Source organism: Camelus bactrianus, chromosome 16 (assembly GCF_048773025.1).
Source record: "Camelus bactrianus isolate YW-2024 breed Bactrian camel chromosome 16, ASM4877302v1, whole genome shotgun sequence".
In the NCBI taxonomy this organism is placed as follows: domain Eukaryota; kingdom Metazoa; phylum Chordata; class Mammalia; order Artiodactyla; family Camelidae; genus Camelus; species Camelus bactrianus.
The window spans coordinates 19,438,027-19,726,384 of NC_133554.1; positions in this window are offsets into that span (position 1 = coordinate 19,438,027).

Genomic DNA, 288,358 nt, shown 5'->3' on the forward strand with positions numbered 1-288,358 from the left:
TTGTTCAAGAGCTCTCTTAAACTGTTTTCATTCTTAATGCATTTTTCTTTTTGCTGTTCTAATTGAGTGATTTCCATTTTTCCTATGGTCCAGATCACTTACGCTTCTTGTATATCACCTAGTCTGCTGTTAATCTTTTTAGTGTTTTTTCTTCCAGTTATTGTATTCTTCATTTCTGATTTTTTTATATATATTTTCTTGTTCCTTGTTAAAATTATCACCGTGTTCACTGATTCTTTTTTTTTTTCCAATTATCATTCTTATTATTAATGCTTTGAATTCTTTACCTGGTAAATTGTTTATATCTGTTTAATTAGTTGTTTTTTCAGGGATTTTCTCTTGCTTTTTCAAATGAGACAAATTCCTCTGCCTTCTTATTTTCCTTACCTTATCTGTCTCTATGGCATTAGGTGAAACAGTTACCTATTGTGCTCTTGAAATGGTGTCCTTATGTGGGAGTACCTGTATATAGTCTGCGTGCACCCAGTGGCTTTGGTGGGCAAGCTGGATCTGATGTGAGCGCAAGTCATGTCATCCCTCCATCTTCAGCTCCACCTCCTGCCAAGGCAACAGCTGCCAACACACCAGAGCTAGGTGTGAGCCAGGGCATCCCGTCTGCTCAGCGGCCATCACTGCCCTGTTCAGGGTGGGGATGTGTCCCAGGTTGTTGGGGAAGAAGCCTTCGGGTTCAGTTCTCAAGTTGGCTCCCATTAAGTGTATGTTCTTACACTTGCCAGTACCAGCACCCCTGGCTCAGAGGGAAGCAGTGTTGGAGAAAGAGAGGCTGTTGTGTGTACTCGGTGTGGGCTAAGGCATGGGCTGTGATGTCTGCCAGGGTCAGAGACCCAGACTGCTTCTAGGCACTGCTTGTGTAAACTCCATTAATGAGCACCCTTGCCCTGCTCAGATGCTGCTTTGGGTCTGAGTCTCCTTTCCCTCCCACAGCTGAGCTCTCCCCTTGGACTCTGCCACCTTTGCTCTTGTTTGGAGCTGCACTGCAGGGTAGACAGAACCTGTGAGGGCTTTTGGTGTGGGTGGGGGAGTAGGCTGTGGTTTTCTGATCATAGACAGAAATTAGACTGCTTCTGAAGCACTGCCTTTGTAAGTACTTACCAGTAATGGCTGCCCTCTCCCTTCTAATAAGCAGCTTCATGTCTGAGCCCCTCTGTGTCTAATATACAAGCTCTCTCCTTGGCCATGGCAGCACTGACCTCAGCATGAAATTGCATCATGAAGCAGCAGAACTAGGGCTGTTGCAAGGTTAGGCTGGGGAGTACCTTTGAGTGGTCAAAAGAAACTGACCAGCCATTCATGCAATTTTCAATCTGCCCCCTCCTCCTTGCTTCAGGAGCAAGTGTGTGCATGCTCTTCACTATGGGAGTCCAGGATTCTCATAGCCCTTCTATTAGTCCCAACAGCCCATCACCCAGCCAAGAGGGCTTGTCTTACCTGTGTCAGATCCCAGGGTTGGTCGCCCAATATGTGGCTCTAACTGCTTACTCCCTAGGGAGGACCTCCACCCATGTAATCTCGTTTTCTCTGTATTCCCTCCCAGGGGCACTGGTCCTGATGTGATTGCTCCTCTTCCCTTCCTACCTGGTTCTCTGTGGAACTTTCATACAACCTTGATTTTATAGGAGTTTTTTGCTAGTCTCTAGTTAGTCTTCAGTGAGAATTTTTCCACATGTAAATGTATTTTTGATGTTTTTGTGGGGAGAAGTAAATTCCACGTCCTCCTACTCTGCCGTCTTGATCTGAGCCCCATATTTCTCTTACTTTTGCTCACTTAACACTTCACCTACATACCTATTGTGATTTTGTATAGTAAACGTGAAAATATGACTTCCTAACTGGATTGAAGAAACTTAATTATTGCATTCTCTACAGTACCTAGAACAATGTTTTTTTGCATAGAAATAAGAGCAAATATCTGCAGAATTCATGAAGTAAATGTACTTACATAACACTCTTTTAAATGGTATGAGTAATAAGTCTACATGACACCTACTAATTCTGTATCTTCCTAGGGATTTTCTTTTGCATAGTAAAGGTAGGTAAATTTTATGTACCTTGTTCTTAGGATTATGTATCATATTCTTCAGTGGATCTAGAAGCATGAACTCACTTTCTTATTCTCATCTGTAAAAGGGATATATTGGTACCTACCTGATAGGGTTATAGTAAAAGTTAATTCAGCAAATATATTGTGATACACAGTGTTACCCATAAATATTAGTTATCGTTAAAGATACATGTTAAAATTTAAAACTTTGATAATAATACCAGTTACTTATCTAACTTCCATATTAGACATGAGTACATCAATTTATAAAAAAAATGATTATTCTACATTTCATCAAGATGAATACTTCAACATTGATATAACTATAACATTATCTTAACCTCATAATAAAAAATGAACATAATAACACAATAATAATATGTATCAGTAACTTTATATGCATTTTATTCAAAATAAACCTTAATAAAAATGCTATTATTATTTCTATTTTGCAGATGAGGAGTGTAAATAAATAATGCAAGATTACACAGCTGGTGAATGTGAGAAGGGATACTGGAATCCTGATCTATCCAGTTCAACAATGACCTAATTTAACCAATAGTAATGTATTGCCATATTATGCACCACTTTTTAAAATGTCTTTTTCCTCATTATTCCCTCTTTCCAGGATACATTCTTCTGATCATCATATATCCAAATAATACTTATTTAAAGGTCGTGGTAAGTGAGACTTGGCATATGAATCCTCCCTTCACCCTCTATAAAAGTAGTATTTTTCAGCTCAGAAATTTGATACTAGTTTATCTTTGCTATTTATGACACTATCAATTTTGACCTTAAGTTTTAATTATTAACATATCTTTTTTTCCCTCCTGCCTATCTTACCTCTAAATTATTATTTTATTGAAGTATAGTCAGCTATAGTGTGTTATCTCTAAGTTTCTTAAGAAAAATACCTGTGTTTTGTCCAGTTGTGGGCTCCTCAGAATATTTAGCACACTGTATTGCATACAGTAGGTGCATAAATATTTGAGATTTTGCATTTTTTTTTTGCTTTCACATCAAATTTATGACACATGTATAATAGATTTCAATTTTCTCTTTTTTAATGTTAGGAAAAGGGAGAGTGTTTATTTTGAGCAGCTGCCTGCATTACATAGCAGTGTACATATAGATTTGATCACAGGGCTAAATGTGTTTGAAGACAGAAACGCTAAACAGTTTTTGAACTAATCCTATTTTCTTTTGATCTGTGTGACTATCCTAAAGCTGAATGCTAAGAAATCTCATGAAATTCAGTTTCTGGAAATAGTGGTTTCAGTAAATTGAGATTTTACTGTTATGGATGCTACTAGGAAATCTGTTTTAATTCCTGATACAATACAATTTTTTATTTAAGAGTTTTATATATTCTATATACATATTAAAAGGCAATCATTGTTAAGTGACAAGTTACTTTACCATTGACCTTATTTTCTGGACCAGCATTTCCTAGATACACAGTATTAAGCCACCAAATTGACTCTGCAAAATCCCAAAGCATCAAAGGTCCCCGAAAGTTCAACTCTGAGTCGACTGGTTTCTCCTATATCTATAATTTTCAAGGTTTAAATGATCTGTTCAAAGCTTTCTTCAGTCATTCAAGTGAGCAAGTTCCCAGGTCTAACAGATTTGTAAAGAGCACTTACCACATTCCTAAACACATTTCTTGTTGATGGCTGCAATCCTGAAACCTAGTCTTCAAAACCGCTTCCTGAATAGTGGAAGCACAACTCTCACAAGTCTTTCATGGAATTTCTGTTCAAATTTCCTTAATTAAAAGTCTTTTAAGCCACATATTTCTTTTTAGATTTCCTTTCAGTTTATTTATTTATTTATTTTTAACAGACAATTTTTAAGAGTAGTTTCAGGTTTACAGAAGAATTGAGCAGAAAATACAGAGTTCCCACATAGCCCTCCCCACCCACACACACATACTCCCCTACCCTCAACATCCCTCGTCAGTGTGGCATATTTGGTGCAATCAATTAACCAACATGGGCACATTATCAACCAAAGTCCATAGTTTACATTAGGGTTCACTCTTGATGTTGCATATTCTGTGGGCTTTGACAAATGCATAATGACATGTAGCCACCACTATAGTATCATACAGAATAATTTCATCACCCTAAAAATCCCTTGTGTGCCATCTATTCATCTCTCCTTAAGCCACATATTTCTTATATGGCAATACTTCATTTTCAAATTAAGGGAAAGTTCTTTGGAATTCTTAGCTAATAATACAACTTAAACAGTTTAAATAAAACACCAGGAAACAACCTCACCCCACATATGACATTATCATACAACTCTTTGTCTCCTTGTGCTATTGGTTGTAGTCGTTTCGTGCTCTATGTTAATATTATTTCTCCCTCTCTGAAAATGTTGGTCTTGAACCAAGTATCTGAAGTTCAGTGACATACATTGTGACAGAGAATCTTTCATTCTTGTTTAACCTATGAGAATAGTATAAATAGAACCTCTCCCTCCTGGTAACATTGATGATTTAATCTCTTATATCATTAACATCACAGCATGCTTGCATAAAAAAAACCCTAATGGGTTTCAGTTGGTAAACACTTTATAAATTGTAATCTTGTCAGCCAACATGATTACCATACTTGCAAACTAATCTGGAATCTGAAAGTACAAGACAATCAATTAAAGTCCATATTTAGACTGAGGATGGTTTATGATCCATGTGGGAAAGTTTTGATTCTATAGAAGTGTATGAGGAGAATTCTGCCAATAGCTTTAGGTTGCAGTCACAATTTCAGATTTCCTTGGTAATTTCAAAGGTAAGAATTGCAATGCCCAAAAACTTTAAAGTGAGTAAGCCCTATTTAAAAATGCTGTTTAAAACATAATGCATACCACCATGCACTGATGTTCAAGGTGCCTTGGTTTCACATATATCCAAGTAAAAAAAAAAAATGAGAAGGTTTCATTTTTAATTATTACAATTGATCATTATTCACACTCTCCAAAAATAAAATTGTGTCTGGTGTGTATTATTAAAATTCAAAGAAGTCATTTTTTAAAAATAATTGATTCAAGGGGCTTAAATTAACATGAATAAATAAATAGAATTTCATACATAATAAAGCATAACTGCAACTGTAATCACAAATAGAGATGCTACATATTTTTTAATGAGCTTAGTAGGGCATTTGATAGATAAAAGTTTTTGGAAGAAGTTTGTTTTCAGTGGCTTCCTTTATGCTTCAGTTTGAGATTCTAGGAACAATTTACTTATTACTATATTTTTTCCCTCTAATAAGTAATATTAAGATTATTTTAAGGTTAGAAAACATTTAGTTGATATTTTTCCCTCAAATTTAGTATGTGTACTTTGCAACATTCTTTACACTTCTCAGCAGAATTCAAGGAATCAAAGGGTAACAATTTGTAAGACTTGAGATTTGAAACATCCACATATATATGACTGGCATACTTAAGGCTCTGTCTAAATTTAAAGCCCAGAGGATTTACATGTGACCATAAATTATGCATCAAATAATATCCAGGTTTAAATATGAATTTCAACCCCTGCTTATTTTTATAAAGTACATTTGGCTTAGGTTTAGTTAACTGCATGGTCTCTAACAAATCTACTCAGGATGTTGATTTACAGCTTTTTAGCTTAACATTTTGTGACAATGAAAATAAAATGAATGATAAATCAAGTTTATGTTTCCCAAACACAAGTGTTATCAAGGATAGGATGTTCTGTTTTTCTCACCATTAGGTAACATATGCCTTTTCCTTCTTAATACATTTAGTGGGTTGAATGTATATCTTAATGGATCATGTTCCTGACTTCTGAAATTACCCTTTACCTAGCCAGTTTGTCATATTTTCAACTTTCACTCAGCCATACATGCTCTTACTCTCATCTTTGACCTCCATCGCTTGAACTCTTTTTATTCTATTAGAATATAAAACCTTTCTGGCTTTATTTCCCTTCCAGGCCATCCTGGACTGATCTTATGGTTAGTCATCTCAGTGACTTCATCCCTATTACTTTACATTTATTTACTTCCCTTTACCTTCTACTGCTGACCCCTCCTTGGCAGTGCCCAACTGTTGACCAATCCAACTGCTTCTCTTTTTCCTCAGCGGGGAAGTGCTGCTGGAGAAAAACCTTACATTCTCGGTAATTATATCCTTTATGCATTATGATTGCTGCTTTTCATGAGCCCTCAGCAACTCTGCAAATTTTTGAGCTTCCTTTATTAATCTTTTCCTTATCCACATAGTGGCTACTTCAAACTGAAAACTGACTCCAAATCTCCAACCCCTGATATTGTACTATCATTCTGCAAGATGTTATCTTTGTGGGAATAAGGTAAATGGGATCACTATGTGTTATATCTTACAACTGCATGAGAATCTATAATTATCTTGAAATAAAAAGTTAATTGGAAAACAAAAACAAACAAAACAAAAAAAAATCTCCAACCCGATCTCTATTCGAGTTAATTCTCACTCCTTAGCACATGGTGTAAGTTATTTTATTAATACAATAAAGTTCATCAATAATGGAATTTTAAAAATTCATAGAACTTTCCACTGCAGTGAGTGAAACTTAATATATGAAGTTAAAACACACCCATACACACACACATATACATACACACACAGGAGTTTAGTGTAATTCCAGGATGGAATGTACACCATGACAAAACAATCTAACTGTATTACAAATGTATGAATCACCTCACCAAAGAGGGTAGACAGAAAAGGCACTGACCTAAGTGACTTTAGAAATGAGTGGAGTCTGAAAGACTAAAGGCAAAGGAATGGCTATGCTGGTCTTGATGAAGTTAGTTCCCAAAGGCGTACATGTTGACTGGTTCAATACTACTATACATCTATGTTGAACATGAATGATTAAACAAATGGATGATAGATGGTAGGAGCTGTGTTTATCACTGTTGGAGTGAGAAGGTACAGATTAGAGACAGGAGAAGGCTACAGTGATCCACAATGGTAATAAATTAGGTTTGGAGACAGGGCCAACTCATATACACAGTGGCAGCAGGAGAAGCAATATACAATCTGAATGAAAACCAACGTCATTGAAAACTGGCATCACCACCTTTAATTTCTTCCTCCCATCCCCTCAAAACCCTACCTGATGTCTAAGAACACTGTTCTGAAAGACATTTTGTCTCAATGGCCATCAATTATTTATTAATTATCAAATCCTATGTTTTACCTTCATTCCTAAATTTACTTGACTTCTCATCTTCATTTGGCATCATTTTGTATGTGTGTGTGTGTGTGTTTGCAAACCCTGGTTTATCTTTTCTTAACAATTGTACTTCTTTCTTTTCTGTAAAATAAGAATGTTACTAAGCTTTTCTTCCAGCAAATCTTTTCTCCTTATAAAAAAATAAGCCTATATCTAGATTCTAAAATTAACTATTTTCTTATTATTCCCATTATAGGTGGGAAAAGATCTTCTGGTGGGACAGATTTTCTGATTTCTCAATTTGTGAGAGACTTTTTTCCCTTATTAGCAGATTCTCAAATAAATTAATGAAATCAAAATCTTAAGTTACAAAGAAACTCGGGTGATTTTGTTGTAGTGTAATGTTTTTTAAATAAGTAGTAGGGGGTAACATCATCAAGATGGTAACTTAGGTCAATCTCAACTTTAGTCCATCACATAGGAAGACGAAATAACAATATTCCATAGACAAGACAACACTGTAAAAATCCCAGAACCCAGAACTGAAGCTGAAGAACCCCTTGGACCACAGAGACCAAGAAGGACCACAGCATCAGAGTGGGGGCAGCACTGTCATTTTAATCACACTGCTCCTCCCCTGGGCCAGCACAGCACCACAGCCAGAGAGCTAGTGTGAAAAGAGAACAAATGGTGGCCATCCTAGAAACACACAACATGCCAAGAATGAATAATTGAGAAGCAAAAAATCTGTATAGACCGATAATAAGAAGATTGAATCGGTAACCAAAATCTAAAAATCTCATAACAAAGAAAATCCAGGGACCAGATGGTTTGACTAGTTCATTTTACCAAACATTCAAAGAAGAGTTAATACCAATTCTTCTCAAAATCTTCCAAAAAATGGAAGAGAACAGAACACTTCCAAACTCATTTTGTGAGTCCAGCATTACTCTGCTACCAAAACGAGACAAGAACAGAATAAGAAAAAAAATTATAGGCAAATAGTCTTGATGAATATAGATACAAAATATCCCCAAATTATGATATGGAAGGCTACTTCTTGACCTATGAACATGGAATTTGAGTAAGCAAGAAGTACACTTTCTGTCAAGCCATTGAACTTTGAGAATGTGTCTCTTTTAGCAGACATTACTCTCCTTATTCTACACAAGTCTTTAGTACCTCAGTGTAGACACTGATCTTAACTGGTAAGTGTTTAAATTTCCCAATCCTTCTACATTGCCACCACAGCTGTATTTCTGAAGCATCCTATTTCCAAAAATATTTGGTGACTCACCCCAGAATAATTTAATAATATAATAATGTTCAATCTCTTACATGTGTGTGTAAGATCTATAAGATATCCCACTTTTGTCTTTTTGTAAATTCTCCCTGCTACTTAAGTCAAATACCTCCCCACCTGAAGGACTGTAAGAAACTCATCATTCTGATTCATTTGCATACATTGAAAGTTATGCATTTTCTCAGGTTCTCTTTTCTTTTAGTGCTTTTTTTTTCCTTCTAGAATTATCCTTAGTGCAAATAACTTCCTGCTCAACACTGCTCATGTTTTCATGTTTTCAACCTCTCATAATGTTATTTTTTCTTGCAGTATTCCATTTTGTATTACCAGACTTCTTTTTTTTAAATGGGTCTACATTTACACCTCTATAACGTAGTATTTTAATAGTTTATATAGCATTTTGCTATATTGCTTTTCATATTGTTGATCATTCAGTCTCCCCTTAAGCTTTTAAACTATTTTAAGTTCCTTATTATTAAGTTCCTTATTTTTTAACCCAATGGGTAGCTATGGTAAACATATTCTATTTTTAATTGGATGGAATTAATTTTCCCCCATTAATTTGAAAAGAGTGATTTTTAAGACAAAATGCATTGAATTTTATCTTTAACAATTGTGTTTTAGGGCAAAAAAAATTACAAAATAATGAGACCAATAAAGTTGTTAGAGAAAACTTTAAAAATGTACCCTATTAAGAAAAAAATTACGAGCAGTCATTTCTGTATTAATAATGCCCAGTGTAAAGCATTCTTATCCACTTACTAAAACTAATTTAAGAAATTCTAACTGATGATCCCACAGTTAGAAAATCAGCTATTGTTTTTCTTTTAGTGTCATAAAAATGAAAACACTAAACTTGACAAATTCAAAACTGGCTTTCCTTCATTATTTCAAATAATATGGTTATCCTGTACTGTAAAATTATTTTGGCATTTCAAGTGCATCCCAGAAAGAAAATGCAATAACAATCTAAAAGCTCCACACAATTTTAAACAAATTAATGTGGGGAATTTTATAGGTAAGCAAAGCCAAAGATGTGGATAAAACTACACACCTATTTTTCAAAATGTTCTAAAGCTTGAAACTTCAATAGAATACATTTTAAAAATTTCAGTAAAGACTTATGTGTTCAGAATATTAAGCATCTTTATTTCAACAAGTAAAACTACTAGAATTTTTTTCCTTTTTTCCTTTAATAGTGATATTTGTTACTAGTGCTTTTTTTAAAGCATCGAGTGTGAAAAACATGTAACAGAATTCTATAAGTTGTGCTAAGCTAATACATTACCTCTAAGCAGCTTAGGCAGCATATCAAATAGGTTTAAATATTGCATTATTGTTAAATTCCATAGCATATATGATTTCCTTCAGTTGCATAGAAATTTATGAAGATTATGAAACATTGTTACAACTGCCACTCCAATTCCCCATTTATCTCTTCCTTATCAAAGACAAAGACAAACTGTCATTTTATTACTCAACTATCATACCAAACATTTTTGTAAATAAACCTAAAAATCATAAACATTATAATGAAAACTATAAATTATTTTTATTTTTTTTAGGTCAGTTCCCAGTTGAGAAGATGCCATTCTAAAGAGTAGCCTGAGCATAAGCTACTAGAGTGTCCCTGCTAAGCCAGGATGGGATGCCCTAAATATTATTAGACTGTGGTTGAGGAGTGTAAGAGGGTTTGCCAATGTAAAAAAGAGCAATTCAGAAAGAAAATAATTTTCCAGAAATGTTCAGGTGTTATTTGGATTTCAGAAATAAAATAGATAAGAATATGAGAGAGGAGATATACTGATGATTTAGAAACCAAAACAGTAAAAAGGTTGACAACTTTAATATAGCAAAATATTCCAAGATATTAGTGTCCACCTCTTGAAGATGGATGTAAATCATTTTTAAGTGAACTGAAAAAAAGCAAACTCTGTTTGTACTTATTGTGGTTCCAACTGTTACCTTAATAATTGACAACCATTTTTCACAGTGGAGAGATTGGGACTCCACTGTGAGCTTTGAATACATAAGTGGTTTCTCATAACTTCTCTGAAAAATTGATTTTTTGTGTGTGATTCTCCTAATTCTCTTCTAGACTTCATGTGCTGTGTCAGATTCAAAATAAGTGTAGAGAATGTGAATCTTCTCCATCTTCCAGGAAAAGAAAATGTGACCTACCCTTACTTTTCTAAAATCAACTTTTTTTCCTAGTCCCTTCTCTTCAGTGTAAACAGGAGTGTCAATCTCTGTAGAAACTTCCCCTCTTTCTAAGTTCACATAAGAAACGTATAGTTATCTGATTTCAGAAACCGGGAAGAAAAAATGTCTGTTCCTTATCCATGGTGTGTTATAATTGCTAATATCAAGAGACGATTTTCACTTTATTATAAACCACATTTCCAAGTGAGCTCAGAGATGCCTGTCACAGGAGCAATTCTTCAAATTAGATTTAGATTTTACGCTTGGTTACAAGTGCCATGACATCCTCAAGGCCATGGCATTGGCGTCCAGACTTCTCAGGCAGCTTGCAGCCATTGCTTCATCGATTTGCAATATTGTAAGCAATCTACTTGTAGTTCTCCATCACATGCAGAAATTCATAAACTACCATTTTCTTCCATTTTTTGGTTACCTTGTTTTCTATTTCTCTCACCTTGAAATACTTGCTTATGCTCCAGTCTTTGAGTTCTTGAAGAACCTCCGGGTCCTACTTAATGGTATTAATGGACTTCAACTCCCGTGCAAATCCTATGTGAGATGTGAGTTCAAGGAACTGACAACTTCCATTTTTAGTCACTCCCTAATCATTCGAAAGCAACTTTAGCAAAGAGAGGCACAGTTTCAAGCCACTAAATCTTCCTTGTCTTATCTGTTAGGGTTTGTGTGACAGTGAAGATTTTACTTCAATAGAGAAAATAAGACGGAAATTAAGATATACAATAATTATTTTGTCTCATAAGTATGAAATCCACAGGATGTAATCCAGAACAAATGAAAGAGGCTTAATGCAGACAAAATAATTTCCACTGTTCTTTTGTTTTCTTCAATTTTAATGTAATATATTCTTTACTGGTGTAAACGAGTTAATTGCAAAATAATTAGACTGATCTACAATTGTAGATACCTCATTTCTCTGAATTAGCATGAAGTGTCTTATTTAATGTAATTGAAACGTTTACTTTTTTATTATACATTATTTTCTTTTTCTTTATAATTATACTAAAATTGTGTGTTTTTTAAAAATCATAGTTGATTTACAGTACTATATTTATTTCAGGTGTACAACACAGAAATTCAGTATTTTTATAACTTTTATTTCATTTAAAGTTATAAAATATTGGCTATATTCCCTGTGTTATACAATATATCTTTGTATTTTATTTTTTTATACAAAGTAGTTTGTATCACTTAATCCACTGCCCCATCTTGTTTTTCTTCTCATTCCTCTCCCCACTGGCAACCACTAGTTAGTTCTCTATAACTATGAGTCTGTTTCTGTTTTGTTGTAGTTACTCATTTGTTTTAACTTTTTTTTAGATTCTCTATATAAGTGATAACATACAATATTTGTCTTTCTCTGTCTGACTTATTCCACTAAGGATAATACCATCCAGGTCCATCCATGTTGTTGCAAATGGCAAATTTTCATTCTTTTTTATGGCTGAGTAGTATTCTTCTTTATCTGCTCATCAGTTGATGGACACTTAGGTTGCTTCCATATTTTGGCTATTATAAATAATGATATTATGAACATTGGGGTACATATATCTTTTTAAATTAGCTTTTTTGTTTTCTTTGAATATATACAAAAGAGTGGAATTTCTGGATCATATGGTAGTTCATTTTTAGTTTTTTGAGGAAACTCTATACTTTTTTATATAGTAGCTGCACCAAGTTACACCAAATTCACCACCAATACTGTAATAGAGTTTCCTTTACTCCATATGCTCGCCAATATTTGTTATTGATGGTCTTTTGGATGATAGCCATTCTGAAAAGTGTGAGGTGGTATCTCATTTTGGTTTCATTTTGGATTTTCATTGCTTTGGTGGTCAGCAATGTTGGACATCTTTTCATGTGCCTGCTGTCCATTGTATGTCTTCTTTGGAAAATGTCTATTTGGATCTTCTCACTATTTTTAACTAGATTGTATGTTTTACATTGAATTGTATGAGCTGCTTATGTGTTTTGGATTTTAACCCCTATGATACATATTATTTGCTCCCATTCAGTAGGTTGTCTTTTCATTTTGTCAGTGGTTTCCTTTGCTGTACAAAAGCTTTTTAGTTTGACTAGATTTTTAGATTGATTAGATTCTATTTCTTTATTTTTGATTCTGTTTCCCATGCCTAAGGAGACAGATCCCCCCAAAATACTGCTGCATTCCTGTCAAAGAGTGTTATAGCTATGTTTTCTTCTAGTTTTATGGTGTCCAGTCTTATGTTTAGGTGTTTAATCCATTTTGAGTTTACTTTTGCATATGGTATGAGAAAATGTTCTAGTCTCATTCTTTAACATCCAGCTTTCCCAGCACTACTTTTTGAAGAGTCTGTCTTTTCCCCATTGAATATTTTTTCTTGCTTTATCATAGATGAATTGACCATATGTGGTTTATTTCTGGGCTTTCTATTCTGTTCTGTTGATCTATGTGTCTGTTTTTGTGCCAGTACCATGGTGTTTTGATTGCTGTATCTTTGTAGTATAGATTAAAGTCATGGTGTGTGATACCTCTGACTTAATAATCTCTTCTTGAGATTATTTTGCTGTTTGGAGTCTTGTGTGATGCTGTATAAATTTTAGGATTATTTGTTCTTGTTCTGTGAAAAAAATCATGGGTATTTTGATAGAGATTGCATTAAATCTGTAGATTGCTTTTGGTAGTGTGATTTTTAAAAAAATATTAATTCTTCCTATTCATGAATGTGGATATCTTTCCATTTCTCTTTACCATGTTTAATTTTCTTCATCAATGTTTTGTAGTTTCACAGAATAAGTTTTTCACCCCCTTGGTCAAGTTTATTCCTTGATTTTTTATTACTTTTCATGTAATTTTAAACAGTATTGTTTTCATGCTTTCTCTTTCTGATAGTTTATTATTAGTGTACAGAAATGCAGCAGACTTCTGTATGTTAACTTTGTGTCCTGCAAATTTACTGAATTCATTTATTATTCATTTCTTATTTTGTTTGATTCTTGCTCTTATTTTCTAAATGATCATTGGTAAAGGCTTATCAAATTTTTCTATCTTCTCAAAAAACTAGCTCTTGATTTCATTGACCTTTTCTAATTTTTTGTTTCTATTCTATTTATTTCTGCTCTTGTTTTCTTCCTTCTGCTGACTTTGGGCTTTGCTTTTTCTTATTTTTCTAATTCTCTTAAATGGTAGGTTAGCTGTTTATTTGATATTTTTCTTGTATTTTGATGTAGGCCTGTATCACTATAAACTTCCCTCTCAACTACTTTTACTGCATCCCACAGATTTTGAGACAGTTGTGTTTTTGTTTCCATTTGTCTTGGGGTATTTTCTGATCTCCTATTTGATTTCTTTATTGTTTTTTTAGCAACACAGTGTTTAGTCTCCATATGTTTGTGTTTTCCCATTTTTCTTTCTGCAATTAATTTATAGTTTCATATCATTGTAGTCAAAAAAGATTTTTGATACAATTTATATCCTTTTATATTTGTCAAGACTTGTTTTGCAGCTTAGCATGTGATCCATTCCAGAGAACGTTACAAGTGCGCTTGTAAAGAATGAGTATTCTGCTGTTCGGGGACGGAATATCCTATAGATAAGTTCAACTGGTTTAATGTGTCATTTAAGGCCACTATTTCTTTACAATTTTTCTGTCTGGGTGATTTAGCCATTGATGGAAGTGCGTTGTTAAAGTCCTGTACTATTATTGTATTGTTGTCAATTTCCCTCTTTTTGTCTGTTAATATTTGATTTTTATATTTGGTGCTCCTGTAATAGGTGCACGTATGTTAGCATATGTTATATCTCTTCTGTATTGATCTCATTATCATTTTATAATACTTCTCTTCGTGTTTTATTCTAGACTTTGTCTTAAAGTCTGCTTTGTCTGATATAAGCACTGCTACCCTTGTTTTCTTTTAATTTCCATTTGCATCAACTCTTTTCCAACCCCTCACTTTCACTGTGTGTGTGTTTTTGGCTTTGAAGTGAGACTTTTATAGACAGCATACAGATGGGTCATATTTTTCTATCCAGTCAGTCACTTTCTGTCTTTTGATTGGAGCATTTAGTCGACTAATATTTAAAGTGACTATTGATAGATATGTACTTACTGCCATTCTGTTATTTGTTTTCTGGTCATTTTTGTAGTTTTCTCTTTTCTTTTCATCTTCTTTTAGTTTCTTTCCTTGTAGTTTCCTTAGGCATATATTTGTCTTCGTTTCTCTCTGGTTTTTCTGTATCTATTGTAGGTTTTTGATTTGTGGTTACCACGGGGTTCATATATGTTGACCCATAACTATATCTACTTATTTTAAACTGATAGTCATTTAAGTTCAAAGATATTCTAAAAGTTCTACATGTTTTACACCCCTGTCCTGCGTTTTGTGTTTTTGATGTCATATTTCACATCTTCATGTCTATCCCTTATCTATTGTAGTTATAGTTGACTCTTTTAAACTCTGTATTTTAATCTTTGTATGAAAAAAAGTGGTCGTACTTAAAACATGATTGGTTTAAGTCGTGATTCTTAACATTACAATATATTATCCTTTACTAATGGCATTCATCCTTTGCTGTAAATTACTAGTTTGTAGCCATTTCTTTTCCCTTAAACGATACCCTTTAACACTTCTTGTAAAGTTGGTTTAGAATTGATGAACTCTTTTAGTTTTTGCTCGTCTGAAAAGTTATTTATCTTTCCTTCAGTTGTGAATGATATCCTTGGTAGGTAGCATTTAGTAGTTCATGAGTTTTTTCTTTAAGCACTTCTACTGTATTATGCCACTCACTTGGTTTGCAAATTTCTGAAAAAAAAAAAAATCAGTTATAACCTTATCGGAGTTTCCTTGTATGTGACTATATTTCTCTTGCTGCCTTTGAAATTCTCTCTTTATCTTTAACTTTTGCCATTTTAATTATGATAGGTCTTGGTGTGAATCTCTTTAGTTTTATTTGTTTCGGACTCATTGAGCTTTCTGTACCTGGAAATGTGTTTCCTTCTTCAACTTAGGAAGTTTTCAAAAGTAATTTCATCAACTGTGTTTTCTAACCCTTTCTTTCTTCTCCCATGGCCCCTATAATGCAAAGGTTACTATGCTTTATGTGGTCTCAGAGGTCACAAACTATTCTCGTTGTTTTATCTTTTTTTTTTTTACATTTTTTATTGATTTATAATCATTTTACAATGTTGTGTCAAATTCCAGTGTTCAGCACAATTTTTCAGTTATTCATGGACATATACACACTCATTGTCACATTTTTTTCTCTGTGAGTTATCATAACATTTTGTGTATATTTCCCTGTGCTATACAGTGTAGTCTATTCTACAATTTTGAAATCCCAGTCTATCCCTTCCCACTCTCCACCCCCCTGGCAACCACAAGTCTGTATTCTCTGTCTGTGAGTATATTTCTGTCCTGTATTTACGCTTTGTTTTTGTTTGTTTGTTTGTTTCTGTTTTTTAGATTCCACATATGAGCGATCTCATATGGTATTTTTCTTTCTTTCTGGCTTACTTCACTTAGAATGACATTCTCCAGGAGCATCCATGTTGCTGCAAATGGCATTATGTTGTCGGTTTTTATGGCTGAGTAGTATTCCATTGTATAAATATACCACCTCTTCTTTATCCAGTCACCTGTTGATGGACATTTAGGCTGTTTCCATGTTTTGGCTATTGTAAATAGTGCTGCTATGAACATTGGGGTGCAGGTGTCATCCTGAAGTACATTTCCTTCTGGATACAAGCCCAGGAGTGGGATTCATGGGTCATACGGTAAGTCTATTCCTAGTCTTTTGAGGAATCTCCACACTGTTTTCCATAGTGGCTGCACCAAACTGCATTCCCACCAGCAGTGTAGGAGGGTTCCCCTTTCTCCACAGCCTCTCCAGCATTTGTCATTTGTGGATTTTTGAATGACGGCCATTCTGACTGGTGTGAGGTGATACCTCATTGTAGTTTTGATTTGCGTTTCTCTGATAATTAGTGATATTGAGCATTTTTTCATGTGCTTTTTGATCATTTGTATGTCTTCCTTGGAGAATTGCTTGTTTAAGTCTTCTGCCCATTTTTGGATTGGGTTGTTTATTTTTTTCTTATTGAGTCGTATGAGCTGCTTATATATTCTGGAGATCAAGCCTTTGTCGGTTTCACTCGCAAAAATTTTCTCCCATTCCATAGGTTTTCTTCCTGTTTTATTTCTGGTTTCCTTTGCTGTGCAGAAGCTTGTAAGTTTCATTAGGTCCCATTTGTTTATTCTTGCTTTTATTTCTTCTAGGAGAAAATTTTTGAAATGTATGTCAGATAATGTTTTGCCTATGTTTTCCTCTAGGAGATTTATTGTATCTTGTCTTATGTTTAAGCCTTTAATCCATTTTGAGTTGATTTTTGTATATGGTGTAAGGGAGTGTTCTAGCTTCATTGTTTTACATGCTGCTATCCAGTTTTCCCAACACCATTTGCTGAAGAGACTGCCTTTATTCCAATGTATATTCTTGCCTCCTTTGTCGAAGATGAGTTGACCAAAAGTTTGTGGGTTCATTTCTGGGCTCTCTACTCTGTTCCATTGGTCTATATGTCTGTTTTTGTACCAATACCATGCTGTCTTGATGACTGTAGCTCTATAGTATTGCCTGAGGTCTGGGAGAGTTATTCCTCCAGCCTCTTTCTTTCTCTTCAGTAATGCTTTGGCAATTCTAGGTCTTTGATGGTTCCATATGAATTTTATTATGATTTGTTCTACTTCTGTGAAATATGTCCTGGGCAATTGGATAGGGATTGCATTAAATCTGTAGATTGCCTTGGGCAGTGTGACCATTTTAACAGTATTGATTCTTCCAATCCAAGAGCATGGAATATCTTTCCATTTTTTAAAGTCTTCTTTAATTTCCTTCATCAATGGTTTATAGTTTTCAATGTATAATTCTTTCACCTCCTTGGTTAGATTTATTCCCAGATATTTTATTACTTTGGGTGCTATTTTAAAGGGGATTGTTTCTTTACTTTCTTCTTCTGTTGATTTATCGTTAGTGTAAAGAAATGCAACTGATTTTTGAACGTTAATTTTGTAACCTGCTACCTTGCTGAATTCTTCAATCAGCTCTAGTAGCTTTTGTGTGGACCTTTTAGGGTTTTCTATATATAGTAACATGTCATCAGCATATAATGACACTTTTACCTCTTCTTTTCCAATTTGGATCCCTTTTATTTCTTTCTCTTGCCTGACTGCTGTGGCTAGGACTTCCAGGACTATGTTGAATAGGAGTGGTGATAGTGGGCATCCTTGTCTTGTCCCAGATTTTAGTGGGAAGCTTTTGAGTTTTTCACCGTTGAGTACTATGCTGGCTGTAGGTTTGTCATATATAGCTTTTATTATGTTGAGATATGTTCCCTCTATACCCACTTTGGTGAGTTTTTATCATAAATGGGTGTTGAATTTTATCAAATGCTTTTTCTGCATCGATTGAGATGATCATGTGGTTTTTGTCCTTTCTCTTGTTGATGTGATGTATTACACTGATTGATTTGCGTATGTTGAACCAGCCCTGTGTCCCTGGGATGAACCCCACTTGGTCATGATGTATAATCTTTTTTAAGTGTTGTTGGATTCTATTTGCTAAAATTTTGGGGGATTTTGGCGTCTATATTCATTAGTGATATTGGCCTATAATTCTCTTTTTTTGTAGTGTCTTTGCCTGGTTTTGGTATCAGGGTGATGGTGGCTTCATAGAATGAGTTTGGGAGTATTCCCTCCTTTTCAATTGTCTGGAAGAGTTTGAGAAGGACTGGTATGAGTTGTTCTCTGTATGTTTGGTAGAATTCCCCGGTGAAGCCGTCCGGTCCTGGACTTTTATTTGTAGGGAGGTTTTTAATTGCTATTTCTATTTCCTTTCTAGTGATCGGATTGTTCAAGTGCTCAGATTCTTCTTGATTCAGTTTTGGTGGACAGTATGTTTCCAGAAACTTGTCCATCGCTTTTAGGTTATCCAGTTTGGTTCCATATAGTTTTTCATAATATTCTCGTATGATATTCTGTATTTCTATTTTGTTTGTTGTAATTTCTCCATTTTCCTTTCTTATTTTGCTAATTTGTGCTCTCTCTTTTTTCTTCTTTGTGAGTTTGGCCAGAGGTTTGTCGATTTTATTTACTTTTTCAAAAAACCAGCTTTTGCTTTGGTTGATTTTTCTATGGTCTTGTTAATCTCTGTTGTATTTAATTCCTCTCTGATCTTTATTATTTCCTTCCTTCTGCTGCTTTTTGGGGCTTTTTGTTCTTCTTTTTCTAATTCATTCAGGTGGTGGGTTAAATTGTTTATTTGAGATTGTTCTTCTTTTTTGAGAAAGACCTGTATCACTATAAAATTCCCTCTTAGCACTGCCTTTGCTGTGTCCCATAGGTTTTGAGTGGTTGTGCTTTCATTATCATTTGTCTCAAGGTATTTTTTAATTTCAGCTTTGATTTCCTCATTGATCCATTGTTTTTTCAATAACATATTGTTTAATCCCCATGCTTTCCTTTTTTTCTCCTTTGTTTCCCTGTTGTTGATTTCCAGTTTCATGGCATTGTGGTCAGTGAAGATGCTTGAGATAATTTCTATCTTCTTAAAATTGTTGAGGTTTCTTTTGTGCCCAAGTACATGATCGATCCTGGAAAATGTTCCATGTGCACTTGAAAAGAATGTATATCCTATTTTTTGGGGGTGTAATGCTCTGAAAATATCCACCAAATCTAGTTTTTCTATTGTAGTATTTAATTTCTCTGTTGCCTTGTTTATTTTCTGTCTGGAAGATCTGTCTAGTGATGTTAATGCAGTGTTAAAATCTCCAACTATGATTGTATTCCCATCAATATCCCCCTTTATCTTTGTTAGTAATTCTTGTATGTACTTAGGTGCTCCTATATTGGGTGCATATATATTAAAGAGTGTAATATCCTCATCATGTATCACTCCTTTAATCATTATAAAATGTCCTTCTTTATCTTTCTTTATGGCCTTTCTTTATGGCCTATTTTGTCTGAAATCAGTACTGCAACACCTGCTTTTTTGGCTTTTCCATTTGCATGGAATATCCTTTTCCATCCTTTCACTCTCAATGTATATGTGTCCTTCTCCCTAAAGTGGGTCTCTTGTATACAGCATATCGAAGGTTCTTGCTTTATTATCCAGTCTGCCACTCTGTGTCTTTTGACTGGAGCATTTAGTCCATTAACATTTACAGTAATGAATGGTAGATGTGTGTTTATTGCCATTTTGAAATTATCTTTGCAGTTGAATTGGTATATCCTCTTTGTTCCTTTCTTCTTCCTTTTGTGGTTTGGTAATTTTCCTTTGTATTATCATGGATTTTATTTAATTTTTGTGACTCCTTTGTAAATTTTTGGCTTGTGGTTACCCTTTTTTGTAAATCTATCAACCCATTACTATAACTGTTTTTATTAAACTGATAGTAACATGATCTCAAACCCATCCTACTGTTAAAAAAATTTAAAAAAGAAAGAAAAAAATATTCTATATTTCCCTGCCTCCCTCTCCCACTCTCAGTGATTTGTATGTCTTCTTTTATAATTTCATGTTTACTTTATTTGTAATTCATGAGTTATCACCTTTCCAGTTGTGTGTTTCTCATTTCTGTAGCATCCTGCTGCTTGTCTATTTAGAATAGCCATTTCAATATTTCTTTTAGCATGGGTTTAGTGTTGCTAAACTCCTGCAGCTGTTTTTTGTCTCTGAAACTCTTTATTTCTCCTTCTATCCTCAAGGATAGCCTTGCTGGATAAAGGATCCTAGGCTGCATCTTTTTTTCATTCAGGGCTTTGAATAGATCTTGCCACTCCCTTCTGGCCTGCGAGCATCCTTCTACTCCGCCATCTTCTCCCGGAAGCCTGTTTTATCTTTTTGCTGTTTTGACGTTGTAATTTCCATTATTCTATCATCTACACCACTTATATGTTCTTCTGTAACACCAAGTCTGCTGTTAATTCCTTCTACTGAATTTTTTTTTTATTTTGGTTACTGCATTTTTAGTGCTGACTGCTTCTTTTTTTACATTCTCTAGTTTCTTGTTAAAATTCACACTGTATTCATTGATCCTTTCCCTAAGGTCACTTAGCATTCTTACTACTAATGCTTTGAACTCTTTATCTGGTAAATTATTTACACTGTTTCATTAGGGATTTTTTTCAGTTTTTTTCTTGTTCTTTCATTTGAAATGCATTCCTCTGTCTTCTCATTTTGTTTAAATTTCTGCCTCTATAAAATAGTTATCTATCCCAGACTTGAAAGGGTGTCTGTGTGCAGGGTTGTCCCTTTGCAATCCGTATGTGCCCAAGTGCTTTTTGGGAACTGGATCTGAAGTGAGCACAAAATATTAACTACTATGTATAAAAATAGATTTAAAAAAATAAATTTCTTCTGTATAGCACAGGGAATTATATTCAATACCTTGTAATAACCTTTAATGAAAAATAATATGGAAGTGAATATACGTGTATATATAGGACTAAGACATTATGCTGTACACCAGAAATTGACACTTTGTAATTGACTATACTTCAATTAAAAAAATAATGAAGTGAGTACAGGTGACCTTTTTCTCTGGGGTGTGTTAGCAGCTGTCACTTTGGTGGGTGGTAAGGCTGGAGATGGAGGGACTAGAGCCAGTGCCAGGTGTGGACTGAGACTTCTCTGTGCTCACTGGTATCATCCTCCTGGAGGTGGGTATCTGGCCCCAAGGTGTTGGTGCAGAAGCCTCAAGGGTCAGGTCTGAGCTTGCTCCATTCTTGAGAATTGTGTGCACTCCCCCTGACAACAGCATTTCTGTCCTTTTGAATAGTAGAACCAGAGCAAGAAGGGGTGAACTAGGTTCCCAGTGCAAACCAGAATGTGTGTTGGGATGGCCTCAGAAAGCAAATTAGAGCCCCAGACAGCTCCCAATCCACCACTTCCACATGGGTGCCAACACAGACTTCCTTTGCCCTGTTCAGAGGTGAGGCTGGGTTCAACCTGGCTCCATCTGCCCCTAAGCATGCACCTTCTCCTAGGTAACAGCACCTCCACTCCAGTAGAGGGCATAATTGGAGCAAGGGGGACTAAAATGAGTGCCTGGGCAGGGTACACAACAGGAAGGTCTTGGCAAGTTAGTCAGAGACCCAGGCAGTTTTCAGTGTGCTGCCTCTGCATGGCATATGGATCTTGAAGAGACAGATTCAAGAATATCTAGGGTAAGTCTTCAAATACATACATAAATACAAACATTCATGATAAATGTAAACAATAGGTAGGAATGTTAAAAGCCAAAATTCTAGAAAAGTTATCAAGGTTCCTGACAAGTATATTTATCTTGAAGTAAACAGTCTGGCTTCATGGGCCAGATGTAGCTACATTCCCTAAACAATAATTAAAATATATTTTTTGTATTGTTATAGCCACAGTGGAAACGAAATGATTCTGGAGGATTTTAGAGTGCCAGCCACCTGGATATGGGACCTTTTCAATTAATTGAGTTTAACACTTAGGAAGAGAGATGATCCCTCTTATTTCAAAATATATTGTCTAGCTGACTTTGTAAGCTTCAAGAGCATATTTTACTGACTGTAAATTCCTATATAACCCAAGTCAGTTAGAAAACAAAACTCTAGACTTGCTAGCCCAAAAATGAATGACAGTGGCTGCAATCACATCAGTTTCAACGGATATGCATTTCTGCATCAGTATGCAACAGCCTGGTTGATTTGTGGACTCATCTATGTCATTCCTTGGGGATTGCCAGAGCTGTTAAAGGAAGGAATTTTTCAAATGTCTAGATCTGCATGAATAGCTGAACCCTAGATTCCTAAATCCTAGTGCATATTCTTTTCCTCCTTCTATTTCCATTCTCTACCTCCTCTGAAACATTATTAGCAAGTACTTTTCTGGAGATGTTCTGAAAATGTTTACTACAGTGGTTTTAAAATTGTTTTTTTGACAATAGTCATGCTGACAGGTGTAAGGTGGTTTTGATTTGTGTTTCCCTCGTGATTAGTGACGTTGATCATCTTTCTTTGTGCCTATTGGTCATCTGTGTGTCTTCTTTAGAAAAATGCCTGTTCAGGTCTTCGGGTGTTCTGCCCATTTTTACTTCAGGTTTTTTTTTTTTTTTTTTTTTTTTTTTTTGATATTGAGTTGTATGAGTTCTTCATGTATTTTGGATATTAACCCCTTATTGTACATAGAATTTGCTACTATCTTTTCCATTTATTCAGTAAGTTGCCTCTTCATTTTGTTGATGGTTTCCTTCACCACTCAAAAATTTTTAAGTTTGATTAGATCTCATTTATTTTTGCTTTTGTTTATCTTGCCTGAGGAAACATATCCAAAAACATTGCTAAGAGCTATGTCAAAGAGTGCACTACCTATGTTTTCTTTTAGGAGCTTTATGGTTTCAGGTCTGACATTTAAGTCTTTAGTACATTTTGAGGTGTTTTTTTTGTTTTTGTTTTTGTTTTTTTTTGTATATGGCATGAGGAAATATTCTAGTCTCATTTTCTTTCTTTTACATGTAGCTGTCCAACTTTCCCAGCACCATTTATTGAAGAGGCTGTCTTTTCCCCATTGTATATTCTTGCCACCTTTGTTCTAGATTAAGTGACCATATGTGTGTAGGTTTATTTTGGAGCACTTTATTCTGTTCCATTGATCTATGTGTCTGTTTTTATGCCAGTATCATACTGTTTTGATTATTGTAGCTTTGTAGTATAGTCTGAAATCAGGGACCCTGATTCCCCCAGCTCCATTCTCCTTTTTCAAGATTTTTTTTTTTTTTTTGCTATTTGGGGTCTTTTGTGTTTCCATAAAATTTTAACTTTTGTTTTCTTATATTGGCTACAGTTACTGGAAGTCTGATTCTAAGAAGGGCAGAGTTTTTGGAGATTGTGTTCTGTCATTGTAGAATTCTTAACATTTCAGCTCTACAACATGGAGCCCACACTCCCATCATGTCCTCATATATAAGTCTGGCTTCCTTCCTTCAACCTGCTTCTGGCCTACTCTTTTATTTTCTGTCTACATACAGGTCAAAACATTATTCTCCCTTTCCCTTGCCTCTAAATCACCTTCTAATTCTTGGGCTATTATCTCATATTTGTGAATTCAGAGGCGATTTCAATAGGACTTGATTCCCTCTTTTTGACTGTATCCTTATCCCAGATTGCTTTCACTCCACACTATGGGAATGGTAGGACATTTCCTATGGTAATAGATTTTTGTATGTGACTATGAAAGAGATTATCATCATCATCATCATTGAATAAGTTAATATGCAATGAGCATTTACCCAACATCAAAGGAGTCTCAGCTCTTGACTAGAAACTCCTCGCTCAGTCTTCACTGGGATATTAAAAGGCAGGCAGGCTTAGTGATTCACATTAGAGTTCAAGAAACTGAGACTCAACAATGATAACTTCCCTAAAGGCACAGAGCTAAGCTGCTAGAATGGATGTGGGCTGGCACAGAAGTAGAAAATAATGTGAAGATCCAGTGGAGGTTAAAAAGGCTTATCTATGGAGAGTAATTGTAATAGACTCAAATGAGTGGGCCTAGAGCAGAAGATATTTTATTTTACTTTAACAACATAATACTAAGATTAAGAGCATGGATGTGACTTTTGGCCTCAGTGATGCAGAGATAAGGTGAGTAGTGAAAACAAGGGTGCCTAATGCACAGGCTGGCCTTTGTCTTTGGCAAAGGTGAACCAGCTTTGTGAGCTTGGGGATGGGTGGTGTCTGATTTTGAGCATATTCATCCATATAGTCTCAGTATTAGCCTAGTTCTATGACTGATTGTGCTTTAGATACTATATGGTTTCAGTGTGGAAACTGACCCTTTAGACAATGTTTCTGGCTTTTGGTGAAGGAATTAGGCAAAAACATGAATTAAAAAAAATTGAATGGAGCCTATTGATAGGGAGGTTGGAAAGTTGTGTGTAATTGGACAAAAGAAAGTATATGTAAATGTATTCGTTTAAAAGGCATTTATCAAGCATTAGAATTTGGAAATGTAACTGATATTATAAAGAAAGGAGGATTCTAGTAGATCAAATTTCTGATGCAGTTACTTATTGTTCTTATCCAAAGTCAGAGGCACCAGGCCAATTTTTTTTTAATGATTCTACATTTTTTTTTAATTTGAGGGTGGGTAATTTGTCAGATATTAATGTATGGACAGACCAAACTCAGCAAGTGGTCTCTATGCAAATATAGTTGTATATATAGTAGGTTTTTTAACCTTTAATTCCACATTTTTAAGAAATTGTGATGATAGTCTGGAATGCTCTATTAAAATTAAATTAAAAATATTTTATTATGATTTAAGAAGGTTAATTGTATAGTGATATACAAAAAGAGAAAGTAAAGAACAATATACTTAATTGTGCCCAACAGATTTTATAATTCATCGATGTCTAGGAATAGTAGAGGGATGTATTAAGATAACCTTCAGTTTGTCTGTTTACATGTGTACTGGTGAGGAAGGTTTATAAACTTAGGTAGACCTAATCTATTTTAACTTTAAATATTTAATACTGTCATTTAAGACACTTTCATCAAACAGTTTCATAAAAGTGCATCTTGAAGTTAACCATTATATATGTATTAAGTGAAATTTATAAGGAAAAAAAGAGTAGCTTTCAGAATTAAGCCTTTTTTATTATAAAATGTCTCAGTACATATCTACCTTTTAAGATGGACTATTGTAAGTCACAGTGATGAAAAGAAACAAGGTTCTATAAAAAGCATTAAGGGGGATCAATTCTCTGCCAGACCATCTTGGATCCCGGGTAATTCACTATGTCAATAAAAACATAACCACATCTCAAAGGATTTTCTTTTATTATAGTGGTCCACAAACCTACGTGAAAGGCTTACATAGAGTCAGAAAACATGCCCGCTGTGTTTCTGTATTTCCAGCTTCTGAGTTCTATAAACAATGTTTACTATAATTACTACAAAACAATAGGCAGTGTTGGGATTAAGTTTAATTTCTCGAGTGTGCTTTCCTCTGTCATTTTGACCCTGAAATGCCCATCATGACGTGTGGACATAGATTTGGGAGAATAAGGACTTTACAGTTCCAGTGTGTCTAATCTTTAAATCTTCACTTTATTTCACTCTCTACCCTTTTTATTACTGTTACAAATTCAGGTTCTATGGCAATAACTGATTTCACGGCATCTGAAGAGAGGAAAGTGCTTATATGAAAAGATGTCAGTTCTGATTGTCTCCCAGTCTGAACTGGGAAATGAGGCTTGTTTAAATGTATGTTGGAATAGCCTAAGAAATCAAAGCAACAACAGTAGAGAGAAGCTGTTTTGAGTTTGTGCCAATAGTTAAATTTTGTGTTGTCAGACTCTAAGAGAAACAGAGTCGTCGAATATACTGACAGCGACTAACAGAAAATGGAAGGGAAAATCACTAGAGCATTAGACACGTAGTCAAGAGACAAGTTTAAATCACCGTCATGAGGAATTTTAGGTGTAAGGCACCTCTTGGGTAAATTATGATAACTCAGAACTTCATTTAATTTGCCAACTGTAGAATGAGTGCAATGACTGTTCAGTACATCTCAGAGCATTAATAAAATGATGTTTTAAAATGGATTTATTATTGCTCACCTTCAAGTACTGCCTTGCTACAATTATAGGTCAGGATAAAATATCTTTATAGATTCAGTGCAATGAAAAAAAGCACCACTAACTGAAGTATTATAATTACAATTATAATTATAATAGTTCTAGTGAATATTAATCTCATAAAAATTTGACCATTGCACTCAAAGTTCTCTCTCTTTCTCTTCCTTCCTTTTTTCTTTCCTCAGTCCCTTTCTTCCTCCCTCCCGTCCTTCTTCCCTTCCTCCTTTTCTCTTTCTTTTTCACTTAGAAGATAATTTTGCTAGGTTCTTGACACTTCAGATTTGGGGGAGGTGAGAATAGGATGTATGAAGAATAGGGTGGGAAAATTTGAGTATTAGCCTTTCATGACATACCAGGACATTAGCTAGGTATTTCCATGCATAATTTCATTTAATCTTCAATGCAACCTATGCTGTAGTACTATTGTTAGTTCAATTTCCCTGATGAGAAAGCTGAGACTTAAAGAAGTTATATAATTCACCCAAAGTTACACAGTTTACGGCAGATGTATTAACCAAATTCTAGTATATATGATTCTAAAGTCTTCAACCATGGTAGTGTATGTACGTCGATATCCTGTTCAGGGCATCTAGAGAGTGTTTCTTTCTCAGCAGTTTTATGTACATGACGACTGAATTAAGCAATATACAAGATAGCTACCGTATCAGAAAAACATGCAATATTGTCTAAAGAAAAAGGGTAAACCAATTTATTATTGGCGTATAATAACTACCTTCTGCCCCTAGTCTATTTTAAAAAGTGTTTTACGAATAAAATTAAAAGTTAATGTAATTGGAGTAATCTATGATAGATATCATTCTAGATATCTGCTCTATTTTAACTACAATTAAATGCTGAAAAATTTTGCTGACTTTTATTGTTCTCAAATGAATATGTGAGTAAAACCAGGATGTCACCCAGACTGATGTGGATTTACTAACAGAATCTTACTTAAAAATATATATTAAAGGCATACATTTTATCATAGTTGCATATTGCCATATATATATATATTTCAATTTTATTTTAATATTTAATTTAACATTTAATTATGAGGTGTATATTATGAGGAGAACTCTGAATTTCACTTTATGGTATTTTGAAGTTAACATTTTTTATAGACCAGGTATGTGCACAGGGTAAAATAGAACAAATCAGTGCACAACATAGCATCACTTTCAAAATTAAGATCTATATGATCAAAATTTCAGAATTTAAATAACACAATAAACTAAAATGAACATGTATTAATGAGTCAACCAAAATAGAATTTGATAGGCAATGTTCCTCAAAGATAAATACCTGAAACTTGATGTTTTACTACAAATGTAAACACACTGTACAAATAATCTTGTTTTAATAAAAAAATCTATTTGGTTTCTTCAATATATTTATTGTATCATCTATTTAACACAGTAATTACAAGATTTAGAATGAATGAAGTTATTATGAATGAAATGAATTAATGAAAAATAAGATCAGAAAAGAGTGATTTAAAAAAATAAACGTGAGAGTGTCATTGACCATGTGCCTGGGGGAGTGTCACTGACTAGGCTAATATATTATGATGAGTGTATAATGAAGTTCAAGGTCTACTGGAAGTTAAATCTCCCACCATCCTGGGCCTCAAGATATACTGGGAGTTGAATTTTCTGGCATCCTGGTGCTAATTGCTGTCATTCCTTTAATGGTTGTGCCCTGCCTTCTTCCCTCCTGTCTTAGAGGAGTGGGAATTAGGAGGGGAGTTATAAACCTAAGGCAAGATTCCATAGGATAGAGTGTGCTAGCATTCCTGGAGTATTTGTTGGCATAAAATCGTTGTGGATTTAATGAATGTTGCTTAAGCACATGTATCCCTGACTGAGATGTAAATTTAATTAGTGTAACAAATGAATTATAGACAGTGATGATTTTCCTGTTCTCTGTTTCCGTCCTTTCTTTCTCTAGGAGTATAGGCTTTAAAGCAGTCTGAAATGATACAACGGGCAGATAAGATAAAGTTATTATCCTGAAGGACTTTATAATCTGGCTTGTGAGATAAGACACAAATGAAAATTACCCGAACAAGGAGGAGACTGGACTGGAGTTAGAAGTGCTGGTTGTGACACTGACGATCTACAACCCCTAAAGGTGTCTACTAATGAAATTTCTCCTGGAGACATTCGTCAGCACTAGAGGAAAGTAGACAGTCAATTCTATGTTTCTACAATCCTGGAAAGATAAAGAAGAGGTGGGAGGGCACCATCGAGGTGGTGGGAGGGCACCATCGAGGTAGGGGGAGAAAGAGTTATTATAGGATTATATGAAATTGTGTGTGAACTTCTGAAAATTGAAAAGCATTATAGAATTTGAAGAATCTTTCATTCAATAAAATAGTGAATTCCAAAAGATATACAAAAGACATTTGTTCTATAATTTTAAAAAAATCTCTCTGAGACAATTAGATTATTTTTAAGAGATGTTAAAGATTCTAGGGATGATAGAAACTGAATGTGAGTCACACAAGGATTCTCTCCATGGCATGCCACCTTTATGTTTATTTCATTACCAGTGTGGGTATAACTTCATATAAAATAAGACTTCTCAAGTGCAGTAGGGCATATATTCATTGGCCAGAGGAGCAGGCTAGATTTCTCCAAGATAAAAAATGTAGGGACTGTCAAACAGGATAGGGTTAAATGGTCCAGCTCTGTGGATACTTTTACACAGCTGAGTCTGTAGTAGCTGCAAGACACATGCAAGTCAGATGCAGACTCCCCAGAACAGAGACCTGGAGATTTTTCCTTTTGAAGCAGCATAACACATTGGAAGAGACCTTAAACAGAACCTTAAAGGGAAGTTGCCTAGAAACTATAAACTCAAAGTCTAATAAGAGTTTACAGGCCTCTTGGAAAAGTTAGCTTTATTCTTTCTTGAGAACGACCACTCTGAGTTTAAATTTGGGGCACCTAAATAGAATAAGAACTAAGAAATATGTGGGGACTTCGCCCATCTCTTGCCTATATTCTACCACTGAATAGATAATACTGGTTAAAGAACAAAATCAGAGCTTTAATTTCTTTATCCATAAAGTTAAATTAGAATTAAATAAGGCAAGTGAAAACATTATGAAAACTGTGCAATGCAAAGTAGGAGTTTGTGTGGTAGGTTAGAACTTTTTTAAGCAAACCTTCCAGTCTTCTCCCCTATCTTCATGGAAGTTGTGTACTTCTGCATCCCTTGACTTGGAAAGGTGATTGATAGGATAGTAATTAGTAAACATGGTGATTGATAAGTGCTTGTGTTGTTGGGGGATACCAAAGCCAGCTCGCTAAAGGGTACTTTTCAGGAATTTTGCAAGGTAACTGTCAAGCACAGTCATTATTCAAAATCAGTAAAATTAAAAACAAAGGTAATACATATTCAAAACTCATCACTTCCTATTTCACAGCATCTTATTATTACTCATGCTTTTGAGATTATATACATCTACTGAATCTGTAGGGTGGGAAATCTGTATAAGGATATGCTACTTCACATCTTTCCCCAACTCTGCATTTGAACACGCATTTTGCGTTATCAAGATGGGAATAGTCTTAAGTGATATGATAAAAATACATATTAATTTAAAACAACTAATTTTCTAGGACGGTGTTTGTATAGATAAGAATTAACACAGAAAGTCCTGCTTGCAAGTTTGGCCCTTAGCTAGTGACTGGAAATTTGGATTCCAGGAGAATCCTTGTAATAAGGAAGATCAAATCTGACTCCATATTAGATCTGGAGTTCCTTTAGCTCTAACCTTGTGCTCTGTTTTGTGTGTTTAGTCACTTTGGTTCTGCACCTTTTGTAAAAGAATGTTGCCTATAGCCTGAAATATATAAGATAGCTCAACCTCGAGGCTCTGATCTTTAAGGGTATAATGCTTTTCTATCCATATAGAGATAGAATGTTTTAGAACAAAGAATAACATTTGTCTTGATGGAAGTTTATAAGATCATGATCTGACCTATGACAGTTGCAAGAACAAAGGATTTTGACACCAAGAAGTTTGCAATAACCAACCACGCCTCCTCCCCTTTTTAGTATATAAAAAGAGCCTGAATTCTAAGTTGGCTAAGACAGTTCTCCAGAACATTAGTCTACTATCTTCTCAGTCAGCTGGCTTTCCAAATAGTTATTCCTTGCCCCTACACCTCATCTTCAGATTTATTGGCTTCTCTTGCAGCAAGCAGAATGATTTTGGACTTGGCAACATCTTTACTTTCCTCAGAATGGAAAAGAGCATTTAAATGTGCCTAAACTATACAGACAATGTGGTTTATACTGAACACCTGCTTCCATTCTGGGAGTTTGGAATTTTGGTACATGCTACACAGAGGTTGTCTATGTGAAATTCTCCCATTAAAAACCTCGGACACTAAATTTCAAATAAGCTTTGTTAGTAGGTAACACTTCACAAATGATAGCACTAATGATTCTGGAGAAATTAAGCATGTCTCGTGTGTGACCTCACAGGGAGAAGACTCTTGGAAATGTGGGCTTGATTTCTCTGGATTCTGCCCCATATACCTTCATTCTTTGCTGGATTTATTCTTTATCATTTTCTTGTAATAAATCTTATGTTGATTCTTGTGAATCTTTCTAGCAAATCACTGAACCTGGGAGTGGCCTTGGGCCTTCCAATACAGCATTATATAAACAGAGTTAAAGAATAAATAGGCATACAAAGGACTTTGTCTTCAGTAAATTTTTCCCTTGAATCTCTTGATTCTGGCTCAGAAGATTAAGGACTGCTTAATATGATACTTTCAATGTTTAAACTTTATCAGATTTCTTCCTGAACTATAATTTACAGTGCCTGAGGGCCATATGTACTAGAGATTTCAGTAAATCTTTAAATGACTCCAACTTTGATAGTGAATTACAGTTTGAGGATTTTGGTTGTATATTAGTACATATAAATTTGAGCTTCCTAAAGACATTTTTGTTGTTTTTGATCAGTGACAGAGTATGCTTCTTTTAAAATATATTTACAGCATAATGAGCTTATGAGAACCTCACTATAAATATGCTTAAAAACTAAACATAAAAACAGGGTGAGTATAGAAACTGACATGCATAATTCATTCATGTGAATTATGTAAAGTGTTAAAGTAAAGTGTTATGCAAGTTCCATGCTCTCGAGAGTGGTTACATACAATTTTAATGAAAGTTTTGGCAACCCAACACTCATCTTATGCTCTTGAGTAACACAGGGGAATATCACTTTCCCCAAAGGTGGATGTGGGCAGCTAAATCACAAGTTGTCAAGAAGATAAGTTCATTAAGATTCTTATAGACCTGCAGGAAATTAGACTGAATTTTCACCTATCTTATAGTTCCAACTATCATCTTTTTAATAATTCTGTTTTTCACAGTAAGAACAGCATTTCCCAAAGAAGCCCATTGAATATGTTATATTAGTATTAGTGCCAAGATTATTATTAAAAATAATACATTGCAAAGTACTCAATACTGATTGGATTTTACTTATAAACCATCTAGGCTGAAAGGAATAAAGTGTTCTGTTCAGGCAAGTATTTTTTAAATGAAACCTGGGAGCTTGGTGTGAGATTTTAGCAAGCATGGATAGGAGTTTCTAGTAGTTCATTAGCAGCAAGATTTATTGGTAAGAATATTATGCTTTATCTAATATCCACAATACAAAGATATAGCTTCTATTTTTCTAGAAAACATAGATTGCTTATAAGACTAAGTACACAGCTTTAATATTACATATATCAAAAATACACATATATATATATATTTAATACATTTTTATTCTGGAATAAATATGTTTTCATTTTATGTTCAGATCTAGGAAGACTGGGGATTTGAGGATAAGGATCTGAAAAAAGTCATGGAAAACCATATGATTCCTATCCTTGATGAGTTACTCTAGGCAAACCTGTGGCTGACAAAAAACAAGTATTCAGTGAAAATTAAGAAGGTCAAAAGCAAACCAAAGGTAAAAGTAGAGAGTATAGTTACTTTTTTGGGGGTAATATTTCCCCCCTTGCTTTTACTCAGGAACTATATTTTTTTTAATGAAAAATATTTCTGACCTTGATAGTTTTCTGCGATGAAAATCAATCGAAGATTGATTAAAATCACAGTTCTTGAGCCTTTTAGATATATTGTTTGAAAGAGAGAAAATGCCTTCACAAGCTAAAAAATGACATTTTCTTATGCAGAGACAGAAATTATATTATTTAAGGAACCACTGGTGATGTTAAATGAAGAAAGTGACAAAATTACGTATAGCGGCTCTAGCTATATAAGGTAGCATGCGATCTGAGGGAAAGGAGCCATGTAATGATAAACTATGACTGCCTCTGAGTGTTGAGCCTATAGTCTTTAGGATGTAGCAAGTGTTAGCAAATGAACAATATGATTTTATAGTTTGAAAAAAATTATTATTTATTCCAAAAAATGGGAGAGTGTGCCCAAGACAAATATGCAGTTAGACATCCCCAAGGGCAAGCTCACATCTACCATAGGGTTCTTTCTGACTTGGCTCTCTTATGATTTTTTTTAAATTGAAGTACAGTCAGTTACAATGTGTCAATTTCTGGTGTACAGATCAATGTCTCAGTCATATGTGTATATGTATATATATACATATTTTTTTCTTTTTCATATTCTTTTTCATTAAATGTTATTACAAGATACTTAATATAGTTCCTTGTGCTATACAGAGGGAATTTGGTCTTTTTAATCTATTTTTATATACATTGGTTAACATTTGCAAATCTCAAACTCCCAAATTTATTCCTCTGATGATTGATACGTGAGCCCCTACTTCTGACATGTGACCCCTACTTGCGCAACAAACTTCAAATTTAGATTCTACATGGCTCATGTTTCTGATTTTGCTGCTCTTTTTATAGTAAATATTTGTTGAATATTTAAAAACAACTCTTCAGCATTAAGCTTACCATTACTTTGGATCTGGAGTTATTTACAGGTAAGTACCCACTTCTCCATGAACTAATATACATCTACAGATCAACTTTACCCCCCATTCTCCCTAGCCATACTTATCCAAACACATTTTTTGTTTGCATATATTCTTGGACTACTTATTTCCTATACTCTACAATTACTTTCCATTTGGAGCCTATCAGGGCTTTCCTCAGTCCTCAATCCAAACTTGACAGATTACTGCTTCCACACCACCTGCCTTGATTGTCATTAACTAATACATGTTAGATCCTCACCAAATGTTTGTTAGAATTAATGAATAGGTATGAATGAATGAATTACTACTTCAGAGAATCTTGACAGAATTATGTATACCTTCTAGAGACAGTCATTTCTTTTTTCACTTGCCCAAATGCTTCCAAATCTTCAATCCCTGATTACTCAGAGCATTTGCTGTCTAATGCAGCCCAGAACCAGGTTTTCAGGGTGGGATTAGTGCTCTTATAAAAATGGTCCCAGAGAAATCTCTTGCCCCTTCTACTATGTAAGCTAACAGTGAAAAGTTAGTCAACCAATCTGTCCGCCCCATGACTTGGACTTCCCATCCTCCAGAACTATAAAAAATAAATGTTTGTTGTTTATAGGCCACACAGTTTATCCTATATTTGTTACAGAAGCCCAAATGGATTAAGACATAGCTGTTATCACCATTCAAGGAAAATAATCAAAATAAGGTTTGTGTTTGTACCTCCAAATGAGGGAAGTTCAATCCTAGAAATTTTAATTTCTAAATTTCACTGTCCCAAACATGCTTTTGGATTCCTCAACCCTACTATTATTTAAAAATCATATATAGCAGTGTAAATCTTAAAGCAGTTTAGACTTTTAAGAGTTGTCAAACATGCTTATGGTTTGAAGATATAAGGCAGAAACTATGGTAGATTTGATAGTGAGGGTACAAACATTAGCCTCCTAACAATCTAAAAATTGTATCACATACCTAGTTTCCTAGGAGGCCTTAGCGATGCTGTTTAGGGATGAAATTTTTTATCAGCTCTCTAATAAACTATAAATGTTAAATAACTAGACACAAAACCCAGGTCACTTCAAGTACTGTATTTTATTAGCTAATCACTGAAGAATTCATTAAACAGTTCAACGTGTATAATCAAAAAGAAGGAAGCTCCCTTTTCATTCTCTTGTAGAGAGTCATAACGAAAAAAGATAATTGTTCTAAATAACAGGAGCAGACAGCATTTACTTTGCTTTATTCTTCTATTGAAATCAAGCATTGTCTTTAAAATCTTGGCAATTTGCAACAACAATACTTGAGGGTATATTGTATACCAAGTGTCCAAGATGGAGAAAGCTGGTCAAAGGGTGGTTCTTTCCCAAAACGGTGGAGGGGAAGACTTTCCTCTAATAAATGTCAGTTTAATTTTTGTTACTTACAGAGCAGTTTAACAGCTGCATTGTTGCTTTTCTGCAATGATCTGGGCACTGTATTCTTTGTCAGTCTGAGGTAATATTAGTTACTTGTGCTCCCAGAAGTTCTTGACATCTCGGCTTGCCTGTCTCCACTGTCAAACTGAACACGGAATTAACTTGTAAAAGAAGTTTCAAAAGGGACTATGCACTTGTACGGAGTATAGTTAGCTGTTTTGTTATTTAAGAACACATCTACCAACAAAAGAAGCCTAAATAATTCTTAGAACAGCATAAATGCATTATATTTCCATCCATCTATGAATATATTTTGGTAGGATTCTGGAACAAATCAGATTACAAAACACCAATATATTACACATGAAAAAATTAAAATTTAAAATATTTATGCTAACAAAGACAGCAGAAGCACAAGAAAGTCAGGCTGGGGATTTCTAGTAAGAAATGAAACTGATTCAGTGGTAGATTACTTATTATTACAAAAACATATACTTTATTTTGGCAGTTTATTCTCATGTGTAGCACTGAGCATTTTCTTCTCCTTAATAGTAGTTTTGAGACAGTGCTACTTGCACTAACAAGGCATATTAAAATAAAATCACTGACTGCTACAGAGCAAACAAATGTTCTGATGGCAAGGGAATCCTAGCTGGGGCCAAGTTGACAGTTCAATTATCCAAACAGATTACAAATGATTGCATTGAAGACAAATGGCTGTGGATTTCCCTCTGTGATTATTGCTCAGTGAGATTGAAAAATGTCAAAGAAAAGATGCCTTCTTTCTAAATAACTATATAGTCATGAAATGTGATACAGTTTGTGAGTGTGTGTGTGTGTGTGTGTGTGGTGTGTTTAAATAACTAAGAGAACTCAAGGCTTGGGACATTTTTTAAAAGACAAAGTAAGAGCAGTTTACTGGAATTTCAACAATTGAAAAATATTTTAATTGCCATTTCCATAATATTACAATGAAAAATATTGTCCTTGTCAATATCCTAAAGTATTGCTAGTTTCTGAATAACCTTTGGAAGCACCATATAAAACTGTGTTTAGTGCTTAATGTAAGTTGTGAGTACAGTGATTCTATTTTTTTTCTTTGGTAAACTAGAAATCACCAAATAAAATTTGGACCAAATACTACCCATGATATATAATTTACAAAATACCTAATTTTACCAATTAGATAGCTATTTAGCTAAAAATGAAAAGCAGAGCTGCAGCATGAATATGTGACTGAAGGTCTCACCTTGTTTTTTGTTTCTAATTATTCTTAATTATAATGGAACTCTTATCTTAAACAGTCCTTATATGAATCAAATAGAAGAAAACTATCATGTCTTTCATCTTTTATAAATATGCACATGTCCAAATTATAGGCATAAAATTTAGAAGTTTCAATAAAAGAAGAAAAACAACATGGCATGGTAGAAAAAGCACATGTTTTAAAGCCAAGTTAACTTGGGTTCCAAATAAGTAGTGCAGTCTTTCTCTACTTATTTAACATCATTGAACTTAATTTTACTCAGCCCATAAGAATAAATAAAATGATGCTGGTAAATCACTGAGTACAATGTCAGAACATAGTATTTGTTGAATTAGCCATTGTTATTACAATGAACTGGTCAGAGAGATATAAGGTCACCTACTAGGGGCAGTGTGACATGAGCACCATATTTTTTTTTTTTATTAAACCATCTATTCCATTTATTTAACAGGCACATTTTGAACACTGACTCTGCCAGATATCAGCTGATATCTGGATGTGAATTGGTAAAAATAAAAGCAGAGACTAAAAGATCACAACCTGGTAAGAGCAACATGCAAGCCAAGAAACAATTTCAGTTGAGGAGGAGATATGCACAAGAAGCTAAGGGCAGAGATGTGGAATCTAGATTGGCAGGTTCACTAAAGAATGATGAAGGTAATGGCTGACTAGAGTCTTAGAACTGAATAAAGATTATTTGGGCCAAGCAAAAACTAAAAGAGTTTATCAACACTAAACCCATGCTAAAAGAAATACTGAAAGGTCTACTCTAAAAAGAAAAGCAGCAGGATGCTACAGAAATGAGAAACTCATAACTGGAAAGGTGACAACTTATGAATTACAAGTAAAATAAACATGAAATTGTAAAATAAGACATCTAAATCATTAAGAGTGGGAGAGGGAAGCAAGAAAATATAGAGTATTTTTTCTTTCTTTCTTTCTTTTTAAAATTTTTTGTTTTCAGTAGGATAGATTGGAGATATAGTAATGGGCTAATAGACTTACAAAAAGGGTAACCACAAGCCAAAAACTTACAAGGGAGTCACAGAAACTAAATAAAATCCTTGATAATACAAAGGAAAATTACCAAATCACAAAAGGAAGAAGAAACAAACAAAGAGGGAATAACAAATCAACTGCAAAGAAAAGTTCAAAATGGCAATAAACACACATCTATCATTATTTACTGTAAATGTTAATGGACTAAATGCTCCAGTCAAAAGACATAGAGTGGCAGACTGGATAATACAGCAAGAACCTTCAATATGCTGCATACAAGAGACCCACTTTAGGGAGAAGGACACGTATACATTGAGAGTGAAAGGATGGAAAAGGATATTCCATGCAAATGGAAAAGCCAAAAAAGCAGCACTGATTTCAGACAAAATAGACTTTAAAACAAAGGCCATAAAGAAAGATAAAGAAGGACATTTATAATGATTAAAGGAGTAATACAAGATGAGGATATTACACATGTTAAAATATATGCAATCAAAATAGGAGCACCTAAGTACATAAAACAATTACTAACAGCGATAAAGGGGGATATTGATGGGAATACAATCATAGTCAGAGATCTAACACCACATTAACATCACTAGACAGATCTTCCAGGCAGAAAATAAATAAGGCAACAGAGAAATTAAATAATACAATAGAAAAATTAGATTTGGTGGATATTTTCAGAGCATTACATCCCCCCAAAATAGGATATACATTCTTTTCAAGTGCACATGGAACATTTTCCAGGATTGATCATGTACTTGGGCACAAAAGAAACCTCAGCAATTTTAAGAAGATAGAAATTATCTCAAGCATTTTTACTGACCACAATGCCATGAAACTAGAAATCAACAACAGAGAAACAAAGGAGAAAAACAGGAAAGCATGGAGATTAAACAGTATGCTATTAAAAAACCAATGGGTCAATCAAAGCTGAAAATAAATAATACCTTGAGACAAATGAAAATGAAAGCACAACCACACAAAATTTATGGGACACAGCAAAGGCAGAGCTAAGAAGGAAGTTTATAGCGATACAGGCCTTCCTCAAAAAAGAAGAACAATCTCAAATAAGCAATTTAACACATCAGCTGAAAGAACTAGAAAAAGAAGAACAAATAACCCCAAAAGGCAGCAGAAGGAGGGAAATTATAAAGATTAGTGAGGAAACAAATAAAATACAGGTTAAAAAAAACATAGAAATAAAGGCAACCAAACCAAAAGCTGGTTTTATTATAAAGTAAATAAAATCGACAAACCTCTGGCCAAACTCACAAAGAAGAAAAAAGAGAGAGCACAAATTAGCAAAATAAGGAAGGAGAATGCAGAAATTACAACAAATCACATAGAAAAACAGAATATCATAAGAGAATATTATGAAAAACTATATGGAACCAAACTGGATAAGCTAAAAGCGATGGACATTTTTCTGGAAACATACTGTCCACCAAAACTGAATCAAGAAAAAACTGACCACTTGAACAAATCGATCACTAGAAATGAAATCGAAATAGCAATAAAAAACCTCCCTACAAATAAAAGTCAAGGACTGGACGGTTTCACTGGGGAATTCTACCAAACATACAAAGAAGAACTCATACCAGTCCTTCTCAAACTCTTCCAGACGATTGAAAAGGAGGGAATACTCCCAAACTCATTCTATGAAGCCACCATCACCCTGATACCAAAACCAGGCAAAGACACTACAAAAAAATAGAATTATAGGCCAATATCACTGATGAAGATAGATGCCAAAATCCTCACCAAAATTTTAGCAAATAGAATCCAACAACACATAAAAAAGATTACACATCATGACCAATTGGGGTTCATCCCAGGGACACAAGGCTGGTTCAACATACTCAAATCAATCCATGTAATACATCACATTAACAAGAGAAAGGACAAAAACCACATGATCATCTCAATCGATGCAGAAAAAGCATTTGATAAAATTCAACACCCATTTATGATAAAAACTCTCACCAAAGTGGGTATAGAGGGAACATATCTCAACATAATAAAAGCTATATATGACAAATCTACAGCCAGCATAGTACTCAACAGTGAAAAACTCAAAAGCTTCCCACTAAAATCTGGAACAAGACAAGGATGCCCACTATCACCACTCCTATTCAACATAGTCCTGGAAGTCCTAGCCACAGCAGTCAGGCAAGAGAAAGAAATAAAAGGGATCCAAATTGGAAAAGAAGAGGTAAAAGTGTCGTTATATGCTGATGACATGTTACTATATATAGAAAACCCTAAAAGGTCCACACAAAAGCTACTAGAGTTGATTGAAGAATTCAGCAAGGTAGCAGGTTACAAAATTAACGTTCAAAAATCAGTTGCATTTCTTTACACTAACGATAAATCAACAGAAGAAGAAAGTAAAGAAGCAATCCCCTTTAAAATAGCACCCAAAGTAGTAAAATACCTAGGAATAAACCTAACCAAGGAGGTGAAAGAATTATACACTGAGAACTATAAACCATTGATGAAGGAAATTGAAGATGAGTTTAAAAAATGGAAAGATATCCTATGCTCTTGCATTGGAAGAATCAATATTGTTAAAATGGTCACACTGCCCAAGGCAGTGTACAGATTTAATGCAATCCCTATCAAATTACCAAGGACATACTTCACAGAACTAGAACCAATCATAATAAAATTTATATGGAATAAAAAAAGACCTAGAATTGCCAAAGCATTACTGAAGAGAAAGAAAGAGGCTGGAGGAATAACTCTCCCAGACTTCAGGCAATACTATAGAGCTACAGTCATCAAGACAGCATGGTATTGGTACAAAAACAGACATATAGACCAATGGAACAGAATAGAGAGCCCAAAAATGAACCCACAAACTTTTGGTCAATTAATCTTCAACAAATGAGGCAAGAATATACAATGGAATAAAGACAGTCTCCTCAGCAAATGGTGTTGGGAAAACTGGACAGCAGCATGTAAAACAATGAAGCTAGAACACTCCCTTACACCATACACAAAAATCAACTCAAGATGGATCAAAGACTTAAACATAAGACAAGATACAATAAACCTCCTAGAAGAAAATATAGGCAAAACATTATCTGACATACATCTCAAAAATTTTCTCCTAGAAGAAATAAAAGCAAGAATAAACAAATGGGACCTAGTGAAACTTACAAGCTTCTGCACAGCAAAGGGAACCACAAGTAAAACCAAAAAAGAACCTGCGGAATGGGAGAAAATTTTTGCAAATGAAACTGACAAAGGCTTGATCTCCAGAATATACAAGCAGCTCATACGACTCAATAAGAAGAAAATAAACAACCCAATCCAAAAATGGGCAGAAGACCTAAACAAGCAATTCTCCAAGGAAGACATACAAATGATCAATAGGCACATGAAAAAATGCTCAATATCACTAATTATCAGAGAAATGCAAATTAAAACTACAGTGAGGTATCACCTCACACCAGTCATAATCACTATCATTCAAAAATCCACAAGTGACAAATGGTGGAGAGGCTGTGGAGAAAAGGGAACCCTCATTCACTGCTGGTGGGAATGCAGTTTGGTGCAGCCACTGTGGAAAACAATATGGAGATTCCTCAAAAGACTAGGAATAGACTTACCATATGACCCAGGAATCCCACTCCTGGGCATATATCCAGAAGGAACCCTACTTCAGGATGACACCTGCACCCCAATGTTCATAGCAGCATTATTTACAATGGCCAAGACATGGAAACAGTCTAAATACAGATAACTGGATAAAGAAGAAGTGGTATATTTATACAATGGAATACTACTCATCCAGAAAAACCGACAACATAACACCATTTGTAGCAACATGGATGCTCCTGGAGAATGTCATTCGAAGTGAAGTAAGCCAGAAAGAGAAAGAAAAATACCATATGAGATCACTCATATTTGGAATCTAAAAATCAAACAAACAAACAAAGCATAAATACAAAAAAGAAATAGACTCACAGACATAGAATATAAACTTGTGGTTGCCAAGGGGGCAGGGGGTGGGAAGAGATAGACTGGGATTTCAAAATTGTAGAATAGATAAACAAGATTATACTGTATAGCACAGGGAAATATATATATAAGATCTTATGTTAGCTCACAGAGAAAAAAATGTGATAATGAATATATACATGTTCATGTATAACTGAAAAATTGTGCTCTACACTGGAGTTTGACACAACATTGTAAAATGATTATAAATCAATAAAAAAAGTTAAAAAAAAGAGTACATTAATAAACTCATCTACAAAAGAGAAACAGACTTGCAAACATAGTAAACAATCTTATAGTTACTGGGGAAAATGGAATGGGAAGGGCTACATTTTGGAGTCTGAGAGTTGCAAATAATAACCACTATATATACAAATAGATAAATATAAATTTCTTCTGTATAGCACAGTGAGATAGTAACTTATAATGGAAAAGAATATAAAAACAAATATATGTATATATATGCATGGCTGGGTTATGCTGTACACCAGAAACTGACACATTGTAACTGACTGTACTTCAATCAATCAATCAATCAATCAATCAATCAACAGCAGCCATAAAATACAGTCTAATTATTCATGATTCAGATGCTAAAGACCCCAGTACAGAATAAGAACTCATTACAGGATAAAAATCCTACACTTTCTCAGTCCTCTGGTAACTTGCAGTTTCTTCTCTAAGGAATATTGGTGTGAAATTCCCTTCTATCTTTAATGATAACATGATGTCATTGTAAGTGCACTGGATTTGGAGAATTCAGTTCTGATTCTGTCACATGTTGTGATGAAACTTTGACAAAGCCACTTAACTTCCCTAAATACAACGTTACTCTTGAACCTAGCAAAATAAAATGCTTCTTTTTTATAGAATGGTCATAACTTCCAATGAGATACAATATGAAAATGAAGCTCAATAAATATTTAAGGAGTAAAAACAATGGCCTAAACTGAAAAGACTTTTCCTTAATTCCTTCTCTCCAGTTTTTTTCCATATGTAGGGTCTATATATTAACAGCATACTAGATAAATTTACCTATCAAGATTAAAATTTTATTCCTTAGAATGCTCTAGAATTTGTCCATTCAGATTCTGATCTTTATTGCATCTGCATTTCACTATTCAGTTTCTTTCCAAGACCATGCTAAATGACATTTCTAAACCATAATTAAAAGTAAAGAATTTAACTGTCTCAATTATTACCTTACCTCTTCCCTGGACCCTTTTTGATAGTATACGTATGTGAAGACTGCTCCTCTCAGTCATCTGTTTATGCACAGTATACTGTCATTTATGTTCAGGACATTATAAAAATCAATTAGATTATTTGCTCATTACTTACAATTTAGATAATTACACAGTATGGGAGACATTCTCAATCCATTGATTATTTAAACTGACACTGAAACGTTGCAGAAATTCTGTGCTTTCATTTTTAAAAATTTTTTTTGAGGTAACATTGATTTATAACATTATAGAAGTTTCCTGTGTCCAGCATTCTGTTTCTGTTTCTATACACTCTACAACATGCTCACCACCAACAGCTTAGTTTCTATCTGTCATCATCCAGTTGATCCATTTCACCAATTTCACCCTCCCTGCCACCCCACTCTTCCTCTCTGGTCACCAGTACTCTGTTCTTAGTATCTATGTGTTTGTTTTAGTTTGGTTTGGTTTGTTAAAACAGAACCTTACTTTCCCTGGACAATCCTTTAAATTCAACTGAACAAAGAGATTTAAAAAAAAAATTACAAAATGCTTAACAGTTCCGTATCAGCTAATGCCAACTACCAGGGCTGTATTTAGTCTCCCCTCCTCCTGCTTTGTCCTCAAATGTTTGTGCTTGTGCATACAAGCCCAGCATTAATATTGCAAGACACAGAGTGGAATTTTGTTGATAATTTGATGTATTATGATCAAGAAAGCAGAAAATTGAAATCCTCCCCTGCCTTTAAAATGGCTTTGCTTTTAATACTGGTAAGATTACTAAAAATATATATATATATAAATGACGGAAGTCATATGAAATAATATAGTTTTTTTGGCAAACCTGAGCAGCCCTCACTTAATACCTTAATGAAGAATTTTTGTAAAAATTGGTTCACAACATTAATCTTGAATTAATGAGCATATCTTCCTGTTCCTTTCTTATCATCTATTTTATAAGATTTTGAAAGTTTCTTTCCTCTCTCTGTTTTTTTAATGTCAGGACAGAACACAATGACACTCTGATAGATGAAAGTCAGAACTATTTGTTACTGTAGTTCTGAACAAGAGGAAGCTGCTAGGCTGGACCACACAAGGAGATGTAGCAGGGGACAGGAAAGCAGCAAACTGAAGCTGTTCCTACAGTTTTTGTATAACAACCTGGGTGGGGTTAGCTAGGTTTCATGGACTTCTTTACCATCTGGCTAATTTGAATAATTTTATGGGCTCCCGGACGTAGGGGCTGTCCGTCGTTGTCTGGCACCTGGCCCTGCAGGGACTAGGTTGAGGGCATAGAAGCCCGGGAACATGAGAGCTCCATAAGGCCAGTAGCTGGGGTGTGATTATAATCAGCTGCCCAAGAAGGAGAACTGACCACACTCTGGCCTAGTCTCACCACTAGGTCCAGAAAGCATTTCAAAAACAAAAACAAAAAATGTCCTTATATTTGATCATTCCTCCACCCCTTCACCCACATGAAATCTTAATCCTCTGAGCAGCCACATTGAAAAAAATAAGTCTGTGTGTGAAGGGGCCCAAGTCAACAAGGTCTTCGGTTGCCCTGATTAACAGACTCACTCAGGACGTCCAAGGATGAGATAAGAAACTAAGAGAGAGAGTCTAAGGGAGAAAAGTTCCCTTGAATCCACAGCAATTTTGCCCTATTGCCCACAAGGTCCAGTCAATATCTTCATTCTCAACTAATTTGTTAGCAACTCCTCCTCTTTTGGGGAGATAAGAAGCTAGGAGGGAGTGTGTGTGTGAGGAAGTAAGCACAGAGTTCCTCTTCTTTCAGCATCTTAAAATAACAGCAAAAATCCAGACTGGAAAGAGATGGCATGACCATATCTGAATCAAGCACCAAGAATGCCTTTTGGCAGAGTTGTCTTTAACAACCAGTAACCTATACAGGATTGAGGCTGACATGGAAACAAATCCCAAGGATTATTCTGAAATCTGTGGATGTCTAGACTCTCTAATGTAACGTGAAAGGTCTTTCATGACATAGCATTCATTTTCCATTGTCCAGACACTTCTTACCCATCATTCACTCTAAAACCGTGTGAACTTGCATTTCATTTGTCATCATGCACATACAGAAGTTGTAGACTATTACATGTAACAAATGCTATCGTAGGGTAAACCACAGAGAATCAGTCTGGTTAGACTGCACATTGTGAGGTGGCACGTGGTAAGATGCTATCAGTGTGAGCTTAGGTTATAGCAGAAGGCATATTTGTATATCATGCTAAAGAGTTTGGGCTTTTTCCCAAGGGCAGTGAAAAAAAATCATTGATAAATTTTAACTATGGAAAAGATATGGCCATGTTTGAATTTTAGTAAGACAATTCTGGAAGCTATCTTACTAAAATCGGATTATTAGAGAGTGGTAAAATGGAATTGTAAAAGACCAATTACAAAGCCTTTAACATAAGAGATGTCGGTGATCCATGCTAAGTTCTCAGAAGGTGGAATGGAAGGAAATAGACAGACCCAACAGGCCTTAAGAAGATGGAAACATTAGGGCATCATTGGATGTGGGGAGTTGAAGGCAATGGTGGGTCAGCTACATTACTGTCATGAGCAAATATCCAGAAGAAGAGAAAACTGTGATATACCTTGACCGGAAAACAAAGGAAGACTTGCACTTTCCCAGGTTTGAAGTGCCTTTCTGGGGGAACAGCCAAGATGGTGGAGTAGCAGAATGCTTGTAGCTCACCCTCTCCCATGAATACACTAAGAGATACATCCACAGACCCACCAATTCACTCAGCACATTTGCTGAACTTTAGCAGAACATCACCTTCTTCAAAAGACAAAATTCATCACAAATCTGGTAGGAGGAAAGGAAAAAAAGAAAGAAGAAAAAGGAAATTAGTGTGGGACCAGTCCTGCAGGGAGGGAGAAGCAAAGGAGGAATAGTGCTCATTCACTGAGTCTCCCGCCATCCAACAGAGAGGTCAGTGGGACGGAGGAAGAACCTCCGAGGCTTAGATCTGTACAGAATAGCCCTTGACCATCAGAACTAAGTGAAATGGGCACAAAGGATCCCTGCAGCCCTGAACCAACAGTTTGCATCTAGGGCTGGGTGTGGAAAGGGACAGACTGCAAGAGCCAGGCGGAGGACTGGGGCTGACTATACAGAGGCAACCCCAGGGAACTGCAGTGTGCTGTGCACCGTGGCTGAGAGGGTATACACATCAGAACAGCCTGGGTCCCCATACAATTAGAAAAAAAATGCAAAGCAACACTGCTGCTGTGCACTGGGGGAAGAGGCACTGCAGCCTTTGCCTCTGCAGACCTGTGGCACCATCACTGGTGCATTCTCAGGAGAAGAGAGAGAGGCTTAGCCAGAGCCACCATACTCTCCGGTGTGTGGCTCCCAGGTGGAAGTGGGGTTGAAACCTGAATCCGTACCCAGGGGCTCTGCAACTTCATAGGTGGGACTGAGATTTATTTACAACCTCAGGCAGAGGGAAGACTCAAACTCAGTGGAAAGGGGGAAATAATAAAGATCAGGGAAGAAAGAAATAAAATAGAGATTAAAAAAAAATTGTAGGAAAAAATAAATCAAACCAAGAGCTGTTGTTTTGAAAAGTAAACAAAATTGACAAACCTCTGGCCATGCTTATCAAGAAGAAGAGAGAGAGAACACAAATAAACAAAATAAGAAAGGAAAATGGAGAGATTACAACCAATACCACAGAAATACAAAAAGTCATAAGAGAATACTCTGAACAACTATATGGAAACAAACTGGATAACTTAGATGAAATGGACAAGTTTCTGGAAACAGACAGCCCATCCAGAATGAATCAAGAAGAAACAGACCACTTGAAGAGACCAATCACTAGAAATGAAATATAATTAACAGTAAAAAAAAAAAACCTCCCTGTAAACAAAAGTCCAGGACCAGATGGCTTCACTGGGGAATTCTACCAAACATACAAAGAAGAACTCATACTGGTCCTTCTCAAATTATTCCAAAAGACTGAAAAGAAGGGAAAACTCCTAAACTCATTCTATGAAGCCACCATCACCCTGATATCAAAACCAGACAAAGACACTACCCAAGAAGAGAATTACAGACCAATATCACCGATGAACATAGATGCAAAAATCCTTACCAAAATATTAGCAAATAGAATCTAACAGTGCATAAAAAAGATCATACACCATGATTAAGCTGGATTCATCCCAGGGACATAAGGATGGTACAACATATGCAAATCAATCAATGTATACATCACATCAACAAGAGAAAGGATAAAAACCACATGATCATCTCAATATATGCAGGAAAAGTATTTGATAAAATTCAACACCCGTTTATGATAGAAACCCTTACCAGAGTGGGTATAGAGGGAACATATTTCAACATAATAAAAGTTATTTATGACAAACCTACAACCAGCATAGTACTCAATAGTGAAAAACTGAAAACCTTCCCACTAAAATCTGGGACAAGACAAAGTTGCTCACTCCCACCACTTCTATTCAACATAGTCTTGGGAGTCCTAACCACAGCAATCAGGCAAAAAAGAGATAAAAGGGATCCAAATTGGAAATGAAGAAGTAAAATTGTCACAATAAACAGATGACCTAATATTATATATAGAAAAGCCTAAAAGCTCCACAAAAATACTACTAGAGCTAATAAAAGAATTCAGCAAGATAGCAGGATACCAGATTAACATACAAAAATCAGTTGCATTTCTTTACACTAACAATGAATCAACAGGAAATGAAAGTAAAGAAACAATTCATTTTAAAATCACACCCAAAACAATAAAATACTTAGGACTATATCTGACCAAGGAGGTGAAAAACTTACACATGGAGAACTATAAAACACTGGTTAAGGAAATTAAAGATGACTTAAAGAAACGGGAAGATATCCCATCCTCTTGGATTAGAAAAATCACTATCATTAAAATGGCCATACTGCCCAAGGCAATCTACAGATTTAATGCAATCCCTATCAAATTACCTGGGACTTTTTTAATAGAACTGAAACAAATGATTCTAAGATTTATGTGGAATCACGAAAGACCCAGAATTGCCAAAGCTTCAATATTGAAGCAAAAGAATGAAGCTGGAGGAATAACTCTCCTAGTCTTCAGACAAAAGTACAGAAGATCCAAACAAGCATTTCTCCCATGAAGACATACAAATGGACAAAAGGCAAATAAAAAATATTATCAATATCACTAATTATCAGAGAAATGCAAATCAAAACTACAGTGAGGTATCACCTCACACCAATCAGAGTGACCATCATTCAAAAGTTGACAAACAGTAAATGCTGGAGAGGGTGCAGAGAAAAGGGAACCCTCCTACACTGTTGGTGGGAATGTAGTTTGGTCAAACCATTGTGGAAAACAGTATGAATATTCCTCAAAAAACTAAAAATAAACTTACCATATGATCCGGCAATCCCACTGTTGGGAATATATCTGAAGGGAACTCTAATTTGAAAAGATACATGTACCCCAGTGTTCATAGCAGCACTATATACAATAGCCAGAACATGGAACAACCTAAATTTCCATCAACAGATGATTAGATAAATAAAATATGGTATATTTATACAAAGGAATACTACTGTGCCATAAAAATAATAAAATAATGCCATTTTCATCAACATAGATGGACCTAGAGATTATCATTCTAAGTGAAGTAAGCCAGAAAGAGGAATAAAAATACCATATGATATCACTCACATGTGAAATCTAAAACTTAAGAAAAAATGGACACAATGAACTCATCTACAAAACAGAAATAGATTTGCAGACTTAGTAAATAATCTTATGGTTACCAGGGAAAGGGGGAGGGGATAAATATGGGAGTTTGAGATTTACAAATGTAAGTCATTATATATAAAAATAGATTTTAAAATTTTCTTTTGTATAGCACAGGGAACTATGTTCAATGTCTTTTAATAACCTTTAATGGAAAAAATATGAAGATGAATATATGTATGTATATGCATGGCTGAGACATTGTGCTGTACACCAGAGATTGACACATTGCAATTGATTGTACTTCAACAATTAAAAAATAATAACAAAAATAAAAATAAAAGGTTTTATAAAGAAAAAATAAAAGAAATGCTTTTTTTCTCTTCTGTCTCAATAAATTCTCCCTGCCCTTTAAGATTCTGATCAAGCATCACTTTTCCTAGGATCTGTCCCCTAGATTCTTTGTGTTCTAGGTCCTTAGGAATAGCTTTCATCAAAAATGTATTGTAATCATTGGCTTCTTCGCCTTTACTCCATATTATCTTGTGAGCTGTCTGAAGACAAGACTTGAGTCTCTCATCTTTGTATCTCTGATTCATCACATAATGCATGATACTGGGTGATCAATAATTACTAGTTAAAAGGTGAGAAGGAGGGAGATGTTTATCGCTCACTCTCTAGAACTAAGCAGGTTGTGGAGCTCTTCTGGGTACATGTCCTATATGTATCTCCCTCCCCACTGATGAATGAAAGGCAAGACTTTTCATCTGGAGGATCCACCATCTTCTGACTTTAAGTCAGCAGCTGGGGGAAGGTATACCAGATATCCCTAATTTAAAATTGAAATGTATCACTTTATCACTATTCATTGCAAGAACTATTAGACATATGACTAATCTTAGAGCAAGGCCATGTGGTGAACGTAAAAAACAAAAAAAACAACAACAACAACAACACAGGGATAATATTGAGCACTAAGTTTCTAATACAGGAGGCACTAAAAAGGAAGGGAAGGAAGAGAGAGGGAAACTAGGTGACTGCATATGACTAGAGTTCAGAAAATGAGTCCTGTGATGTCCTAATATACTCAAACATTCAAAGATGACACTTGGTTGCATACTGTGTGATTGATGGCTTGATAAGCACTGTGACAAGTGTGCTAATAACATCCCTATTATACAGATCCAGAATCAGAAATACGCATTGTAAAGTGAGCATATGCAGTCCCAAAATAAATTTTTATATCACTATATGCATAGTATGCCACAATGTGAGTATATCCATGGCTTCATATATTTCTTCAAATATTTCATCACTTAAACATGCTATTTCATGTATAATAACTTTGAGTTATTATCCTGCCTGAGTTTCCCTTCTCTGAGAAAGTTTAAAGAGGGAAAAATCAGCATTGGGAATTTTTTTCATGGCACAATATCAGGTGGCTTATTATTCAGGAATGTAACATTGGAATATGCAGAGCAGAGATTCAGGTACATCTGCTTAAAACTCATAACCTGATCTTCTTACAGTCACTTAATGCAACATGGTACCTAAAATTTATAGTGTGAATTTATAATATGAACCTCAGTCTCAGGAGGTATCTTTATCATGCAAAATATTCCACTAGTTATCCAGTTGTACTTATGTGTTTCAACAGATTTGCTTTGCACATTTATTTTTAAACATAAAATTAGGTTTCTTTGCTTGCTTTTGTAGCAAAATTAGCATATTCATAGCATTGAAGTTATAACGTCCTTATTATTGAAATTCTGCCACTGGAGCTGCACTTTAGAAAAATATGTCTTAATGTGTATTCCTGAAACTGTCACCGGCAGTGACATTGCATAATTTGAAACCACCCAAGATGTGTTAGAGAGAAAATGTAAATCTGAAAACTGAGTCAAGTACTCAAGTTCATTCTGCTAGATGATTGACACGGAGTCACCCATTAAAACAATTCTTCTCAATTAATTTTCCAAATCCTCTGTACCTTTGTCTTATTGGATATAGAGATTGTTTTAAGGAGAAATTAGAAAAAGATACGTATAGAAATACCTACAAAAGCTATTGATTGAATAGTAAGTTGAAATCATTAAAACCAGTCCCTACTGGTAAACTCTTCCAAATTGTGTTGAGGAGTTGATAGGATAAAATGAAAAATAAGATCTAATACTAACATGTCTATTTATATTCCTTTCATATTGGTAGATTGGGACCAAGGTCCTAGGAATTACCATAGTAACAACACATTTTTGAAATTCTAGAATAACTTTTACATTGTTGTAATTTAGTTAGATAAATTTTCATGTAGGACATTTGATCTCATTTGTAAGTGAAATTGGTCTATAATATTATTTTCTTTTATTTTTTGAATCCAGTTTTTATGTCCAGTTACACTAGCTATAAAAGTCCTCGTGTATAAAAAAGCAAATAAAATGTCTTGTAGCATGAAGTGTCTTATGTAAAAGTGTCTATATAAAATATCATTTCTTCTATTTCTATCCTTTGGGACATTTGTGTAAGATAAGGGTTATCAGATTCTTGAAATTTTGATAAAACATTTCTTGTAAATTAATCTGTGCCTGATGCTCATGAACATGTAGGGAGGGAAGAGGTGGTAAATATTAATGTATCCAATTTCTTCAATGATTGCAGGCCCAAATTGATTTTCCTTTTCTTCTTGAGTCAGTTTTGACAAGTTAATTATCTTTCTAAGGTATTACCCATCTTATTTAAGTGGCTTACTTAGTTAATTCTGTTAAATCTGTTACGTATGCTTGAATGGAATGAAGTCTCCCAATGGGTAGATAGATAGATAGACAGACAGATATAAAGAGATGTATTCTCTAAGTCTAATGTTGAATATAACATTATATATGTTTACAAAGTTGAACTACCATTTATTATTAAAATATATATTAATTTCTGAGATGTTAGTATCTCTGCCTCTGACTACAGATTCATCAAAATCTACTTTTGCTTTTAATTTTGAATTTCAGCTGTTAGACAAAGACTAGATCTGAGCTGCTATGTCTTTATGGTGAGTAGTTCATATTATTAATTTGTATTTAATAAGGCAAATTCATTCTTAATAATAATACTTTTAAGACTCTATTAGCATTACATGCCAACTCTCCTTGGTTAATATTTTCCCAGTATATCTTTTATTATCAAATTTTGTAGTCATTATATATTATGTCATTATATTTGTAAATATGCTGGAGCTGATTGTTTTATACCCTCTTTGAGACTATCTCTCAATGTTGTTTTATATATATTTAAAAACTGATATATTTAGTTTTTACTATCATCTAATGCTGTGATTTTTAATTATCATATTTTCCTTGGTTTTCTAGTTTCCCTTTTATGAGCCATCTCCTGTTGCCTTTATAATAAATAAAAAAGAGATTAATTATGATCCACTTGGCACACTTTTTACAGTTTTTATCTCATATTTTGCATATACTTTATCTTAACATCACCAAGTTGGTTATATTTTGCATCATCCATGTCCAGTGTTATTTTAAGTTACAGACATATTTGCCAATTTATTTGTACAAATCTGCTTGTGAAAAACAATTATTTGAGCATTTCCTTCTAATCTTCTGTGTTCAGAATAGTTCTTACTTAAAAAAATTATTTAGAATTTCTTTCAGATAATCTCTATTAAACTCTGTAATGTTTTAAATGAAAATATAGATCTTTTTTCAGTCTTAAGTAATAATTATACTATGTTTAGAATTTTAGCCTAATAATTTTTAAAATAAATTGGAAAAATTATCTTACTATTCTGATGAGAAATGTGTCATCTAGTTGTTTCAGTATACACAATATATTTTTAATGGAAATTTTTTTTTTAACAGCAGCTAGCATTGTATGCTACACTTATGACTATTAATCCAGTACAAATTATTTAAGCACTTCAAAAATATAGTGACAGATTGTTATAAACAGTACATTGGAAGGCCATCTTTCCACTCTGATAACTAGACCTAGGTTCCCTCTGCTCCGCTAGTGTCGTTGGTTGTGAACCACAGATACTGATAGTCATATCTTTTTCCAGAACAGCTAAGACCAAGGATTATGTGTCCTAGATTTTCAGAAGTTCACTGTATGCTCTTATCTTATATTTGGCCAAGATTTCTCTCTCACTAATGCCCATTAGAGCCATCATTTCTTTTGTCCTTCCTAAATATTCTCTCCCTTACTCTACAAATTAGCTAATATCACAAAAACACTGTATGACCAACTGCCTAGAAATTTAGGTGGTGAAATAAAACATCACCTATTACTGATTACCTGATTACATGTCTGTGGGTTGGCAGGTGGTCTCTCTAGTTTCAGCCGGGCACATTCATACACCGCAGACATCTGAAAGTCTTAAGGTGGCCCTGCTGATATTGGCCAATCTTTCTCATATATGGTGAGTTGGTTGGCTCTGGGCTGGTCAAAGATGGCCTTGATTTTTCTCTGTATGTCTTTCTCACACCCTTCTTTTAGACTAGCCTATCTATGTTTTCATGAGGGTGGCAACAGAACAAGAATGGAAACAGCAATATGCGGTGATTTTTCAAACTTGTGCTTATGAGACAGGAAGGAAGGGGGCAGGGCGCAACCATTCAAGGAATAACACAGCAGTTAACACCAGGGTGGTGAAAGATTCAGCCCGCAGGAGGCCTTGACGCTCAAGATGGTGGGAGGTTTGACTTCTAGTAGACCTTGAGCTTCCTTATACATTCATTGTAATATATTAGCATGTTGAATAACATGCCCGTAGATGCCATGACAGTCCCAAGGCTAGCCACAGAAGGTCAGAGAGTGGGAAATGGCTAAATTCCTGGGAATCCCAGCCCCTCCTCCAGGGTAGTTAGACTGGTCCTTCCACTTATTAACAAATGAAACTACCAAGCCCATAAAAACTGGCAACACAGAGCCTTGTGTCTGCCTCTCTCACTCCTTCCTCTTCAGAGACAGCCTGCACTCTGTCTATGGAGTGTGTACCTACTTTTACTCTAACCTCAGCGCCCAATGCCCACACCTTGTGGCCTTTTTCTCACCTTCTGAAACAGCCTGCACTCTATGCAGTATGTATCTCTCTAAATAAATCTACCTTTACTCAACTGTGTCTTACTCTTGAATTCTTTCCTGCATGAAGCCAAGGACCCACACATGGCAGGGCATGCCCCAGGGGCTCAGTCAAGGCTTGGGACATGGCCCTTCTCATGCCCCACACCCATTTTTCCTGCATCACTTAGGTCAGATTTGCTAAAAAGCCTGCTAGCTAAAGCAAGCAAAGGGGAAAAAGCCTGAGTTTGTATAGAAGCATATTACCAATAAGCATGTGTACAAGAGGATACAAAAAACTGGGACTATTATTAGAATCAGTCACCACACTTGTTTACTTGAGTTTTTATCCCTTATAACCTACTTTGTGAAGTCAATATTGTAGTGGCTAATCTCTAGCCTACCTTCCACCTGTGAGAGAACTCAGTGATATAAGTCCTCCAAGATCATATGGCTGGTAATTGGTAAAAGAGGGTTTTGAATCCAGGTCTTCTGACTCAAACTGTCAAGTTCTTTTCTGTTTATTATTCTTTAGTCTTTTCCAGTTGGTTCACATTTTTATTTTGCTATGGTTTTCACCTTTGTTTTTAGTTAGTAAGATTCTTTCAGTTACTTTGAAATTTCAGTAGAAATCACGAGTATGGTAAATCAATAATATTTCTAAACATAAATCCCACAAAATAGTTACAGGTTTTGCTTTAGCTTCTGTTTTTCTTTCTGCAGGGAAGTATGTTAATAATACTTCTACTGAAGCTCCCGGTGCATTATTTTGTCTGTTATAAATATCACATTAGACCATTAAATGGTATAAGTCATCTCTCTCATTTTGCATTTTATTCTGCATAATTAAGGTGTTTTAGACAGCTATTTAATCTTTATCTGTATTAACATTAAAAAAGAAAGACTTCCTACTCTTTTTCATTAGAAGGCAATATGGAAACTAAAAATGCACACTGCTTTTAGTATACCTAGTATTTTCTGTAAATGAAAATTTCTTATTTCATGCAAGGAGTCTTTTCTGTTGTTGTTATTTGAATCTCATGACATCAAGCCTGAACATTCAACACACAAGAAACTCAGGACTAATTTTTCTCCCATAATTTTGGTCCATTGTCATTTTCCTTTGACACTTCATACTGCACAAATGATACTATTCATAAAATTTTAAATTTATCATTGTTCTATCTAGTTCAAAACTCACCAAAGAATAGCAACAGGCCCAGTTGTAAACTGATAAACTTCCCATGTGTACATTGACCTCAACATTGACTAAAATTCATTTCCTTCCTCTACCTCAGACAATGGCTACTCCTTTTTTATAAATAAATATGGTGCCTTTTATTCCTACTCCAAGTCCTCTAAACCAGTCATGTCTGATGCCCTCCTTGCCTTACCTCCATAGTTAACAATATTTAAATCTTACAGATTTTATCCCTTTTGACTCTACAAACCTTCTTCATATTTTCATTCTCACAACTGTTCTCCATTTCAGTCCCTCATTGGCTTTCACCTATGTAATTACATTGCCTCTTTCCTAGACACAGTTCAACCCATAACACTTTTATGTTTTTTTCTATGATGTGATGGATTACTTATGCTGAGAATATGTCATGCACTCTTACACCTTAATTTATTTTCACATGCTATTCTTTCCACAGAAATTTTCTATTTTCCACTTAAGGTGGGGTTTTAACCATTAATATTCAGCTCAATTATCACCACTCTCAAAACAACAACAAAACAGTCTTCCTTCTGTACTTCCATACTAATTCTTATATGATTATATATTCACTGAAATGTTTGTCTCTACTCCTCTAATCTCACAGGTGAATGTGAACCCTGTCAGTGTAGTCTGTGTGATGTTCATTTTTGTATCCACGATGTCTAGCAGAGTATTACATAAGACATCAGGTCCTCAGTATGTATTTTACATGAATCAATGAGTCGATGGATGAATGGATGGATGAATGTTGCCAATGGGTGTGATGTAGTCACATGAATATTATCCACAAAACAGTTAATTATCAAATTTTTTTCAAGATAATGTTCAGATCTCTTAATGTCACTCCAAAGACATTCCATTAATAGAGTAGTCTAAACTACTATATATGCTCTCCTAAATTAATTTTCTAGTTTTCCCATGAACGTTTTATTACAGCTTGCCCCAGTTACACACTTTTCCAAGCCACATTGCTTGCTCTGTATTCAAAAGACACATACAATTGTTGCTGTGCCAAAGCACAGCTATGTCGTATTCTCTCCTTAGGTAAGTATAGGGTCCTCTGTGCAACTGCTGTTCTATTTTCATATTTGTTTTCAAATATAATATTACTATTTACTTCAGATACCTTTGCATTATTCTCTATTTTGCATTTTTATTCTACAAAAGTGCCCAATTTAATTCTAAGCAAAACCATAACTTGATCATAGCTATCTCCTTTCTTGATACCAATACAATGTTTCTTTAGCCCCTGGTCACAAGATTTCTGCTCCACTCAACTCTCTTTTGGAGCACACTTCTTTGTTATGGTTATTAAGTGATTATTTTTACTTCCTGAAGCCAATTGAAAGCCTACTATGGGCCAGAAACAATATATATTATTTGGGCTGCATCAGTGAATAAAAAAGACAAAGAACCCAACCCTTGTCTAGCTTATATTCTAACAGAGATAGGCAGATAATGAAAAAAAACCACAATAAATAAGTAAATTAGATGGGATTTCAAAAAGCAGTAAGTGATATAAAAATAAGAAAAAGTAGATCAGGGTAAGGGGGATAAGAGTAACTGAAATTTCAACTGTGGTCAGTACTAGCTCTTTGAGAAACTGATTTTGTTTTTTTTATTTGAGAAGCTGATATTTGAGGAAAGACATGAAGAAGGTGAACAAGAGTCAAATCTGGAGGAAAAGAATGGCAGGTGAAGGGGACAGTCAGTATGAGATTCTAATATGGGAGAGTAACTGAGGAACATCAAGGAGCCCTGTGGTTGGAGATGAGTGAAAAGTAGGTTGGAGTTATTTCTGTTTCCTCTTAGACTATAAGGTCCTTGGGATCAATGACTTAAGAATAGCGCCTTGGACATATTAGTGGCCCAGTTATATTTGTTGAAAGCATTAATGTGGCATAGTGTTTTCTTACACTGATAGGAAACATAACAATGGGAAATGAAACCTATTATAGCTGTGCTTCAAATCTTTCAACACAAGAGCTTTCTCATGTTTGTTTCTTTTTCTGCACTCTGTATATGTAGATCCACTGTGGCTACTAATTGGTAAGGAGAACCCTCAGGCTGTACTTAAAAAACACAAACCAATAAACAAGTTATCCTTATTTTTTATAAAGATGTAATGTCAAAACTAGTGCCCTACTGTACATATCCCTTGATATTAGAATTCTGTTCACTTAAAAATATCTTTTCAATGGTGGAAAGAACATAAGACAGAAAAATAGAGAACTAGCCCTTTTTTAATCTGTATTTCTAGGTTGGCAAATTATTTTTTTTCATATATGAATAAACTGTGAAATAAAGTCATATAAACTTTTTAAATGTGTGGAATCATCCACACATTTTTCTCATGTCATAGTTCTAATTCTACTTCTAACTCTGATTCTAATTCTAATTCTATAAATTTTAGCTCACAAGTGCTCTTGATCAATAGGTGAGGTAGAAAGTGTGCCAGCCAGGAATTTTGTATTAATCGCAGAAACCCAGTAGAAAAGACATTGGTAATACAGCCATTAACTCAGGATTTCTTTGAAAAATAACACTTTATTACCTTTAAAAGATAATATATATATTGGGAATAAGCCAAATGGTGCACTATGAAAAGAAATTAGATTTAAATTGAAGGCATAGTAATAATTATTTCAGTAAAGAGCTTATTCAAGGAGAAATATGATGTGAACCAACAGAAGCTGAGGAGCAGTACAGCACAGGGTTTAAGAGCAGAAACATGAAAGCTATACCATCTTGACTTAAATGCTAGTGGAGCTATATATAAGCTCTCTGAGCTTGGGTCAGTTACTTGGTCCCTCTGTTCCTCAGTTTCCTCATCTCTAAAATAATGACATTAATAACACCTCTGTAATGAGGCTGTAATTGATATGTATAAAACATTCAAAATAGAGCTTAGTGGATAAAAAGGTAATTTTTAAAAATGATACTATTTTGAATAAATATAATGAATATATGCAATTATCATGTTCAGATCTCATACAAACAATGCAAAGTAATATCACCGCTTCTATTTTTAAAGACAAGGAAACCGAGAACATACTTACTAGCTCAGCCCAAGTCCACACAAGTAAGTAGATTCTGAAGCCAAAATTTGAAATAATCTGCTCAGATTAGAAAGCCTATACTGTTAAAACTCTTTCACATAATTTCCAAGATAATTACTGATCAATATCTACTAATATATAAAGTTATTTGTGTTTTATGGCTCTTCCTGTAAACCCATAAAAGCCTTTATTTTTGTTCATTTGCTTAAATTTGAGGTTGGTCTTATTTTCGGTATATTGCTTCTTCTGATTCCTCAATTTGTTCTTTAATAAATTCAGACTCCTCTCCTCTCCTTGGCACTTATTTTCATACTATATTGTCTTTGTTGGATATATTCCCCTTCTTTGGAAGGAACAAATTTACTGTCTCTTGGGAACTCCTCAATTTGCAAGGACAAGAACATATTTGGAACAGTGTGTGCAAGAAGATTTTGCTCAGTAGAAAAACAAATGAACAAGCAAATAATATGGCTCTTCTTATGTAATTCTCATTTAACCATTTAAAACAAAGCATATTTTAAAAAGCTTATATTATTTCCCAGCTGATGGGCACACATTAGATACATATGATAATATATAGACTGATTAAATATTTATGTATAAAGTTGTATAAATTTGTCATAATGATTATGTGTATTTGGCATAATAATTCTATCTATATTATAATATACAATGTAGAAATGCTGCCTCATACCTTTTTATTATGGATAGGTTATAGTTAGCTGATGTCAAAAATCCAGATATTTGGAAATGTCAAGATGTTGGAATAGATTTTTTTAAATAGCTGACTCATTTAAACATAGCGTAAATCATTGGAAAACCAGAAACTAGATACCTTTTTAAAGGGAATGAAAAAAGTATCCTGTTCATGCCTCTAATTCTGGTTTTTGAATGATATTGTAGGGTGAATTTTCTAAGTGTAATGATCAATTTTTATTTTCTATTATTTACCATTAAAATAATTTAAGTAATTAAAATATTTTGACCACATGTAAAATAAATTTAAGCTGATTCCTTACATCTGGTAATATGTTGCGTAACAATGGAAATAATAAATAAAATATGTTACATAGTATGTTGAATAATAAATGATCAAAACTTATAGAGAAATATGACAATGAGCAGTTTTTTTTTTATAATTTAGAAAAAATTTTAGATGTATTTCAAAGAATTTATAATATGGTAGGATAAGTATAGCATCACAAGTGTTGAAAATGGCATAAACAAAAGTGTAGATTTGGTCAGAAGTATGATATATGCCGTGATATGATGTTAAGCCCAGGATGAATGACCAATATAGATTAAATCATGATCATGTCTCATAAAATAAAATTGATTTTTGTCTCTTTATTTCTCACCTGTAACAAATATTAAGCTAGACACGCTCTTGTTCCAGTTGTCTCTATTACTCCAGGGATGATAAAATTTTTGTGTGAGACTCAAAGACAAGTTTCTTTCCCTTAGACGAATCTTATATGGACAATTAATCTATGACAAAGGATAATGGGGAAAACACAACTTCTTCAATAACTGGTGTTGGGAAAATTAGCTACATGCAAAAGAATCACACTGGAGTACTTTATCACGCCATATACAAAAATAAATTTAAATAATTTAAAGGCTTAAATATAAGAGTTGAAAACATAAAAACTGCTAGCAGAAAATATGGACAGTATTTCTCTTTGAAATCAGTCTTAGCTATATATGTATATATATATTTGGATATGTCTCTTCAGGCAAGGGAAACAAAACCAAAAATAAACAAATGAGACTACATCAACTAAAATGCTTTTCCACAGAGAAGAAAACTATCAACAAGGCAAAAAAGCTGCATAATGAATGGGAGAAGATATTTGCAAATGTTATATCTGATAAAGGATTATTATCTATAATATTCAAAGAACTCTTAGAACTCAACTTAAAAAAAACTGATTAAAAAAATGGACAGATGGCCTTAAAAGACATTTTTGCAAAGAAGACATACAGATGACCAACAGGCCCATGAAAATATGCTCATTATCACTGATCATCAGGAAATGCAAATCAAAACCACAATGAGATATCACTGCATACTTGTCAGATTTATTGTTCTCAAAAAGATAAGAAATAAGTGTTGTTGAGATGTGGAAAAAGGGAACCCTTATACACTGTTAGTGGGAATGTAAATCAGTGCATCCAATAAGAAGAACAGTATGGAGCTTCCTCAAAAAATTAAAAATAGAACTACTATATGATCCAGCAATTCCACTTTTTGGTACTTATCAAAAAAATGCTGATTGGAAAAATATATTCAACCCTATGTTCATTGCAGCATTGCTTATAAACTAAGTGCCCATCAATAGATGAATGAATAAAGAAAACTTGAGATACACACACACCCACACCCACACCCACACCCACACATGCATCCCTGGAGTAATAGAGACAGCTGGAACAAGAGCGTGTCTAGCTTAATATTTGTTACAGGTGACAAATAAAGAGACAAAAATCAATTATATTTTATTAGACATGATCATGGTTTAATCTATATTGGTCACTCATCCTGGGCTTAACATCATATCATGGCATATATCATACATACACATACACAATGGAATATTATTCAGCTACAAAAAGAATGAAATATCATTTGTGACAACATGTATGGACTTAGAAGGTACTATGCTAAATGAAATACATCAGACAAAGACAAATAGTGTGTGATTTCTGAAAAATGAAACAAATGAGAAAATCTAACCAAACAGAAACAAAAATCATAGATACAGAGAAAAAACATATGGTTGTATGAGGGGAGAGAAGAGAAATAGGTGAGGGAGATTAAGGGGTGCAAACTTCCATTTCCAAAATTAATGAGTGATGAGAAAGAATTGATGAGTGTGGGGAATATAGTCAATTACTTTGTAATATATTGGTGACAGATGGTAACTAGACATATCAGTCATGATCATTTTGGCATGTATAGAAATATTGACTATGTTGTGTAACAGGAAACACTGGTCAATTATACTTCAAAACAAACAAACAAAAGCATATAGAAAAAGACATTATATTTGTGATTACCAGAGGCAAGGGGTAGGAGGAGGGAGAATTGGATGAAGGTGGTCAAAAGGTACAAATATTCAGTTACAAGATAAATAATTACTAAAGATGTGATGTACAACATGATAAATATAATTAATACTGCCATATTTTATATTTGAAAGTTAAGAGACTAAATTCTGAGTTCTCATCACAAGGAAAACATATATTTTTCTATTTCTTTAATCTTGTGTCTGTATGAGATGATGGATATTTACTAAATTTATGGTGTACACCTTAAACTTACATAGTTCTGTATGTTAATTAAATCTCAATACAACTGAAAGAAAAAAAAAATAGGGTCAAAAAAGAGTCCGAACAAAAATTCTGATTCATAGTTTCATGTCCACCATTGTGATATTCAACCGATATTTGTCCCACTGCAACCTTTATGAGAACCGGATCTTGTTTATTATTAATCACCCAAGATGTATATGTCTGGCATAATATAGTATGTATAATATGTATGCATATGCATAGTGTAATCAGCATTTGCTTAAGTTAACTGAATTAGCAGAGACCTACTTGAAAAGAAATCTCCACATTAAGGAAACCTGAGAAAAGTATTCTAGGTAAAAGAAACAAAAATTCAAAGACTCTGAAGAAAGAGCAATCTCAGAGACTTTGAGAAATGAAAATATGGCCATGGCTCAGAGAGGTGCAGGGTGCTGATTCTACAGGGCATGGTGGGATGTGGTAAAAAACTAGATTATATTCAAAGAATGGGAAAACATTATTGGATGTTTTTAAGAAAAGAAGGATAGGTGATATAATTTATATATTTAAACTATGTAAAAAACAGACTGTAGGGAGCAAAAATGAACAGTTAAGAAGAGGCTGTTTTTGGCCAGTGAGAAATGCTGGTGTTTTAGACAGGAGTAGAGGTGAATATATGTAAAAGCTAGACAATGCTTGCTGGTGAATAAGTGGAGAGGTGCGGACAGCGTAAGAAAAATCTAATAAAAACATCCTAGCCATTTGGCTTGAGAAACTGGGTGACCATCTGTGTAATTCTAACAATAGGTAGGACCAGGGCGATTGATACATGGTTTGCACAGATATATTAATCATAAGTATCATTTGGGGCTTGCTGATCGAGAGTGTCAAGTTCACAGCTGTAAAGCATGAGACTTGAGATGAATGATTGAAAATTATCTCATATCTTTACAAAGTGTATTTGATATTCTTGTCCTAATTTTGTTCTCTGTATATATATTTTTATTGAAGTATAGTCAGTTTACAATGTTGTGTCGGTTTCTGGTGTACACAATAATGCTTCACTCATACATGAAGCTACATATAATTTTTTCATATTCTTTTCCACCATAAGTTACTACAAGATACTGAATATAGTTCCCTGTGCTAAACTTATTGTTTATTTTATGTAATTATATTATTGTACTAAAGTATAATTTACTGGAAAAAATACTAATATTAACTCATTGGAAACTAGCAGTACAATCAAGGGAATGGCCTGGTCCCAATGAACCCTCAAAACTAATCAACTAAAGCTTTTTTGCAGGATAATGCCACATACCGTGGAATTATCATAGGGGATAGAATCCAAATTGATAAGACAGATAATAAGGGCAAAACCATTCAGATATTAAGGGGGTGGGAAAGAAAATCAGTGAGTACCACAGATTATGAAACTGTTGTTTAAATACTTCACAAAGACTGCGGACGAGGGAAGTTAGGAAATGTGAAGACACATTTGACTTCAAAGGAGACTAGAAGACGTCATTTTCTTGTTTGCCTGGGAAGAAAATGTAGACACATTATCAGTGACCGCAGGCAACCTCTAGCACAAGTAAAGCCAACGCTATCCTGGGACCTTAGAGCCCTGTCCTGATACTGACAGAGATGGAGTGGCAATAATTAAAATGATCCTTTTATATGCATGTATTTTGCAGACATACTGTATTTATATCAAAAAATTCTATTGCAAGCAAATTCACATGTTATTAAATAATCTTCAAAAATATTTTGCTTACTGGCCACAACATACTCCATCTTTGTTTTTCCTTATTGCTTCTCTATCACTTGACACTTAGGTGGTTACCAACAATTTGCTATTACAAATTATGAGATGAATATGCTGGTGTATAAATATCGGTCCACATTAATAATTATTTTCTAAAGATAGTGCAGAATTTCTGGACTAAAATTTATGAAGAAATTTTTATGGTTCTTGCTATATATTGCCAACTTTCCCTATGTAAGTATTCTACTAGTTTGCATTTCACATAGATTATTAGTATCTACTTGTTTGTATCTTGGACAACATTGGACTTTATCACTTTTAAAAAGCTTTACCAGTTTGTAGAAAGAATATATCTCAGTATTCATGCACTTGTATTTTTTTTAATAAAGTCTTTTAATAAAGACTATAATAGTATCTTGTGTTCATTAACTTGATATTAAGGCAATCAAAAATCAAAATTAAGAGTCCGGAATCAGGTAAGTCCATTCAAATGTGGGAATCAGATAAATTCCTTTTCTTAAAACAGGAAAGAAGTATGAAAACTGTGGTTTTGAGAATGGATTTTGGTTAATATTTACCACACATCCAATCCATCTTTTCCAAGAACTTGGTAAGGAGCCGTCTTTTTTAAGTATACCACCATGAACTCATACTTTGTCTTTCAATTTCTCCTTAACAGGATAAAGTTAATGCATATCTCCATATACTTAGAGCTCATAGATAAAAAACATTGTTTAATAACTTCATGAAGAAAATACTGAATATGAACCCTCTGCTCTATAATGTCAAGGATTATTAATAATTGTCTAGTTCTAGTAGAAAGAATATCCACTTCTTATATTAAACAGAATATCAGAATATGTAACTTGATTACTGTAAAAATGTGAAACTGTTGAGTTATATCCAATTCAAGAATAAAACTCAAGAATATTATTTACCAGCAGATTTTAATGCATCTAATAAAAATGAGAATGTTGAGCTATTATTAGGGTTGATATAAATGCATCAAAGACTCATTTGTTAGTAGAAATATTGCTGCACAGGATTAAGGGAAGTCTGTTCTTAATCTTCTCTGTATTAGAATTCTGAATATATTATGTCATAAGACTTAGTGTTTGCTTGTTTACTTGTCTGTCTTGAAGAGATTTTTATCTTCATAAATGTATTCCCAATACCTAGTTCACTGCTTGCTATGTAGTAGTTGCTGAAAACATCTACAAAACATTGATTATCCAAGGATGTAAAACAACTGCAAGGCACTTTTAAAATAACTATATCATCATTATTGTCACCATCATCGTCACTGCTCCTATTACTATTATTCTGTGACTTGCCCAAAGTCTGTTTCACGTCTTTCATTTGAAAGTGACAGAAACCTCTAAAATCAATCACCTAACAAAACAGGAAGATTTATCATTAGTGCACTGGAGCATGTCCCTGACCCAAGGCATTCTGACAGGCAAATGAGGATAAGCCTCAGGAACAACTTGCCCAACACTCAATTACTTTTAAGATATTTTTTCTTACATTATTTCTGCTTTCTTATGCCTACCTGACTATTTTGTTTATTTTTTTCAATTTGGCTTTCTCTTGAAGGCCTCATATCTTTTTTAGTTCACCTGAATTTCATCAGTAGTCAAGATATATGCCCAGATAGGAGGCTGTCTTATTTTCTATTGTTCCCAGTAACCAAAGCTCTGAGAAAAATTCTGATTTTCTCAGTTTGAATCAGGTGTCTAATCCTGAACAGATTTCCTCTATTGAAGTTCACAGTCATGTTATGATACAGGATACTATCACTGTAACAATTCACAGAAATGAAACTTGAAAACTACTTATTTTATAAAGAATCAATTCAGACAAAATTTATTGCTGCAGGCCGTTTTCTAAGTCATTAGTTAATTGTCTTTGTCCAATTTTCCAAATACACTAATTGTCAAAAATGATTTTCAACAAGTTTGATGAGTCTGTTAACAGCTTTCACAAGAAAGTACACTTTTGGTCACTGCTGATACAAAAACTTTTTTGAAATACACGTATTTAAATATTATGCATAACTTAAATACATACAAATTTAAAACGTGTTTGGGAACTACATTCAGTATCTCGTGGTAACATATAATGAAAAGAAAAGAAAATGAATATATGTATGTATATGTATGACTGAAATATTATGCTGTACACTAGAAATTGATACAACATTGTAAACTGACTGCTTCAATAAAAACATAAACAATATATATAAATGTTTTAGAACACATACAAATATGTATGTACAAATACACACACATATATCTACATATACATATTTACTTTTCAATTTAAATTTAACCTAATTAAAGTTACAGTTAATTACTAAAAATAACATATTATGCCTAATTTGCTTTAAATTTGGAAAGTAAAAAATAACATCCAAAAGCCTCTAACAGAAATCTGAAGAAACTGAAAGACTCACATTATTTATGAAATGCTGAAATTTGGGGTATCAAACAGTAGGAAATTGAAAACATTGACTTGTTAGCTGTTGGGAGAAAGATTCAATACCAAAGAGTGAAGGCATTCAAGACTGGAAGCAGGACATGGATGCCCTGCAGGGAAAAATATAATGGACTCTATGAATAGAAAAAAATAAGGAAGTGACAGGAGCTACCACATCACGTATGAAATTGCATATAATAAATTGTGGCAACTAATCTCCAGATATTGAAATTTAAAATACTGCCTGAAACTGCCAAATGAAGCCTAAAACTGTTAAATATTACAAATCCAAAAGGAACAAATGTTTTTGTTATTGTGTTAAATTACATTAACCTGAAAATTGTTTATATAAAGTAATGACATTTTGATGATATAATCTATAATTCACATTTTTAAATAAGTATATGCATATATTTAAAATTCAAATACTAATGCTTTGAGTTGTAATGTTCATAAAGTTATATTGCAGCAGAAGGTACCAAAACTGTATATTCTTGTTAAGTTCTTAAAGTGTTCCCATTAAAGGACTTAAACCTTTCTAATTTGTTTTTTTTTCTTTTTGTTACTTTATTTTATTTTATTTTACATTTTTTATTGAGTAATAGTCATTTTACAATGTTGTGTCAAATTCTAGTGTAGAGCACAATTTTTCAGTCATACATGAACATATATATATATACACTGTCACATTTTTTTTTCTCTATGAGCTACCACAAGATCTTGTATATATTTCTCTGTGCTATAGAGTATAATCTTGTTTATCTATTCTACATTTTAAAATTCCAGTCTGTCCCTTCCCATGCCCCGCCCCTTGGCAACCACAAGTTTGTATTCTATGTCTATGAGTCTGTTTCTGTTTTGTATTTATGCTTTTTGTTTGTTTGTTTGTTTGTTTTAGTTTCCTCATATGAGCGATCTCATGTGGTATTTTTCTTTCTCTTTCTGTCTTACTTCACTTAGAGTGACATTCTTCAGAAATAGCCATGTTTCTTCAAATGGTGTTATGTTGTTGGTTTTTGAGGCTGAATAGTATTCCATCATATAAACATACCACTTCTTCTTTACCCAGTCATCTGTTGATGGACATCTAGGCTGCTTCCATGTCTTGGCTATTGTAAAAATAGTGCTGCTATGAACATTGGGGTGCAGGTGTCATCCTGAAGTAGATTTCCTTCTGGATACAAGCCCAGGAGTGGGATTCCTGGGTCATATGGTAAGTCTATTCCTAGTCTTTTGAGGAATCTCCATACTGTTTTCCACAGCAGCTTTCCTTGCTTCCTTCTCCCCCTCTTAATGATTTAGATGTCTTCTTTTACAATTTTGTGTTTATTCTATTTGGAATTCATGGCAGTTATCACCTTTCCAGTTATGAGTTTCTCATTTTTGTAGCATCCTGCTTCTTTTCTATTTAGAGTAGACCTGTCAATATTTCTTTTAGCATGGGTTTAGTGTTGCTGAACTCTTTTAGTTTTTGCTTGTCTGTGAAGATCTTTATCTCTCCTTCTATTCTAAAGGATAGCCTTGCTGGGTAGAGTATCCTAGGCTTCATCTTTTTTTTTTTTTTTTTTTTTTTTTTTTCATTCAGGACTTTGAATGTATCTTGCCACTCCCTTCTGGCCTGTAGTGTTTGTGTAGAGAAATCAACTGAGAGCCTTGTGGGGGTTCCCTTGTAACTCACTCTTTGTTTTTCTCTTGCTGCCTTTAGGATCATTTCTTTATCCTTGACTCTGGCCATCTTGATGATGATATGTCTGGGTGTGGGTCTGTTTGGGTTCTTCCTTGTTGGGACCCTCTGAGCCTCCTGTACTTGGATATCTGATTCCTTCTTTAGGTTTGGGAAGTTTTCAGTCATGATTTCTTCAAATACCTTTTCAATCCCCTTTGTTCTTTCTTCCTCTTATGGAACCCCTATTATGCATAGATTGGCACACTTTATATTATCCCATAGGTCCCTTATGTTGTTTTCACTGTTTTTTTATTTGTTTTTCTCTCAGCTGTTCTGATTGTGTGCTTTCTGTTGTCCTGTCTTCTAGGTCACTTATTCGTTCCTCTGCATTATCTAGCCTGCTTTGTACAGCCTTTAGGTCAGCTCTCATCTCAGCAAATGCGTTTACTAATTCTGCTTGGTTCTTTATAGCTTCTATTTTATTCTTGACATATTTTATATCTCTAAACACTATTTGTTTTAGTTCCTTTAGTACTTTGATCACTCCTTCTATGAAATCTTGATCTAGTAGGCCATCAATGTCTATTTCCTTGATTCTGCTTTCAGGGAATTTCTCTTGATCTTTTAAGAGCACGCAGTCTTCAGGAGAACTAGAGGACTGATACTCCTTAAACCACAGTGCCAGAGAGAAATGAGCAATATGAAGAAGCAGAGGAACCAGATTTTTGGCATCTTTGTCTTTCGAAGCGGGCAATGTTCTGTTGGAGTTTGGCAGGTGCTCTAGTTGGCTGAGTAGGTCCATAGATGTGAGTTTTGGTGTATTTGTGGGAGAGGGTGAGCTACAAGCATCCTAGCTCACCATCTTGCTCCTCTCCCTTTCTCTTAATTTGTTAAAATATACAATTATCAAATTTCATAGTTTTTTTAAATGAGTCATTTAACAAAGTTTTCTTTAGGAAGTTTGATTTTTGGTGGATTTACTTCGTGGAAAGATGAATTTCAGTAATTTGGTTTGGTGAATTTATTTTCAGCAAATTGGCTGGATTTCTGGATGAATGGGGGACAATTTGAATTATAATGGATGTCTCCTGTTTGAGGTTCCAGATCATGTCAGTGATAGATTACAAAGAGATGACACCCCAGATATCCCTATTTTGTGGTAGAGAACCACTCAAGAGCCAGTGGCTAAAACTGTCATGCTCCCAGATTGGATTGCTAAAGGAGCTTAAATAAATTGAGTATTTAAATCATGTCTTTGGTATATTTTCTACCCCTTGCATCAATTCAGTTTTTATCTCCATGCCCATTATGGTTTGAGCATCAGCTCTGTTAGAAGACTTGCCATCACATAGGTGTAACCATGGTTCTTTCAAAGTCCTGTTCTACTTCTGTAGCTTACTTCAAATATGCCATAGCAAACTATCTGCAGTAGGTTGGGGCATTAAAGCAGATGCTATATTCAACATCAAACATTCACAAGCAGTGATGGATATTTCAATGCTATAGACCAAAATTCATTTCCTGTCCCAAGAGATGACATCAGGAAGTAGGAACATTTCATGTGTGCGCATGTGTATGTGTGTGTATGTCTAAGTCCGTGGCTGTGTATATGCATATGTGAGTCATTGTATATGCTTTTACTTGTTGGATGTGATATTTGGACATCTGAGATAAAAAAATAAGGAAATCAAACATTTGAGAAAATAACATTGTAAAAAGGGGTCCACCATCTCAGCTGATCTAGAATTAATTTATTAAACTAAATTAGCACTTAAAGACCCACTTATAGACACCGGAAGTAAACAAAACAGACAGAAATCCTGTCTTAACATGCTTGCATTAGCATGTGAGTAAAGAGATACAAAAATGAATAAATAAAACATATTGTATGTCAAGTAATGTTAATAGCTTAAAGAAAAAATAATGCAGATAACTGGCTAGGCTGTGGCAAGTTAGGTAGAGGTGTGTGTGTGTGTGTGTGTGTGCAATTTTAAGTATGTAATCAATAAGGGGTTTACAAATAAAATCAGACCTGAAGGAGTTGATGACCTGAACTTGAATATATCTGGGGAAAAAGTACTCCAAGGAAAGGGAAGAGAAGTGTAAAAGTCCTCAGATGACAGCTTGTCTGCTGTAATCCAAGAGGAAGGGCAGTTCCACTGGAGGGAAAGTGTAAGGGTGATACTAGGTGAGGTCTAGTAAGTGACTGGAGGCCAGACTGTATAGGAGTTTGCTGTCACTATAAGGAATCCATTGTTGGGAATTCTTGTGAGGAATCTCAGTCATTGCTAACAGTTTCCTCTCCTTCATGCCTGATGTTCAATCGATCACTAAATTCTATAGTTCTACTCCAGAGATGTCTGCCTAGTTCTTTCCTTCTTTCACTTTCCATGGTCACTGCATGAGATCAGCTCTTGCCTGTGGGATTAAAACAGATGACAAACTGTGCATCCTGATTTTCTCCATCCTTCACGTTGCCACTAGAGAAGTCATTCTTAGTTCCTTTAAAAACACAAATCTAATTATATAAAGATTTAAACACTTTGTTTTTTGGTGGGGGGAGATAATTAGGTTTATTTCTTTAGTTAGTTACTTCAATGGAGGGACTGGAGATTGAACCAAGGACCTCATGAATGCTAAGTGTGAACTCTAACCATTGAGCTATACCCTACCCCCATAGACTTCAACACATTTTCATTGCTTTACAATAAAGCCCAAACGCTAGCATGGCCTTCAAAGCACTGGACCATGTTCCTCAATTTAATTTTCCAGCCTCTTCTCTAGGTAGTAGCATCTTCCCAACCTCTCTATAATTGTAGCAACCCACCTATACCTCATTCTAATTGGATAACAAATTCTCCACAACAGCAGGCCTCAGTGTCTTTGCTCTCAATAGTATTGTGCACTTTATTGTATGACTTAATATTGTTGAAGGCACTGGGCTCTGTGTCGATGTGTTGTTCCTATCTGTGTTACAAGGGTGTTCCCTGCATAGGGCCTTATGGTACGTATTCAACCTATTAGGCCATTTCTGGGTATTTCTGGCAGGCAGCAGTGGTAAGATCACTTGGACATTCCTAGTAAAAATACCAAAGTGCTTGATGATAGAAATAATGACTGGGCTGTAGTGACTGACAACAAATTCATAGAGCACGTTTAAGAATGTGAGCTCTGGAGTAGGAATGTTTGATACTGGGAAATGACTTAAACTCATGTATATAAATTAGATGACAGCAATAACAAATCCATTGGGTTATTGCAAAAATTATCACTGTGCCTATCACGTAGCATATTCTCCATAAATGAGAGCTACGATGAATATTAGAAACCAGGCTCACCATTGCACTAGTGGGGAATGAATTCACCATGTTGAGGCAGAGTCAGGTATAGGGACACAAGTGAGGTCTAGTAAAAGATAGCGAGGAGTTAATGGAAAGATAAATAATATTTCTGCTACAAGGGGGGACTCCTGGAATAGGCATAGGGACAGCATTGGCACTGGGTGCAGCCAGGTGCTTCTGGATTCTCTGGGCAGTGGCAGAGTTCTTGGGTAGCCCCATTAAGAGAAGGCCATGGCACAGTGATGAGACAGGAAGGAAGTGGGGACAGCACAGCCATTCAAGGAGTGCTAAAGCAATTAACACCAGGATGGCAAAAAATTCAACCCCCAGGAGGCCTTAAGTCTCAAGATGGTGGGAGATCTGACTTCTAGTAGACCTTGAGCTTCATTATATGCTCATTGTAATATATTAACATGGTGAATAACATGCCCACTGATGCCATGACATTCCCAAGGCTAGCCACAAAAGGTCAGAGAGTGGGAAATGGCCAACTTCCTGGGAATTCCAGCCCCTTCCCCAGGTTAATTAGACTGATCCTTCCACTTACTAGCATATGAAGCTAGGGAGCCCATAAAAACTGGCAACCAGGCACCCCCTGGCAGCCCTTTTTGCTCCCTTCTCTTTGGAGATGGCCTGCACTCTGTCTATGGAGTGTGTATCCACTTTTACTTTAACCTGAGCAGCCAACCCCCACACCTTGTGGCCTTTCTCTTGCCTCCTGAAACAGCCTACACTCTATGGATTATGTATCTCTCTGAACAAATCTACCTTTACTCAACCATGGCTTGCTCTTGAATTCTTTCCTGTGTGAGGCCGAGGACCCACACTTGGCAGGGCACATCCTAGGGGCCCAACCAAGGCTTGGGATGTGGCCCTCCTCATGTCTCACATCCACTTTTCCTGCATCAGTGACATGGGAATCACATTCATCCATTGAAGTGGTATGTGTGAAATATCTCAGACAGTATCCACTGCGAAGAATCACAGTTAGAAAAGATAATTTGCAATGTATCTGGTGAGTCTGGAGCCATAAATTTTGTGACATTTTGTACTGTTTTATAATTCATCTCTACCCCCAAGTTCATGCAGCCAAGATAATTACTTGCTATATATATATATTTTCCTGGAGCTTATTGCAAGGAACACCATATAATAAGACTCTATAAGTTTTATTGAATGAATTCATGCTGAATCTTCACTTCCTCTTGGCAATCAATATTTTAATTACAGTGGTGGCAGTTATGGTTAATTCATGAAGCGTTAATGGGAAACAAGCACATTCTACAGGGAGAATATATAAAGTGGAAGGCAGTGAATAGTCTGATGGATACCACTAGATAAATGAATTAATTTCTCTTCTCTTTCACCTGTATACTATAATCTGAATCTCATGAAATAAAACAGCAGGCTTTATTTCTTGCTATTTTCATTTCTGTTCATTTTACAACTTTCTGTTTTGCAGTCTTTGAAACTTAACATATTGGTGCCAAATGTGACTTTTTTTTTTTCTTCCCTCACCATTACTTTAATCAAATTTATTGAGCATTTACCATATACAAGATACACCATTAAGTGTAAAAGTAACCATGATTAAAGAGGAAGTCAGTGTTCTCAATGTCCTCAAGTTGTGCTGTGGGGAAGTAAACAGATAAATGCCAAATCCTGTTTTTGAGAAGCAAAGAGAGCTCTGAAAAGAGAGACAGAGGTTCCTGGGCTGAATCTTGAAGGAGGAATCAGGTCAAATCATCTCCATAGTTGATCTTTCATAAATCTTTACTTGTCAACACATGTTTTCCTGGCAATTTAATCAGATAGTATTTTTAAGATAATTTTTACTTATCTTCATGGATATGTTATGTCTCATGACACCCTCTCCTCCAACTTGCATAAAAATGGAGTGAAGAATGTAAAGAAAGAAAAACCATCCATCCACATTTGATGGGGTGCTCTATTCTACAATTATTATGCAGTTTAATTATTAATAACATCCTCTTTCACTCCAGACTGTATTGACTTAAGAAATAAATTATATGATCACCCTATTAAAGACTGAACAAACAGCCTTAATGTCTGATTCAGTTTGACTAACTTGAAGCAGGTTTCTTCCCACTTCCTCAGCCCGTGCCCTGGGCTCAATCTCTCTGCACTTAGAGAATCCACATGGCCTAACTGCAGAATTCCCACCCCTCCCTTTTTCTTAAAATTTTTACTTTAGAAAACTTGCAGTTGTAAATTATTTCTGTGACCCTTTGAGATGTAAACATTTTTCAAAGCATTTACAATTTTGCCAGTTGTACAACCCATGAAGGTCTTTCTCAAGGGTCCGTGAGACATCCCTTTGAAATATAGTTATCAAGGATGATAGCTCTTCAGTGGGAGGGTATGTACCTAATTTTGGTGGGTGCCTTGCCCAGAGTTGTAAAACTACCTTCTGTCATGAAGATACGAGAATGTTTACTTACACTTTGGGAAACATCAATGAGCCAATAACAAACAAACAAACAAACAAACAAACAAAAATGGCCTAACATCTCCCTACCCCCACCTCAGCTCTTGAAAACCCTTCAGCCCTTTGTTAGAGTGGAGTTCATTTCTAGTCTCTCTCCCCTATTGCAAAAAAGTCTTCCTTGTCTGTTCAACCTTGTCCAGGGCGATTGTTGTTTGAATGAGACTATGTCTCCCAGATGTGGAGGCAAATCAAAGAGAAGTCCCCAGCATCTTCCCTGAACAATAGACTCATAAGGATGACTGTCCACTGAACATCTCCACTTGAATAACTGAGAGACTTAAATTTAATATGTCCAATAGTTAATTCCTAAAGTTCACCAATTCGCCCTACCACCACTATCTTTACAACCACATACAGAGAAACAGCTCCTTCTGGCAATTTCCTTACTTAAGTATATGGGAATTTTATTATTCTCTTTGCTCAGGCAACAATCTTTGAAGTCATCCTTAGCTCATTTCTTTTTTCTCCTATATCTGGTCCATTGGCAAAACGCAATGAATTTAAATTCAAAATAGATTCAATATTCATTCTTACCACTGAAACATTTACCACCCTAGTTTAAGCCACCATTTTCTCTCATTTTGGATTATTTTCAATACATCCCTAAATTTATTCCTAGCTTCTAATCCTGATTCTTCCCTTTTCCTTCCCCAAGAAAGCCAAGTCTTAAGCAACAGCAGAGCTATTCTTTTAAAAGAGTCTTCTGCTCAAAACTTGTTTTGACTTCCAATATCAATCACAATAGAAGCCAGAAACCTTCTAATGTCTTTGTGGTGGATTGAAAATGATACAACCTGGGGGGTAGACTAAGTCAAGGATGTAGCTGAAGACTTTTGTTAAGCCCCCAGAAAGAACTAAAGAGGGGCTTCATTTCCCAAAAGGGAGTTGGTAACCATTTTTGCTCTCAGAGGCCTGGAAGATGACTTCTGTCATACAGTATTTTATGAGCTGACATTTCAGTTTTCCTTCAGCGTTTTCACTCCTGTTTCTGACAGTTTAGTTTCTGCACAGTGATTGCTTTACTCTTCTGAGAAAGGACAGCGTTTGGTTTTACACATAAGATCACGTAATTTTGTGTGAGTGAGAGGAAACCCTTTAGCGTAGTCCATCTTGTTCTCTCCACAAAGCATTTTTTTCATGTTTATATTGTCAACTGACATTATTACACATACACTGGTTTATTTGATTCAAATGGAACGTTTACATCAAGTAATATCCCAGTTTTAAGTCAGCCTCCCAAACTCTCTTTCCCCACCTACCTCAAATGTATCATTTATTTTTATAACAAAGACTTTGAAGTTGGAAAGTGCTGGAGCTGCAGCTCTCTGGATAATTACTGTAGATAAAGGATGGCAAGAGGCGTCTAATGTCTCACTTGCAACTTGAACTTAGAGAAGAAAGGCTAAACAGCAATTACAGGAAAGACAGCAAGCAAATATTGTTCCTATTCTTTGGTACATCATAGAATCTTCAAACATACTTCAATAATTGCCCAGGGGAAGAGGCATTGGTGAGTTCTAAGTAGTTGGCTCAAGGGTTATATGTATTTTTTAAACACCTAGAGTTGAAATGAAACAACCTATTATTTTTTTTTTACCTTTTTAATTGAAGTGTAGTCAGTTTTACAATGCTGTGTCAGTTTCCGGTGTACAACACAAAATATTTTCATATTATTTTTCATATTATTTTTCACCATGAGCTACTACAAATATCAAATATGGTTCTCTGTGCTATACGGCATAAACTCGTTTATCTATTTTATATATACCAGTCAGTATCTGCAAATCTCGGTCTCCCTCTCTCTCCCTCTTTTTAGATGACACATATGAGTGATATTATATGGTATTTTTCTTTCTCTTTCTGGCTTACTTCACTTAGAATGACATTCTCCAGAGAAATCCATGTTGCTGCATATGGAATTCTTTTATTATGTTTTATGACTGAGTAGTATTTCATTGTATAAATATAGCACATCTTCTTTATCCAGTCATCTGTTGATGGATATTTAGGTTGTTTCCATGCCTTGGCTATTGTAAACAGTGTTGCTATGAACATTCAGGTGAATGTGTCTTTTTGAATTAAGCTTTCCTTTGGATATATACCCAGGAGTGGGATTGCTGGATCATATGGTAAGTCTATTTTTAGCTTTTTGAGAAATCTCCATACGGTTTTCCATAACTGTTGCACCAAACTACATTCCCACCAACAGTGCAGGAGGGTTCCCTTTTCTCAACAGCCTCTTCAGCATTTATCATTTGTGGACATTTGAATGATGGCCATTCTGACTGATACGAAGTGATAACTTAATGGAGTTCTGATTTGCATTTCTCTGATAATTAGCAATATTGAGCATTTTTTCATGTGCCTATTGGCCATTCGTAGTCTTCACTGGAGAATTGTTTGTTTAGGTCTTCTGTCCATTTTGGGATTGGGTAGTTTGTTTTTGTTTTTGTTTTAGTTTTATTAAGTTGTATGAGCTGTTTATATATTCTGGAGATCAAGCCCTTGTCAATCTCATCATGTGCAAATATTTTCTCCTATTCCATAGATTCACTTTTTGTTTTGCTTATGGTTTCCTTTGCTGTGCTGCAAAAGCTTATAATTTTAATTAGGTCCAATTTGTTTATTTTTATGCTTTTATTTCTATTGCCTGGGTAGACTGCCCTAGGAGAACATTGAGGAGATTTATGTTGGATAATGTTTTGCCTATGTTTTCTTCTAGGAGATTTATCCTCAGCAATGTTTTCTATTCTAATCTATTCTAAACTAAACTTTAACAAAAGTCTTTTGGAATAGATTAGTAACAAGCATTTGTTAACAAAAGTGTGCTTGTCATGAGCTATTTTTTGATGGAGGAAAGGAATTATAACATTTTGAATGAAATTGATCATAAAAAAACAATATTTTTGAAGCAGGTTGTTGCAGTTTGCTTCTAAATAGTTTCTACCCCTCCTTTTCACAAATATCAGTATAAATAAAGTGGTGGGATACCAATTCTGGAGCCTCTTTATGAGAGTGATAGAGATGCTTCCTAAGAGAGAATTGACCATATAGCAGCATAGAGAACAAAGCAGCACAGCCCTGCTCACTATAAAACTATCTTGAGACAGTAGTTGTATGAAGGGAGGGACAATTCTGAAACAGCATGCTGTCTGGCCCTCAGATTTACCTTTAAAACATGTGGACTTTGGTGCCAGTAGTAGGAGAAGAGAGGGTGATTGACAAAGCTGTGAGGCACATAGTCCAAAGAGGAAGTATTGCCATGCTAATGTGTTTTTCTTACTGGACATTGACCTGCTTGGTGTTTTCAGCTTTCCATTTCTCCTTTCTGGTGTGGACCAATTCTCTTCAAGTTGCAGCATTTATTTAGCACGCAACCATATTGTTAACCAGGCTTGGTAGAGCAGATACATAAGCAAGTCTTTATTAATAAATTTATTAATATTTATTAATAGGTTTCCTAAATGCATGGTGCAGAGCCCCACTACTTGCACAGAGGCTATCAATCCCTTGCCCAACTTCTACTCACCCGCAAGCACCCTTACTTTACTTGAAACCACTTTTTCTAAGAATTCTCAGGTTGATTTCTCAAGTGTTCTGGATAGTCCTGTGCTCACTCCTTTTCTTAGAAGGCCTCACCTGGAAACATAAGTATCTAAGGCAAGGCCTTAAGGTTCCAGAGCATGCTGGATTCCATGCTGAACTGGACACATTACATTTTTCCCTAAGTTTGCCCTACATTCTGTCACCTGGCTTTCTGCCACCCTGCTCCTCTAATTATACAGAGCACTTCAAGATAACAGTTTTTGCAGCTTCTGCTTCTGTATTTCTTACCTCAGGCTTTAAAGAAGGCTCTCAGGTCAATGGGACAAGATGGAAGCCATTGAAATGTCATTCTCCATTAAAATTATTAATATAATAATAACAGCAATTGCAAACCACCTACTGAGTGCTTAATGAATGCCAGGTACTATTCCAAGCACCTAGCACGTATCAATCTTCATTACAATAAATTCTTTAAGCAATGCTATGGGGTTGATGGTTTTATATTAATTTCGCTGGTAAGGATCCCAAGGCTTGGAAAAATTAAGTAAAGTCCAGTGGGAGAGCTGTGACTTAAATCCAGCTCTATCCAATTCCAAATCTATTACACTCTACTGTGATTTTCCCATCCCTTCCTTTGCCTGTTCTCCTGGGGATTGTATACATATTTCTCTTTCATCTCTCCTAATAGAATCCATCACATATCAGCTCATTAAAAATAAAGAAGAAATAGGAAGAAAATAAAATAAAAGAAAGAATATAGGCTCAAAAGATATCTAGACAGCCAGATTCAAATTTCAGTTGGGATTCAGGGCATTCTGCTTTTAGAAATAGCAGTATCAGTACTTAGATCAAACAGTGTACTTTGTGAGTTTTTGTTTGTTTGTGTGTTTTTTAGTGTTGTTAAGACACAATAGATTTAGCAAAGCTCTCAATGAATGGATTTAATCCTTTATTCACTAGATCATTATTAGGGGCCTCAAATATGTACTAAGTGCTAGAATTTTAGCAATGAGAAAAGAAAGATAATTTAGTCTTCACCTGCATGCAGTCAATAGTGTAACAGGGGCAATGAGCTTCAATTAAAAATTACACAAGTATTTAGTGAAAAAAAAATTGTCTTAAGTTTTAAAAAAGGAAAAATACAGCATGACCTGAAAGCATTTAAGACACAGATATAGTCTTGTTAGATTTGCTCCTAGGTGCTTTATTATTTTTGATGCAATTGTAAATTATACTTTTAAAATTTCCCTTTTTGATAATGTGTTATTAGTGTATGGAAATGCAACAGATTTCTATGTATTAATTTTGTATCCTTCAACCATATTGATGCATTTATGCTAACAATTTTGGGAATGTTTTTAGGATTTTCTATATATAATATGTCGTCTATAAACAGTGACAGTTTCATTTTGTCCTTTCCAATTTGGATTCCTTTTATTTCTTTTACTATCTTAGGCTTTTCAAAAATATCTTCCTTGCCACATACTATGGCACCTGGATGTGAAAGACAGGCCATATGCATGAAGTATTTACTGTCTCCAATATTTACACATACTATCATTTTTTTTCCCCTTGTATTCCCATCTGTCTCTTGCTCTTACTTCTTTTGGCTTTTATGACATCCTGCGTATTCCCAAATATTCAACTTTGTTGATTCCACACTGTGGTTTATGGTATCTGTCCTGGATGCTCTCACATCAATGATCAATTTAGATTAAACACTTCTAGAGCAAAAATTTTCACTCTCTGTGATATTCAATGCTTTATATTTTTTCAAGTAGTTAACAATAAAAGGGTTGTCAGTTTATCCATTTCAGTTAATGGCAATATACTTTTGCTCAGTTGAAACAGTTTAAACTTGCTAAGTAGTTAGCCCATTTCAAGCGGATGAAATGGTTCCCCATCTGACTGCTGCAAGCAAAGTTGTTGAATTCCTAATGCTTATCTATTTGAATGTGCATTATAATGGCTAACATAAAAACCCTTAATAAATAACTGTTAATATACATTACAGGGGTTTTCCTAGATTATGTCACTCTATCCAGATTTTTAGCCAAGACAGGGAGAGGTCTATACAAAATATTTGTGCCTTCAATGGATTTCTGTTGAAATAAAGAAGAAAATGAAGAAAAAAGGGTGACAGCTTGCTTTTTACAAATATTTGACAGACTGTCTTTTGAAAAGAGGATTGGAGACATTATGTCTCTTTTCATGGAATAGATCTAAGATTAAAAAAAAGGAGAAATTGTGACACCAATAAGCAAGAGATACAGGAAAGCACATTGTGACACCATATAAAGACAATCTTTATGATAGTTAGAATTGTTAAAACTGAGCTGATGTTTCATATGATTGTGACCTAACTTCTGGATTAATTAAATGGACAGATGTAGAGGATGATTCTGTATAGGAAGTTTTCTTTGACTGGGAGTTCAAATTATCTCTGCTGTCCTTAGCCTTTCTAAATTCCTGTGGCTACAAAACAACTGGGTTATTTTTTACATTACAAGGCATTAGCTGGGGTAGGGGGTCGAGAACACATATTAGGATAAGAAGTTTTTAACAACTTATCAAATATTCTTTCATCAAGGAAAAAAAATTCTCCAGAGTTAATTAATGGAAAGAATAATTATTAATGCACTGTTTTTTCAAAAGTTCATACATGTTTTGATTAACTTTTACTTTTATCTCAGTACAACTTAGAAGTGGCTTTGAATTCTAGAGTCATACAATTCATGATTTCATGCCCATGTGGTCTGTGAATACCAAAAAATAAAGAGGTGATGTGTTTGAGCATCTCTGTCAAACTTACATCCCCCCAAAAAATGGATGGATTGTTTCAGTGTTTCTACAAGTGTCCCAAATACACACTTTCTTTTTCACATATGTCAGTTGGATTTACAGTTTGAAACAATGGAATGATTTTTTAATCCATTTTATTAGCCCAGTATTAAAGATGAAAGAGACACAAGAGATCATCTAGTTCAAACTCTCTTACTCTGTGAGGAAACGCACTCACAGAGGTGACATTGAGAAGGTAGAATAAACATTGCATACACCTTAATCAGACACACTGACTATTTCGCCACAAGACCCCTTTTCCTGAGGTCTGCAGGATCTTGTTAACCAACTTCATTCTACCATCTTGTGTGGCTTAAATATCTAGTTAGTTACTTAACTCAAGCATTAGCTCAAGTTAGATTGAGCCAGTATTGATGCTGGGAATCCTAATTCATTGTCTTTGTAAGCCTTTATTGAGTGCTTATTATGTGCCAGGCTATATATGAGTCCTGAAGATACAAAGAACATAACTTTCCCATACTCTGGGAACTCCCATCTAGAGGAAAAGACAAACAGCACAGTGAGTCAAAAAGCAGTAAATACAGTAAAGTGATCTGGGCAGATAGAGTGAGACCTTGTAACTGATTCAGGTACCAAAATGACAGAGGTTTTGTTTTATTTACTGCAAACCTCTGGTACTTAGGATACCATGTGGGAGGATTCTAGAAAGAAGAAGAAGAATGTGCAAAGGCACAGGAGAGAAAAGGTTGGGGTCCATATGGTTAAAATTTCAGTGTGTACATAGAATGTGGTAAAAGATGAGGCTGAAGGTTGACATAGGAGCAAAATCATGAAGAGTGGAGTGACTGCATCAAGAAGTTTATATTGCTTCTGGGAGCCCATGGAAGGATCTTAAGCCGGGGACAGCAATCCCTTTGATACCTTCATATAAGAGGGAGGAAACAGTGTATGGAGGGGTGGAGCGAGGACATTGAGCAAGTAACTGAAGAAAAGGAGAACAATTGGGAGGCTAAACAGGCCCAGTTAAAAGAAAAATAGTGTATGTACTAATAAGGGTTCCTTGGCATAACTTGTATAACATATTATGTAGTTACTTTGTACTTGATATATAATTTACCTTATGTGATGCCTTAATATGGGTATGAATTAATGTGCTGTAATAGTTTATTTTCTCCTAACTTGAAAAGTCCCTGTCAAGGTGTTTAAGCCCCAGGAAGGGTATTCCTGGGAGAGGTAGCAGCATTTGCTACCTTGTGGACAGGAGGAGAATGTGGAACAGTGCTGAGGAGGAGCAGAAAGTTCTTCATTTCAGTCAAAGTATGGACTAGGAAAGTCTGAACTAGGAAAAGTAGACAGAAGCAAGATCATAAAGTGTTTCCTTCACTAGGTAAAGGAGCTTGAATATTAGTGATATAAATACCCCAAAGTACCAAAGAATAGAAGCGGCATAATCCAGTAGATGCCAACAGTCAAAATATAATAATCTCAGGGCAGGTATATTAGCTTTTAGCATATTAGTCATTAGCAATGACTTAAGTTCCTACCCTGTGAGAAATCTTTTATATTGAGCAAAGGCAAAGAAAACAGAAGGACAAATAACTCAGTAACTTTAATCTGCTTTTATGTTTTTAACATGACTTGTTTATTTGTTTGGTTATTATTTTATTTTCTTTTAGTCATGGTGAAGGTTGAAGCATGATTCTGTTTCCCATCTCTTAAGAGTGGCCTGGAAAAGGGGAGAACAGGGATGTGGTTTGTTTGCTAAAACCAGTTCAGTATAGAAATGGAAATGGCAATGCTCAGAAAAAGGTAAAGCAGAGAGAGTCTGTCATTATTATGTTGCCAGCTGAGCTAAAGACTCCTTGCTGGAAGGGAGTGGTTACCAGAGGCTCAGTGGGTTAGTTTATAATACTATAGGTTTATGAGGGAAACAAAGATGGGAGTGAATGACTGAGGCAACAACAGTGAATTCAGAATTGAAAGACATCTGGATCGGTAAGAAACTGTAACAGAGAAAATTTTAAAATACAATGATCCAACAGGGACATGATTGGAAATTGTGTGCACGGGCCATGGCAGTTTCCCTCTCATGAATTTCACACTGGAACTGCCTTCTGGCAAACTTCAGTCACAATTTCTCTCTCTCTCCCTCTCTGTCTCCAAAACACACACACACACACACACACATGCATGCACACACACCAGAGATACCAAAGATCTGTTTTGTTGTTACTGCACCTAGTCATGTTGTAAAAATAAAACTAATCTCTACCTCACTTATGTGTCAAGTTTTATATTCTTTTGTAATCTAATCTTCCTCCATACCCTATGATATAGGTCCAATTGTTGCATCCATTTTAAGGCTGGGAACATAAATCTCAAAGATGTTAAATAATCTGTACAAAAGTAAATAATAGACGGAGTTACCGTAAGACTCTGAAATTCAATTATAAGAATATACGTCCAAGAGAAATGAAACATATCCACACAAAACTTAGAGCAAATGTTCATAGCAGTATTATTTATAAAAGCCCCCAAATTGGGAAAAATCTAAACATCCACCAACTAGTGAACTGATAAACAAATTCTGGTATATTCATACAATGGAATGTTATTCAGGAATAAAAAGAAATACCGACACATGCTATAATATGGTAAACCTTGAAGCCATTATACTATGTGAAAGCAGTCACAGAAGACTACATATTCTATGATTCCTTTTATGTGAAATGTCATAAAAAGACAAAACCTTAATGAGTGAAAGTAGATTAGTGATTGCCCAGGGCTGAGGTCTGGAAGTCAGGAAAGGGGAGGAAAAAGGGTAATGATTGCTCTTTGGTTCTTTTCTGGAATGTTGTAAATGACAAAATTAGATGGTAGTGATGGTTCATAGTTCTGTAAATATACTGAAAAACATTGAACTGTACACTTTAAATGGGTAAATTTTAGGGTATGTAAACTTTATCTCAATAGAGTTTAAATGGTAGAGCCAGGATTTATACTCAGTTTGACTGTATACCTGAATTTGTAACTAATAAGCTAATCATTTTTTTATATTCATATGGGAGTTGTCACCACCACTTAGATCCTATGAACAGCTAAAGTCAGTTTTCATAGATCCTCTTACCTCTTAACTTCAGCTAAATAGTAGTCATGCAATGCAAGCTGTCAAATTAACCCTCCTGTGCTTCAAAATGACAAACCCCACAGCCTCATTTTCTTCTTTTGAAGAGACAATATTCATCCTCTTTTCTGAAAAAAAAAAAAAAAATCTTCACCTGTTTCTTGATTTTATCCCCTTTTATCTCTTCCCTGACTTTGCACCATCTTTGACCCTTCTAAAATTCTGCTCGTCCCTTTGCTTGTTCTCTGGCTACAAGCATTCTCAGACACTGCCCATTCTTAGAAGAAAACACGGCAAAAGAAGAAATGTTTCTCTGCCTTTCCTTCCCTCCTCAACCTTTCATCTTACAACTTGTTTTACGGCTTCTAAACTTCTTGTAAGTGATCACTTGATGGCTCCATTTCTCCAGATTCCACTCAGGCAAAATCTTATGCCGTCACAGGTTGGCTTTCTTCCTTACTGCTTGTCTATTTTTTAAATTTGCTTTCTAATTATCTCCGAATGGCCACATCCAGCAGACTTTTTTTTTTTTTTAACTGAAATATAGTCAGTTACAGTGTTGTATCAATTTCTGGTGTACAGCATAATTTAGTTTCAGTCATGCATACACATACATATATTCATTTTCATATTCTTTTTCATTATAAGTTACTACAAATTGTTAATATGGTTCCCGCGCTATACAGAAGAAATTTGCCTTTTAAATTTGTTTTATATACAGTACTTACTCACCTCTGCTGTAACCATAAGTTTGTTTACTATGTCTGTGAGTCTGTTTCTATTTTGTTAGTGTATTCTTTTTTCTTTTTCTTTATCTTTTCTTTTTTTTTTTTTTTTTTTTTTTTTTTTTAAGATTCCACATATAAGTGATACCATACGGTATTTTTCTTTCTCTTTCTGGCTTACTTCACTTAGAAGGATGGTCTTAGGTCCATCCATGTTGCTGCAAATGACATTTTTAAATTCTTTTTGAGGCTTTTAAAATTCCAAATCTGAAGGCAAAATGGAATCTTAGCATGAAACAGATTTAGGCTTTAGTATTTAAAATCCAAAGTCTGCCCTTTCTGAGTCTAAATTTTCTTATTTTAACTAGTAACAGCAAAAGGTACTGTAAACATTACTCTTGTTTCAGAAACACTCAACAACCTTAAAGAGTGTCGGACATATACATAGCATAATGTATGTTGAACAGTCTGATTTAACACTTCTGGACTTCAAGAAATTAAGAAACAAACTTCAACTAACGTCATCTTTAAGTGATATTGATTATGCCTTCAACAGAAAATATGTGGTGCATATGAAAGGATCTTTAAGATGCTAAATTTCAATATAAATTAAGTTCATGTTTTATTGATTATCATGTTCTCTTCTTTTTACAAGCAAGTGCTGCTTATTATCACACTTTCACTTGAGCAAAGCACACTTATCATACTTTTAAAATTATATACATGTATTTAAATTTACTTAGATGGACAGAAAATTTCAAAGTTCTCACTATATATTTTTAACAATGTAGAGGCAAAATTTGAAAATTCACATTTAAAAAAATTGCATAAAGCTATTAGCAAGTGGGAGTAATGACTTCTAAAACTCAGTGGTTCGACAGCTATTGATGACATCATTAACTAGTACATAAAAAGTGTAAATATCAAATCCTGTATCTCCATTTGCGTTCTTGGATTAGAGATGTCTTGCTGGAGATTAGCAGGTGGAGAATGGGCCTAGAAGCAATCACAGTAAATTTAAACTTCATTGAGCTCTATTTTTAAGAGCTCAGTGGTATCAACTGGATGCTGGGGTAATAATTTAAAAAATAATGGAAGGGCTTCATGTTCAATATAATAATATCTTATATTCATTTCAAATTAAGAGCCAGTAATAGGAAGAATTTTGACCCCCATAATCTTGGCTTCCTGATGTTAGTCCTGTGAATACATAAGAAAAGGGACTTGGCAGATATAGTTAGAATTAAGTTACTTGACCATAAAATATTAGGTTATCTGGGTAGACCTAATCAATCTGATCATGTTAGCCCTTGCAAGGTTCTTCTCTGGCTGGTAGTAGAAGTGCAAGTCTGAAACTCACAGAACAGGGATTTAATATGCTGTTGTTTACTTGCAAATTAATTACAATTATAAGGAATTCTTCCAACAGCCTGAATGAACGTGGAAACAGAGTCTTCTTCAGAGCCTCACGCTAACAGGCTGGTCAGCTGGTGTCTTCACTGAGGCTTAGGTCTTGTGAGGCCCTGCAAAGAGGATTCAGCTGAGCCGCACTCTGCTGAGACTTGTAACCATGGAATTGTGAGGCAGTAAATGGATGCCACTGTAAACTTCTAACCCTGTGGTAATTTGTTACAGCAGCAATAGAAAAATAATAGGGAGTCTTACCAATAATTTTATAATGATGTGACAGGTCTTGCTATATTTGGCATTGGGTACATTTGACACTGAAAATGACAGAATGTAAGGATTTTAACTTGTAATTTGTCCATTAAAACATACACATGCTACTTTATAGAAAGAACTAAAAGACATTATTATTGGCATAACCATTTTCTGTGTTTTTCATCCTTAGATATAACAGAAATAATAATATGTCTTTGATATCTATCCATATATAGATATGTCTATATATATCATGGTGCTCTGCATAAAAGATAAAGCCAAACTATTTTGTATTGGTGTATACTTTTGAATTCAATATCTCAATGTATATAGTCTTTATGCTTCTCCTTAGAATGAGCAGATTAAACTTGGTCTTCAGTGTTTCAGTTTTGCACATGTAGTTAGTACAAAGCTGATGTGAAAATAATTCTCTCCACAAGCGACAAGGAGAGAATTTGAATAGTTTCAATTGTTTCTCAATGTGATAAGCCCTGGTTCTATAACTAAAAGTATAGTCTGTCACTTGTTAAAAGATTCTGTACCGTAATTGAATCTTAATGGTGATTTCAGTGACAGCCTAGCCACATTTTAGATACAGTTTAATTCTGCTAGGTTTGAAAAATTTCAGGAGCCCAAAGGAAGAATTCAATCACAATCCCTACATCATACGTCCCTGTTATATGTCTGACAGAAAAGTAGACAATGTTTCTAAAACTTTCACATAAATTGCTCCCTATTAATAATTAAGAATTTCAAGATACAGGGCACTGACTTGAATGAAGGTAATCAATTATCAGGAACAACTTATTCCATTTTCTTCATCCCTAGTGTCACACCAACCAGTATACTCAGCATGGATATTAAACTCAAATGGATCACATTGCTAAAACTATAAAGCATCTATTAAAAAAAATGAGAGATGATAATTGTGACCTTGCTTTAAAAAAATATTTCTTAGCGATAACACAAAAATTACAGCCCCTAAAAAATGATGAAGAGGACTTCATTCAATCTATAAAGATCTGTGTTTTAAAATACACCCTTCAGAAAATGTAAAGATAAACCACAACCTAAAATACTGTATTTGCAAATCATATATATTATAAAGAATTAATACGCAGCATATTTAAAGAATTCCTACATATAATAATAAGTTAAAAAAATTTAAAAAGAGGTAAAAAAATAGCTATTGTACCAAAGAAGATAACAAATGACTAGTAAAATGAGAATAAGCTCATTAGTCACTACAGAAATGCAAATTAAAACCTCAATGAGATTTTAATACCTCTCAATGAGATACCACTTCACATCCACGGGGTTGACTATTATAAAAAATACATTACTGGTATGAATGTGTAGTAGAACAACACTTTAGTAGTGAATTTGGCAGCTTTTTTTTTTTAAAGTTAAGTGTAAATTTACCATATGACTCTGAAATTTCACTCCTATGTGTCTAACCAAAATAACTAAAAAATATATTCCCACACAAAGACTTGTAGGTGAATGTTCAAAGAAATATTATTCATTCTAGCTAAAAACAGAAACAACTCAAATAGCCATCAAGTCAGGAATGGATAAATACATTATGGTACATCTGTGCAATGAAATACTAATAAGCATTATTAGGAACCAACTACCTGTGCATGTGACAGTATAGATAAGCTTCAAAAACATTGCTGAGGATAAATCTCCTAGAAGAAAATATAGGCAAAACATTCTCTGATAATGTTCTCCTAGGGCAGTCTACCCAGGGAATAGAAATAAAAGCAAAAACAAACAAATGGGACCTAATTAAAGTTACAAGCTTTTGTACAGCAAAGGAAACTAGCAAAACAAAAAGACAACCTATGGAATAGGAGAAAATATTTGCACAAGATGAGTTTGACAAGGGCTTAATCTGCAGAATATATAAACAACTCATGCAATTTAATAAGAAAAAACAAATAACCCAATCCAAAAATAGGCAGAAGACCTAAACAAGCAATTCTTCAATGAAGACATATGAATGGCCAATAGGCACATGAAAAAATTCTCAGTATTGCTAATTATCAGAGAAATGCAAATCAAAACTACAAATCATCTCACACCAGTCAGAATGGCCATCATTCAAAAGTCCACAAATGATAAATGCTGGAGAGGTTGTGGAAAAAAGGGGACCCTCCTACACTGCTGGTGGGAATGTAGCTTGGTGCAGCAGTTATGGAAAACAGAATGGAGTCTCCTCAAAAAACTTAAAATAAACTTACCATACAATCCAGCAACCCCACTAGTGGGTCTATATCCAGAAGGAAGCTTAATTCAAAAAGATAAATGTACCCTAATAGTGACAGCAGCACTATATACAATAGCCAAGACATGGAAACAACTTAAACGTCCATTGACAGATGACTGGATAAGGAAAGCTGTGGTATGTTTATACAATGGAATACTACTCAGCCATGAAAAGACTAAAATAATGCCTTTTGCAACAACATAAATGGCCATGGAGAATATCATTCTAAATGAAGTAAGCCAGAAAGAGAAAGAAAAATACCGTATGATATCACTCATATGTGGAATCTAAAAAAAAAAAAAATAAAAAAATAAAGACAGAAAGAAAGAAAAAAGGACACTATGAACTCATCTACAAAACAAAAACAGACTTGCAGACATAGTAAACAATCTTATGGTTACTGGAGGAAGGGGATGAGAAGGGATAAATTTGGGAGTTTAAGATTTGTAAATATTAACCACTATATATAAAAATAGATTAAAGAAACAAACTTCTTCTGTATAGCACAGGGAGCTATATTCAATATCTTGCAATAAACTTTAATGAAAAATAATATAAAAATGAATATATGTATGTATATGCATCACTGGGACATTGTGCTGTACATCAAAAATTGACATATTATAACTGAATACTTCAATAAAAATTAAGCAAAAACAAACAAACAAACAAAACATTACTGAGGAAAAGACACCAAATACAGAAGACTTAACATTGCAGAATTACATTAATCAAAAATTTCCAGGAAAAGTCTATCTTACAAAGATAGAAAGATAGTCATGGTTGTCTAGGACATAGAATGGGAGTGAAGATTAACTGCAGCTTTGCACAAAGGATCTACTGGGGTGATGTTAAATGTTCCAAAGCTGAACTGTGTTGATAGTGGCATAACTCTATACATTTACTAAAAATCATTGAATTTTACACTTTCAGCGGGCTTATTTTATGATATGTAAAAAAAAATCTTAATTTTTTTAAATGCTTAGTACTACTCTATAGTTCCTCCCATATTGGATATGGGCTACTGAAGCAAGATCATTACTTTGGGCAAGAAAAGTTTGCACTGAAGTGATCCCTGAATGTACTGACAACTGAAAGCTGTCTTTGGATAGCCCTCCAAACAACTGGGGCAAAAGGTCTTTCCTTGAAGAAGGATCTGACTGGTGCATCATAGTGCCACCACAAAGTTCTTAATTATTTCTTAGAGACTATTAAGAAGATAGACTTGACTAAGGCAGATATCTCTGGCTATGTTTTCAGGAGAAAAAGATACATTTGGGCAACTGATGTTACAGGGCTTTCAAATCATACTTTTACTAAATCTGTAGAATTTGAGAGTTATGTGATCATTAAGGATAGTGATGTAATGACATTAATACCTTGAGAGATTTGTTTAAAAATAAACTTCAAAATGCTTGGAGAGAGAGAATCCTGAGAATAAGATATTGTAAGTTATTTGCAGAGTTTTTTTTTTTTTTTAGACTGAAGGTTGTGAATGATATGAGAAACGATAAGAAAGAAACCATATTGACCACAGGCAGATGTCTCCATGAAGGTGCATAAACTTGCAGTGTCTTAGGGGATGTTAGTCAAAAGGCTGAAATGAAGATGAAATACAAAATAAGTGCTTAAGAACCTAACTTGAAGTTGAGGCTAGTAAGTAGCCATATTGAGCACTGATGGAAACAAATGCAAATTTTAATTTTTCAAAAATGAAGAAATTTAAGAAAGCAGAGCAATTTCCAAGTGGGAATGAATAGTTTAAGTTATAAATTTAGTATAATAAATGGTTCAGGGTATTGGTAATCAGGACTGAGCATTTACTAGGCATTTCTTTTATGAGACTTGTATTTTCTAATTAGTCAATAGATAGACTCTTAAAGGACCTGCTATGACTAAGTTCAAAATTATGACTTTAAATTTCAAAATATGGGTGAATCTCTCACAGATTGGAATGAGGACTCATCAAACTCCAGAGCCTTCAGGAACTGCAGAAATTGCCTAAAGCATCCATTTCAAGGAGAGAAAAAGAGGTATATAAAGATTGGTTTATTTGACCTGAATGCTATAGCAAAAAATTAATAGATCTATAAAATTAAAAAGGCACACACGGATCCCAGAAGGGCATTCAATTATTTATTGTTGAGTATGAAATGACAGTGGGACTATAAAATAAAATTATCCATTTTAAAAGTGAGGATAAGCATGGAATTAAATCTTACACAAAAGTCAGTCCAATAAAAATGAAGACATCAAAGAACAAATCTAAGAACTTTTCCTTGGGGAAGCCCTGCACAGAAGGAGAAGAAGAAGAAGGAAAAAAAAAAAAAAAAAAAAAAAAAAAAAAAAAAAAAAAAAAAAGGAAAGAAGGAAGGAAGGAAGGAAAGAAGAAAGGAAGGAAGGGGAAAATACATTATTTGGATAAAGGAAATAACACATGAAAAAGAGAAAAATGGAATCACTTGCAAGCAAGGTAGAGTGAATTTCAAAAGACATATTAAAGGTAGTTATCTACAGAGTTATTTGCTGTTCACTTAAAGGAGAATGAGGACTGAGGATAAACATCATATATGGGAGAAAGGATATCATTAGAAATACTTAGTGGAACACATTGAGGGACTATGTTATAACAATTAAGAACTTTGGTTCTGGAGTTAACACACCTGAATTCAAATCTTTCTACTTAGCTGCTATGAGAATTTGGTCAATTAATGGTCTAAATTTCATTTTGAAACCAAAACTATCAAATATATCTACCTCTTAGACTTGTGGTGAGGATTAAGGAGCAGGGGTATAGAAATAAACAAACAATAAATGTAGCATAGTGTCTGACACTGTTAGTGTTAAATCAATATTCTATTATTATTATTATTATTATTATTATTATTAATTATTATTATTATTATTATTATTATTATTATTAATGTCAGAGTGTTAGAAAAAGGAGACCAATCTATTACAAATAAATTGAGACCACAGATGATGTCAATAGCATTTGTATAGAGGTTTATTGTTATATTTCGTATTCTAAAGAAAATTAATATCACAGAGTAAATAGTAATACAGATAAATTTTCACGTGTGATGAAATTCCACAGGGAAGTGACATTTTCCAGGTCACATTTTATAGGAAATATTCTACCAAAAATATTTCCAAAGTGGCAATATTTTATTTACCATTTCCCAATTAGTAAATAATGGCTGATAGACTATTTTCAGAATAATTTTTATGGTAGCAGTCTTCCTCTGATCTCGTAATGTTATTCTAGTGCAATTGGTTGTGCATACTTTAGTATGAAATGTGGGGTTGAATGTGGGGGTTCACCATCTCAATTGCCATGAATAAAATGTAGTTTCCATGAAAGACATTTCTATTATTTCTTAAGCTGAGTGAGCTCTAATGGAAAGCACCCCTTGAGAAGATCCAGAAGGCAGAATAGATGTATCTATGGTCTAGTGACATACTGGTAAGGATATCAGTGGTATGTCAGAGGGCTCAGAGTCCGCCTCTGTTATGTTTTAATTGGCCTCGCTATTGAACTCATAGAAGAAAGCAAATGAGTGCTGATAGTCACCATTTTTCTTCTACCTGCAAAGAAAGAACTCTACTTTATTTCTTAATACATACATAATAACTTACAAATTTCAAAGATCCTTTTGACAGTGGCATACAACATGCAGACACTTGAATGAAAGGTAGACATATTTGTTACTTAGAGCTCCAAATGAGAAAAGGCTGCCATGCAAGAAGGCTGCAACCAGGGGCAAGGTAAGAGCAAGCTGAGGCTGTAGGAGGCAGGGCATGCATGGCAAGGAGACTGTGATGAGCTAAGTTTCTCAGGCTCCCTGTGGAATGGCTAAGTTGAAAAATTTCATAGGCTCTTGGACATAGAGGATACTCTTAGTCCTCTGGCTTCTGGCCCCAGGATAATTTGTGTGTGTGCTTAGTGGTTCCAGAGTGTGAGAACTCAGTAGGAGAAGTGGTTGGAGCATGGAATTAATGAGTTGCTCAAGAAGGAAAACTAACCAGCCAGGGCCTTAAAACTGGATTAAGGCACCCCGCTGGCTGGGGACATGCTGGGAGCACAGTGAGGTCAAACAAGGGAAAGGCACCAAATTACTCCATTTCCTGTAGAAGCAAGCCCATTTTCTTTTCCTCAGTGGTGGTAAAACAGGCATCCATCAACCATGGGAGGTCTCAGGATAGAATTCTGGGGATCCGAGCCCTTGGAGGGGGAAGACATTTTACTTCCATTTTCAGTCACCTCTCCCTGATTCTGAGCACATCCTCGGATGATGAAGTCAGCACAGACCACGCATGAGCTCAGAACCCATGATAGTGTGGCCAGAAGCCACCAAGTCATCAGGTCTCATGAAAGCTGCCACAGAGAATGTGCAACACCACTGACAGGCAACATGCCCCTCGATGCTGGCAGGTTTGGCTCCACCATCAGCTGCAGACACCCCCGACCCCCAGTCTTGCTACCATGGACCTTCACTCCCCACCCACTGATGGACATGCTTGGGGCATCTCTGGCTCCAAGGATGTTCAACCACCACTTGGTAAAGCTGTGTGTTCTCAGAATCGGAGGTTTGCTCCAAAGAGCCCACAGGAATCCCATTCTCCCACCAGAGAAGCCCAGCCTCACCCTCCAACAAGCTACAAATCCTTTTCTTCTACCTGCCTCTGAACACCTTACATTTTTACTTTATTTATTTGTGCATTTATTTTATAGTATATTTTTTAAATTGAAGTATAGTTGATGTACAATCTTATATGTTACAGGTATACAATATAGTCATTCACAATTTTTAAAGGTTATACTCCAGTTATCATTATTATAAAATACTGGCTGCATCCCCCCCACCCCAAGAAAAAATAATTGGATTAAGACAGCATTAAATTATAATAATAATAACAACAATTATTACTATTATATAAAAATACAATTGTCTATTAAATATTTACAACAAACTATCAAATCAAAAGTACTTTTTAACTAAAAAAAATGCACAACTTGAAAGTTGAGATTTATGTTTTATTTGGTGGAAATTTCTGTGGGCTTAAGCCCAGGATACAGGCTTTCAGATAGCACTGAGGAACTACTCCAAAGAGGCAGGGGAAGAACCAGAAATCTAGAAGTTTTTGCAACAAAGACTGGGTAGTCAGAATATCAAAAGGTTACTGTTAATTAAAGAAAACCAGATTTATCAATTTACAGAATTTATAATTTTTCTTTTTTAAACATGTTTTTATTGAGTAATAGTCATTTTATAATGTTGTGTCAAATTCCAGTGTAGAGCACAATTTTTCAGTTATACATGAACATACATATATTCATTGTCACTTTTTTTCGCTGTAAGCTACCGCAAGATCTTGTATATGTTTCCCTGTGCTATACAGTATAATCTTGTTTATCTATTCTACATTTTAAAATCCCAGTCTGTCCCTTCCCACCCCCCTACCCCCTTGGCAACCGCAAGTTTGTATTCTATGTCTATGAGTCTGTTTCTGTTTTGTATTTATATATTTTATTTGTTTTTTTTAGATTCCACATATGAGTAATCTCATATGGTATTTTTCTTTCTCTTTCTGACTTACGTCACTTAGAATGACGTTCTCCAGGAGCATCTATGTTGCTGCAAATGATGTTATGTTGTTGGTTTTTGTGGCTCAATAGTATTCAATTGTATAAATATACCACTTCTTCTTTATCCAGTCATCTGTTGATGGACATTCAGGCTGTTTCCATGTCTTGGCTATTGTAAATAGTGCTGCTATGAACATTGCGGTGCAGGTGTCATTTTGCAGTAGGGTTCCTACTGGATATATGCCCAGGAGTGGGATTCCTGGGTCATATGGTAAGTCTATTCCTAGTCTTTTGAGGAATCTCCATACTGTTTTCCACAGCAGCTTTCCTTGCTTCCCTCTCCCCCTCTTAATGATTTAGATGTCTTCTTTTACAATTTTGTGTTTATTCTATTTGGAATTCATGGCAGTTATCACCTTTCCAGTTACGAGTTTCTCATTTTTGTAGCATCCTGCTTCTTTTCTATTTAGAGTAGACCTGTCAATATTTCTTTTAGCATGGGTTTAGTGTTGCTGAACTCTTTTAGTTTTTGCTTGTCTGTGAAGATCTTCCTCTCTCCTTCTATTCTAAAGGATAGCCTTGCTGGGTAGAGTAATCATGGCTGCATCTTTTTTTTCATTCAAGACTTTGAATATATCTTGCCACTCCCTTCTGGCTTGTAGTGTTTGTGTAGAGAAATCAGCTGAGATCCTTATGGGGGTTCCTTTATAACTCACTCTTTGTTTTTCTCCTGCTGCCTTTAGGATCATTTCTTTATCCTTGACTCTGGCCATCTTGATGATGATATGTCTCAGTGTGGGCCTGTTTGGGTTCTTCCTGTTTGGGACCCTCTGAGCCTCCTGTACTGGGATATCTGATTCCTTCTTTAGGTTTGAGAAGTTTTCAGTCATGATTTCTTCAAATATCTTTTCAATCCCCTTTGTTCTTTCTTCCCCTTCTGGAAATCCTATTATGCGTTGATTGGCATGCTTTATATTATCCCATATGTCCCTTATATTGTTTTCATTGCTTTTTATTTTTTTCTCTCAGCTTTTCTGATTGGGTGCTTTCTGTTGTCCTGTCTTCTAGGTCACTTATTCATTCCTCTGCATTATCTAGCCTGCTTTGTACAGCCTTTAGGTTAGCTCTCATCTCAGCAAATCAGTTTACTAATTCTACTTGGTTCATCTTTATAGCTTCTATTTCATTTTTGGCATATTTTATATCTCTAAACACTATTTCTTTTAGTTCCTTTAGTACTTTGATCACTCCTTCTATGAAATCTTGATCTAGTAGGCCATCAATGTCTATTTCCTTGATCGTGCTTTCAGGGGATTTCTCTTTATCTTTTAATTGGAAGTGGTTCCTCTGCTTCTTGATATTGCTTATATCTCTCTGGCACTGTGGCTGGTGGGTGGGCGAGTCGCTCCCCCTCCTGATGCTGCAGTTGGATGCTGTACTTGGGCAAGGCAGGTGGGTGGATCACACCCCCTCCCAGCACCACAGTCAGGTGCTGCATTCCTGCCAGGCACTGGTTGCTCCGCTGCTCTGTACAGCTGCCTGCTCTGCCTCAGACTGGCACTCCATAAGAGGGCTCGGGAAAGACAGCAGAACAGCCCTGCCCTTGTTCTGTGCCAAATCTCAGCTCCTTGTTGGTCTTGGTGGTGCAAGTTCTCTGAGGTTACATGGCAGAAAGATCCTATCTGTCTCCAGCTGTAAACAAGTCTCAGTCCTTCCTAGGAGGTTGCACAGCCTCCAGGTGAGGATTCAGGGCTTGGCCCCACCACTGCCCAGGTGCTGCACACAGGAGGGGATAGCGGCTGTGGTGGCACCCTGCCTCTCTTCTCACAAGAAGAACCAGTAATGGTGCCGCACATCTGAGGAGACAGAGGCTATGGTGCTCCTCCCCCCAGGGCACACCAGCCTTGTTGCTTTGCTTCTTTCACAATTTATGGGGGACCAAGTTTGTTCTGCTCTGTATCCCCTCCCAGCCACAGTGTGCAGCACTCTGCAGTCCCCTGGGGCTGCCTAGTGCACATCTCGGACTGGGTGTTGCGGGGACCCTTTGTGCCCATTTAACTTAGTTCTGTCAGTGAAGAGGTGCTGGGGGCAGTTCTGGGCCTCGGAGGCTCCTCCTCTGTCCCGTTGGCCTCTCCATTGGAGGGAGGAGACCCAGCGAACGAGCACTATTCCTCCTTTGCTGCACTGTTTTGCTTTTTCTTCTTTCTTTTTTCCTTTTCTCCTACCAGATTTTTGGTGTCTTTGTCTTTTAAAGAGGGCAATGTTCTGTCGGAGTTTGGCGGGAGCGCTGGTTGTCTGAGTGGGTCCGTATATATGAGTTTTGGTGTATTTGTGGGAAAGGGTGAGCTATAAGCATCCTGCTACTCTGCCATCTTGCTTCTCTCTCATAGTCCAGAATTTATCATTTTCCTATATATGGGAAAATGCAAAAATCTGAGCTCATTGAAATTATTTCTTTTGTTAGGTAATTAGATAAGTGGAGGCACCAGGCAGATAGATGGAGGAGAGACAGAATGGTCCAGAAGATGGTGTTATGCCTGCTTCCAGAATAAAGGGACCTTGCTTCCTCTAAATGATCACCACCACCAACAACAAAAAAATGGTTAGAACCCAATAGCCACAACTGTATAGTAGTGAGAAGGACCTAACTAGACATGATCCAGTGCTCATTGTAATATAACTAGCATTGTGGTTTAGGCCCCCCCCCCATGGGTTTTTCTGTGTGTATCATGGGTAAGGACATGAGCAAAGAGGACAAACATGGCTAGACATTGCAGGAGCAAGAGACATCAATCAATCAAAAGACCACCTCAAAGTGAGGGTATGAGAGAAAGGGGCAAAATGAGACATTGCTTTTGTTCCCTTGGATCAGCCCACATCCTGTTCTTAGAAGTGTACTTTTCCTTTCCTAAATAAATTCTTTAAAATCTTTTGCTGTGCAACACTTTCTGTCTCCCATCTGTATTCTTATCTTTCAAGTATAACAAGAACTGGGGTCTTTTCTCATTTCCTTCTAGGGTAAAATTTTGATATGCATGTTAACTGTCTAGGGCTAGTATCCTGTTCTTTCCCATCCCAAGTACCCTTAGGGTGCACCGCTGTGGGTAGTGGCAGAAGTGATGATGCCTGTTTGTCTCCATCCTGAACTCCTTCTGGTTCACTGTTTGGGCCTATGGTTGTGGCTGATGACTTGATGGTTGCAGCATCATTTGCTTACTGACATGACAGGCAATCTTTTCATTCACATACTGTTAAGCTTGTTTTATAGTTGTAAAAAATAAGACCTAGGGAAGGTAAGTAAATTGCTCATGGTCACTAGAGTTGTAACTGATAGAGCTTAAATTTGAAATTCATTTTTCTGATACAATATTCAGTATATGTTCTCAGAGTTCTGGTCCAAGATGGAGACATAGTGTTGCCAGTGGATGCAACCGGTGTTCCAGGTTCTTGTCCTATCCCAGAAAGAATTCAGAGACAAGACGTAGTGGTTAAAAAAGTAAAGTGAGAATTTATTAATGGATGGATAGTACACTATCAAGGGGACTGCGGGCAGGCTCAGGTTAGCAGCTGCCCTGAGTTGTTTTGGCAAATTAGTTACATAAGGTGTAAAAATTAGTGGGTGGAATATTCATTGGGGAGGGAAGGGTTTGGGGCTGTGTTCCCTGATTATCATCTCAACTTCACCTTCCCAAAGGGAGGAGGGATTTTTGTCCTTATTTAGTCTGGATTAGAAGTGTCATGGTGTCGGTGCATGATGGGTACTTCTAATCTGCAAGGCTGATTTTATTGAAATGAAGGCATAATGAGCAAAAGGTTACATTTGGATACTAGAAATTCCTGCCTTTCCTCACCTTTCTTTGTTCATCTCCAGGCCACTCATGACCCAAAAATATATGACCACTTATTGGCCCCTAGGTTCTTGCTTTTCTTTATCTGCCCAGGGACCACTGGTGCTTAAATGATGTATGGTTTCCTGCATTTGGCCTGTGCTCCTCCTTTCTGCCCAATTCCTACCATATGGTCTGCACCCCCCTTTCTCTGCTCACATCTAGCTATCTGCCTGCTCTAACAATAGGAATCTCCTGAACTCACCTCCTCCCAGGAACTCAGCAAATCTGCTGCTATGGACAGTGCAGTACTATCTGAAAGAGATACAGAAACTGGTTGAACAACTCATACACAACAGGTGAATGAGAAAATATCCACATTGAAATGGGTAAGCCAGGCTGAAACACACTGTCCATAAACCCCGCAACTGGGAGGGTACTCACAACTCCCAGTTTCTCCTTGAAGAGTGAGGGTTTTGAACCCAACATCTGCTGCCCCATTTTTTAAGATCTACACATGAGGGACTGACCTGAAAAACACCTAGCTCAGAAAGCCAACAGGGCTTGTGTCCATGAGACTCACCAGATGTTGCAAACACAGAAACAGTTCTGAAAAGAGCTTGGGAGGACTTGCTGTGGCTAATCCCTCAGGGCCAACACAGTGAGAGCAAACAAAAATGCCCATCTCCCAGGCTTTCCATGAAAGAGGCCTATTTGCCTACTTTAAATGCTGCTGCCTGAGGGTCAGGCTTCTAATTTAGCAAACCTTTAGAGGCTGACTGAGATCCTTCCCTTGGGATACTGGCAGGCCTTCTGCATATCCTCAACTCCTGGGAGCCACTAAGAACAAAGAAAGGGGTTTAGATAATCACCAAGGTTTGAGAGACAATCCAGAGCTCAGGCCAGGCTCATCCCCTATATGAGACTACTGTCAAGACTGGAAGAGGTGTTCATTTAATCGATATTCTCTTGTGCAGATCTAGATGAGAGCCTTCTTTGGTTCTGAGTTACTAAAATCATCTTTTTCACTCATGGCTTTGTCCTACAACCTGCCAAATCCTTATGACCAACACCAACCTAAGGCAGGAAAAACATAAGCAGTTGAATCTCCACATTCTAGAATTAGGGACTCAGGAAAATCTAACCTTAAATGCATTTTCACTGCATCAAGTTGACCCAGCTCTGATAATCATAATTCATCCTGAGACATAGCTCCAAACTTTCCATTCAGCTGAGCTACTAAATAATGGGATAAATGAATCCAAACAAGATATGCAATGTGCTATGGAACAATATCAAACTAGAAGAGGCTTAGTTACTTTTGTGATAGTCCAAGGCCATTCATGAGAAGTTTGCTTACAGGAGTTATAGTAAATTTTAAGTGATGAAAAGATTCTTACCTATGGAAACAGAATACTCAAAGATATAGAAAGATAAAAGACAGTGATATATTTATAGGACAGTTTAGCAAGTCAATATGGCTAAGGAAGAAGATGCATTTATATCTGGGGTAAAAGGAGAATTAGGTACATTGAAGCAGTAGATGATGGAAAGTCTTTTCACACATGCCTACCTCCCCACTGCCACCCCCTCAAGAGATGTGAAACTTTATTTTATTTTTTTGCACATTTTATTTTATGCATTTACTTAAATTTGAAAGCAGCAAAATTGTCACATTTGCACATTAAAAATGCTACTGTCTGTGATGCAAAGGAGATGTTGGAGCCAGGAGAGAGCAGGGGAAAGATCAATGAGAATCTGCTGTAGCAGTTAAGGCAGGAAAAAAATAAAAACATAGTGTCAGGTAGAACCAGTGGCAATAAAGATTGACAGAGGAAATAAATATTTTAGGTAGTTAGATAAGTCGGGGCACCAGTCAGATAGGTGGAGGAGAAGGAGGATGGTCCAGAAGATGGCATTATGCCTGCCTCCAGCAGAAAGGGGCTTTACCTCCTCTGAATGAGTGCCAGCAAGAAACTGGTTAGAACCCAATAGCCCCAAGCATGGTACCCAGAAAGACTTAACCAGAAATGACCCAATGCTCATTGTAATATAACTAGCATTGCAGTTTAGGCCCTCCCATGAGATTTTCTGTGTGCATTATGAACAAAAAGTACTACATACCATATCAATAAACAATGAACGCTGAAGCCATCAATTCATCAGTGGCTACCACCCCCCAGTGAAGACAAACCTGCAACCCAGCCTCTGCTGCTGCTCACAGTGTGCATTCTGAGGGGACTCAGAATAAGAGAGGACAGGACACTGGCCCTAGATAGCTGATGCTCATCAAAGGAATGAATTCAGTGAGCCCAAGTGTTTGCTCCCTCCCATACCTAGAAAAGCACTAAATTCTTTAACTTGAGATGCTTGATTTTCTTTAGTTAACAAGTAATCTTCTAATGTTCCAACTACCTGACTCTTTGTTATAAAACTCCTATATATCCTAGCTCCTCCCTTACCTCTTTGGAACAGTCCCTCAGAGAGATCTGAGAGGCTGTCATGCCAGGCTCAAGTCCTCCTGCCAAATAAAACATAACTCTCAACTTTTAGGCTGTGCATTTATTTCAGTCAACAGTTTCATGGGTAAAGACGTGCATGAAGAGAACAAACATGACTAGGCATTCCAGGAGTAAGAGCTGTCAACCAATCAAAAGACCACCTCTGAGGGAGGGTATAAGAAAAGATAAAGATCTCACTTTTCCTTCCTTGGATTAGCCCACCTGCCATTTTTGGAAGTGTACTTTTCCTCTCCTGCAGCAGTCATCCAAACTGGGACACCCAGGCCATGGCTTTGCCTCCTCTAGGACCGGCACCCCCTAGTCATTCCCAGAGCCCAAGGTGGTAGGGGTCAGGGTCCCGCTAGAGCCACAGCAGGCTCAGGTCACTGATCATTTATGCTGGACTACTTGTCTTCATTATAGTCTCCCCATAACCACTCTCTTTCTTCTGCAGACCTCAAAGTTATTCAGCATCTGACTTACCAGACTTCAGGACCCCATGTAATTTCTGTTACTTCTCAGCTCACACATGCTACATCTATTTGATCTACTGTATAATTCCTACTCCTCTGCCACTTTTCAAATGCTGAGAAGGCCAGTAAAGACTCTCTGTAGCCCTTTTCAAGTGTTCCCAGTTCCTTTGCCTAAGGCGACACTTCAGGGAACACTTACCCTAGCCACGTCCAATCTCAAGGTCATGTGACATTTGTATACTGGTCTCTGTGCTCTGCTGGGGATCCTCAGTTCTTTCTGATCTCTCCTCTGGGGTTCTCTGGAAAAACACCCTCCTTCAGTCTCTAACCTTCCTTCTTCCCACTGACCACGACATGGTCCTATGGCTCCAACAACAAGGTTACCTCCCTCTTGGGCTATTACTAACTTACCCTTCAAACTGGGGAGCTCTCCTTGGCTTCCTAATGTGGCAACATACCTTGTTGCAAGTATTTTGACCTGAGGTGCCCCTGGAGCTCATGCCGTCCCTGTTGCCTTGTTCACTGGCCATCAAGTGTTTGGCTACCTCCTTTGTATACAGGCTCAAGTGACATCATCCTTGGGGGCCTTTTCCAGGAAGCACCACCATGGACAGCAGTCATGGGCTGCAATGTCTCCAGCTCCTTACTGGCTTTGTATCCCTCCAGGGAGACTTGCTTAGGCAAGGAAACATCTCTGCCTTAGAAAATTTAGCCACTGCAGTTTTAACACAAGCTTTCTGCTCCTGCCAGCTTCCTCATTCAGGAGCCTCCATATAGACCCTCAAATTCTAATTTGCTTCTTTATCTCATTCCCCCTCTCTCCATGTATCACAGTTGAGCAGCTCTCTTGCTCCTGGGTGATCAGACACATGTTAAACTAAAAAGAGATCACTCCAATCAGACTGCAGAGAGTCCCAGCTCATGGTAAGACTGCAACCTCTTTCCCCTTCCAGAGTGGAGGCCAGGATGCCGGCTCCTCCCTCTCTGGACCAATGACCCTGGGATCCCAGGCTGTATTTGGTCCATGGTTTCAGGATACTTCTGGTTACAGATAGAAGGCTGAGATGTCAGGCAACAGTCTGTGGATTTTTCACCTTGAAACACTGAGCTCTGAAACCATCCCCCTCCCTTTGTATCCTTCCTTTGATTTTTCAGATGCAAAGGCAACAGTTGATCCCTGCTGGAACTCCCCTGGGCTGCATCTTGGCCAGCTGGGACTGTTTTATCCTACAAACCCTAAAAAGAGAAAAAAAATTTTATTCCTCTGTAATGTTGGTTGGCCACAGTACCAACTTCCTTGTGAGGAAGCATGGCCCATTAACGGGAGCATAAATTCTACCAGTTTGCTCCAATTTGACATCTTCTGCAAGAGACAAGACAAGTATTCCAGAATACCGTATATCCAGGTCTTCTATTTGCTTAGGGACAGAGATGATCTCCTAAAAGATGGAAATTAATCACCCTGGTGACAGTTACATCTAATAATCCACTGTCCCTGACACATCCTGGAGAGGGGGACTCCCCTAAACCCATGCCTTCCCCTACTCTCACTACCCTCATACCCAGGAAAGTCATGCCATTGGGTCCTCTATTACCTCCAATAGCTAAGATCTGTCCTGGTGGAAACGGGTGGAGAATTTGGTCTGCAGCTCATACAAGAGCTGTTCTTTCTGGTTGAGTTGAGGCAAATTAAGATTGATCTGGGAAGCTATTCAGACAACCCAGATAAATAAATAGAGGCAGTTCAGCACATCATTCTGGCATATAGTCTCACCAGGAAGATGTTAATATTATCATCCCAGACTCTATCCAACACAAAAAAGAGAAAGGTCCTCAGAGAAGCCAGAAGACATGCAGACAGTCTACATCTGTCTAACGACAAGTATCCCATAGACTAAACGGCTGCTTCCCCAGTGGAACCCAGATGGAACTATAATGACCCTAATCAGAAGTGGGAAAGGGATCATTTTCTGATCTGTGTTAAGGCAGGACTCTGGGCAGCCCAACAAAATGTTATCAGTTATTCTAAGGTGTTGGCTGTTAGTAAGGACCCCAGAGAAAAACCCACCACTTTTTTTACAGCCTCTCTGGGAGGCACTCACTTAGTATATGAATTTGGACCTCAGCTCACATGAGGGACAAATCAACTTAAAGGGTAAATTTCTCACCCACTCCGCCTCTGATATTAGGCAAAATTTCCAAAAGGTGTCTCAGGAACCCTGGGTAACACTTGATGAAATGCTGACCACCACCGCCACATTTTTCTATAATCAAGATCAAGTACAAGAGTCCAAGTCTCAAGAATAGGAAAGAAGGAAGAAGGCCAGACATGCTCAAATGATTGCAACACTTCAAAGGCAGTCACTATCCCTAAGTCCTTGGCCCCAGCAGCCTGAGGCAAACCCAATGCTGAATGCAGTATCTGTCAATGACCTGGTCACTGGGGTGAGAAATGTCCCCACAAGTACAAACTTCCAAGATATGCCTGCTTTTGGTGTAACAAACAAGGTTGTTGGGCAGTCCCCTGTCCCTTGAGTCAAATTGCCAGCAAGGGAGAACTGTCCTATTACCTGCAGATGGTTGTTGCAGACTGAAAAAGCCCCCTCCAATTGTCCCCAAGGTAAGAAATTGTCATCATTGGGCTCAAGCCCAGTGCAAATGGACATGGCAGGTAGGACAGTAACTTTTCTTTTGGATACTGAGGCCACCTACTCTGTCCTGATTTCTTTCTTTGGACCCTTTTCCTCTAGATCCTGCATCATTATGGGGGCCTAAGATTCTTTATCCACCCCCTTTGTGGCTTACGGGAGGAATGCTCATTCTTACATTTTTTTCTAACACATGCTAGAGTGTCCTATCCCCCTTTTAGGCCAAGATCTTCTTTACAAATTGGAAATCTGAGTTGTCCTGGGAGAAAAGCTTCTAACATTCACTTCTCTACAACTCATATTGCTCTCTGGGAAAGGAGAAAATCCTTCTGACCCAGAAACCTGGGAAATTACATTTGATCCCACTGTCTGGGATCAAGGCATCCCAAGGTGAACAAAGATGGTTACTCCTGTTGTCATATCCCTCAACGATCCTACCCAGTTCCCTAATTGAAAACAATATCCTATAAAACCCAAGGCCAGGAAGAGACTTGAGTCAATAACTTCTAAGTTCTTACAATGTGGACTCCTGATTCCTATTAACTTCCCCCCTGTAACACACCTATCCTTCTAGTCATTAAGAAGGATGGGACCTATTGCCTGGTCCAAGATTTGAGAATCATAAATAAGGTTGTAATGCCTCTTCATCCAGTGATTAGCTCCCTATACCTCCAGGAACCCATTGGTATACTACCTTTGATCTAAAATATGTTCTTCACTATACCCCTTAGTCCCGGTCCCAATAATTATTTGCCTTTCAGAGGGACTCTCCCAATGGGTATCAACACCAGTTAACCTGGACAATGCTACCAGAGGGATTTAGAAATTGTCCTCACCTCTTTAGGCAAGCCTTGGCCCAATATTTATAGGACTTACAGCTTGAAAAGGGGACCATTTTCCAGTATGTGGATGACTTGCTTATCTATTCCCCTACCCAAGAACAGGCCTTCAATGTGCAATCTAAACTCAACTTCTTGACTGAGCTGGGATATAAGGGTTCCAGGCCTAAGGCCAAGATGGTCAAAGAAGAAGTGACATCTCAGAGTTGTCATGACTCTTGGAAACTGTAGTCTTTCCTCTGAATGAATTCAGGGAATTTTACAACTCAATCCCACTATCCCAAAACAGCTCAGGACATCCCTCAGACTAACAGCTTACTATAAGCTTTGGATTTCTAACTGTCACCCCTCTATGACAGTTTAAAGGGTAAGGATGATTCAGTACCTCTCCAGTGGGGTCCTTCCTAGGAGGAAGCAATGGAAGAATTTTTTTGTTTTAATCTCTCAAAGACAGCCCCAGCTCTGGGGCTTCCAGATCCCACAAGGCCCTTCCATGAGAGAGGAGGAATAGCTTTGGGGGTCCTCACTCAATGACTGGGTCCTACTCAACAACCCATGGGACACCTTTCCAAGCAGCTAGATTCTACTGCTCAAGGCTGGCCTTCTTGTCTAAGAGTGTTGGGGGCCCTCTCCATCCTCCTGAAGGAAGCTTTTAAGCTAACTCTGGGATCTCCTATACAAGACTATACTAGCCACCAATTTTCTGATCTTTTAAAGGGTAAGAGATGTTTCTGCCTCTCAGATGCTCTGCTTCTTAAATATTAAGCCTTATTATTGGAAAACCTGGATGTTATTTTCTCTGTTTGTGGGACACTCAAACCTACTATATTACCATCACCAGATGAGTCTGTTCCCTTTCACCAATGTCAAGAGACCCTACCCATTTCCCTGGGAGCTAGAACAGATCTCACTGACCAACCTCTCAAAAACCCTGATGAGATCTGGTTAACTGATGAGAGCGGCTTTGTCATTGAGGGAAGACATAGGGCCAGAAACTCAGTCATCTCCCTCCATGAGGTTATAGACAGGAAGCCATTGCCTTCCAGCATTTCAGCACAACTGGCTAAAATAATTGCCCTAACATGAGCCTTGGAGCTCATCCAAGGAAAGATGGTCACCATTTATATAGACTCAAAGTATGCTTTTTTGGTTCTACATGCTCATGCAGCCATCTGGAAGGAAAGGGGACTTTTAACTACCAAAAATATCTCCATTAAATATGGACCTCAGATCCTCTGTCTCAATGAGGCCCTTCAGCTTCCCCAGCAAGTGGCCATGGTTCACTGCAAGGGCCATCGAAAGGGAGATTCAGAAGTAACAAAAGGAAATAGGGCAGCTGATGCAGCAGCCAAAGGTGCTTCCATCCAAGAACCTCCCCTACAAGGGGCTCTGATTTCTACTTTACCTCCACCTAACCCACATTACACTCATGAGGAAGAAGCCTGGGTAAAGCAGAAAAAAATTCTACTTGGACCTTCAGGCTGGTTACAGCTGTAGGTGGGAAGAGACAGTCGGCACACACTTGGAGGATCAGAAAAAAACTGGTTTATTCCACGCCAGTGCTGGCTCAACGGAGTCACCTCCAAGGGCTGAGCACCCGGCTCAGGCTTTGACAGCCTTTTGTACATGTTAGGCTTTCTGGTATTAGGGAACTTCTGGGCTCAGTGCAGGAAGTTTCTCAGTGGCTGTTACTGGCTGATGCAGAAGCAAGCAAGATTACAGAAGCCAACGGCATGACAGTGCAAGCAACAGGTGTTTTATCTTTGCTTAACTTTTCTTCCTCACAACAAGGGGAAATCCTACTTTTGCCACAGGAACTTGAGTGTAATGTCCTGAAGGCCTTACATGAAGCCACTTCTCCTTATTAATTTCAAGGGCATTTGAAGGGAAAGGAATAACCATGATGATAGACCAAGTAACCAAATCTTGCCCCATTTGTGCTGTTAACAACACACAGGGAATCCAATTGCTTTGGACTGCTCAGCATAGAGAGAATTATCAGGAGGGAACTGGCAAATTGATTTTACTCAGATGTCACCTCACCAAGGTGACAAATATTTACTGGTCTTTGTTGACACATCCAGTGGGTAGATAGAAGCATATCCCACCAGAAATGAAAAACATCAGAGATGGCAAAACAGCTGTTCCACAAGATAATTCCCAGATATGGTCTCCCAATGGATCTTCATTCATCTCACTGATAGTCCAATCTGTTTCTAAAGCTTTGGGAATCCAATGTAAATACCATTTACATTGCTCCCGGAGGCCTCAGTCCTCAGGAAAGGTAGAAAGGGCCAATCAAATATTTAAAGCAGCTCTTAGAAAATGCACCCAAGAAACTTCTTTAAGTTGGAAAGAGGTCCTACCAATAGCTCTTTTATGAATCAGGGTAGCCCACAAGGTAGCACTGGGCCTTAGTCCTTATGAAGCTCTTTCTGGAAGGCCATTTATTGAAATGGAAACACTGATAGATAATGAAGCCAATCAAGTCTTTCAGAGCATATGACCAGGTTCTTAATCAAATCTAAAACACCCGATGGAATCTGGGCTAAAAACAGGACCTCAGGTGACAACAGGATCTCCTTTATATTCCCCTGGCACTAATGTGTTGGTCAAATTCTGGAAAGATGGCTCCCCAGCCTCCCAGCTTCAACCCATTTAGAAAGGACCTTACCCTGTTCTTCTATCCTTCTCCACTACAGTAAAGATTTCTGGGATTGCCAGCTGGAAACATCATACCAAAAAAAAGCCCTGGAAGTCCACCCAGGAAGACCAATCCATTGAAAACCCAGGCCCTGGGACCCCAAGACATCTTGGATCCCACATATTTTTGTGAGCCTATTAGTGATCTGTGACTGCTTTTCAAGAAGCACTCAGGTGAGACAGTCCTGTTGACCAAGGTGATTATGGATCCCTGTTGGGTAGACTTTTTTCCTAAACATTTACTGGCTTTAATCTCTTTTCCTCTCAAGGCCCCCACTGAGCTATTATAATAAAATGTCTCCAATGTTAAGGTCCGTATCTTTACTCTTCCTCTGGTTCACTGGCTAACACTACAACATCTGTCTTCTAAAAAATCTTTACAAAGAGAAAGCACAGGAATCAATTACCATTCATTGTTTAGATGGGTCTGACCCTAGTTTGCCTCTTCCATCTCTTTGCTAGGATTGATAATTCTCCTCTACCTATTCAACCCTTGTCTTTTCTACTTTCTTATAAAATGTATTTCTTCTTGCCTAGAGTTGATCAAACTTCAGATGGTTATGGAACAAGGTAATTGACCAATCATCCAAGACAAGTCCCCTTAATGGACACTAACTCTCCACTCGCCAACTGAGTGAGTGCCCAGGGATAATAAGATAGTCTAGGACCCCAATGAGCCCCCTCATTGCCCTGAACTAGCAGAAAGTAGCTAAACCAGTCATCATCCTCTATGTCCCAAAGATTTGGGGTCCTATGTCTAGAGGTGGGGAATGCTAGGTAGATAAGTGGAGTCACCAAAAAGATAGGTGGAAGAGAGGGCGAATGGCCCAGAAGGTGGTGTTATGCCCACCTCCAGCATAAAAGGGCTTTACCTCTTCTAAATTAGTGCCTGCAAGAAACTAGTTAGAATCTAACAGTCGCAACTGAGCAATCGCAAGAAGGACCTAACCGGACATGACCTAGTGCTCATTGGAATATAACTAGCATTGTGTTTTATGCACCCCACCATGGGATTTTCTGGTGCATAATGGGTAAGGATATGACCAAATAGGACAAACATGACTAGGCATTCCAGGGGTGGCAAGAGCTGTCAATCAATCAAAAGACAAGTTCCAAGTGAAGGTATAGACAGTCAAAGACTGCCACTTTTTCCTCCCCTGAATCAGCTCACCTCCCATTCTTGGGGGGTATACTTTTCCTTTCCTAAATAAATCCTTTAAAACATTGCACCACACAATGCACTGTCTCCCATCTGAATTCTTATTATTTGGGTAAGGCAATAAATGGGGTCTCCTCCCTTTCCCTTTTAGGGTAACAAAACCAACTGCAATAAAGAAGTAGGATATATCCTAAAACCCAAGAGCAATTTGTTTGTGAAACCTGTGTTTTGGATGAGCCTAAAGAATGCCAATAATCAAAAGCTGATCTGTCTGTTGGGGACATATTATGACATTTCTATTTTCTCTGCTTGTGGAATGTGGAGCTGTAGGTATTATGGCAACCAGGACATCAAGGATGAAGTTCACACTGAACTGTATTTCTGCAGTATGCATTTCCTGAGAACAACTGCTCTGTACTATATCCTGAAGTTAATATTTGGAAATATGTTATATTTACATCTAAATCATATTTTAGTGCTGTGCTAGCATGAAGGGGAAAACTATTTTACTGTTCCTGGCAATAATGCTGCATTTTACTTTCACTCTGGAGTTTTAGACAGGAAAAATAGTGTTAGCAAAAGGAAATGAAATGGCTCTGTTGTGACATCTTCTTTGTGGGTTATTATTTTTTAATCCAAATTTCATTCTATGTGTGAAGATTCTATGAACAACAATGACAACAAAATGTAGAGAGAGAGAAAAAGAGAGATTCCATATCCTTCTCCTTTAGGAATTCATTTAGTGACACAAAAATGGCTATTCTGTCAAGAATTGTTGTCATAAAAAGAGACATCAAAAGAATCATGTTCTCTTTTGCTTTTTGAGCAAATTATTTCTGCTGTTCTTCCATGAGGTGCTTCTCTGATTGAGACAAATGTTGCAATAGAAGATTGCAATTCAGCCATTTAATGACTTAGGATCATGGACTGGTTATTCTATCGTGCCAAACTGTTTAAATATTTAATTATTTACAATGGGAATTTTTGATAAGGAAGAATCTGTACTTTCTAAAAAGTGTGCATGCTAAGTTGGAGGTGTATGAAACAGCATGAGAAAGTCAGAGATGAGATAGCCAACAATGGTCTCCAGAGGATGATGTGTTGAAGATGGCTAAATTATGATACCATCAAATCAAATCAGAGTCTCCCATGTATAAGCACTAAATATTCTTGTATCATTAAAATATTTGCCATCACTAGGCTCTAAAACCAACCATGCCAGGAACCTGTTCTGCCCACCAGCTGGTCGGCCCCAACCCAGAGAGCCTCCAGGAAGCACAAACAGCCACACTGGGACCCAGTTCCACCTATTAGCAGGCCAGCAACAGCAACAGCTCTGGGACTCCATGGGCTGAGAAGCAGCTGCACTGGGACAAAGATCTGTACATCATTGGGGTGAAAGCTACTGCATGAGGGAGGACTGGCAGCCAACCAGGCCAGGGGCCAGCTCTGCCTACCAGTGCACCCGTGGTAGCTGGCCCCACCACAACAGAAGTGTCCATGCAGCCCATATGAGAGGTCACCCGAAAGCACACAGGTCTGGTGACCAGAGGGGAGTGTGTTACTCACCTCACAGGATGTCTTTTATTAAGACCTAAGTCTCCAAAAATGGTAAACATAAACAAACTACCTAATACATTGAGATAGACACAAAGAATTAGATAAAGTGAAGAGAAAGAGGAATATGTTCCAAGTAAAGAAACAAGACAAAGCCTGAGAATAAGAACTGAGCAGAATGGAGATGAACAATCTCCCTAGTAAAGAGTTCAAAGTAATAATGATAAAGATGCTCAATAAACACAGGAGGATGGATTTATACAGGGAGAAGATTAACAAAGAGTTAGAAAATGTAAAGAAAGGGTGGAGACGGAGAAGATGGTGGAGTAGAAGGACGCTCGCAGGTCACCCTCTCCCACAAATACACCAAGACCCACATCTACAGACCCACTCAGCCAACCAGAGCACCTGTGGAACTCCGACAGAACATCGCCCTCTTCAAAAGATAAAGACGCCAAAAATCTGGTAGGAGAAAAGGAAAAAAGAAACAACAAAAGGCAAAGCAGCGCGGGACGGGTCCCGCGGGAAGGGAGCGGCAAAGGGGGACTGGCGCTCGCTCGCTGGGTCTCCCCTCTCCAACTGAGAGGCCAGCGGGACGGAGGGGGAGTCTCCGAGGCTCCGATCTGTACAGAGCAGGCCTTGACTGACAGAACTAAGTTAAACGGGCACAGAGCGTCCCCCCGACACCCAGCCTGAGATGCGGGCCGGCAGCGGCGGGCAGGGCCGGGCTGCACAAGCCGGGCAGAGGACGGGGGGCGGCTGCACGGAGGCAGCCCCGGGGGAACGCAAGGGGCTGCGCGCCGTGGTTGTGGGTGCACAGGGCAAAACAACCTGGGCCCTCTATAAAACAGCACGGTTGATGTGCTCTTGGGGGAAGGGTGCACACCCAAATCTCTGAAAACCCGTGGAAAGTTTTCGGGGGAAGAGAGGCGGGGCTCAGGCACAGCCGCCATATCCTCCGGCGCTGAGCACTCAGGCAGGGGCGGGGGCGAAACCTGCATCCTCACCGAAGGGCTTAGCAGCCTCAAAGGCCAGACTGAGACTGGCCTGCAGCCCGGGGCAGATAGGATCCTTCCATCCTGGTCCCTCAGAGAACTTGCTCCACAAAGACAAACAAGGAGCTGGGTTCTGGCTTGGAGCAGGGACAAGGCTGTCCCTCGGTCTTCCCCGAGCCCACCTGCAGAGCGCCGACCAGGGCGGAGCGCGCAGCCGCACAGAGCAGCGGAGCTACTGGTGGCGCAGGTAGACGGAGAGCGGACCCCCACTTTTCGGGAAGGAACACAGCCCCTGACCGAGGTGCTGGGAGGGGGCACGACCCGCCCTCCTACCCGGCCAGTCTGCAACATCTGACTGCCGCATCCGGAGGGGCAGCGACCCGCCCACCCACAGCAGAGAGCTGCACCTGACCCAGTGTTAGGAGGAGGCGCGATCTGCTTGCCGACAGGTGCTGGGAGCAGCACAGAAGAGGGCGCCAACGGAGGGCCTCTGAAAACAGCAAGCTGAGCTTCCAAAACAGGACGAAGACAGAAAGACTTCACATTAAAAGCACACAGACTCCAGGAGAACACCGACAACCCCCCCCCCTTTTTTTTTTAAATCTGTTTTTACCTGTTCTATTTTCTATTACTCTCTTAATCTTTACTTCTTAATTCATTTCTGTTTCTCTTGGGTTTTGATGTCCTGCTATTGATTAGACACAGGTTTCAAATACATCTATTCATCTCCCCCCCCCTTTTTTGTAAAGGTTTTAAAAGGGCGTCTCAACCCGATTAATACTCTGCTTCAACTCACTCTTCTATTATTCATTATACACTGTTTTTAAACCCTCTCTCTCTCTTCTTTTAAAATTCTTTCTCTCTCTCTTATTTTTTTTTCTCTTTTTTTCTTAAGTTCTATTCCTAAATAGGTATTAGATAGATAAAATACTTAAGGACCAAAATAAACAACTGATACACCATAAACCACAGTGCCAGAGAGGTATGCGCAAGATGAAGAAGCAGAAAAACCCTTCCCAATTAATAGAACAAGAGAAATCCCCTGAAAGAAAGATCAACGAAACAGACATAGATAGCCTACACGATCAAGATTTCAAAAAAGGAGTGATCAAATTGCTGAAGGAATTAAAAGGGATAGTGTTTAGAGATATAAAATATGTCAAGAATGAAATTGAAGCTATAAAGAAGAGCCAAGTAGAATGGGTAAACTCATTGACAGAGATGAGGAATGATCTAATAGCTGTGCAAAGCCGACTAGATAATGCAGAGGGACGAATTAGTGATCTAGAAGACAGGGCAATAGACAGCACCCATTCAGAAGAACTACAAGAGAAGCAAATAAAAAATAATGAAAATAGCATAAGGGACCTATGGGATAATATAAAGCATCCCAATCTTCACATAATAGGGGTCCCAGAAGGAGAAGAAAGATCAAAGGGGATTGAAAAGGTTTTTGAAGAAATCATGACTGAAAACTTCCCAAACTTAAAGAAGGAATCAGATATCCAAGTACAGGAAGCTCAGAGGGTCCCAAACAGGAAGAACCCAAATAGACCCACACCAAGACATATCATAATCAAGGTGGCCAGAGTCAAGGATAAAGAAATGATTCTAAAGGCAGCAAGAGAAAAGCACAGAGTAAGTTACAAGGGAACCCCCATAAGGCTCTCAGCTGATTTCTCTACACAAACACTACAGGCCAGAAGGGAGTGGCAAGATCTATTCAAAGCCCTGAATGAAAAAAAGATGCAGCCTAGGATCCTCTATTCAACAAGGCTATCCTTTAGGATAGAAGGAGAAATAAACAGTTTCACAGACAAAAAACAGCTGCAGGAGTTTAGCAACACTAAACCCATGCTAAAAGAATTATTGAAAGGGCTATTCTAAATAGAAAAGCAGCAGGATGCTACAGAAATGAGAAACACACAACTGGAAAGGTGATAACTCATGAATTACAAATAAAGTAAACATGAAATTATAAAAGAAGACGTACAAGTCACTGAGAGTGGGAGAGGGAGGCAGGGAAATACAGAGTATTTTTTTCTTTCTTTTTTAAATTTTTTTAACAGTACGATGGGTTTTGATCATGTTATTATCAGTTTAATAAAAACAGTTATAGTAATGGGTTAATAGATTTAGAAAAAAGGGTAACCACAAGCCAAAATTTTACAAAGGAGTCACAAAAATTAAATAAAATCCATGAAAATACAAAGGAAAATTACCAAACCACAAAAGGAAGAAGAAAGGAACAAAGAGGATATACCAATTCAACTGCAAAGATAAGTTCAAGATGGCAATAAACACACATCTATCATTCATTACTGTAATGTTAATGGAGTAAATGCTCCAGTCAAGAGACATAGAGTGGCAGACTGGATAATAAAGCAAGAACCTTCAATATGCTGCATACAAGAGACCCACTTTAGGGAGAAGGACGCATATAGATTGACAGTGAAAGGATGGAAAAGGATATTCCATGCAAAAATGGAAAAGCCATAAAAGCAGGTGTTGCAGTACTGATTTCAGACAAAATAGACTTTAAAACAAAGGCCATAAAGAAAGATAAAGAAGGACATTTTATAATGATTAAAGGAGTGATACATGATGAGTATATTACACTCGTTAATATATATGCACCCAATATAGGAGCACCTAAGTACATACAAGAATTACTAACAAAAATAAAGGGGGATATTGATAGGAATACAATCATAGTTGGAGATTTTAACACTGCATTAACATCACTAGACAGATCTTCCAGACAGAAAATAAACAAGGCAACAGAGAAATTAAATACTACAATAGAAAAACTAGATTTGGTGGATATTTTCAGAGCATTACACCCCCCAAAAATAGGATATACATTCTTTTCAAGTGCACATGGAACATTTTCCAGTATCGATCATGTACTTGGGCACAAAAGAAACCTCAACAATTTTAAGAAGATAGAAATTATCTCAAGCATCTTCACTGACCACAATGCCATGAAACTGGAAATCAACAACAGAGAAACAAAGGAGAAAAAAAGGAAAGCATGGAGATTAAACAATATGTTATTGAAAAGACAATGGATCAATGAGGAAATCAAAGCTGAAATTAAAAAATACCTTGAGACAAATGATAATGAAAGCACAACCACTCAAAACCTATGGGACACAGCAAAGGCAGTGCTAAGAGGGAAGTTTATAGTGATACAGGTCTTCCTCAAAAAAGAAGAACAATCTTAAATAAACAATTTAACCCACCACCTGAATGAATTAGAAAAAGAAGAACAAAAAGCCCCAAAAAGCAGCAGAAGGAAGGAAATAATAAAGATCAGAGAGGAATTAAATACAATAGACATTAACAAGACCATAGAAAAAATCAACCTAACCAAAAGCTGGTTTTTTGAAAAAGTAAATAAAATCGACAAACCTCTGGCCAAACTCACAAAGAAGAAAAAAGAGAGCACAAATTAGCAAAATAAGAAAGGAAAATGGAGAAATTACAACAAACAAAATAGAAATACAGACTATCATACGAGAATATTATGAAAAACTATATGGAACCAAACTGGATAACCAAGAGGAGGTGGACAAGTTTCTGGAAACATACTATCCACCAAAACTGAATCAAGAAGAATCTGAACACTTGAACAATCCGATCACTAGAAAGGAAATAGAAATAGCAATTAAAAACCTCCCTACAATAAATGTCCAGGACCAGCCGGCTTCACCAGGGAATTCTACCAAACATACAGAGAACAACTCATACCAGTCCTTCTCAAACTCTTCCAGACGATTGAAAAGGAAGGAATACTCCCAAACTTATTCTATGAAGCCACCATCACCCTGATACCAAAACCAGGCAAAGACACTACAAAAAAAGAGAATTATAGGCCAATATCACTGATGAACATAGACGCCAAAATCCTCACCAAAATTTTAGCAAATAGAATCCAACAACACATAAAAAAGATTATACATCATGACCAAGTGGGGTTCATCCCAGGGACACAGGGCTGGTTCAACATACGCAAATCAATCTATGTAATACATCACATCAACAAGAGAATGCACAAAAACCACATGATCATCTCAATCGATGCAGAAAAAGCATTTGATAAAATTCAACACCCATTTATGATAAAAACTCTCGCCAAAGTGGGTATAGAGGGAACATATCTCAACAAAATAAAAGCTATATATGACAAACCTACAGCCAGCATAGTACTCAACAGTGAAAAACTCAAATGCTTCCCACTAAAATCTAGGACAAGACAAGGATGCCCACTATCACCACTCCTATTCAACATAGTCCTGGAAGTCCTAGCCACAGCAGTCAGGCAAGAGAAAGAAATAAAAGGGATCCAAATTGGAAAAGAAGAGGTAAAAGTGTCGTTATATGCTGATGACATGTTACTATATATAGAAAACCCTAAAAGGTCCACACAAAAGCTACTAGAGCTGATTGAAGAATTCAGCAAGGTAGCAGGTTACAAAACTAACGTTCTAAAACCAGTTGCATTTCTTTACACTAATGATAAATCAACAGAAGAAGAAAGTAAAGAAACAATCCCCTTTAAAATAGCACCCAAAGTAATAAAATATCTGGGAATAAATCTAACCAAGGAGGTGAAAGAATTATACACAGAAAACTATAAACTATTGATGAAGGAAATTAAAGAAGACTTTAAAAAATGGAAAGATATTCCATGCTCTTGGATTGGAAGAATCAATATTGTTAAAATGGTCACACTGCCCAAGGCAATCTACAGATTTAATGCAATCCCTATCCAATTACCCAGGACATACTTCACAGAACTAGAACCAATCATAATAAAATTTATATGGAATCAAAAAAGACCTAGAATTGCCAAAGCATTACTGAAGAGAAAGAAAGAGGCTGGAGGAATAACTCTGCCAGACTTCAGACAATACTATAGAGCTACAGTCATCAAGACAGCATGGTATTGGTACAAAAACAGACATATAGACCAATGGAACAGAATAGAGAGCCCAGAAATGAACCCACAAACTTTTGGTCAACTCATCTTCGACAAAGGAGGTAAGAATATACAATAGAATAAAGACAGTCTCTTCAGCAAATGGTGTTGGGAAAACTGGACAGCAGCATGTAAAACAATAAAGCTAGAACACTCCCTTACACCATATACAAAAATGAACTCAAAATGGATTAAAGAGTTAAACATAAGACAAGATACAATAAATCTCCTAGAGGAAAACATAGGCAAAACATTATCTGACATACATTTCAAAAATTTTCTCCTAGAAGAAATAAAAGCAAGAATAAACAAATGGGACCTAATGAAACTTACAAGCTTCTGCACAGCAAAGGAAACCAGAAGTAAAACAAGAAGAAAACCTACAGAATGGGAGAAAATTTTTGCGAGTGAAACTGACAAAGGCTTGATCTCCAGAATATATAAGCAGCTCATACGACTCAATAAGAAAAAAATAAACAACCCAATCCAAATATGGGCAGAAGACCTAAACAAGCAATTCTCCAAGGAAGACATACAAATGATCAAAAAGCACATGAAAAAATGCTCAATATAACTAATTATAAGAGAAATGCAAATCAAAACTACAATGAGGTATCACCTCACACCAGTCAGAATGGCCGTCATTCAAAAATCCACAAATGACAAATGCTGGAGAGGCTGTGGAGAAAAGGGAACCCTCCTACACTGCTGGTGGGAATGCAGTTTGGTGCAGCCACTATGGAAAACAGTGTGGAGATTCCTCAAAAGAATAGGAATAGACTTACCATATGACCCAGGAATCCCACTCCTGGGCTTGTATCCAGAAGGAAATCTACTTCAGGATGACACCTGCACCCCAATGTTCATAGCAGCACTATTTACAATAGCCAAAACATGGAAACAGCCTAAATGTCCATCAACAGGTGACTGGATAAAGAAAAGGTGGTATATTTATACAATGGAATACTACTCAGCCATAAAAACCGACAACATAATGCCATTTGCAGCAACATGGATGCTCCTGGAGAATGTCATTCTAAGTGAAGTAAGCCAGAAAGAGAAAGAAAAATACCATATGAGATCGCTCATATGTGGAATCTAAAAAACAGAAACTAACAAACAAACAAAAACAAAGCATAAATACAGGAGAGAAATAGACTCACAGACAGAGAATACAGACTTGTGGTTGCCAGAGGGGTGGAGGGTGGGAAGGTATAGACTGAGATTTCAAAATTGTAGAATAGATGAACAAGATTACACTGTATAGCACAGTGAAATATACACAAAATGTTATGATATCTCACAGAGAAAAAAATGTGACAATGAGTGTGTATATGTCCATGAATGAAAAATTGTGCTGAACACTGGATTTGACACATTGTAAAATGATTATGAATCAATAAAAAATGTTAAAAAAATTAAAAAAGAAAACATAAAGGACTATACAAAGATGAAGAGAACAATAACCTAAATTTTTAAAAAAAATACACTAGAAGAAATCAGTAGTATCTATTACAGAGGAACATAGCAGCAAACCGAAAGACAGAGTAGTTGGAAATTACACAAGCTGAACAGAAACAAAGAAAGAGAATACTTTTTTTTCTTTAATGAGGATAGTTTAAGAGAGCTCTTTGACTCATCAAGCACTCTGACATTCACATTTTAGGGGTCCTACATGGAAAAGAGAGAGAAAAAGGAGCAGAAAACCTATTTAAAGGAAAAAATAGCTGAAAACTTACTTAACATGGTAAAGGAAACACATCCAGCTCCAGGAAGCACAGTCTTAAATAAAATTTAGCTAAAGAGATCCATACCAAGACACATTGTTATTTAACTGTAAAAATTAAAGATAAAGAGAGATTCTTAACAGCAGCAAGAAATAAGCAACTAGTTATATACATGGGCACTCCCATATCACTATGAGTTGACTTTCAGCAGAAACTTTACAGGTCAGATGGGAGTGGCACAATATATTCAAAGTGATGGAAAAAAAAAAATCCTACTACTCAGAATACTTTACCTGGCAAGGCTATCATTCAGATTTGAATGAGAAATAAACCGTTTTGTAGATAAGAAAAAGCTAAAAGAGTTCAGTACCGTTTAACCAGCTTTAAAAGAAATGTTAAAAATACTTCTGTAAGGAGAAAAGAAAAGACAATATCTAGAATTACAAAAATTATGACAGAAAAAAAATCTTATCAGTAGAGGTGAAAATACAGTAAAGGTAGTAGGTCAACCATGTATATAAAGCTAGTAGGAATGTTAAAAGGCAAATGTAGCAAAATCATCTATATCAACAATAAGTGGTTAAAAATACACAAAACAAAACTATAAAATATGATGTCAAAAATATTCATTGTTGTTGGGGAAGTAAAAGTTCAGGGATGTTAGATGTACTTGAAATTAAGAGATCATCTATTTAAAATAATCACTGATATATATATGTATACATATATACCTGATATATATATATATGCTGATATATATATACACATACACATATGCATATATATGTTGTTATATATGAACTTCATGATAACCACAAACAATAAATCCATAATAGAAACTCATGTAAAAAAGCGAGAGGAATCCAAATATAACACTAAAGATAGCCATCAAATCATGGGGATAGAGCACAAAAAAAAGAAAGGGAGAAAAACTAGAAAAACAAACAGAAAGCAAGTAACAAAATGGCAATAAGTAGTACATACCTATCAGTAATAACTTTAAGTGGAAATGGGCTAAATGCTCCAATCAAAGAAATTGAGTGACTGAATAGATACAAAAAGAAGACCTATCTATATGCTTCCTATGATAGACTCACTTCAGATCTAAAGACATATACAGGCTGAAGGTGAAGGGATTAAAAAAAGAAATACTCCACACAAAATCAAATGAAAATAAAGTTGTGGTAGCAACACTTATATCAGACAAAATGCACTTTAAAACAAAGATTGTAACAAGAGAAAAAAAGGACATTTTTATGATAAAGGGGTCAATCCAACAATAAGATATAACAGTTGTAAACATGTATGCACTGAACATAGGAACGCCTCTAAAAAGAGAAATTGATAGTAACACAATAATAGTAGGGGGCTTTTAGTACCTCACTTATACCAGTAGACAGATCATTCAGAAAGAAAATCACTAAGGAAACACTGGCCTTAAAGGGCACATTAGAGTAAATGGACTTAATAGATAAAGCTACAGCATTCTATCTAAAAGGACTAGAATACACATTCTTTTCAGGTGCCAAGAAACACTCTCCAGAATAGATTACATGCTAAGCCACAAAATAAGACTCAAGAGATTTAATAAGATTGAAATCATATTAAGCATCTTTTCTGACCACAATGGTATGACACTAGAAAGCAGCTATAAGGAAACAAAAACCTGCAAACACACACACATAGAGGCTAAACCAATGCTACCAAACAGCTAATGGATCACTGAAGAAATCAGATGAAATAAAAAATATCCAGAGACAAATGAAAATGAGAACACAGTAATCCAAAATCTATGTAGTTTTAAGGAGGGAGTTTATAGTGATAAAAGTTTACCTCAGGAAATAAAATCTCAAGCACTCTAATCTTATACCTAATGGAATTAGAAGAAGAAAAATAAACAAAACCCAAACTTAGTAGAAGGAAAGAAAGCATAAAATTCAGAGCAGAAATACATGAAATACAGAAAAAAAAAAACAATAGAAAAGATCAATGAAACTAAGAGCTGATTCTTTAGAAAGATAAACAAAATTGATAAGGCTTTCATCAGAATCATCAAAAAATAAAGAGAGGGGGCCAAATCAATAAAATCAGAAATGAAAAAGGAATTGTTACAACTGACACCACAGAAAAATACTAAGTATCATAAGAGATTACTATGAACAATTATATGCCAATAAAATAGACAACCTAGAAGAAATGGAAAAAAATCCTAGAAATGTACAATCCCCAAAGACTAAATTAAAAGAAATAGAAAATATGAGAAGACTGATTGCCAGTAATGAAATTGAATCAGTAATCAAAAAATCCCAACAAACAAAAGTCCAGGACCAAACGGCTTCACAGGTGAATTCTATCAAATATTTAAAGACGAGTTAACATCTATCCTTTCCCAAATATTTCCAAAAGCTGCAGAAAAAACAATTCCAAACTCATTCTAGGAGTCCAGAATCACCCTGATACCAAAAACCAAGCAATGAAACCATGGAAAAAGAAAATTACAGGCCAGTATCACTGATGAATATAGATGCAACAATCCTCAACAAAATATTAGCAAAGTGAATTCAACAATATATTAAAATGATTATACACTATGATCAAATGGGATCTATCCAGGGATACATGTATGATTCAATATTTGCAAATCAATTAATGGAATAGTCCACACTAACAAATTGAAGAATAAAAATCATACTATCATCTCAATAGATACAAAAAGCTTTTCACAAGTTTCAATGTCTATTCATGATTAAACAAAAATTCAGCAAATTGGGTGTAAAATTAATATTCCTTAACATAATTAAGACATAGGAAAAACTTACAGCCAACATTAGACTCAGTGATAAAAAGCTGAAAGTATTTTTCCTTTAAGATCAGGAACAAGACAAGAATTCCCACTCTATCCACTTTTATTCAGCATAGTATTGGAAGTCCTAGTCAGAGCAATCAGAAAAGAAAAAGACATAAAATAATTCCAAATCAGAAAGAAAGAAGTAAAACTATCTTTGTTTGCAGATGACATGATACCATATATAGAAAATTCTAAAGATGCTACTGAAGATGCTATTAAACCTAATTAATGAGTTCAGTAAAGTTGCAGGATACAAAATTCATACACAAAACCTGTTGCATTTCCATTTAAATAACATCAAAAAGAATAAAATACCTAGAAATAAATTTAACAAAGGAGGTAAAAGATCTATACTCAGAAAACTATAAGACATTGATGAAAGACATTGAAGAAGACACAAACAAATGGAAAGGTACACCATGCTCATGGATTGGAAGAATTAATTTTGTTAAAATAATCATACTCCCCAAGGCAAATATACAGATTAAATGAAATTCTTATCAAAATACCAGTGACATTTTTACAGAACTAGAACAAAGAATTCTAATATTCACATGGAAAAACAATAGACCCTGAATAGTGAAAAAGTCTTGAGAAAGAACAACAAAGCTGGAGGTAATACAATCTCTGATTTCAAACTATGCTACAAAGGTACAGTAATCAAAACAGTCATGAGTACTAGCTCAAAAACAGACACATAGATCAATAGAACAGAATGTTCAGCCCAGAAATGACCCCAAACTTATATGGTCAATTAATCTATGACAAAGGAATCAAGAATACACAACGTGGAAAAGACAGCCTCTTCAATAAATAGTGCTGGGAAAACTGGACAGCTACATGCAAAAGACTCAAACTGTACTACTTTTCACACCATATACAAAAATGAACTCAAAGTGGATTAAAGACTTAAATTTAAGACCTAAAACCATAAAACTCCTAGAATAAAACATAGGCAGTCCTCTCTTTGACATTGGTCTTAGCAATATTTTTTGTTTATATCTCCTCAGGCAAGGGAAAGGAAAGCCAAAATAAACAAATGGAACTACATTAAACTAAAAATGCTTTGCACAGTGAAGGAAACTACTAACAAAACAAAAAGACAACCTACTGAATGGGTGAAAATATTTGCAAATGATATATCCGATAAAGGAGTTAATATCCAAAATACACAAAGAACCCATTCTACTCAAATAAACAAATAATTCTGTAAAAATGGTTAGAGGATCTTAACATTTTCTGAAGAAGACATAGAAATGGACAACAGACACATGAAAAAATGCTCAGCATCTCTAATTATCAGGGAAATGCAAATCAAAACCCCAATGAGATTCTACCTCACATCTGTAAAATTAGTTGTCATCAAAAAGACAACAAATAATTAATGTTGATAAGGATGTGGAGAAAAAGGAACCCTGTGCACTCTGGGTGTGAATGTAAATTAGTGCAGCCACTATGGAAAATATAATAAAGATTCCTCAAAAAACATTAAAAATAAAACTATTGTATTATCCAGCAATTTCACTTCTGAGTATTTTTCCAAAGAAAACAAAAATGCAAATTCAAAATAATATATGTACCCCTATGTTCATCACATTATTATTTACAATAGCCAAGATATGGAAGCAGCCTAAGTGTCCACTGACAGATAAATGGATATAGAAGAGGTGCTATGTTTATACAACGAAATATTAACCATAAAAAAGAATGAAATATTGCCGTTTGCAACAACATGGATGGACATGGAGGGTATTATGCCAAATGAAATGTTGGACAGGGAAAGACAAATACTGTATGATTTCACTATATCTGGAATCTGAAAAACAAAACAAACAAATGTAACAAAACAGAATTGGACTCATAGATACAGAGAACAAGCAGGTGGTTGTCAGAGGGGAGGTGGGTAGGGGAATGAGTGAAGCAGTTGAGGGAGATTAGGAGGTACAAACTTCTAGTTATAAATAAGTCACAGGGATGTAAAATACAGTATATGGCATATAGTAAATAATTTTGTAGTAATTTTACATGGTGAAAGATTGTAACTAGACCTCATAGTGATAATTTTGTGATGTATAAAAATATCAAATCACTATGTTGCACACCTGAAACTAATATAATGTGCACATCTGAAACTAATATAGTGTAAGTCAACTATACTTCAATTAAAAAAAAAAAAACTTGCCATTATCTGCCTGCTGATTTGAGGTCAAGTAGCTGCTGCTTTTTTTTTTTTAAATACACTTTATGCCGTATATTCTTCCCCATTTCCTCAAATACTTGTGAGTGAAAGTAAGTCTCTAATCTTGGATTGTTGGCATTTTCCTTTTTTGACTTCTAAACATCTAAACTGTGAATCCTGGACCATGACTTCTGTTCCTGTATCTATAAAAACTCTGTTACTTCCTGTCTTAATAGAAAAATCCCAGATTTGGTCTCACATCTGTTTTTGCACATAGAGGTATTTTAAATTATTTTTGGTGCCTTCTGACAATTAAAAAAAAAAGTAATGAGTGGTTCAGTTATATGTATACTTTATATTTGGTAACTCCCAACATAAAAACATATCAACATAAACAACACACACACACAGTCTCACTTCTGACAATGAAAGGAAACGAACAACTAGATAAACGCAGAATAGCTAAGATGGAACACGGATGGATCATAATAATACTATCTTTCTAGTTTTGGTTTTTTTGTTTTGTTTTGTTTTTTGGCTTTGGCTGGATAGCAATACACACTTCCAAAAGTAACATTTTCATTAATCAGGCCCAATACCTTGGAAGAAAGCCCATGAGAGCATAGCTGATGATTAAATTCCCACAGCTTTCAAAATACTATTTTCTCTCGACTGAACTGTCAGCCCTCAAAGGCAGAAACAGCAGATGGCTAATACATGGCTATAGTCTAAGTGGTACAGCGCATTCCTTGGTTTTGAGAAAATTGAAAAAGAAATCCCAAACTGCCCATAGCTTGCAGTGGTTTCATGTTCAGAAATCAAGAAGTCTTTCCAAATGGAAAATTTACAGCTGATGTAACCTAAGTAGAGTGACAGAATCTCGTATGGAAAAACTATAAACAAGTCTCAAGTGAAGGTCTTACCCAAGCCTATAGATTTTATATCTTGGGCTGGGGGTTGAAGGACATATTTCAAAGTTAACATACTGATTTGTGCTTCTGCAGCACAAGCTTCCTTCCTTGTATCTATTTAAATTTCTCTATTCCTAAGAGCAATCAGAAGCCAATATTTAATGTGTATGTGTTCTTGTCTTGCTATTTTTCTATTATTTTTACCTTAAATTCAATTTTTGGGTGTTTATCCTGGCTTCTCCAATATACTCAATTTTTAGAGAAGCTTTAGGTTTACAGAAAATCTCAGTAAAATGTATGTAAAGTTCTTATAGACCCTGACAACCCCACCCCCAAGATTCTCCCCTTGTCAATATCCCACACCAGAGAGAGAACATTTGTTGCAATAAATGAATGTACACTAACTGTTCATTATCAACCAAAGTCCATAATTTTTATTAGGATTCATTCTTAGTATTGTATATTCGGTGGATTTGGACAAATATCTAATGGCATGTATCTATCATTGTAGTGGCATACAGAATACTTTCACTGCCCTCTGTGTTCTGTTTATGTCTCCCTGCTCCCCATCAAACACTGGAAATTACTGTGATCTTTTTATTGTTGCCTTAGTTTTGCTTTTCCCAGATTGTTATGTAGTTGGAATCTTACCACTGTATATAAGATTCCAACTTGCCTTTTCTGATTGGCTTAACTTAGTAATATGCATTTAAGGTTCCTCTATCTATTTTTGTGACTCAATAGGTCATTTCTTTTTCAGCCTGAGTAATATTCCATTGTCTGGTTTGTACCACAGTAATTAATCCACTTATGGACTAGAGGACATCTTAGTTGCTTCCAAATTTTGACAATTATAAATGAAGCTGCTATAAATATCAAATGTGCAGGGTTTTGTGTGAACATTAGTTTTTATTTTCATTTGGGTAAATGTCAAGGAGCACAATTGCTGGAATGCATGGTAAGAGTGTGTTTGCTTTTGTAAGCAACTACCAGTCTATCTTCCAAAGTGGCTAGCCTATTTTGCATTCCCACGAGGAATAAATGAGAGTCCCACATCCTCACCAGCATTTGGTATTGTCAATGTTTGAATTTTGACCATTCTAATAGATATGTAGTTGTGCTCGTTATTGTTTTAATTTTCAATTCCATAATGACATGTGATGTGGGGCATTTTTCCATATGCTTCTTTTCCGTCTGTGTATCTTCTTTAGTGAGATGTCAATTCAGATATTTTGTCCATTTTTTAATCAGATTATTTGTTTTCTTACTGTTGAATTCTAAATGTTCTTTGTATCAACTAACAGTCTTTTATCTTATGTCTTTTGCAAATATTTTCTCCCATTCTGTGGCTTATCTTCTCATTCTCTTCACAATGTCTTCTGGTAGAGCAAAAGTTTTTTCTTTTTTTTTAATTTTAATAAAGTCAAATCAATTCTATCATGAATTATGCGTCGGTATTACTGTATCTGAAAAGTCATCACCACAGCCAAGGTTATATAAATTTTCTCCTATGTTATCTTCTAGGATTTTTATAGTTTTGCATTTTATATTTATGATCCGTTTTGAGTCAATTTTTTTCTTAAGGCATTAAAGGTATAATGTCTGTCTTTTGCTTTCTTTTCTTTTCTTCTTCTTCTATTTTTTTTTTGTATAGTGATGTTTAGTCATTCCAGTATGATTTGTTGAAAGGACTGTCTTTGCTCCGTTGTATTGCCTTTGCTCCAATGTCAATAATCAAATGATTATATTTATGGGAGTCTGTTTCTGAGCTCTTTATTCTGTTCCATTGATCTGTTTATTTATTCTTTCACCAACATCACCCTATCTTATTTGCTGCAGCTTTATAAGTTAATCTTGAAGCCTGGTAGTGTGAATCTTCCTACTCTGTTCCTCTCCTTCAATATTGTGTTTGCTATTCTGTCTTTTGTCTCTCCATATAAACTCTGGAATTAATATTTCAATATCTGCAAAGTCATTTGCTGGAATTTTGATTCCAATTGTATTGAAGCTGTAGATCAATAAGGTAATTAAAATTGTAATTAGGTAATAGGTTAAGAAGTGTCTCCTCTGCTTCAAACTCTGGAAGACATTATAGAGACCTGGTATATATATATTTTTTCCCCTAATTGTCCATTGGAATTCATTAGTGACCCATTTGGGCCCTAAATTTTAAAATAAATTTCAATCAGACAAAACAAAAACACAAAACATTTGTTTTTCACTTGAGTTTTCTTAGCAACACCATCTTATTTGTGCTTTGCAACACTGATTTTTTTGCATATCAGTTTGTCTTAAAAGGATGATAGGATAAACATTTCTTTAAAAGAGACATGATCTAATAATTTTCTAATGAAGTACTTAAAGCTCATAGTTGGGTACATCCCTAGTAGATCACACTACTTATTAAAGTCTGAATTTGATTCATTTATGGGTTAGTTAATTTTGCTGTGTTTATGACCTTAGTGGAGCCCATGCTAAAAATGTATGCTGCTGTTCATTAGAACACCATAAAGGGTTTGACTGATCAATAAAAATCTGTAAACACTACTGAAGGCTCAATTACAGACATATACCATTTTGTTTTTAGTAGCATTTGCCTTGCACACAAATGACAAATATGCACTAATTTTGAGGAATATACTAATTTTCAAAGAATTGTGGCATAAGGAAACTTGTATGTTCCCAGGCAAATAATTTTTACTCTATAGTTCCATACAACTGTGATATATAAATTTGATCTTAATTTTGTGCTTATACATTCACTTCAACAAATATTTCTCAAGTTGCCCCTGGGAGTAATAAAAGATATTCTTTTAACACAGGAGCTTTGAATCTAGTAAGGAGGAAAAGACAAACCAATAAATGAACGGAAAACAAATTGTGATAGGTATTTTAATAAAAACTTAATAAAATGCTACGTATAGCTTTATAGGGAGATGGGGGAATAATTTAGATTGGAGACAATAGCCAAAGATTTATAGGCTTATAATGCTTCACATAATAGGGAATTTCCTATTAGGTGAGTATACGTGGATTTCTGAATATTATAACATTTGAAAGAATATTTATTCAGAAGCTTCAAATAGTGACCTAAATTGCTTTTCAAAATAAAGCTGTCACAATGCATTACATTGTTTAGAGGCAGCATGATACTTAAAACAGTGACATATAATGCATTTTATTATGTAATTAAAGTTCCTTTATGTAGATCAGGTTTTATCTTAAACTAGCCCAAATAAAATAATGCATTATTCCTATATCTTGAATAATGATGGCAAGAATGAATAATGGTAGAGGTGAACAGTTGCTGAGTGTTGTACATGTATTGTGTAGTATGCTAAGAACTATACATGCAATATATTCTAATTTCTACAACAATTCCAGGAAGAATATAGTATCATTACCTCTTCTTTATGGATAAGATAATTGAAACAAATATTACCTCCCCTACAGATAAGTCGTAGTCTTAATTGAAGAACTTAAAAATATAAAAGGTGATATTGACACATAAGATAAAATTAGCAGCAACTGTTTGCTTGCCAAAAGTTTGTTCAATTTTCAAATTTTTTTTAACTACTATATTTCCAGCCACTGAGATGGATGCTGATTTGAAAGGAAATAAACATTTGCACTCTCTAAGACTGATATATAAGAAATCTGAAAAAAATGACCATATGATATACACAAAAATAAATTAACTAAAAGTATAAAACTGTATAGATAATGAAGCAGCACCTCCACTCATGTAGTATGCAGTTCCATACAACTGATAGCACAGTTTGAGATCTCCAATTAAACTGAATTGTCATTGGCCTTTATCAACAACAAACTGTGTATAAATTAAAAACATAATTATATTACTTGGTAAAAAGTGAATAATACTTACATAATCAGGATTAACTGACATTTTTAAAGTTTTGACTTGATATCTTCCTTTTTAAAATGGTCATAATATTTCTTTTTTTTTTAATTTTATTTTATTGAGTTATAGTCAGTTTACAATGTTGGGTCAACTTCCAGGGAAGAGCACAATTTTTCAGTTATACATGAACATACATATATTCATTGTCACATTCTTTTTCACCATAAGCTACCACAAGATCTTGTATATATTTCCCTGTGTTATACAGTATAATCTTGTTTATCTATTCTATATATACCTGTCAGTAACTATAAATCTCAAACTCCCAGTCCTTCCCAATCCCCTCCCTCTTGGCAACCACAAGTTTGTATCCTGTGTCTATGAGTCTATTAAGTATTTATGATCATTTGTCCTTTTCTTTTTCTTTCTTTCTCTTTCTTTCTTTCTTTCTTTCTTTCTTTCTTTCTTTCTTTCTTTCTTTCTTTCTTTCTTCTTCCTTCCTTCCTTTTTTTTTAAGATTCCACATATGAGCAATCTCATATGACATTTTTCTTTCTCTTTCTGGCTTACTTCACTTAAAATGACATTCTCCAGGGACATCCATGTTGCTGCAAATGGTGTTATGTTTTCATTTTTATGGCTGAATAGTATTCCATTGTATAAATATACCACCTCTTCTTTATCCAGTCATCTGTTGATGAACATTTAGGCCTTTTCTATGTCTTGGCTATTGTAAATAGTACTGCTGTGAACATTGGAGTGCAAGTGTCTTTTTGAAAAAAAGTGGGGTTCCTTCTGGATATATGCCCAGGAGCAGGATTATTGTGTCCTATGATAAGTCTATTCCTAGTCTTTTGAGGAATATCCATACTGTTTTGCACAGTGGCTGCACCAAACTGCATTCCCACCAGCAGTGTAGGAGGATTCCCTTTTCCCCAAAGCCTCTCCAGCACTTGTCATTTGGGGACTTTGAATGATGGCCATTCTAGCTGGTGTGAGGTGATACCTCATTGTAGTTTTGATTTGCATTTCTCTGATAATTAGTGACATTGAGCATTTTTTCATGTGCCTATTGATCATTTATATTTCTTTCTTAGAGAATTGCTTGTTTAGATCTTTGGCCCATTTTTGGATTGGGTTGTTTGTTTTTTTCTTATTTAGTTGTGTGAGCTGCTTATATATTCTGGAGATCAAGCCTTTGTCAGTTTCATCATTAGCAAAAATTTTCTCTCATTCTGTAGGCTGTCATTTTGTTTTGTTTATGGTTTTCTTTGCTGTGCAAAAGCTTGTAAGTTTCATTAGGTCCCATTTGTTTATTCTTGCTTTTATTTCTATTGCTTGGGTAGACTGCTCTAGGAGAATATTTTTGAGATGTATGTCAGATAATGTTTTGCCTATATTTTCTTCTAGGAGGTTTATTGTATCTTGTCTTATGTTTAAGTCTTTGATCCATTTTGAATTGATTTTGTATATGGTGTAAGGGAGTGTTCCAGCTTCATTGATTTACATGCTGCTGTCCAGTTTTCCCAGCACCATTTGCTGAAGAGACTGTCTTTATTCCATTGTATATTCTTGCCTCCTTTGTTGAAGATTAGTTGACCAAAAGTTTGTGGGTTGATTTCTGGGCTCTTTTTTCTGTTCCATTGGTCCATATGTCTGTTTTTGTACCAATGCCATGCTGTTTTGATGACTGTAGCTCTATAGTATTGTCTCAAGTCTGGAAGGGTTATCCCTCCAGCCTCTTTCTTTTTCTTCAATAATGCTTTGGAAATTCTAGGTCTTTTTTGATTCCATATAAATTTTATTATGATTTGTTCTAGTTCTGTGAAGTATGTCCCAGGTAATTTGATAGAGATTGCATTAAATCTGTAGACTTCTTTGGACAGTATAAAATGGTCCTAATATTTCTGAAACCATTAAAAGTGATCACAGGAATTAAATAAGATGATTATAAAATGTGCTTAGAAAAGCATTTGATGCATGGTGGTATTTACTTAATTGTACCTATTAAAACAAATGATTGCTCAGACAAATGAGAATATTTAACATTTATAAAACAAGAATTTTATTAGAGAAAGAAGGAAGAATAATAACTGTCAAAATTTGTAAATCCCATAATTGAAGTTTAACATTTTTAGTAAAATCATTAGGAGATACATTAAGAATGTCTCCCATAAAGTAGGACTACATAGATAAAAATGAAGATGAAAAATAAGAGATAAAATATATGAAAATTAAGAAAATAGTTAAGAGATCAACTATCAGGGATTAGAGAAAATAAAAGGTGGATGTTCTCTAAAATTTAATGAAGCATGAAAATAAAAGGGCATGAATTTCTATACTTACGGTTTCAGGGAGAGCCAAGTACACTACATGAAGAAAATAAAAGACCAATGTTAAAGCACATCAGTGAAATTTTACTACAAGTAGGTAAAGTGCTAAAAGATTCCTGAAAAAGACAAAAAAATGTAAAGGATCAGGTTGACATTAAATGTACATACAGAAATATTGGAAGTTAAGGGACAATGGATCAATAACCTCAAAATTCTGAAGTTTCTAAATTCTAACTCTTGACCAAATCTATTATCAACAAAATGTAAGAGGGGGACAAAGGCATTTTAAGACATTAATGGTCTCAAAAATTTTGTCTCGATGCATCCATAATTAGTAACTACTATAAAAAAGTTAAGAAATAAACAAAGAAAGAAGTAGATGTAGGATCTAGGAAGTAAGGCACTTAACATAGACATGCTGCCCAGAGAATAATGTATTTTATGGTATAAAGAATCCATAGTAGACACTGTGCAGCTGTGACTTATAGAGCTATCCATTAGTTTGTAGCAGAAAGATAGATCACTCTTCTAGGGAGATGTTCAAGAGGGTAGGGAATAAAAATGTATGCATGGAAACATTAATATGAAAGGTTTCTTGATGCATTTGAATATTTGGAGAATACATAATCAAAATTATTCTGAAAATAATACTAGTAGGTGTTTGAAAAGTATGTTTGAGATTTATAAAACCATTAAATCTTTACATAGAATAGTTGTTTAAAAATGAAACAAATATAAAATCTAAAGACATACAAATGGCCAATAGGCACATGAAAAAATGCTCAATATCGCTAATTATCAGAGAAATGCAAATCAAAACTATAATGAGGTATCACCTCACACCAGCCAGAATGGCATCATTAAAATGTTCAAACAAGAAATGCTACAAGAGGGTGTGGGGAAAAGGGAACTCTCCTACACTGTTGGTGAGAATATAGTTTGATACAGACATTTTGGAAAACACTATGGAGATTCCACAAAAAGCTAAAAATAGACTTACTCTATGATTCAGCAATCCCTCTTCTGGGCATATATCTAGAGGGAACTCTAATTTGAAAAGATACATGCACCCCAATGTTTATAGCAGCACTATATACAACAGCCAAGACATGGAAACAACTTAAATGTCCTTTGTCACATGACTGGATAAAGAAAAGGTGGTATATTTATACAAGGGAATACTACTCAGCCATATAAAAAAAGAATAAAATAATGTCATTTGCAGGAACATGAATGGACTTGGATCAATGGATCATTGATTCTATAATGATCATTATTTAGATCATTATTCTAAAAAGAAAGAAAAATACCATATGATATCACTCATATGTGCTATCAAAAAAAAAAAATGAGACAAATGAACTTATTTAACAAAGAGAAACAGACTCACAGACATAGAAAACAAACTTATGGTTACCAGGGAGAGAAAAGGGGATGGGGAGGGATAACTTGGGAATTTAAAATTTGTGGACACTAACTACTATATATAAAACAGATAAACAATAAGTTTCTACTGTAAAGCACAGGGAACTACATTCAGTATCTTGTAGTAAGCTATAATGAAAAAGAATATGAAGAGGAATATATCCTTGTGTATGCATGACTGAAACATTATGCTATTCATCAGAAATTGATACAACATTGAAAACTGACTATATTTCAATTAAAAAAATAAATAAAATCTAAGAAGAGCAAAATGTACAGGAATGGAAGCATTATTATATTACTTGGTGCAATAGTGAACAATATTTACCAATAAGAATAATACTATTATGACTACAAAATGATAAAAAAAAAATCCATGAAATTGAGTCAAGTTTGGAAGGTTCATGGAAGGGAATAAAAGAATATGGGGATGGGAGTCAGAAAGTTAAACATTTATCTGCCATGAATGAAATCTAAAAACCTTTAATGCAAATAGCACTGTAAGCAAATAGTTTTGAAACACAGAAATGGTTGCTTCTGAGAAGTAAGTCTGGGTACTGGGATGCCATGGGAAGAGGGCTGTTCTATTTTGTTATGAGCCCGATAACATTGTTTGGATTTTAAATGATGTGTGTGCTTGTATAACTCTAATAAAAATCTAAAATACATTTAAAAAATCAACAAAAGTCTCTGGCTTCCCAGGGGAATAAAGGAATAATAGATTTTGACCAAATCATCTTTATCTTTTAAAGAACTAAATCATGTTTACCTTCTGCACAGCTGAGTAAGTTTAATGCAATTGTAAGATCTGTATTCCCACTCCCCACACCCAGCACCCAACGCATCAAACACTTATTTTCATTTGTCTTTAGATGCTTAAGAAGTCATTAATGTATGGAAAATCCTTTTTTTTTTTTGGTATAATTTAAAACAACAATCTTTAAGTTAAATGCATTTATAAAGTTATTCTCAAATATAAAAGAATTTATATGTACAGTAATTACTTAGCAAGTTAACCTGATTAGGTTGTTCTATGAGACTCTGTTCAAGATTTCCAGAATGTTAACCTCTGATGGTAATGTTGGAAAAAGACAACCCAGCATAATTGGAATTTTGCCATGCCAGCTAAGCATTAAGCTGTCAGTAAATTGTCATATCCCTGCTGAATATCAGAATTATCTGGACCCAAAGAGAGTGCAAGACTGGTGTAATAGCTCAGCCATAAAAGCAGAAAAGGATTTGATGCAGTTTCATTCTTACCTAAAACATCTTTTACAGAGAAGTGTTGCCCCCAGAGAAGATACTCAAGGAACCAAAGTCTGACTCAGAGATTTTTGATGAGGTCTGGTGTCAAAAAAATTACCTGAAGCAACTAGATCCCTTTAGTGCTGAATAAAAATAGGAAGAGAAAGACAAGCAGGAAGATATGGAGAAAATGAGAAAGGGAGAGAGAGGAATTTTCCATTGCTAGTGAGGCTGAAGAGTCCTGATATAAAGAGGGGTCTGAGTGGCCACAATGGGCCATCAGCAAGCCAAAATTATAAGGAAAAAGACACTCTGAATGAACAAAAGCTATTTGGTGAGAGGCGCAGTTTGGGGTATTACACATTTGAGGAGAAGGTGTATGTTTTGCTATGGCCATTGTGGAGAGTGGGCCAGCAAGGTGTCAAGAAATAGAAAAGACTGCACAGAAATATTGCCTGCTCAGTTGAGGCTGTTGATCACTAATCTGTACTTAATCTATCCCTCACTTCCTCTGTCAACATACAGCCTTGGAAATGGCATTCATCATTAGATAGTCACGGGATAAGAGGCTTGAGGGTAGGAAGCAAAAAGTTTCACAAGTCAAATTGTTGCCCACAAGCACTTCGAGGTCTTTTTAGACAACCTGTATCCTTACAACAAGAGTCAGAGGCTCTGCATTCAAGCATCATATTCACTCAAATAGTTTCTTTCAGGTTAGAAGATACACTCGTATTATTGATGGTATTTCTCTAGCCTTCAAATCGGTGTTTCTCAGGGTTTGGGGAACTGAATGAAGGCTGCCTGATATTTTTCTTCTTGTGCTGTATGTTTCCTAACAGATTTCCTGCTGCAGCATTTTGATTATTTCTGTTCTGAAGCTTCTTCCTCTAAATTGCTTTTTGGGGCAGGGATCTGCAAGGAGATAAAAGCATGGTTTGTAATCTCACAGAGTGATTCAGGGATTAGAGCCCTGGCACTGAGTCCCTTGCTTATATCCTGTTTAGCTTGCCACAGGAAACTGTTCAAAATGTCCAGAGTTTCATCTCTGATCAGCGTTTCATCCTCTAACAGAGGAAGCAGGGAACTATCAACTGGAGCTTTGAAATGTCTCTGTTCTTTGTCGCTTTCCCTCTGATGTAAGCATTAAACTCATAGCACAGGGTTCTTGACACATGATTATCAGTGTCACCTAGGGAGTTTTTAAGATATAATGTCAAGGCCTGATCCTTGGAGATTTAATTGGTCTTGAGTATTTTAATTGGTCTTGAGTAAAAAAGCATGGGTTTTTCCCTCAAGTTTTTCAAATGGTTCTCCTGTGTGGTCAGGATTGAGATCCACTGTTCTCAGAATAGAGAGTGGCTAGGCTAAGTGAGTAAATTGTAGAATACTTTGGAAAAGAGTGCAGAGCACCTTCTCTGATCCAAACAAAATATTTTAAAAAGTCTTCTAAGTTTGCTAAATCAAGAATGTCCAGTGATACAAAGAGTGGAAAAGGAGGTATATTCAAGAAAGAGTAGATTACTAATATTTGGGTTTGGGGGCAGAGTGGGAGAGAGAATGGAGAGTTTGGGTGAAAGTTCTTTACAATCTGAAATTTGCCCAGGGTATAGAAATTACATGCACAATTTCTGCATAGAGCTCTCCATAAAAGGGTTCAAGAAAAAGTAGATGTAATTAAAGACATTTATAATATTTTCCAAGTCCCCTTAACACTGCTCTTGGTATGAATACAATTTGGCTAAGGGCTTGTAGGCCCAGTGCTAATTTGCATGACTGATCCCTTGATGCTAACAGAGGTCAAGTCTCTAGAATGCTTCCTCTGTGGATACGATTAAGCTGAAATACAGATGAGCTTTTGATTTTTGGAATGAAGGGCATGTTATTCAAAGGGGCAATATCTTGTTCAGAGGTTGATTAGCTGGCTGGCTTTGATTCTGGGCTGGGTCCTTTATACTACATCTGAGAGCTGTCAATGGTTCAAAGAAAGCAAAATGAACTTTATAGTTCATCCTCTTTTCCTAATGCCCTCTCCCCACCCCCTGGAATTATCTTGTTTACTTGGGCCCCTGGTATTTGTTTGATCTTGCTATTTTTTGCCTCCAAACCTGTGTGACTTCCCAGTCTCACTGTTTCCGGGTCTGTCATAGCTCTGAACTTTCCTGATGACAGAGTCACACAGGCAGTGTCTGGAGACTCGGGTACTGTGTAAAGTTAAAGCAGGAGTTTGGCTGGAGGTAAATCCCTCATGAGCAGTCAAGAATGCCATTCATGTCTAATCCTTGCTTCTCTAAACCCACAGGAAATAAATACCAGTGATACAGCCAGAGGATAGAGCTCTGAATCCTTAATGACGGTTCCCTGATGTGGGAAATCACCCTTCCTTTTTCTGCCTGATACAAATAGCCATTTTAATTTATCTCTGAGGCAGAATTGAGAGTGAATTGACTTCTATATATATATTTTTTTTCTTTTTGCTGCTGCAAAAGGAAAAGAGAAGGTCTCCAGAGTGCATTTTCCCATGGACCGGTTTTAAGAGAAAAGCCTGCTGATAGAATACTTAATTTACATGCATTGTAAAGACTACTTTCCTCTGCTGCTAATTGGTGTGTGGTCCATTAATGTTGTGAGTCCAGAAGCAGCCTCACTCCTGGTCAGTCACTCAGAGGAGCACAGCCTGGGGAAATGCAAATTTCCATCCAGCTCTGCAGAGTAATGAATCTATCTAGAAAGTAATGAACTGAGGACTTGCACATACATAGCTGTTAAAATGAATTTTAATTTAGTTTCAGATTCATATATCTCTGCTAATTTAACCATTGTCTAGTGCAGTTTTCTGTAAATTTCTGGATGAATTATTTTGTTTTACATTTGGGCTCATACAATGTTTATTTTATTTTATTTTTTAATGAAAAATTTCTAAAAGCTAGAATTTTACCCTGAAATTGTAAGGGACATGTAATCTTTCTGAGGATTAGACTCTCTTGGAATAATATGATGTAGTAGAGTGACTAATCCTAAAACCTCTCCAAGGTAGTCCCTGAGTGTGCAGAGCACTTCAGTATTAATCTCTCCCTGGGCATTTAAATGTCTCCAGTGTTAATCTCTGTCAGTTTTACATTATTTGATGCCTCAACTAGTTTTACTGTCAAGCCATCATTTGGAGCATGTGGTTATTACCAAACTCCGCTGTTCCACGTAATGAAAGCCTGCATAATGTGGATAAAGTTCTCAAGTTTGGGGCTAAATAACTGTGTTCTATTTGCAACTAATAGTTCGTGTGACTTTAGACAAGTTGATTAATATTAAACGTCCACCCTTTCTTCATTGTATATCAGAATTAGTATGATTAAATGAGATATTATAATCAGAGGATCTAGCACAGAATTAAGGACTTGCCATGAGATAAATAAATGATAGATTTTGCTATTACTTCTGTAACTATCATGAATGAAGCTGCTGGGGATGGCTATGGAGTGGAAAAGCATAAGAAATGACTTTCTGAGATGACATGTATGTTCTATGTCTTGATCTAGGTAATGGGACTGCTCTACACCTTGACCTGAGTCATTTATCTATATAAAAAGTTCACTGAGCAGAGGACTTCAGATTTATGCATCTTTATCTTACTAATTCAAAAAATATGTTTTATGAAAGCAGTTTATTATCACTTAATTGCTATGACTTTGGAATCTTCCTAAACATTAATGTGATCATCTTAATAAAACTGATATATTAGTAGAGTATATAAATATAAACCAGTGTTAGAAGATAATGTATGCGCCTGGATGAATGAGGGAAAAGTTAATGGCTTTAAGAATTATGACACATAGTTTGCTTCGATTATAAAAGTTTCTATAATCATAGTTTTTTTTTTTTGGTTTATAAAAGTACTATATTTTCATTGTAGAAAATTCAGAGAATAAAAATTTAAAAGCCCACAACCAAAATAATCATAGAATATAATCACAATGTCATCATATAGAGAAAACCACAGTTAGTATTTTGCTAAATAATATTTTTGCATATATATACATATGTGTCACATATATTTTAATAATGTGTCTTACTGCTATAACTCACTATTTTTATTGAACTATATTATATTCTGTAAAATTCAGATACTTTTACATTATTTCTGATATCTGCAGAAAACTTGATAGTATGAACATATAATTTATAAATAATATTTTATTTTGGCATTTAGATTAGTTCTCCTTTGGATTTGATTTAATTATAGTTACCTCAACTTTTACAGAAAAATCACTGAGTATATCTACCTAGAAGTAGAATTGTTAAACTAAAATATATGTATATTTTAAACCTTCTGATAGCTTTATCCAAATTACCCTTCCAAAAACTTATTTATATTCCTGCCTGCAATGAATCAGAGGCCATTTCCTCACATGCTTACCAATGATGAATATTTAAAAAACTAAACTTTGCCAAAGCAGTAAGCAAAACACATTTTATATTAGATTGCTTTACTTGTGAAGTTAAATGCTTTTTAATATATTTTACCTTGTCTAATTTCTACACATCTTTTTGCTGAGTTTATCTATCACAGTCTTCATGCAGTTGTAATTAAGTGGTGTTTTACCTGGAGAAGGAGCACTCTACATACAGCTGCACCAGGATCTGGTCCAACACAACATCTAGTTAAAACTCCAATGAGATCACACTTTCATAATTCCCCAGCATCACAAGTCAGTAGAGGTTTCTCTAATAAGGATAGTGGTTTTCTTCTTCAGTGAAATACAAGATGTCAAACCACAGCAAACTCTAGGACATTTATAATGGAAAAGGAAGTGATCCTCCTCTGTCTTCTCTGTTAAAGAATATATGGTTAAACTGAAACATAGCTGATAATCTTCCTTTTCCTTCAATGATTGAGCCAGAGAAAAAACCATCATACACTGGATGTACTCAAGGACTGCCTTAAAAATATACTGTTTTGGAATTTATGCATAGAAGTCAGTGCAGGGACGAAAAGGGCTACTTCTTGAGTTTGCTGGGCCCCAAGGCTCCTTCAATACACAAGCACTTTGATTAAACAGTGCATCATAAAATTCATGGGCCATGTGAGGTGTAGTGATTTATTGATAAAGGCTTAGCAAAATGGTAAAGAAAAGGCATGCATTCATTTTTTTTTTTTTACTGTCCTATTAGCAAGTACATTTGAAGAATCTTTGCAGAATCAAAGTACCATCTTTTCCTGTCTAGTCTAGGAACCGTCTCTATTTTGTGTTTGTTTTGTTTTGTTTTATTTTTTGTCAACTGCACAGTTTCTGGCTAATTTCAGATCTCCTATCACAATACAGGTAGCAATACTGTCATCACTCACAATAACATAGCTCCTTGGAATCTGTTTATGTTGAAATAATATATATCCTTTTGCCTCTGCAGTTCCTAATATAATTTATTTAATGCTGGTTAAATAATGCATCATCCATCCTGTCACTAGTGACCATTGACTTCAGATGACTCCCTCAAGGTTGTTACTTTGCTTTGATGATGATGATGATGATGATGATCACAAATCAATTTTACCCAAATTATTCAGGAAAATGTGAACAATAATTCATTTTCCAGTCATGTTAAATTTACCATTTGGGATTTCATAGCATAAAACATAAAGCCATGTCCTTTCTTGAACTCTTTAAGCCATGGTCACAGCATTCCTAGAGTGACCTCTTTCAATTTTGACGATACCTTTACTAGAGGAAGGGCCTGAATGTAGAATGAGATAAGTCATCCCATTTGTGCAAGGAATGTCTATCCCTCTAATCATCTCATGGAATAAGAACAACTCTGGAGATAACAATTTCATCAATGTCGGACATCAGAGAAGGTAACAATCAGAAGATCACCTTTTGCTGCAGAGCAGTGGTTTGGAAATTGCTTGAAGGAGATAGACATGACCACTCCTGGAGGACTGCTAGACACCGGGTGGAGAGCCAGCAACATGTGTGGAGTGATAGCTCTGGTTTCAGCACTGGGGACCAGATGGGATTTGTCCCCATTCCTGCTACTCTCAGTTGCCACAGACCCAGGCAGCACCATGGTGAGAACCAACACTTAAGTCCACACATGCAGCCTAAGCCCAAGGGGCAGCTGTGGACCATCCCACTGGCAGCCCTCAGCTCATCCTATGTGCAGTGTGAGGGAGACTCACTTAAAATGGCACATGGCAGCTAGAGATCACACAACCCAGGGGAAAAAAATACCGCAGTGTCCAATAAGAGTGATCTGATCAGTGGCCTGCCCTTATGGGGTTAGTATAGATACTGTTTTTTGGTCTTTTGTTTTTGTTTTTGTTCCTGGTCACAAAACTGGTATCTGTACAATATAAAATTTTATATTGATAAATTCTAAACAATGTAACAAAAAAGAAGTAAATAATAATACCATAATTCAGTATTAAGGCACTTAAAAAGGCTTTGAAAAACTACATAGAGAAAGCATTGGATTATAACTCAAATGACAAAATACATATATATGAATCCATACCAATTTAAAATTAATAAGTGGGGGAAGGGTTTTCTTTACAGAAGTATCCCAAATAATATCTATAGACACACCTCACTCTTGGCAGTCTGGTTTCACTACCTTCGCCTTGAATGTGGGCTGTGCTTATTCATTTTACATGAATGGAGTATGAGAATAGAAAAATGTTAATTTTACAGTGAAGAAATTTGGCAAACACTACTTCAGCCAAATGACCAAAGTTAATATCATCAGAGAAAATTATGTTGTTATCATGAATTCTCCCACCCCCATATGACGTGATGAGAATGGCACTTCGCCTCCATGATATACTTTCCCAAAAAATCTATAAGCCTAGACTAACAACAACAACAACAACAAAAATCAGACAAACCCAAATTGGGGAACATTCTAAAAGAGACCTGACAAGTATTCTTCAAAATTTCAAGAACTAAATAAATAAATAAATAAACAAACAAATAAATAAATAAAAACAAGAAAATACCAGGAAAACTTTAAGATTCGAGAAGATTAAGGAAACATAATGATGGAATGTGATGTGGCATCCTAACTTAGTTCCTGGATTAGTGGAAATATGTGAAATTTGAATCAAGTTTGTAGAATTGTAACTTTGTTAATTTCTTTACAATGTCAACGTTAAGGGAAGCTGACTGTGAAGGGTACACAGAAGCTCTCTATATCATCTTGGCAACCTTTCTGTAAATTTAAAATTATTCCAAACTAAAAAGCTTTTAAAAAGTGTTAGTACTTTCCTAAGCAGTTTTTTTTTCCTGCAAATGCTTTTTCAAATAAAAGAAATGTTTGTAATTTTATGTAATTAAATATCTGTTTAAAGCTTATAGTTTTATCATGTGTGTTTCAATGTCACTAGGGTTTTCATAGAAACTTTTAAGAGAAGCATAACATTTTTACATGGATAATTAACTATTTTGATCTCATTAAACATATATGTTTTAGTAATTTTTTTATTGTTACAAATAATTCTGTCATTAAAACATCTTTGTGCAGGAATCTTTATGTGCCATTTGGTTTATTTTACATAGGAAGACATTTCAACAAGTGAGAATCATAAGCCAGAAGGAATATGAACAACAACAACAACAAAAAAAAAAAAAGGTTTCAGATATATATTATCAAGTCCCTTTGCAGAGAGGTAGTGACTCATTTTAAGAGAAGTAGCTGATATCTGAAAGACACTGAAATATCAAGAACAAAATAAATGAGATAGTTAAATCTTAAGGAGAAAGAAAGTTGTATTCCTATAGTAGGAGGCAAAATATTCCAGCTCCAGAAGAAATTGCAGACATTTGGATCAAGATCAAATATAGTAGTTCAAAAGAAGCAGGAAATTTTTTAAAAACACCAAAATTTTAAAAATGGAAAATATGTTGTTTATTTTTCTAAACTTGTCAATTTTTTTTTTTTTTGCAAAGGGATTAACCAACATCCACTCATCTAATTACAAGTGTATTGAAAATAGGACTAGCACCTGATCCTGGTTGTACCAATTAAGAGTTGTAACTCTGAGTCATCACATGTCTCAGCCTCAGTTTCCTCAAATAAAAAGAGACAGTATTAAAGTGGATATTTTTTGAAAATCACTTCTTTACATTTCTAGGTTGGTAATCACCAGTGGTTTATCCACACTTCTAACTGTGTAGAGAAATATTTGATTACCTCTCCCTATGTAAGGGAGGGGTAGGCATATGAGATTTCTAATAATAATTTTTTCTCATCAGTCTCCTCTTTGACTACGGAGTTTGAGGAGCTACATGAAATGTAGGCTTCTAGTAAATTAAAGGGAATGTGGTCATTCTACCCATCTTCCCTGAGTATGTTCAACAGAGACGTGCTATTCACTCCAGTACTCCAGTAATGGCTTCTTTGCTGGACTGACTACCCATTTGTTAGCTTAACAATCATTATGCTTTTTTGTTTGTTTGTTTTGCTTTTGTGATTACTTTCTGAAGGCATGGGCAAGCAACTACTTTTTGAGAGCATGAGTCAAGTTGACTTTTGTCATTGTGCTAAGACCTAAAAAAAAAAAAAAAACTCTAGTTAGATTCTACTCACTTTAAATTAAACATCTGGTTAACTTTCAAAATTCAGAAAAATAAACACCCATTTTTTTAATAATGGTAATGAAGTAACATCATTACCTTCTGTTTGACTTCTAAGGGCTATTGTCATCATTACATGTGCCCTTTTTCCTTTCCATATCCAATCCTAATCCTATTTTCAATGTTCTGTCCAAATATTTCTCTTGCCTTGAGTTTTCCTTAATTATTTTTTTCTTACCTCTCCTCCAAATTTACACAAATCTTGACCTCCTTTAATGTTTAATGGTTTTGAAAGGAAAGCTTAACTAGAGACTTACCACATGCTGGTTTGTGCTTGCTTGTTTGGGTGATGGTTATTTAATAGAGCATAGCTTCCTGAGTTATAAAGCCCTGGAGTTGAATTTCAGCTTTAACGTTTACTAGCTATGGGACTTTGGGCAAATTACACAGCCTCACAGAGCTACACTGTTCCTTCTGTAAAACAGTGGAAATAATTCCTTTGCAGGCTTTTTGCGTGGCTTAAATAGGTTATTCATCATGTAAAATGCCTTGCTTTAAGTGCTCAGTTTTATTTCTAATTTTTCCTCTCCTGGTTGTTGTTTATGTTATTATAAAATAAAGTTTTGGTTAAACAAGAGATATTAGCAACATTGAAAGCATTTTGAAAAATTAAGTGTTACATATTAAGTGTTACATAAATCAAACACTTGGTCCAGAGAAGTGTGGGGCCCAGTTTCTAAAACACTGCTAAATAAGGTTTGCCATGTTAAATCAGGTTTACTCTCTTGTCTTGATTATTTGCTTAAGTAACTCTTTCCCCATTTTTATATAACAAAATTCGGGAGTTTTGTGGTTAACATTCAAACTTCATCTCAATTCCTTCAGTTCTGTTAACAACTGAACTGGTTGTGGATAGGTCATCTTTAAATGGCCTAGGAGATCCATAGAATGTAGAGTGGTCTGTCTGTATTGGCTGAGGTCAGACTTGCTCACCTTACAAGGAATGTGGCATATGTAAAGTGTAGTTGTAATAGTGTTTTGATAGCTCCTATTGATATGTAATTGAATATTATTCATCTAGTGTTCTGATGCTAATTACATTCCCTTTTGCTAGTGGCTACTAGGTTCCTCCAAATGCCCAGACAGTATCTGAGTAAAAATGAGATAGATAAAATACAGTAGTAGATATCTACACTTATCTACTTGAGGGAATTAATTTTGATGTTACTCATAGGGGTTATCAATCCTGAAGTTTGACTCTCAAGAGCTAGAATCTCCAAGTGGTCAAGAATGTGATGACCATGGTTTTATCAGCACACACAACTCTGTTCTAATTCCAGTTGTGCTGATTATGTATTGCATTGCTCAAGAACACATTGTCTTGCTTACGGAAGTAGAGGATGCTCTTTTGAAACTGTGTAACATTGACAAATGGCTAAATCTCCTTGGTTACCTGGCCAAAAAGTTAAGTCATTACGTCTTTTACCCCCTCAGTCACAAGTGGCCACCCCCTCCTTGTTGAGAGATTAGAAAACCATAAACAATTCTGCTTTGGGAAATTATTATATCTTCTTATGTTTGAGACAGCTCTTTGACACTGCTGATGAAGCCACACAAACCTTGGTTTGATCAAATGCTCTTAGTAATAATTTGGTGGTATTGTTTATTCTTTATAACAATAAAACATTAATAGAAAAATAATGTTATTGGAGAAAAAAATTGCAAAGCAAATGACAGATGAGGAGATAATATTTATAATACAAAAAGATTCTTAGAAAAGTGTCAAGAAATAGATAAAATGGTCCAAAATTAAAATGAGCAAAGAAAGGTAAAGTAGATAATTGTCAGAAGAAGAAAATGAAATGGATAGCATACAAATAAGATCATCAAATTCAGTACTGATCAAGACCTGAAAAGTGAAAATAACAATGTGATGTCATTTTTATCTGCCAGAGCAGCAAAAGTTTTTAAAAAGAGAAATAAGAGGGGGAACTGGCTCAGTGGTAGAGTGTGTGCTTAGCATGCATGAGGTCCTGGTTCAATCCCCAGTGCTTCCATTAAATACAATAATTAATAAATAAATAAAGCTAATTACCTCCACCAAAAAACAAAAACAAAAATTAAAAAAGAGCAAAACAAAAAAGTAAATAAAGGAAAAGAATCAGGGTGTTGATGGTTACAATTTAAAAAAAAAAGAGAGAGAAATAAGAACTATTACTGACAGGGATATGAAGGAAAGTGTACGCTCATGATTTTCTTCTGAAAGTATAAACATTAAACCATTTTTACAAAAGTACAAGGCAACACTTACTAAAATTAAGAATAACTGTAACTCTAGCAATTCCTCTCCTGAAATCTGTCCTAAGCCTTAGTTGAATACTTTATGCATATGCATATTTATTAAGCTGCGCCCATAGTGGAAATGAACAACCATGAGTAAGTGACTATCAATAGGAGGATGGTTGAATAAACTATGTAGACCTAAAATACTGGAATATATTATAGCCATTCAAAAGAAAAAAATAAAGTTACATCAGTGATCATGAATAAATTTCCATCAGTTACTATTGAATAAGCAATATAAAAACACAAATAAATTAAATTTTAAGATAAATATGCATATTTGCACAGAAAACTGTGTATATTCCCATTTTGTACACAAGTATTAATATTTGTAAAATGTACAACTTTTAACCATGATTGGATATGGTTAAATGAGCTGAGAACAAAGTATGAAAATGCAAACATAGACAACAGGTCTTCAAAATCAGTTAGTTGTGGGATGAGTGGAGGAAGAGGTGGAAGTAGATGAAGAAGAAGGAAAGAGAGAAGTGTGAAGTATGTTTAAAAATACTGCAGTAAGATAAAAATATATATGATGAAAAGTGTAGTATGATACTCTTCGTGCAAGTAACCCATATGTGTACACACATTGATAAAAATTAGAAAAAAAGAGTTAGTATCTCCCAACATGAGATATATATGATATATTGCAAGATAATAAAAATAAGTTGTTCAAAATTAAAGACAGTGGTTTTCTATTGGGAGCAGTATGGCTTTGGGTGGGGATAAGAGGTAGGAGATATAACTCAAGAAGGGTGCCTAAAGGCTCCAAAGCTGTTAACAGCTCTTAGAACAGCATTAATTTTTATATCTTATGTATATATGCTATATATTGGCTTGTATATATGGAATGTAACAATATTAAAATGCAATTTTACAAGCAATATAAGAGCAATCCACTAAGGAATATGGTTAGCATGATTTTTTTTTAAAATAAAAACAAGCAAGCAAAACCTTAAGGCTTCTTAAAACACACATATAGTTTCAGAAACTGCATGTATCTCAGGTTTCTATTTAATATGGAGTCATGAATGCAGAAAGGTTGTGGAACATGTTGTGAAAGGAAAATCAAAAACATGCATTGGTATTGCTAACAGAGCTCTCTAAAATGGAGCTGGGAGGCCAATGGGGAAGTAGGACTTAGCACTTCTCGGCCCAGTTGGAGTATTAATTTTTGACCACTTATCGCCTTAATGCAGGCAACCAAAATATCTACACAATGTTGCAGAAACTCAAGATACTTATCACACTCTTACTCTAGACAACTAATGATAGCCTATCCCTTAAGAACAAATATTTATTTCTTGCATCAAAGCCAATCATAATTTTTGAAAGACAACTTTAACAATTTTGTAGCATTTCCCTTTATAAGCCCCAGAATCTTTCTCTTCCCCAGACACTCTCAGTTTTACCCAAATCTGTGTCTCCCAAATTGCAATTCCTTAGACCTCAAATAATGCTCTTTGTTCTTTGCAGCCTCAACTGACACAGTCTAACAAGGATTTTAACCCTGAATGGAGTTTCAGGATGAGGTGGAGTGGAATTTAGTGATGGGAGATAAAGTTTGTTGCTGTTTTGCCTTTGTTTACCTTTCGATTGTGTTATCTTCTTTGTGTAATAAATATTCCTCATACTACTGTTGCAATTTGGGGGGAAAAAAACTTTAAGGGAGAAAATTACCCAAAAAAGTGGGGGGAGGGGAACATTATGTAACTGGGAAAATGAAAATGATACACACTTAGCTAAAGGTCTTTTGCACACGTTAAATTCAGCTCAGAACTTTCCTCTTTCCACAATCTTTTTTGTATTTTTCCTCTTTTATCTTATATCAGTAAAGATTCTCACTCATCATTCATTGCATTTGACTGTGACAATCAATGTAAGTATTGGAATGATAGTAGTTTATTTGTTCCCTTCACTAGAGTTGGGATTCCAATGTTTTAAATCGTATTATTCCTGGTTTCTAGCATAGTCCCAGAGTCCCTGTAGGAATGCAATAAATGACTGAGGAACCTCTTATCATTCTCACTATTTTATTTTAATGAGGCACCAAAATAAACTATATGAACATAATAATTTTCATAAAAAGTCTAAAAACATGAAGAATCCTAAATCCAAGAATAATATCTCCTAAAAATGGACCATTGTGGAAAAGGAAATATGAACTCAGTGCCCAGTTCAGAGGTAGTATTTTAATATGCATTGGAAGAAAGTTATCTTAGAAAAATAATTTAATACACATGTTTGTTTTCAAAAGCTATGACCAAGGTATGGTAGGTTGCATCATTGTTTCAAGGATTTGTTGTGCACCTTATGAGAAGAATATACATCTCCATCCCATTGATGTTAAACTTGGACTCAAATACATTGCTGATGAAGTGTTAATTGGTACAACCATTTTGGAAGGTTGTTTAGCAGTATTTACTAAAGATGAATATGTGTGTCAATAGAAATAGTCAATAACGAGTCTATAATAAGAATAGAAAAAAGTTTTATTTCAGCTAAACTGAAATCTATAGTCCAGTAAACAGAAACAAATTGTACTCTGCCAGACTACAAAGTAATATTTACTTACAAAGGCAAAAAACACAAAATTACACAAGTTGTTTGTTAAGAATTATAATTGGAGCTTGCAAGAAATAAGGGCACTTGTTAAGCAAGGATTGGTTGGGGTCCAGAATGGTTACACAGTTATAAGGGGAGAACTTAAGATCATAAGGTGGCAACCGGCAGGCAGATGCTAGCAGATATTGTTTTGAGCATGGCTGGTGGTATCCTTGAGTCTGGTACAGTTCTGAAAATTCAAATTCTCAGTAATGTAGGAATGTGTCTGAAACTACACCCACAATGGCCACTCAGCCCCATTTTGGATGCCTGAGCCACAATTACTCCATTTTGATTTTTTAAATGTATTATTTTCTTTAACGGTTAAAGCAGATGTATGTTTGACAGGTCACAAACAAGCTGTTTTAGTTAGCATAAAGTTTAAGTTAAATTATGTATAAGCCAGAATGTCTTCCCCATACCTCAATTTGTGAAAATTTCTTCTATCATATACATATGCTATGACTTGGCATTTTATTACTAGGAATAGTGTTAACAGAAAATATATGCTCATTAAGAGTCAAGTATAAAAATAATTATAGGAAGATTATTGAAAATAGCCAAAACTGAAAACAACCTAAACTTCCTTCAACAGGAGAATGAATAAATAAATGTAGCAAAGTCATGCAAAGGAATACCTACAGATATTTGAATGAATTAAATATTTCAAGATGCAATGATATGAATGAATATAACTAATATAATATTGAGTAAAATCTAATCACAAGAGTTCATGCTGAATAGTTTCATCTTTATATTTATAAAATCCAAAAACAGCCAGAAATAGTTTGCTTTCATAAAAATTAAAATATTTGCTACCTTTGGAGAGGTAGTGACTGGGAGGGATCATGGACCAAATTTTGAGAGCATTAAGACTATTTGATTTCTTTAACTGCGTGATGGTTGCATGAGTGTTCACTTTGTGAAAATTCATCCTGTTGTTTGCTGATGACTTACAGTTATATTTTATTTCGTTAAACTTTTTAGTATAAAATGTTTTTAAATACTGAAGTAAATAATCTGGGGATGTATTCATCTATTTGGAACTTTTATAATAGCGCTGAGTAAAAATTATAAGTGACCTAGTGGATTTTCTATTTTCTGGACCACTCAACTATTCCACCCAGAAACAACATCCTTAAATCTGACCAGTAATCAATGGAATACATTTGGAAGATAAAAAAGTTATACATGAAGAGAATACATTGATATGCATTATAAATTACGTATATTGGCTATATTAAATATACTTCTCAGATATATTAATATCATTTCATTTAAAATGACAATTTCAGCCAACCTTTATGTGCTTACCACATGACAGATATTTTTCTAAAGTATTATCTCATTCAATTCAGAGTACAATTATTGACTTGTCAAAGTTATCTAACTTGTTAAAGATCACAAAGCTAGAACACACTGGAACTCAGAATTTAATTCAAGTGGTCTGAGTCTGTGCTAGGTTACTGTCAAACAGCAGAAAGGTTTTTTAACAGTTAAAAAAAAAAGCTCATTTGTTTTCTTCCACATAAAAATAATAAACATAAATATACAGAATTATTTTACTTAAACATTTCTGTAATGCAACATTTCAAAAGGTTTCAGAGTATAGTTGTGATTTATGTTAACTGTAAAAAATTCTGTCACTTTTGTAAGTTGAGGAAAGACAGAGAGTTTTTGAATGGGAAATGATCTTAAGTCCTCTTATACAAACTTTCACTCAAACTGGGATTTTCTTCTATGACCTCCCTGATATTACTAGTTACTACTCAGGTTTCCAGTGCAAGGAATTGGACCTAGTCAGTTGTCCCCCACTACATATAATGTCTTCTTTGTATTCCAGTCATTTCTGGTAATTTTTAGGTATTTTATTAAAAATTACTGGAAAAACAAATACTTCTTAAAATATATTTATGAGCACTTTTTCTTATCTCTCCTACTTCTATGTATGTATTTGTCCTTACCTTATAAATGGGATACATGCCAATCTTTAAAGCACAGAAAAGAGGTTAAAAACAAGACTCTGACAATAATCCATGTGTCAGGTTGTCCAGTCATTTGCATTTGATCCTTGCTCATCTGTCCTCTGCTCTTTGAGCCACTAATTAGCTGCCCTAGCTCCTAATATCTGCCTCATGCCTATCCTGGAAAGACAGCTGGACACCTGGATTCCAATCCAAAATTTCTACATGGCAGATCTTGAATAATTACACTGTGCTCATGCTCACTGTTTCTAAACAACATTTCCTCATGTTGTGTATTATAAAGGGTATGTTATGGTTTTTGTACACTTCATCATGAAGATTATGCTTTTCTGAAAGTGTACTTCAAATTCAGTGCATCTGAGGACAGTGTTCGATGCAGAACCGGTCCAGTGCAGGGCAGTGGGGTTGGCTGCCTCCCTTCCTCACAGACAGAACTGACATTATGAGGAGTTCTGTTACACTGTTGCCTCACCAAATGTGCTGTCAGTGTTATATCCACATTTCCCTTGTTTATTTACCTCGTTCTATTACCAGCTTTTAAGCCAGATCTATTCCAGCCCCTTCCTAGACATTTGACTATTTATTAAGAACCAGAAGAAAATATTTTATAATAAACTGTTTGAAATCTTTTCTTAAGTTACACTAGATAATAAATATTAAGATTTCTAATTGTCATTAATACGTCTTAGATATTCCTTCCACCTACACAGTATCTGTGAAATTGATAAGCTTGTTTTCTGGGCTTTTTCATGTCACTGATAATCAAGTTTACTGGGATGCAAATAAAACTCACTCACTGAGCATGAATGCTCAGCCTATCTACTGGTAATGTCATTTTTTTCTACTGTTAAACAAGAGACAAATGACCCAAATTGAATCATTTGTGCCAAGCCCACATCACCAAATCAAGGCTTAATATCTAACTCAATGACAGTTTCAACCTCTCCCTGAAATGGAATCTTAACCAAGTCAATCTGGAATTACCCGGTGAGCACTAGTGAGAAAATCTGCCTGATAGACACTTGCTGTCCCCCAAAGGGGTTACTTTGCCACAAACTAGACACTCTTTGCTAGTAGCTTTTTGTCCCACACTCTTCTGTCTATGAAAGTCTTTACTTTTGTACAGCTGTTAGGAAATCCTTTCTATTTGCTAGATGGGATATGACCCAATTCATAAATTGTTTAATATAGCCAATAAAATCTTTAAAATTGACTCAGTTAAATTTTTAACACCATTCATTCATTCATTCATTCATTCATTTATGGTCAGTATACATTACTTGAAAGCCAATTATAATATCAGAGATTGTGTTGTGGGCTAGAAACAGAAAAGAAATAGAAGATAAATCCCATATCCCTAAGAAATCCATGAATGAATGGGATACAAACAAATGAACAAAATATTACAATATTATAAATAAAGAGTAACTGAGAGAATATCAGGGGGACATTCCTAGAGAACAGAGATTGCTCACAGTTTTCTCTTTCCAGCGATGTAGTACTTAAAACAGAGAAAGCACTAAATGCATATTTTATAAACAAACATGTGCTGTCCTTAATGATGAACAATGTCATTTGAATAGGATAGTTTCTTCTTCAACATCAACTTCAAATCCTTCACATTTTTTGAGCAATGACATGCAAACATTTCTACAAGCTCTGGTGAGGAGCATAGCAACCCTTTGCCAAAAACTGCTGTTAAAATATCATAAACTATGGTCCAGAAAACCAAATTCAGTTCTCAGCACCATCTGTGTGCTCAGGATATCTGCATTCGGTATTTTCCTATCTTTTCCAAACGCACAGTGTTTAATTGGAAAAAGACATAAAATACCACCTGTGCTCTGAGATCTTTACATTTCTATCTCAAACTTCAAAATGATAATGTGTATATTCCAGGAAGTTCTTTTATTATTTTCATTCCCATGGAATGATTTCTTTATCCTTTTTATCAGTCAAGACTTTTAAAGTAGAAGCAACATAAGCCAACTTTGGCTGATTTAACAATAAAATTAATTTATTAAAATGATAGTAGGTATGTTACCAAATTGAAAGGAAAACTTCAGAACCACACTTTGAAATGGATAGAGCAATGGAGGCCAGACAGAACCACAGCCCAAATCATGCCACAAAAGCAGTAGATTTTAATGCTTGTACCAACAAGTTCCACTGAACGATTGACTCTGCTATCATGTTCTGCCATTGCTGTCCCTCCAAGCTCAATATGTTGCTGCTTCCACCTACCACCAAAACACTCATTAGGTTGAACACTTTTGATTGGCCAAACCTGGGTCACGTGCCTAAATCCTAGTGGCAAGAGGCTGGGTAATATGCAGTATCTTCCACTCCCAAATGCTTATGACTGAAAGGATTCTTCAAACATGGAGAGAGATTCAGATGCTGTATGTTCCAAGGTGGGAGAAGTAAAAGAAAAATGTCTACCACCCACCTGTACTAAATAAAATACATAATAGAGCAAAAGGAGATTATGATTCTTGGCAAATAATCTCAGAACAAAACATGAAACACAACATTCCAGAACAAAAGCATTCTCCCTGTTTAGGCTAAGTATCAATATAATCAGTGCTATGTGTAACTCTGTCTCCAAAGGGCATTTCTACACATTATTAAAGGCATCTTTATGCATATAATGTATTTAAAATAAGTAATAAATTATTTCAAAGGAATATGTGACCTAAAGATCAGAAAATACTCCTCCCCACCTCCTTTCTCCCCCCCTTTTTAAAACATTTTTTAATTGATATATAATCATTTTACAATGTTGTATCAAATTCCAGTGTAGAGCACAATTTTTCAGCTATACATGAACATATATATATTCACTGTCACATTTTTTTCTCTGTGAGCTACCATAAGATCTTGTATATATTTCCCTATGCTATACAGTATAATCTTGTTTATCTATTCCACAATTTTGAAATTGCAGTCTATCCCTTCCAATCCCCCAGCACCCTTGGCAACCACAAGTTTGTATTCTATGTCTATGAGTCTCTTTCTGTCTTGTATTTATGTTTTGTTTCTTTTGTTTGTAGGTTTGTTTTAGATTCCACAGATGAGCGATCTCATATGGTATTTTTCTTTCTCTTTCTGGCTTATTTCATTTAGAATGACATTCTCCAGGAGCATCCATGTTGCTGCAAATGGCGTTATGTTGTCAGTTTTTATGGCTGAATAGTATTCCATTGTATAAATATACCACCTCTTCTTTATCCAATCATCTGTTGATGGACATTGAGGCTGTTTCAATGCTTGGCTATTATAAACAGTGCTGCGATGAAAATTGGGGTTCAGGTGTCATTTTGGAGTAGGGTTCCTTCTGGATATATGCCCAGGAGTGGGATTCCTGGGTCATATGGTTAAGTCTATTCCTAGCCTTTTGAGGAATCTTCATACTGTTTTCCACAGTGGCTGCACCAAACTACATTCCCACCAGCAGTGTAGGAGGATTCCCTTTTCTCCACAGCCTCTCCAGGATTTGTCATTTGTGGATTTTTGAATGATGGTCATTCTGACTGATGTGAGGTGATACCTCATTGTAGTTTTGATTTGCATTTCTCTGATAATTAGTGATATTGAGCATTTTTTCACGTGTCTATTGATCATTTGTATGTCTTCCTTAGAGAATTGCTTGTTTAAATCTTCTTCCTATTTTTGGATTTGATTGTTTGTTTTTTTTCTTATTAAGTCATATGAGCTGCTTATATATTCTGGAGATCAAGCCTTTGTCAGTTTCATCGTTAGCAAAAATTTTCTCCCATTCCGTAGGTTGTCGTTTTGTTTTACTTATGGTTTTCTTTGATGTGCAGAAGCTTGTAAGTTTCATTAGGTCCCATTTGTTTATTCTTGCTTTTATTTCTATTGCTTGGGTAGACTGTTCTAGGAGAACATTTTTGAGATGTATGTCAGATAATATTTTGCCTATATTTTCTTCTAGGAGGTTTATTGTATCTTGTCTTATGTTTAAGTCTTTGATCCATTTTGGGTTTATTTTTGTGTATGATGTAAGGGAGTGTTCTAGCTTCATTGCTTTATATGCTGCTGTCCAGTTTTCCCAGCACCATTTGCTGAAGAGACTGTCTTTATTCCATTGTATATTCTCACCTACTTTGTCAAAGATTAGTTGACCAAAAGTTTGTGGGTTGATTTCTGGGCTCTTTTTTCTGTTCCATTGGTCAATATGTCTGTTTTTGTACCAATACCATGCTGTCTGGAAGACTATAGCTCTATAGGATTGTCTCAAGTCTGGGAGGGTTGTTCCTCCAGCCTCTTTCTTTCTCTTCAGTAATGCTTTGGCAATTCTAGGTCATTGATGTTTCCATATAAATTTAATTATGATTTGTTCTAGTTCTGTGAAATATGTCCTGGGTAATTTGATAGGAATTGCATTAAATCTGTAGATTGCCTTGGGCAGTATGACCATTTTAACAGTATTGATTCTTCCAATCCAGGAGCATGAGATATCTTTCCATTTTTTTAAAGTCTTCCTTAGTTTCCTTCATATCTGCTCTCGTAGTATTTGTGTGGACCTTTTAGGGTTATCTATATATAGTAACTATCATTGGCGTATAGTAAAACTTTAACCACTCCTTTTCCAATTTGGATCCCTTTTATTTCTCTCTCTTGCCTGATTGCTGTGGCTAGGGCTTCCAAGACTATGTTGAATAGGAGTGGTGATAGTAGGCAGCCTTGTCTTATCCCAGATTTTAGTGGGAAGCTTTTGAGTTTTTCACCATTGAGTACTATGCTGGCTGTATGTTTGTCATATATAGCTTTTATGATGTTGAGATATGGTCCCTCTATATCCACTTTGGTGAGAATTTTATCGTAAATGGGTGTTGAATTTTATCAAATGCTTTTTCTGCATCTATTGAGATGATCATGTAGTTTTTGTGCTTTCTCTTGCTGATGTGATGTATTACATGGATTGATTTGCGTATGTTGAACCACCCTTGTGTCCCTGGGATGAACCCCACTTGGTCATGATGTATAATCTTTTTTATGTGTTGTTGGATTCTATTTGCTAATATTTTGGTAAGGATTTTTGCATCCATGTTCATCAGTGATATTGGCCTATAATTTCCTTTTTCTATAGTATCTTTGCCTGGTTTTGGTATCAGGGTGATGAGGGCTTCATAGAAAGAGTTTGGGAGTATCTCCTCCTTCTCAATCTTCTGGAAGAGTGTGAGAAGGACTGGTATGAGTTCTTCTTTGTATGTTTGATAGAATTCCCTGGTGAAGCTGTCCGGTCCTGGACTTTTATTTGTAGGGAGGTTTTTTATTGCTAATTCCATTTCATTTCTAGTGATCTGCTTGTTCAAGTTCTCAGTTTCTTCTTGCTTCATCTTGGTGGACTGTATGTTTCCAGAAACTTGTTCATCTCCTCTAGGTTATCCAGTTTGGTTCCATATAGTTTTTCATAATATTCTCTTATGATATTCTGTATTTCTAATTAATTTGTTGTAATTTCTCCAGTTTCATTTCTTATTTTGCTTACTTGTGCTCTCTCTTTTTTCTTCTTTGTGAATTTGGCCAGAGGTTTGTCAATTTTACTTACTTTTTCAAAAAAAACAGCTTTTGGTTTGATTGATTTTTCTGTATGTTTTTTTAACCTCTGTTTTATTTATTTCCACCCTGGTCTTTATAATTTCCTTCCTTCTGCTGCCTTTTGGGGTTTTTTGCTCTTCTTTTTCTAATTCTTTTAGCTGGTGTCTTAGATTGTTTACTTGAGAATGTTCTTCTTTTTTGAGGAAGGCCTGTATCACTATAAACTTCCCTCTTAGCATTATCTTTGCTGTGTCCCATAAATTTTGTGTGGATATATTTTCATTTTCATTTGTCTTAAGGTATTTTTAAATTTCAACTTTGATTTCATCTTGACCCATTGGTCTTTTAATAGCATGTTATTTAATCTTGTAGTTTTCCTTTTTTTCTCTTTGTTTCCATGTAGTTAATTTCTAGTTTCATGGCATTGTGGTAAGTAAAGATGCTTGACATAATTTCTACCTTCTTAAAATTGTTGAGGTTTCTTTTGTGCCCAAGTACATGATCAATCCTAGAAAATGTTCCATATGCACTTGAAAAGAATGTATGTCGTATTTTTGGGGGGTTTAATGTTCTGAAAATATCCACCAAATCTAATTTTTCTATTGTATTATTTAATTTCCCTGTTACCTTATTTATTTTCTGTCTGGAAGATCGGTCTAGTGATGTTAATGTGGTGCTAAAATCTCTGACTATGATTGTATCCCCATCAATATCCCCCTTTATCTCTGTTAGTAATTGTTTTATGTACTTAGGTGCTCCTATTTTGATTGCATATATTTTAACATGTGTAATATCCTCATCTTGTATTACTCCTTTAATCATTATAAATGTCCTTCTTTATCTTTCTTTATGGCCTTTGTTTTAAAGTCTATTTTGTCTGAAATCAGTACTGCTACACCTGCTTTTTTGGCTTTTCCATTTGCATGGAATATCCTTTTCCATCTTTTCACTCTCAATGTATATGTGTCCTTCACCCTAAACTGGGTCTCTTGTATGCAGCTTATTGAAGGTTCTTGCGTTATTATCCAGTCTGCCACTCTGTGTCTTTTGACTGGAGCATTTAATCCATTAACATTTACAGTAATTAATGATAGATATGTGTTTATTGCCACTTTGAACTTATCTTTGCAGTTGATTTGGTATTTCCTCCTTGTTCCTTTCTTCTTCCTTTTGTGATTTGGTAATTTTCCTTTCTATTATCATGGATTTTATTTAGTTTTTTGTGATTCCCTTGTGTGTTTTTGGCTTCTGGTTACCCTGTTTTATAAGTCTATTAGCCCATTACTATAACTGTTTTTATTAAACTGATAGTAACATTATCTCAAACCCAACCTACTGAGAACAAAAAATTTAAAAAGAAAGAGAAAAAATACTCTATATTTTCTTGCTTCCCTTTCCCACTCTTAATGCGTTATATGTCTTCTTTTACAATATCATGCTTATTTCATTTGTATTCATGTGTTATCTCCTTTCCAGTTACGAATTTCTTATTTCTGTAGCATCCTGCTTCTTTTCTATTTAGAGTAGACCTGTCAATATTTCTTTTAGCATGGGTTTAGTGTTGCTAAACTCTTAGTTTTTGCTTGTCTGTGAAGTTCTTTATCTCTCCTTCTAGTCTAAAAGATAGCCTTGCTGGATAGAGTATCCTAGGCTGCATCTTTTTTTCATTCAGGACTTTGAATATATCTTGCCACTCCCTTCTGGCCTGTTTTGTTTGTGTAGAGAAATCAGCTGAGAGCCTTATGGGGGTTCCCTTGTAACTCACTCTTTGTTTTTCTCTTGCTGCCTTTAGGATCATTTCTTCATCTTTGACTTTGGCCATCTTGATTATGATATGTCTTGGTGTGGGTCTGTTTGGTTTCTTCCTGTTTGGAACCCTCTGAATTTCCTGTACTTGGATATCTGATTCCTTCTTTAAGTTTGGAAAGTTTTCAGTTGTGATTTCTCCCAATACCTTTTCAATCCCCTTTGTTCTTTCTTCTCCTTCTGGGACCACTATTATGCATAGATTGGCATGCTTTATATTATCCCATAGGTCTTTTATATTGTTTTCATTCTTTTTTATTTTTTTTCTCTCAGCTGTTCTGATTAGGTGCTTTCTATTGTCCTGTCTTCTAGGTCACTTATTAGTTCCTCTACTCTATATAGTCAGCATTGCCCAGCCTTTAGATCAGTTCTTATCTCAGCCAATGAGTTTACCAATTCCACTTGGCTCTTCTTTATAGCTTCAATTTCATTTTTGGCATATTTTATATCTCTAAACACTATCTCTTTTAGTTCCTTCAGTACTTTGATCACTCTTTATTTGAAATCTTGATCTTGTAGGCTATCGATGTCTATTTAATTGATCATTGTTTCAGGGGATTTCTCTTGACTTTTTCATTGGGAATGGTTTTCTCTGCTTCTTCCTCTTGCTCACATCTCTCTGGCACTGTGCTTTATGGAGTATCAGTTTTCTATTGTGGTCCTTAAGTAGTTTATTTATCTATCTAATGCCTATGTAGAAATAAAACTTGAAAAAAGAGCAGGAGAAAGAGAGAAAGAGAATTTAAAAGAAGAGAGAAAAAAAAGGTTTGAAAACAGTGTATAAGCAATTATAGAAGGACAATTGAGCAATTGAGTTGAGACATCTTTTAAAAACCTTTAAAAAAGGAGAAAAGAGGGAAAAAATATTTGTAACCTGTGTATAATCAATAACAGGAGACCAAATCCTAGAGAATGAACATGAAATAATGTGGATTTTTAAAAATAATAATAATAAAAATATTTTAAATGAAAAATTTAACAGGGATTAAAACTGGGAGCACATATAATTGTTTAAAAATTAAAAATTTTAAAGATAATAGAACATACAACAGGTAAAAACAGATTAAAAAAAAAAGAGGGGGGTATTCTCCTCAAGACTGTGTGCTCTTAATGAGAAGTCTTTCTGTCTTTGCCTTGTTTTGGAAGCTCAGCTTGTTGTTTCCAGAGGCCCTCCATTGGCGCCCTCGTCTGTGCTGCTCCCAGTGCCTGTCAGCAAGCAGATCTCGCTTACTCCCAACACTTGGTCAGGTACAGCTCTCCTTCACTGTGGGTGGGCAGGTCACTGCCCCTCCTGATGCCACAATCAGATGTTGCAGACTGGCCAGGTAAGAGGGCAGATTGCACCCCCTACCAGCACTGCAGTCAGGTGCTGTATTCCCACCGGAAGGTGGGGGCCTACCCGCCCTCTCCTGATGCAGGTTGCTCCACAGCTCTGTGCAGCTGCCCGCTCTGCCTTGGGTTGGTGCTCCACAGGAGGGCTCGGAGAAGACTGTGGAACAGCCCCGCCCCAGCTCCAGGCCCAAACTCAGCTCCTTGTTTGTCTTGGTGCGAGTTCGAGTTTTCTGAGGTGCTATGGCTGAAGGATCCTATCTGCCTTGGGCTGTAGACAAGTCTCCTTCTGGCCTTTGATGCTGTTAACCCTTAGGTGCAGATTCAGGCTTTGCCCTTGCCCCCACCTGGGTGCTAAGTGCCAGAGGATATGGCAGCTGTGCCTGAGCCCCGCCTCTCTTCACCCAAAAACCTTCCACAGGTTTTCAGAGATGGGGGTATGCACCCTTCCCCCCAGGGCACATTAGCCATGTTGTTTTATGGAGGGTCCAGGTTGTTCTGCCCTGTGCAACCACTCAACCATGGCATGCAGCCCCCTGCAGTCCCTTGGGGCTGCCTCAGTGCAGCCACCCCAGTCCTCCGCCTGTCTTGGGCAGCCTGTCCCGGCCCCTAGCTGCTGGCTCGCATCTCAGGCTGGGTATTGCAGGGACCCTCTGTGCCCGTTTAACTTAGTTCTGTCGTCAAGGGCTTCTCTGTACAGATCTGAGCCTCAGAGGCTCCTCCTCTGTCTGCTGGCCTCTCCGTTGGAAAGGGGGAGACCCAGCGAATTAGCGCTAGTCCTCCTTTACCTCTCCCTCCTCATGGGACCAGTCCTGCACTGTTTTGCCTTTTCTTCTTTCTTTTTTCCTTTTCTCCTACCAGATTTTTGGTGTCTTTGTCTTTTGAAAAGGACGATATCTGTCGGAGTTCCGCAGGTTCTCTGGTTGGCTGAGTGGGTCCGTGGATGTGAGTCTTGGTGTATTTGTGGGAGAGGGTGAGCTATGAGCATCCTACTGCTCTGCCATCTTGGCCTCCTCCCCAAAAAGGAATTTCTAAAACAAAAAATGTAATAAATCTTAATAGATGGCTTTAGTAGTATAATAGACATAGTAGAAGAGGTGATTAATTATTCAAAGTTAGTTCAGTAGGAAGTACCCTAACTGAAGAACAGAGGAAAAAAAATGACAGAACAAGCAAAAAAGAATAACCAAAACAATTGGAACATGATGGAAAAATATATATTAAATATAAATATATTTGTATGCATATGTATGTATATGTGTGTGTGTGTATATGTGTGTATATATGCAGTGAGAGTCTTGAATTCAGAAGAGTGGTATTTAAAGAGGTAAAGATCGATTTTTTTTTAAGACTAATGAATGACATACATAGATTCAAAAAGTGCTACAAACCTCAAACAATGTAAATACCAAACCAAACCAAATCAAGTTAATCAAACAAACTAAAAACTAGTCTAAAGAGCTACTGGGCGGAGGGGAAGAAGGTGCTGTACCTCAATTAAGCAACAATAAATCTAATATGTTCCCTACAGAACAGATGCTAAAGACAATTAAGTGATATAGTTAAAATGCTAAAAGTTTGCAATCGCACATCATAAAAAACATCCTTTTCGAAAGTAAAGGTGACCTATAGTTTCCTCTAGATCTAGGAGCATTTATCCTTATCTCATTAAAGTTCATTTAAAGTCAGTTTTTAACACTTTTACATTTCATGCTACATGGGATTTAAAAATACAGTTTTTAATGATACAATTTCTATAGCATTAAATAAAACAAACACCTAGAACTAGTAAAAATGCATGCTTATTGTATCTTAATGTGTACAAAACTGCTACACAGAATTCTACATAAGTTATTGAGGGGGGTAAAAAGGGTTGCAAACAAATTATGTTATAAACCATGTCTGCAGATTGGAAGATTGAATATTATAAAGTTTTTTAATCCTCCCTGATCCTTTATAAATTCATCAAAAACCCTTCAGGGTCCTAGAACTGTCAATTTGCAGTTACTGACAAGCTGATTCTAAAAATTTAACATGAAGTATTAAAAAGATCATCTTGAAAAAGAAACAAATCTAAAGGGCTTTCATGAGTAGGTATATACATGTATTTACAAATAAACCATATAGACAGTGGTCTTGGGTCAAGAATACACAATAGACAACATTGCACCCAAGAATAAGAGGCAATAGAACAGAAGAGAGTCCAGAAACAAATGATATATGAAATCATTTGATTTGTAAAATGGTAGTGCAGTGAGAAAGAATAGACTTTTGAATAACTGGCTATAAATATCAACCTATATTTTCTGTATCTATATACAATTAAATCACAGAGCAAGTAAAATTTCACATCTTATTCAAAAACCAATTCCTATTGTGCATTTAAACAAGAAGGGTAAAATAAACAAAGGTTTCAGAAAATAATAGTGCATCTCCATAGTCTTAGAATAGTTTATGATATCTTTATTGGGACATAGTACAGAGCCATAAAACAAAATATGAAAGACAACTATATTTAATGAAGAATTTCTGTTTAAAATATAACATTTAAAGAATAGAAAGTCTAGGGAAAATATATGTAGAAACATTGTTAATAATTTCAACAGGCATACTTCAGAAAAGGATAAAATTTTCAACCTCTGTCATGAAAAGATAAACAATACCTAAGTTTGGTATCCCACTATTGGCAGAAATGTAAATTTGCACAACCACTTTTGAAATCTTTTGAGCAGTATTTACTAAAATAGAACATACATGAATAATCATAGCAATGCTATTTGCTTAAGCCCAAAATCAAGAAAAACTCTTAATGTTCAACATTAAGAAGTTGGATAAATAACCTATGTTATATTTACCCAGTGACTTGCTAGAAACAATAAGAATTGAAAATTATGCTTAAACACAAAAGTGTAGGTGACTTTCTTAAGCATAATGTTGAGTGAAAATAAAATTCAATCATATAATTGCATACTATACAAACTGATGGTGATAGAAATCAGAAGGGTAGATACTACCGCAGAACTTCAAGGGTGTTACTAATGTTCTGTTTTTTAATATTAGTGATTTCTACAGAGTGCACATTTTGGGAAAAATCATGAGTTCTTCTCTTATGTGTTTTTTCCTGTGTATATGTTGTGCTTCAATAACATTTATTTAATACTGAATGGAATAATTAGTTAAATTTCATTTATATTGTCAGTATAATAGCATAGATATTGGAACAAATTGAAAGCTCAATAAGTGGTCATTGTTATTATGATTATTTCTTTAAATTAGTATAAAGTAAAACACCTGTAGAATATACTATTAAATTAAGTATTCAGTTTTCATAATTCTAAAATTTGAGTAGAGATGTATTTTATTTTTATTTGTAAGACAAAGGCTTGGTCTTTGCTATGTGATCTCAATGTATGTTTTCCTCCTTTCCAAATTTGCTTTGTGTTGGATAATTTAGGGGCAATTGTTTGTAGCTTATAGTTTATGGCTATAGTTATGGACCGTAAACAATTTAATCAGAGAGGAGTAGCTAACTAAATATGAGCACTCTGGGTTTGTTGTGATGAATCAAATTTGCAAAGCTCCTTTAGGTTTTCAAACGAAATGTTTTGTAACAGTTGACTGCTAATATTAGTGAGATATTTTCTGCAGAGAAATATCAAAATTACATGATCACTTCAATTTTTAACAAGAAAATGCTCAATATAATCTCAAATAACTTGAAAATTGTGGAAAGTTCAAGTGAAGAGAAGCCTCAAGTGAAAAACAAATGTAATTTAAGTATTCCTTTGATTTGTCTATTTGGATAAGATGGAGTCTCTGTATATGTTTGGAATTCTGATGAACAAAAAGAGGGGTATAGATTTTTAATTTGTTGGGAGATCATTTACCGACTCACTTTAATAAGTTATCTACCAATAAGGCAGCTGTTAGATATTCTCAAACCAATTACCTGCTAATTTGTTTCTAACTTAATGAAACTATGAAGTCTATAACAAGATCAAATAGTTTACTTTGTATATTTGTTAACAAAACAGTTTAAGTAAAATTTAGATGAGAATAATCTTGGAGAGACTACAAAAGAGATTATTTGAACCCTCTAAGCTTTGATGCAGAATTGTCACATTTCTTTGATTCTACTTCATTCTTCTTTTTAAATGAAGTATAGTTTATCTTTCAAAAGTGAAAGTTGTGCACATGTTAAAGATACTTTGAAAATTTGATAATAAAAATGAGGGAAAATGTCACATTTTATTACCCAATACAAGAGCAGTTAATAGTTCAGTATAATTTTTGCAGTTGATTCTTGACTTGTTAAGTCAAGATAATATGTCATATATAATTTTCAAACTGTGTTTCACTTAATATTATCATATTAATACTTTAATGTTGTATAACTTAGCTTAACATTTTAATGTATGAATAATATTCCATTATATGTTTGTAAAATAATATAATTCTCTGGTTGAAGTTGAGGTTATTTCTAATTTGGTGTACATTAAATACTATTGTGGATGCTAGTTATGTCTTTATTAAAGATTGTCAGAAATAAAATAATCAGGTCAAAGTGTATTCAAAATTGAATATTTTATTTTTGATTAATCCCTTTAGAGGATTACTCAGCAAACTGATCATGAAAATATGACAGCACGTTGATTTTTGTATTTATATGTTTACCAAAGATTTTCAGATATTGTGTAAAAGGTATTCACTCCGATCCTTTATTCTACATATACACTTTAATCAAAAGCACATAATTTAAAAATGTTATTTATCTTAAACTATGTTACACTATTTGCTCTTAAAGTCAAGAACTAAATTTTTTGTAGTTATATTTAAGATACTTACTTATTTTGATAAAATAAGTAGGTAGATAGGTAGATAGATAATAGAAATAGATAAGCATGAAGGAACAGATGAGTGAAATTGTATGCCATTTGGCATTTAGTTCAGTAGATGTATGGAAACACTGCCTGAGCATACCAGATGGAAAGACTTTATAAAGATTGGGTCATAAGATGGTTCACTGTTTGCAGACAAACTGCAGATAATTACTATTACTGCTGTTTAGATGGGTATTAACATTTTTATTAAGGTTGAGTTTATAATATTTGCTTACAATATTTGTATGTGAAACCTTCTATATATAGGCTTTCTGTATGGAAAGGGGAAAAAGCAGAAGAGGCACTGGAGAATTTAAAACAGGAAACTGATTTGATCAAATACACACAGCAGTTTGGGGGGAGTGAGAGAGTGAGAGTAGAGTGTAAGCCATGGGTTATTATCATGGGATGATTTTTTGTTTCCAGCAGTGTATTTAAATTTTAACAAAATGTTCAAAGAGGAATAGAGAGATTCTTAAATGAACTGGGATATATACAACTGCTGCTCACTGCTGGGAGTCCACTTATGCAGGAGAGGCTGACTTTTCACAATAACATTTGAGGTACTTATTAAATAAATACCTTGGTTTGGATTCAAGAAAAAAATATCTTTAAGTTTATTATATACATGCAATGTTTAGTTCTATCCAAAATCTTAGGTGGGGTTTAACTACTGGCCAGAACCTGTTCCTCCTCAGACAGTGTTGGTGCTCCTTGCTGGCTCTGGGAGCAAATTAGGAAGCATGCCACACTGATTGGTACATTTCCATTCTTAATAATGGCTTGGCATCTGTGCTGCTACAATGTGCCTGGGTAGAAAAAGCCTTCAATATTTTGTACAACTTCCCCATTAGGGTTTTAGGAGAGAGAGTCAGCTAAATAATTATCAACTACCCAAATAAATCATCCCTCCATTTTTAACCTCTGCAGAGTTCTTCATTAGCAAGAAAGATGTGCCATCTTGCTTAATAATTATTTATAATGACAATGGTTAAGTTAAAAATTGAAGCAATGACATAATAGATCTGTGCCCTTATCTATAAATCTGAACTTGTTTTTAATAAAATTTTGCCTGTATGGATACCAGTAGGCTTTCATTCTATATTTTAATTTGTTAAGTAAGAAATATATATGTGTTATGAAATAGCAGCATCTTTACAGTCAATAGCTTGTATTGACCATAATATTTATCAACATCAGACTTGCCACGTGGTAAGACTTAGCTTTGTGCATGCATACTGTCTTTCCTTGAGATAATGAATCAATTATAAAATTCTAGGAAAAGTTTTGCTTATCAAAGTAAAGGTATTGAAAGACTGATGACTTTATTTCTTTCTTTTTTTATTTCTTTAGTCAAAAAAAGAGCAGTCCCATAATAAAGAGCATAATGGTCTCTCTCTCTCTCTCTCTCTATATATATATATATATATATATATATATATCTATATATATATATAGATATATATATATCTTTTTATACAGTGTATTAAGGCACCAATGAACAACAGTCAACAATCCAGAAATTCTTCTACCTGCTTCTACCTGCTCATAAGTTTAACTCTCCTATAAAGAGTCTATTCAGATGGAAAAGATTTGACATATCCTAAATGATAAAACCTTTCATAAAGACAGAATACATCAACTACTTTTGATCAATACTTGCTAGACCTATTATTTTTTTAAATAACTTGCTAAATATTTAATTCAGAAGTTCTTTGAAATCCTGGGTAAAGAACACCAGATTCTTGTCCTTGAAAACGTAACATTTCCACTATAAATTAAGACATTAACATCGCTGTCTGACTCATGTAAATTTTTTAACATGTTTGCCATCATAGAGTGTGGACTTTGAAGGAATACTCATAAAGTTACATTTTTGAATCTGCGATTCTGAGAATCAGATTCATGCTTTTACTCACAACACTTCTGACACCAAATGGGAGGGTTTGTTTTTATATTTCCCCCACATCAACAAGTTCTCCAATTTTCCCAGCACCAACTGCATGTCTTACAATTCAATTCTATGCTACCTGGAGTTAACACAAACCCCACTGGTTAAGGACTCGTGCCCCACCACCATTAGATGCCAATCACAAGTCCCATATTTCTGATCTGTCAGTTATAAATTAGAGGTTCCCTTGGGTTTGATAATCTTCTATAACCACTCACGGAACTCAGGGAATTACTTTACTAGTAGCTATCAGTTTATTATAAAGGATAAAAAACAAGTAGCCAGATGATGATACACACTGGGTAATCTCCAAAAGGGTCCTGGGCATAGGAGCTTCTATCCCTGTGGATTTGGGGTGTAGCATCATCCCAGCATGGTGATGCACCCATCAACCCAAAAGCTCTCCAAACCTCATAGTTCAGGGATTCTTATGGACATTTCATTATGTAGGTGAAACTGATTATACAATTGGCCACTAGTGATTGAACTCAATCTCCAGCTCCTCTCCTGCTTTGTACGTTGTGGATGGAGCTGTAAATTCCAAACCTCTAATCATGCCTTGGTCTTTCTGGTGACCAGCTCCAATCCTGAAAATACTTGGGGGCCCTCAGCCACCAGTCACCTCATTAGTATGCAAGACACTCATCACTTTGAATACTCCAAGCACTTTAGAAAATGTATACCAGGAATCAGAGCTAAAGACCAGATATGCATTTCTTATTATATCACATAAATTTTACCCATGGTGAGTTTAACAGCACAGGGTTACACTGTGAGGCTCTCTGAAAGGCAGTTTTTGGTCTTCTGTTTCCACACCTGCATTCTCTTCTTAACCATTTACCTTATAAATAATACACAGAGGAAAGACACTAAATGATGAATAAGGAGACCTAGATTTTTGTCCTGCCATCACTATCAAATAACTGAATGATTTTGGGTAACTCCCATTAAGCAGTGAAATTTCAGTCTCCTCATTTGGAACACACATTTAGAGAACTACATAATCTTCATGATCCTTCAAAGTCCTAGGATTCTATTCTATATGATCCATATGCTCCAGATGAGATATCTCCCAAGGGTGTCACAGGTTCCAAACAAAATATACTTAAAATAAAATTTCAGTCTTTTATGTCTATTATTAAAATAATATATGTTGTTCCTTTGTTCTATTATCACAAATATAGTAAAGATAACAAGCAAGTTTAATTTCAAAATAAATAGTAGCTTTTTCTTCTGCTCACTAGAATTTACTGCTTGTGTATTCAAGACTACATCATGATTCAGGCAGGAGATTTCCCTCATAGAAAATTTAATATATAAACATTAAAAAGGAATTAATATCCAAAACAGTGAGTCTGATGGAGTCAGTTGGGTGTGAAAATAAACAGACCCAATTGCACTTTATGAACATGGAGGTGGAGACAGGGATGTAAGTCACAATGTTCAAAGATCATCAAAATTGTCAACCTAATTTAACAAAAGATGAACATTTAAAATGTGATGGGATCTTGTGAGATGAATAGAGTACAGATAAGGCATTATGGAACAAATGTAACCACAGAGCGAGCCCCAAACTGTCCTTATCCTGATACTGAGTTACTTTTCAAAGACAACAGAACAAAATTGCAATTCCTGCTGCTGAAGCATAAGTAGGAAAAAATATTTTGACCTCAAACAACACCAGAATAAAAGTTTCCCCCTCCACAGAACCAAAGGGCTGGGATGTGACCAGAACCTGAATACCAGAACCTTTCAGAAAGGTGTCTGAAAAGATCCAGTGCTGAATCCCCTTCACCACACCTTACCATAAATGGCCAAGATCCAAAGTCCTCTAATGAAGACCTGTCTTGCCAGCTCTTTCACATACTTCCTCTTCTAACTCATCTCCTTGCAGGTTGACTGTGCAAGCTTTTTCTTTTCTCAAAAGTCTATGCCATAGCACTGGCTTCTATGCATGGCAGGCAGAGATTCCTTTGTTTGGTAACAATTTCTGGCAGTAAGGGAGGGGCCAAATTTCTGAGACAGCCTCTGCAGCCCCCTGTGGGGTGCAGGCTTTAGTCACTGACCCAAAGCGACTGTCTGGTCTACTTCATTTTACTCTGATGCCTTTGCAAAAATGCTGCATCTTCGTGAAGAGTCATAGAAAGGACTTTTTGACAAGTATAAGTTTCTGATAACTTTCAGATCATACCACTGAACTGTGTAAGAAAGTAAAGAATTCTAGTGGAAACCCTGATGGCTTCATAAAACTGTTAACAGAAGATCATGGTCAAGGATCAGATAGATAGGACTGAGTGGACTAATGAATATGGTTATAATTTTTATGTTTTTTTATCTAAAATAGTCCTGGCTTTTAATCTGTGTTTTCCAGATATAAGAAAACCTTTACCTTAGCTAAATTAGGATTTACAGCAACTTAGTAAATTATATTTTTGTAAGCAGAATTGAAATATTTATTTTTTCTTTTCACTTGATCCCTTCAGATTTCAGAAACTCTTAGTGAGTATTCTTAATACAGCAATGTAGTTATCTGCATTAGTTCAGTAAGGATCTGTTCTCCTTATAACAGTACATAATTGGAAACATTGGTTATTTACTATATCTATTACTGAAATATCCAATTTTAGAATATACATAGAGTCAGATATGCCCAGATGGTTTCAAAATACTGAGGTGAACTTCATGGAGCCATAAAGCCCCTTGAGAAAACAATCTGGTGCCTTGCTTGTAAGATTTCCATCAGCCTTATCAGGTGAATAAGAAAGGTCATTTCCAGAGAGGTGTAAGAATTTCAAGATATTTTTGGGACTTCAAAGAGAAAGGAATTCACCCAAATTTATAGATATTGTGAGCAGAATCAAATAGGAAACCTTCTGTGTGGCTTTCCTGGCCTTGAGACACCTTTTAAAAGTCCAGTCTGAGATTCCTTATGAAAAATTCCAGCAAAGCCAAGTTTAAAAGACTCTATATGATCAATTAAACACACACACACACATATACACACACACACATATATATAAAATCAGGCTGAAGTTATTGAAATCAGACTTATTTTGCAAACAAATTAGTTTTAATTTGGCTTCATTTGGTAGAAATGAAGATAATTTTAGAGAGATAAATTATATTTCTATAATATGCCTTTGTAGACATTAAATTCTAGCACTGTTAATTGTCTTTGAGGTTTTGTATTTACTGCCTAAGACTCACTTCCAGGATGGCTCATTGTTGCTATGTTGCAGTATTATAGAGTTTAATTGATTATTAAGAGAACATTCTAAGTTTGTTTCTGAAGCTTATCACAGTAATCTATCCGTGGATAAAAATCAGATGCTCCATAACCTGTAATAAGAAGATCATGCACACTGGAAAAGGCATCATTCAAAGGACTTCCTCAGACCTAGATGGAAGGACCTTTCTCAGGTATTTTTAACTAGATCATGCACAGTGAACCCAAAGGAAATTGACTCTTGAATGTATAGTTCCCACTTAAGAAGGACCTCTATACTAGACTGTTCTGTAGAAGGAATTGTGGTCCTCAAGCTCATCTTAAAGCAATGCTCAAAGAGGAGAAGCAGTACCCATGTCAGGATGAGAAGGGAACAACAGCAGTGGTAGACAGCTGACCCGAGAATCAATACCAGGCCTGTAAGACTCATCCTGCAAATTCAGTCATACTGTTTACTAAACATGTGTCTCCTTATCACAGTTGAAGCTTATTGTTTTACTTCTAGCTTAACTTTTGCTCCAATGTTCAGAATGGAAAGAAAATTCTCTAGTAAAGTTGTCACAGAGTATAACCACTCATGACATGTATCACTTCTTGTTTTAAGTCTACTGTTACAAGAACTTGTGCAATGTGTGTGCAACAATTTGATATAATTTATCAAATGTATAGCCTGTAAAATATTTCCCTGTCAGCATACCTATGTGCTGTTCTCTGTGTCTGATTAGTTTTCCCCAGCCTGGATAGCTAAGCAAATCTGTGTGTGTGTGTGTGTGTATATATATATATAAATATGAAATATATATATATATAATACATTTTTCTTCTTAAAATATTTATTTTCAGAATTGTAATGCTTACATCTTAAAGTCTTAATACAATGGTTTTAGTTTAACAATACATTACAGAATAATGTGAAAAATGACTTTCCTAGTAAACCATGAACATGGAATTAATACCTCCAGTATCAAAGTCACCAACTTGTCACCTTTTCCAGCCACAGAATCCCAGAAAATGGTATTAACAATGCCTTTGGGTCTTAAAGCCTGACATGCAGGATGAATAAATTAAGAGAGAGGGGCATTTTCATTAAAAATCAGATTTTAAAACCACATAGGATTTATTTTAAAGATCACAGTTGACAATAAAATATTTAGATCAGTCTAGTTTTGTCTTTTATAAAAAAAGTAGTGTAAGTTTTCATTTTATATACATACCTGGAGTGTTTAATTCCATTTTATAATTCAAACTTATTTTAAACACTAAAGAAAAACTGAGTAGAAGAGTGTGTGTGTCTCCTCCTCTCTTTGTGGTATATCTAGCCTCATCAACTAAGACTAATACAGGAATCTGGCCCATTACATGCTGTGCTGAGTATATGTATATATATATATATATAGAGAGAGAGAGAGAGAGAGAGAAGACCTAGAATGAAGGGACATGATGATAAACCCAAGGCAGACAGCAGCCAACCTGGCCTCCAGGTTCAAATATTTTGATCAATAATGCTTTCTATTACAAAGTTTGCAATTAACAGGGAAAAAAGGGTAGAGGAAATTTTCACCTATGGAGGTATGGGGAAGTCATTGTGGCTAATATATAATTTAACCTAAATGTTATGCTAACCAAAATATCCTGTTTTGTGGCCTGTCAAATATACATTGTACATCTACTTTAATCATTAAGGAAAATAATGAACTTAATAATCATTATAGAGTAACTGTGGTTCAGGCATCTGAAAGAGTAGGGTGGCCATTTTTTGTGTGGTTTCAGACATGTTCCTATGTTATTGAGAACTTTAATTTTCTGAACTGTGTGAGACTCAAAGTCACCACCAGCCATTCCCTAAACAGTATCTGCAAGCACTTGCCAGCTATAAAATTATGGTCTCATGATCTCTTCTTAGAACACTGAAATCTTTCTGTTTAGGAATGGTAGCAAGAGAGCTCAAGCCATAATCACTCAGCAGAAAGCATTTCATTTCTAAGCAAGAATATGGTGTTAGACAACAGACTTGCTCTAGATTACAAACTAGCTGAACTAGGAGGTGTTGGTGCAGTAGTCAGTGCATCATGTTGTGATTTTATTAACCCCTCTTCAGAAGTAGAAACTCATCTAGAAAAAATTAGACAGCAGGCAACTTAGGTCCCACAAGTGTCCTCACAAGAACCTGGATTTGATCTTTTAGCAAATGTCTTCCCATGAAACCCATTGGGAATAAGGTCTATATTTGAAAGATGGCTTAAACTGGGTATCATTGTTTTGTGCTTGCTAGGATTTCTGTTCCTTCTTATCAAACTCTGTACTTACTGTTTGTCACATGTCCTCAAGCCTTTGTTAGGTCGATGTCCCTTACCAATAGGAATTAACAGAACTGTTATCACCCCTTACCTCTCAAGATTGTGGAATTAACAACATAAAAAAGGCATTTGTAACTGCAAAACCAGTCCCAAACTGGCCTTATCCTCTTTCTACCAAGATACTGAGTTTTTTTGAGAGACAGCAGAACAAAACCACAATTAATGCATAGAAGAGAAGATTCTGACCTCAAACAACACCCAGACAGAAGTTTCCAGCACATGATCAGAACCTGAATATTGAAACCATTTCAGAAGTTAAGAGTCTGTTGTCAGGGAAGATCTGTGCTGATGTCCCTTTATCATACCTTACTATAAATGGCTAAGTTCCAAAGCCCTCCAATCAAAATCCACCCCACCAGTGATTCTGTGTGCTCCCAGAGATCAGGGAGACAGACTTGAGCATCCCTCCTTTCTCTTTGCAAGTCAACATCACAACAAAGCTTTTTCTGTTCTCAAAAGTCAGTGCCATAGTATTGGCTTCTATGCGTGTTGGGCAGCAAGCCCTTTGCTTGGTAACGCAAGTAGTAATTAAAAACCTAGGCTGGCAGGGGGTCTTCATTCAGGGGATCTTACAGGAGATCAGCTCACTCATGTAGTGCCCTAGGAGAGGTAATTCTATGGACAAAAAAGGAAACCCTGCTGTTTGATCCTCTGGCAGATACATGTCATTATATATTCATCAAAACCCATATAATTTGCAACACCAAGGGTAAACTCTAATATAAACTATGGACTGTAGGTGATAATAATCTGACAGCATGGGTCCATTGATTATAATATACCCCTGGGGGGCAGGATACTGATAGTGGAGCAGGCTGAGCATATGTGGGCAAAGCAGGTACATAATTGTAACAGAGGAGACCTAGCAACACAGTTGTTAAATTCCACAACCATGAACTTGGTCATGGATGTCTTGTCTGAATTAAGATTAAATTTAGAATATGAGTAGATCTTCAGATAAAGAGAATATATTGAGAGGAAAAAGTTCATTGGGCTCTGCTGTCAGCAAGGAGAAAATAAGAGGCAATGTAAATGAGAAAATCTCACTAATCATTCACTCTTCTTGGGAAGAGAACTCAGAGGCATGAACTAATTATTGCCTGACAGCAATATATACCTTAGTGTGTAGCAAATAAAATTCAACTTTTTAAATATAAAAATGATCATTTAAAATGTATCATATAATATGCTAGGAAGTCAGTATACAAATAATTGGAAAATCACACATTTGTGCTTTTGTTTTGTTTTTGTTTTTCCATTGGGGTTGACTGAAAGACTTTTTAAAGTTCGGTTAGAAATGCATAACATTTATACTTTACTGGAAATGTGTTTCCCTTTTTATGTTGCAAATTAGAACATGCATTTATTTCTCTAATTATCGCTAAGTTATAAAAATCATTACTAAATTCATTGAAAGACATTATCTGGATTAGAGCCTATACTTATGTCATTAAAACTCACTATAAAGTTTTAAAGTTTGAACCTTTCAAGGTTATGTATGTTTAACAGTGAAAGTATATTTAAGAAAATCTTTAACTTTTAATCAGGCTAGCAATAAACAAAAAAAACTGTTTTAATATGTGTATTTATAGAGTAAGAATCCATCAAGTCACTAATGAAATAACTTAGAGATATTTTACTTTTCAACACCTAATATGCTGTCATTCAAATTAACTTTTTTAAGCGTTTGTATTTTTGATTCCTTTTATGGAAAAGGAACCTGTGGCTCTTTTTACAAAAAAAAAGCAGGAGAAATGCATTATAATGATTTTTATATGGACACACTCTGCTTTCAGTTGCTTGGATAGAACTCTCACTTTGACTGTACCACTCCTGGATAAGGATTTAAAAGCATCACTAGTCAATAAGGATTAAGGTTAAAGCCAAACAAAAAGACTATAACACCATGGTTCCATTGTAAAATGTAAAAAGCTGACAGTTTTTTGTACTCAGTTCATACTGAGTGAGTCTCCCTAGACTTAACCTCTTTCAGTTAATTACATTATATCATAATTATTGTGTACATAAATATACTTTATTAAAATTACTTTACAGAATTTTATAAAAATTAAATATATACATTATTCTAAATGGTACAAGCTCAAAATTTATTACATAAAGAAAACATCCTTGATTCCTATTTAAAGAAGAAAACACTTTGACCTTTCAAATGTTTATTTCATTATTTACTTACACATTTTGAGACAACGTGTTCATCGTATGCTGATTTATTTGAAAAATAATGAAGTTTCTGTTCTCCTTATTTGCTTGGGTTCCTTGAAAAGCCTCTTCTTTTTAAAATTCTATGTAAATATCCCCTTTTGTATCTAAATGTTCACTCAAATTCTGCTTTTTTTTTTTTTCCTTAAAGAGAGTCTCTCAAATATTCTCTGATGATTAGTGATGTTGCGTATTTTTTCATGTGCATGTTGGCCATCTGTATGTCTTCTTTGGAAAAGTATTTGTTTTGTTTCAGTCTTCTGCTTATTTTTACTCAGGCTGTTTTTCTGATGTTGAATTCTAAGTGTTCCTTACATATTTTGGATATTAACCACTTACTAAATATACCACTTGCAAATATTTCTCTCATTCAGTAGGCTGCCTTCTCATTCTGTTGATTGTTGCCTTAACTATGTAAATGCTTTTTAGTTTGATGTAATCCAATTTATTTATTTTTTATTTTGTTTTCTTTACCTGAGAAGACCAATGCAAAAATTTTTGCTGAGTCCAGTGTCAAAGAGCATACTACCTATGTTTTCTTCCAAGAGTTTTATGATTGCAGGTCTTACATTTTAGTCTTTAAGCCATTTGGATTTTATTTTTGTATATTGGGGGAGAAAGTAATCCACTCTGATTATTATTTATGGAGCTGTCTAGTTTTCCCAATACTATTTATTGAAAAAAGTATTATATATTCTTGCCCCTTTTGTCATAAATTATTTGAGCATGTAAATGTGGGTCTATTTCTGAACTCTCTATTCTCTAATGTTGATCTGTGTCAGTTTTGTGTCAATACTATACTGTTTTGATTACTGTAGCTTTATAGTGTAGTTTGAAATTAGGAAGTGTGATACCTTCAGCTTTGTTTTTCTTTCTCATAATGTTGGCTATTTGGAGTCTTTTTGTTTGCATGTAAATTTTACAATTATTTGTTCTAATTCTTTGAAATATGTCTTTGGTATTTTGATAGAGATTTCATTGAATCTATAGATTCATGCCTTGAAGAGTATGGTCATCTTAACAATATTAATTTTCCTATCCATGAGTACAGTGTATCTTTCCATTTGTTTGTGCCATCATTAATTTCTTTCATCAATGTCTTATAGTTTTTAGAGTACAAGACTTTTACCTCTTTGGTTAGATTTATTCCTTGGCATTTATTGTTTTTAATGCAATTGTAAATAAGAATGTTTTCTTAATTTTTCTTTCTGATAGTTTGTTTTAAGTGTCTGTAAATGCACCATATTTCTTTCCAGTAATTTTGTAACTTGCAACTTTACTGAATTTATTTATTAGGTCTAATAAGTTTTGATGGTGTCATTAGGATTTTTCCATATATAGTATTATGTCATTTGCAAACAGTAAAAGTTTACTTCTTTGTTTCCAATCTGGATTCCTTTTATTTATTTTTTATTTGTTTGATTGCTAAGACCTCAGATATTACATTGAATAAAAGTAGTGAGAGTGGGAACCCTTGTGTTGTACTTGATCTTAAAGAAAAAGTTTTCAGCTTTTCAATATTAGTTATGATATTGCTGTGGGTTTGTCATATATGACCTTTATTTTGTTGAGGTATGGTCCCTCCATACTCACTTTGTTGAGGATTTTTATCATTAAAGAATGTTGAATTTTGTCAAAAGTTTTACTGTGTCTATTGAGATGATCATATAATTTTTATTCTTCATTGTGTTAATGTAGTATATCACATTGAGTGATTTGCAAATATTGAACCATGCTTGCATATCTGGGAGAAATCAAACATGATTGTGGTGTATGATTCTTTTAATGCATTGCTGAATTCAATTTCCTAATATTTAGTTGAGGATTTTTGCATCTGTGTTCATCAGTGATATTAGTCTGTAATCTTTTTTTGTAGTTTCTTTGGTTGTGAGATCATGGTGATTCTGGACTCCTAGACTAAGTTTGGAAGCACTTTATCCTCTGCAACTTTTTTGAATAGTTTGAGAAGGGTAGGTGCTATCTCTTCTTCAAATGTTTAGTAGCATTTACCTTTGAAGCCATCTGGTCCTGCACTTTTGTTCATTGGGATTTAATTTTATTACTAATTTAATTTCATTACTAGTAACCAGTATAGTCTTACTTGCTCTTTCTCTTTATTCAGTTTTGGGAGATTGTACCTTTCTAGGAATTTATTCATTTACTCTCAGAGAGAATTTTAAAATCCAGCAAGAAAAAAGTACTAGATACACATGAGGAAATTCCCATAAGATGATCAGCTGACTTTTCAGTGGAAAAGTCATAAGGCCAGACATAAGGCCACAAGGGAGTGGCACAATATATTCAAAGTTATGGCAGAAAAATCTACTACCAAGAATAATCTACCTGGCAAGTTTATTATTTAGATTTGAATGAAAGATTAAGAGCTTTCTAGATAAGCAAAAGCTAAAAGAGTTCAACACCACTAAACCTGCTCAACAAGAAATGTTAAAGGGACTTTTCTAAGTGGAAAAGAAAAGGTCACAACTAGAAATACGAAAATTGTGAAAGGGAAAAATCTCACTGGTAAAGGTACATATACAGTAAAAGTAGTAGATCAGTCATTTTTAAAGCTAGTTAAGAAGGTTAAAAAACAAAAGGAGTATGATGATCATCTATATTCAAGGTAAGTAGTTAAAGGATACACAAAACAGATGTAAAATATGGCATTAAAAGCATTAAATGTGGGAGGGGAGTAAAAATGTAAACTGGTTAGAATGTGTTGGAACTTTGAGATAATTTATTTAAAAATATGTATATGTGTATATATACATATATATATACACACACATATATATATATATATCTTTTTTTTTCCCGTGGTGACCACAAACCAAAAACCTGTAATAGATACACATGAAAATGATATAAAATCACAAAGGAAGGGAGCAAAAGAAGTGGCACTAAAGATAGTCATCAAATCACAAGGGAAGAGAGCAAAAGAGTAAGGAAAGAAAAAAGAACTACAAAACAATCAGAACTGAGTGAACAAAATGGTAATACGTACATGTCTATCAATAATTACTTTAAATGTAAGTAGACTAAATGTTCCAATTAAATACATAGAATGGCTCAGTGGTTTAAAAAATTACTCATGTCTATGCTGTTTATAAGAGACATACTTCAGGTCTAAAGACACACTCACTATGCCTACCATTTCTTCTATGGCATAGTCCTCCAAAAATTCATGCACAGCCAGAGCTCAGAATATGACCTTATTTGGAAATAGGATCTTTGTAAGTTTAATTAGTTAAGATGTGGTCATATAGGTCTTAATATGACTGGTGTCCAAAGAAGAAGAAGGACAGAGAGACACAGACACAAAGGAAGGAGATGGAGGAAGCCACAGGCCAAGAAAAACCTGGAGGTACCAGAAGAAGGAACAAACAAGGAAAAATCCTCCCCTAGAGTTTTCAGAGGAAGCTTGGTTTCACTAATATCTTGATTTCGGAATTCTAATCTCTGAAACTGTGAGTCAATACATTTCTGTATTTTAATCTTCTTTTAAATGTTATTTAGTTTTATATCCCCAGGGCCTCAAATACTGTTTTCCACATGGTCACACAATAAAATTTTAGGCAACTAAAAATATATGTTGAATACATGTATTTATTTTCCTAAACACCAAAACATTTCATTTTACATGAAAATCAAGTGGAAATAATCTTAATAGTTTGTGTGCACACATCAAAGAGTAAATTTTTAAATTTTCTGTGTATTAAGCTTCTTAACATCTTTTTTTAGCCTTTCATGTTGTTACTTGTTAAATATAATTTTAACACAATGCACAACAAAATTTACAATAATTATCCTTTTGCCATTTTTGTGCCTTTTCAATGGCAATGAGGAGTGCAGATGATCTGAGTGCCTCATTCATTTACAGAAAATATTGTTCTCAATCTGTTTTGTATTTGCCAAACACCACTAACAAGCTGTAATCCAGCTATAAGATTCTGCAGCACTGACAATGTCATGCCCAGTTTAACAACAGATAGATAGATAAATGTGATTAACTAGTGGTCTCAATGTAACTATATTGTGGTGGGAAATGTGGTGGTAAAGCAGATTATCATCATTACATAATGAGCTAGCCATCTTTATGTACATTGTTTCTACTTAAACAATATTCAACTTTAGTCAAATCTCTGCAATCTTTAAAATACAGATCTGCAAAATCTTTTGCTTTATCAGGTTTCACTCACTCCTTCACCCAATAAATCCAAAAAGGTTTAAATAGGGAAGATTGAATATTGAGAGTGAACAATAAGAATCAACAAATTCTTTATGCTAGTTAATGTTACTGATGCAATAGATTTGGAAACGGCAATGAATTGCACCTAATTAATTTTGGGTCTTATGTTCTTTGAAAATAGCCAGGAGTTTCTTCTCTAAGCAGACATTAGAAAAAAACAGGTAAGTTGTAATTCATTTTATACTTACCTCTTTTGACACTAGGGCTCTGAAAGAAAACTAAATTATATTGATGTATTTACCTGTAAATGCCAAATGTAAGTAAAAATGCTCATACTAATTTTCATTATCCCTGGAAAATTTGGATAAATTCTTTGCTCATTTCAAATTCAATATATTTTGTTTAAAATTTGAATAAATCTTTAATTTCTCCAAATACAAAATCAGATATATGCACGAAGACTATCTGCATGAAGACATAAGGAGGAATTAAGTCATATTCTGCAGTCTTTCTGTCATAATACTTTTGTTGCACATAGCTTACCTCCCCTTTGCAGTATTCCCTCCAATTCCTAACACCTAGTTCTTCTGAAATAACTTTCAGTCCTACCAGGAAACTGTGCTTTCTCTTTGTTCAAACTTTTCATTACATAGGACTTATTTTAACTTTCTGTAAAACCAGCGAAACCCTGACTTCTCTATGATATAAAAATATTTTAACTGTTTTTCTTTTTCCCTGGTGGACTGAAATTTTCATGAAACCAGAGGCTATGTTTTACCCCTCCTTGTATGCTAAGCAAACTAGCTAAGTCCTGGTACAGAGTAAGCTCTTAAAGCACATTCATTGAACGTACGTATAAGCAAAGAACAATTAAAATACCCATCCATTAGGCTAACTGAACATTTAACCTTTTTTTTTTCTCTAAGAGAATAGTTTCTGTGTTGAAAATTTATTTTATAAAGACGGCCAAGGCAAATCAGTAAATTTGGTCATGGTGGTTAGATGAACCAGTAATGCAGGTTAACTAGAGAACACTGCAAACATATCTAGACTTTTCAGTAGGAACTTGAGTCCATTTTCCCAATATCCCAACTGTAGACTTTGGAATAGGTCATATTTCTTCAACCAGTAATGCAGGTTAACTAGAGAACACTGCAAACATATCTAGACTTTTCAGTAGGAACTTGAGTCCATTTTCCCAATATCCCAACTGTAGACTTTGGAATAGGTCATATTTCTTCACATTCAGGTCAGCATGAAGAAATGAGACACTCAGATTTGTGGTGTGCTATCCTTTTGCAAGAGCTCTTTCAAATAACATGTCATCCAGATCAAAGAACAAGAAAAGTCTTGTTGGGACTATGGCAAGATTAGCTCTCCTGTCAGCCATCACATTCTCATAACAATGAAAACTGTACTTTATGTATGGCCACAGATCACCCAGAAGCTGTGTAAGGATATAGAGGTAATAGGATAAAACAGTATTATAGTTTGAAAAAAAAAAGTTGCAAGGTTAGTGTCACATGGCATTATTTGTTCCAGAGCTTTTCTACTCTCTTCAAGCCTTGATTACATCCTTTCTCTCCTATATACAGGTGACGAATCTGCTTGTGACTGACTGGATAATATTAGCACTATTTAATGTGCAGTCCCTCAATTTTTCCTCTTCAGTTTAGAATGACTACTAGCTCCACTTTTAGCATTTATTCCATGGAACTATTTATAAAAATAAGACATACTTATGAACATACTAATTGCAGTCTCCTAATAACAACTAAAATTAGAAATAACTTAAGTATACACGAATGTATATGAATTCTTAAGATAAAACTTGTAGTATCTATATATGGGGTCTTCTAGGTGGGCCTATTAAAAAAAGAAAGATGTATATACATGATTGACAAATCATGTTGAAGAAAGCAAATGAAGAGCAGTATACACACACACACACACACACACACACACACACACACACACACACACGTATAAACTTATCTGTGTAAAATATAAATAAATTATGTAGGTTAAGTCATGCCCAGAAAAATGCAGAAGAACTGACACTTGCTTTTTATCAACAATAGTTCATATTTCATATGGAAGAAATTTATTTTCTCTTTTTCTAAATTTTGATTGTGTTCAACTGTCTAATATGTACTAAATTAAATTTGTAGTTACAAAAATAAGTAATTATAAGATAGTGTAGAGTGATTCTTTCTTCTCTTTTCAGGCTTGACTCAGGGGAATTTTAAATTCATCAACCTTAACAAGGCGAGGCCTTCCACTGAGTCTTGTAATTTCATCCCATTTTAACTACTCCCAGAACCTCACTTCTTCAATGATTTCATCATGGAACTCCATTGGCAGAGTTCCACCATGACTATCAACATCCTTAGGTTTCATGATAGGACTATTTGGCAAAATAAATCAAAGACACTACAAATGAATAAGTAAGTCACAAAATTTAAAAACATGTTTTTCTTTTTTTTATGAGAATTTCCTCAATTTTTTAATTGAAGTACCATCAGTTACAATGTGTCAATTTCTGTTGTACAGCACAATGTCTCAGTCATGCATATACATAAATATATTCAAAAACATGTTTTTCTATTTTCTTCTCCAGCAAACTTCTAAAAGGAGTTATATCTACTTTATTAATCTGCTTTCTCATTTACCTATTATTCCTTCCCTCTTGACTTTATTCACCCCTTACAAATCATAATGCATTTTCTAATCATGTAACCCTGGGGTTGACAAACTATTCCTGCAAAGGACTACACAGTAAATATGTTAGTTTTGGCCAGACAAAATCTCTGCCACAACTAAACTCTGTCATCATAACACAAAAGCAGCCATAAACAATATATCAAAAATGAACAGGAGGTATTCCAATAAAACTTTATTCATAAATGCAGGCAGCAGGCTGGATTTGCCCTGTGTAGGCTCCTCTTGTAACCTAATAACTAATTTTTAGTCATTGTTCATCTTTACTTTTCTGCAGCATTTGACATTGTCTTCTTCCTTCTTGAAATTCTCTCTGGGTAGACACAATCTGGGGTCACCAAATATTCCATGGGCTCCTGTACATTTCCCAGGCATTCTGGCAGTTAAATTGAGAACACATGACTCCTTATATCCAGTTTGTTTGAGTGGAAGTGATCTGTATTCTTTCTTTCCTATTGTAATAGAAAAGAACAAATCTAACTCCGTATTAGATCTGTTCCTTTGGCTTTGACCACTGTGCCATGTTTTCTAGGCTTAATCTTGTCAGCTCTGCACTCATGTCAAGATAACAAGTTGCAGAATAGAGAATAACATTTGTTTTGTTGGAGGTTTCACAGAAGCACCACGAGCTGGCCCATGGATGGCTGCAAGAATAAAGAATTCCTACACCAAGAAGTTTGCAATAACAAACCACACTCCATCCCCCCTTTTTTTTTTTTTTTTTAATAAAAGAAGCCTATATTCTGACTGAAGGAGGATGTTTCTCTAAGACATTAGTCTGCCATCCTCTCGGTCTGCTGGCTTTCTGAATAAAGTCGCTATTCCTTGACCCAACACCTCGTCTCCCGATTTATTGACCTGTAGTTCAGCGAGCAGAATGAGTTTGGTCTCGGTAACACTAACACAGTTAAGAATTAGGATATGAATTTTCTATGGTCTTCCTCTTGTTTGCCTAGAGAGAGGCATGGAAATCCAAGAGGCCAGAGCTGCAGAACGTACACACCCAAGATTCCTGGGTGACAATGGAGGTAAGTTGCTAAGGCAAATGCTTACAACAGACTGCTACAAAGTGAAAAATAAACCTTCAGTTTGTTAAGAAACTGAGATATCAGGGTTTATGAGTCACACTGTGGGCAAACTTATCCCTGCTTATTCATTCTTTTTAACTTCCCTCAGATCATGCTAATTCTTCCCTAAAAGGTGTCACGGATCTACTTCTTTTTTTAAATTTTTTTCAATTGAACAATAAATGTTCAGAATATTTAGCTTGGAATTTAAAATCATGATGTCACTTTTTGTTTGTTTGTTTCTTTGTCTGTTTGGAGGTGGAGGAAATTAGGTTTATTCTTATTTATTTATTAATTTTTTAAAATGGAGGTACTGGGGATTGAACCCAGGATCTTGTGCATGCTAGGCGTGCACTCTACCACCAAGCTCTATCCAGCCCCCTTAGTTTTTGATTACTGTGCAACAAATTACCACAGACTCAGCTACTGAAAACAACACATGTTTAATTATGTTACAGTTTTCATGGGTCATGAGTCTAGGCACAAGGTAGTGCAGTCTTCTGCTCAGGGTCACACAAGGCTGCAATCAAGATGTTGAACAGGGCTAGGTTCTCACAGGGAGTTTGGTTTGGGAAAAATTAGCTTCCAGATGCCCTCAAATTATTTGGGGAACTCAATTCTTTGTGAATATGGGACAAACTCAAGGCCCTTGTTTTCTTTCTGGTTGTCAGCAGTAGGTCATTCTCAGCTCCTGAGGGCCATCCTCATATCCTAGGCATGTGAACCTCTTATAACTTGGTACCTTACTTCTTTGAAGCCAGAGAAAAACAAAACAAACAAAGAAAAAGAACTCTCCCTTTTCAATAAGGGCTCATTTCCTCTTATAAGGACTTTTTCCTGATTAAGTCAGACCCACTCATGAGTCTCCCTTTGATTAACTTAAAGACAATTGATTTGAGACCTTGTTGCTATCTGTGAAATCCCTTAACTTTTGCCATATAAGGTAAGCTAATCTAAGAATTATATCCATCATATTCACAATTTCTGCTCATACCCAAAGGGAGGGAACTATACAGGGTGTATACACCAGGAGAGGGGAGTTTGTGCTGACCATGTTAGAATTTTGGCTACCCCATTGTCCTAACCGACTTCCCAAGTATTACTTACTTTCACATCTTTCTCTTGGTTGCATGTAATCTATCTAAAATAAACTACTTGGGTTTCTTGCAGTTTACTCTTTATTTTTCTCCCTGTTGTTGTTATACTAACAATTATTGATGGTTATGCTATATGTCAAATATTCTAATGCTCATCATGATTTTAATCCTTAAAATAACTCAGAGACCTTACTTTTTTAATATTTCCATTTATATATAAAGAAACAATTTCTATGCTTCAGTTCAAGATTAATTATAAGCCTCATAAATCTCTTTACTAGTCCTCTATCTTTTTCTATCTGCTAGGTTCTATCTGCTAGCTAGGTAATACCTATCTAACTTTAAAATAATTTTGCCCACCATTTAATTATGAGATTTTTCAAACATATACCATAAGGAAAGTATTTTGTAGTAAAGACCAATAAATGTGTCATCTCATATTTACCATTAACATTTTACTGCCCTTGCTTTATCATATATGTACCTATCCTCTATATGTACCCCATACTCTATCTACCCAACATTATATTGTTTTTGATGTTTTGAAGTAATTTGTAGACATCAGTACACTTCCACCTAAATATTATAATATGGACCCTATTAGCTCAATTTCAATATTTATTTTCAGATTTTTTTCTTTTGCTTACAGTGAAATACATAAATATTAAGTGTACATTTCCTGTGTTTTTAATGAATGCTTACATCTGTGAAACACAGATGCGTATCAAGATATAGGATATTACAATGACTCCGGAAACTTACGCATTTTCCCATTCAAACCCTATCCCCACCAGCAATCTTTAATTCTTCCCCACCATTAATCAATTTTGCCTAGTAAAGAACTTCATATCAGTGGAATCATATAGCATGTTCTCTTGTGTTTTGTCACATTATTGATGCTTTTGATACTGATTCTTTTTGTGTGTGAAACAGTAGTTTCCTCTTGCAGCTGAGTAGTATTGCATTAAACAAACATACTTCAATTTGTACATTCATTTTGTTATTGGTGGAAACTGTTTCCTTTCTGAGACAATCATGAATGAAATTATCAAGAATATTTGTGTAAAAGTCTTCATGTTAATATTTGTTTTCATTTTTCATGATTGAATACCTAGAAATGAAATTTCTGTGATGTACGCTGGGTATATGTTCAATTTTATAAGAAACTAAGACATTGTCATATTGTTTCCAAAGTGGTTGTATTATTTTACATTTTCACCAATATATGGGAATTAAATTGCTCCACATCCTCAAGACAATTGTTACCATTAATCTTTTTTGTTTCAACCCTTTTGGTGAGTGGTAAATTTATTTTCCATTTCCCTGATGACTTATAATGTGGAAAATCTTTTGAAGTGTCTATTAAATCTTCCCTCTTTTTATTAGGTCATTTTTACTTTTGTTATTGATTTGTAAGAATATCTTAGATATTTTAGGTACCAGTCTTTTGTGAATATATATACACATATACATACACATTCTAATATTTACTTTGTTTGCTGTTGTAGTTATTGATTTCTGTGACTTACATAAGAAACACTTAGCTAACAGAAAGTCACAAGTATATTATTCTGCATTTCTTCTACAGTGCTTTATAGTTTTAGTGTTTCTATTTTGTCTTTGTGAATATTTAATTATTCTGGCACCATTTCTTGAAAAACAATCATTTAACCCAATGGGTTGCCTTGGTCCTTTTGTTGAAAATTAAATGACTATATCTATACCTTTGTGTCCTACTACATACACCTACTAGATTTGAAATTTTGTTACATTGATATCTCTATCTCTGTCTCTCTGTCTCTGTCTCTCTCAGAAACTTATGGGTTTTTTTTTTTATCATATAGTCTTGATTTTGGTACTTTTATTATTAATTCTGAATTCAAGAAATGTAAGGCCTTTAAGCTTTTTTTCTTCTTTTAAGATAGCCTTGTATATAGTTCCTTTGCAGTTCAATATATATCTTAGTCAACCCATCAAGTTTAACAAAAAGCCTTTTGGAGCTTTAGGATGACATTGAATTTATAGATCAAATTGGGCAGAAAAAAGACATTTTAATTATATTACATTTTCCAGTTAATAAAAATGGCACACCTCTTTCCTTATTTACATCTTGTTATATTGGAGCCAATGATTGGGTTAATACATTGTAACAAACCCCAGCTGCTTGTGACTTTTAGGAAGAACAAATGTGCTTTGCTAGCAGACACCTGTGCATCCACACTCCTATTTCCTTGCTGTAAAAAGCAGAGACAATGCCTTGCTTGCATAGTTGAGGTTTTAGCTTAGGGCTGCTTCCACAATGGCAAAGCCATTGTGTGTCCCTTGCTATAAATGCAGAGCATGGCTTGCTTTAAGCATAGGTCCATAGTTCAAGGTTTACTCCGCTTGTTACAAAGCGAAGACCCATGCCCTCAGCTATAAATGCTGGGCATGCTTTCTGCTGTTTAGATAGTCTATAACTCCCAAGACAAAGAACTGGCTGGTCTGGTGGTCTGTTTTGTAATCAGCATCTTATATCTGTAGGATGTACCTTGGTTCCCTCTTGCCATGACTGCCCTGAGGGTAAATTAAGCCTTTGTACTCATTGTGGATTTTATGATCTCTACCCGATCCTGTTTTTCCTTAAACTCCTGCATTCCATGACACAATTGCTTGTCATCTTTTCTTTGATTGTACACAGTAAATATGAAAGTGTTTGAGAGGCTCGGGGAGTTGGTCCCTGACTCCCCCTCGCTCTCTTGACTTTCCACAGGGTCTTGAGTCTCGGTGGGACTTCTGCTGGACAGATCCCACATTGTTAAAGTGATCTCAGCTATGTTTTATAGCTTTCATTTTAGAGGTTTTCCTCAAATTTATTCCTAAATACTTTTGATGCTATTATGAATAAAATTGGTTTTTACATTTTACTAGTACATAGAAATGTAATTGATTTTTTCTTACATTCTTAGTGGCAACATGTGAGGGCTCTGATTTCTCTGTATCCTTGCCAGTATTTGTCATTTTGTCTTTTCTCATAGTCATCTAGTGAGTGTGAAGCGATATCTCATTGTGGTTTTGACTTGCATTTTCCTGGTGATTAACGATATTCAGCATTGTTTTATATGCTTATTGACTGGCCTCTTACACACTTTCTGTGAAGAAACACATATTCAATATTCTTTGCCTATTTTGGGACTGGATTACATATCTTTTTTGTTATTAAATAATAAAAGTTCTTTATTTTCTGGATACAGGTACTGTATGAGATTCATGATTTGCAAATATTTCTCTCATTCTTTCTTTGGATTATCTTTCACTTTCTTAATTGTATAAATTGTAGTGCAATAATTTTAATTTTGGCGAAGTCTAATTTTCCAATTTCTCTATTTTAAAATTCTGCTTATGGTATTAATGTTGTAGCTAAGAAACACTGCCAAGATTATGAAGATAGCCCATTGATATTTAATGTAATTATTTATATAGTTAGATTTAGATCTACCATTTTACTTTTTTTTTTTTTTGCCAGTCCCTTTTAGTTTCTCTTTTTTTGCTTTCCTTTGGATTATTTAAATATTTTATTTTAAATTACATACATTATCTATATTGAATTACTTATTGCTTCTTTAGCTCATGTGTTTTTTATCTCATGTATATTTTAAGTGATTGCTTTAGAGATTACAATAAGCGTGCTTAAATTTTCAAACTACAGTTAATATTATAACACTTCATTTAAAATGCTGACATCTCACCAACATATAGGTCTAATAAGCCACTAACTTCCCTCCCCATCATACACATATTTCATTGCATGGCATCTAAGACACTACTGTATCCTACAATCCAGTTCTTAAAATCATGTAGTGGATTATTTTGTTGACCAGTTAAATGTTGAAATCCCCTGAGATCTTAATTGTATTAAAGACTTTGGTCTGTCACATGTGGTTGCAAAGTCTGTGTACTGCACAAAGGCACTGATCTAAGGGAGTGAGGGTAAACTGAAATCCAGTCTACACTCAGCTCACTCAGCTCTGTGATCTGGCATTGGGCTGCATTTGCCTTATGGGATGGCACCAAAAAGTACGCCTTTTATCAAATTTGCCCCTCTTCTTTCAGGGAGCAGTCTTTTCAAATTGGTAAACTATGTTAGTAGAAACATATTGCTAGATATTTATTTCCTTTTAATTTTTAAATGTTTTGATATAGAATCTTTTCTTTCGCGCTCTCTCTCTCTCTTTTTTTTTTTTTTTGTTCTCTCCTTTATTTAATCCCAAGATTAATCCCAAGATTTGTGCCTTCTGCATGTCATGCGTGCTCTCTGTGTCTCTGTCCCCATCTCTCTTGGTCTCCCTCTCTGTCACTTGCACTCACTCTCATTCTTTCTCTTAAGTCCATCAGTCTTGCTTGGCATTTATGAATTTAGTAACATTTTGGAGAAAAAAAATTGACCTCATTTTTCCTGTCTACTTTTTTTTTCACTTCTTTTCTTTTATTAACTTCTTAGCCTCTCAGTGAGATCCTTCCGCAATAACATTAGCTCAGCCTGTTTTCAAATGATCATATAAATGATTCAAACAGGATCTCTTTTTTTTTAGAGTGAAAGGGATCACTAATAAAATATATTTTTACTTACATAAACATAAAACAGTTGTATTTAAAACTTAGTTTCTCTGGCTAGTAATATTGATTTTATCATATATTTCTTGGTCTTTATTTGTGTGTATGTGTTGCTTGTGCATATCAAAGTGCATATGTGTGTCACTGGCCTATAAGTTTGTATTTCCTCCAGGTTTTCTCAAATCCTGTGGAAGGATAGAGCAAGGATTAGATAGATATATAGATAGGTAGGTAGCAATGACCTATTAGTCATTTTATTTTATTTTCCAACTTTATAGATGAAAAGGACATTTCTTTGCTGGAATCATTTGCATTTTGTTGACTCCTGATGAGTTTGAAAATTTTAATAAGTTTAGTGGCCATTTGCATTTCATCCTTTCATCATGTCTCTTTATAGGGAGAGGTACCAAATTTGGCTCTCATCTATTCTGTTTAACTATGATTTACTGACATAAAGATAAACATCTACTATTCAGTTATTATAAAAACAATACATTTTAAATCTAAATGATTATTTTTCCTACTAAAAAGAAAGATAACCAGCAAACTTAGCAAAAAGTGTTTGCTCATCTTTTACCTGATTTCTTAATCAGAATTTTCTATATCAAATAGAAAATGAAGATGACCATGAGTTTAACATGAGATTTCATTATTTAGTTTAAATGTTATGTATCCTTATGCTATCTTTTAAGCTCAGTATACACACTTTCTGAAATATCAAGGTACCTCCTTTTTTTCACCATTTATGTGAATTTTTAAGAGCCGATTAGCTCACTCTTGGTTTTACATTGATAGAAAATACCTTAAGTTCAATGTTATGGGAAGTGAAATTAGAAAGAAAAAATTTTTTGGTTGAGATTTATGTGTTATACTTCTTAATGACTTGTTCATTCCAACAAATAATGACCCTATTCTCTTTGACAGAAATCCCTTAGAGTGTTTCTCATATTGCATGAATAAATAGTGTTCATTCTTCATGTAGCATAGAATTACACTATGGTATAAATGAACTTATTGCAAATCATTTGTAACTGCTGCAAGTTCCTGTCAGAACACTGTCAAGATGCATTTGGCAAATCTTCCCAGATAATTGGTAAACAGAAAAAGCTAATTACATTTGGGGCAATCAGAATGTGAATACATGCAAATCTAATCAGAGGGTAAAATGCTCTAAGAGGCTTTACAAATCTTCAAGTGGTTTCTACTGAATTCCATGTTACACATGAAAAGACAAACACGGTGGACTTCAGACTACAACATATAACTTCAGAAAGAAAAAAAAAATGCTGATGAAACCAAAGGGCAGCAGTTGAAGTCAACTACAGGAAATAGTTCTTGGCTGAAACACTGTATTTTCAAAAAGATGGGTAACTTGCGAAGAAACTGCTTCTTATGCTTCAGAAGATATTGAAGTTAACTGTGTGTGTGAGTTTTTTTAAGTACCCAAGAAATGACAGCACGCAAAAGGAGCACAGTATCCTTGAAAATGTTAGTCAATTTGGAGACTGAAAAATTCTGAGTCAAGTTGTGATCCCACAATAAAACTTTGTATTTATATGAACCCAGGATGAATCACTTGCTTATCATCTACATTCCACTTACCATCATCCATATCATTTATCACCCATGTCCCACTGCCCTACAAGTTTTATGCAGTTGAAACATTTTAGAACAAGAGTTCTTATTTGGAGTCATTGGGTGGCTATACAACTTTAGGCAATCCATAAACACCCTGGATGATTACATGAATTGTGTGTGTGTGTGTGTGTGTGTGTAAATGTGAATTTGTCTATGCTCAAATACCCAGAGGGAGGACTAGTGGATCGCAGCTTTTTCCAATGTTGTCATGATCACTAAAATGTTTAAAAACTATATCTTGATTTAAAACTACTAATTTCTATTAATCTTGAAGGAAAATTGATAACTATAACAGCATTTTCCAAAGACTTCTACATACGATAGCTCTAGTAATTTCCCCACTTTTCCTGTAGAGATAGTCCCATTTGTATCAAATGTCTCTAAGGTGATGTTAATAAATGGCAAACTCATTTTGTATTAAAGTATTCTGTTGCTCTAGGGTGGGGAGAGGTTATACAAAATCTCTTTTTGTATATACATGTCTGTTGGTCTGTGTGTGTGTGTGTGTGTGTGTGTGTGTGTGCGCGCGCGCGCATCTATTAGGAGTAGTCCCAGCTTGATCATTATGAGAGAGGAGAGGTTGTACTAACTATGAACATGGAAATTGAGTACACCAGTTAAGATGTACTCTCTTCTCCCTCGTATCCACTGCCAGTCACTGCTGTCTCATTATCTGTCTCTCATTTTCTATATCATATATCAAGTGGACATTTAAATATACACATATCAAAAATGATATTTGATACAGTTACCTGATTCTACATTATTGGAGTTCATTTTGTCAGGATAAAAGTCCTTCCTATGATATGTTTGTTTATGTTAGCTGTCATATGCATACTAGTCTTTCTAAGGTAGGTAATTAAGAGATATAAGGAAAATTACTTACTTTTAAATTTGACAAATGTATTCATTTGAGATACTGTTTCTAAGATTTTTAGGAAATGCAAAGATAACTTATTGTGATTAAATTAAAATAACCTTCCCACTATACTTAAAAACAAACACCTCTGTACACTTCTGATTCTTAATATTTCACAAATATTATTTGTACTTATGAATTTCTTAGACCCTGAGAACAGAAATTTAAGTAGGTTTTAGGCATTCTGATATAAATAAGTAATCATGTGTCTGAAGTAAAAAATGCCATACCCATGTTTCATATATTCAAGTTTATAGGGTTCCTCAGCTAATTAACATTTTGCCCTACAACTGCTTTTCCTTTGTGTTAAAGACATTTGTCAAATTTCCAGCAATATATTTTTTTAAGTAATAGAAACTTGCCTAGTTTATATGATGGCTTCTATCATTCTCCAATCATCTGTACCCAAAGAATTATTTACTATAATCTTTCAGGTTTGTTGCAGTTACGAATAAACTTTACAGATGAGATTTGGAGTTTCTGATTCCTTAAACTTATTTTGTAAAATTATGTCACATTTCACAAAGAGCAATGAATTGGCTGCATTTTACTCCATGGCATTTATCAAACTTGAATAGAAAAGCAACTGCTGTCTAATAGGTCCCTGCTATGGCTAGGTGACAGTGACACAGATTTAAACAACAACAACAGTATGATAAATGACTGTTAATAATAATAATATAAATTTTCTATGCAATTCATTTCATATACCAAGACTTTTCTGAACTTCTATACATAATAACTCATTTATTCCTCACAATATCATTTTAGGTAGGTGCTATTATTAGACCCACTTTATAGATAAGAAACCTGAAATAGAAACAAGTTACATTATGCCCAAGTTCATGCAACTGGAAACGGAGTAGCTAATAATTTAAATCCAGGTCCTCTTGATGGAGTATCCATTTCCTAATCACTGTGTTATGCTGACTCCAGGAAATTCACAGTGTCACAGAATCTCACACTATCCCAGAGACAGAAAAAATTTAATCCTAAATTCAATGTGGTCTTGTAAGCTGAGTGTCCTAATAAATGCAGAAGAAGAAAGGACAGCATCTTTGTGTGAGGTGAATGTGAAAGCCTTTAAAAATTTTTATTAGTCCCTGAAAAATAAGCTGGATTTCAAAAGACAACAGTAACAATGAAAAGGAATAAGGATAACAAAAGCAAAAGTGGGAGGTTCAGACACTGGTGAAATGTTAAATACTATTATATTCTTGAGGATGTTTCTATTATTCAAAGTAAAAAATAATACATACATCCATATAATGAGCTAACACTTTCACAGATAGGTTTTAGGTTTCGTACATTTTTTTTGACTGTGTTGTTAATCTACATTTTTAAAATAAACTTTTAAAAGTTTTAGAACAGTTTTAAAAAAAACTTGTGAAGATAGTATAGAGTTCCCATATAACCCACATCCAGTTTTCACTATTATCAGTATCTTATATTAGTATGTGCATTTGTTCCAATTAATGAAACAATATTGATACATTATCATTAAAGTTCATCCTTTAGTTCATATTTTCTTAGTATTTATCTAATGTACTTTTTCAGTTCCAGGATCTATCCAGGATATCACATTAAATTTTGTCATCATACATTTTTTGGCTCCTCTTAGCTATGACAATTTCTCAGACTTTTCTTGATTTTGATTATGTTGACAGCTGGGAAAAGTATTGGTCAGGTATTTTGCAGAATGTCCTTCAACTGAGGTCTTCCAAAGTCTCTGCCATGATAAGGCTAGGCTTATGTGTTTGGGGGTGGAAAACTACAGAGGTAAAGTGCCATTTTCATCACATCATATCAAAGATAAACTCTATCAATATGACTCTTAACTGTTGAAGTTGATCTTAATCACCCGGCTGAGATAATGTTTGTCAGAGCTCTCCGCTATCAAGTTACTCTTTTTCCTATGCTGTACTTTTTGGAAGAGCACACTGTACTTTGGAGGGAAGTCACTGTGCACCACCCACACCAAAGGTGGAGATTCATGCCTATCTCCTCGACAGGGAAGGGCTTAAATAAAGTTGAAATTCTTCTGCATGGGAGATTCATCTATTTTCTCTCATATATTAATTTATTCAATCATTTATTTATATCTGTGTTGACTCTCACTGGATATTTATTTTACACTTTGGGTTATAATCCAATACAACATTATGTATTTTATTATTCACACAGTCTCAGATTTGGCCATTGGGAGCTCTTGCAGTTGAATTCTGGTCACTTTTGACATAGTCCCCTCATCGTGGGTTTTTTTTTTTTTTTTTTCCTGGTTGTTGGTTTTGTTATTTTGTTTTGCTTTTGTTTGCTTGTTTGTTTAGCACTTCCTTCCTTTTGGATACTACAGGTTGCTCCAGACTCATCTTGTATATTTTCTGCCCTGGTCCTTGAACTGGCTATTTATTCTAATGAGCTTTCGTTAATTTTATTAGAGAATAGACTTAGAAATCAAGATCTGGGTACTAGATTAGGGTACAAGATCTGCTCATTCCTACTGGGGTGTCATGGCTTCTATATTCTCTCAGCTGACACAATAAGGAAATGTATGTGTATATAACAACTAATATATATAGTCATATCTATAAATATTTCTGTATACAACCATCTATACTTATACTAAGCTAACATGACTTCCAATTGATATCTGCAATTCTGATCTATCATCACCTGGTTTAGCTGAATCTCCTCCACTTGCTCATTTATAATGTCCTACTCCAAAAGTGAAAAACCCAGCTGCCACAATTCATAGTTTATTTACATAATTATTTAACTCTATAGTACATGTGTAGTGCTATCAGAATTGTTAACTCATAACTTCATGTGGAAAAACTTTATCAGCTAAAGTGCAGTGCTATGGACAGTTTCATGTCTTGTTAGTTTTACACAGACTCTGCTCATTTCCAAAATTGTCTAGGCTAACATTATTTTCCCCACCCCTTTAAAAAAATTATTTCCTGAATTTGTGATACAATTCAACTGAGTCATCACGCTTTCTATTCCATCCAGAAATTCTCTGGCCTCCAAAATGATTTTTTAATTTGCATATATGGAGGTTCACTCTTTGTGGTATAAAGTTTTATGGATTTTCAACAAATACATAATGTCTTGTATCCACCACTTCAGTGTCATATAATCATTTTACAACCCTAAAAACATCACCTGTGTTTTAGCTTTTCAACCCTCCCCCCTCCCTAAGCCACTAGCAACATTACTATCTGCAGTGGGTTGAATGTTGCCATATTTGCAAAAAACAGTCTTTGCAAATGTAATTAATTTAGAAATTTAAAGGTTAGGTGAATACTTTAAAGATTAGGCTTGAATGACCTAAGTGGACACTAAATCCAATGAAAAAATGCCTTGTAAGAAGCAAATAGCAGGAAGACACACAGTGAAGCAGAGAAAGCCATGTGACCACTGAGGCAGAGATTGGAGTGATATGTCCACCAGCCAGGGAGTATCTGGAGCCAGATGCACCCAGATGTTAGAAGAGGCAAAAAACAGATTGTCACCTAGTGCCTTTGGAGGGAGTGGGGCCCTGACAAAACCTTTATCTCAGACTTATGGTCTCTAGAACTCTGAAAGAATAAGTGCTCTATTGTATTAAGCCACCAAGTTTGTGATAATTTGTTATGGCATCCATAAGAAGCTAATACATACACCATTGCTGTAATTTTGCCTTTTCCAGAATGTCATATAGTTGGATTCATGTATATAGATAGTATGTAGCTTTTATAGACTGACTTCTTTCTTTACAAATATGCATTTAAGATTCTTCATTGTCTTTTCATGGCTTGATAGTATCTTAATCTTTTGCTGAATATAATTTTATTATATAGACATTCCACAGTTTGTTTATTCATTCACCTGTTCAAGTTAGTACTTTTTTTTTTTTTCAATTTTGAATAAAGCCGCCATAAACATTCACTTGCAGATTTTTGTGTGGACATAGGTTTTCAGATTAGCCGTGCAAATACCTAGGAATCTGATTGCTGGATCATGTGGCAAGACCATAAAACTTCAAAAGTGAAAGTGGCTTTTTGAATTCTCACTAGCAATGAATGAGAGTCCCTGTTGTTCTGTATCTTTATGTATATTTGCTGTCATTAAATTTTTGGATTTTCACTGTTCTAACGTGTATGGTATTGTCTTAATTTGAAAGTCCTTAATAACAGATAATGTTAATCATCTTTTATATGCTTATTTGAAAGCAGTATATCTTCTTGGTAAGACGTTTGTTCACATTTTTTGCAAGTTTAATCTTTTTTCCTTATTGTGCAATTTTAGTAGTTCTTTGTATATTTTGGACAGAAGCCCTTTATTAAATCTGTTCTCACACATTTTCCTTTAGTATGTGGCTTGTCTTTTCACTCTCTTAACTGTGTTTTACAGAAGAAAAATTTTTAATTTTAATGAATTCCAGCTTATCAATTTTTTTCATCATTCATGACACTGGTGTTTCACATGTAAAAAACTATCACAAATTCCAAAGTCACATAATTTTTGTCCATGTTACCTTCTAGCTGTTTCATAGTTGTGGTCTATATTTAAATTTATTATCCATTTTAGTTAGTTTTTGTGAAAAGTGGAAGGTTTATATCTATGTTTGTTATCTATTTGTCTATGTATTTTGCATATTGACATCCATTTATTCTAGGATGGAATTGATTTTCATTTTCTACTGAAATGACTTTGTTCTCTTGTCAAATTTGACCATATTCCTGTGTCTATTTAGAGATTCTCTTTTTTTGTTGTTCCTTTAATCTGTGTGCCTATTCTTTTATCAACTCCATGCTGTCTTAATTATACAGCTCTATCTCAAAACTTGAAATTGGGTAGTATGAGCCTTCTCACGTTGGTCTTCATCTTCTTCTTCAATACTGTGTTGTTTACTGAAGGTCTTCTGCTTTTTCATATAAAAATTAGAGTAAGTTTGTCAGTATCTACAAAATAGCTTATGATTTTGGCATTTTGTTATCTATAGGTAGTCGAGACAAACTGTCATCTCAAAGGTATTAAATGTTATATATTATTTATAAATAAAATATGGTCTCAGAGAAGCATATGTTATTTAGTGAGATCTCATTTTTAATAAATATCCGGACTTGGATTTGTGTCTTTTAACAGTCCAGCTCCCAAACAGAACTTTTAAAAAGTGTCTTGTTACAAGCCTTTAATTATAGCAGTTATCACACTATATTTTATTTTATTTTATTTATTTTATTTTAGATAGCTTATAGACTTTTCAAGTATATGGCTGTCTGTTTCATTTTTGTTTCTCCAACATTTATTCAAGTATGTCACACATATTGCAAATGTAAACTATATATTTTATTTTCCACTGCTATTAACCCTGCTCTGGATAACACATCCCCTGAATAACAAGTCTCAGGGAGGCACTCATTTCCCGTTACTGTCATTGATCACCATGCCACCCAAATTTGAGTGACAGTTGTGTTTCCTCAGAGGCACTGAATCCACAGTGGGTGATCAATGTGTTAAAATAAATATAATAAAAAGGTCAATCAAATCTTTCTGCTTCTTTGCTTAAACCCTTCCCAAGGTGTCTTGTTGAAATTAAATTAAATCAAATATGTACCATGGCTTATGAGGTCCTGTACAAACTGACTCTTTGATAGCTCTCTGATTTCACAGGGATATCTTATTCCTCATCTTAATAGGGCTTGAGTCCTATAAGCCCTCTTTCTGGTCTTTGAAATTGCTAAGCTCTACTCCAGTAGAGCTTTACATTATCTATTCCTTCCACCTCGTATTTTTCCCCTAAATGTGTGCAAAGGAGGCACCTTGTCATGCAGATCTCAGTCCAAATATCATTTCCTTAGCAAGCCCTACCTAACTAACCACACTACCTGAAGCAACTGACCACCTTTTGGTTTCCCCACACCAGACATTCTACTCTAGTGAATTTTAAAGTTATTTTGTCTTCATAGTACCTGTGATTATCTGAAATTTACTTATTTCATTCTGTATTGTCCATAAAATCAACTTTAATTTAAGGTTCATGAGGCAAACATCTTGTCTGACAGGTTCACCACTCAATAAATGTGTTTCAAGCAAACAAACTGGAAAATGACTAGTAAATACTAATTGTTTGTTGAATTTGAACACATTAGTTATTAATCTAATATTTTGATGAATGTTAAATTGTATACTTATTTAATGATTAATGCACATTATGCTAAATTTATTAAGTATTTTATGCTTCAAGCTTTGTGTTAAGGCTGTTAGTAGATGCAACATAAATCCTTTTCTTTTTTTTTTTTTAATGGGCTTGTCTGGCTCTGCCTACTCTCTCAGATATTGGTACTATCTAATTTGGTCCATCACTCTCTTCCTTTTCACCCCAGCTTTAGGTGATCACATTGACAATTCCAACTACCCTTCTTCACCTGAACAAACCCTTGTCTATGCTTTCACTTAATACTTTTCTCTCAAGCTTCAAGCTATAATATTCCTCTGCTTGCCAGATAGATTGTCCTGGGTATTTTATAGATATTTATAATTCAACAATTTTGCCTTCAATCTGACCCAACTTCTTTTCTACATTATTTTAAGTGAAAAGCCAGTATGTGTTTTGAAAGAGCAAACATACACACATAGTTTTTTTTTTAATTTACATATTTTGCCTTTTTATTAAGGGAACAGAGCTTTCTTGAAATTTGAAGAGATGGTTCATTCACATCTCTAAATACTCAGCATTCAGATTGCAAATTTTAATGACACTTGTGCTCAAACAGTTTTGGAATACTTTGTCATAACATGCTAACTGATTTTCAATTCAGCATGATGAAGTGCAAGGCATTCCCCTGTGAAACCAATTTAAGGATAAATCTACACATGATGAAAATTTTATTGAAGGATTATGATTAGGTTCACTGCAAAAAGCAAGTAAACAAATGCCACTCCTTATGTTAATTTGGTATCTGTGGGAAGTTGTATCTTAAAATATATAGAGTTTGTTTCTGTTTTGTATTTATGTTTTGTTTGTTTGTTTGTTTTTAGATTCCACATATGCGCAATCTCATATGGTATTTTTCTTTCTCTTTCTGGCTTACTTCGCTTAGAATGACATTCTCCAGGAGCATCCATGTTGCTGCAAATGGTGTTATGTTGTTGGTTTTTATGGCTGAATAGTATTCCATTGTATAAATATACCACATCTTCTTTATCCAGTCATCTGTTGATGGACATTTAGGCTGTTTCTATGTCTTGGCTATTCCAAATACAAAACAGAAATAGACTCATAGACATAGAATACAAACTTGTGGTTGCCAAGGGGGCAGAGGGGTGGGAAGGGATTGACTGGGATTTCAAAATGTAACATAGATAAACAAGATTATACTGTATAGCACAGGAAAATATATACAAGATCTTATGGTACCTCACATAGAAAAAAATGTGATAATGAATATACATATGTTCATATATAACTGAAAAATTGTACTCTACACCGGAATTTGACACAACATTGTAAAATGATTATAAATCAATAAAAATGTTTATATATATATATATATATGTATATATATATATATATATATATATATATATAAATCTAGAAAGTGAGATGTGACTCAATTTTCCTGGCTTCTTTCATGGTATTTAAAAATAACCTACCAGGATACTAGGCAATTTCGTTGTGGTTAAAATGTGTAGCAAACTTAGATGATATGTTTTGGGGTTTTTTGGTCTGTTTTCATTTTTTGTATGCTTAAAAAGGAGCAATTCATAATAGAGTTCCCTCTATATAAATCTCAACTCATTTGGAAATAATCAAAAGAAAAGAGCAATTGGTTCTTTTGGACAAGTTTCTGAGCATCCATATATACCTGCATTAGTTCAACTAACAGTTTCAGAGCGTCTGCCAAGTGTCACAGCCTGGGAAACTTTTACTAATCTAGATTAATTCTCTTTATTCATCTAGATTGAAATCTGGAAATGATGTAAGTCTCTAAAGAGCCACTACAGTATGATATGGCATTTATTAAAATGACAATAACTATACTACACATGGGATTTAAATTTCTTTGGAGAAAATATGAAAGCTTATCAAAAGTGATAATTGATCAGAGAGTGAAAGAATGAGTTAGCATATTTTGGTGAAAACATGAAGAAAAATCACTTGAAGCAAAATGTTTAACAAGTGAAAAGGAATAGAGGCACTGGCTTGTCTTGGTATAAATGGAATTTTAAGTAGTTTAGTGTTGTTGAATTGCAAAGAATAAATGGATGCTGAAAATAAAGGAAACTAAGTGGCACTAAATCGTGGAACCCTTTGGTCATATGAAATATTTTGTATTTGCCTTTCAGGAAATGAGTAGCAACTATCTGAACAGAGACTGACACAGTTGGATTAAGTGTTGAAATATCAAACCAATAGAACTATAGGATGTTACTGGTAAAGATACAGAATGTTGTGAGAGTTTAAAAAAAAGTTGGAATCTGTAAGAGTTTACCACATTATTCAAAGTTAAAATACTACAAATTCAAATGTAAACTGTGTGAAAATAAATGAAGAACACTCAAATGCAAAGAAAAGCTATTTATTCAGAACTTGCTATAGCAAGGGGGCCAGTCATTATCACATGCATTTGGCAGAAATTCAAAGATAAATAACAAATGGGAAAACTTCATAGTGAAAACGTGGAAGGCTTCAGGTTTGCTCTTAATTAGAAGTTTTTGACATGGGGAAACTGTAGGCACGTTAACAAGAAATGAGGGATCCTATGTGATTGTATTGAAGACAATTGGCTTTCTCTGGTTGGTCCTGAATTGGATAAAAGGACAACATTAGGAAAGTTGACAAGTCTTGACCATCTTTGGCTGGTTGCTAGAAGCTTTAGTTTGGCTTCCTGAGCTGGTTGCCGTTGAAGGTGTCGTTTAGCTTTCTGGATTGGTTAGTTCAGAGAAGTTGGTCAGAATTCTGTTGTTATGTATGGCCTGTCTACTGTTCTTTTTGTATATTAATCCTTTCAAGTGGGTAAATACAAATGTATACTAAATAATTGCTTGGCTTGACCACTGAATTTGAGGAAGGGCATCCAGAAGAGCAGGGGAACCAGTTAAAGAGTAAGGACAGATATTCATTCAATAATGCTTCTTGTCAAGCACTTGCCTGAGATATGTTATATGCCCAACTTTTAATCCTTAAGTCTAAAGACTATTCCCAGCATCAGGGAAGTCATGGAAGTGATCCAGACATCACTAGCTTCTGATCATACATGTAGATTCAGCATTTTAAAAAATATCTTATTTTGAAAATAGAGTTCAACCATAATTTTTAGGCACTGTCTTCAGGAAATTAGTACTTAAAAATTAGGTTAAAGGTAACTTTAAAAAAAAAGTTTGAGGAGAGTTAAAAAGAAGCAAGGAAAATGATAAAATTCCTTTCTGTTTCTTTTCTTTCACTTTAAAAAAAAAAATCTTTGGACTTTTCAATAGCAGAGCTTGGGGAATATATAGTGCTCCATTCTTTGTAAAAGACCATTCCTCACTCCCTGAGCTCAAAGTGGAATTAGACTAGGCAAGAAAGAAAAATGAGCTAGATGCCCTTTGAAGAACAGATAGTCCTATCTTCACTGTATGAATAATTGTTCACATTGTCAAAGGGACTTACACATTATATAGGCTACAAGGGAAATTGCCTAGATATGCTTACTAAATGATCTTAAAAATGCATTAACCTAGCCAGCTTTTGGAGAAAACTGTAAAAGTAGTGGGAGTTTGTTGTTGTTTTGTTTGTTTTGGGGGATATTTAATACTCAAGGAGAGGTTTGGTCACCAATTTCTGAATGTATAACTGAGTTCCTTCCCACAGCTTAGTCAGTAAGTCAGCATATTTTGGAAAACCTACAATATTTGGTGTATTAAGGCCAAGATCCAAAGAAGCATAATGTAGAATTCTTGCCCTTGAGAAGCAGAGAGCATGAAATAGGAGGTAGAGGCAGCCAACTGGGTAGAGAACATATTTATAGGAAACCATCAATCATAATACAAGAAAGAATAAATATACTAATTAACCAGTACAGAAAATAGTTCTTGGATTTCATAGGCTATAGAGATAACATTAGACTTTGTGTTCAGCAAAATTATGAGAAAAGAAATAAAAATCATTTCTATATGTTTGGAAATCTAGACAGAAAATACTGGATTTCCTCTTCAAATACTTAATGGCATTACTTTGTTTTGTCCAGAATACATTGTTTTGGAAGTGAAAAACATATTGAATGTTTTTTGAAGAAAGATATCTATTGAGTAATACTTCTGACCGAACATTGTACTTGGCACATTATGTATTCATTTTTAAAATCCTTACCACCGTCCTGAAGAGTAGGTAACAACGGGCATTTATTCAAATGAGAAAACTGAATCTTGAGAACACGCTTTTCAGGTCCCTAAAATAGTGCTGATTTCTCTAAGTGTCTGCATAAGGTCTCTTTTCCTTTATTGGAGAGAGATACATTTAGAATATGTTTGACATTAGAAAAAGGTGAGTTCTTTTAGGGACCCAGTTTCACAATAAGTAAGACAGGAGGGACGAGGCTGAAAGAGGGACCCTCCCACTCCACCCTGGAAAACTCACTTTATCTTTTTCTAACTCTCTCTCTCTCTTTACTGGGGGGCTGGTTCTGGAGTAGAAACAAAGTTGGAAGCACACACACAAAAAAAACCTACTAGTTGTGGACTTGCTGATTAAAGAAAAAATTGAAATGTGCAAAATCAGCTGTAAAGTATTCATTTATTGAACCAAAAATACACAGGAGCACCTCCTGGGTGTCATGTCCTACTCTACACACCAGGAATATCATAATGAAGAAGAAGTGATCCTGAGGAGCTTGCATTCTTGTAGGGAAAATGACCAATACACATAAATAAATAAAGTATAATTTGAGAATATAAAGTAAGATACATCAAGAGGTGACGAAGGATACTTCCACATAGCAGTTGTCATAATATACTTTTTTTTTTTTAATTCAGGCTTACTGATATGTAACTTACATCAGTATTGTCTTCTTTTGTGGTACAGCTCCATGAAATTTAGGAGGTGCAATCAGTTGTATAATTACAAACATGATTAAAATATACCAAATGTTACCCACCAAAATTATCCCATCCTCCTTTGTAGTCAGCCCCTTTCTGTACGCCAAGTCTCTGGCAACTGATGATCTTACACCTGTTTTCATACCTTGCATTTTCCAAGATATCATGTAAATGGAAACACTGTAGCTTTTTGAGTTCTGGCCTCATTCCTTTGCATTTTTGGCATTTATTCATGTTGTGGCATTCATCAGTAGTTAGTTCCTTTTTTATTGTTGAAGACATTTTGCATTTTCCTAGTAGTGTATGGGATTTCCAGTTGTGTCACATCCTTCCCCAAATTTTGTACAACCTGTCTTTAAGTCATATTTTGATTTTAGCCTTTCTAGTAAATGTGTAGTAAAATCTCACTCGTTTTCATTCCCTTAATGACTACCGATGCTGAAAATTTTTCCATGTGCTTATTTTCTGTCTCTGTCTATCCTTGATGAAGTGTTTCTTCACATTTTTTATCAATTTATTATTGGATATGAATACATTTACTTTTATTTCTTTTGCTTTAGGAAACAGATCAAAAAATATTGTTACAAATTATGTCAAAGAACGTTCAGTGTTCTTTTCTATGAGTTTAATGTTTCCAAGTGTTAGCTTTAGGTCTCTATTCCATTTTGAGGTTTTTTTTTGTATATTATGTGAGAAAATGTTTTAATCTCACTCTCTGGCATATGGCTATCAGTTCCCCAAAATCATTTATTGAAGATACTGTCTTTTCTCCATTGTATATCCTTGTCTCCTTTGCCATAGATTAATTGATCAATGTGTGGGTTAATTTCTGGACTCTGTGTTCTGTTCCATAATATATATGTTTTTGTGCCAGTACCACAGTGTTTTGATTATTTTATAGAATATTTGAAGCTTTATAGAATATTCTGAAGTCCGGGAGTGTGATACTTCCATCTTTGATTTTTTTTCTCCAAGATTGGTTTGGCAATTCCGAGTCTTTTGTGCTCCCATATAAAATTTAGGATTATTTGTTCTAGTCTTCTGAAAAATATCATGAGTATTTTAAATTTGTAGATAGCTTTAGGTAATATGGACATTTTAACATTATTAATTATTCCAGTTCAAGAACATGGGGTACCTTTTCATTTCCTTGTATCATTTTCAAATTCCTTCATCAATGTTTTGTAGTTCTCAGAGCATAGGTCTTTTACCTCCTTGGTTAAGTTTATTCCTGGGTATTTGTTAGTATATAGAAGAGAAGCATTTCTTACATTAATCTTGCATCTTAAAACCTTACTGAATTCATGTATTAGTTCTAATTGTGTGTGTGTGTGTGTAGACTAGGGTTTTCTATATATAATATCACATCATCTGTAAATAGTAACAGTATTATTTCTTCCCTTCCAATTTGGATGTCTTTTGTTTTTGTTGTTGTTGTCTGATTGTTGGGGCTAGGACTTCCAATACTATGTTAAATAGAAGTGGCTAGAGTGGGCATCCTTGTCTTGTTCCTGATTTTAGAGGAAAGTCTTTCATCTTTTTACTGTTGAGTATGAATAGCCTTTATTATGCTGAGATATGTTCCTTCTACACCAACTTTTTTGAGAGTTTTTATCATGAATGTATGTTGAATTTTTTCTTCACCTATTGAAATAATCATGTGACTTTTATCCTTCTTTTTATTAATAAGATGTATCAAATTGATTGATTTGCAAATATTGAACCATCTTTGCATCTCTGGAAATAATCCCACTTGATTATGGTGTATGATCCTTTTTTTTATATTGTTGAATTCAGTTTGTTAATATTTTCTTAAGGATTTTTGCAAATATATTGGTCAGAGAGATTAGCCTGTAAACTTTCTTTTTTTGCAGTTGCTTTCTCTTGTTTCGATGTGAGGGTCATGGTGGCATCATAGAATGGATTTGGGAGTGTATCATTCTCTTCAATTTGGGGAGTAATTTGAGAAGAAAGGTATAAGATCTTCTTTATATATTCGGTAGAATTTCTCTGTGAAACTTCTGGTTCTGGGCTTTCGTTTGCTGAGAGGTTTTTAATTACAAATTTAATTTTACTACTAGTGATTAGTCTGCTCTGAATATCTATTTATTTCTTCCTGGTCCAGTCTTGGCAAGTTATATACTTCCAGAAATTTGTCCATTTCTTCCAGGTTGTCCAATTTGTTGGCATATAACTGTTCATGGTATTTGCTTATGGTTTTTTGTATCTCTCTAGAATCAGTTGTTATTTCTCCTCTTTAATTTACCATTTTGTTTATTTGAGTCTTTTTTCTTCTTAATGATTCTGGCTAAAGGTTTAGCATTTTTTTTTAACATTTCAAAAAGGAAAAAAAAAAAAAAACACAACCCAGCCCTTATTTTATTGATCCTTTCTATTGTCTTCTTGGTCTTTATCTATTTACTCTGTGATCATTATTATTTCCTTCTCTCTACTGACTTTGGGCTCTGTTCTTCTAATTCCCTAGATGGATGGTTAGGTTGTATATGTGAATTTTTCTTCCTTCTTGAGGTTGGCCTGTGTCACTATAAGCTTTCCTCTTAGGTCTTCTGTCTCCACATGTTTGTGCTTTTCTTATTTTTCTTCCTGTAATTGATTTCCAGTTTCATACTGTTGTAGTTAGAAAACAAAACAAAACAAAACAAAGAAACAAACAAAAATACTTGATATAATGTTTATTCTGTTAAATTTGGTGAGACTTGTGGCTTAGCATGTGACCTCTCCTGGAGAATCTTTCATGTGAACTTGAAAAGAATGTGTATTCTGCTCTTTTGTGTTGTAATATCTTGAATGTATCTATTAAGTCAGTTAGTCTACTGTGTTTTTGAGGCCACTTTTGCTTTATTGATGATTACCTGTTTGGATGATCTCCCCATTGATATAAGTAGGATGTTAAAGTCAGCCTCTATTATTGTGTAATTGTCAACTTCTCCTTTTAGTTATCTTAATATTCACTTTATATATTTAGGTGCTGCTGATTTGGGTGCTTCTATGTTAATAAGTATAATATTCTCTTCTTTTGTTGATACCTTTATCACTATATAACGTCCTTCTTTGTTTTTGGTTGTAGCCTTACTTTTAAAGTCTATTTTTTTTTCTGATATGAATGTAGCTACCCCTGCTTTCTTGTAATTTTCATTTGCATAAAATCCTTTTTTATCCTCTCACTTTCAGTCCATGTGTGTCTTACACTCTAAAGTGAATCTCTGGTATGCAGCATATTAGAGGGTCTTATTTTTTTTAATCCCATCAGGCATCCATGTCTTATGATTAGCACATTTAGTCTGCTATCATTTAAAGTAATTATTGATAGATATGTACTCATTGCCATTTGGTTACTTGTTTTATTTGTTTTTATAGTTTTTCTATGTTCTTTCCCTCTTTTTTTCTTCTTTCTTACCTTGTAGTTTGATTATTTTCTTTAGTAACAAGCAAATCTTCCTGTCTCTAAAATTTGTGAGCATCTGTTTTTTTTGACTTGTGGTTACCATGGGGTTCATATATGTTGACCTATAACTATGTCTACTTGCTTTAAACAGGCAGTCCTTTAGGTTCAAACACATTCTAAAAGATCTAAAAAAAGAAAAAAATTTACACGCCTCCTCCAAAGTTTTTGGATTTGATGAGATATTTTATATCCTCATGTTTCTACCTTTACTGATTGGTGTATTTATATTTGATTTTACAATTTTTGTGTTTTAAACTTCATACTAGCTTATGTAAGTGGTTGATTTTCAGCTTTCTTAAATATTTGCCTTTAGTAGTGAGATTTTTTTCTTTCCTATAATTTCTTACCTCTTATTACAGCTTGTTCTTTTCCACTTAGAGAAGAACCTATAACATTTCTCTTTAGGGTAGGTTTAGTGTTCATATACTCTTTTATTTTTTGCTTGTCTGAGAAGTTGTGTATTTCTCTTCAGCTCTAAATGATAATCTTGCTGGGTAGAGCATCCTAAGTCACAGGCTTTTCCTTTCAACACTTTGACTATATCATGTCATTTCCTTCTGGCCTGCAAAGTTTCTGCTGTAAAATCAATGGATATTCTTATGAGGGTTCCTTTGTATATGACTATTTTTCTATTCCTACCTTTAGAATTCTTTAACTTTTGCCATCTTAATCATGATATGTCTTAATGTGGGTCTGTTTGGGTTCATCTTGTTTGGGATCCCCTCTTTGCTTCCTGTACCTGGATATCTGTTTCCTTCTTCAGATTTAGAAAGTTTTCAGCCATAGTTTCATCAAATACATTTTTGATTCCCTATCCTCTCTCTTCTCCTTCTGGGATCCCCTACAAAGCAACTATTAGTACATTTGAACTTGCCCCAGAGATTCCTTAAGCTGCTCTCATCTAGTAAAATTTGTTTTTCTTTTTGTTTTTCTGACTGAGTAGTTTCTGTTAGTCTGCCTTCAAGATCATTTATGCATTCTTCTGTGTCACTTATTAATTCCTTCTAGTGTGTTTTTCATTTAAGCTGTTGTACTCTCCAGTTCTGATTGGTTCTTTTTTATATTTTCTAGTTCCTAATTAAAATTCTCACTGTACTCATCTATTCTTTTCCCTAATTCAGTTACCTTTTTTTTTACTACTAATATATTGAATTCTTTATCTGATAAATTGTTTATGTCGGTTTCTTTTTATTTCCCTTGGCTTTTTCTCTTGCTCTTTCAATTGAGACAAATTTTCCTGTCTTCTCATCTTGCTTAACTTTCTCTGTCTCTATGAAATTAGGTACCAGTGACCTGTTGCAGTCTTGAAGGGGTGCCCTTGTGTGGGAGCATTCTTAAAGAGTCTGTGAGTGCCCGGTGGCTTTAATGGGAAGGCTGGGTTTGATATGAACACAAGTCACATCTTTCTTCAGGGTATGCTGGCAACTATTAACTTGGTAGGAGATGTGACTGGAGATGAAGGGGTTATGGCCAGAGCCAGGAGTGAGCCAGGGCTCCCCTTACGCTCAGTGGCCATCACCATACCATTAGGGGCATAACAGTGTCCCTAATTACTGGAGCACAAGCCCTGAGGATTGGGTCTGAGCTTGCTCTGTTCCCTTTAAGTTTGTGCTCTCTCCACTCCTAGCACCAGCACCCTCATCCCAGAGCGGAGCAGTTCTGGAGCATGAAAGGGTGTTATGAACACTTGACATGGTTCTAGGAACAGGGTTTGGTGGTCAAGCCAGGGTCCAAGACCCAGACTGGTTCTGATGCATTGCCTTTGTAAGCACCAGTAATGGCTGCCTCCACGCTGCTCAGATGCTACTTCAGGTCTCACTTGCCTCTCTTTCTCACAGCCAAGCTTTTAACTTAATGTAGAGTTGCATTGTGAAGCATTAAGGCTGGAGCCTTTGCTTAGCTCGGGCTGGGGTTTGCACAGGGGTGATGGTGTGAGTTCAGCCAGCCACTGGAGCAGTTTTTAATCTGTTCTGTCCACCCTGTTTTAGAAACACACAAGCATGCATGTACTCCTCATGAACCAAGTCAGGCTTCTTGCAGTCCCACTGGCTCTCCAAACACCCCAAATGCCTCATCTTTCCTGTGTTGAATTTCAGCTCTGGGGCTCTCCCAATATGTGGACTGAACTACTTATTCCCCAGGGGGGATCTCCACCCATGTAACCTCTCTTTTCCTCTGAGTGCCCCATAAGGGGCACAGATCCAGACTTGATCATTTCTCTTCTCTTCTACCTGATTCTGTATGGATCTTTCTTAGAGCCATGGTTGTATAGGAGTCTTCCTGCCAGTTTCCAGTTAGTTTTCAGTGAGAATTTCTCTACATATAGATTTTTTTGATGTATTCATGGAGGAATGTGAGTTCCACATCCTCCTACAATACCATCTTCATCTTTCTCCCTATCTTTTATTTTCTTAACAGACTGTTTTGAAGATCTGTTTTTTAAGATTCTGATAAAGCTCAACACTAGTTTTAAACTTCATATTTATTTCCTGTTAAACTTTCTAAAAAATGCCTGATTCAAAATTATAGGATTCACTACATGTTTTCTTCTAAATGTTTGTATTTTTAGATTTAACATCTTGGTCTGTAATCCAATATGAATACTTTTATATGTGGTGAACAAAGCTAGATAGATTGAGGTTATGTCTCTTTTACATATTTGGGTTTTTTTTTTCATTTAAAATATTTTTATTCTCTTACTGCCCCCACAATATGTGATGAAAAATTATTTTCCACTAAATCATCTTGGCACTTTCATTGAAATCAGTAATTATATAACTTTGGATCTCCTTCTGAACTCTTATTCTGTTTCATTGATCTATATGCCTATATCACAGGTCAAAAAATAAGTTTTGATCAAATGCTCTGACATTAAAGATGAAAAATGAATCTCTTGGCCAAATTAATTCTCATGGATGCCCATCAAACTTTAGTTTTTAGCAAGTAGTAAAACTGGATGGGTATGCCATAATTTCTTTAAAAATGTATAAATATGAAATTGATTAAATCTATTAAGTTGAGGTAACCTTGTTAAAAATGAAAAAAAAAACATAAAAATTGAATTTGAGAATCTACTCTAGATGAAATATAATTCTAGGAAATGTAATGAGCATACTCTTGTATATTGTCAACAAAATAACAACACTAAAGGAAATAGTATTTATTTCAGGAAGGAATTATAAGAAAAATATAAAGATACCAAAAAAGAGAAAGAGAATAAAATAAATTTGGAACTGGTAGGGATAAATAAAGAAATGATAAAGATATTTGCAAACCTGATAAAGGAGTCTTATAAGGCTACTTAAAGAATACTCAATGATCAATGATAAGAAGTCACATAATTCAGTAAAGGTAGGTAAAAATAAAAAAAAAAATAGCGACCAGAGAAGATATACAGGTTGCAAATAAACGCGTGAATAGATATCATTACTCATTAGGAAAATGTAAACTTACAATATGAGGTATATACCAATTAGAAAGGCTAAATTTTAAAAGGCTTATCATACAAAATTTTGGGGTATAGGCAGAGATATTAAGTTTTATATACTGATGGTGAAAACATAAAATGGTACCAACACTTTAGAAAACATTTTAGCAAGTTTCTTAAGAAATTAAACATGCACTTACAACATGACAGAGCCATTCCACTCTAAGGTATTATCCAAGATACATGAAAATGTATCCCAGAAATGCTTAGAGCAGCTTTATTTGAGACAGCAAAAATTTGGTAACAACCCAAATGTCAATTAACAAGTGAATGGAAAAACAGGCTCTGGTATATACAAATAAGTGAAATGCTACTTGAAAATAAGAAGGCATGAGCAATTGGTAGAGACTACACCATGGTTAAATCTTTAAATTATTATGCTGAGAGAATGAATCCAACCAAATAAATTATACATTGTATTGTTTATTAATATAAAGACAAGAACATGCAAATTAACCTATCATGATAGAAAGCTGGATAATTGATGACTATAAAAAGTGAAAGACTGCAGGGATAGGTGGGAGAAAAAGATTACAAAGAGACACAAGGAATTTTTTATGAGAGTTGCATATGTTTATCATATTGATTATGGCGATAGTTTCCTAGGTGTATACATATGTGAATGGTTGTCAAATTATACATTTTAAGTACGTGCACCATATTGTATGCCAATTACCCCTTAATAAATCTGTTACAACTAGTAAGCACAAATGACATACACACATATTTGAAAGACTAACTTTGAAAGGAGAAACTGAAATTTCAAATTAAAAAGTTAAAAGAATACAAAACTTAGTAGAAAACAAATGATGAAAGGTAAGAATAAGTAACTCACAGAAAAGATATGGAAAGTGGCTAGTAGTATATTTATGAATAGATTCTCAGCTTCACTAATAATCAGCGAGATGAAATTTGATATATCGCTCATCAGACTGGCAAAAGTTGGGAAAGGAAATAATGACAAATAATAATAAAGATGTGGCCAAAGAGAGCTCTCTGCACTGCTGGTGGTAGTTTCAACGGATATGGCAATTTGGGAAAGCTGATTGTAGTATTTATGGAAATTACAAACCATTAATTATTTGTGTAATTAGTTATACATCCAGCATCTCAAATAGCCTAGAAAAGCTCTTACACTAGTTCACTGGAAGAAACTAACTAGAATATTTAAAGTGACATATTTTATGGTAGCAAAGACCAAAAACAGCTTAGGGATACATGAAAAGGGGAATGAAAAGTTATGTGTGATATATTCCTATGGTAGAATAGTCTGTATTGCTCAGAAAAAAAAATAAAAAGAGATAAATCTCTCCCCAAAACATAATGTTAAGCAGAAAAATAAAAGTGTTTCTAAATAATCTACAGTAAAATATCATTTATATAATGAAATTAAAGTGCTCATAATGAAATATAATGTTTTTCAAGGATCTCTCTCTCACTCTCTCTTAAGTCTCTCTTTCTCACTCTCACTGATACTCCAAGAAGCAGAATCTGAGAAGGGATTGAAGGTGTATGGTATTTATTGGTGAAATATCTGTGAAAATTAAGAGAAGGGTATGCAGGAGTCTTCAGGGACAGCTGTCAGACTGCGACACAAATCTGTTCCTGTGAAAGGTGAGAGATGAAAAATGGTGTAAGAAGTTTCTCCAAACATAGGCAGATGGGGAGTCACCAAGCCAAAGGTGCTGCCATTAGAGAAATCCCACATCAAGTGGGAATGGTTCAGGTTTAATAGCCTTCTGTGTTCTGCCACTAGAAGGAAGCACCCTGGGGGAATCTGGCTCAGTGTGAGGACTATGATGGACTTAAGAGGGTGGCAGCAGGATGGTGGCAGCCTTGCTCCCTTCAGCAGATTTTCTTGAAAGGACATCTTGGTGATGCTCTTGTATGGCCACCACTCTGGACAGTAATCCAAAAGACATAATTTAAGTACATAGATACCTATGCCTATTGGAAACAAAGGAAAGAAATAATAAAGAATCTAAAAAGTTTTTTGTGTTTATTAAAAAAAAAATAGAATTCTGTGAACTGATGAGTATGACGTACTCCACTTTGTAAACCTGAGCTTCATTCAAACCAAACCCCAGAACTTAGTTAAAAATAATTGTCTGTTACATCACTGTAGCAATGAAAATAATCAAATTATATTATATACAAAAATAAGTATAATCAAAACTTACAGGCTAGAACTAGGGAGGTTGTTAGTATCAACATCCTGTAAGAAAGTATAAGTATCCTCTCAATTCGGTCCAGTACCATCTCAATACTTTCAAATATTCCTTCTCAATCCTGAGAAGAGGATGTGAATATAAATATACATAAAATATATAAATATATATTATATATAATATATATAGGTGTGTATGTATATATATAGGGGTGTGTGTGTGTGTGTGTGTATATATATAAAGACTTAAGACTGAATCGTAGTGTTTGAGCTTGAATTACACAAAGTAAAGAGGTTGAAACATTCATTTTTCCAAAGTAAAAAGTCCCTTATGTCACAAATATCATCAATATTTCTTTTACTGGCCTGTTAGAGATTTACACTTCTTTACAGACCTGGTATGATGAAAATGGTCAGGTTTTTTCACATATGGATACATGCTTAGGAGGGTAATTAAGAACTGAGATGGAGACCAGAGGAAGGGGCAAAACAGATTCATTAGGGTTGCCTGTAGTCTAATAAAAAGTACCCAATTTGGTGAAACAAGCAGGAAACTGGTTAAGAATCCATAGACAAAATTTTATAATCAGTTGGAATATAACCCTTAGATTTCTAGGGACAGTCCCTGTTTATGCTTATGGCCCCACTGTAATTATGGGTAGTGTAGCCACTCTGTCTAAATGTGTTTCAGTTTGAAGAGCAAGCTATATATCATCTATCCTTCATTTTACAGGAGGAACTTGTTGGTGTTAATTAGAAATGGGGAGCTCTCTCTCACATGCATCTTTTGTGTCACGCATCAGTCTAGGGGTCCTAAGTATAACTGTTCTTTCTCTCTGCTTCTAGCCATATTATGAGTCAACACTAACTTTTATACCTGTCAGATTTCTTAAATAAGTCACAATAAGTTCTGGATATTGCTGAGGGAAAAGATTACTTCTCAAGGAAATCTGAAATCAAGCTGAATTTATTACATTCCAGACAAGCAGGAACTGTCTTTGTGGAACAAATCAAAAAGCTAATCTTTTGTAGACTTTCTGGGGAAGCACAACGTTCAAGGACAGGCTGACTTTACAAACAAAAGTAACAGAGCAAAGAAAGTATGGCCTTCAGGGACTATCTAACATTCAGAAGTAATTAACTTGAAGCAGAATTGTTAATAACTGATTGGTGCCGGTTAAACGAGCTCTGTGTTTATTTGCATAGGGCTTGGATGTAGGGCCAAATAATAGTACTTTTTCCACTTTATTTCTTAAATTTGAGAATACAACTTTTGTTTTTTTACCATAAGAAAAACTTAAAAATTTGGACTATGTTTAAGTTAAAAACGCCTGTTCATTAGACTACATATTAGACAGCACAAAGGCCACCCATAGAATAGTAAAGCATGTGTTCTAACACATACATGACACAGTTTTCATATGCAGCACCTACATATAAGACATACTAATCACTAAACAGACAATATGGATACTGTTGATCCATTTCCTTGTGGTGACTTTGTGTTGTCAGACTTTTTAAAATTTTAAGAAGACATTCTGTTGAGTTTGTATTGGTATCATTGTTATTTTAATGAATATTTGTCAAATAATTCATGAGATTAAACAACTTTTCATAGTCTTATGATGCATTTGGATCTCATTTTGTTTTTCAAAGTGCCTGTCTAAATTGTAGTATAATCATAAAATTGAATATTACACAATACTGAATATAAATGGACTACAGCATAGGCAACGCCATGGATTTATATCACAGATGTAATATTTAATAGAGGAAACCAAAACATAATAACATGTACTTCAGGAAAGCATTTCTATAAAGTTAAAAAACATTATTATGATTAGAAATTAGAGGACTTGTAGTAGGTAATGATCTGTCAGAGGCAGAAGGGAGGTTTCTTGAGTGCTGGAAATGTTCTATTTCTTGACTTGGGTGGGTGGTAGTAAAAAAAATACTCACTTTTTGATCATTTATTTCACTTCACACTTAAAATAAATGCATGCTACTTTTCTCTGTCATGTGCATCAATAGAAAATAATAAAAGAAAAATAAGATAGTACAACACAGTTAAATCAATCCTTCACATAGTTTAGATCAATCTTGATTCTTAAATCTTGGCTCTGGAAAGTGGCTCCCAGTCTTGTTTACACTCCCCACTTTCCTTGCTTTGGAATAGAAACATTTCGTATGTGCTGAGGTGTTTGCCCCCCTTTTAACAGTCTCCTTCCCCTATGCCAGAAACTAGATCTCAGTCTGTGATATTCTGATGGGTAAACTTATGAGAACTGCTGAGAGATTCTTCTCTATTTTCTTACCCTTATTTAATAAAATGTTGTCCATCTTCAATATTATCGCCCTTCCTAGGCTTTGATCACTTGTTATCTATAATGCATATATATTTCCCCAAATGTCAACCTTCTATCTGGATTACCATACATGGAATACCATGCCTACTGAATTCTCTTCTACTGACAAGACTCTTTCCAATCTCTGGGTTTATTTTCTTATTATATGACATTAACAGTGACTAGTTGTGACTGTTGGGTATATGCCCTTATCTGACTGACCTGAATGCATAACCATAAATCATAATAAATGTTATTAATTAAGCACTTGTATTTGAAGGATGTGTTTGGTTGGAACAAGACATGGCCTTTTAAGTCCTTTCAGACAGTTACTGGAAATTGGAAAGCATATTTGTCCACACAGTTAAAAATTATTTACCTGTAAATTTTGATAGTGCAATATGAAAGTAGATACACAAGTCAAACTATATTAAACTAGATTATTAGAAATACAATTTGTCCCAGATACCTTAAATTAAGAGAATTTAAAGGGAAGACTTCATATGCGCAGTGCTGTGAACATTGATGTTCAGTGAAACCAACAATTGTGATAAACTGGTTTCACCTGTAGGGCAAGAGATACAATAAAATAAACTGTGTCAAGGAACCAGCAGGAGCTTAGGCTGTGGAAGAGGTGCTAGTCTTGATGGGGCCACTGCTTGCCGAAAACAATGCTAAGGAGAGAAAGGAGTAGAGGAGGAAATTCCCAGCCTCTCTCTCCGGCCCTTTTCTGATCCACTATTAGTGACTTTGATCAAACACCAGTAGAAGCCAGCTTGTGAGGGAATGCTGGTGATGTGTTTCACAGTGTTCAATATCCTTTTGCATAATGCAATGCAGAAAAGGATGAAAAATGTTGCCGAGAGACAAAGGTGGAAATGAAAAACAACGATGCATTCATTGTGTAACTCCTGCATTTTGTAATTATTAAGTCATTAGAAGATATATTTCCTTTGGTCAAAAATGTCAAATTAGGTTTGAAATAATACAGATTGGAAATGAAAAAGAAAATTATTCTGGAAGTTTAAGCTGATAAAAACAATTTTATGTTAACTCCATGCAATAAAGATTAAATATCTGCTTACTGCATAGTTGACACTGTCCTAAGTGCTCTGCATATCATAATCCAGTTGTATATTATTCCTCATAAAATAACTATGGGATTAATACACAATTCTTAATCATTCTATCAGAGGAGGAAAGTGAGTCACAGATAAGTTATAAAGCTTAAACCCTGTGGCCTGGCTTCAGAGTTGTGCTCTGTATGATCAGACAGACTAAAATGGGGGTAAATAGCATTGATCAAGCAATAATTTATTTTAGCACTGTGAAGGGTGTCGTATATTTCCAATAAAATAATATTTTAAAATGTACCTTCTTACACATTTTGTTTTTCTATAATCCTTTCTTTCTTTTCCTAATGTCCTTTCATCCTTTGAGACTAAGATACGAGTTTTCTCACTCACAGTGATGGGTATATTAGCCAAAGAACATGGTCTATAGTGTAGGGCAGAAGGGTACATTATTAGAGACATTAATTTAACAGAAAAGGGAAATACATATAAGTTCTGCAATGGGATATTGGGAAGGTTGGTTGTGCAGGAGTGGAATCTAAGAGCAAAAGAAAAGAACAAAGATAATACCTACTTGGAACACTCAAGACTACCAGGGAATAATGTGCAGTTTAACTTCCATATTATTTTCAAAATAGTTGCTTGTTGTATTGCTCCACTCCACTCGCCCCCAAGGTAAATATTTATAGATTTGTACAGATCAATATTCTATGCCTTATTCTACATTCAGGAAACCCAAATTAAAGCTCAAAGTCTGTATTTATGGTGCAAGGCAATAATTAATCATTGAGTATTTATGCTTTAAAAAAAGTTATTTGGCTTCATGTAGACAGAACAAAGAGCCATAATTGAATTAATGAAGACATTTTAACCACCTCCTACAGATAATTCAATATTAATACCATGGCGGCGGGTGGGGAAGGGAAATAAGAAGCTCTTTAAAAATCCAAGCCGGTGGTTGCATAATCTAAAGCCTTATTGTATCTGGCAAATTATAGGTGAGGTTAAGGATAAAATTGTCTTAATCAGCAGAAAAGAAAGAAAAGTGACTTTTTAGTAACAGGTTCTCAATATTTTGAGATATAGTAAAATAGGAAATGTTAAGCATCCCCTAGGTGTTACTAGGAAACTCACCGCAGACTGTCTGTCAATGTAATTGACATACAGAGAAAATAAAATCCGTTCTAATACAATGCTGGGAGTCAATGTTAATAAAACACGGCAGAGAAATCCAGAGAGTTTTCAAAGTGTTCCAAATGCAAGCCCATTGAGAACTGAATGGTTCTTAGAGTTCTTAATGCATAAATCAGGATATGAAAGAGGCTTTCCTGCAGGATTTTTAGAAGGAATTAAGAATGCTGATTCCACTAAGAAGAAAGCATTATATGGACTGACATGGAAAAATGATCATGTTACATTGTTATGGGAACAAAAAGGATGATTCTGATCCTTACTCAAAATGAGATTTAGTTAAAAAAGAAATAGTAATAACAACTTAGAGAAGCTCCAGTGTTTTCTTCAGCAGAAAGTTATGTAGATCGGCATGACATTAAATGTTGCCAATTCTCTCTTATGATGAAAAGCCAATTTCTGGAACTGTTCCTGTTTAGCCACTATTTTGGCAGTAGAGTTAAGCATTTTCACTCATCTCCCCCTGCAAACATCAGACTCCTGCCTTACAAGAAGCAGATACAAGCTCCTGGAATAAATAAAAACTTGCTTTTACTTCATATTTCATACTCATTTAGATGAGGGGAAAAAGTGGAAGAGAATCAGACACTGTACAACACTTAAAGAACTACATGAATATAAGGTGGTGTAATCACTGGCATTCATTCTTGTCCTGTGCCCTGGTTTTTCAGATTTATTTCTTAGGTGACCACAGTTCTCCTTGTTGGCTTCTGGCCTTATCAGGCCATCAGATATGTTTTTTTGGACTCTTCTGGGACAATCTAGCTTCTGACTAGCCACTTGCTCTGACCATCCCTCAGTTTTCTGAGATCGCCAATACTGCTTCCACTGCCCCATTCCTGGCTCATCGTGTTCCTTCCACGCCCTTGCCACCAGCTTCCCACACACACGTATTTTGAAATTCCATTTTGAATTCCATATTTTGAAATCTGAATCTCCAACCCAGACCTGACTTCTGAAGTTCAGACTGAATATATTAAACAATCTTCTAGTTTTCATTTTGTCATCTCATGAACACCACCAATTTTTATTATAAAATTATAATTTTATAATGAAGATTATAAGTTGTAGAGCTGAAATTTCTAGGGTTGAATCTTTACCACTTAATAGCTTTGTGATTTTGAAAAAAATAATATTTCTGTGCTATTTTCTCACCCGCAAGTGAGGTTAATTATAGTATCTCCTTCATCAGAGTATGGTGAGGATTAAGTAAATTAGTTTCTTTGAACAGTGCCAGCACAGAGTCGGGACTCAATCTCAATTTTTGTTAACCATCATCCTTTACCTTTCAGTTGGCTGGAGTGCAGCTTTAAGAATATGATTCAAAGAAACGTTTTATATGTTTTATTTCCTGAGATATTGCATATGTTAGTAACTGTATCTCTCTAATACCAGAGAGCTAAAGGAGAGTTTGGCTACTTGGACATTTTACCATGTTTTCCTGCCATTTTCTTTTGGGAAGAAAAAATGTGGAAAAGCAGAATGTGACAGATCCTAATGGTCTAACAGTCATCTTGCCTGTCTCCCTCTGTAGAATATGGGAAAAGCCAGATAATTACTTTCTTAATCTCCTTTGCATTATGGTACCAGATTCATGGTTCTGGTAAGTAAGTTACAAGAAAAAGTGCCTGAATCTTTTAAAAATATAACTCTTCTCTATTGAAAGGTGAGGGGCAGTTTAAGAGAGCACTCCCATCAGCTTGCAGTCCTTCAGTGGTAGGCAGAATAGTGATCCACCAAAGATGGCCCTGCCCCAATCTCTGGAGCATATGAATGTGTTACTTTACGTGACAAAAGGGATTTTGCAGATGTAATTAAAGGTATGCCTTTGATATGAATTATCTAATCATAAGAGTCTTTAAAATCATAGAAACTTTCCTGGCTGTTGTCAGAGAAAGATGTGAAAATAGATGAAGGGTCCTTGAGGTCTGATGTTAGAAGCACTCAACCTGCATCCCTGGTTGTGAAGATGGAAGACGTGGCCATGAGCCAAGGAAAGCAGGTGGCCTCTAGAAGATGGAACAAATAAAAGGTCTCTCCCTGAGAACCTCCAGAAAAGAAAGAAAGCAGGCCAGCCAAAATCTGACTTTAGCATAGTTAAATCTATGTCAGATTTCTTATCTACAGAATAATAGTTTGTGTTTAGACTACTAGATTTGTGATTATTTGTTATGGCAGCAATAAGACACTAATATATGCCCCTCCTCCTTCCTACACGAGAACATGTTCTTTATAGAAGTGCATGAGAACATGATGTTTGATGTCCACAACTATCCTGATGTCAAAATACTTGCAGGAATACGAACCTGACATCATGACTTTACTGAGAAAACCCTGAAATTGCTTACCTGAAGTTACCTTTCTCCTTATGGAAATCGTAAATATTTTTATGATTTAAGTTCTTATCACTTTATTGTTTGATAGATTACATTTCATTAATTTTCTTGGGAGGTTTTTTACATTCTTATTTCTCTTTTTTGATTACTAACTTTTAATTTATATACATTTTTTGTAAAAATTATGCATACGTACTTATATATTTTGATCATTGCATACAGTTATATAAATGCTACCACAATTAAGCTGTGGAATAGTCCAGTTGTTCTGAAAAGTTTGCACTAAAATCTCTTTCCCATCTCCAACCCCTTGCAATACTGATTTACTTTCTGTCACTACAGTTTTATATTTTCTACAATTTCATATAAGTTGATCCATGCACATAATCTTTTATATTTAACTACTTTCTGGTAGCATAATGTTTTTGAGACTTTCCATGTTATTCAGTCCATAAATATTTAATTTATTATTAAGTAGCATTCCATTGTAGAAATAAACCACAATTTGCTTATCCATTCACCATTTGAAAGACGTTTATGTTTTTCCCAATTTATAGCAATAGCAAGTAGTGTGATGAACATTCTCATACACATCTTTGAATGGATACATTTTATTTCTGTTGGATGGTAATTACTTGGTCATATGAAAAATGCATGATAAACTTCAAAGTACTTTCACACTTTTTTCCCGAAGTGATTGTGCCATTTGCATTCCCAATAACAATATATAAAATTCCAATCTCCCTACATCCTAGCCTACTTTTGATATTATGTTTCTTTTCACTTTAGCCATTATAGTATCAGCGGCATCTCATGTCATTTTAATTTGCATTTTCTTGATGGCTATTGATTTTGAGCACCTTGATGTGTGCTCATTGGTTATTTGTATATCTGCATATCATCCTTTGTGAAGTGTGTGTTTAAACGTTTTCTGCATATATACTCTCTCAACCATAAGATATTCTTACATATTCTGCACAACTTTGTTTGGTATATGTTTTACCAAAAATTTTTCCTAGTCTATGGATCATCTTTTTATTTTCTTAACTATTTTTTAAGAGAGAAAATTGTTCAATCTTGACAAAGTCCATTTCATCAGTTTTTCTTTCTGTTTGTACACTTTGGACTTTGATGCCCACTAACATTGCCTAACTCAGAGTCACAGTATTTTCCTCCACGTCGTATCTTTAAAAATTTTAACTATTATTTTGAAATCAATTCAGTTTCACAGAGAAGTTGCAAAATTACTGTTGAGTATATATTTCACCCATCTTCCCATCATATTAATATTTTACATGATTGTGATACATGGACCTAAATTAAGAAATTAACATTGGTATGACACTGCTAACAAAACTAAGGGCTTCATTTAGATTTTTGCCAGCTTTTCTACTAAATTTTAGGTTTTTATTTGTTTTTAACTAAGTCCTTTTTGTCTATTCTAGGATTTAACTCAGGCTTACATTTAGTTGTGATGACTCCTTAGTCTGCTCCACTCTTGACAATTTCTCAGTCTTTCTTGTTTTTCATAATTTTGACCCTTTTAAAGACACTTAATCAAGTATTTTATAGAATGACCTTCAATTTGGGTTCATCTGATAGTTTCTTATAATTAGAATGGGGTTGTGACTTTCTGGGGTTGGGGGTAAATCCACAGAGGTAAATAGTGTTCTCAGGACAACATGCTAGAGAGTCCTTTAACATCAGCATGATGACTGGCAATGTTACTTTGTTAAACTTGATCTCTTGGTTAAGCTGGTATCTGATAGATTTCTCCAACTGTAAAGTTACAGTTTTTTCTCTTTTAATACTATATTTTTTTGATTGCCATGTCATTTAATTTTTGGAAACTGTGCTTCCTTTAATTTCACTGGAAGTGCAAAGCACAAACTAAAATATTTTTCTTCTAGACACATTTTACATTTGAAAATTATTAGGCAGTATTTTTCAGGATATTAGTGTTTTTTGAAATAAAAGTAAATTTACGTACTTATACTATGTTATAATATTCAAATATTCCATGGTTGCTATACTTCTAAAATAAAATTACTATTCCTTGTTTTGCATTTCATTTCAGCCTCAATTTAGTTGAAATTAGTTTAATGAAATTTCCTTTGTTGTAATTCTGTTGTAAAGCTAGGAGTTCTCTTCTAGTGTGAGTAACCAGTATCTAATGTAGCTATTTTCTAGCTCCAAGCTTTTTTTAAGTGCATACCTGAGCATGTCAAAATTACACTGTAAAAATATAAAAACACTTGTTTTTGGAGTTTAATTTGTATATTTTATTATAGTTCTACAAATCTCTCTTCCTATTTGATTTTTCTCACCAAGTCCCTTCTTTTCTAGATAAATAATGTAAGTCATAGTCTATTCTAACATTTGATGTTTACTTTTCTGCCCTAGTGGCTCTCAAATGTGAAAACAAAATATCAGACTCCATTGTTTGCAGATTATATATTGATGCATGATCTGGCAGCCAATATCCATTAATTTTCTATAAATTATGCTCTTACCCTCATTACTTAAGAAAACTTTCTGTTTGTAATGGAAATAATAATGACTAATATTTAGAGAGCACTTTCCAAGTGCCAGGCCATATTCTTTACACTTTTCACTCTTTTTCACAACCATCCAACAAGGTAGGTGTTATTATTTAGGCCGTATTAAGGATGAGAATGTGGAATCTCGGACAGGTTAAGTAGTTTGCCCAATGCACACTAAAGAGTATACAATAGGAGAAGTATATGAATGCATTCAGTAATTTTTCCAGAACTGATGTTCTTAATTATTGTGTTATTTTCTGACTCAGTCCTATATTATAGTATGCTGGGCATCAGAGAGTGTATATTTCAAATTGAAATAAATCTAATATGAAGTGCATTTATTATGGAGTTGTCGAGCTAAGAGGCATAGGGAGAAGGCTATAATAAAAGAGAAAGTTTTTTTTTTTTTTTGGTAGACAGAGTTGCTCATTTAACTTAAAAATGCAGTCCTTGGAAAATGCAAATTTATGAACTTCCTTTTTGGTCCTTATGTAATAAATCAAAGTAAGTACAGTATTCCAAAGAGCAACCACATATATTAGAATCACTGGCTTAGGTGAGTCTTAAAGCCTACCTTGGTTCTTTTTTCTCTGTTTACTTTTAAGGCATTGTGTTTAAGTTTCAGTGAAAGGATAATTGCAAATACAAGTCAAGATCTGTTTATAACCCAAATACTTGTAATTGTGTATCAATGCATCATTGACTTGAACTACACTATGCCATGCACTTGTCTCTGCGTGTATTTCCAACTACAACAGTACTGTCTGTGTGAAGGAAGAGCTGGACACAGGACAGTAGAGAAATTCTCTAGCCCTTAGTACTGGCCAGAGAAGATTTTTATACTAAAAATAAAAATAAAAGCATAGATTTGAGAAGTCTTAACAGTAAGAGAGGTTACATCCAGGGGAGGAAGCAACTCCTCTAGATAGCATTACAGAAAGGGGTAAGGTAGGAAAAGGGTAAGCCCAGATAGTAAAGTATTTAATAAAGAGCATGCTTGATATGCTGAAGTGGGGCTTAAAGAAAGTATTCAGGAGACTTCAGTGGTTGGAAATGGGGTCCCTGCAATAGCCGTTGGATCAGATCAGTGAAGCATATTTTTCAAATAAAAACTGGTATTAATGGTGTTATCAGTATAATCTGTCAACAATTTTAGATCTTAGGTGGTAAATCTATATTTTCTCAGTTGATTACTTGAGGCTATATTGAAAGAAGGTACAGTAGGCGTGGTTACTCCAGCACTGCTATTGACTGATCAGGTAACCTCCAGGCGCCTTGTTTAGCCTCCTTAATTACTCAATTACTCTCCTGAAAAGTGGGTATAAACAGATATAAACAATGTGTTGAAAATGGAATTAGGTAATATAAGTGTGAGAGAAGCATTTGATGCCCCATGAGATCCCATAGGATCAGTTCTGTTAGCATACTCATCTCTCAGCTTCTGTTAGTGCTGCCAAAAATGGTCCTCCCCTCTAAGAATTGTCCTTGGGCAGCTGAAGCCACCTATCTGGAAGATGTCTGTGGTAAATGATGCTTTGGGAAGGGAGGAGGGTTAAAAGACTCAAGGTAAGAGAGACTCTAAGGTTCAGTTTACATTCTAGATTCTTGTGTGATTTCTTCCATTTTCTCTATCCCAATTTCCTTTATTTGTTTATCTGTTTACCTGTGAGCATCCCTTTAAGGAAGCATGCAAAGGTATTCCCAACTGAGTGCTTCTGGGAACCTAACCTAGGAAAATGTGTAAACTGCCTGGCAGAACACTTACCAAGAAAGAGAAGAGAAAGGTTAAATAACACAACCACAAGTGGGACTGAGCCCACAATCCAAGTCGAGCCAAGTCTTTGGTTTCCCGATATCATGCCATTTCACTTATAGTATCTGTCACAAAGCTCTTGAATCAGAACCTACTTTGAAGATATGGTGTTGGGGCAGAGATGCAGTTTCTCACCTTTGTCCTTAAACATGTGTATAAACTTTGTACAAGAAGACTGCTAATGCTCCTCTTTAGAATGTGGCATATGTAAATAATTTGTAGAAGATACATTTAATACTATTTATTACTGGGGGCTTACTGTGATCAACAACAACTATAACAGCAACAAATAGACATCAGACAGTAATTACTTACCAGGAAAATAATTTGGGAAAATTATTTGGGCTTAATATTATAGACTTCATTTGCACAGACATGTCAGCATGAGCTTGAAAGTAGCTGAAATAATGTTAAAAGCTATTAAGTTTTACTTTAAAGTGGAAAAGAAAACTATCAAAGTATGCATTTTGATAATGTATTTCCTTCTAAATACAATCAAGTAGAAAAGGAATAAAATGAAAAGTAGCACAATGTGGTGAAAAGATCAACAAACATGGACTTAGAAAATATAGAATCAAATATTCTTAGACTTGCTTAGCTGTCTGTATTTCAATTATTTACTGAATATCTTTAAATTGCAATAAAAATGATCTTCATTTAAAATTAAAAAGGATGACAAATTGCCAAAAGAATTCTGAGAAAAAATAACAAAGCTGGAAGCATAAACCTCCTAGACTTCAGAGAATACTGCAAAGCTACAGTAACCAAAACAGCATGTTATTTACCCCAAAACAGACGTATAGATCAATGGAACAGGAAAAAGAGCCCAGAAATAAAACCCAAACACCTACTGTGAATGTTGGGAAAGCTGGACAGCCCCATGAAAGTCAGTGAAATTAGAACACTCCCATACACCACAACAAAAATAAATTCAAAATGTTTTAAAGATCTAAATATAAGAACAACACCGTAAAACTCCTAGAAGAGAACATAGCCAAAACATTCTCTGAGATAAATCATGTAATACTTTCTTAGATCAATCTCCCAAGGCAAAAGAAATAAAAGAAAAAAACTAATGGAACCTAATTAAACATATAGGCTTTTGCATAGCAAAGGAAACCATAAACAAAATGAAAAGACAATCTACAGAGTGGGAGAGAATAATTGACAACGATGTGACTGACAGAATTAATTTCCAAAATATACAAACAACTCCTACAACTTAACAACAGCAACAACAACAACAACAAAAAAACCTCAATTAGAAAATGGGCCGAATATCTAAATAAATATTTCTCCAAAGAAGACATATAGATGGCCAACAAGCACAACTCAGCATCACTAATTATTAGAGAAATGCAAATCAAAATCATTATAAGGTATCACTTCACACTGGTCAGAATGGCTGGCATCAAACAGTCTACAAATAATAAATGCTGCAGAGGGTGTGGAGAAAAGGGAACACTCCTACACTGTAGGAATGTAAATTGGTGCAGCCACTATGGAGAAGAGTATAGAGGTTCCTTAAAAAACTGAAAATGGAGTTACCATATGATCCATCAATCCTACTCCTGGGCATATATCCAGAAAAGATGAAAATTCTAATTGGAAAAGATATGTGCACCCCAAATGTTTATAGCAGCACTATTTACAATAGCCAGGACATGGAACCAACTTAAGTGTTCATCAAAAGATAAATGGATAAAGAAAATCTGGTGTGTACACACACACACACACATACACACACACTTGAATATTATTCAGGCATATAATAAAATATTGCCATATGCAGCAACATGAATGGACCTAGAAAATATCATTCTAAGTGACATAAGTCAGAGAAAAACAAATATTATATAATATCACTTATATGTGGAATCTAAAAAATAATTCAAGTGAATGTATATGCTAAACATAAACAGACTAACAAACATAGAAAACAAACTTACGTTTACCAAAATGGAAAGGGAGAGATATTAGGAGTATGGGATTAACAGATACACACTACCATCTATAGAATAAATAAACAAAGATTTATTGTATAACACAGGGAACAACATTCAGTATCTTGCAATAACCTTTAACAGAACATCTGAAAAATATACATATATAACTGAGTCACTTTGCTGTATACCTGGAACTAACACAACATTGTAAATCAACTATACTTCAATAAAAGAATGGCAATGCCAAGTGTTGACAAGGGTGTAGAGCAGCTAGAAATTTCATACATTTTATTTCTTTCTACTTATGTGACTGCACAATGGTTCAGCCACTTTGTAAAACACTGTCAGTTCTTTATAAACTGGTTAAGCCTATATTTATCATACAACACAGCAACACTAGGTGTTTAAAAAAAAAACCTGAGAAAGCATATCCACGAAAAGACTTGTGCACAAATATTTGTAGCTCTTTATTCATAATAACACAAAATGGGGAACAATCTTCATGCTGATTTATTGATGAATGGATAAACAAATTGTAATATATGCATACAATGGATACTATTTAGCAATAAAAAGAACCAATTACTGACACATGCAGCAACATAAAGGAATTGAAAACCATATTGAGCAAAAAAAAAAAAAAAAGCCAGAGTTAAAACTTATTTGCTATATGATTCAACTTATATAAATTCTAGAAATGGCAAAAGTAATATGCAGGGACAGAAAGCCAAGCAGTGTTTTCTTGGGTTGAGGGTGAGGAAAGGTTGTCTGGGAAGGGACACAAGGAAATTTTGTTAAGTGTTATATATCTTAATTTAGGAGTGGTTACATGGATATATAAATTTGTCAAAACTCACTAAACTGCATATTTAAAATGGGTGCAATTTTGTGTCTCAATAAATTTCATTCTCTCTGTTAATTATCATTTTGTCTTGGCAGAAGTCTAAAACAAGCTCTGTATCTGTAAGTAATGAAGCATCAATCAGAATTTAAGGAGACAGCTAATTGGTTGATTTCAGTTCTAGATGACTTAAGAAAAATCAACCTTTAATAAAAATTCATTTAATGAATATCTGTTAAAAGTTTTTATATTTTTTATTATAGTTTATTATCAAAGATGCTATAGATAGATGCTTTTAATGATGGCTCAGATAAAGTAACACTTGTCCTTTGTCCTGGGCATCTATTTCACCTCCATCCTTCACCCCTAATGGTATATCATTCATAATAAAGTAAATCACTTAGGAGACAATATTTATTTATTTAATATGCCTAATTAAACTTTTCCTTGAGTGTAATCCCAGGAAAAATAATAAGTGTAATTTGACAGGTTGTAATAAAATGGATTTAGCCAATATAAAACATGAAGAAGTTAATGCTAACATGATTTTTGTGATATGGGTATAACATTTAACCTCAAGCTAGCACAATATGGGCTGCTGTGATATGTGAAGTCTTAGTGTGCTGATTCAGAAAGCATGGTCACGATTGTATGTCACTTGCAAAATATGGTAATATAGTTATAAATGATAATATGCTATAAATAATTATTCAAATTAAATAATTCCTGACAGACAGATCATGAAAACTCCAAACAATACACAATTACTTGGTGGATGTGGACAATGTTCTGATAAGCCTGGACTTAAAACGGCTTATGGTTATTTGCCTTTTCCACAATTTTTCTTCCCCAAGATGACACTCAATTATTGTCCATTGAACTGTACCCTACACTAGAAGAAGACAGATAGCTGGATAAATTTAATGCTAAAATTATGAGCCTTGACCCAAGCCAAGTGTGCTCAATATAACATTGCTAGTATGGGATAAAGGAATATCTCTGTTCTTAAAGTACAACCCTGAAAGATGAAATGCCTCCTCAAAACAGAAGGTATCCAGTTTCAAATGAACCTGGAGATTTTCTGGAGTGGTAAGACATGCAGTGTCAAAAAACCCCACTGCTTATGGTGCCCAATTACTAAACATAGAAATTAAATATAGAATATGACAACTACAATTTCTCTGTTTAGGCTAAGGCATCAGAATAAACATAAATGATTCCAATGTAATGATACATTTATTTACCATCTGAAACTGAATCATGACTAGCAGTTATGGAATGCTTACCAGGCACCTGTAGCAAATATTAACTCAATTTAATGCTCACAGTAGCTGTATAGGTTAATTACTGAGTCCAAATTCATTCTGCTCACCACATGACAGGCCAGTAAATCAAGAGATGAGGTGTTGGGGCAAGGAATAGCGACTTTATTTGTAAAGCCAGCAGACCAAGAAGATGGCAGACTAATGTTTTGGAGAACCATCTTACTCAAGTCCAAATTCAGGCTCCTTTTATACTAAAAAGGGGAGGGGATGTGGTTGGTTGCAAACTTCTTGATATAGGAATTCTTTGTTCTTGCAGCTGTCCACATGGGTCAGATCACCATGTGCCTGTAAACCTCCAAAAAAACAAATGTTATTTTCCATTTTGCAACTTGTTATCTTTATATAAGTGCAAAAGTGTTGATAGCCTTAAAGGTCAAAGCCCTGAGAATAGGCCTTCCTGTATATTTCAGGCGAAAGGCAATATTATTTTGTAGAAGGTGAAGAGCTAGCAAGACTAAGCCTAGAAAACAGGGCACAGGGTTAAAGCCAAAGAAACAGATCTAATAAGGAGTCAGATTTGTTATTTTATATTACAGTTAAGTAATTGCCTAAAGCAACACTAGTACTATATTGTAGGAATTACAGTTTTTGTTCATTTAGAACTGTTCTAGAACCCACCTTTTTAACTCCTATACTGTAGTGGCCCTTCTTTGTATGTTTGATAGAATTCCCCAGTGAAGCCATCTGGTCCTGGACTTTTGTGTGCAGGGAGGTTTTTTATTGCTGATTTTATTTCACTTCTAGTGATCTATTTCTTCTTGATTCAGTTTTTGTGAACTGTATGTTTCTAGAAACTTGTCCATTTCTTTTAAGCTGTCCAATTTATTGCCATATAATTTTTCATAGTATTCTCTTATGATTTTTTGTATTTCTGTGGTGTTGTTTCTAATTTCTCCATTTTCATTTTTTAATTTTATTTGTGTGCTTTTTCTTCTTCATGAGGTTGGCCAGAGGTTTGTCAATTGTGTTTACTCTTTCAAAACTCCAGCTTTTTGCTTAATTGATTTTTACTATTGTTTTTTAATCTCTATTTTCTCCCTGATCTTTATTATTTCTTTCCTTTTGCTGATTTTAAGTTTTGTTTGCTCTTCTTTTTCTAATTATTTTAGCTGGTAGGTTCAGTTGTTTATTTGAGGATTTTGTGTGTGTGTGTGTGGAAGGCCTGTATTGCTATGAACTTCCCTCTTAGACTGCTCTTGCTGCATCCCATAGATTTTGTGTGGTTATGTTTTCCTTGTTGTTTGTCTTCAGGCATTTTAAGATTTGTTCTTTAATTTTATCATTGCCCCAAAGGTTTTGTAGTAGCATGTTGTTTAGTCTCCATGGTGTCATTTTTTTTTCTCATTAATTTTTCTGTGGTTGATTTCTAGTTTCATGGCATTGTGGTCAGAGAATATGCTTGAAATAATTTCTATCCTCTTAAGTTTGTTGAGGCTTCTTTTGTGCCAGGTTATGTGGTCTCTCCTAGAGAATGTCCCATGAGCACTTCAGAAGAATGTATATTCTATTTTGGGGGGATGTAATGTCCTAAAAGTATCAACCAAATCCAACAGTTCTGTTGTGTCATTTAGTATCTTTGTTGTCTTATCAATTTTTTTGTCTGGAAGACCTGTCCCGTGATGTTACTGAGGTGTTAAATCTCCTACTATTATTGTATTTCCTTCAATTTGTCCCTTTATGTCTGTTAGTATTTGTTTTATATATTTAGGTGCTCCAATACTGGGTGCATATATGTTAATGGGTATAATATCCTCACTTGTATTGCTTCTCTTATCATTATATAGTATCTTTCTTTATCTTTCATTATGATCTTTGTTTTAAAGTGTATTTTGTCTGATATGAATATTGCTACTCCTGCTTTCTTGTCATTTCCATTTGTATGAAATAGTCTTTCCAATCCTCTCGCTTTCAATCTATGTGTGTCTTTCATTCTAAAGTGAGTCTCTTGTAGGCAGCATATTGTAGGCTTTTGTTTTATTATCCAATCTGCCACTCTATATCTTTTGATTGGAGAATTTAATCCATAGACATATAGTAATTATTAATAGATGTTTATTTCCATTTTGAGCTTTGTTTTTCAGATGATTTGGTATTTCTTTTCCTTTTTTATTTTTTTCTTTTTGTAGTTTGATAATTTTCTTTTATATTAGCTTGGCTTCTTTTTGGGTTTTGTGACTCTATTTATGATCTTGATTTTTAGTTATCCTGTTTTTCAAGGATGTTATCCCCTTACTATATATGTTTGCTTTAGACTGATAGTCATGTAGGTTCAAACACATCCTAAAAAGAATGAAAGAAAATAGAGAAAATCTATATTTTCTTAATCCCCTCTCCCACTTTTTATGATTTTGATATTTTTTATTTACTGTTTTTTACAACTTCATGTTTATTCTCTTGCAATTCACTGTAGTTATCGCATTTCCAGTTACGGTTTTCTCACTTCTATAGCTTCCTATTTCTTTTCTATTTAGAAGAGATCTTTCAGTATTATTTTTAGCACAGGTTTAGTATCTCTGAATTCTTTTAGTTTTTGCTTGTCTGTGAAATTCTTTAACTCTCCTTCTACTCTAAGGGATAGTCTTACCAGATAGAGTATCTTAGGTTATAGTTTTTTCTCATTCAGGAATTTGAATGTATCTTGCCACTCCCTTCTGGCCAACAGTGTTTGTGTTGAGAAATCAGCTGAAAGCCTTATGGGGGTTCCCTTATAGCTAACTCTTTATTTTTCTCTCGCTGCTTCTAGAATCCTTTCTTTATCTTTATCTTGACCATCTTAATTGTAATATGTCATGGTGTAGGTCCGCTTGGGTTCTTGTTTGGGACCCTCTGTGCCTCCTGTACTTGGATATCTGTTTCCTTCTTTAGGTTTGGAACATTTTCTGTCATTATTTCTTCATATATCTTTTCAATTATCTTTTTTCTTTCTTCTCCTTCTGGGACTCCTATTATGTGTAGATTGGCATGTTTTATATTATTCCATAGGTCCTTTATATTGCTTTCATTGGTTTTTACTTGCTTTTCTGTCTGCTGTTCTGATTGGGTGACTTCTGTTGTCCAGTAGTCTAAGTCACTTATTCATTCCTTTGCATTATCTACTCTGCTTTTGATTGCCTTTAACTTAGCTTTTATCTCAGCCATTGAGCTTTCTGCTTTTAATTGGCTCTTCTTTATAGTTTCAATTTCCTTTTTAAAGTAATCTCTGTCTCTATTCATAGTCTCCTTTAATTCCTTCAGTGTTTTGATCACTCCCCTTTTGAAGTCTTGATCTAGTAGACTATCAAGATTTATTTAATTGATTGTTCTTTCAGGAGATTTCTCTTATTCTTTTAATTGTGTGCTCCTTCATTTTACTTACATTTCTCTGGCTTTATGAATTTAGGAGTATCAGTTATCTATTGTGGTCTTGAAGGGTTGTGTTACTTTTTATTTGTTTGTTTTTATTTAAAATGGGAGCTTTCCTGTGTGGACTGTGTGCATCTAATTGTTTTGTTGCAATGTCTGTTCTTAGTATGGATTTTTGCCATGTCTTTCTTCCATTAATGTTAGCTGTTAGCCCTTTGATTGGGGGTGTGGTTGGTGTAGTGGTGTTCAGAGGCTGCCCTGATTGTTGTTGTTGAGCTGGGCCTCCTTTTCATTCTGTGGTTGTCACAGCCTTGACAGGGGCCTGGTCTGCTCTCCTGTTGATGAAATATAGGCTTCTAGACCTGTTTCTGAGCTGTGGTATGTAGTAGACAGGGTTGGAGTGCTTCAGCTGGGAAGAAGCATTGACACAAGATGTCCCTTGGAAAGTGCCCTCTGTGATGTTGTCTGTTAATTGTTATGTGAGCTTACAAAGTACTCTTTGTTGATATTGCCTTTGTCCCCGTCCTTAGCTGCAGGAATGTCAGCCACCTGCTTTGGTGTCCCCTGGGCTCTGAGCCCCAGGAACCACCAGTGTAGATCCACCAATGTCAGGTGTTAGAATACATGACAGCAAGTGTGCAGTCATGCACCTGAATTTGCAGTGTGTCACAGGGTCAGTGCAGATGCTAGCCATCCCCCACATAAAGTAACGCATGCTGGCCTGCTGTAAATACCCATGCTCACCCCCGCCATATGTCAGAACTCAGCTCACTGCCTGTTCACCTCAGAGGTGTGGGTCCACAAAGGGGCCAAAGAGAGCAAATCTGCCCTCTCTGCCTGAGGCTGTAAACAAATCTCAGTCTTGCCTGTGAAGCTGCAGGCCGCTGGGAGTGGATTCAACTTTCAGTCCTGCCTCCATGCAGCAGTGACAGCTACGACCAAGCCTCATCTCTCTTCTCATGAGAACACAGCAACATTGGAACCAAGTGAGAAAGAGGTGATGGCACAGTTGTGTTGTGCCCCTCCCCACACACATACCAAAAGTGTTTTTTATGGGGTCCCCAGGCTGTTCTGGTCTGCACACACCCCCAGCCAGAGATCACACTGTCCTCCAGTCCCCTGTGGCTGCCTCTGTGCAGTGAGCCCCTGCCCTCTGCCTGGGCTCCTCACCAATCTCCAGCAGCCAGTCCCAAATTATTCCTGCCAGCTTGCACCTAGAGCTGGGGATCTTAGGGACCACTCTATGTCAGTTTACCTTAGTTCTGTCTGCCAGGTGGCTGTCTCTTTCTCCTCCAAGACTCAGAAGCTCTGCTTCTGTCCCTGCTGACCTCCTGGCTGGAGAGGGAGCATCCCAATGTGAGGGTGCCTTTCTTCCTCTGCCTCTGCCTCTCCTTCCCCATAGGACCAATCCTGTACCATTTTTTTTTCTTTTTTTCTTACCTTATTTTGTGAGAATCCTCCTGTATTTGGAAGTAAGAGATACTCTGGCAGACTTCAGTAGGTGTTCTGCATGATTCAGTGGGTTTGTAGATGTAATTCTTGGTGTATTTGTGGGAGAGGGTGAGCTGTGAGTCTTTCTACTCCACCAGCTTGGCTCAGCCCCCTTGTTGTTTCTTAAAGCATAAATATCATACTATTGGTGGAAATGCACTATATTTCAAATGGGCCCCATTTTTCTTTGGAGGAAAGAACGTAAGTAGCAGTGGGTAAAAATGCATTTTGTGAACATTTAGACTGAATAATTCGACAAGTTTCCTTGAAGATGAGGGAGTATATGTGCATGTTGATGGGCACTAAGGAGAAATCCCAGCCCAACCCTCAACGTACTCACTTGAGGATCAAGTATATCTGAGCATGTCTAGAAGTCTGGTGTGATGGGTCTGGAAATACTCCATTTTGAGATAGGGAGCAAGACATCCTCTGTAAGGAAAATAAATGTAGGAAAAACAGGTTCTTAGACTATGTTGGACTCACAGAAATATTCTATTTATTGAAGACAGAAAGTAGTTTGGAATCTGTCTCTGAGATGGTTTTTTGCCCATGTATAGTCTCTGAGTCCTTGGCAATTTAACCTGAAAAAAAAAATCTTGAAAGTGCTTTTTTACTAAAGAGTAAGTGCAGACATTAAGTATACTGGGCCATATAAGCTTGGTGCCCATGCAGTGGACAGTGATTCTCAGGTGGACAAATCAGCAGGGAATACTGAATAATCAGACCATGTGGAGAGTGCCAACAGATAGCAGAGGATGACTGGCATGACTGCAGCAGCTTGGCACAGAGGAATAATACTGGTTCCAAATAGGAAAAATATTCTACTGTTGATATCCCTGTCACAGACAGGAGGTCAAATGTCTTTGTGTAGCATTCACAACAGTAGTCCATGTTATGTTTTCTACTTAAGCAGAGAATACTTACGGGCTTTAAAAACAAGACATACATGTGTTTTATATATTCCTCTATCATAACATTGATAACATTGTGCTCTAATTGTTGGTTTTTCATCACTAGACAGTAAACTCCTTAAGGATAAGGGCCAGATTTTGCATATCTTTATCACTCAGCACCTGACAGAACCAGCATTGAAATACAAATTGCATTAATTGAGAGAAATTAAATCTTGGCTTTAACTCTCTGTTCTGTAACAAATCAGATTAATTATGTTACTTTGTTACCTGGTCATAGGAAAAATGGAACTCCCATGAAGTATTCATTGATGCTTGGTTTTAAGCTTGTATCTGTCTCCAGATTATAAAACTCACTAAACTTAGAGTTTATGTTTTTTCTTACAAATACAGAGCTGATGCCTTAACACTGGATTATTAATATATTTTTTATTGGGAAGTATACACAATTGGAAAGTATAGCCCCCTCACTATTTCCCTAAAGTAAGTAAAGTCATACAAAATATGCCTTTCACCCTAGATGAAAGATGAAATGGATAATATAGCCATATGTCCTACTTGAACTCCTCCTTTGTTTCAGTTTCTGAGAAGAGAACATTCATTTACTTTTGGAATTAAAATATATAATGTAGAACACCAAATGAAATAAAGTGATGACTATCTGCAGCTGATTCATTTTGAAATCTGTCACATTCACGGAAGATTCAATTCATAGACCACAAAAACATTCATTATCAAGTCAACTATTCCTTGATAAGTACACTACCTGATGAAGAATAAGACTGTAAAATACAAACATTATTTTATTTATTACTAGTATAAGAGGACGCTTTTTGCATATGTTCATGTGTGAGTGTGTGAAATCTGTTAGACTTGTCTTTGCCTGGATTTTCCTTTAGACATCAATAGAGATGTTATTTTGTGAAGAGATCTGATTAATTGATTGATTAATTTTATAACAAAACCTCATGTTGTTCACCATGATATTCATGCTCATTTACCTGATTAAAAACATTTAACTTTCTAAGCTAAAATTAGAAAATGAGATGTGATAGGAAAGTGTTACCTCTGCATCTTTTCCTCCATGAGGTGCATTCTGTGCAGCTTTTTTCTGAGGGTAATCCTCAGCTTTATATATCAGAGTTTCCTAATCTGTGAGTAGAACAGTTCTGTATTATTGGAAGTCTAGTTGGATTCAAAAATAGTTCTAATACAGCCTCTACAGAAAATATGCGCTTGTCTGTGAAACACTGTGTAATGACAGTTTTCTGTAATTATAAAATTGTTCCCAACTCTCTCCCAGTCTAGGACCTGTGTGTAATACAGAGAAATGATTAACTCAGTTAAACAAGCACTTTTTAAGGAAAAGCATTGTTTTAAAATATCCAATTTGAGAATTTTTTTCCTGAGAATATTTAAATGTCAGATATTACAAAAATGATTTCCTGTCTAAATAATTCTGTCTTTTATGATTCATTTATAGTACTCCCCTTTCCTAAACATAATAAATGGTGATCATAATACTGCAAGTTATGGATATGGGGACTTATATCAGTAAATGTCTCACTCTCAGTCTAATATAAGACATCAAATTCATAGTCTTGTATTTCCAATATGGCCACACAGTAGAGTTGCTTACAATTGGATATTTCTTTAAATCCTTCCTTCCAAATATACCACCTTTTTTAGCTCCATAACTTTATTCATACAACTTCCTTCCCCTTGATGTATCTTTAGTCTTCCTCTTTGTTATCCAATATTCATGGAAGCATTGTTTACAATAGCCAAGACATGGGACACAATCACATGTGAGTCTACCTTGTATTCACTTAAGGCAGCTAATTGCTAGCATGCCAATGACATTCTCAATATTCTCTGAGAAAGGTAGTCTGGGTAAACCAGTTTCTGTGTATTTTACTTTAAATTGTGATAAATGCCAATATTTAAAACCTCACTAAGTTAAGTGGGGAGGATACTTGAGACTCTTTAAGCAGAGTGCATTCCTACCAAATAAATTAATAACTTAGTGAAAAATGTTTTATTCTTTTTCCACTCTTGTGTCAAATAAACAGAGACATTATTTTGAGAGTTTCATTAGATATAACTGAAAAGCAAAATGAACAAGTTTTTAAGTACTTTTTCAGAATCTGCAACTTTGATAATAAATTACATAAATTAAAGGCCACCCATTATACCAGAAAATGAGTTTTTAAAGTATTTCTAGCAGTTTAAATGACTTTATGTTACTAAGCTCATTCACAAATAGCTTCATCTAATACATCATTGTTTAATCATTAAGAAAACCTTGGATAGGGACAAAGATATCTAATAGCACCCCCATTTTTTGCTTTGAGATTTGTTTTTTTACCATAAATAGCAACATGTCATACAGCAATAAAGCAAATATAAAAGGCATAAAGAACATTTCTGTATAGCATTTCATGACACTTTGGAAAACCGCTGGTTTATCGTGTAAATAATGATTCCTGAGATTTGATCCTTAGAGTTTCATAAAAATAAATTGATTTTCAACAGTTAGTTCTGAAGCATTCATTCATTAAAGAATTTGAGGCACGGGACTTGAGTTTAGTGTTATACAAAAATATATTGTACAGGTATATGGAATAAATGGCAAACATTTACTACCTGACTTGATATAGAATAATTTTTGAAGGAGTCCTGAGGAAAAGGTTACTCTGCTTGATATTTAGGTGGTGTTTCTGAAGCATGAAAATGGCCAATTCCCCATTTCACTGTCCCTGACTGTATTGACAATACCTGTACAATGTCAAGCTACTTGTGTTTAAGGAAAAATGCCCTGCAACATCACTGTTCGATCCAAGGTGAAAGCAGTATTTACAAGGACATAAATGCTAAAATGACCTGTATCTAATATTTCATCATAAGATAAAAGGTATTGATGAAAATCAGTTCTCTATGTTCTTTACAAGATGGCTTTTATTTTTGGAATAAATAATAGCTAACATGTTACATGCAATAATTCTGCTTTAACGTAGCTGTTGAGCTCCAAATAGTTTGAGATCTATTTTTTTTTTCTTTTTCATTCTTAAAGAGGGGTTGTGGTAGAGGTGGGGTGGTGTGGGGAGAAGTGTGATATTGAAAATTGTCGATCAGTTACCAGCTAAACATTTAGAAAGAGATCTTCTCATTTCCTAGTGACAGGCTGCAAAATTTATCATTTATCTGTGCACTCTGAAGTAATGCAAAATTCCCCACAATGGGCTATCAGTAACTTGACTGACCTTGCTAGGATATTATGAGAAACTCCTTATCACACTTTGAAGGATACCAGAGTGCCATGCATTCTGAACCTGAACATTAAAAAGAGGTAAATGCATTTACATTACTCCTCTGATCTGGCAATACTTTAAAAACTAGAAATTACTTAACTACTTTTCCACAGAGATCCATCCAGACACTTACAAATCTGTGGTTTTCAGTCAATGTCATTGTTAGCCTTCAATATGGAGCTTGAATTCTTGGTTTTTAGTCCCTGGTTGTAATTAAAATATCTGCAATCATCCTCTGACCACACACACACTGATTGCCATTTTCCTCTTCTTGAATTGCCTTCCTTTTCTTATAACAAATTCTGTGTGATTGAAAATGAAAAACAAAAGCAAAAGTGAAATAGAAGAAAATAGGGTAGGATAAACATTATCTACTTTGGTGCCTTTTCACAAAAATAACAAATCAATTCACTGAGACACACAAGAGTTGGACACTTCGCTTCAAATACTGAGCAAATATTATCTCATTATTTTGTCCCTCACATTTGAAGGCATTTAGTATAAAGGATGACATATGAAAATAAATTTAATTCAGTTCTTCATTCTAGTTATGTTGATAATTGCCCTGGTTAGAAAACTGATGTTTTACCTTAATTAGAATATTTTTAATCATGGCCTATGATTATTTCATTTCCCTTTAGGAAGTAGAAAAGAGCCTTTGTATTTATTGTCAAATCTTTTAAATTTTCTAAAGCTGTCATTTTAAGCATTTCAAGTTCATTGCATCAGATTATTTAGAGGACATGGCATTGTAAGTTCTACCTCCATATACTACTTAATGTGGTCCAGTGTGTTTAATTTTCATTTCAAGATTAAAACAATGTGATTTCACCTCCTTTTCTTGATATTGCTATAAATCTCTAGATTTGGTTGAAAAACTTGCAAAAATTTTAACCTTAGGAAAAGGAGTATGATCTAGCATCTAATGAGGGGGCTGAAAAAAAGAGTGATGAAAAAGTTTAAAGGTACTAAGAGAAACTTCCCAACATCCTAAATGCAATCAGAAATCTCTGCATTTTAACTTCTTAGAAAACCATGGTAATTATTATAAATGACAAAATAGAGACAGAGTACTTATCAAGAAAAGTTACTTATTTTTTTCAGCTCAATTCTAAATGCTTTGTTTTGTACGACATGGTGTAACAGTTTTGTAGCCCCATGCATAAAATTCTATGTTGAAGTAGATATCTCCAGACTACTCATATAAAACAATAAAAACAAAAATGTGTTATGGTAATAACAGTGTTAGTGTTAAATGTATTCTAGGTGTGCCAGGCTGAGTCAGTTTGCTACTGTCAAAGTTCAGATGTGCAATCAGGGAAGGGGGGGGTTGAGATTCAACTGTAGAAGTCTAAGTAGAATCATGTCTGTGAGGTGGAAGGTAGTGTAATGTTTTCCTCTGAGATATCTGTTTAGGATGAGGTAGGATTTTAAATAACAACTAGAGACAGTAGACAGAAGACCAGGCAAGGATTAACATTTTTATTCAGGATTGCAACTAAGTAAATAGATGTTCATTTCAGGATTCCAGTCCATATAAATCAAGAAACCAAGAGAAAATAGACACAAAAGATTGATTGGAATGTTTTGGGCGGTGAAATGGAGGAATGTATGATAAGTGAATGCCCAGGACCTGATTTCACAGTGTCATATGTGGACTTGAAAATGTAAGACTACATGAGTGTCCAGAGCTTAGGGCAGCTAGAATTCATTTTCCATTTCCTAGTTTGACTGCAGTTCATTCACTACCTGAGTGAGACTGAGTCCAAGTGGAATATCTTCAGTAGGTGCAGCTCCTCATGTATGAGATGCTATTCAGAAGTATTCAGTTCTTTGGAATATAACTGTTTATCAGAAATTCATCACTCAGGAGTCCATGTTTCACAGGTTATTTTACAGACTGTACACTGGTGGCCTATTGGCCAAATTCAATCTGCGGAAAGCTTTACTTGGAGTTTACAGTGCTTTAAACTATTTTGAAATAATTCTCATTTTCAAATCAGATAAATGTGTGGACATCAGCCTCTTGGTGAGAAATTGGTTATGGTGTACGCACATTTCTACATGATAAGAATTAATGTGTTTGAAGTTCATACTCTCTAGTTTGCCATGTGTTCCATCATTCTTACACCTGCTCTGTTTTACACATTTATGTTAATTTATCTACCAGACACTTAGGTCTTTGGGTTTTTAAAAACAAGCTTGCCAATATCTGCTTCTGACTTCTTTTATTATTCTCTGGCTTTATTAAGCTGGAAATATCTTTTTCTTATTTGCTTGATTCTTCAAATTATAAGATTTGTCTGTTAGAGAAAGAATTTCCCTCTGGAAAACATTACAGACTATATATACATGGTCAAAAGTGATAGAGCATTATTTCAGTTAATTGCTTGGGTTTGAGTTCAAGCTCCAAAACATGCATGCCTTGGGACACTGATATTTTCCTTAACTACACTAAGCCTCAGCTATTTCATCTACAAAATGGAGAAAATTAACATTATAGTATAATATTATGTATATACATGTATATATATACATGCATGAATATATGCATATATTTAAATAGTGTTTTATAATATTATATAATCATCAGATAGTATAGATCATTATAGTACAATACGTTACAGAGTGATAATGCTAATGATGGGGTAGATGCCAAGATGACAGAGTAGAGAAACTCACTTTCTCCCACAAATACACCAAGAATTACATCTACAGACCCATTGAATCACATAAAACACCTACTGAACTCTGGCAGAGTGTCTCTCACTTCAAAATACAGGATTTTCATAAAACACAGTAAGAAGGAAAAAAAAGAGGCAAAAAAATGGTATCGACTGGTTCTGCAGGAAGGGAGTGGCAAAGAAAGAAAGGCACCCTCACAATGGGATGCACTCCTTTCCAGTTGAAAGGTCAGCAAGGACAGAAGCAGAGCTTCCAAAGCTCAGAGGAGAAAGTGGCAGCCGCTTGGCAGACAGAACATAGGGAAACTGACCTGGAGTGTCCCTGTGATTCCCCAGCCCAAATGTGCGCTGGCCAGGACAAGCCAGGACTGGCTGCTGGAGATCAGTGATGAGCCAGGGAAAGGGCTGGGGCCCACTGCACAGAGGCAGCCTCAGGGTAGGGAACCTTAATTCAAAAAGATACATGCACCCCAGTATTCATAGAAGCATTATCTACAATACCCAAGACATAGAAACAACCTAAATGTCCATTGACAGAAGACTGGATAAAGAAGCTGTGGTATGGTCATAAAATGGAATACTACTCAGTCATAAAAAATAACAAAATAATGCCACTTGCAGCAACATGGATGGACCTGGAGATTGTCATTCTAAGTGAAGTAAGCTAGAAAGTGAAAGAAAATTACCGTATGATATACTTACATGTGGAATCTAAAAAAAAGACAAAGCAATTTACAAAACAGAAACAGACTCACAGACATAGAAAGCAAACTTATGGTTTCCAGGGTGGGAAGGGATAAATTGGAGGTTGGACATTTGCAGATACTAACTACTATATATAAAACAGGTAAACAACAAGTTCATACTGCATAGCACAGGGAACTGTGTTCAATATCTTGTAGTAACTTAAGGTGAAAAAGAATATGAAAACAAATATATGTATGTATATGTATGACTGAAACATTATGCTCTACACCAGAAATTAACACAACATTGTAATCTGACTATACTTCGACAAAAATACATACAAGAAAAAAGTAATGATAATGATAACAATAATATTTAACATGTCCTGAATACTTTTTTTTTATATGTCTAACATTTCTCTAAGTGTTCTGTATCTGCATCTCATCTATTCATGATGGCAACTTTGTGAGTTTGGTATTATTATTGTCACTTTATTTACCAGTGAAGACTGTAAGCCACCAGACTGACTCCAGAGGTGATAAAAAAATATTAATGCTTGTAAATAATTTAACAAGTTACCTGAGATACAGTAAGTACTGATTTTCTAAAGGATGCAGTTTGTTTAATTTTTTTTTTACAATGAATTAGTTACATTTAGCATCTGTATAATGCAAAAATATCTGGATAAGACACTAGAAGAACAATCCCTTTATAGCAATTCCCTCCTTTTACATTACTAGAAGGGAAGCACATCATCTTAGACCTAAGTCAGCATCAAGATTAAGAAACCCTGTTAATTAGGAGGGTTATTAAACTGCTTAGCCAATTAAATTTTATTGAGTGTTAACTACTGTGATATTTATTTCCATAGTAATCTGAGTTTGAAGCTATGTCTTCAGTGGCAAATATAAAGCCAATTTTTTTTTTAAACAATAAGAATGGGCCTGGGATCAGTAAAGTAGATCTGCAAAAATGTTCCCTCTTAGATTTGACAGAGTCTAGGGGCTCCAGCCTTTATCATCCCCAAAGTGCAGGCAGTCAGTCCACCTTAATCCCTTGCTGAACTCCATTTGATAGTGATAGACATGACTGACATCTGGCTCAAGAAGGATGTCAGTTATGGGGTCATGGGGGAAGAGCCCTGCGAACACAATGGAAATGATTTCTGGGAAATCAAATCACACAAATTCTTCTTTAATCAAGTGGGACTCAGAACTACAACTAATTAAACAACTTCCTATACGAAAAGTTCTACTCCAAGAGCTCTTCATTTAAAAATGCTAGTTTGAAACTGTTTAAATTGAGGCCTTAGAAAACCTTTGACAAAAATCCTTGGTTGAGTATCTCCCTATGAGTGCAATGTGGAAAACCTTACATTGTGACTTCTTACTAAGCTAATTACAGTAATGATAATGCTAGAGACAGAGCACTTATTTATCAAAAGACAATCAGAGGACACTTCCCCCCCAGTTAAATCTTGTGTTCTTACCATTACCTTACAGTGTTTGACATTATTTTATGACTGCTACCCTTAAGAACTAGACAAGGGAGTGAACAATGCAAGATCATAGACACACACACACACACAATCACAAGAATAATTTTGAAATTTTGAGCACATATGAAGTGCTATGTGTCATGATTATGCATGCTTTATACATTTTAAATGTGATATTCATTTAAACCATCCTATGGGCTATATATAATGATCACCTCCGTTTTATAGACACAGAAACTGAGACCTAAAAATGTTACATAACTTCCGTTTCACTATGCAGTTGTTACATGGCACAGTCAAGAGCTAAATAAATGCTTGCCGAATGAATCTAGACCAGGTCCTCTCAGCCACTACTCACACTGTTATAAATGTTCTCATTATATTATTTTATTTGAGTCACATCATTCAAAATTCCACAAATGACAAATGCTCTAGATACTGTGGAGAAATGGGAATCCTCCTACACTGCTGGAATGCAGTTTGGTGCAGCCACTGTGGAAAACAGTATGGAGATTCCTCAAAAGATTAGGAATAGACTTACCATATGACCCAGGAATCCCACTTCTGGGCATATATTCAGAAGGAACCCCATTTCAAAAAGACACCTGCACCCCAATGTTCATAGCAGCACTACTTACAATAGCCAAGACATGGAAACAGCCTAAATATCCATCAACAGATGATTGGATAAAGAATACGTGGTATACTTATACAATGGAATACTATTCAGCCATAAAAACCGACAACATAATGCCATTTGCAGCAACATGGATGCTCCAGGAGAATGTCATTCTGAATGAAGTAAGCCAGAGAGAGAAAGAAAAATACCATATGAGATCACTTACATGTGGAATCTTAAAAAAAAACAAAAAACAAATACAAAACAAAAACAGACTCATAGACATAGAATACAAACTTGTGGTTGCCAAAGGGGCAAGGGAGTGGGAAGGGACAGACTGGGATTTCAAAATGTAGAATAGATAAACAAGATTATACTGTATAGCACAGGGAAATATATACAAGATCTTATGGTAGCTCACAGCAAAAAGAATATGAGAGTGAATATATATATATATATGTTCATGTATAACTGAAAAATTGTGCTGTACACTGGAATTTGACACAAATGAGTAAAATGACTAAAACTCAATTAAAAATGTTAAAAAACACACAATTACCATATTTAGAAAGTTGTTGAAAAGTCCAGCAGAGTTAAATAACTTGTTTATTAGAAGCAGAGATCCAAAGCCCTGACTGACTATATAAAGCCCATTCTCTGTTCTCAATACCACATTTCACAGTAATTGTAGAAAACTTCAATGTTGATCCATGACGCTATTCAACATCTACCACAGGCAATAATAAGCCTCAAATGAATGGACTGTTGAGAGCAGGAAGCACGCATTCTGCACGAGAAAGTTCAAGGCAAAGGCTGAACGAAAAGTGCACCTTCGAGACATTGGAAGGGCTAACATATTCTTAAAGGAGGGTATTTGATACCCCTTGCAGTAAACTCAGAATTCATAAAATATGTGCCTTGGGATAGAACATGGCATGGTCCATAGCCAACGATAATTTAAGGCTGAATCTTTTCCTTGAGAAATGATTTGCACAGTTTGGCAAGGTGTTGGGCATTTTAAAAGGCTCTTAGATGCTTAACGTTTTAAGGCACAGTTCTGGAATCAAGCCCAAGTAGAACCAAAGTCCAGGTTAGAAGGGCCACTAAATATAGTGCTATAGCCCAAGATGCTGAGAATTTTTAAACAAGGTCTTTTTGTTGTTGTTTGTTTGTTTGTTTGTTTTTTACCATCCTACATTATCATTACATGCTCAACTCGTGAAATGCCACCTGCTTCAGAATACTTTCATTCAAAAGAGATACTTAGGCAGCTCTCTCCCATGATGTATTTATGGATTCTATTAGACCTTCTAAAAACAGTTTTCTATATCTGATTGAATTCCATCACCGCTAAAAAAGGCCATTTCTTTAAACTGCCAAGAGCCATTTTAAGATGCAACTTGCCTAGAGCCTTTCTACTACAATCCAAACAATATCGCTGTGACTGCAAAATCTAGATGATATAATGGATCAAATAACACTCTTTTTTTTTTTATTTTGCAGTGTTTGTTGTCAACATTTACGTCATGGTTTGTAATTTAACTCTGTGACTCTAGAAAGCACGATGATCTGATGCTATTCATTTGCCTTTAAATAAAATCACACTGATGAATATGTATTGGGAATTAGTTACTTTCCAAGTTTATGCAGCCCTTGTAGAATCCAACTGCTAACAATTAAGCTAGAAATACTGACAAGAAGAATTTTTAAAGATATAGCAAATTCTAGAGAAAATGACAGGGAGATATGTGGAGCTCAGTTGACATAGCTAAATTAAGATGGTTAATATACGGAGGAAAAAGAAATAAAATAATCTACTGAGGCACATACCATCTGAGTTGAACAACACACCATAATTAGATGCCTCCTCTGAGCCAGGTACCAGTTTAGGGACAAGAATTTTGAAAATTCTGTACCCACTGCCTGGGAGAAGCTTCTGGTTTGGATCCTTTGAATTGCATTTGTCCCTACTAGGAGAGATCTGTAAAGTTACTTTCCATTACCAGCTTTATCATTTAATGGAAAAGGAAAACTTGGCACCTGATTCTGCCATGCCTGAATTCCATCTGGAGTTCCTTCTAGCTTTCTAAATTACTTGGCACCAAGCAAGGTTCCTCTGCCAGAAAGAGGAATGACTCAATATTTGAAACCAGGCACATCAGCAAAATCCACACTGAAACTTGAAATCACTTTGATGCAGATAAAGTTAGTCACCTGTACCTGGGGATCTGGGAGGAAATGACTTATTACAAAAGATAATACTCTTGAAAATGGAGAAAAATAGAGAAGGATCTCTAAAGTAGCTTTAAAAATGAGAACTTTCATTGTAGGTGGTGTTGATGTGGTCCAGAAGATGACCTAAGTAGACTTAATCAATATATTTGTTAAGTGATATTAGTAGAAGTCTTGGGAAAATTAAAATTACATTTCCAATATCATTTATTCTTAAATTAAGACTTAAATTTTTAACATCTTATAGGACATACACACTAGGATATATCTGTCTGTCTAGATTGATATATATAGGTAGATATACAGATAGATATATATCTTGATGTGTATATCCTATAATATAACTAAAAATAAATTGATTTTGGCTTGCTGGTATTTTAAACAGAAGGTGAGAAATGGGAAAAACCACTGCTCTTTTACCTAATTAATTAATTAATCAATCTATTCATCTATCTTTTATCCTCTCATCCATTCAGTTACATTTTTTTTTTATTGAAAGCATAAAATACCTGAGAGTGTTGAAGATAATGAAACTAATGAAAATGATACTCTTACACAGAACATACAAACTAGCAACAGAGAATAATATGTAAATAATAATTGTAATACAAATATCTGTAAATCTGCATTCTTTAAGATATGTCTATGTCAAGCAGGAAAATGAAATTGTCTTGTTGCATAACAGCCTATCTAAGGCCACTCCTGCATCAGGATTCAACATCTGCACACAAACCCTCACACTTCTACTTGCTCAGAGACACCAGCTTCAGCACCATCTTTAAACTAACTGCCTGCTATGGCAAGATAGTAAGGAATTGTTATTTCTTACTCTCATGGATTACAATATAATATATAAGATTTCAAACAAATTTATATATATATATATATATATATATATATATATAGAGAGAGAGAGAGAGAGAGAGGAATACATAGGTTTAGTTGAGATTGTAAATTGCTTCCCATGAAGCTACAAGTATTTTACTATAGCTACTATATATTATTATGTTTGTTTATACACCATTAAAATTTTCCCTAACTCTAATTTCCTATTTCTTCTCATATTCTCTTGTAAAAATTGTATGTAAACAGTAAGTGTGACTTTCAAAATGTTTTGTTCAACATTCTGTAGAATCATATTTAAACAAAGAACATAGAGGGCAGTCTGTGTCTCCTGAGTGATTTATGAACTAGAATCTGTATAACCAAATTGAATTACATCTTATGGACCATTTCTCATTCCTTAAAGAAAATGATTCTGAGGGTGGTGTTTTTGGAAAGCAATGTTTTCATTGTTATTTTTATATTTACATACATAATATTGATTTTTTTATAGAGAGTTCAATTTTTTACATAGAATTAAAACACATGTATAGATTCATGTAGCTACCATCACAATCAGGATACAGATAGTCTGTTCAATTCCTGAAAATGCCCTCATGTAGTCTTTTGCAGCCAAACCTTTCTCCACTCATAACTCCTGTCTACTAGTGGTCTGTGTCAATCATTACGGTTTTGTATTTTCCAGAATGTCATATAATTAGAACCATACTGTTCATAATTTGATGAGACTGAGTTCTTTCATCATCATAATGCCTTTGAGATCCATCCATGTTATTGTGTGAATTAATAGTTTGTTCCTTTTTATAGCTGCTACCAGAGGGTTTTTTTAAAATCTATTTTTGCAGAGAGGTATTTGGATAGTTGCTTGAGTGGGTCAACATAACAAAATAAATGTTACAAATATTCATGCTCATGTGTGTGTGTGTGTGTGTGTACAGATGTTTTTATTTCTCTAAGATAGATACCTACATGTAGGAACGCTACATGAAATGGTGAAGTGTAAGTTTAACTTCATAAAAGACTGCTGAACTACTTTTCCAGAGTGTACCATTTTTCATTCTCACAAGCACTGTATGAGGATTCTTGCTTGTACACACCATATCCAACACTTATCACTTTACTTTTGTTTTGTTTTCTACTCTATTAAGTGTGAACTTGCATTTCACTTGGTCTTAATTTGCATTGATAAGTTTAATTTTCATCAGTATTAAAGAACATTTTCTCTGTGAAATACAGTGTCAAGACAATGAAGAGACATGCTACAAACTTGGAGAAAATATTTGCAAATATGTATTCAACAAAGGACTTGTAATCAGACTATTTAAAGAATATTCAGAATTAAAAAAGAAAATAAACAACTCAAAAATACGTAATGGCTTGAACAGACAATTCATCGAAGAACATATATACTGATGGCAAATAAGCTCATGAAAAAGATGTTCAACTTCATTAACTATTAGATAAATGCAATGTAAAAACACAATGAGATGCTACTATACACATGTTAGAATGTTAGAAAATAAAAAACCTGAAAATACCAAGTTCTGGTGAAGATGCTGAGGCTTTTTGTTTTTGATTTTTTATGTCCTGTTGCTGTTTTAACAATTGCCAAAACCTGCTTTTGCTAACAATATGCATAGTTGAGATGTTTGCCTAAATCTAATTTATGCTATTACGTGTGCATCTTGAATTTTATGTATAGATATGTGAAACTGTCATCTTCCCATCAATAGTATGAAATGTCCACATTAACAGCTCATTAATGTACTTATTTTTGCAGTATGTGTTAAGAAGGGAAATACCTATTACACACTTAATCTGCACACACAAATCTTAGAAGCAAAGCTATTAAATTTCCAAAAATATATTACTGATAATTGCACAAAATATGTCCATTCTTCCCTACATACACTGTCTCATATTTAGTCTGGAACATTCTTTGCAGGAGCAGTCTTCTGACCTCTTAACTCTTCTATTCCTTCCATCCCTGCCCTCATCCTATCCATTTTCCATATTTCAATAAGAGTCTGACCATACTATGTCATTACTCAGAGTCTTCAATAATTTTGCTTTGTACTTAGAATAAAATTAAGATTCTTCCCTTAAGAGTATGAGTTACAGTGTTGCAAACAACTCTAATATGTGAACTTCAAAATATATAATAGCCTAAATATGAGACCATCTTATTTCTTGCTCAGTTAATATCTAAAATGTTTGTTTTCAAGTGGAGAAGGGAGTCTTCTTCAAGTGTTCGTTCAGTAACCCAGGCCTCTCAGTGTTGAATTCTGCCCTCTTCTAATGTGCTAGATCCAAATTTGACATTATTATCATCAAGCACATGGGTTGAAATACAAGCAATAACTCCTGTTTTCCCTCAAATGGACCACACTTTGCCTGCCTGTTGGCACCGTAGCTTTGTTTCATCCTTGAGATTAGGGCATAAGGGCACAAATGTTCTATAGTAGAGACACTTTCTGTGGTAACCCTAGCAGTCCCATCCACATTGCCCATATTCAGGCTCTTCACTGTATTCCTTTACTTGTTTCCTTAAACAAGCATATGAAACTCACAATAACTGGACTGATTGTATCTTAATCCCTGTTACTATTATACAAGGCAGTGAACATATCTTTCTTGCTTACTATTAAGTCTTCAAAGTCCAGTATAGTGTCTGGCACATAGTAGGCTCCAAATGAATACACTTTAATGCTCTGATTGTTAAAGAAAACCTCCAAGATCCCTCTTCTTATCATCAGGCCCTTTGCCTTGTGGATGTTAATACTTCGTTCTAGGGGAAAATCCCTTCAGTGTACTGTATTATATGCATGATGATCAGAATCAGTGAGTACAAATGGAAAAAAAAAATCAACATACAACAATTACTTTGAATACAAAATTGTTTTGAATCGAAGCTTGCTTTCCAGCTTATACTGACTTAATAAACAATAAGCATGCAAACGATGAAGAGAAAAAATGTAGTGAAAGTGTGCTAAAGCCCTAAGGCGAGAATCTGTCTTGTAATCTTCAGGGTCTGTGGTAAAATTACGTAGAACTAACAAGCCAGTAGTGGAGAGGGATATTTCAAAATACTAAGCCAAATCAAAAAAGGAGAGTACTAGAAAGAGAAGACATGTGAAGGCTAATGATAAATTTAATGTCAAAATAAATTGTAACAGTCTGACAGATAACCTGACTACTCCAGTTAAAAGACAAAAGCAACAATTAACTACAACAAGAACAATATTCTGTTTACATGATGAATATCTTAAATAAATAGATACAAAAAAATGGATAAAAGTTATTCACATAAACAACAGACAAAAGAAAGTTTATATAGCCAAGTAATAGATAAGTAGACTTCAAGACAAAACATTTGCAGTAACAACAATAAAGGTAGTTCATATTGTTAGATGTTGAACTCACCAAGAATATCTAACATTTCTTAATTTCAAATAATATCAAAACCTCATTACATACACACACATATATATATATATATGGATATATATACACACTTGCAGAACTGAAAAAAATACAAATACAGGATAGAAATATACTCTGGGAAATTTTTCATGTACTCAGCACTTGATAAAATGAACAGATAAATATGTTATAGTTATTTAATGAAAACGAAGTTGATCTAATTCGTATATACATACAATGATTGGCAACAGCAATTTAAGCAGTCATTTCAAGCACACAAACAACATTTCTAAAAATTATCCATATGCTGGGTCATAAGCCATGGTTCAACAAATTCCAAAGGCCTGACACTGTATAATGTAGTTCTCTGGTCATAGAGGAGTTAAATTATAAACAAAGAACAGGAAGACTCTGGTAGAGCCTCGTATCTTTGAGACTTAAATGCACCTTTAAGGATTGCTTTGATTTTCCCTGGAGAGCTCATGGTCTCAGTTGGCCTAATCAATACTTAAACATTTTTGACAAGGGTTAAGGATAAAACCAGATCATCAGCACAGAGCATTATCTTGTGAGGTAGATTTATTTTTTTCTTTATGGGAGCTGTTTTATTATCATTATTAAGGTCTCCAGGTATAATCTCCTTAGGCTCTGTCATCTCTTTTAAAAAAGTTCTCTTCTGCAATTAGTGAATGTTATCGTTATAACAACTTGAAAATAAATCATGACACAATGCACAATCTCCCTTCTGTTAATTAAAACACAAACCAGGTTCATGAAAACAGCTTCCCTCTGAAAGGAAAAAAACTTCATCCAGTATTTACACTAATTTATTTATTTATTTATTTATTTATTTATTTATTTATTTATTTATTTATTTATTTATTCTTTTTAAATTGAAGTACCATCAGCTACAATGTGTCAATTTCTGGTGTACAGCAGAATGTCCCAGTCATGCATATACATATATATATTCAATTTCATATTTTTTATTAAAGGTTATTATAAGATATTGAACATAATTCACTGTGCTAGATAGCAGAAACTTTTACAAATCTATTTTTACATATAGTGGCTAACATTTGTAAATATCAAACTCCCAAATTCATCCCTTCCCACCCCCTTTCCCCAGTAATCAAAAAATTGTTTACTATGCCTGTAAATCTGTTTCTGCTTTGTAGATGAGTTCATAGTGTCTTTTATTTATTTATTTATTTATTTATTTATTTTAAATCTACATATGAGTGATATTATATTGTATTTTTCTTTCCCTTTGTGGCTTACTTCACTTAGAATGTTGATCTCCAGGCTCATTCCTGTTGCTGCAAATAGCATTATTTTATTATTTTTTATGGCTGAGTAGTATTCTATTGTATAAATATTCCACAACTTTTTTATCCAGTCATCTACCAATGGACATTTAGGTTACTTCCATATGTTAGCTATTGTAAATAATGCTGCTATGAATATTGGGGTGCATGTATCTTTTTGAATTTAGGTTCCCTTCAGATATGTGCCCAGGAGTGGGATTCCTGGATCATATAGTAAGTCTATTTTTAGTTTTTTGAGGAATCTCTCTACTTTTTTCCATAATGACTGCACCAAGCAAAATCCCCACCAGCAGTATAGGACAGTTCCTTTATCTCCACACCCTCTCCAGCATTTGTCTTTCATGGACTTTTGAATGATGGCCATTCTGACTGGTGTGAGGTGATACTGCATCATAGTTTTAATTTGCATTTTTCTGATAATTAGAGATATTGAGCATTTTCTCATGTGCCTATTGGCCTTTTATACAAATGGCCAATTTGTATTCTTCATTGGAGAATTGTTTGTTTTGGTCTTATGCCCATTTTTGGATTGAGTTGTTTGGTATTTTTGTTGTTGTTGTTGTTGTTGTTGTTGTTAAGTTGTATGAGTTGTTTAAACATTCTGGAAATTAAGCCTTTGTCAGTCGCATCATTTGCAAATATTTTCTTTCATTCCATAAGTTGTTGTTTTGTTTTGCTTATGCCTTTGCTATGCAACAGCTTGTAAGTTGAATAAGTTCCAATTTGCTTATTTCTGCTCTTATTTCTATTGCCTGGGTAGACTTTCCTAGGAGAACATTGCTAAGATTTTTGTCAAAGGATGTTTTGTCTATGTTTTCTTCTAGGAGATTTATTATGCCTTGTCTTATATTTAAGTATTTAAGCCATTTTGAGTTTATTTTTGTTTATAGAGTGAGGGAGTGTTCTAACTTCATTGATTTACATGGTGCTATCCAGTTTTCCCAACACCACTTGCTGAAGAGACTGTTTTCTCCATTGTATATTCTTGTCTTCTTTGTCAAAGATTAATTGACCATAGGTCTGTGGGTTTACTCCTGGGCTCTCTATTCTGTTTCATTGATCCATATGTCTGTTTTGATGCCAGTATCATGCCATTTTGATTACTGTAGCTCTGTAGTATTATACTACAGAGTTAGATTTATTTAATTGAAAATAACTCTAACAATTTGACTAAAAATTTGTTTAATGTGAATAATCTGTTTTAGCATCAATATATTTCACAGTAAAATGAAGATAATGAGCTTTTACTCAGAAAATGATGACAATGCTTACTAAACACTTAGAAGTGTTTCTGGAGCATATTAACCACCTTATATTCTTCAGCTCCTATTAATTTTATCATTATTGTTGTATCATCATCATCAGAAGTTCATCTTCTAAGGGGAAAATAAGGTCATACTTCAGTTAAACATTACAATCAAATGGCTTAAGTCCCCATCTTACCTGTCACCAGAAGAATCTTTTTACCTTCAATTTTCTTATAATAATCCAAGATTTCCTTAAGGTGTTTTATTTTTCTTAACGGGTCCATTTATTTGCTCTTGTCTTATCATTAGACTCTTTTCATCATCAATATTTTTAATGATGCAGGGAGTATAAATCCCCATATTCCTCTGATATTATGTTAATGACATTTTATGTCAAAAATATTACATTTATGTGTTTACTTCTAGGGCTTCTACAAGAGGGCTGTCAGTGCAAGTTCTATTATTTATTGACTCAGAACTAGGTCCACTTGACTACCTGATTTTTTGTAGGAGTTGACCTAGTGGCCTTATTTCTTTCTACCCCAAAGTTATCTTGCTACACTTCCCTGACATTAGGTCTTGATTCATCTTACAGTCTTTCAAACTAACAAAGAAATGATTGATATCTTGATCTTCTCACACAGAATACTGTGAGTATGTAACTTTCTGACTTTATAATGAGTTAAATAATTGATGATTCTTCTTGTTAAAAACACATATGATCAGGCCCCTGAATAGAATCTTCAGGCACCTGCAAATATGTAAATATAACATAAATCTCTCTTTTAGAATACTTTAACTGTTTCCTAGTAAGATTCTCTCTTCTGACTTACTCCATTTTTACCTATTGACTACACTTCAATAAGAGTTATTACTGTATATATCTATATCTAAGAGTTACTATGTATATATCTGTATATATATTCCACTCAACTATTTAACAAATGTGTCTGCTGCTTCAACCAAATAAACTCCAGATGTCTTAGTGTGACAAAGTTTTTGACAATAGCTAACTCCTATTTCTTCCTGCCAAAAAACTCTCCATTCTATCTGTCAGAATCACTCATTAATATTCTAATAGGTCACAAATTTTCACATTTATTGAAAAGTGATTCTACTTAAAAAATACCCTTCCTCTATTTGCATAAGTAATTCTTGTTTATTTATCACAATCTACCTCAGATTTCATCTTTTCTGTACAATTTTATTAGACTCACTCTTTTGTTCTCATTGAAACAAACAAGAATTGCAACATTTTTATATTGAACTGCCATTATTTATGTGTAGATGATTCCAGGTTAACAATCCAAACTATGTAACCCACATAAATTCTCTCTGGCTAAGGAAAGTTTTTCTGCCCATCTCCCTGAAATTTGATCTACATAAATCACTAATTGCATTTATTGAAGAGTCCAGGGTGAGATGTGTTGGGTAATGGCTGTTTCCTAGGATTAAGAATTGAGAAGTAATAAAATATTGACTAAGTCTTAATCTCTAGGAAGTGTTCCTGTAAAATGTATACATTCCAAAGCAAGCACATGGAAATAAGGTTAAAAATAAGAAAATGGAATCATTCCAATAATCTCTAGATTTATGTCTCCAGAGAATTTATGTCAGATTACTAAAGATAGGAGAAATATAATGAACTGAATAAAGGTACAAAAATAAAGCACTGTAGGAAACTGAGAGTGTGATTCTGCCCTGCTTACCAGTCTAATAATAAAACTCAACATAATTGGGAGGAAGGTATGTATTCCACATTTCAACTTGGCAACTAGAGAAGATTGCTTACAGCAATGTCAATGTGGGTACCATTGAGAGGGGATGACAGCTGCAGAAATTGCTGCAAGAGAATTGATGCTAATACGAGAAGCAGAAACCATGTGGCCAGGAAGTCTTGGCACTGAAACTGGAGAATCATCACATAAAGCAGAAGAAAAATTTGTTTATGATTCACAGGGGCCTATGTGAGCTACTGCATGATGTTGTGGCAGGTTAAGGGTATGGTAACTATATCCCTAATCTTTACTATTGTCACAAATTCCATCTGGTTTAGCAATTGCCCTAGATTTTTCATTTTTAATTGAATATTATGACTATTAATTGCTTTCAAATAAGCTGAGATTGGTAAAAGTCGGACCATCTTAACAGAGTTAGTGACAAACACAAGAAATACATGCCAAGAAAGAGAGATTTGGCAGATTGGACGTAAGACACATTAATTAATGAACATTCTTGCCATGTAGTTTTTAGCATGTCTGATATTAAGCTATGACACTACAAAATATTTCTGCAACTTTTAATTAATATTTTAGTTTTGAATAATTTTGATTTTGCAATAAATTCAAAAAATAGGCTAAAAAATTATGGTCCATTTTTTATGAAAGAGTAAGTACTGAATTTCTATTTGAATAATGTATACAATGATTAGCTAACAATATACACAAACTACTTTTTAATATTTATCATTTTTATGGAGTTCACAGGATAGCAATCATAGACCATAAAAAGAAGAAGTAGGGGAGGTTGAGCCGAGATGGCAGAGTAGAGAGACACACAGCTCATCCTCTCCCACAATTACACCAAGAATTACATCTACAAACCCATTTTATCACACAGAACACCTACTAACCTCTGGCAGAGTGTCTCTCATTTCAAAATACACGAGGATTCTCCCAAAACCTGGTAAGAAAAAAAAAGTAGACAGAAAAAATTAGTGCAGGTCTGGTCCTATGGGGAGGAAGTGGCATAGGAAGAAAGGAAACCTCACACTGGGATGCCTCCTCTCCAGCCGGGAAGTCAGCAGAGACAGAAACAAAGATTCTGAGGCATGGAGGACAAAGTGGCAACTGCTTGGCAGACAGAACTAAGGAAAACTGACACAGAGGATCATTGTGATCCTCAGCCCTAGAGGTGAGCCTGCAGGGATGAACCAAGACTGGCTGCTAGAGATCATGAGGAGCCCAGGCAGAGGGCTGCGGTCTAAGGCACAGAGGCAGACTAAGGGGACTGAAGGCAGTGTGAACTCTGGTTGGGAGTGTGTGGGGATCAGAACAGCCTGGGACTCCCCATAGAAAAGTACCACTGAGTTGTGTGGGGGAGGGGCACAAGGCAGTCACACCATAGCTGTTTTCTCCACTTGGCTCCATTATTGGTGTGCTCTCAGGAGAAGAGAGATGGGGCTTGGTCATAGCCAACATTGCTGTGCAGAGGTGGAGCTGAAAGCTGAATCCATACCCAGTAGCCCTGCAACTTCACAGGCAGGACTGAGATTTGTTTACAGACCGAGGCAAAGAGTGGATTTGATCTCTCTGGACCTTTTGTGGATCCATGCCTCTGGGATGAAACAGCAGTGAGCAGAGTTCTGACTCACAGTGGAGACAAGTATGGATATCTACAACAAGCTGGTGTACCACACTGTATGTGGAGGCAGGGCTGCGGTCTGCACCGAAACTGTGGCATGCCACAGATTCAGGTGTGTGACTGCATGCTTGCATGTCCTAGTACCTAACTTTGGTGGATCTACACTGGTGGTTCCTGGGGCTCAGAACCTGGGAGACACCAGAGCAGATGGCCAACATTTTGCAGCTAAGGTGGGGACAAAAAGAGCGTCAACAAAGAGTACTTTGTAAGCCTGCATAGCAAGTAACAGACAGCACCACAGAAGGCATTTCTCAGTGGACATCTCCTGCCTACTCTCCTTCCCAGTTGAAGTGCTCCTACTATGTCTACTACACACCACAGCTCAGAAATGGTGCTAAAAGCCTCTATTCCAACAACAGAGGAGCAGACCAGTCTTCTGTCAAGGCTGTGACAAGTACGGAACAAAAAAGGAGACTGGGATCAACAACAACAATCAGGGCAGGCTCTGATCACCATGACACCAACCACAACACAATCAAAGAGATAACAGCCAGCACTCATGGAAGAACGACATGGCAACCAACAATATTAAGAGCAGCCCTTGCAACAAAACTATCGGATGAACACAGTCTACACAGGAACACTCCCACTTTAAACAAAAACAAGCAAAAAATAAAATAACCCTTCAAGACCACATAGATAACTGATACTCCTAGATCCACACAGCCAGAGAAATATAAGTAAAATGAAGGAACAGAAGAACTACTCCCAACTAAAAGAATAAGAGTAATCCCCTGAAAAAATGATCAATGATATAGACCTTGATAGTCTACTAGATCATGACTTAAAAAAGGGAATGGTCAATGTAATAAAGGAATTAAAAAAGACTAGCACTAGAGATGAAGAATGCTTTCAAAAGGAAATTTATACTATAAAGAGGAACTAATGAAAAACAGAAAACACAATTGCTGAGATAAGAGCCAAGCTAAAGGCAGTCAGAAACAGCCTAGATAATGCAGAGGAACAAATTAACAGAAGTCACCCAATCAGAACAGCAGACAGAGAAGCAAGTAAAACCAAATGAAAGCAATATAAGGGACCTATGGAATAATATGAAGCATGCCAACCTACACATAATAGGGGTCCCAGAAGGAGAAGAAAGAGAAAAGGGAATTGAAAAGGTATTTGAAAAAATCATGATTGAAAATGTTCCAAACCTAAAGAAGGAAACAGATATCAAAGTATAGGAGGCACAGAGGGTCCCAAACAAGAAGAACCTAAACAGACTTACACCAATACATAGTGTAATTAAGATGGTCAAATTTAAAGACAAAGAAAAGATTCTAAAAGCAGCAAGAGAAAAACAAAGACTTAGTTACAAGGGAACCCCATAAGACTTTCAGCTGATTTCTCTACACAAACACTGCTGGCCAGAAGGGAGTGGCAAGATATATTAAAAGCAGAAGAAAAAAATGGCATTGTGGAGACTGAACAACCTGCCACTAAAAAAAAAAAAAAAAAAAAAAATGAAATCAAAGAAGAAATTGAAAAATATTTTGAGAGAAATGACAATGAAAACACAACCATGCAAAATCTACAGGACGCAGCACAGGAAGTCCTAAGAGAGAAGTTCATAGTAATACAGGCCTTCCTCAAAAAAGAAGAACAATCTCAAATAACAATCTAACCTATCACCTAAAAGAATTAGAAATAGAAGAACAAAACCCTTAGTCAGTAGAAGGAAAGAAATAATAAAGATCAGGGAGGAAATAAATAATACAGAGATTTTTTTAAAAAATAGAAAAAAAAAATCAAAGACCAGGTTTTATGAAACAGTAAACAAAATGGACAAACCTCTGTCCAGGTCCACCAAGAATAAAAGAGAGAGCACACAAATAAACAAAATATGAAATGAAAATGGAGAGATTACAACCAACACCACAGAAATACAAAAAATCATAAGAGAATACTATTAACAATTATATGGCAATAAATTAGACAGCCTAGAAAAAATGGGCAACTTTCTAGAAACATACAGTCCACCAAAACTGAAACAAGAAGAAATAGATAATTTGAACAGACCAATCACTAGAAATGAAATAGAATTAGCAATAAAAATCCTCCCTGCAAACAAAAGTCCAGGACCAGATGGCTTCAATGGTGAATTCTATCAAACATACAAAGAAGAGATCCTACAAGTCCTTCTCAAACTCTTCGAAAAGATTGAAAGGAGAGAATACTCCCAAACTCATTCAATGAAGCCACAATCACCCTGATACTAAAACCCGACAAAGACACTGCCAAAAAAGAAAATTACAGGCCAATGTTACTGATGAACATAGATGCAAAAATCCTCAACAAAATACTAGCAAAAGGAATCCAACAGCACATAAAAAAAATCATACACCATAATCAAGTTGGTTTCATCCCAGGAATACAAGGATGGTTCAACATATGCAAATCAATCAACATGATACATATGTTTACATAAATTTGTATAAATTAAATATTTTATATACTATTAAAACTCTATTTTGCAACAGTGAAAAGAATACCTTTTAATGCAAGTAGAAATGAGCTAGGGTTGTTAAAAAACTAATAGGTGAATGCAATGGTTGTTCAAGTTAAAGCAGCGGAAATGCCAAAGCAGATGGTATTCAGTGATATTTCTAATTCTAAATGTATACACCAGCATTGTAAACTGTGGTACATGTGGAGAGTCATGGATTGTTATAAGTTTTTTAACCTGGTGATGGCATTAAAAGGTGACATATTATCCAAGTTTTCAGACACCAGAATATGGTTTTGAAGAATGATGAAGGACAGTTTGATGTAGGATATGTGAAATTTTAGTAGTGGGATTTTTAAAATGAGTAAATGTCGGGGTGTTATATTTGTGGAGTCCCTTTGCCATCACTTCAGGGCTCATCTTAGTGACTGGGCAGAAAAAATTCTGCATTCCTAGCACAATAGTAGATCTCTTGGACAAAAGTGTGCTGCTTAAAACATATTTTCTCATTTGCTTATTTATGCTTGCTTCATCAAAATACACAATCAATTACACAACATTGTATTTACCAAAATGCTTGATTTATTTAAATCCCTAGTGAATGGCAAAATACAATGTGTAAAAATCATATTTTGAGTACCAATTATCATTCATTAAACAATTTAATTGTACTATGCCATTTAATCCTCATCAAACAATATTGAATTGGTAATGTTTATATCTTCAGGGCATAGATTAAGAAACTGATGCTCACAGACATCAAAAAACTGGCCCAAGATTTATAGGAAATACTAGATCAAGAGTTTGAGCCCATGTCTTGAAACTCCAGAGTATTTGATTTTATGTTCTACAATTGACTTAAAATAATTTCCATCCCTAAAATGTGGTTCTTTATATTAAATCCAAATTCATTTATACATTACAGTGAATCTCAAATATTAGAGACTTTATTGTTTAGGAAAATAATCCACTTCCAGCTGTAATGGAAAGATTTTTAGATATACCAATGATCCTTCTAAGAAAAAAAAAAGTTTACAATTTGTAGGTGATCTGATGAAAGAAATCAAATATTTAAATAAAATGAGAGATATTATATGATCATGGCTAGGAAGACTCAATATTGTTAAGATATCAGTTCTCTCCAACTTGATCTATAGATCATTATAATCCCAGTCAAAAGCCCAGCAAATCACTGTGTGATTCTAAAATTCATATAGGAAGCCAAAAGATTCAGAATTGCCAGCAATGTATCAAAAAGAAGAATAAAGTAAAAAGCTGACACTACATGACCTAAAGCTACAGTAATCAAGACAATGTAAGATTGGTGAAAAAAAGGACAAACAGACCAAATAAACAGGATGGAGAACCCAGAAATATATCCACTCAAATAAACTCAATTGGTCTTTGACACAGGAGCAAATGCAATTAGAAAGAATAGTCTTTCAACAAATGATGCTGGGACAACTAGATATCTACATGTAAAATGAAACAAAATAAAGTAAATCTATATATAGACCTGACACTTTTTACAAGAATTAATTCAAAATGAGTCATAGATATAATTGTAAAATACTAAACTAAACAATTCCTAGTATGTAACATAGGAGTGAATCTAGGTAATGAATTCAGCAATGACTTAGATAAAACAACAAAAGCATGATCCATGAATGAAAAAAAAAGATCACTTTGTGAAATTCATCATGGTCTATACTTGTGATTTCTTAAATTTTATGTATGATGTTATGATCAAATAAAATGTTTACAAAGATATATTTAAATATAAAATGTACAAGGACTTTAGGGTACTAGCTTTCTCTAGGGAGAGCAAGGACATCATAAATTTGTCATAAGGTTTTAAATGTGTCTGTAGTATTTTGTTTAAAATTTGACTCATAGGGCAAAAAATGACATGTTCAATTTGAATATTATGTAAACTAATAGTTACTGTTAATTATTTCCTGACTTTTTGTTATAACTTTAATAATATAAAAACAACTAATAAATAGAATGGAAAGCATTGAGGAATATCTATTATTTAGAATGCTTGGTAAAAATGCATTCCTGAAACCAGCCTCAGAAACTATGCATTCCCTATTGCCAGAATGTGTGGGTTAAAACTCAGGACTCTTCATATTTAATGATTACACAGATATTAAAACTCTTTTATAGAATTTTTGCCTTTATTACTACATAGAAATTAAAAGGAATTCTAGCCACAGGTAAACTTTTGGACCAACAGACCCTTAAGTATCCCTTCATACTCAGAATTTCTGTAATTATCTTATTTGTCCTAGGCTAGATTTGTGATAAAGGAAGAGGGGAGGAGAGAAAGAATTTGCACGCAGCTGAATGCTTGAAGGGGTAGGTCATTCTGTTGGGGAGGGAGAAATTCAGAAGACACCAGTGATGTCAAAGACAAAAAGATCTTTTTCAAGAGGGTAATTTGTGTTAGGCAAGTGCTTGGTTACTTAGGGGAAAAGGTGTTACACAAATGCAAATTTTCTTATTCCTAAATTGTCTCCTTCTACCATTATTTTCTCTCATCTTTCTCTTCTGAGAACACCATTAATGCAGGTCACATTACTAAATAGAGAAATGAAGGAATAGAGCTAAAACACTGCTGTCCCCCTGGGTAAAGAGTATATCACTCAGTGCACAAAAGCCTTAAGATTTTTTTTTCCCTCCACATCTCCACCTTCACTCCCAGGACTCATATATATCCGTGTTCTTCAAAAAGTCACCTTTGTGAAATTGATTATTTGATTGTTCCCAGTTAGACTGGTGTTGGTGTGAAAAGCAAGCAAAGATATTTCAAACAAGCGGAGATTTGTGCTGATAGCCAGGTGCCTAGGGATTGATATTATTCTGATCATCTTTAACACTGAAACTCTGTGGTCAAGGTCCTTTTATTTTTAATCCTGAAAGCATTTTAATAATCATGCAGGCTGAAAGATATACACAAGAGATTTAATTGTAATTCTTCTATCATGTACAGACTTATTACCTGGTAAATTGCAAAGGGAACTTCATCACAAGTCTAAAAAGCCCCTATTGGTAAATTTCGGTTATGCAGTTATCTTTGAGTATAGATCCCTTTAGAACCAAATTTACATAATACTGGAATGAAGAGAGTATGTCTTTTCTAATTTAGTCTTGTCGACTGAAATAAATGCACAGCCTAAAAGTTAAGAGTTATGTTTTATTTGGCGGGAGGACTCAAGCCGGAATGACAGCCTCTCAGATGGCCCTGAGGGACTGCTCCGAAGAGGTAGCAGAGGAGCTAGGATATATAGGAGCTTTACAACAAAGACCAGGTAGTTGGAACAATAAAAGATTGCTTGTTACCTAAAGAAAACCAGGCATCTCAAGTTAAAGAATTTAGTGCTTTTCTATGTATGGGAGGAAGCAAACATTTGAGCTCACTGAATTCATTCCTTTGACAAGCACCTAGCTATCTAGGGCCAGTATCCTGTCCTTTCTTATTCTGAGTCCCCTCAGGGTGCACCATTGTGAGTGGCTGCAGAGGCTGTGCTTCAGGCCTGTCCCCAGTGAGGGGGTGGCAGCAGCCCCTGATGACTTGGTTTCAGCCTTCTTTGTTTACTGATACAGCTTGCAGCATTTTCACTCACATTGCAGTATTTTCCTTCACAGTCTGAAGTAGATCACGAGAGGGCAGTATATTCACAGCTAACTTTAGAGAAGCAGGGCCACCTGTAGAGAATGGCTTAAGAAACTCATTCCTATTCAGCTCTCTTGTTTCCTTATAAATTGTGAAGTATCATTTCAATGTATAAATTATTTAAGTTATTCATTCATGTATTCAATAAATATTTATTAAGCTTATACCATGTTTCAGGAACTGTGAAAACCAAGGAGGATACAATAGTGGACAGAACAGACAGGTTCTTTTTGCTTATAGATTTCATAAACATCACAAAGAGAATAATCATACATGTATAATTAAAACTGTAATAATCTACCTATGGAATATAACACAAGGAAATGAGGAGAACTTAGATTTTATTCTAGCTCTGTCACTAGCTAAAAATCTGTATCAAAAAAATGAAAAGAACATCTACTTGAATAAACTAATTTAAAAAGTTGTCTTGAATGTGTCCTATGTGTTGGTAACTGCTGTAGCTACTGGGGTTACAGTAGTGAAAACGCCCCTGATTCAGAGTGTCATATTCCACTGGGGAATATTCATCTTATAAAATTTAGCAGGTAAGTAATGAAAATTTAAATAATAATAAACACTATAAAGAATATTAAAGAAGGGCAAGAGTATAGAGAGCTATGTGGGAATAGATTATTTTACACAAAGGGATCAGAGATGATCTCTTGGTTCCCACAGTCCTCAGAATAGAAATTTATTTCTACAGTAACTATCTCTGTGTTAACACAGCAATTACTTTTTTGTCTGTTTAGCCGTCTACCACATAGTTAACCAAATGTCAACATTAACTTGTAATTTTTAAACTAATGAGAATAACTTCTGTTTTCCTGACTGACACCTGACTGAGTAAAGAGAAAGCTCCCAGTGGTCTTCTTCCTTTTCTTTCCCCACCAACATGAACAAATCTTACTCCTTCATTGGGGATTTTTGCCTCTGAGCATTCCATTCTCAGCTGGAATGTCACTGCCTGAGAGAGGACTTTCTTAATGACCCAATATAAAGTAGCTCTCAGCACTATCTACCAGTTTAAACTGCATTCCCTTTGTTTTAGTTTTCTAATTTCTCCTATGAATTCCAAAAGTTTTTATTTTATGTGCATGTTTATCTGTCCCTGCATAAGAGCAGCAAGTCTTGTTACCTGCAGCATTTCCAGTTCCTGACATTGTGCTTGGTATTTAGTGGGTAATCAACAAATACTTGTGGAATGATAAGTGAGTGTTATGACTAATAACAGTAGTTTATAGAAGAAAATTAGTTAATAGTCTTTAGGGAGCAGGAAGTCCTTAAGCTGGGCTTTGAATATTAAAAGAACAAAAAAAAAGAAAAGAAAAAGAATAGGAAAAAAACCGATAAAGACTATATAATAAAAAAATAGATCAGGCAAAATGTATCTGAAACTAATACTATTTGCCCCAAAGTATGAACATTAAACAGAACAGAGTAATTTATGTTGCCAAAAAATAAACTCATCATTTTATTGGCAGAACAGAGCAGTTTCATTTCTTGCTCACAGAACATTATCCAGAACAAGTTAGTGGGAAATTGTCAGGGAGACCATGCTCTGCAAAGTCACTCTGGAATCCAAGTGACATAAGAGTCTTCTATCTTGTATCTGGGGACTTTCTCTTCAATCCAAGATGGAGCAAAAAAAAACAGATTTACACGATTGTCTGAAATAGCTAAAGTAATAAGACACAATACATATGACAATGTTTTTCAGACATTGAACATCAGGCAGCACAAGACTGTGATTTCTGAGGTAGCATAAGCAGACAAAGTAAAGTCAACTCCTTGTCCCAAACTTCTGCCTAGATAGAGTTTACAAGTCATAGTTTAAAATGGGGGAAACCAGGAGGAGCCTGCTGTCCTTAATCTGTTGGGAAAAGTTTGCTGAGAGTCTGGGGAAATAAAGACAGCTATAGTTTTCATGGAGGAATACCAGAGAAGAGAAAGTAACACAAGAGAGCTTTGGATATCTGCCTGTTCAAATCTTTAACCAAGTACTAATCAGAACATGCATACAGGTAACCAAGACTAGAGAAAGAGTCACCTGAAAAAGAAAGCGGAAACACATCTCAGAGCTCATACATAGCTGGTAAACGTTTGTTTTCCCACAACTCCTTATGTAAAAACTCACAGTTCAAGAAACCTCTATTAAAATGTTTTGGAAATAATCAAATAACTTTGTAGGTCTACTAAGCAGGAAGAATTTTGCTATCTATTTTAGTCTTATAGTTTGTCATTTCTGGGTGCTAGCAATGTCCTAATTTACAGATGAAAAATCTGATGCTCAGAGGATAAGTAGTGTACCAAGATCATACAATTAGAAAAAATAGTATATTAAGATAATACAATTAGAAAATTTTCAGCAATGAGTTTTTAGTGTCTAGGGGCAGGGAACCTCATGACATTTTTTTGTTGGTGTTGGTGATTTTGTTTGTTTGTTTTCCAAACAGAAAAGTCAAACTGCTAATGAACAACAGATTTCCTTCATGTTTTTTTTTCTCTTGTTTTAAATTTTAATGTCAAATTTCAGCTGACATTTTACATATTTTTAAGAAAAAAATAGAGACTTTTTATAGGACAACTGAGTCAAATATACTTTTAATAAAAGTCTCAGCCTCTTATAATTCACAGGAAGTGTGAATGTATTGAATATATAATTGCAGACAGAAAGTCACAATCAATAAGTATTAAATTGTTATTATACTACATTGTACTTATGTACATTGTATAGTACATTGTAATTACAGCAAACTAGGAATTATCTTAGTAATGCCCCCAAAAGTAACATATACAAAGGGCTTTTTGATATTCAGGCAAAAAGAGTGGAAAGATCATTATCAAAGATAGTATCTTTAAGTCAATGGCCTAAAAAGTACTATTTTCAATATTATATGAATGTAACTTAACAACCAAGTATCTTGCATGCTGAATCAGTCAATTGTCTCATTAAAGCATTGTTTGAAATAATGTAATTTTGCTCAAAAAGTCTCTCCCATAAATTTAGGAAATGTGATTGATTTTTATCACCTGGAAGATAATATTTACCTGAACACCTTAAATGAGAGAAGGGATAGAAATATGAAAAAGTCCTTGCATTGATTTTGAATCCCACTATTCATATTACTTTCAAAAACAAAAAGCAAATGTATATTCATTTATTCATCAACAAATATTATTTTATACATTCTGGACATAATACAAAGCCCTGAGGATACATAACATAAGTTTCAGTCTTTATTTTTGAGGATTTTCTTGTGTGGTTGAGGAGGCAGACCGACAAATCACAAGCAGCACAAGTTAAATTATATTTACTCAGTGAAAATATTCTGTTTGAGACTATAATTATATATACACACCATTATATATTTGTCCAGACCCAGAGGGTGTGCAACACCTTGAGGTAAGCTAGGGACTTTCAGTGATTGTAATGTATTGATATAGTCTCATCAATTGTAACAAATGTACCACTCTGGTGGGGGCTGTTGATAAGTAGAAGGCTATATGTGTGGGGGCCAGGGGTATATGGAAAATCTGTGTACTTTCCTCTCAATTTTGCTGTGAATCTAAAACTTCTTTTTACAGAACAGTCTTAAAAAGAACATACTTAGAGAAGCACTTTATGTTCAAACACACATTGTGGATATAGTCTCTTTGCCCCTAGAGATTCTTGTCCCACTCTCTCCTTCCAACTCTTTTCCTGGGAGGCTAACTTTGTGGACTATGTCAATGAGAGTCACTAGCTAGAGATGGGAGGGCAGAAAGCAACTGAAGTCCATGCATTTACTCTCCCAGTGTCCTTTCTGCTGAGTTGTTGCGAAGTTACTGCTGTGGTCTATTCTATATTGCTACTGTCTAATGGATTTAGTAATGGTTCATGGTTCCTTTAAGCCTCAGGATGGAAAAGGTAACTCACTAATGCTAGTGCTAGGGCATTGTACTGTACCATTTTAGTTTCCCTAAATCTTATCCACTTCATTAAAAGTGGTTGCTTTACTAAACTCTCTTAAATTATTGAGTGTCAGTATGCAATCTGTTCCCTACTACAACCCTTTTTATTATATAGTCATGTACAAACTGACTTGGGCAAATATGTAAGACACATGAATGAGGACCTAGCAACTTCTGGGGAATCAGAGATTCGAAAAGCCCTCCAGAATCTATGAAAGAAAGAATCCTGAAAACTTGAGAGTAACTTAGTTTTTTGCACAAGCACCAAATGCACCAAATTGAATAGCTTGTTGGAGAGTCATTGTAAAAGTTAAGGCTGGTTGATAATGCATTTGAAATATAAAGGGCACTTCCATTGTTAAAGTAAGCATGCGTGGTATAAATCTGCAAGATTTTGTTACAGATATTCTTGAGCATCATCTTCCAATTGCTTTTCCAAAATAAAATCAATTTCAAGATGAGAATTCAATTAGTTGTACCAAAATTTCATGTTGAAATTTCCTTATTCTTTGCCATCTTTGTTCAAATGTTTGCCAAGAGTGATGTCAATTAGATAAAAATCAGAAACACAATTTGCCCATTTTTATTTCTTCCTCTCCATGAAAAAGGTTTATATCATCACTTTCATGACAGCAGAAAACAAAAAAACCTTGTAATAATAATTTACAAGACACATTTTCATGTTCTGAAGTTTTGGAAATAAATCCTAAAAATGAAGAGTATAGAGCAAGCTATCTTCTAGTAAATTAGATATGTGTAAATACAAATTAACCTAAAATATAAATTAGAAGGTGTTTATTGTGGTTGCACCATCTGACATAGGCTAATTCTGGACAGAGGTTCATAGAATTGGCTTCCACAGTTAGCTCCATAAGGGCATTAATTCTGGCCCAGCGGGGAAAGAGAGGAACTATGTCAATACTAATCCTGGAAGTGGTTTTAATTGACATATTTAGCCACACAAGGCACACTTGGTGTCATTTAATATTAAGGAATAAGACAGACGGTAAAATATTTTTTGGAGGTCGTGAGGGCTAGGTCCAATCCAGGGGAAAATATTATTTTATTAGGAAGTAAGCAGACTTCCCCAATCATGGCCAGTAGATTGAAGTGAAGAATAAGACATGGCTCCTGTTGACCAACGTTGGGGGAAGTAGAGGGTAGTATGGATTCTGGGCTAGATAGTAGACAAGAAAAATACTCAGGCCCAAGGAAGAAAGGTAGTAAAATTGCAGTGTATGTTTGATCTACTGAGATGAAGAATAAGAAGATAGAAAGTAGTAAATATTAATTCAATTTCAAAGATTATACTATTCTCCAGGAACAAGACCTGAATAGCAGGAGCTTGGATTTGATAGTTACCAAAGAATGGGATGGAAAACTGGTGTCTGGGTAAATTAGAGGTAAGACTCGCAGGACTGTGGAAAATGAGGCAGAGATTACAAAAGGATTCTATGAAAACACACTTTGCTTCTGTTGAATTGGGTCCAAGAACTGAGATAATCCACGTTCCCAATTAGGGACATGGCATAGGACAGCACACACCACTGGGAAAGAGATAAGCTCATGTATTTGCAGACAAGTATACTTAATCATTCTGATGGGAACGCTTTTCTAATGTTTGTCACAGCTGGAGGGTAGTAAGTTTTATTTACATGCTATCATAATGCAGTGATTTATAGTCCATTAGAAAAGAGAGATTAACAAAAATGTCCAATAAGTAAATCTATGATGGTAACAAAGAATTTCCTTTCCAAGAAGTATTTCTGTGTATTTTGTGTCTAGGTGATTTTGCCCTACAATTTGGCTTCCTTATTCTAGGCACAGTGTAATGATTAAAAATTACTTCCAGAACAAACAAATGTTTCTTTTTAAGGACATGCGAAAGATTTCTATTAATGAAATATGTCAACAGAAAGAATTAGGTGAAAGACTGACTCTGAAATAAATTATGTGACACACAGATATACAAACTACTTTTCTAAATATAAGCAGATACACTCAAATTAAATGGCAAATGACAGTTATTAACAAATCATAAATCTTACACAATGTGAATGTAATTTCTTTTTGGCAAAGGCTTCTAGGTCCCTGTGGCTGAAGGAAAAAACTCTGTTCTGATAGTCTAGAGATGTTTCCAGATCTGTAGAGTGGGACGATTATATTATTTCCTTATATGTTTCTATGCTGGTAAAATTATAATAAGGAATACAAAAAGAATATCATAACCCATAGGAAATGAGAAGTGAACATTAGCTGTCACTATCACACATATTAGCAATATAGTCTGTCCAACCCCTAGCACATTTATTATTGTTTATTCTGTGTTTATTACATATTTTATGGCTAAGTAGTAATGGAGGTAATAATCTGAGAAGTAACTATGTCAACACACATAATAAGATAATTTCATTGAAATCATGAACACTTGATACAACTAAAGTTGTATTTTTGTTTTAATTTTATTTTTTATTCAAAGTGTAGTTGATTCTCAACATTAGTTTCAGGTGTACAGCAGTGATGCAGTTATATACACATATATATTTTTTTTTTCAGATTATTTTCCATTATACCTTGTTGCGAGATATTGAATATAGTTTCCTGTGCTTGTTATAGTAGGTTCTTGTTGCTAAAGTTCTATTGATAGACAATAAAATGTTATATTTCTGAGCACTTATGTGCTGAATACATTCAAAGGATTTCACATCTATTCTTATTACATTTAATTTGCACACTAAAATGTGAGGCAGACACTGTTACTATACCATTTTTATACCTTAGGAAGTTGAATTGCAAGTCAATAAGGTAATTAGGCCAAAATCACTGAGCTCGTTTGAAATAGAATTTCTACTTGAATCATAGCATACTATTCCAAAGCACATAATCTTAACAATGGGGGCAAGTATAATTTTCTAAATAATATTTAAGTGCACATATGTTCTTTCACAGGCTAGACAGAACTTTCTTCTTTTTTTAATTGAATGCCAGAAAAGATGCCAAGATTCTGTAGTCCCCCACCCTCTTTGCCCATCATCCCTACTTTCCCATGGATAATTCATGAGACTTTCAGCTAGAAGTGAACACTTTCTTGTGTTCAGACTTGTTAGTAACAATTATATTAGCAGAACTTCCTCACAAGCACTTCTCTAGGATAATAAACAGTGTATTCTTCATCCAATTAAATTCAGTATTTAATAAACTAGACATTTTTCAACTCCACTTAGAGAAGACATTTTTTCTTTTGTAAATGTAAGCTCAAGAATAACAAATTTCATTTTTTTCCTTTTATTATATAAAGTTTATTTTTGTTTCTGTTTTAATCATAAATTATGTTACCTCAGTCTGTAATCAAGGACTAGGTCATATGTCTAAGCTTATCTCATGAGAACAAACTTGCATAGTTGGTAACTTGTCACTAACTTGATAAAATATATCTTGCCCAATTCTACAGTAAGCTAAAGTTGAAAATACATTGATTGTTATTCAAGAATAGTAGTGCTTTAAATATGGTTATTTATGAATATGATATGGTAGGCAGCCATTAAGGTGACTCCCAGTGATTCCCAGTTCCTGTTATATATATCCTTGTGGAATAGAAAAAACATTGAACTTGGGGTCCAAATGACATTGGTATTGCTGGTTCATAACATAAGTCTGAAGATAATCCATTAGCCATCGGATAGGATAGAACTAACAAAATTAGAATATGAATTGAAATTTTGAAGATGTATAATAAGATATAATAATTGCAATGAAAAATTTTTTATAGAGTTGATAGCTAAAAGCACAGAAATATCAGAGTAATATTATAATTATGCAGTATTCAATCATTTATTTTTAGTTTTTTCATTTTTTATTGAAGTATAGTTGATATACAATGGTTGTGTTAATTTTTGGTGTATAGCATATTGATTCAGGTATACATATATATATTCTTTTATCAGAATTTTTATTATAGGTTATTACAAGATATTGAGTGTACTTCCCCATGCTGTATCAGGACCTTGTTTATTTATTTTATATATAGTAGCTTGTATCTGCTAATTCAAAACTCTCAATTTATCTCTCCCCTTTTTTTGCATTTAGTAACCATATGTTTGTTTTCTATGTGTATAAGTCTCTTCCTGACTTGTAAATAAGTCCATTTGTATCATTTTTTTAGATTCCATATATAAGCGATATATATTTGTATTGTATGACTTACTTCACTTAGTATGATAATCACTAGGTCCATACATATTGCTGCAAATGGCATTCATTCTTTTTCATGGCTGAGTAGTATTCCACTATATATATATATATATATATATATATATATATATACACACACACTGCCTCTTTATCCATTTTTCTGTCAATGAACATTTAGTTTGCTTCCATGTCTTGGCCATTGTAAATAGTGCTGCTATGAACATTGGCGTGCATGTATCTTTTCGAATTAGAGTTTTTGTCTTTTCCAGGTATATACCCAAGGGTGGGAATGCTGGATCATATGATAAATCTATTTTTAGTTTTTTATGGAATCCCTATACTATTTTCCATAGTGGCTGCACCAAATTACATTCTCACTGACAGTGTAGGAGAGTTCCCTTTCCTCCGCACTCTTTTCCAGGATTTATTATTTGTGGACTTCTTAATGATGGTCATTCTGTCTCCTGTTCCATGTGCACCTGAAAATAATGTATATTCTATTTTGGGGGGGATGTAATGTCCTGAAAATATCAATGAAGTCTAACTGTTCTATTGTGTCATTAGGATCTTTGTCACCTTACTGATTTTCTATCTGGAAGATCTATCCGTTGATGTTAGTGGAGAATACTATTGCTATATTCTCATCAATGTCTTCCTTTATGTCTGTTAATATTTGTTTTATGTTTTTGGGTGCTCCTCTATTGGGTACATATATGTCAATGAGTGTAATATTCTCTTCTTGTATTGATCATTTTATCATTATGCAATGTCCTTCTTTATCTTTCATTATGGCCGTTGTGTAAAAGTCCATTTTGTCTGATGTGAGTATTGCTACCTCCTTTTCTCATTTCCATTATGTGAAATATCTTTTTCCATCCCCTCATTCTCAATCTTTGTGAGTCCTACACCCTAAAGTGGGTCTCTTGTAGGCAGCACATTGAAGTCTCTTGTTTTATATCCAATCTGCCAGTTCACATTTTTTGACTGAAGCACTTAGACCATTGAAATTTAAGGTAATTATTAATAGATTTGTATTTATTGCCCTTTTGAACCTTGTTTTTGAGTTGATTTTGTATTTCTTCTTTGTTTCTTTCTTTTTCTTTTGTTTTTCCTTTTGTAATTTGATCAATTTTATTTTGTATTATGCTTGAGTTCTCTCTTTTTTGGTTTTTGTGACTGCATTGTATGTTTTTGACTTGTGGTTATCCTGTTTTTCAAGTATGTTAACCCATTAATATATCTAATTGCTTTAGACTGATCATCATAGAAGTTCAAACACATTCTAAAAACATTTCCAAGGTTTTCTTACTCCCCTCCTCCACATTTTATGATTTTGATGTCCCCTTTTTCATCTTCATGTTTATTGTTTTGCTATTCATTGTATTTAACACCATATTTTCAATTATGACTTTCTCTTTTCTATAGATTTTTGCTTCTATTCTATTTAGAGGAGACTTTTCAATGTTTATTTAAGGATAGGTTTAGAGTTGCTGTATTCTTTTGGTTTTTGCTTGTCTGAGAAATTCTTTATCTCTCCTGTTCTAAATGATAATCTTGCTGGGTAGAGCATCTTACGTTGCAAGTTTTCCCCTTTCATGACTCTGAATATATCTTGATATTCCCTCTGTGCTGCACATTTTTGTAGAGAAAACACCTTATAGCTTTATGGCTGTTCCCTTGTAAGTAACTCTTTTTCTCTTGCTGCCCTTATAATCTCATCTTTAATAGCCTTTTTAATTGTAATGTGTCTTGGTGTAGTTCTATTTGTGTTTATTTTGTTTGGCACCATCTTGGCTTCCTGTTTCTGGATATCTGTTTCCTTCATTAGGTTTGGGAAGATTTCAGTCAAATTTCTTTAAATATGTTTTTGATTCCATTTTCTCTTTCTTCTTCTGGGACCCCTATTATGGATAGATTGGAATGCTTTATATTACCCACAAAAATCTTATATTGCTTTTATTTTTTTAATCTTTCTGTCTGCTGTTCTAATTGAACAATTTTGCTAATTCTGTCTTCCAGATCACTTATTCATTCTTCTGCATCATTCTGTTTGTTATTTATTGCCTTTAGCTCAGCTATCATCTTGGAAAGTAAGTTTTCTAATTTCCCTTGTTCTTCTTTATAGTTTCTAGTTCCTTGTTACAGTGATCTGCATTTCTATCAATAGCCTTTCTTAATTCCTTCAGTATTTTTATTATCCCCTTTTTTAACCCAAGTTCTCATAGACTAGAGTTGTCAGTTTAATTGTTCTTTCAGGAAATTTCTCTTGTTCTTTTAATTGGGAGTAGTTCCTCTGCTTCTTCATTTTACCTAGATTTCTCTGATTATGAATTTAGGAGTAACAGTTATCCACTGTGGTCTTGAAGAGCTAGTTTTATGTGGGAGTATTCCTGTGTAGACTGTGTGCATCCAATATTTTTATTGCAAGGAATGTTTTAGTATGGTGTCTGCCACATCTTTCCTCCATGTGTGCAGGCTACTATCCCCTTAAAGGGGGTGTGATTGTGGTGACCAGAGTCTGTGCTGGATGCTGAGCAGGGCCTCCTCTTTGCTCTGTGGTTGTGCTTTGTCTGCTTTCCAGTTGTAGTAGAGCCCCCAGATCCATTTCTGAGCTGCAGTGTGAGGTTGGAGCCCTTCCACTGGAAGAGGAGCTGCTGAAGTATTCCTCTGCAGGAGTTGTCTACTGAGATGTGCACTCTTTGGTGTTGTCTGTCACCCATTGTGCAGGCTCACAAAGTACACTGTTGTTGGTGCTGCATTCAGCCCCACCTCAGCCTTGGAAATGTAGGCTGTCTGAAGATCCCTCAGGAGCTGTCCTCACAAAGTCACAAGGGCAAATTCATTAAAGTTAGTCACCAGCACCCAGTGTAGTCAGATGCAGTCGTGCACCTGGACCACCATGGGAGCTAAGGTATCAGCATATACCCCAGCCTTGCTTCTGCCTGCATGTGCCTGCTGTTAACACCAGACCTGCCCTAGCCACACACAGTAATTATCTCTGATGTCTCACAGATGCTGAGCTTACAAAGGCATTAGCTGGGTAAATCTTCCAAAGCTGCCTGGGACAAGGCTCAGATTTCACTTCCACCTCCACTTGGGGGGACCTCACCAGTGTTTGCCTGCTCCCAGGGCTCTTAGAGTCAGAGTCACACCAGCTGCAGGCTTGCTGAGAAGGAGGCTGCTAGGGCAAGTCCCTGCCCCTCCCCTCTTGGATGTGTGTTACAATGGGGTTTCTATGGTGCAGCCATGCCTCTGTGAGCATGCTGAGAAAGAGGCTTCTATGGTAGGATCCCACTCCCCCATCTTAGCATGCATTAACAATATATAGGGAAATTAAGCCATTGCACACACTCCCAGTTGTGGCCTGTACCACACTCCAGTCCCTTCAGGCTGTCTGAGGAGCCAACCCCAGTCTTCCCTCTGGGTCTTTCCTCAAAGCCCCAGTTTTAGCACTCAGCTGCCATGCACCAACAGGTGTGCATCTTGGGCTGGGGAGTGTGGAGAGATGACAAGGATCCTCTGTGCTGGTCTCTCTCTGTTCTGCCTGCCACAAACCAGCAGCTGCACTCTCCTGTAAGTTTCAGGAACTCCCTTTCTGTCTGGGCTGATCTCTCCCCTGGTGAAGGCACTTCCTAGGGTGAAAGAACCTTTCCCTTTTCACAGCTCCCTCTAAGGAGTGCCAGTCCCATCCCAATTCTTTATTTGTTTTTGTTGTCCTGTCTGGTTACATGGAGATCTTTCTTATAGCTTTGAATGTATGAGAACTTCTGTCAGAGTTCAGTAGGTATTCTGTGAGAATCATATAGATTTATTTTTGATATATATGTGGGAGGAGATGAGCTCTGCATCCTTCTATCCAGACATCTTAATCTGACTCTTTACTTCTATTTTTTTAAAATATACCCTAAGTGCTGATGCAATATGAAGCACACCTAGATATATATGTCCTGCTGAGATAGATTTTTATAAAAAGTAGTACTTATCAGGGTTTATTCATGCAGTACAAAGACAAATTCAAGCACATACACAATCAGTCACAAACGCTAAAATGAACATACAAATGGGGGCAGCTGTTAAGTATCTACAGGGAATAATCAATTGCACCTCAACTAGAAATAAATTTATTTGCATTCCTATGGACAAGCATAATCTGTAGTACTATCAGTTTTCTACAATTTATAGTTACAGAGTGACATGAAGACTGATAGGTAAAGATAAACCAATTTGTAGATGTGCTACAAAAGACATCTAATCATCTTCCTTGCTCATTTCAAACTCTTTTTCTTTTTTCATAGAGAATAATGAGAAGAATGCCATGACACACTTCTCATTTAGCACCATCAAAATATCCCTCTGTTAGCAGCAACACAGAAAAGTTAATTGTTTCACTCTTTTATATGTACTACAGTATATGTTACATGGTATGCATACTTAAGGCACAAATATATTTTATTACTGTATGTGTAGATATGCCATTTACTTCCTTTGTAGTAATCATTACAAAGCATTAAAGGACCTATTCATCACTATTTAGTGTGCTTTGGAGATTCTGACATCCTTATCCTTCACTCAGGCTAATTGTCACATCAGGCTAAATGTCACCAGAATCTGAGAAAACTACTTCTTAGTCATATTGTTCCTTCTTAATTGTACTTCATTCATTTTCTCACTCTTCTTTGCTCCTACCATTATACTTTTTCTCCCAATCTAAACCTGACAGATTATGGATAGTACTGGTAAGTGGTGATATGCTTCCAGCTTATTACCGGTTTATTGGAGCTCTCTCTTTTAGGAGCAGTATTGCCACAAATTTGCCTATCAGTAATAATGCTCAGTTATAAAATGTTCATCCTTTATATGCAATGGATATCTTTGCACGATGTACAATGGATATCTCCATCCACCGTAACTGACTTCAAAGTTTGGACCTCAACACAGGTATTCCTAGTTTATTTGGTTGCATATCAGTATCTCTCCTCTATTCAGAAATATCAGTATTTACTTTCCCTTTAAATAAAAAGATCGCAAATAAGCAATGACTAACTATCTCTACAACCCCCACCATGGTAAATGAACCAGAGGGCCAGAAGTAATAAATAATTTATCATGTTAGTTTTTGGCTTGGTCTCCATAATACTAGGCAATTTCCCCAGCTTGCCAGATGGAAATAATTCAACATTGTGTTAATGAGATAAACACCAGGGAAAGAAAACATTTTTTTAAAAAAAAGAAAAGAGAATATAGGAGAAAATGAAAATTAGGACAATTATGTGTTTTTTTGAAATAGGGTGATAAATGCAGGAATCACTGTCAATTAGCCTGAAGTGAAGGGAGATTTAAAATATCGACACATATCAAAAAGACACGTGCAAATCTGACATCTTGTTGAGAAAGTTTCCTGGAGAAACGTTTTCTTCCTTTGGGAGACATACTTTCCCCAAATCATGTATTGCATGGTATATTTGGTTATTGGATTGAATGCATCCAGTTCAATTGCTATGAACATCATGTCTAGGTTTAAATATCCTTTTCTTAGCAGCTGTGACATTAAATATTTTTACAAGTGTAGGGTGGCAAAAACTGCTCAATTAAAATACTCTGCATATTCAGATCAACATCTCTTGTTAAAAAGGATTTTTCCAATCCCCCTCAGGAAATGGGAAAGAAGGCAATCAAGTTTTACAGCAACCACATTGGAGAGCAGTGAAGTGAGAGCTGAGAGACAAATTGCTCTTTCCTACCCAAGGTATAGGAGTGTAATTTAAATATATCACCTTCCCTGCTCCCACACAAACTCAACAGAGGTAGCCTAAGAAGTATAATGACAGAAGAGTACCATAAATAACCACATTTTGGAGAAAAAAGAAGAGTGGCAGTTTCCCCAAAGCCTAAGATAGAGCCCAAGTCTAGGATATAGATCTTTTTTAAAAAGTCTTTAATTGCCACATTATAAAAACACATTTGTACCCAGCAAATCAACGGAATTAAAAGAAATTTTTTCTTATGAGAACCCTTGAGGGAGAGAGAAAATGATAGGGAGGGATACAGTACACAGATGAGGATTTTGTGGTTAATAGAAAGAATCGGATGATAAACTTCAGCTGCATTTGCTCTCTCTTCTGTTTTGCTTAAGTGAGAAGAGTAAGCTAATTTTATTTGGTTTGTATTTTCTATTTGTAACATGAGACAGTTAAAGGAGTCATTTCTTTCCTGGGCCAATCTGACCCTCTATTTTTGGAAAGCCTGTAGTGCTAGAATAGAATTCTCAAGTCACTCAAATGCACTTACATCTGAAATGTGATCAAGGATGGAGAACATGCACATGCATTTATGAGCTGGGAGAAAAGGGGGTAGGAGAGACAAAAATGTTTCTAAGGAAGGAGAGGATATAACTATTCCATGTCCAGTGAATGTCATGAATATGGAAAAGAATGCAGAATAAAGAAATATATGGTAATTTTATTCAGAAAAGTAAGCAAAAAGAGTATGCGTGTTTGGATTAGTCAATGTCAAATCAATTAAAGTTTTCTCCTATATTGAGACTAGCCCTCTTTACAGAGATTTGCATGGTTGGATACTGGAGAATTGATATTCATTTTATCTTGAAATATGATACATTATCATTAAATAAAATATGACTCCACAGATTTACCTAGTAGTTAAGAACAAAGTAAATTGACATCATGATTTGATATTTTTCTCTTGAAAGTTAACTTCAATTTGCTTTATATTTTCTTTAGCTTTCTACTGTACAGTGACTCACAGTACCTGAAAATTAGTTTGTGCTGGAGCCCTGCAAAACTGAAGCTAAATTTGTAGTAACTCTAGATCACAAAGAGAGATTCTTTAGATAGGATTGCCCACTGTGAATTTTTATTAACTTGGAGGAGATGCTGGTTTTGACAGTCTCCTTTTCACCAAACAATTTCTGCAACCTGACTACAAATGCATATCCCTCTGAAACTCTGCCCCGTTGGCTGTACTGCCACTGACAAATAAAGCACTTTAGGAAGTACAGACATTTTCTAACTCTTTGCCTGAAGGCATCAGAGCCAGCAGCAGATTGTAATCCATTGAATGACTGCATGGGAATATCCTGTCCATTTTAAAGCTTGCCAACTGATGCAGAGCTCTGGCTCCTCCCTGGGAAGTCAGCGTTCTGTGGCCAGCCAGATGGGGTCTTTAAGAATCTCAGAGTTCAATAGGAACCTGGAGGGGGAAGCAACTTTTGCTTTATCTTAAAATATTCTGTAATCTGTTTTCAACAAATCGCTCTTTAATAATTGTACTTTTAAAGTAAAGCTATGCTTCGCTTTATCAACCTGTTTGCTTTTTATTTTTCTCTTTTCCACTTATTTTCAATTTTCTGTAAGTTTACTCATTTTAAAGGTAGTGTTACAATACAATATTTCACCTTGCTCATTTCACTTCAGTTTGTGTCTTAATTATATATCATGATTTACTAAAATCATCTTCCACGAAATGGAATTTAAGTTGCCTCTAATTTTTTACTATTAATAAAGAATGCTTTATATGAACACCTTTCTGACTATAAATACTTACTTCTTAAGTTGAATATAAAGGACCACATGGCCTTGATAAAATTGACAAATTGCTTTCTAAAAATGTTCACTGGTTGATAGTTGTAATATATGATTTTATCAAGTTCAAGACAAAGACAAGTTTTCCTATACCTAGACCATCTCAAAGACTCCTTCCAACAATATTATTTCCTGATGGATAAATGTTCTGCCTGTCAAATTACTGTTATGTTATAGCCTGTTAGAAAATTACACAATATATTTGGCACATAGTAGGATGTCAAAAATTTTAAGTAAAATTAATTTGCTTCCTACTCATAAATACATAAAATCCTCCTTAACTGTAACACCATTAGTATAGTTTTTTAATTTTAACTCAGAAATTAAAAATAAATTAATTACTTCTCATTGGGATTAACATTTATATATGTCAAATCTCAGGAACAAAACCTTCCACTCTGACTATTCCCTAGTTTTAAGGAAAATGATGACTATATTTCAAACTTTACTATTGTACAGGAGAAACTCTGATGCAGAAATCTGGATAGATTTAATCCTAGAAATAGCAGAAAAGGACAAGAAGACACTAATTCTATGGTCTTGTTATCAACTGCTATGAAGCAACAGAGGAAGCTGAAAATAATCAAGGATAAGAGGGCTTCTGATCCATTTATAAAGGCAATATAATTTATATACCTGTTTGTTCAATAAAATTTTCAGTACATATGCAGCAGAAGCTACCCTGGTGCATGAAAAAGAGCTTATGCTTTCCAGGCAATGTCTGTAAAATGAAAACAGCAAAAACAGCTAGTGATTCTGTTTGGGGGAGTTGGGGGTGGGAAACAAGCCCATGAGATCAGATTTGTAGCTGTGTAAACAAAACCTTTGGCTTTAATGGTCCACTCTGTGCTTTGTTTTTCACCTGTCTATTTTGGCAACAGGTTGAAGTAGTCTGGAACGTTTCACTTGTTTCTTATTATTTGCAGACATGGTTTCCCTCACAAACCTCAAGTGATGGGATGTGCTTAATAAAGTGAGAATCAAAGGTCTAATTTATTGAGAAAGGACAAAATAGATTTTGTTTCTGTTTATTTTTCATTCTAGAAGGACTGTTATTTTTCTACCACTGTTACTTTTATTATGTACATCTAACCATAAATATAAATAGATAGATACTTAGAGATAGAGATATGTTCATGGCTCTGTATTTTATTACTTGCTATATTTCATTAGGTCATTTTTCCTCCCCCAAGGAAGATAGATGTGTTCTTTCCCATTGTCCAAAAGGCTGGAGGAATAATTTTCCAACACCAGAAGGTCTTCAAAGCCAATAGGCCAACATTTCCAGTCAGGTAGGTAATTATAACCAGCACTAACTGGGCTCTCCAAACTGAAGGTTGCTGATCCTGCAGTACAAAAATTATTTGCAGCTGTGGACAATTAACAGCCAGTAGGCCAGGGAAAAATACAACCCTCTTCTGCACAATTCCACTGCCAGAGCTACTTTGACAGCTATATAATTACATGGACCATAAATTACACTCAGTAATCACCTTGTTTATAGTTTCTTCATTCCCTGTAAATGAGTAGCATAATGAAATGAGATTTCATAACCACCAGATGCATAGTGAGCCGCTCACTAGACTCTGGTGATGGCTAAGAGGCAAATCCTTCCCAAGGAGAGGGATTTCGGTGGGCTGCTGTTGGCTGGTCACAGGATTGGCAAGTGAGCCAGTGCTCTGAGCTTGGGGCTGCCAACGACATTAAGCAGCTCCAGGATGGAAGCTATATGATGTACCAACAGCTGTGTGAAATGGCATCCTCTTTGAAAGGAAATTTGTGCTTTTTTAATTTCATGTACAACAGCCGCATTTACTGACATTTGCATGTTACCTGACGAGTGCATGTGGAGATTCCTCAAGAGTCCATCTTAAAAGTAATGACAGTGGGCAAGTGTTCCATAAAAAAAGTATTTACTTCAGTATGGGTAAGTGAGTGGTCTATTTTTATAACATGGGGATATAGTAAATGAACAAGAAATATAACCACATTTCTCAAGGTCATTTTTTCCTCCATATGGAAATATTTTTCGAAAATCCTTTGTACCATATTCAGATACCTAGCGAGAGAAATAAGAATGTAAGTAATAAAAATGCTACTCATCTTTGTTCTGAAGTTTTCACAGGTAACCCACCTTCTGATACTACTCCCCACTCTTTTGTAATAAACTAATGACAAATCATGGTTTTTAGAATCAATAGCATTCATCTAAGAATTATACTTTTTTTATGGGAAAGAAGAACAAATAATTTCCGTCTTAAATTCCAAAGCCCAAATTATTTGCAAAACATTTATTAGAACTTAAGTCATTACTGCAACAAGAATTATTTAAGGATAAATATGAATTACCTGCCACTGCTTCTAAGAGCTGAGAGTGATAAAAAAAAAAAAAGCATGAATCTAGAAGCTCTAATTACCTGCCCAAGTGTGAGTTGGTTACACAGTACCTACTTTAATTACCATCTGATTAAAATTAATTCTAGCTGGGAAGGGAGAAAGTGGAATAAGGAAACTACAGTCTGAAGGTTATTGTTCCAAGTGCCACCAAATGCAAACAAGTAAAAGAGAGAATATCTGATTGCAGGACATGTACTGTGATTGACTATTCTGAAATGTGAAACATGTTTTTAGATATTTGTTGTTTTGACACATACTTTCTTATTTTCTGAACTTTTGTACACATTGCATCCTTCATCTTTTCACCAGAGGTATCTAGATATGGCAATATTTTCCTCAGGTAGAAGTATTCCTGTTGAAATAAAATCATTCCAAGGTATGAGAGACATTCCTGGGACTTTGACCCCAATTCTCAATGGCTATTTCTTCAGTGACAAACTTAGAATATAAAGAACAGCAACTAATTTATTTTATCATATTTCCAGCATAGTATTTGTAGTGAGTTTATCAAAGACAGAGAACAGTGTAACTTCTTTGAAAGTCATGACAAATTCACCAAAAGCTGAGGTTTATATGTAAGGGTGTGTGTGTGAGTGTGTATGTTTACTCAAACCACCGAACTTGATGGAGGCATCAGGCAAAACAGGAAATAACATCAACAGGTCAAATAGTTTAGTTCCTGGTTAACATTAAGAGTTTAAAAACTATCTATCCTTTATGTAGATAGGTATTTTCAATTCACTTGCCATTGATAGGATTTGAAATTTGATTTGGATTTACATTGGAAATGGTGGATTTACAGTCAAATATCTGTGCTCAATTACCTGTCACTCTTCTGATAAAAGTGAGCACTTCTAAGAATGCTGTCAAGAATCAGTATATTAGTTAAGAAACAGAATAAATTAACCAATTAAAACAAGGCTTGAAATTGCAACTTTCCTTGTCATTGTTGCTCTAAATGGCAGGAGATCTAAGTGAGAAATATCTTAAACAATACAGGTACTATCACTACCACGATGCAGCCAAAATCATAAGTTGTTAACTAAATTTTGGGAGCTGAAAAAAATTCATGAGTATAAATCAAACGTCACAGAACCCATCTTATACAACTAAAGGAAATAAACAAAAAGAAGTAAAATAGCAAAAATAAGCTAGCAGCATTCAGCTGTGAAAGGTGCAAATTCTGTATCAAAAATCTTGCAAAACATGCTCTGGTAGTAAAGGAATAAACCAGTAAAAATTGAAAGTAGGCAATAAGAATCCACAGAAATTTCATCCTGTTCAATCCAAAGCCATCCCCCCCATCAGCAGCCCCCACCAGTCACCACAGACAATAGCACTGTGGGGAGAAGAAGTGAAGGATTGAGGAAAGGGGGAGGGATAAATTAGGAGCTTGGGACTAGGAGATACACACTACTATGTATAAAATAGATATACAACAAGGTCGTGCTGTATAGCACAAGACTATATTCAATATCTTATAGTAAACTATAATGGAAAAGAATCTGATAAAATAATTATATCTATATGTATCTATATATATCTGAATTACTTTGCTGTACACCAAAAACTAAAACAACATTGGAAATCAACTACACTTCAATAATAAATAAATAAATACTTAAATAAATAAATACATAAAATGAACTTCAGTAATTTAGGGTGTGTCCTTGATAATTATAATCTGAAAGGAAGAGGTGGTGAGGTGGTAGTGGACCAGATGGGAAGGGAATGGAACTAGAAAATGAGGGAAAAGAAATAGAACATATTTCTTTGTTAAAGTGACATTTTGCTAGAAACTGACGTCATTAATAGAATTTGTCATTTAGTTTCCATCTGACAAGGAGAAAAGCAATAATATTAATTATCACAATTAAATAGTTAATGATTTTGTAGTTTCGATTTGCATTTCCCTGATAATTAGTGATACTGAGCATTTTTTCATGTACTTATTGGCCATTTGTATGTCTTCATTGGAGAATTGCTTGTTTAGATCTTCTACACATTTTTGGACTGGGTTCTTTTTTTTTTTTTTTTCTTATTAAGTTGTATGAGCTCTTTATATATTCTGGAAATTAAGCCCTTATCAGTCTCATCTTTTGCAAATATTTTCTCCCATTCTGTAGGTTGTCTTTTTGTTTTGCTTATTGTTTCCTTTGCTGCATAAAAGTTTATAAGTTTAATTAGGTCCCATTTGTCTATTTTTCCTTTTTTCTATTGCTTGGGTAGATTGCATCACCTCACACCAGTCAGAATGGACATCATTCAACAGTACAAAATCAATAAAAGCTGGAGAGGCTGTAAAGAAAAGGGAACCCTCTTACACTGTTGGTGGGAATGTAGCTTGGTGCAGCCATTATGGACAACAGTATGGAGATTCTTCAAAAGACTAATAATAGACTTAGCATATGATCCAGCAAGCCCATTCCTGGACATATATCCAGAGGGAACCTTAGTTCAAAAAGATACTTGCACCCCAATGTTCATAGCAACACTCTTTACAATAGCAAAGACATGGAAACAACCTAAATGTCCATGGACATATGACTGGATCAAGAAATTGTGGTTGTGGTATATTTATACAATGGAATATTACTCAGCCATAAAAATAATAAAATAATACCATCTGCAGCAACATGGATGGATCTGGAGTTCATCATTCTAAGTGAAGTAAGCCAGAAAGAGAAAGATAAATACCATATTATATCACTTATATATGAAATTTAAAAAAAGACAAATGAACTTATATAAAAAACAGACATGGTTACCAGTTGAGAGGAGAGGGTGGGAAGGAGTAAATTGCGATTTTGAGATTTGCAGATACTAGCTAATATATATAAAATAGATAAACAACAAGTTTATACCATATAGTACAGGGAACTGTATTCAATATCTGGTAGTAACTTATGGTTAAAAAGAATATGAAAACAAATATAGGTTATGTTCCTATATGACTGAAGTATTGTGCTGTACACCAGAAATTGACACATTGTATAAACTGACTATACTTTGATAAAAATAAATATAAAATTAGTTAATGATTAATAAAAACAATTTAAATTCCTAGAAGAAATATGTTGCCAAAGGGAGAATGCAGTACCCCAAGTGAAGGCCGTCTGCTCACTGTGAATAAGAGTGAGCAGGAGGTAGCAGAAGTACTCTTTTATTTCTTTTTGCACTGGCTTGGAATGAGAAGGGAATTAATGCTAGGTGAACTTAAATATTAGAATCATATTAAGCCAGGATAATAGTTATATGGTATGTCTATGCTAAACAAAGCTCTCCCACCCCCAGTACCTACAGTATTCCATGTAACTCCAGCAAGGCAGTATGAAATTTAATACATGAGAGCACAGTGAAAACATCCACTGACTATAAAACCCTTTACTGATACCCAGCACCCACCTCAAGAGCTAACAGAAAATCAGAACATTGGATACATAGCAGAACCTGTAACCTTTATTCTTTAATCTGAAACTCTGAAGGGAAAACCCAAATGCAGAGGTCATCTAATGTTTGAAGTGAGCCAAAAAAATAACACATTCACAAAACACTTAACCAAATGCAAGATCCAGATGGATCAGCATACTTAATTAGCAGAGAGTCTAGACAAATATGACAGGACAACAATACAAAAATACTAGATCAAATAATAGAAAGGAAAGAAAGATGGAAATGATGGAATAAAAAGGGAAAAAATAGGAGGAAAAATTAGCTCTGCAAAAAATTATAGGTAATAGAAGAAAAATGTTCAACAATACCTTTGTACAGGAATTAGAGGAAACACAAAATATGTGAAACATATTTAACAATGAAATGTTAAGATAACAAAACAAGTGATAATAAATTGCTGAAAAAGCAACTTTCTCATAGTAAACTATACCAGAGCAAATCAATACACTAAAAATTAGAATAGAAAACATATGGTAGAAGATCACATCAGTGACAAAGAGAACAGGCATTAAAATATTACCGACAGGTGAAGGTCGAAATCTAGCATTCCTAATGGACCTCCATTGACACCTGAAGTTAGTCTAGTCCTTGTTACTACTGAGCAAAAGGAGTTCTGGCTCATTTCATGGTCCCATGGACACTATGGGGAGGGCTGCCTCAATACTCCAGGGCAACAGTGAAAGTCCTGATTCTTCACTGGGTTTTCTCTTACACCACAGCAGCGGCGAAGTTGAGGAACACTTTATTACTTTTGGGTGGAAATCTAGGCTCCTTAAGTTGTTTCCACTGACACCAAGGAGTGGTGGTTTTTTTACTGGCCAGCAAGGATGTACATCCCAGCTCTCTATGTGGTTGTCCATAACAGCATCCCAGTGGGGATATGGGAAATCCTCATGACATTCTAGTGATAGTGCAAGTCTAAGCTTTCCCACTTGGCCTTTGCCGGCATGGGTTAGGGGTGGGTCTGTAGTTTTTTTTTAAATTATTATTATTTATCTGTTTGCTTGTGTGTGTGTGTGTGTGTGTGTGTGTGTGTGTGTGTGTGTGTTTGTGTATGTGTGTGTGTGTATGGTGATTGCCTGGAATAGAGAAGTTTTGTCTAAAAGTTTTCTATTTTATGAGGCTGCCACTTTCCTGATCCTTTGGTTAGAAAGAACAAGTTTTGTTAGACCTCTCTTTTCTGTACCTGTGGATGTTTCCAGTTACATGACTTCTTTAGCTCCAAGTCTGGGGTACAGGAGAAAAAAATAAAACTCAGGGAAATCATACTGTGTTGTTTCTTGGGTCTGAAGTCCCTAGATAGGCTTTCTTGTTCTCCCCGTCTTTTAGGGTCTTCTAATATTTGTTTTGTACACAATGTTGATGGTTTTTAGCTGTTCTTACTGGAAGGGACAGGGAAGAGTACATATATTCCATCTTTCTGAAAGCAGAAATCTGAACATATTTCTGAAAAATTGAAAGTGGATGGAAGAGTGGTAATTGACTAGATTAGTAGAGGAAGCCAGCTCTCAAGTGCCTGTAGAGGTTTCTAACAAAAGTAAAAATATCTGGTACTGACAAAGGTGCAAAGAGCCCTTGTAAATCTCATACATTGATGGTGGGAATGCAAAATGATATAGATGCTTTGGACAAGTTTTGACAGTTCCCTGAAAGTTAAACATATACTTATCACATTACCTAACAATACTATTGCTAAATCATCTTGTTCAAGAGTAACAAAAAAGTATTTACAAACAAAACAAACAAAAAATCTATGTGAATATGAAAGTTCACTTGTTCACAACAACAACAACAACAACAACAACAACGACAACTCAGATGTCCACAAACTAATAAATGGTTTATAAAATTATGACACATCCAGAAATAGAATCCTGCTCATTGTAAGAAGTGAACTTCCATTAATTTAACAGCATGAATGAATCTAAAAAGTATTATGTTATTGATTGATGCAATACACAAAAGATTGCCTAAAAGTTGATTCCATTTATATAACATTCTGGAAAAGGCAAAAATACAAAAAAATAAAATCAGATCAGCGGATAGGAAAGAGTGACAACAAAGGGGCATGAGTAAACTTTTTGCAATGATTGGCAATATCCTACATGTTGACTGTGGTAGTAGTTACATAATTTATCATCTGTCAAAACTCATAGAACTCTGGATTTTAAAAGTATAAATTTAAATGTGTAATCTACAATTCAATGAATTTAACTCAAAAATAATGAAGTTAGAAATGGACAAAAAATCCTTAATAGAAGATTTAACACTAAAATAGAAAAAATATTTTAAAAATTAAAGAAGTTAAGACAAATTGATAGAGTGGTCTTTTATGTTTCGGGACCAAGTTCCAACATGTATGTTGGGGAGAGAGAGGTAGAGGTGGGGTTTCACCAGCTCAACAAGCCATGTTCAGGACACCAGATGGGTGTCCTAGAATTCAACTCAATTCTGACAATGTCTACCCAGAGACAGTATCAGATCACACAGGTTAAGGGTTCAGTTCAAAAAGACTCCCCCGTCTCAGTTGCCAATCACAAGTTGTAGGTCCCAAGGTTATCCATAACTTCTGTCCAATTTGGCTACAAATTGGAGGTCTGCATGACTCCTTCCTCAAATTTTATTAATTTGCTAGAACATTTCACAGAACTTAGGAAAACAGTTTACTTATCTTTACTGGTTTATTACAAAGGAATACAGATGAACAGCCAGATAGAAGAAATATGAAGGACAAGATATGTGGAGAGGAACATGAAGCTTTCATGTCCTCTCCAGGTTCTCCAATCTCCCAGCACTTCCATGTGTTCCCCAGTGAAGAAGGTCTCTGAATTCCTTATTGTGTTTTTATGCTTCATTACATAGGCATGATTGATTAAATTATTCGTCATTGGCAGCTGATTCAACCTCCAGCCCCTCTCCCCTTCCTGGAGGTCAGAGAGTGGAGTTAAAAGTTCTAGTTCTCTAACCACATGGTTGATGAAATCCAAAATTTACCTCATTAACCTAACAAAAGTCACCTTTAGTGCTCTTATTACTTATGAAATTCCAACGAGTTTAGGCGTTCTTTGCCAGAAACAGGATGAAGACAAAAATACATATAGTTCTTATGAATCACAATCTCACAGATGGACATAGGAGAGAAAAGAAAATTAAAGATTTAATGCAGTCAAAATTCACTAAAAAGTAATTTCAGAAATACAAAGAGGATTAAACAAAGGGGATGAATTTAAGAAAGATAAAAAGTCACAATTCCCAGAACTGAATTATGAGTTTCCATATTGAAAATTATCACTGCAAAAAATAGTAAATGAGAAAGAAACCACATCATAGTGAAATTTTAGAACAAAAGGAAAAAAGAGAATGCCTAAAGTCTTCCATGTGTGAACAAGTTGTGTAACCAGTAGTCTGAGGACCTAACTCCATACAACAGTGGGCTGGCAGCAGATCCAAACCCTCTGGGCCTTGCCACCAGCTACCCCAAGAAATGTCACAACCAACCAATAGGCTCAGGGAAAGGTCCTGCCCACCAGCAGGCTGGCACTAGCCTCAAACTTCTTTGGGCCCAATGGCAAGGCATCCCCAAGTCTCAGCCCTGCCCATCAGTAGGTTGACATAATCCCTTGGCCTCACTGGGCCCATAGCCAGACATGCTAGGACCTAGCCTCACACACCATTGGGGTAGCACTAGTTCAGGGTCCCCTCAGACAAAACCTCACCCAACAGCAAGCTGACACCATATCTGAGACTCCTTGGACTTCATGACCAGCTATACAAAGATAAGTCCCTGACAACCAGCACAACTACAGCCTCTGCAGGAGGCAGGGCCTGGCAACTAACAATGCTGGGGGCCAGACCAACTTCCAGTGCATTTGCAGTCAACCCTGTCACAACTGAAGGGTCCACACAGGAGAACATTCCTAGAGCATATATTTCTGGTGACCAGATGGGAGTATGCTGCTGAGTGTGCTTATTTCCTACAAAAGGCCACTTCTCCAAGGTGTGGAGACATATCTGAAGTAATACATAGATATAAAAACAGAAAAATAAGTGGAAGGAGGAGACAGAGGAATATGATACAAATGAAGGATAAGATAAAACCCCAGAAAAGAACTAAGTGAAGAGGTTATAAGTAATGTAACCAAAAGAAAGTTCAAGTTAATGATTATAAAGATGCTTAATGAACTCAGGAGAAGAATGGATGAACACAATGAGAAGATTAACAAAGAGTTAGAAAACGCAAAAGAAGACAAAATAAGGCTGAAGAATACAACAATTGAAATAATAAGTACTCTAGAAGGAATTGACAGTAGATTGAATGATACAGAGGAATGTATCAGTGGACCCAAAGACAGAGTAATGAAAATCACCCAAAACAAAATAAAAAAGAGAAAAGAGAATTTGAAAAACTGAGGATAGTTTAAGACATCTCTGAGACAACATCAAGAGTACTAGCATTGGCATAATAGAGGTTCCAGAAGAAGAGTCAGAGAAAACACTTGAAAAAATAATACCTCAAAACTGCCTGAAACTGAGAAAGGAAATAGACAGCTACAGAAACAGAAAATTTCAAACCAGATGAACCCAAAGAGATTCACACCAAGGCAATTATAATTAAAGTGAACAAAATGAAATATAAAAATAGAATCTTAACCAATACCATGCTGTCTTGATGACTGTAGCTCTATAGTATTGTCTGAAGTCTGGGAGAGTTATTCCTCCAGCCTCTTTCTTTCTCTTCAGTAATGCTTTGGCAATTCTAGGTCTTTTGTGGTTCCATATAAATTGTATTATGATTTGTTCTAGTTCTGTGAAATATGTCCTGGGTAATTTGATAGGGATTGCATTAAATCTGTAGATTGCCTTGGGCAGTGTGACCATTTTAACAATATTGATTCTTCCAATCCAGAAGCATGGGATATCTTTCCATTTTTTAAAGTCTTCTTTAATTTCCTTCATCAATGGTTTATAGTTTTCTGTGTACAATTCTTTCACCTCCTTGGTTTGATTTATTCCTAGGTATTTTATTGCTTTGGGTGCTATTTTAAAGGGGATTGTTTCTTTTCTTTCTTTTTCTGTTGATTCATTGTTAGTGTAAAGAAATGCAACTGATTTTTGAACATTAATCTTATAACCTACTAGATTGCTGAATTCTTCAATCAGCTCAAGTTTTTGTGTGGATCTTTTAGGGTTTTCTATATATAGTAACATGTCATCAGCATATAGTGAAATTTTACCCCTTCCTTTCCAATTTGGATCCCTTTTATTTCTCTCTCTTGCCTGATTGCTGTGCCTAGGAATTCCAAGACTATGTTGAATAGGAGTGGTGATAGTGGGCATCCTTGTCTTGTCCCAGAATTTAGTGGGAAGCTTTTGAGTTTTTTACTGTTGAGTCCTATGCTGGCTGTAGGCTTGTCATATATAGCTTTTATTATGTTGAGATATGTTCCCTCTATACCCACTTTGGTGAGAGTTTTTATCATAAATGTGTGTTGAATTTTATCAAATGCTTTGACATATAGACCAATGGAACAGAATAGAGAGCCCAGAAATGAACCCACAAACTTTTGGTCAACTAATCTTCGACAAAGGAGGCAAGAATATACAACGGAATAAAGACAGTCTCTTCTGCAAATGGTGTTGGGAAAACTGGACAGCAGCATGTAAAGCAATGAAGCTAGAACACTCCCTTACACCATACATAAAAATAAACTCAAAATGGATCAAAGACTTAAACATAAGACAAGATACAATAAACCTCCTAGAAGAAAATACAGGCAAAACATTACCTGGCATACATCTCAAAAATGTTCTCCTAGGACAGTCTACCCAAGCAATAGAAATAAAAGCAAGAATAAACAGATGGGATCTAATGAAACTTATGAGCTTCTGCACAGCAAAGAAAACCATAAGCGAAACAAAATGACAACCTAAGGAATGGGAGAAAATTTTTGCAAATGAAACCAACAAAGGCTTGATCTCCAGAATATATAAGCAGCTCATATGACTTAATAAGAAAAAAACAAACAGCCCAATCCAAAAATGGGCAGAAGACCTAAACAAGCAATTCTCCAAGGAAGACATACAAATGGTCAATAGGCTTATGAAAAAAATGCTCAATATCATTAACTATCAGAGAAATGCAAATCAAAACTACAATGAGGTATCACCTCACACCAGTCAGAATGGCCATCATTCAAAAGTCCACAAATGACAAATGCTGGAGAGGCTGTGGAGAAAAGGGAACCCTCCTACACTGCTGGTGGGAATGCAGTTTGGTGCAGCCACTGTGGAAAACATTCTGGAGATTATTCAAAAGACTAGGAATAGACTTACTATATGACCTAGGAATCACACTTCTGGGCAATATCCAGAAGGAACCCTACTTCAAAAAGACACCTGCACCCCAATGTTCATAGCGGCACTATTTACGATAGCCAAGACATGGAAACAGCCTACATGTCCATCAACAGATGACTAGATAAGGAAGAAGTGGTATATTTTTACAATGGAATACTATTCAGCCATAAAAACCGACAACTTAATGCGATTTGCAGCAACATGGATGCTCCTGGAGAATGTCATTCTAAGTGAAGTAAGCCAGAAAGAAAAAGAAAAATATCATATGAGATCACTCATATGTGGAATCTAAAAATACCAAAATGTAAATATAAAACAGAAACAGACTCATAGATATAGAATACAAACTTGTGGTTGCCAAGGGGGCGGGGGGTGGGAAGGGACAGATTGGGATTTCAAAATGTAGAACAGATAATCAAGATTATACTGTATAGCACAGGGAATTATATACAAGATCTTATGGTAGCTCACAGGGAAAAAATGTGACAATGAATATATATATTTTCATGTATTACTGAAAAATTGTGCTCTACACTGGAATTTGACACAACATTGTAAAATTACTCTAACTCAATACAAAAATTAAAAAAAATAGAACTTAAAAGCAGCAATGGGAAAGGAGCTGGTTACATATAAGAAACTCCTATATAAGACTTAGTTGACTTTTCAGCAGAAATTTTGCAGGCCAGAAGGTAGTGAAACAATACATTTAAAGTAATGAAAGGGGAAAAAAACAAACACAAGGATACTCTACACTGCAAAGCTGTCATTCAAATTTGAAGAAGTAAGAAATTTTACAGACAAGCAAAAGCTAAAAGAGTTCAGCACCACTCAACCCACTTTAAAACCATTTTAAAGGGAATTCTCTTATCAGAAAAAATCACAAATAGAAATATAACAATTATGAAAGAAAAATCTCATTGGCAAATGAGGCAAATATACAATAAAGGTAGTAGATTGACCACTTATAAAGCAATTAGGAAGATTAAAAAACAAAAGTAGTAAAATCATTTATGTTCATAATAAATAGTTAAGGGACACATAAAAGAAAAAGATGTAAAATATGATGTAAAAAACATTAAAAGTGGGGATGGGTGTAAAAAATGCAGGATTGTTAGAATGTGTTTAAACTTAAGAGATCGTCAACTTAAATAATCAAAATTCTGGGATCAGATGGCTTCACAGGTTAATTCTACAAAACATTTAAAGAAGAATTAACACTGATAATTCTCAAATTATTCCCCCAAATTGAATAGAACATAATACTCTCAAAGTCATTCTAGAATATCATCATCACCCTGATACCAAAACTAGACAAAGTCACCACAAAAAAGAAAATTACAGGCTAATACCCCTGATGAACATAAATGCAAACATCCTCAAAAAAATACTAGTAAACAGAATTCAATGGTACATTAAAGGGATCATTCACATCATGATCAAGTGGGATTTATCCCAGAGATGCAAGCCTGGTTTATCTCCATAAATCAGTGTAATATATCACATTAACACATTGAAGAATACAAATTATATCATCTGAATAGAAGCAGAAAAAAAAAACTTTCAACAAAATTCAATATCAATTTATGATAAAAATCCTCAACAAAATGTATATAGAGGAACTATATCGCAACATAATAAAAGCCATATGTGACAAATCTACAGCCATTATCATACTCAAAAGATGAAAAATAGAAAGCTTTTTCCTTTAAGTTCAAGAAAAGGATGCCCACTCTTACCACTGTTAAAACATAGGGATGGAAATCCTACCCAAATAAATCAGATGAGAAAAAGAAATACAAGGTATTCAATTGTAAAGAAAGAAGTAAAACTGTCACCAACTGCAGGTTACATGATACTATGTATAGAAAAGCCAAAAGATGCCAAAAAAAAAATTAGAACCCATGAATGAATTTAATAAAGTTGCAGGATACAAAATTAATATACAGAAACCTGTTGTGTTTCTATTTACTAATAATGAACAATCATATTTACAATAGAATGAAAAAGAATAAAATACCTGGGAATAAATCTAACCAAAAAGCTAAAAGACCTGTACTCAGAAAAAACTATAAGACATTGATTAAAGAAATTGAACATGTCAAGATCAAGTGGAAAGATAACATGCTTATGGATTGAAAAAATTAAAATTGTTAAAATAATCATACTACCCAAGGAAATCTGTAGATTCAGTGCCACACTTATCAAAATACTAATGGCTTTTTTCACAGAACTATAAAAAATAATTCAAAAGTTTGTATGAAAACACAAACTACCTAAATAGCCAAAGCAATCTTGAGAAAGAAGAACAAAGCTGGAGGTATCATGTTTCCTGATTTTAAAGTATATTACAAAACTACATTAAACAAAACAATATGATACTGGCACAAAAATGGGCATTAGATCAATGGAACAGAATAGAGAACCCAGAAATAAACCCACACTTACATGGTCAATTAATCTACAACAAAGGAAGCAAGAACATACAATGGGGAAAAGACAACTTCTTGAATAAATGGTGTTGAGAAACCGGACATCAACATTAAAAAGAATTAGACTGGATTACTTTCTTACATCATATACAAAAATAAACTCAAAGTGGTTTAAAGACTTAAATGTAAGTCCTAAAATCATAAAACTTCTGGAAGAAAACAGGCAGCATGCTCTTTGACATGGATCTTTGTAGTATGTTCTTTTCATAATCTGGCTTCTCAGGCAAATAAAATAAATAGATGGGATTACATCAACCTAAAATATTTTGTATAGTAAGGGAAACTATAAGCAAAACACAAAGACAGCCCATTGAATGAGAAGACATTTGCAAAGGCTATATCTTATAATGGGTTAATATCCAAAATATAAAAGTAATTTATACATCTCAATATCAAAAACAAACAGCCTGATTTAAAAAATGGGTAGAGGACCTGAAGAAACAATTTTCCAGAGAAAACGTATAGATGGACAACAGATACATAAATAAATATTCAACACCACAAATCATCAGGGAAATGCAAATGAAACCACAATGAGATATCACCTCAGACCTATCTAAAAGGTTATGCTCAGAAAGACAACGATAAGAAGTGCGACAAGGATATGGAAGAAATAGAAACTTCATCCCTTGTGCGCTATTGGTGGGAATGTAAATTGGGGCAGCCTCTATGGAAAACAGTATGGAGGTTCCTCAAAAATAAAAATAGAACTACTATATGAACTTGTATATTTTTCCAAAGAAAGCAAAAACACTACTTCAGAAAGATATATGCATCCTTAAGTTTATTGCAGCATTATTTACAATAGTCGAGCTATAAAGGCAATCTAAGTATTCATCTATAGATGAATGGGTGAGGAGTTGTGTGTGTATATATACACACACACACACACATATATAGTACAAACATACACACACACACACCACACATACATTGGAATATTACTCAGCCATAAAAAGAATGAAATCTTGCCATTTGCAACCCAGAGGGTATCATGCTAAGTATGTAAATCAGACAGACAATACTGTATGACTTCACCTATATGTGGTATCTAAAAAATCAAAATGTAGGTACAAACATGACAAAACTAAAACAGATTCATAGATACAAGGAATAAGCAGGTGGTTTCCAGAGTGCAAGGGGATGGGGTGATGTGTAAAATTAGTGAGGGAGATTAAGAGGTACAAATTTCCAGTTACAAAATAAATGAGTCATAAGGATGAAGTGTACAGCATGGTGAATATAGAATATACACACATATATACGTACCATATCTTCTTTATCCGTTCCTCTGTTGATGAACACTTAGGTTGCTTCCATATCTTGGCAATTGTAAAAAAATTCTGTTATGAACATTGGAGTGCATGTATCTTTTTTACTTAGTGGGGTTTTTTGATGTAGAAATTTCTTATCTTAATTTCTTAACCAAGTGCATGCTTTTTTCCAGAACTATATATTTATACAATTGTTTCCCAGTCTCTATTTTGTTTATTCAAAATATACATGCATACACACAGGTATAGATATAGACAGGAATACCTACAAATACAATAAAACTACATAATACTAAAATTACAGACAAAATGATCAAATGAATCATGAAGATTTTACCTATGTAAAAGGAAAAGTAGATGAGATATGTGGGGTGTAATATGTTTTTAAAAAAGAATTGGATTTTATTCTCAAAGCAATAATAAGCTGTTGAAATGGAGCAGGTGGCTGTCATGGTTAGATTTATGTGCTTTTGTGATCACCCTGGTTTCTCCTTAGTAATTATTTATAGTGGGAAAAAGATGTAAACAGACATTGTTTTGGAGGCATTGCAGTCCTCCAGGCAAGAGATGGTGTTTACTCGTACTGGGTTGGTAGAGTTGGATGTGGTAGTAAGATGAGTCCATTTTGCAGAAAGAACTGACATGACTACTTAACAAATTGCACATGAGATAGGCTAAGCCACCTCCAAATGAGTACAAAGCCCCCTCTGCTGCCTTTTTGCTTGTGATGAACTGCTGCCTGTATACTCATCACCTTATTTCCAGTGGCAGATCAATAATCTTATTTCAGTTCAAGCTCTTCCTTTTTAATATGTCATGCCTAAAATAACAGTCATAAAAACTAGGCAAAGCCTTTTAAAAAGCCTGTGTACTTCTCTTCTCAGCATACTTTGAAGGCAAGAATGATCAGGAAACACATGACAGACTCAATCAAAGTTGTGTGTCCTTTCACATTTTTAAATACCTTTCTGTGTTTTGGGCAAGGGTGATAATTCAGTAACACTTGAGCAATAAAGCATGGTGTCCATGTTTGTGTTAGTAAACTCGTAAAAGGATTACAAACACGGATGACTGTCCAAGCTAGGACATTAAATCCAGTTTGATCCTCCCTGGTTAAGAAACTTCAAAATTTGCAAGTACAGATTTCAACTTCCCATCCCTCAAAAGATTTTTATGATACTATTTGTAAATTCTTGATGTGAATCCTTTTATCATTGTTCTGATATTGCTTATCATAATCCCAGCTAAACTGATTATTAAAATAATCCCTTAGCAGATGACAATGAGGGGTGAAGTTAGTCTGGAAGTTCTTTCAGCAAAAAATGGCTCTGGATAAATTGTTTAGGAAAGATTTGGGGTGAAAGTAGACAGCATGTCTGATTTTTAAATTTATAAGTACTTCTTAGAAATTCTAAAGTCTAATCTTCAGTATTCTGCTCCTAGTTGACTAGTAACACAATTTGTACATCATAATCAGACAGCTCATAAATTCAGCTAAAATAAGCAAACAACCTAAACAAATAAAATTATGTATTTGGTTTTCAGGGCTAAAAAAAGGCAGTAGAACATTGATTAATCAAACATCCAACTCTGAAAGAATGGCATTTGTCTCTCTTTCATTGAGTTCTATGGGGTCAAGTCTCTTAAAGCATCATCCTCCAATAATAACTGTAATAAACTGTTTCTGGGTAACTAGTTTTCTCCCAGTAATATAAAAAAAAAATCTGGTTACCTTTCAATTAATCTTCACCAATTCTAAATAGCTCACATTTCCCTGAAGTTCTATTTCTACAGTACACTCTTCTATACATGTGTTGGTAATGCTTTTTAAAACACCTGGAACTCTTTCTAATTGAAGTACAAAGAAAAATGGGAATGTCTGAATATTAATGGGTCAGAATAACTGTGTTATCACAAGATCTGAGACAAAGAATCAAGGGAAGGAACTAGGCCAGCTGTGGAAAGCTCAGAAGCAAGAACTAATCTTCCTCCTCTCTTTAAAGTTGTGTGTGTGTGTGTGTGTGTGTGTGTGTGTGTGTGTGTGTGTGTGTGTGATGATTTAGATCAAGCAACTCCCAGGCTCTGAGTTCCAGTTTTTTTAAGGAAGAGAATCTGACTGACCCAGATCAAAGCCATAGATCCATTAGCTACACCCAAGAATAAGATCAGGATGGTGCAGAAATGGCTCCAGAAAAATTCCCTTTTTGTCTTTAGAGCTTGTCTCACAGAGAGGAAATGGCTGAGGTGGAGGGCCATTCAGAGTGGTGTCTCCCATAGATAAGCACTGTTTCAAGAGTTTTGCTTATGTTATAGCACTTAATCTTCATTATCAAATTATTTCACAGTAGAAGAAACCGGGCTACTAGCGTTTCAATAATCTGCTCAGAGAAAGTGGTAGAGCCACCACTTAAACCCCACTCTATTTGACTCCCAAGTGCTAATGACAAGT